The sequence below is a fragment of the Siphateles boraxobius genome, unplaced genomic scaffold (assembly GCF_051911475.1).
Source record: "Siphateles boraxobius isolate OS27281-9 unplaced genomic scaffold, OSU_SipBor_1 18, whole genome shotgun sequence".
NCBI classification, from domain to species: domain Eukaryota; kingdom Metazoa; phylum Chordata; class Actinopteri; order Cypriniformes; family Leuciscidae; genus Siphateles; species Siphateles boraxobius.
The window spans coordinates 5000737-5244318 of record NW_027508788.1 but is presented as its reverse complement, the minus strand read 5'-3'; the positions used below and the strand labels follow the sequence as shown (position 1 = coordinate 5244318).

Sequence of the window (243582 nt, the reverse complement as noted above, 5' to 3'; positions counted from 1 at the left end):
CTAATAATAATAATAATAACAATCTGAATAACTTTAAGTCATCATGTGGCCACTTTGAAGGTTTGCTGAGGCCCCTTATTTGAGACCCACTGTTTTAAGATGCTTTTCTGTCCTTTTTGAATCTTTAATGCTTCAGTCTCCAATCATTATAATTGGAATTAATTTAGATGTTTGAATGAATTAACCCTTTAAACTATAAACCACTTTGAGTGTATATGGCATCTGCATTTCATTAGCCCACTAATCCTGAATATATCTGTGAATTCCAAAAATCAGCCGGGAATGCTGGAAAATTCTAGTTGCCTGTGAAAAGTCATTTGTCACTGTAGATTAACGTGGACCATCGCTGGCGCAGTGCTGGAGTATAAAGTAGGGCCATAAAAAAATTTAACATAGCAAAGTGCATCCCAAAATCCTGTCCTACAATTGTTATCAGGAGACTGGTTAACTTTATTATAGGGGAACAATCTGCTATGCTGTCTGTCTGTCTTCATTTCTCCTTCTCTTGCATTCTGAACCCACCATCAACGCTGACACGTAATGGAGATGCAGTCAACGGCAGCCATATTGGACACCTGCCACGCTGTACGGCCATTAAACTATTAAGTCAGTCGGCCCCAGATTGACCGTCCTGGGCAGATTTACAGCCCTACAGGAGACAAGGGAGAAGAGGAGAGGGGGACAGTGGGGGATGGTTAGCACAGAGTCCAACATTACAGATTTATGTCGACGGGGCAGAAGGTGCTACAGGCCTCCTCCTTTGCTTCTCTTTTCTCCTTCAGAGCTAAAAGTCACCCTGTTGTCTTTAAGAGACAAAGCTGACAGGCTTTGAGAGCACAGGTTAGGACTGGGATGCAATGTTCTTGACAGACAAATTGTCAGATAAAGGAACATAAAATGTGTCTTTATTGGCGTTAAGTGGTAAATCTTTCTTCATGTGCTCGGTGGAAAAAAACATTTAAAAAAGAAAAAACTCAGTAGGCTACATGGGGTCATGGATTGACTTTTGCTTCAGAAGTTTAAAGGAAACCAATCCGATTTATTACCTACATTGTTAATCTAAAAAAAATATTTTTATATAAAAAAACGTATCTGCTGATAGTCATTCAAAAATATACTTTTATTATTATTTAATGTTTTCTTTTGTAGAAGTAAAAACTATTTTCATGTAACTGCTAAAAGTATGCTAGGCTATAAAACATAAGCCTACATCAAATGTGTACTGATTGGCGTTTAAAAAATGCTGTGGTAAATCTTTCTTTTTAATACAGGCGCTGTCTTTGTGAAACGTCTGTGTATTTTATGTGCAAAACACCGCGCAAGTGTTTCTACGGGAAGCAGAAAGTGTCTGTTTTCAACTCGCCCTCCCCCGAATGCAAAAGCCAAAAATCTCGCCGATGGGTTAAATCCAACCGCAGCCGAAGTTGAACACACCCAGACTTAAATTGGCACTATCTTGCACAACACCTGAACTGACAGCCCTTGAAGCGAAGATGACAGCATCGCGGGTCAGCCCGAGCAACTTAAGAAATGATTGTGAATGCTACTAGATGGCCGGCTTCATTATACTTCCTTGATTCAGTATGACTTCATGAATCACATCTAGGCCTACATTTCAGTGGACAGTGAAATAACATTCCTCATACTTGCTGAGTCATATTTTCTGTTGTTTAATGAGGTATCAAATGAAGATAGATGGAAAGTTATGCGTCACTCATTCATTCCCCCATTGATTTGTGTCAGTAATTGGGACACTGTGGTTCATCATAACTTCCTAAAGAGATTATAAAGAGGAACCAGAGAGCTGCAGCAGAACTTAAAATCAGCCACATTTATCTCACGTCTAGATGAAACCATCTGTTTATAAAGTCTGTCACCAGTAAGTGCCTGTCGTCTTTTGGCAATAAATATGCAATAATGGAAAGACACAATAATTCTGCTTATGGGTGTGAGTTATTAATAAAGTGCTGTAGAGTACAGTATGTAGGCTGAGGAGAGATTCTCAACAATGTCATGAGTCAAACAATGAGGCAAATGACTCTTATGAACTAGTTATTTTAATGAGTCAATCAAAACGATTCACAAAACAGACTCTATTAGTTTTGCTAATAGTGAGTCAGTTGTTGGAATCTGCCCTGTCCCAATACCCACACTTAATCACTTACGTTACTATTGTATTTGGTTCAAGTGGGTGTGAAGAACGCCATAGTCTGAGTAAAAGTTTTAATTGCTTGATGGGACACACATCATTACTTTATTTACAAATTTATATTTTTAATACTTGAATGTCTGTTTAATAATCCCTATGTTACAGATGACTTCTAATAAGTAATAAAAAGTAGATGTTTTATAAAATAAATATACTCATCTCTGCACCAATAAAATATTCAACACTTCATGCCTATCCTATTAATTTAACTTACATTGTAAGTTTTTTTCCGACATCTCACAATTTCGGGCATGTTATGTTGAATGACGGGATACTCTTTGCTCTGAAGCGATTTTAGAATACTGTAGCGTCTTGCAAACTTCATGTTGGGTGCATGTGCACTTAACTGAGCGAGATTTAATTAAAGATTGTAATTAAAGATACAGATTCGTAACATTACACAATGGTTATATTAGGTAATATACTGTAGTAAAAACATATAAAAACAATATTCACAAATATATTACTGGTTATTGTTTAACACAATGTAAGGTTAAGACAAATGGATATGTACAGAATATGTTACAAATACACCCAGGATCACTAGAGTGGCAGCATAAAAAAGTATTATACAAATAGAAAAGCACAATATAACATGTGAGGAAAAACCTAAAGCAAAATCTGTCGAGAATCACTGCAGTATGCTATGACTTTGCTTTATACGAATCAATACAAAATGTTGCGCTTTACTGTATACCCCTGCGTTATGTCTTGCTTTCCCAGACACCCTTGTGATTTCCCTGCACTACCCTTATTGGATTGAAACCGTGAGACTGTTTCACCCAACTTCTCTTCCTTTCTAATCATTATTTATGAGTTTTTTTCTTGGTTCCGTTCTGGCCGTTGGAAGAGAGAGGGTTTCTTTATTCTTTTCTTTTCTTTTTTTTTTTGTAGGAGCCCAAAAATAGCCTACATTTTTCTTTGTTAGTGGATGTCTAGGCAATTCAGGCTCGGACACAGAGATTGTGGAGGATACATCTGGTGTTATAAGGGAGAATATGTGTATGCAAGTGTTTTGTTAACACCAGGGGGATCAAGGTGCCCTACAGAGGGGGATGGTCACGTGAACAATTGATTCTGCTCAATGTCTCAATACGTCATCACCATCTCTCTCTCTCTCTCTCTCTCTCTCTCTCTCTCTCTCTCTCTCTCTCTCTCTCTCTCTCTCTCTCTCTCTCTCTCTCTCTCTCTGTCCCTCTCTCTCTCTCTCTCGCTCAATTTTCCTACTATTTCTCCATTTATCCATCCATTCTCTAAAGGTTGCCACTGCACAGGCCTGTTTTTATCTAAAACTATTTTCACAGCTTCCTCCGTGATCTGGATTGCATAATCCGTGATAGTGCTTCATTTGATCTTCAGTGCAAAGAAAAGGATATCAACCCCAAAGAAAATGATATAGATAGACACTCTGAATGATAAAAATGAAAGATAAAACAGCTGCCCCATACAGCCGCAGTATGATTAAAACATTAGTGAACATAACCAACCCATGTTGGTTGTATTCCTGTGCTTCCCTTCTCCCGACCTCTTCCTCTTGTCCAGATACACAACCCATCCAGACTCACTCGCAGAAGTTTCCTTGAATAATTTCCCTCTCTTAGGAACAAAAGGATTCTGATTATCTGGGGCCATTGTGGCATTTCGCCTCAGTGAATGAGATCATTCAAGTGGCTTTAACAAAGGCAAAAAAAGACTGAGAGAAAGAGTTTAACTCTTAATTGAAATGGCTCGCTATAAAATTACAAGTCAAAAAGGGTCAGTAGTTTGTGAACTTTATGAAAACCTCTATTTGTATTTTACGTGTGTGTCTAAGTGAGACGGGGTAAATGTACAAGAGCTCTCAGCAGAGAGTGCACATCAATACAGAGAGAAAAAAAAACATTGGAGTGTATGATCAATGAACAGACATTTATAGCGAGGATCCATTTAGACAATCAATAATATTAAACCAGCATGAATGATTGTTCTTTTTATGAAATGAATTAGTAAATTTATGTCATTCACTTCATTCCAGCCACTGTGGTAAAAATGTGTCCAATTCTGACTTTTCTGACCTATAAAGAGAGATTTCTGTGACTCACCTTGCAATGATCTCTCCATTACGCAGTTCTTGCTATGAAAGCACTTTCTAAAACTCAATTACCGCGTCTTTGCCAGACAGCCTCATGTACGACTAGTGAGAATGACCTGCACTCAACTGTAGTGCACTACTTCTGCTTTTTTCCCATAATGCCACTGGGCAAATCCTTTGGGATCATGTTCTATCAGTTGAGAATATGACTACACAACTTTGTATTCTTTAATTGGCTCAAGGTGCATGTATCCGTGTCTGATGCAGCTGGAATCTTGTGTTGCTTGTGTCTGATGGCTACTGATGAATTGCATGGTCAATTTGATTGCTCATTTGATGTCACTTTAAGGCATTTTGGGATATTTTCTCTTTAGTTATTTATTTCATTTCATTGCAGATGTTTCTGCTCAAGTGCGAGAAGTCGAGCTCAGTCCTGCTGACGTACTCGAGATAGTATTTCCCTTTGCCGCTTTTATACAACCACAATCCCAAAACGTGTTGGCAGAATCATCTGTGAGGATGTCAAAACGGACAAAATTACAGCTTATTATCTTTCTTATTACTTTGCTTTATGATCAGGGGGGTTGTGAAGAATTGGACCCTGTGAGTGAATGGAAATCAATATTATTGGGGGCATGATTTTGTGTTTTCCCTGTAGTTCCATTTATTATACATCACTCATCTAAGCCAAAAGGTTAGAAGAAGTGCAAAAATGTAAAAAGACTGACACATGGCTCTACAATAAGAATGACTTGGTAATGTGAAAAAGTTTTGTGGGTGCTCTGCGTTGTCAGTACATTGTATGTTTGTTGATATGCATGTGCTTTTATAGAACAATGAACATTACTGTTATGAAAACTGCTTATTTACATGTCACCAGGTTATCTAGCTGCAGATGAAAAGTTTTTGTAATTAATCATTTCATCATATTTCATTTTTTTCAGTAAAAGGATGTTTGTGAATCTGTCATGGAGCAATAATTTCCAGCTATTTATTGAAAATTAAGAGACGAAACAATTATTTGTTGTAACTTTTTCTGTGCGTAAAAAATTTAAAAAGTGTGTGTGTGTGTGTGTGTGTGTGTGTGTGTGTGTGTGTGTGTGTGTGTGTGTGTGTGTGTGTGTGTGTGTGTGTGTGTGTGTGTGTGTGTGTGTGTGTGTGTGTGTGTGTAAATATTTTCATCTGAAATAAGCAATATTTGATATTTATTTTTTTAAACACAAAAAGTTGTTGCTAAAAATAGAATACATCTCTAGTGTGACGGCACCAGTAAATATCAACAGGTCAAGTAGCCTACTAATCAAAGTAAAAGTACAAAACTTTAAAGCCTATCAAAAAAATACTTATAGTCCTTATAAATTGAGTCAGTAGATTCAGACAATTCAGCCATCATTCAGTCAGACATGGCATTTAATTACATAGCGCTATTTAGAAAAGCTTAATAAAGTGAATAACGTCTTAATGTCAATTTTCTTCATATCCTCATAATTTCCCACTGCTACCACTTAACTAAAAATGACACACAGGGGCAATTTAAAGTTAAGTCAGTCTGAACTCTGAAGTAGGTAAAACGGAAATGAATACAAAATGTGCAATTGTTCTCGACAGATGAGTGTTTGGTATGCTTCCTAACATTGAGTGTCGTCTTCTCGTAGTGTGCGAAATGTTGTCATTTACGGATTGTAGGCTAGGCTAGAGATATTTCTTAAAAGTCTGTTAAGACAATAACCTGATTTTGTTTATGGAAATCCTAGCATGGAAGTATTTGAACATCTAAAGACATCCTATATTTGTTTCTGTTCAGCATCAGACTGTCATCTGCAACGAGTATATAATTGAATGTTTTGAAATCGCTGTTCCTTTGGACTCTCCGTAGTCATCTCAAATCCGCTGCATCCTCAACAGCTGCTTATTCCAGTGCAAGGTCGAAATATATGATGAGATGTTTTGTATGTTGTCAGATGCAAAAAAGTGCAAATAACATTGAAAACACATGTTTACTGGGGGTCGTGTTGTACAAAGACAGGGAAGCAAAACAACTTGTTTCATAGTGACTTATAAATTAGTTTTGAGTTGCCATGTAACATTCGGTATTAATTAGCCTATTAAAAACCAAATTATGAGAACAATCCCAGTGTGCATTGTAACCCTAAAAATGTTTTAAAAAAATTACATGACATAATTTATGTAACAAGCTGTTCTGACCGAGAACTGCTGTGATTGCGTGGTCACATTGTACCCTCTAGTGGAGAAAAGCATACTGTCACTAGGTTCAGCTCTTTCTATGAAAATCAGGAGAAAAGCCTTGTCAGGCTAAAATGAACCAAGAATTATAAATATTACACAGCTTTATACAGTTACTAGTTATCAAAGACAGTATGAATGAATTAAATGAATACAATAGGTGTACATCTAGACTTCTCTTGACTGACGTGTGCTTCTTGAAGAAGCTTTTTGCTTAATTCTTGAGAAGACCTGGTGAAGGATCTTCTAGCACCGTAAGAAAAGTACTGTAAAACATAGCGCATGTTCATAACCCCCAAACCCCGACCCTGCCTAACATGCAGGGCTGCAGGTGCAACGTAAGACTTTCTTTGTTCAGTGTACTCCACATTACTCTCTCCCTCCTCTTCATTTAGTCTTCTGCTTATTTTTTGGTGTGGGGGTAGGGGAAGGTCCTTGGGCTGGTGAAGGTTTGGCCAGGGAAACCACAAGATCAACTCTAGAAAAGAAACGTGTAAAAGAATTGGCACAGAGAACATGATAAATTCAAGAAAATAAAGTTAATTACGTTATTACTGTTGAATAGTTCATTAAAGTCATATTGAATGTGTTTTGAGCATCATTTGTTTCTTTGCAAAGAGAAATTAAATGTTTGGAATGATGTAAAAGTTGCTTGATTTGTTTTTCTTCTTACTTACATTTCGGTGATTTTATCCACAAGTTTTTTGATTGCCTTAACAATCTTGTCAATCCTCCCCTGTTAAAAATGAAAATAAAAATTAAGTTTCAAGTTTGAAATAGCAAATGATGTGTGAAACAATGTGCATAAATTAGTGAGATCTAATAAAAAGTGCATTTCTGGTTAGGAAAATAAGGGTGGAGGGTGGTAAATTCCTTCTGTTACCTAACACATGGTTTCTCCTTTTTTTTACCTACACTCTTAAAAATAAGGGTTCCAAAATGGTGTTTTTGCAGCGATGCCATAGCAATTTGGGTTCTCCGAAAAACCTTTCGGTGAACAGTTCTTATATATTGATGTAAAAAGAAGTTGCTGCCTTAAAGTTTTAAGTACAGTCAACTTAGATGTTTAAGTCATTTCAATTGCATTAAACTGACTTAAAAAAGTTAAATCTTATAACTTGTCAAAAGAAAATGTTGAAAATTTATTTTCATAGTTATGCAATGTAAAAGCATATATTGTTATAACTTATTAATCATGTAATTTTTGAAGTGTATATTAACGTCCACACTAATGGACAATATATTTATTTTTATTCTAAGCGCGTACCCTACTTGTCTGTCACTTTAATGCTCGAGCTCGTTATTAGGGTGGAATCTGATTGGCTGTCAATGATTTTATTGTTCATTAGTTGAATAAAATCGTTCTGAAAGTGATTCCAACGATATTGTTTCTCAGTGCCATTATCATTATAGCTGTGGCGTGAACTCTGCTATTCTTTAATATTGAGAATGATTTTTAGAACTATATCTTTATAGTTATCGTCCTTGGTGTGAACGGGCCATTGGTGTGAAGAACATTTTAAAAATCTAAAGAACTTTTTGTGGAATGGAAACTTTCTATGGATGTTAAAGCTTCTTCATGGAACCATCGATGCCACAAACAGCCTTTATTTTGAGTGTAAGCATATTAAGGTTTTTTCAAAAGACTTTGAATGTATAAAATGTATAAAATCCAACTGATGTACAGTACTTACCTGTTGAAGTCTGTATAACAGTGGCAGAGAGAAGGCACATATCACACCTGTTCAGAAGTGAAAGGATTACATTAATGCCATGTAACATCAACACAGTTGTTTAGAATTCAGCGTTTTGGTGACTAATATTAGTTCAAAAAAATAGTTTCAGTTATGATTTGCTTTACATTACAAATTTCAGCAGGATATGCTTACCGGTCATCACCAGCGTGAGACCATTAGCTTGGACCCCGACATATGTCAACAAATACAGGAACACAACAAACTACACAAACAAATAAAATTCAGATAAAAGCATTAAATTTCATTTTGAATGGTTATACTTTAGACTTACATTAATTCATTTGCAAGATGCTTTTATCTGAAGAGATTAACAGTGCAATGTCCTTCATTGGTCTACAGTATATATTTGATATATGTTCCCTTGCTGAACCTGGGGAGCTACAGGAACCTTTTGTTCTTATAATAATAAAGTTCAGCTTTTTTACAAATATGAATTTCTTCACTTTCTCATGCTTATTCTCCCAGCACCTTTGTCTTTGGGAATGAAAGTGCATGGTAATATTTAATATCAGGACTAATTACGTAAGTCCCCTAATGTAGTGACAGTAGGTCATAAATTGCATTAAAAGCGTAAAAACCGCTTAGCTGAGGTGAGATATTTAAGATGTTTGCGAGACCTTCACTGAGTCCATGATGCTATCGATGAAGAACAGCCTCTTTATCTCGGTGACAGCCGTAGCAATCAGCAGAACGATTTGTTCCGCCATGCGGACTGTGTCCTCATCTGTCAGCGTGCGGTCCTCATCCAAATATGACCTTTTTAATAAAGAAAAGTGGACCAGCTGAGAAAGATTACATGCATTAATCCCAACTTATTCGAGTTGCTTTTCCCTCTGTCAAGTGGGAAATCTGTGGGAAATCTGCTCAACTGTTATGCATCTCAAGAATGAACATTTTAACCCATGAACAACTTGGTATGGACTGTATCAGAGTGAACTCGTCCATTCAAAACAGTTTGCAAATAGGGCAGACTGGGGTTGTTGTCTGTAATTTTATAAGCAATATCACATGAACAATAAGAGTGTTCTTTCCATAGCACACCACTATTTCGATGTTATTTTATACAGTTCAATAAAAAGGTTTATATTCTAATGTACTAAAGATGTTAATATTGAGTAGTTTAAATTTAAGACAACAATATTAGCAATTATGCTGTGTATTCTCCCTTCATCAATGAAAATACTTTCAAACAAATTCAAAGCTGAATCCCCGGAACCCTGCAAAAAAAACTATTAGCAAACAATTTAATAAATCTCTCCATAAAATACTGCTATGCATCTTCAAGCTACACACAGTAGGTGTTGCAGAGTACAGTTTCATTCCTCAATGAATCAGTGTTTTTTAACAAATTATTTGAGTGAATGATTCAAAAAGCTGTCACTTGTTTTGTTGTCAAATGCATAATTCAATTTTGCATTTAAATAGGTAGCCTACTATATCCATCCTAAATAGAATTTGAAATTATAATCAGGGGCTATTTACACACCCCGGTTTTTAAAGAAAAACGACTCGGTTACTAACGTAACCTCGGTTCCCTGAGAGGAGGGAACGAGTATTGCGTAAGTAGCTTAAGCTATGGGAAAACGTCTCGGTTACGTATGTAACCCTCGTTCCCTGAGTAGGGAACGGAGACGTTACGTCGGATGACGACGAATGGGGTTTCGCTTAGAACACCTATCGACTTCGAGTATTACAAAACGAGCCAATGGCAAAGAAATGCCATGGGTCTGCGGAATTTGCATAGCGTATCTCCGCCTTACCTCGTGGGTATAAAAGGAGGACGCCGGCAACAGGCAGATATGTTTCTTCGCTGAGGAGCCAAGACTGAGCTCAGGCGATCCCCGCGGTACAGCGGAAAGTGGCAGGAAGACGTAACGTCTCCGTTCCCTACTCAGGGAACGAGGGTTACATACGTAACCGAGACGTTCCCTTTCGTTGTCACTCCGAGTTACGTCGGATGACGACGAATGGGGTTACCAGTCTAATCACGCCACCTTATCAGCTGTCTTCCAGTGCCCTGCGTAAATCTGAGATCCCTGTCGTGAGACTGGCACGGACGAAGGACTCCTATTTAGCACAGGAATACCAAGGTACACTGGGGAGCATATCCCAAAGTTTAGGGGAAATATGCAATTACTGCCAACCCAGAGGGGGGGGACTTAGAGAATACACATATGACCCGAAGGAGACATATGGAGAACACTGGGGTGTCCAGCCGCAGGTGGAATATTTCAACCCCAGGGGTGGCAAGGTGGCTTGCCAAGGGAAAGACACATGCTCAAAGAGGCTTACAGTGGAAATACACATGTGGGGGTCACTCAGAGGAGGGACCATGCACACGGGAGGCACCTAGCCGACACGCAGGCAATAGACACTGGCGCCGACGTCAGGAGTGCTGGAGGAGCTCAGGGCTTCCGGGGAAGCTCACCTGAGGAGAATATCGCACGTATCCAGTCCGTGGAGTGGAATGGCGAGCAAGCGAAGACACCTGAGCGGGTCCGGTACTAGCTGGTTGAAGCGAGTACACGAGAGGACACTGGCTCCACTCGGAGATTAAAGAATCTGGCGAATGTGTTAGGTGTCGCCCAGCCTGCAGCTCTGCCGATGTCTGTTAGCGAGGCGCCATGCACTAGAGCCCAAGAGACCTCTCTAGACCGTGCGAACTGAATCGCATAGCCGAGCCGATGGTTCGCGCGGAACAGAAGGGAAGCTCTAGGCAGGCTCCCAACTGTGCCAGCGGCGTCGAGAACCACAGACGTCCCTCCGGTGGTGCAGCGAAGCGGAATGACCGGCCCAGACGTGGAAGGCATAGCGGCCCGGTGTGGGGGCAAGGTCAAAACCGCACCCTGACAGAGGAGGCCAGGGAAGGACCAGCGTTCCACAGGGGCCTGCTCTGTCAAGGGTCTGGCGACAGAGGGGGACAGGGGCGAAGCGGTCGTGGACGGCACGCCGTGTCAACCACCTCCGGGACAGAGGGGGACGAGGAGAGCACGGCATGTGGGCGGCGCTCTGTGTCGTCCGAACTCTCTGTGCTCAGAGACGGGAGAGTCAGTTCTTTGGAGAATAAGGATTCTTCCCCGGCCCTCACCCGGGGAAAGGAGTGGTCCTGCTACCAGCTCCTGGAAAGAACTGAGTCCCATCTCTGAGGAGCCCATCCCAAGAGCGCCGCTTAACCCGGCGTGTAGCGGGGGGCGGGGCTGGAGAGGACTATTTTGGCGTCCGACCGCGGCCTCCAGAGCCGGCCCGGCTGAGCGGGCGGGGTGGGAGCCGCGGGGGAGCGCCCACGGCGGTGGGCAGACCGAGGGACCTGAGCGGACGGCGGGGCCGTCGGGACAGAGTCAACCTCAGTCAGCTCCATCCCCAAGGAGCCCGTCTCAGGAGCGCCGCTTAACCCGGCGTGTAGCGGGGAGCGGGGCTGGAGAGGGGCTGTGGCGTCCGCCCGCGGCCCCCAGAGCCGGCCCGGGTGAACGGGCGGGGTGGGAGCCGCGGGGGGGCGCCTTCGGCGGTGGGCAGACCGAGGGACCTGGGCGGACGGCGGGGCCGTCGGGACAGAATCAACGTCAGTCTGCTCATGAGCGGCTGAGAGCTGTTGGTCAAGCCCTCAACCGCACCGCCGGAGAGGCCGACCTGGGATATGGGAATGTCGGACAGACGGGTCCGTGCGACATCCAGCACATCAGACAGGTTCAGCCACAGAATGGTGAGCATCACCTGACCCAGGGAGCGTACGGCCACTTTCGTCGCTCGGAGAGCAAGGTCAGTGACGGCGCGCAGCTCAGTGAAGAGCCCTGGGTCAGTCCCGCCCTCGTGCAGGTCCATGAGCATCTGGGTCAGCCATGGCATGCAGAGAGGCGGCTGCCAGTCCCGTGGCACTACAGGATTTAGCCACAAGCGTAGACGAAAAACTACAGGCCACGGGCGGGTGCTTAGGATTGCGCCGAGAAGAAGCACTCTGAGGACACATAGCATCGCAACAGAGCGTTCAGCCGGGGGAACCCCAGTGTACCCAAGGGCAGCGGCCCCATCGAGGGGAGGAAAGGCGGATGAGATCAGCGAGCGGTCCTGAGAAGACAAGGGGGTCTTCTAGGACTTCGAGATCTCATCATGCACGTCCGGGAAGAGAGTTATTGGGGTTTGCCACGGACGAGGGTCGGCGGCCTTACCCAAAACCAATCGTCCCAGGAAAGCATGGCCGTCATCTCCGGATCAGACTCAGGCACAGCCGTATGCACACCGGAAGGTGGCAGCTGTGACGAGCCCTCATTTCCAGAAGACTCAAGCCCACCTAGTGATGCTGCAACAGACATGGCATCTTCCTCTGTAGCTTCAACTGAAACACGCGGGCCACCAGAGGGTAGACTCGCGGAAATCAGCAGTTCACTAGCGGGCACCGTCATTGAAGAGGGGGGCTGGGGTCACGGACACGTAGTCGGCGCCTTGTTCCAGACCGTAACCCTCAGGTCACCCTGGCCACCAGCCGAAGATCGGGGGGTGGATGAGGGGACTCTCACTCTTGCGAGTTCACCGAGTCTCGACCTATATATGACGCGATGATCACGTTCCCTTGCCAGAACATGAGTCACCCACGAGCGCTGTTCAAGCATGATCAAACACACTAGACAGCGCTCGTGCCGATCAGAGTCCGATACCAGTCCGCTGCAACCAGAAATGCACGGGCGAGCCGTCTTTAAAAAGACATGCCGCGTGCAAGCTCTTTTATGAGAGGAGAGAAAAAAACTCCGCGATGTTGAAGCGCACAGGGAGACACACACACACTGGCAGATTACTGCACAGATCAGCAGGCACTGTGAGCTCGCTGCAGATCGCCGTCACACCAACACCGGAGAGAGAAGCTCGTCTCGTAGAGCGAAGTCAGAGATGTCTGTGGAGTGAAGAAATACTCTTGGCTCCGAAGCGAAAACATATCTGCCTGTTGCCGGCGTCCTCCTTTTATACCCACGAGGTAAGGCGGAGATACGCTATGCAAATTCCGCAGACCCATGGCATTTCTTTGCCATTGGCTCGTTTTGTAATACTCGAAGTCGATAGGTGTTCTAAGCGAAACCCCATTCGTCGTCATCCGACGTAACTCGGAGTGACAACGAAAGGGAACTCCTTTTCTCGAGAATACTGAAGTCTTTATGTAAAACGCATTGCAGCTGCACAGCTGACAGCAATGAACGAAGGAAACTCGGTCATTGGCTGTGCTGCGGCAACTTGCTCGAACCAATGACGGGACAACTCTGAATGCGCAACCAATGAGCGCACTTCGCACCCGCGCGCGTCAGAGCCCGTCAAGATGGGCGTGGCCAAGAGCTATTTATTGGGCGCCCCCTCATGAGAGTTCTTTAGGTTAAAACGACTGAAGCGAACTAACCAAGCACAAGCACGGCAGCTTACGCAATACTCGTTCCCTCCTCTCAGGGAACCGAGGTTACGTTAGTAACCGAGTCGTTCCCTTTCGAGAGGTCTCTCCTATTGCGTAAGTAGCTTACGCTATGGGAACACCATGCAAAACGCCGTGCATGCTGAACTTCGCCTTTGATAGCCAGAGGCAGGTGCCTGAGCTGAAAAGCAAAGTTATCATCCAACTAGCCGGCAGAGGCGAGCTTTATATGGGAAAAAATACAGAGCGGCTAGAAGGCGCTCAGTGTGACACAAGCACATACATAATCTAGATACGAACTCGTAGTTCAACTAGCATCATGCTGATAGTACATTGGAATGCAATGACGGGACCTGTAGGTTGTAGAACCTGATAAATGTGGACGGTGAGGCCCAGCCTGCCGCCGCACAAATATCCTCGATCGGTATCCCGCTCGACCATGCCCAGGAAGAAGCCACACTCCTGGTGGAGTGTGCTTTGACTCCCCAGGGGCATTGAAGTCCCTTAGCTTCATAAGCCAGTGCTATAGCCTCAACTATCCAGTGAGAGATTCTCTGCTTTGAAACGGCGGAACCTTTCGTACGGCCACCAAAGCATACAAACAGTTGTTCTGTCTGTCTGAATAGGGCAGAACGCTCCAAATACACTCTGAGAGCCCTAACGGGGCAGAGTGGATTAGCGCGTGTTCGTCTGCTGGAGACGACAGCGCAGTTAGGGAGATAACCTGTGCTCTGAAGGGAGTGGTAAGCACTTTAGGAATATACCCGTGTTTCGGTCTAAGGACGACCCTGCAGTCGTTAGGTCCGAATTCTAGGCAGGCAGCGCTTGTCGAAAGCGCGTGCAGGTCGCCCACTCTCTTGACCGAGGCGAGTGCCAGCAAGAGCGCAGTCTTAAGCGAGAGCTGTTTAAGGTGCACGGTTCGGAGTGGTTCGAACGGGGGCCCCTTAAGAGCGTCTAGGACAGTAGCTAGGTCCCAGATCGGCACTGAGGGGGGGCGTGAAGGGTTCAACCTCCTAGCGCCCCTTAGGAAACGAATAATTAGGTCGTTTCTTCCCAATGGACGTTCCATTACAGGGTCGTGTGACGCTGTGATGGCCGCCACATATACTTTGAGCGTGGAGGGGGTGCGGCCCGCCTCCAGAAGCCCTTGTAGAAAAGCGAGTACGTTCGTAATCTCGCATGTTTCAGGGTTCAGGCCCTTGGCATTACACCAGTCACTGAACACTTTCCATTTCTGAGCATATAAGCGTCTCGTGGAGGGCGCCCGCGCCTCAGCGATGGTTTTTAGTGCTCCGCTCGTGAGGTTCCTGGGAACCCGTTGAGGGGCCATGCATGAAGGGCCCACAGATCGGGGCGGGGATGAAATATCATCCCGCTGGCCTGACTGAGGAGGTCTTGCCTCAGTGGAATCGGCCGTGGTGCAGATTGCATTTGCATCAGATCTGGAAACCATGTTTGGTTCTTCCAGAGTGGGGCTATCAGAAGCACTGCGTTTTGCTCCTCTCTGACCCGACTGATGACCTGTGGCAGCATCGCGATCTGGGGAAAAGCATATAAGGGGCGGCTCGGCCAGCTCTGGGCGAGTGCGTCCGTGCTTTTCGTGAAGAAAAGAGAGCAGTGCGCGTTCTCCTTGGAGGCGAAGAGGTCGATCTCCGCTTTGCCAAAGGTTTTCCATAACCACTGAATCGTCAGCGGGTTGAGAGCCCATTCCCCTGGGAGAATCTTGTCTCTAGATAGCATGTCTGCCCCCTGGTTCAGGGCGCCTGGCACATGCGCTGCTCTCAGCGAGCGCAAGTTGTGCTGGGACCATAAAATGAGTCTCCTGGCCATTGAATGCATGAAGCTCGACCTGAGTCCACCCTGGCGATTTATGTACGACACTACCGTCATGTTGTCCGTTCGGACCAGGACGTGTTCGTTTTTTAGATGTGGAAGCAGGGCTCTGAGAGCCAAAGCGACCGCTTTCATCTCCAGACATTTTATGTGTAGGCGCTTTTCCGGGTTTGACCAAAAGCTGGAGACAGGCCTGCCCTCGTAAAGGGCCCCCCAACCTATTTTGGAGGCATCTGTCGTTATCATCTTTCTCCTTGTGTTCACACCCAGACTCACGCCTGACTGGTACCAGTCGGCGGCTTTCCAGTGCGTCAGGGCTTTTATACAGCCGTGGTTCGCTCTGATTAAAAGGTGGCCCGAACGCCACGCGTGAGTAGGGACGCGGCTCTTGAGCCAGCGTTGGAGAGGGCGCATATGCAACAATCCTAGCTGGAGTACGGCGATGCTGAGGCCATGAGACCAAGCATCCTCTGAAACCGCTTGACGGGGGCGCGCGCGCCCGCCCTGAATGATGTTGCAAGGTGGTGAGATGGTGAGCGCGCGCTGTGATGAGAGACGCGCTGTCATTTGCATCGAGTCTAGAACTATTCCCAGGAAAGAAATCCTCTGGCTGGGAGATAGTATGCTTTTTGCAAAATTGATCCTTAGATCCAGGCATTCTAAATGGCTGATAATCCAAGATCTGTGTGTTATTAACTGACTCTCTGATTGTGCTAGGACCAGCCAGTCGTCGAGATAATTCGCACTCCCCTTCGTCTCAAGGGGGAAAGTGCTGCATCCATACATTTCATGAATGTACGGGGAGCCAGGGACAGGCCGAACGGAAGTACTGTGTACTGGTAAGACTGTCCCTCGAAAGCGAATCTCAGAAACGGCCTGTGATGAGGCCCTATTGGAATGTGAAAGTAAGCATCTTTCAGATCCACTGAGAGAAACCAATCTCCTGGGCGTACTTGCGCGAGGATATGCTTGGTTGTTAACATTCTGAACGAGCGAATCATTAGTGCTTTGTTCAGGTGTCTGAGATCTAGGATGGGGCGGAGACCGCCATCCTTTTTCGGGACGAGAAAATAGCGGCTGTAAAAACCTTCCTCGCTCATAGAGGGGGGAACAGTTTCCACAGCGCCCTTTTCTATTAGTTTGCGCACCTCGGTGCGTAGAACATGTGAACACTCCTTTCTCACTTTCGTCTCGACCACAGTCGTAAAACGTGGTGGTCTGCAAGCGAACTGGAGCGAGTATCCGTGCTTTACTATATCCAATACCCATTTCGGCATATCTGGAATGTTTTCCCATGCCGCTGCGTGTACAGATATGGGCTGAATACAGGCTAGGGGCGGGCCGCTGTGACATAGGGACCCGGCCAGCGAATCGCCTGAGCTCGTAGCTCTCAGAGGCGCGGGCGCGCGCTGAGCAGCTGAGTGAATGGGCGCGTGTGTGATTACAACAGCGCGCGCCGTGTCTGTAAAACTCGCAGCCTGAGCTGGGGTTATGTTTGACACTGTAAGGACAGTGTTTATAAGTGGGGGTGCATAAACAGTGGTAGGCACACTCGTCACTTTTATAATGTTTCCCGCTTTTACTGGGGGTGAATTTATAACTGTGTGAACAGTGCTTGTGTGTAGTGGTGCGTACATGACCGTAGGCACGTGATCTACATTCATGGGGCGCGCAGCCTGAGCTGGGAATGAATTTGGCACTGTTTTGACAGTATCTGGGAATGAACACTTTGTGGACATGTGAACCCTTAGTGACACAGGCAGAAAAAGACTCTTTTTGTGTTTTCTGTGCGTCGCCGTAAAAACGGCGTTTGTTTGCAGGTGAGCGAGCTCTTTGACTGGCCCATTGACTGCTGTATGGACATATCCTTCGTGGCTCGTGGAGCTATATCAGTTGCGCTGCGTAGGTCCCTGAAGGCTTCGGGTTCGGGGCCAGACTCGTCCATAGAGCGGAGAAGTTTGGCTTGGAACACTTGAAGTACCGCCATTGAGTGAAGCGCTGATGCAGCTTGGCCGGCGGCGGCGTAGGCGCGACCGGCGAGAGCAGAAGTAGTGCGGCAGGGCTTCGAGGGGTGGGAAGCTTTGGCTTTCCATCCGGTGGTGGAGGGCGGGCAGAGATGATTGGCCACGGCCTCCTCGAGGGGCGGTGTTCCCTCGTAGCCTCTTTCCTTCGCGCTGTCCACAGAGGAGAGCGAAGAAGAAAAAGAAGGCTTTAAGCACGCAGAGTGGGGGGCTTTCCACGACTTGGTGAGTTCGTCGTGAACTTCCGGGAAGAAGGGAGAAGGCCTTTGCCGAGGGGCCTGCTGGCGCCCCTGCAGAAACCACTCATCCAATCGGCTCCGGGTTGGTTCTTCGGGAGAAGACCAATCGAGCCCGAGGTCTTCCACGGCCTTAGAGAGGACACGGATAATCTCGATATTAGGGGTGTAACGATTCGTTTTAACAACGATTCGATTCGTATCACGATACGTGGTTGTCGATACGATTCAAGGACGATATTGGTTCATTTAGAACGATACGATCCGAAACGATTCAGTGACTTGAAATCGATTCAGTAACTTTTTAGCCAAAAATGCAACCAGTGTGACTGAAATAAATACCTGGATACTGGACAGTGCAGGTAAAGTTTCCTAGATTCCTGTTGTTTCTTGTAAGGGAATCAGGTATCAATTAATTATGGATATAAACAAACAAGACAACACTTTTGTACTTTACTTGACCTTTGCATATTCTACAAACAGCGAGCGACTTATTTAAAACATCGCCGTCTTTGCAAAATCCAAAGTGTTTCCACACACTGGACCGCAATGGAGGCTTGATGATTTCTCGCTCGTCGGCATCTCCTCTGTATTCCGCCATGCTATGTTTTGACTTTGCGCCGCTGCTGGCGCGTGGCGATGACGTCACATATAGGCAGACTAAATCGAGTAATGTTTAACGCCTTTATCATTAAAAGTGCTAAGAAAAAACGTCCATATAAAGTCTGACATGCTTAAATCTAATACGTTATTTCCTAGTATCGATACAATCGATTGATTACCTTTTAAAACGATATTAGATCGATATATGTCGTACGGAATGCCAATTTGCCGAGCACAGATCGATGTAGTTGGATCATAGGAATATAAATCGATACATCGATGCATCGATGAATCGTTACACCCCTACTCGATATCCATGGTGGAGCCCCCGCTCGTGCTAGCTAGCGTCGTCGGGGCGGGGTCGAGAGTGGAGCCCGGCCAGTCGTCCGATGCAGCGTCGATGGACAAGCTGTCATCTATTCCCCCATCGTCCTCGGACGCGCCGAAAGTCACAAGGCCCACCGCTCTGCTAGAGGGGTGTAGGTCCGGCTGGGTGAACTGAACCGGCGGTGGGGAAGGCAAGAGCGGCGGTGAAGCACGCGGAGACTGGCTCGGCGTGACGTCACTGAGCTCAGGTTCAGGAAGCCTCTGTGAGCGGCGCTTTTTCTTGCGCGGCTCAAACAGAGGGGTGGCGGCGATGGGCTCGCTCACGGCGAAAGCGGCGGGGCGAGCCCGCAGTGCGGAGAGACCCAGGTCATCCCATTCCGGGCATCCGCCCTTGGTCAAAGCAGCTTCTGCGTGGTCCCGGCCCAGGCAGCGAGCGCAGATGATGTGACGATCCCCGTCCGGGAGAAGGTCTCTGCACGACGCGCAGGAAGGCATTTGAAACAACGCCTCAGAAATTTGCTCTTTTACAAGTGTCGCGGGGCGAACAGATGTAAAGATACTTGCGTGTGTGGCACGCCGGATGGCTCAGTAGGATGGCGTTCGAAGGCGGCTGAAGGTGCCGACGTCCTCGTAGCAATCCCGCTGGTATGCTTTTCGACGGCGGCGAAGGCTTCAATAATCCAGAGGATCCAGCGAAGAAGGTGTTCGCTGAAGGAGATTAAATCTAAAGAACTCTCATGACGGGGCGCCCAATAAATAGCTCTTGGCCACGCCCATCTTGACGGGCTCTGACGCGCGCGGGCGCGAAGCGCGCTCATTGGTCGCGCATTCAGAGTCGCCCCGTCATTGGTTCGAGCAAGTTGCCGCAGCACAGCCAATGACCGAGCTTCCTTCGTTCATTGCTGTCAGCTGTGCAGTTGCAATGCGTTTTACATAAAGACTTCAGTATTCTCGAGAAAAGGAGTTTTCCCATAGCGTAAGCTACTTACGCAATAGGAGAGGCCTCTCAGGGAACTGAAAACTTTTAATGCGTTTTGGTCGTTCATTTACACGACAACAGTGTTTTGGGGGGCCTGAAAACACAAACCTTTGAAAACAAGATTTGAAGTGCAAGATTTTTAAAACGATACTGTTACGCCACAGTGTAAACTTCAAAATCAAAAATTTGTTGAAATGGTGACGTCATGCGCATGCTTATTACGTGTTCAATCTATAGGCGCCTAGTGTTTCTTTACAAAGTGACATCGGTAATTGCTGGCCTCTCATGCATAATATGCAAATTAAATACTTCTTCACAAAAACAGTGCATAATAGTGCATAGTATACGTAAGAGAACTGGGATTCAGCAACAGTGTTTGTGAGCAAATTGTTTAAGTGAGTGATTAAATGACTTTTTTATTGTTTAATGAATCTGTTTTAGAACGAATCAACTCTGTTACTGTTACTCTGAACCGACTTCTGTTACTATTCCATTTACTCTTAAGAGCTACAGTAAACAGCAGTGTCAGATACACATTTGAGGTTATTGCTGTTTAAACTGTTATTGTTTTACAGCATACTCACTGGAAGGGATGAGATCCATCGCTGATGCGGACAAGTGTCAAAGCTTTGTAAAGGAAGCGTACAGGGAGGGTGAAGGCCATAATGCCCAAACCGAGGTTGGACAGGATCGTGATGGCACTGAGCTGGAACAAACAAGCCAAACCCACAACCAAACCAGTAAACACCAGCCCGGTGGTCCCCACATCTCGCCAGTATAACAGATCCAACACTAGAGAGGGCAAGAAAAATGAATGTGTGGAACGTCAGGGAAATAAACATATAAAGAGGCATAGCCAGGCTGAAAGATGGAAAGCGACTGAGGGAGAAATGCAAAGATCATGCAGTACTGCTTTGAAGTCGGCCCCAAAAAGGGATGCAGATGTGCAGGTTTGCACAGTGTCTGGTATTGTGTGTGGTAAAATAGAGTAATAGACTATCATATTACAGATTTTCATCCATACTTTGAGTGATTCCACAAACTTTAGTTGAGTGAATTCACTTTAGAATGAATGATTGATACAATTTTAAAGACATTCTCTGTTTTCGAAACTGTCTTTTCTCTTCTAAATTTAAACCAAATTATTAGTATTATTTTGGAGAATTAAGACATTTTAGCAGAGAAGAGAGTAAGCAAATTGGCCTATATTTCACTCTAGGCTTTTTACAGTTATGCTTTCTGTACACCTTAAGACTTTGAAAATATTTAGAAAGACTTTATAAGATTATCAGCTCACATCTAAAGACTTGGGTTCACAGTTTTTAGTCTCAGACTAAAGACTTGCGATAATATCAAACATGTTTGATATGAAAGACTAGAGAAAGACTGGCATAAATTGGGTCGCCGATTGCAGATTATCACCTCACATTTAACGGTCGAGACGACGGGAGCGCACCGAGACTCCAGGAAGATTCCTAAAGACTGCCGGTCTTTTGTTTGAGACTGTGAAAATCCATTGGTGTACGCCCAGCATTAGTGGGACTTTTAATTTGATGAAAGACTAAAATCCACATTTGCATTTTGTTTGAACTGTAATTTTATACCCCAAATATATGTGAGGAAAATTATAGATTAATTGTTAAATAAAGCACGGATTTCCTTATGTCCCTTAATTTGAATGTCAGCCTATGTCAAATAATGGAAGTGACATCATACATAGAAAGCTGAATCATCTCTGTCAAGAAGGGTTCTCTCTTTTTTTCTCCCTAATGTGTAATGTATGATAATTTAGGTTTGACAGAGGGGAGAATAATAGGGGCCATATGTGAACACATAAACATCTGTAACCTTTTTTTAATCAGCTAGCAGGAAGCTTTAGCAGTGAGTGGTCATGTATTACTGTCAAAACAACATTTGTTGAGAGTAAAATAGTTGTGATCGGGATGTATTTAATGTACTGAAATTGCAACATGTTATCATTGTAGTGATAATGTCGTTCAGCCACCAAAGTATCCAACTTTGTTTGTGTAAAATGAGATATTTACCAGTAATGGGGTAGAGTACATATTGAGTATCCAAAAACAAAATATTATAATACTCTGAAAAGACTAAACATTCTCAGTCTTCTTTGTGGTGAATTTCAGGACATGAAAACAACACAAAAGGACAGAAAAGAACAAGTGGAATTAAAAAGTTCACAGAAACATAAAGGAGTGGCCTTAATGCTGTCAAGAACTTTACTGAGATTTAGTTTTTTAATTTTAAAAAGGCTGTCAGAGATTTTTCATTTAGCATTGATTATTGATTATTATGACAAGCAGACATGTGATCAGGGCCGACTCCACCAGAAACACTTGATGAAACCAAGTCATTGTCCAGCCAAGCTTGATCACATTATATACCCCAGGCTGTGCCAAACACGCCAAGTCTATAAACGCTTACAATTTTGTCTGCATCTGAACAGACTAACCTGAATCGTCCACTGTCCAGTTGTCCAAGAGCACATCTATCACTTATTGGCACATTATTTTGTACAACTGCAATAAATTAGAGCAAATGCTCTTTGAGACAAACATATGAGATAAACAGACAAGTAGCCCTTGTGTCAGAGAGAGTGCATGGACACAACCCAAGTGGAACAGCTAATGGCAGTGTGCATTTTCACGCCCTTTCCGCTGTAAAGCCAATAGACCCCAACAGCTGTTGATTTCGATTATCTTTCAAACGCAGGTGCAAATCTGTGCTGTGGCGCTCACTGGTGCAAAGCTGAAGGAGCCATTATCAGATCAATCCAAACCCTCGGAAATCTTCTCTACTAAAAAAATCTTCCACGAGGCATTCACTCCTCTTTATTGCTGCCTAACATGGCCGGGTCAGATTGAATCTCTCCGGGGAGACTTATATGCCAGCACTGCCAAAATAAGACTGAGAGAAGATCTCACCTCCTTCTTTCAGACATCAATGCTTCCTTTTCTCCCTCTGCCTCAAAATCCTAGAGTCATGCATCAGTCCGCTCCTGAAAGCAGTCCATCCATCAGATTCCCATTGAGAAGTCATGTGTGATGTGCTGACTAGTCAGTATTAGGCTACTATACCTCTAGTGTAAGCCACTCAACTTCAGTCTGATCCCCCCGCCCACACACAAACACACGCACACACACACACACACACACACACACTTTCCTAAGTTACAACCTGCTCTTCACATACCAGCACATTACACATGTAAACAATATAGCTCAGGAGACCTCAGTCCCAGTGCTGTTCGGTTTTTGCGGAAGACTCTCACCTTTGCTGGCCATTTCTGCTGCTTCCACACCGAACCCCCTCTCCTCCCAGAACTCCACGAACCCTCTGGGCTTTTTTTGGCCATCCTAGCGTTGTCAGCAGGAAAGGGTTGGTCTGACCTAATAATATCTCAACCACTTGGACACTCCATCTTTACAAACACACACATACACAGCTATGATCCCACATGGGCGGTTCTGAGCTTAAGGAACCTGAGACGTCAGCATATGTCTGCGTGTAGACAAGTCTTCATCTCATGGGAAATGGATAACCTTAGATACGGGCAAATTACTCAGGGATTGTTCAGGGAATCCTGTGCTTTTTTTCTTCTCACATGCTAGCAAAAGTGCTGGCTTTTAACACCCAACTGAAAATGTTGTGTTAAGATTATTCTGATAATTGTGTGTGTACAGTTTTATATATTAATATTATATATTAATTTATTTTAAATTATATTCAATTTTATATTAATAATAGTATTACGATAATGATTCAATAAATTATAATATAAATACTATAATTATATAATTATATATATTAATTTAATTATTACATTTACTTTATAATCAATAGGGGTGTAACGATAACCTCATGTCACGATTCGATACACATCACAATACTGAACTCACGATACAGTATTATTGCGATACTCTAAGACATATGGTAAAAAGATAACAAGAAAAATGTGCTGTTGATTAAAATGCTAAATTTGGTTTTACACTGGGGTCGGAAATGAATAGGCTTGGACTTGATGCTGGTAACCCAATGTACATGTGACACCAGAATTCATGATTACTGGTTTGCTGGTAACATAAGACATTTGGCATAATCAGGACCCACAAATATTCCCCCATTGCATTATTATACATTATATTCAACATTATATATTGTAGTTTAACGTTGTACTGACACTGAAACTCTTTAAACTTGAATTTATTTCTCACAGAAATTTTAATTTTGGGTGAATCATACACATGCGCAATACATTTAGTCATTTTTGTATTGCAATATATTGTGACACGATATATTGTTACACCCCTAATAATCAATACTACTACTACTACTACTATTACTACTACTATTATGTTTATTTTTATTAGTCATTCATTGTGCCATTACGGCTTTCTGTTTAAAAGTGTTAAAAATCCTAAAAAATCCCTCCCTTTTTTTTCATGTTACAGTACTTGACCCAGCAGATGACTCAGTACTACCAGCATCTGATCCAATGATCGTTCTGCTATCAGACTCATTTATTCATGACATATTTTTTATTTGCATCTTTCCATGGACACGCAAGAAGAGTTACAAAGATAAAAATAGCACGTTATGTAATAATGTGTATGAATGCATTTTTAAATGAACATAATCCACTAATCTGTCCGAATCATCCCTTGTAAGAGTCTCCTAAATTCATTTTTGAATATGCCATTCATGAATTCTGCTCAAGGCAAACCATGTTCTTTAATATGAATCACTGAATCTACCCCACATAACATTTTTTTAAAAAGAGGCTAGTGTGTGCTCGCTTTTTATCTCTCTCCCTCTCTCGCTCTCTGTCTTTCTCTCTAACTGGGCTACTGTGAAAATCTGTTATGCACATTAATCTGTGCATGTTAGGTAATCCAAAATTATCAAATGTTCAGCACAGATGATTAACAGAGGGAGTTCAAGAGGAGAGGTGGAGGGAGGGAGGGAGGGAGAGAGAAAGGCACTGAACATGTGAAAAAGAGAGCCACTCTGCAAAAGGATTGCATGTTGGTGTGTACAACAAGAGGGCGGACACTGCGAGATGATTGGTACACAGAAATAGCTCAGCCAATCAGAGTGATGACAGGAAAATAACAGGCTTAGAGAGAGAGAAAGCTTAGAGAGAGAGAATATCACTGACATACAGAGGAGGAAGGCAACAAAAGTGGATCAAATTGGGAAGAGCAACTATGACTACAGATAGATTAGATCATAGTGAGAATGTCTAGCAATGGGTAGAGTGACAGAAGGCTAAATCAACCGTTCTACACTGGATCATTCAAGGATGCTTGAAGGTGCAGAATCAGCCTCTTGGGAGATAATTTTGTGAAGGCCCTGAGCAGAAAGGCTGCATACAGCCAAACCAAAGCCAGCGAGCAACAGCACTGGGTGGAGGCCGTGAACGGATTCAAACGAGTGTGGAAAAAAAAAAAGACACCATGAGGACATCCAGGAAAGGAAGCGTGGAAATGCCTGCTTTTGTAAGGCAGCTGGTGAAGGAAACCGAGAAAAGGGTCACCTCCTTTTTTAAAGGGGGGCGAGGGGGAGGTGCGGGGGAGCTGACCGAAGGCGAAGAGGGAGGAGAGGAGGAAGGGGTCATCCCTAGCCCCTACTTAGATCGACCGGTTCTGGACAAGCACATGCAAGAGGGATGTGCCTCCTGGGGACTTACCTACGCCCTGGCCAGCATGCAGGGTTGGAGGGCCCACATGGAGGATTTCCACAACTGCTTCCCTCAGCTAGGAGGGGAACTGTCCCATTGGGGGTTCTTCGCCGTGTTCGATGGACACGCAGGGAGCGCGGTGGCCCAACACTGCTCCCGGAACCTGCTGGACCACATCTTGGGCACAGGTGAGCGACAAGCTGTTCTACAAAAAGGGAAGGACTTCTTGTATCTCTTTGACTAAGAGCACAGCAAACGTAACAACTGTGAGGATTTTGTTGAGAAACAGAATTCCCATGTGATCACATCACATGGGTGATATTGTTGATCTCTTTAGAGTAGATCCTAGAGGATCTCCTCAGATTGGATTAATTTCTAAACCTACGGTACATCCAAAGCAATATCAATATTATTACTTAATTAAGCCATGATCTGACAAGTTAATTTTAGTGGACAACATGTTCCTAATGTAGGAAAAGCAATTAGAAGTCATGTAATGGCTGCTTGTTGCAGTCTTTACTGATGAAGCCTTTAGATTCGTCTTTGTGATTTAGTGACATGAGCTTTTTCTTTTCAGGCAAGATCCGAGCAGATGCGGATGTGGAAAGGGTCACTGAGGGTATCAAGGAGGGCTTTTTTCTCATGGACAAGCACCTTCATGCCATGGCCTGCCGTGAGGGTTGGGAACGTGGAGGGACCACTGTCGTTTCCACTGCTATCACCCCGCACCACATATACTTTGTAAACTGCGGGGACTCTCGGGCCGTCTTGTGCCGTGCGGGGCGGGTTGCTTTCTCCACAGAGGACCACAAGCCCTTCCTCCCTGCTGAGAGGGAGAGGATAGAGAGCGCTGGAGGATCTGTGACTTTGCAGCGTGTGAATGGCTCGCTGGCAGTCTCTCGGGCGTTGGGCGACTTCAGTTACAAGACAACCGAGTGGCGGCCGGTCACAGAACAGATGGTCTCGCCCGAGCCGGAAGTGTCGGCTGTGGAGCGCTCGCCAGCAGATGAGTTTCTGGTTCTGGCCTGCGATGGTGTGTGGGACACTGTCAGTAATGAAGAGCTCTGTGCCTTCGTACACAGCCGACTGCGTGTCTGCACAGATCTGAGAGAGGTCTGCTCCCAGGTCATCGACCTCTGCCTCTATAAGGTTAGTATATGAATGGAAGATTTTTAGGCAGTTCTCACTGATTTCGATTGTGTGGTCCAAACCCAAGTTTGATTTTTCCTCCCACTCATGCAGGAGAACTTGTGGCGAGAAAATGGCAGCTTCCCTTTTTTATTTATGTTTTGTTACATTGGATTTACCACCAAAACTTTACATGCATAGACCAACTCTCGCGTTTGACTGCCATGGATGTATTGCAAAAGATGCAATTCCACATGCAAACTGCTCTCCAAAGTTTCAGAGACAAGCAGCTTTCAGAAATGTGTCTGAAAATATATTTTCAGATATATTTTATTATACAAATTTATAATTTCTATACATGTTATTTATATACATTACATACAAGTTTTAGTTGCTTATATTTCCTCAAATGTTTGGACATTTGTAATATTCAAATTTATATACTGTACATATATTTTCCAAAATCAGTTACCCAAAATGTATTTTAGGATTGTAAACATGAAGTAGACTATATTTTTTAATATGAAGTCTGGAGTCTGTTGGCTATGGCATCTGACTTCAGCAAGGCTGTTATATTACATAAGAGAAACACAGAATGGCCTTTAGGCTGCAGAAAAGGATGTGTGCCGACCTGAAAATGTCAGCATCTTTCTCTCCGCAGTGAGCTAGATCTCTGCTTTGTCAGGTCTGCGCTTTCATCCACCATTTCAAAGTGAGGCCGCTGTATTCCGCTGCTAAACTGCAATAGGATAAACTACTTTTAGCCTTGGTGTTAGGAGATTACAGCATTCTGCCCAGCGTTGTGCCATGTAGGGATAGACAACCGACAACATCCATAAGAAATGAAGGATAAGGTCTGCATTAGCAAATTCCAATCTACCTAATCATCAACGTGAGGAAGTTGTCCTTAAAACAAAAGCCTCAAGACTGGCGAGTGTCATGCTACTGCCTGCCTTATCTAAAGAAACATCAGAGGAAAACAATGCTGCTCAGTTTAGTGATGAAATCGCATAGCGGACACATTAATTGCACATCTTACATTTTCTTTTTTTTTTGTGGGATGTCTCTTCATGTGTTTGCTAACAGGGGAGTCTTGATAACATCAGCATCATTCTAGTCTGTTTCCCTGGCGCCCCCCAGCTGTCACCTGAAGCACTGCACCAGGAGGCTGAGCTGGAGGACTTTCTGGAGTCCAAAGTAGCTGGTAAATCATCCGAGTAAATCTGGCTTCTTTTGATGCTGCTTTTAAGATTTATATGATTTATGTCACATATGAAAATCGTTTCAAATCTTGGATTCATGTAATGGTTAGAATAAATGGTCCTCTAGTGGTCTGCTTACGGAATTTAACCATTGTCATGCATGTTTCTTTGGCAGAGATATTTGAAGAGCTGAGTGCAAGAGGTGATGAGCCTGATCTGCTGTCAGTTCTGACAGTTCTGGCTTCAGCAGTGATACCTGGACTTCCACCAGGGGGCGGCCTTCAGAGCAAGTGAGTGTGTGTTTTACATCATGCTACTGCTGCTCAAAACTGCAGTCAGCAATGATGTGTGAGAAGTGTAAAACCTATTTCACAGACTGCAACATCTTTAAGAACTTTTAAACGGTTTCTATACGAGATCTATAAGCTAAGCTTTTCGATTAGCGTTCTTTTTAATCTTTCTTCCATTATTAAATTGTTGTTGTTATTATAATAGTAGCCTAATTATTATAATAACTGTTAATTTATTTATTTATTATGATTTACACTCACCAGTCACTTTATTAGGTACACATTGCTAGTACCCGGTTGGACCCACTTTTGCCCTCAGAACTGACTCAAATCGTTCAACAAGTTGCTGAAAACATTCCTCAGAGATATTGGTCCATATCATCAGTTTGTCGACGTCATATCCATGACGCGAATCTTCCATTTTCGCCCACATAACTGTACTGGAATTTTTTTATTTTTTTTATACAATTCTCTGTAAACCCTAGAGATTGTTGTGTATGAAAATCCCAGTAGATCAGCAGTTTCTGAAATACTCAGACCAGCCCTTCTGGCACAAAAAACATGTCATGTTCAAAGTCCCTTATATCATCTTTCTTCCCCTTTTGATGCTCGGTTTGAACTTCAGCAGATCGTATCGACCATGTCTACATGCCTAAATAAATTGAGTTGCTCCCATGTGACTGGCTGATTCGATATTTGCGTTAATGTGCAGTTGAATAGGTGTAGGCTACTTAATAAAATGGCCGGCAAGTGTATATTTAATAATAATTTATTTTAATAGTTTTTTATTATTATTACTAATAATAATAATTTATATAAAAGTGATGGATCAAGTGAATGAGAGAACCATTTCACAAAATTGATAAAGTTAATCTATTCTTCCAAAATGCTTAGGCTAACTGTTTTAGCAGGGGGAACGTTTATTGCACTTCATCAGATGGCACTATTTCATTTTTTTAGGCATATAGTGACATCAGTACAGTATATAATTATGAGATTAAAGCTGCAAGGATGACATATATACCCTGGTGCTGCAGAGCAATGTCCATGTACTCAGCTGCTGTTCTCAGATTCAAGTGTCTACTCAGTACAAGGCACCAGAACACCAATCAACTCCACAAGTAGAGCTTGAATGATACGTATGTGGGATGACCGACAAAAGAACAGAGGGCTGAACTTTGAAATAACATATTTTTTTGGACATTTGCAGGCGGAACTGTATAATTTCTGCCTACTATCAGCAGAAAGAGGCACGGCGATCAAGATTAGCCCAGGTAAGCTTCTGTGGAGATACTAAATCTATTTTATATGTAACAATAACATGTTAAAATGACTAATGTATTTGTCATTCCTGCATGCTAAAGTTAATATCAAAGCATTTGTAATCTGAATTAGATTCCTATCTTTTCAGGAATTCCGTCCTACAGATGCCAATTAGAGTCTGTGTATTATAAATGCTTATTGGTTGAGCTAGATTGAGGAAGAAGTAAAGGTGCAGTTTTCTGTCTTTTAAACTCATGAAAAATGGAAAGGATCTTCTTTTTGGACAGCAGCACAAATTTTACTTCCTTCTTTTTGTATGTTTCTTGAATGACGAAACTTACAAAAAGCAATGCTGTGCCACAATGCAGGACAATGATGACTGTATATAACTTTGACTCTTTAGATTGTGATACGTTCAGTATTTTCCTTACTAAATGTATTCTACGAGTCTTACAATCAACAATACTCAGGTAATGTGTTTAAGCAGTGATGACAAACTTTTAAGATTCTCTTCAGTCTTTGCATTATAACAAGTCATTTTTTAAACCGATTTTAAAAAGTCAGAACTTAATAGTAGATTATTCTCTGGACTCTGAGGAACATTAAATTAGCAACAAGTGTATCAGTGATGTATTAAAGAAATAATTCACCCAAAAATGATTTACTTGCCTTTAGTGCTTAGGCTACTCCTTAGAAGCTTGACAGCATGTGGTAACAAAGTGTTTTTTTGTTTGTTAGTTTTTTTGATAAAAGAAAATAATGGCAATATTTTCATTTTTGTGTAAACTATTCCTTTAAGAATTCAAATAATGCAAACGTGAAATGATGAGATTTTAAGAAACAAATTCTATCAAATAAAATTCAAACAAGCACTTTTACATTTTGGATTATATACAGGCCCATAATATGGTCATAGAGTACAATTTTTTTCTGTTTCTGAATTATTTCTGAACATTTTTTTTTCTGAATAGTTGTTTCCTGTAAAACTCTCTACTCTGTTTGCATGATCTGTGCTGTGTTGCCTTACTGACCTCTTATTATTATGCCAATGTGTTAATATTACTGAGATTTTCCTAATGACTAACTGATGCAGTGCTGTATCATGTTGTGTAATAATTTTTGTGCACATTTTACAGATCTTGTGCAATATTTGTGCTAGCATAAAGGTTGAGGAAAAAAAGATAATAAACAGATCAAGAGATTCATGGTATTTCTGTTTATTAATGTCTGTCCTGCTACATAACCAGATGGCTTTATGGTAATTAGTCATACATTTTGTGAGTGTGTGTGGTTGATCTCAGATTTCAGCACAGGAGTTACAATATCAGTAAGCAGTCTTAGAAGAAAAGGTTCTACATAGAAACTTAAAGGGTTTGGTCAGGCACTTCATATATAAAACATTTTAGGGGTTCCCATCATGTGATCATTTTACAGATTTAGTTTTAATGAATTCATTTTTAATTTTAATAACATTTTATGAACTAAAAAACTTGTCAACATATTTCATCACTAGAAAAAAAAGATTGCATAATACTTTCATGTTTAACAGGTTAGGACATTTCTCCATACATTACTTGGCATAAAGTGTTCTTTAAAATGGAGTTAAAAACCCTAGGGTTCTACTGTATATAAAACAAAACCGCATTGAACATTTTTTTTCTAAGAGTATACCACTGTCATCCTCAGGGGGGCAGTAGAGACTCGCTCCTCATTTAACACACTCGGACTGTGAGACAGCAAACCCAGTATGGCAAGCCGTTTTGACTTTTATTCATTCCGAGGATATGAATTATTGATATCAACAATTTAGTTTTCACTACTTAAAATGCTAATTTTTGATATCAGGAATTACATTTCCACTAGTAAAAATTTTCATTCTTGATATCAACAATGACGTCATCAACTGATATCTGCAATTGTATTTTCACTAGTTAAATATCACCATAGGAATTGCTACTAGTAAAAAAAAAAATGAAATCAATCATTTGATTGTCACTAGTTACAATGTTAATTTCTGATATCAATAATTCGATTGTTACTAGAGACAATGTTAATTTCTGATATCATGAATGTGATTGTTACTAGTAAGAAAGACATTTTAAATAGGCTATCTGAAATTACTCTCCTGATTATTGATATCAGAAATATATTTTCAGATATCAGAAATAACAAATGTAACAACATGTTGAAATACATATCAAGAATGAACATTTAAACTAATGAAAACTGAGTTCTTGATATTAGGGTTGTATTTACACTAGTAACCACTTAATTATTGATATCAAAAATTATGTTTTTTCTAGATGTGAAATTGGAATTTCAACTAGTAAGAAATACATTTTTGACATCAACAATTGAATTTGAATGGCAGCCTGGTGATATTTAACTAGTGAAAATACAATTATAGATATCAAGAATTATAGTATTTTTACTAGTTGAAATGTAATTCCTGATATCAAAAATTGCCATGTTACCAGTAATCCAATTTCTGATGTCAAGAATTAGCATTTTAACTACTGACAACTGAATTGTTGATATCAAGAATTCATATCCTGAGAAAGAATAAAAGTCGAAACGGCTTGCCATACCAACCCAGCGTTGCTGTCTGCCACTCCGAAACAGATATTTTTTTTAATAAATAAACCTCTATGAATAACAAGAGGCTGCTGTAACACAGATGTAAAAAGTGTGAGTAGTTATTTCTTTTGAAACACAAATGTTGATATCAAAATAAATATTCAACCAAGCAGTAAAAATTGCCTTTACAATATACAATATCTACAGAATCTATACAGTCTATCTACAACAACAAAAATAATTGAGATGACTTTGTCTTTTAAAATACTGATGATACTTTCGCATTATATCCATTTTGCTAAAAGTCTATTTGCACATAGCCTAATTGTAGCCTATTCATTGTAGATCATTTGTTTCTTAGGACACGGCAGCGTGATAGAAACGATCAAACAATGAATAATACTGACCATCTCCCTTTGATTTGACACTTGTATTTCTTCCTCCGAGGACTGTCTCTCTGTAAGTGTCGTGGCTTCATCTGCCTGGCTCTTGAAAATCAGTCTGTTTTCGTGAAGAGCCGTTAAAGTATCTCTCCAGAAGCACAGTGTGATTGCTCACCACACCGGCCAATCACTTCAGCATCAAAGTGACTCTGAGAAGCGATGTTAACCATTAAAACCATATTTGTTTATAATGATTCTTTTTAAAATTGAAAGCCGTCTCCTCTTAAGAACTAAGCCGTTCATGAATGTTTACATTCACCGTAGTTGTGATACAAAAGTAATTGGCTATTTTAATTTAATGTAATTTGCTCTGTACTGTATATTACAATAGTAATATTACAATTACAATCTTTAGTTGCATGCAATAAATGCTTAAACCTCTGAGAAATTAATTCCCAGCGAACAGTAGGCGACGGGATCAGGGTTGGGAAACATTCAGACCTGAAAAATTGCCTGTCCTTTAGTCAGTGAGTGTGAATTATAATTGAATTATCCAAAATTCCATAGGAAGTTGAACTGGAATTTGGTTTGTAATTGCAAATAAAAGAAATTCAACACAGCAAATTAATTTTGGGAAATTAAGTGTTTTTCAATATTTCCTCAATAGTCCTCAATGGTTCACTAAATATGTTAAAATATATAAATGAAATACTATTTAGATTACAATTTCTATAGGTGTCATTCAAACATCTATCTATCTATCTATCCATCTATCTATCCATTTATCTATCTATCTATCTATATATATCTATCTATCTATCTATCTATCTATCTATATATCTATCTATTTATCTATGTGTCTGTCTGTCTATCTATTCGTCTGTCTGTCTATCTAGTCAATGTTTGTCTTAAAGGGTTAGTTCACCGAAAAAAAGAGAAAATGTTGTCATTACTCACTCTTGAGTCATTCCAACCCTAAAAGACTTCCATTCATCTTTGAAACTCAAGTGAAGATGTGTTAAATGAAACCTGAGAGATTTCTGTTCCTCCATTGAAAGTCACCAAAACTTGAATGGATTAAAAAGTTCATAAAAACCATGGTACACATAATCCTTATGAATCAAGTGGTTTAACCAAAGTCTTCTGAAGAGACACGATCACTTTATATGATGAACAGATTTAATTTAGGCTTTTTTGTTCACATTGGAATATTATTCATCAAAAACATTTCTATGTGTAAGATGAACGGTAGTCTTATGTGGCTGAAACGTTGAGGATGAATAAATCAAAGAATTTTTGGATGTACTAACCTAATTTAAACAACTTAAACTATGCTTTTGTAGTTAAAAAATGTGTCATATATATAAATTAGCCTTATAAATTTCTTTGAATCTCAAATATTTTTAATTATACGTATATTTGAATTACAATTTTTAATTTTAAAGCCAGTCTAAATTCAGTTCTAAATGGTACACAACCCTGAACTGAAAGTCATGATTAAATCATGATATGCAATTGATGTGCAATATCCAACGTGATCTTTGTCTAACCGAGCTACCTGTCGACACTTGTCTCCTGAAGGCGGTTATTCATGATAGCAAAGGCGCCCACTCCACCAGAGAAGCCGTTCTGGCGAACATGGCTCTGTCTTGGGTTACCGTGAGCGGTCTCTGAGAGTTGCTTCTGTAAAATTGCCAAAGAAACCTTGTTGGTCATAAAGTCATTGACTGAGATCATTTCTCCAGACAGTCTGCGCCCTGTCAGATAACCTCCATCTGGTCCTAAGCCAGCATCAGTCTCACTATCACAAACTGTTTCCACTGATGCATTAGTGAAGCGCTTTCCCGACGCTTCGTTGGCCGGTGCAGGGTGCACGGCATTGCGTTTTTGAGCCCTCTGCCGGGAATTTCCCGGTGGAGGGTGGTGGTTGTGCCGTTGGTTGGCAATGCGCGGGAAGCAGCAGCAACAGCAGGCCCGACCTCGACGCCTGTACGGACGGCAACGGCAGGGACACTGAGGCCTGTTGCAGTCCAGTTTGCCGAGGATCCAGTTGAGCGTCTGCTTGATAATGATGGAAATGACATTGAACAGGGAATAAATGCAACACACACCCATGAGGATGAAGAGGCAGTTGCTGAGACGGTAGGCCTCCTGAGCTTTATAACTTTCCCGTTGGCTGCTCACTACATCCCCAAAGCCAATGGTGCTGAAGGCCACAAAGCAGAAGTAGAAGGACTCAAAGTAGTCCCAGTCCTCCATGGCAGAGTACAAGGCAGACGCGCAGCATGCAACCAGCAGGGCTGCGATGCCCAGAATGAGCATTACGTAGTAGACCGATGGTTTCCAGCCCTCCAGACTGTCATCCTCGCTCCTGGCCTCCTCTCCTCCCACGCCGGAGCGCCGCAGTTGCCGCTCGTGACACCAGCGCATGATGTAAGCCAACATCGTGATGATGCGCTCCAGGAACAGGTTGAAGAAGAGGATTGTTCCTGCACAGCCAAGGAGTCCATAGAATATCAAAAAGATCTTACCTGCAACCGTGACGGGAGTGGTCATCCCAAAGCCTGGAGGGAAATAGGAAACAGGAAGTATTTTGATGATGTATTTTTAATACATTCATTAGGAGAGGGAAAAAAACTAGTGACCCTCCTTGTGTCACTCCAATCCGCTGTGGTTTTATGTATTCTGTGGGACATTTGTTTGCTTTTTTAATACAGTGAAAGTAGAGACTGGAGGCTGTTAAGCTTCAAAACTGACCAAAAAAATCCACCATATGGCACTATAAGTGTTGTGGACATTCAATTTAAGTACTTTTCAAGTGGTCATGAGAACAACAACAGCCAACAACATTTGACATAAATCACATGCATTTCTATTTCAAGTTAGAAATGTAAATGTGGTTGTGCATTGCTTTTTTACTTTTGTTTTATGTAAAGGAGCATCTTGGATGGTTTTTGGGCCATGGAAATACTTGAGTCAGTGGAAATATTTATAATAAACATTTTTTGTATTCTAGTAGCCAGACTTATTTTAGTTCCATTGATTCATTATTATAATTTTAGTTAATATTTTGAATTAAATTGTATTGTTTTTAACTTTAATTTTGAATTAGATGTTATTGTTTTTAACTTTATTTATAAAATAAAGTTTTTATTTTCTTAAATATGTTTAGGTTTTAATTTTCGCTAATTAGTTTCGTAACTCATTTTTAGTTAGTTTAGTACTTCAACTTTAAACAAAAAATGTAAATGTTGCCTTGGCAACTAGTTGAAATATAATACGTTTAGGTTTTTAATACTTTAAAGGGGCATTCGGCAACTATTTCAACTTAATAAAACCGTTTAGAAATCATTTGGATGGTTTAATAACCTGTTCTGGTGAGAATGGTGACTTTCCCCGCTGCCCCCAACATTCCAAGGTAAAATCAACCTTGCAACATGGGGACTAACGTCCTGGTAAGTTGTAAATAGGAAGTTTCGTGAGAAGCGAGAACGAGCGAGAAACACGAACTGCTTTACAGCAATTCGACATAAACACACACGCCCGCCTCAATGTATATGACGTATTACCCACCTCAGTAGACATAGCTCCACACGATAAAGTTGGCCAGCTCCCATAATAACAAATGCACATGAGCAGCGGTAGAAAGGGCGAGAAGGGTGCCGCAAGTTAGTTTTTTTTACAACAGTGTTGTGAAATATACGTCCCACAGCTGTAGGGGGAGCTCGTTGTGAAAACATGCGACAACAAAAGTGAAAATCAGCGAAGAAATAGCTAGAGTTGCCGAATGCCCCTTTAATTGATTTCAGTTTGATTCTTTATTATGGTTTTAGTTGATGATTATGGGTTCAATTACCAGGGAATGCATGAACTAATTAAAAAGTAACTCACCAATAGTGGAGATTACTGTACCAACAAAGTAGAAGGCCCCTGAGAAATCCCAGCGGGGCCTAAGTTTGTCCACACGGATCCCAACCACAAAGGCCTCCTCATATTGCCTTAACAGGACTTGCAGTGATTTCAGGTTTATGCTGTTTTGCTCTGTGAAGTTGGCCAACTGTTCATCCCAGCGCTTGTGAGCCTGCAGCTCAGAGGGATGCTCGAGAGCGGAGAACACCACCGCTCCAAACAGCAGGTAGAGGAGGATGAGGGCTGCCAACAAGCCAAAGCGGGCATTGTCTTCATTCAGGTGCAGTGGGAGGCAACAGCTGTTGCTGACATCTCTTCCACGTGGCATGACTTGATCATCAGCAGGAAATGACAAGAACAGGCAAACATGCACACAGACACAAGAAAACAATTTCTCACACACTCACTTTCAAAACCCACACATAAACGTCACCATAATGGGCTTTAGAAGAGGTGTAGAGCATGAAAACCATATGTTTGTAGATACAGTTCAAAAATGAAGGGCGAGTGTGTACTGGACAAAGTTCTTCAGGTCCATTAACATTCTGCTGGATTCATAACCGCATCACTTTCTCCAGTGGCAGTGAGACAGAGACCATGGTAAAAAGCAGGGTTATCAGGTAAAATGACACATGGTTCGGGAAATAAAACCTCAAGATACACCTTTTGGGTTAGCAGGTAACAGTAGGCAGGCAAGCGCAAGATTGTTATCTTTCCCCATCTCGCTATCCAATTATAGCTGCTGCCAAACCGGTCAGTAATAATGTTGTGGTCTTCATGTGAAATCATCCTTCAAAGCAGGCTGAAAAAAAGAAAAACATATATTGCCACTTTAGTGAAATGTATTAGAAGGAAATTCCCTTAAACTTCAAGTGCACTGCAGGCTATTTACAATATCACTAGATCCTGTCTATTTAAAAATTTAAATAAAAAAATGATCAAGCACACACTACAGAACAGAACATTATGTTTTATTATACACATATTCTGAATGTTTTAATTGTATATTTGTATTTTAAAGGCCATTATTAAGACTAAAACTATTTAAATGAATTGAATCCCTGATTATCAACAAAAAACATGGCTGCAATTATTAGGAAATGTCAGTCTAATTTTCATTGTTTAAGTAATAAGGAATTGTTTATAACTTGCTTATCGCAAATAAATTTTTAAAGTGGTGAAATTAAAGGTTACCTACCTGATTGTATACTTTTTTTATTAAGAGCACCGTTGTTGTCACCAAAGTCCTTCAAACATCACTGTTAATGGAGCGATTTAAAAGAATCGAAAGAGATACCTTAAGTTAAACTTGGAAGGCGCCGTCTATTCGTGGCAAGTGTGCATCCTTGGCAATACGTGATTGAATGATGCATCCGAGGAGTAGTGACGAGAGAGAGAGAGAGAGAGAGAGAGAGAGAGAGAGAGAGAGAGAGAGAGAGAGAGAGTAATGAGCTGAGCAGCCTATCTAGGTATCAGTTGTAGGGATTTTTTTCATTCCACTGAGAATCCTTTAAATCCTTAAAAGGTTCTTTCACTGATTCCTTCTGTGGTCTTTCCTGCCACACGCAATAGTCTTTTGGTGTATTATGAATCACTAAATCGTTCGCTCGACCGATTCTTGACTGAATCAAGTATTTTATTCACGTGCATGTCTACTAAAATAGTGTATCCTACTGAGGATGTTTAAGCAATATAGGTCTAGCACTCTGCAGAGAATTTCATCAATTGGACATTCTGAACGAATAGCCTACTATTTAGTAGGCTACTATTTATGTAGGCTGCTATTGTTGTTGTTGTTTTTCCATATCTTAGAAAAAAATGTTATAAGCTGTGATAAAACGTTTTTAGTCAGTCATGAAAGTGTAACGTGATTCAAATGGAATCTTCATTTCAAAGATTTGTCAATTCACAAAAAAGCCTAACTAGATAGAAATTTTGGGCACTATGTAGACCCAAAAACATTTAGGGTAAGGGTAAGATGACCTTTTTCTCCCAGCCATAGATAAAACAAAACCTCATCTCAGCTCTTTTGATGAATGGCTACACTATTTTTAAGTTCGTAATTTCATCTGAATATCAACATTTGTGATATTTAGTCAAAAACTGTTTTGAGTGATCTGAATAGGGATCTATGACATCATATTATATCATAGTTTTTGTGTGTCTATTTGGCCATGAGAGATTTGTGGACACAATAATGTTTTTAGAATTGAGGTTTAAAAGTTATAGTCTTTATTTTGAAGTAAAAAGATAAAATTAGACTCTTGGGGTAAGATGACCTTTCTGGCACCTTACCACGGTAATGGCCATCTTACCACTCTTTGGATATTTGACATTTGTGTTATAACCACTAAATTAGCAAATGTTTCTATTTATTTCCTGTAACAACACATTGGCTTATGCATCATCATCCTGTACATGCTAAACATATATCTAAATGTGTTACAATTTAAAAGTAAATCCACATTGTTCACATTCGGGGCATCTTCCCCCATCCTACCCTAAGATCTTTTCAGCCCTCAATCATATAATCTTCAGAGAGGCAGCAACATAGACATTGGAAGGCGGACTTAATTTACATTTATTTCCATTGTAAACCAAAAATTATCTTACAGCAATCAACAGTTGCTGACAGAGAGGTTAATTGTAAATCTTCCACATACAAAATGTAGCCTACATGTTTTTTTTAAACACCTTGACGTATCACTTTTTTTCTGTTATTCCCTTATATTCATGAAAGGCCATAAGTCAATACATTTACTACAATAATATTTTGATAACATGAATGCCATTAAAAAAAATAGGAAACAACAGTAGTAATGGAATTCTGATGCAAATTATGCTTACCATGGTAGTTTGTTTTTAAGGACTTATGTTATGATAAATACCTAAACGCTCACAAATCACCCCTACACCATTACAATCTCTCTGAAAATGCCACTTCAAGGACATCCAAGTACAATTTAAAAGCTGACAGACCACCATATGCTTGTTGCATTACAGACATTAAAATATTGCTTTGTTTGATGTTGACAGAGAAAAATATAGCCGTGGTACTCTGTTTCTATTGTGAGATGTGCTTAGATGGCTGAGACGACATTGCTTTGTTCTCTCTGACCAGCCCACCCTTGCCTTTCATCTTGGTTGCCAGCTCACAAGACTGTATTCCTCCATCATTAGAGTACTGGTCATTGCTTGTAAGTGCCCAGGTGCGGTGGAGACAGACAAGCGCTATATCAAAAGAGTGTGTGGTATTTTATTCATAAACTTTGTCCTTGTTGGGAGACAAGTGTTTCAGCAACTGTTGTCCCAAAACCAAAAAGACAGCAAAAGCCACATCTTGCGTTTGTATTATTCCAAAAGCAGCAGCGCTAATCATCGGTTTGGGCTCCGAGTGCTACACTGTCTTTAAAGTCATCAAGAGATCTGAGAAGTGTGATCTGCATAATGTAATTCATCACAGGTGCTGCGTGATGAATATAGTGATAGCTCATTATGGAGTCTCTGTCCTTATTTTTTCTCTCTCTTTTTGCTTCATCCACCTGACTGTTCTCTTTGTCTTTCTTTGTCATCTATGTGTTAAAATCAGTGCTCTCAAAACTGGCCTTCACACTGCTGTAAATGAATAATTCATTTGTTATATTATATATGTAATATGCACTTTAATGACACACAATACATGATCAGATATGAGCACTTTATTTCAGATTTGAACTAGAAGATTAAAAAACATCTTTTAAATACAAGAACTCAAGTTTTAGGTAATAAGTGAATTTCTGTGTAGTGAAATAACCAGTAAAAATCTGCATTATATATCATAAAAAAGAAAAACGATACAAGCTAATAGGTTGCCCCCATAAATAATGGTTCAAGATTATGAAAAAACAAGCATTCTCAACATATGACAGTTTAGATTTAGATTTGTTAGAATACAGAGATAGAGGGAGAAAGACAAAAGGGGGAGAGATATTTTGATCAGTAAAGAACAGTGAAGGTCACGGCTGCAGTGACGTGTATATCTATACGGACTGCACTCTAGAGGCAAACACCAGCACGTTCTTCTCAACCTCAGCATTGAGTTCGCGCTGGGAAGCCCTGGGATTCTTCTTCACAAAGTCAGCAATACTCTGGATGCATTCCCTCTGAGGAAGTAGAACATCAAGTCACAAACGTTTGTCTGCTTTATAATGGATGTGTTCTGTAATACATTCTGTTATGAATTTTTTTGTTAGACTTTAATAGATTAGATTGGTTGGACTATGTTAGAATTAATTAGGAATACAGTACAAAACAACACAATTTTTGTACAACTGTGAAGTGGCTAGGCCTAAAATCATTAAAAAAAACATATATAGGTATTTGCAAATTATTTAATCATTAACAATTTATATTAGTTTGAATAATTTCATTTCTTTACTCATCCTTGTGCAACACACACACACAATATATATATATATGCCTTTGCAGAGTCTGCTTGTGCGTTCATGTGTTTTTAAGGAGCCGTGGCTGTAGAGACGCTCTGAAGGGAGGGTGGGATCATATGCTTTCAAACATAGCTTGGCTCTCCGAAAAATTGCCTGCCCAACCTTTAACCAACAAACTAGAGGCATTGAGCATTTAAAAAATATAGGCCTATATATCACTACTTGTTCTCATTCAGAGAGAAAACTACTGGGCATGGAAAAAAGTGTCATCATTCTGGCTTGTTTGTGACTGAAGACATTTTGTGTTACAATTGCCCTAAACCTATATAGTACAAACGCAGTCTTTTTTTATAAAGACGCCAAAGAAAACATTCTTACCCTGTATGCATCGATCTGGCTTTGCCCAGAGAGTCTGTCCAGAAGCTCACGGCACACCTGCATCCCAGTGACAGCAGTGAGCAGATCTTTACACTGTACACTGTCGGTCTTCAGCCAGCCCAGCAGAGCCAGCTGCAACCCGAACACAATCACAATCATGCTGGTTAGAATGCGATATATTATTTGAGTTTATACCATAGTAAAACATGGTGGTGGGTGGATCTCTGTAGTGTTAATTATTAATTCATATTTGACAGAAAAGCTGAATGTGACCGAATTGACGTTTGACACACCAACCTGCTGAATCAACTGAGCATCTGTCATCCCGTTTGACTCCGCCATACTTTTGTTGATGTTGAGAAGTTCAATATGTTATTAATATATGCGATTAATAATTAGTAAACTATGAACTACAGCTAAAATTCCGTTCCATACTTTTGTGACAACTTACATGATCTTCCTGTTTACACCGCAGCGTGTTCTTCTTCCTCCAATGAAATCAGATTTATTTTCGCACTTGCGCCCACTTATGGACGGGCAAGTCATTACTTGAGTATTTTTACCTAATGCTTGAATAAAATACAAAACATGACAAACATAATTTCAAAAATTCTATGAGGGCAGCAAAAACATAACTCGTGGCTTGGCTTCGTGAACGAAGATTTAGGAAGTACATCCACGTTTTCTACAGGCATAATCAAATAAATAATCATAAATAAAGATAAAATAAAGCGTAGGCCCTATGTATAAAATCAATATATTATTATCCGAATTTTGTTAACATCAGAATTCAGAATGAGAAAGCATATTTTATTGTTTAAAAGTTCAAGTCAATTAATACATATTTCAAAATAAAAACAGACATGAACATTTTCCTAGATTCATGCAAAATTGGCATGAATAAAATAAATGTTCCAATTACCCTGCCCCGGCTTTACAAAATGTGCACTCATTACAATCCAAATTAAAGCTGACTCAGGAACTCATTACATGGATAAATGTCATTAGTTATTTTAATATGAACCTCTTTAGCCTTCGATAGATGAGGAAAAGAAAAGAAAAAAAATATCTTGTGTCATAACTTAAAGATAAAAGAACATGTGTTATTCATTGTTTAAAGAGATTCCTCAATGTTTCATACCCACTTATCCCCTGGATATACAGTAGCCTATAGTTCATCCAAAAGTTGGAATTCTGTTTTCATTTATCCATCCTCATGTGCTTCAAGACATGTCTGGAGAAAACATATGGAGGAATGTTAGGGACAGACAGCCTCAGTATCCATTCACTTTCAAAGCAATTCTTTCCATACGATGAAAGTGAACTGTGACTGGCTGCCATTCGACCCAAAATCTTCTTTAGAATTCAATTATAATTCTTAATTTAGAAAAAATTTTTAGATAAGTAAATCTTTTGAGTGAATGTATCTCTTTTACTAAAGGATATAACTATAGATTCAAACCAAAAACATAAATATATTTTTTTGTAAAATGTAAATGTAAAATGCAACCAATAAAAGGGATAGTTCACCCCAAAATAAAAGATTCTGTATTCATTTACTCACCTTTATGTTGTTTCAAACCTGTATAAATCTCGTTCTTTTGCTGAACACAAAATATATTTTGAAGAATGTCTGAAATCAAGCAGTTGGTGGAAACCATTGAATTCCATAGTATTTTTTTTTCCATACTATGGAAGTCAATGGGGTCCATCAACATTTTGGTTACCCATATTCTTCAAAATATCTTCTTTTGTGTTCATTTTCTACGTTTATAATGTGAACCCAAAGACATTAATATAACTGGTAACACACATCTACTACCAACAGGACAGAGGATGTATAGCAGCATTTAGCAATGTGACCAGTAAGCAAAAGACAAAATAAGCGTATTTGTGTTGAATCATTTCAGAATCAGATATGATCTTAAACACTCCGTTACATTGACTCTAACAGTACATAATACATCCAGTAGACACTTCAATGTCTACGAAATGTGAAGTAACTATAAGAAATTGAAGTCAGAGGAAGTAATGGAAAAAAGTAGAATACTGACATAACACCAAATAATATGGGTTTAATCTGCAAATTAATGTACATAAATAACACCATAAACATAAAACAGCAATGGGTTAATCTTGTCCAGCCTGAGAAAAGTAAAAGTCATTTGGATATTCCATTTAAATAAGGGAGGTGATTTTGTTATTTTTTCGAGTCACGTTTTGTTAAATATTTGAATACAGTACTGATTATATGACCGAGTATAGGTTGGTAGGCTATATGAGTGGTCAGTTATCCTCTTTAGACTTGCTGAATGATCCAAGCTGTTTAGTGTTTACATCTTTAAGCAGTTCGAGTTGGCGTTGGCCTCGCCGATAAAGATATTCTATGTGCATGACGTCAGTCTTCTTGATAGCAGAGTTGGCACGGAATTCATCACGTATTCTCGGTAAGAAGCCCGGCTTGTCCTGTGCGGAGCGCAGAAACTGCCGATACAGAGATAAGACCTGTTTCTGTAGCTTGCTGTGGCGCACCATAGTGTGCTAGACAATAAACTGGACAGCGCTGTTGACGGGATTCACAGTGGTGACTTCAATCTGCGAAGGGTAGTAATGTTGTCAATGCATTGCATTATGTTTCAAAACATCAGATGTGTGTGGCTGCTTATGTTAGTTTGTTCTGTACAGCAGGGGTTTTCAAACTGCGGTCCGGGTACCCCCAGGGGACCGCTAGAGAGTGTGAGAGTCATAACAACAACAAAAAAAGAGTCATAACAAAATGGGTTTAAATAAATAAAACGTTGATTTAAAGAACGAAATAATAAAAACTACTAAAATAAAGAAAAAAACAATACATTAACAGTATACAGTAAAAAAATATTGTTGGTTTAACTTAAAAAAATAGTTAATCACCTGGTTGCCTTACAATTTTTAGTTCACTGAAATGAATATTTTAAATTTATACAATGGAGTTTGATTTAATAAATAGAAACTCAAAATATTATATTATCTGAACCACATAAATCATCTAAGTTGATTTTACAAAAGAAAAAAGTTGCAATAACAAATCATGAAAATATATTTTTTTACAGTAGGCTACAGACTATTATGGTGAGTATAAAAAAAAACCTTAATGTAACAGAATTACAAAAAATACTTTAAAATAAAAATACTTTACAAGTTTATAATATAAATTTAAGTCTTTAAACATGAGAATATGTAGCTTTCTTTTAACATTTAGAATCGGGGTCCCTCGCATGAGGATGGTCGTAATTCGGGGTGGTATCTAAAAGATTGAAACCCCCTGCTATACCAACTAACTTTGTTCAGAAAATGTTAGTTGACGTGACATTTCAAGCATTGCCCTGTAGTGTTCTTCTAAAGCTTATTTTAACAAGATTGTTTAATGCTTAAGTTTGTAAACATGCGGTAAGGTAGTATGATCTGATATATTAATTAACTACATGGAATATTTTTGTAATGTCAAAAATGTATTTGTATCATGTAGGCCTATTATTCTAAACAAAAAAAAACACTTTTAATTATAACCCAATAATTGAAAAATGTGATGTTTACATCGTTTTAGATTTATTGCATGTCATACTACTGGACATCGCTAAAACTGCTTGAGGTCTGACGTTAAGTACATTTAAACACGACTCTTCTCAGCACATTTCAAAATAACAGGCAGGAAAATAATAACAGCAACACTCTACCTTGTCAGTGACAGCAGAATATTTCATTGGTAATGGGTATAACGCCCAGACTCAAGTAATAAAACGTTAACACAATGACACTGTAACTGAATTTGCCGAAATGACCTATGTTTCCTAACCTTCCTAACTGATGCTGTGACGACTAGACACGCTGCAAGTGCCCGATCCACTGCCACCTAGTGGCCAGGCTGTATTGCAGCAACACACTGCACTGACGACACTCACTTCCTCCTTTACAGTGGTCTATATAGACTATACGATCAGACTATATCAAGTTATGCAAGTCCATGTTGAAACTTTGCAACTGCAAAATACATATATTTACTCATTTTTATAAAACAGGCATATTCACATATTCAATTCATTAATGCAAGTCTCAAGTTTTTCAAGGTCACATTTAAATGAAGACTCAAGTCTGTCCCAAGTCGTAAATTATTTGTTTTAATACTTTTCTTATGCTGCAGGTTAGTTTTTAGCAGGACAATTCATTTGAAAAAAAAAAAAGATTTTCTAGGACCTTAAATAATTAAATAATCTAAAATAAAGTTTGGTTTTCTTGAATCAAAAAGTCATCTTTTATACCATTTACTGTACTTTATTGATCAAAAGGATATGTTTTCCTAATTGTAAATGCCCACTAAATTAAATATTCCCTTTTATTATTATTTTTTTTTTGCCTTATTCCAAGAAAAAGTTGTAGATCTGAAGTGTCTCTAATTTAGAGTACAAGTCACATCTTAAGTCAATTGCTTGCCATCTCAAGTCTCAAGTCAATATTTGAGTTTCAATCTCTTAAAATTAAAATATAAAATTAAATAATCTAGACTAACATGTATTGAACATTTAGAGATTATAGACTGCTCATCTGAGAAAATTATTGAAAGACTAAATATATAAATTCACCAGAATTCTTGTAGCATTATCAAGCTTCATTGTATTGCATAGTGTAATAATTTCTCATATAGCATCAGGTTCACATCCATTCCTGAGCTAGAAGTATCAACTTTGCATTCTATTGATTTTATTGCACAGTTATTGAATATATGAATCAAATTTTGTAAACCGCTTTTTTTTTGGCACAGATAATAATATAATTTTGTCTATACAGTGCATTACTAGATAGCAAAACTATCTGAAGGCACAATACCGATTGATTAACATGGCAGAAACTTCAACGGTAAGCATATGTCAGAATATAGGACGGCAGCCTGAGAATATACAGTATGTTATGCATCTCTGCGTAGAGTCACTGATATCAGATATCCTAAAGCAGTGCAGCTGAGGTATAGACTGATTCACGATGGATGTGGTTGAATGTAATATTATAGCATCCTAGAGCCGCAGATATTCCGCCAGAAAGACCACGAGGACTTTGGTGAGGTTGTCCACGGTGGGACTGTGAACCTTGTCTGCTGTGTCCTCCATCGTGTGCAGGAAGGAAGGGAATGGCGTAGCAATCATGTGCAGCACTGGAACTCCTGCATTCAAAAAAGCAAGGTCCATACAGTATAGTTAATCTTACAGCAATATGTTGGCCATATTTTATTTATTTTTTTGCTATGACAGACGCTTTGTCCTACCTCTCTGAAGGAAAGGAAGATGATCATCTTCAACCGGCCCCATGTTCAAATCCTTAATGAAATAGCTCTGCTCTTTGGCATGAGAAGTAAGGAGCCCTAAATTATGAAGTCTTTTCTCTAAGAAAATGCAGAAATATAATTAGAGGGATTAAAGGAAAAGGACATTTAGATGGTGTAAATAAACTACCTATCATAGGGTCTATGACTAAATTTCATTATTATAATTTTCATAACAATCAAGACATGATCATTGTATTATCTTGTTCAATATTTTACATTATTCACTGAACTTCACTGATAATTTTTTTTTATCTTCACATATAGACATAGACATGTCAATAAATGGTATTTCCTTTTGAAATAAGTGGCTGGTAGTTTTTACTCTAATTTAAGCCATTGTGGATCAAACCTTAGTTTTAAGTGTCTTTATGGCCATTAATGATTAACCGGGATTACTTTATCATTAATGGAAAGTCAAATCAGTCTTACCAGCAGCGATAAGGCGGTCAAACCAGCGAGCTGTGTTCTCAAAGTGATTCACAAACATGGGATCAGGCGAACCGATGAGATCCAAAAGAACAAGGAGATCCTGCAAATATCAGCAATAACTCAATATATTTATACACTTCTTATACAATAGACACTTAAAGAGACAAAAAAGAAATAAATTTTTTTCCTTATTTATTGACCCTCATGTTGTTCCAAACCTGTATGAATTTTTCTTCTTCTTCTACAGAACATAATAGAATACATTTTGAAGAATGTTTTGATCCATACAATGAAAGTCAATTTTGGACTTGTTTCAAAACATCTTCTTTGTGTTCCACAAACAGAAAGTCATACAGATTTGGAAAGACATTAGGTTAGTGAATGAAGAACAATTTTCATACCCCTTTAACAAATGCACACACACACACATACACAAGCATCTTGTCTCACCACAGCGTTCAGCAGTGTGGTTTGTTGAGAACCCGGCGGGTGAGGAGTGCGGGACATGTAGTCTGCGAGGTGCCGTGAACCATATAGCGAGTCTGTCTGAGACCATTGCTCGAAGGCCTCTCCTCCATCAAAGAAGACCAACTGCAGGGTTACCCTGGACATCTACACACACACACACACACACACACACACACACACACACACACACACACACACACACACACACACACACACACACACACAAATAAAAGTAAACAATCAATCAAATGTCTCAAATTTTCAATCATGGTTGAAAACCCCCCATTTGTTGCAGTGGGATTCTGTTTACTAAGGATTAAATTAAAATAATTTCTTCCACCTGGCCCGTAGAGGATGAAGCTTCTTTATTATACTAAGCTGGGCAAAAAAATCAATAGCGAGTCCCCATGGATGAGTAACCATGTATTCTACAGCTGCTATGTAGGTTCCCGTACAAAAAGAAAATATTTACATATATATATGAATGCCCAATTTTAATTATTGAATGTATATTGAAAATATGCAGAACAATATGTGTTAATATATTGAATAATACATAAGGAACTGCGGCTATTCATAATATTAAAAACATTTGTGACAATATATTTACTACCATATATTTGTACATGCGCTGTACATGTGATAAAATATGGTACTGTGTGAATAAATATAATTGAACATATACTATATATTCACATTTATATGGGATCATGATCAAGATCATGAGTAAAATATACATTTAATATACATATATATACATATTTTTTATTTATATATTTGTAAAATCTTATTCACCCACAATGTTGCCATAACTTTAACAAGACATCCATTGATGTCCTAAATATTTGTTTGCAGTAAACATTTTTCTTATATTTCCATATATGAAATATGTAACAATGTAAACACTAAAGTGAGATAAATGTTTATGAATATGTGTTTAGCTTTATGTAAACCCACACGTTAACTCATGAAAGAGAAATTAATCAATAAAGCTATTACATGTAAAATTGCAGTGCAGTTTTTGTCTTTTTTTTATCAATTTTTTTATATGTATAAATAAATAGCCATACATGGTCAATGCATAATACTGCAATATATTGAAAAATAAAAGCACTAGTTTCCCATATATGGAAATGTATTATTTAGTATATTGCTTTATATGTATATTTCCATCTATTTTTGTTTTGTAAGGGTTTGTGAGGATCTTCTCTACTTATCAAAACCCTTTCCAGTCATGCAGTGTTGTGAAGCTCTTGGCTCTGTTACAAGTTAAACAACAGAACTGACTCTGAATTCTACCGCACTGGGGCTATTCAGAAGTCTGGAAAAAGCTTAAGTGACCTCCTCAGAGACATGTATCGCTCTCTTTATCTCAGGACAGCAAGAACTTATGAGCTAGTAATGCTATATATATATATACACAGCATACAAATTTAGTTTTTAAATGAATGACCTCTGAAAGCGGTTTTCTTGAAAATTAGATAAAAGAGTAACACTTTGTCTCACCATCTGCTTGTGCTTTTTGAGGTGTGGGTCCAAAGCTGTGACCAGTTCCAGCATCATAGCACAGGGAACAGCTGAATCACTAGCACCCACAAACACCTTCTGTGGGTCACTTGGATTTGTTGGTATAAATTTGGAGTCATAATGACAAGCAAAAAGCAATCGTCGAGGTGCTGTCGGGTCTAAAACAGCCAGGACATTAGAGAAGCTAACAGGACCACGAGGGGTTTCAGATATGAAAGAGTCCACATCTATAGACCAGCCCGCTGAAAGAGAATCCAGTTGAGAAAAGATGTGCTACGATCACAGAAAATGGAAGATATCAGATTATAGCATATTTGGTTAGATCTGAGATTCAATTCAATTCACATTTATTTGTATAGTGCTTTTCGCAATACATATAGTTTCAAAGCAGCTTTACAGAAAATGTATGTATCTACAGACTCTGTTATCAGAGGTGACTGCGTCCAAGGTTAAATCGAACTAAAAACAAAACTGATATTCCTAAATTGATCGTGTCTCACTTTTCGAACAGCCCGACTCCCACGACTTCCTGGCTGTCGCTCAATGAGAATGGGCCGCAGATGGGAATACCGCAGTCTTCCCCAATTCACCTGCGAGATGAGCCGCCTTACCTGGCCAACTGTGGGCTTACCTGGCTGGTGATTATGCTATGAAAGGTTAAAGATGGTAAACATGTGAAAGGTGATCAGATGCACAGAATGAAGAGCAACCATGTCATTATTTGGATGCATGGAAAATTGCAGAAAAATTTGATTGGAAAAAACTGAGTTTTGTATTGTGATATCCATTTTCTATGGCTGGTCTACCCTTTTAAAAATATAGGTTGCAAAAGGGGGGGTTTGCAGCGATGCAACAGAAGAACCATTCTGGGTTCCCCAAAGAACATTTAAATAAAAGGTTCGATAATGTAAAGAACCTTTTTCCACAATAGAGAATCTTTTGTGCAATGGGTTACAAGAGAACTCCTTGAACTAAGCGCTGACTTCATATCTTTATATTTCAGTCCAAGTTCAAACTCTATAAACCGCTCCATTTTTAACGTACAGATCTGTCTGAAACACTGCCAGCGGGACATTAAACAGGCAGTGTTTGTCCGAGCTCCCAACAGGTTTTGCGAGTGAACGCAAATATCTTTTCGAGAGAACGCAAAAGTTTTGCGAGGGAGCGCAAAGTTTTGCAAAAGAACGCAAATATCTTTATGAGAGAATGCAAAAGTTTTGCGAGAGAACACTGTTATACAGTAGGGGGCACTGTTACACATCTTCTGAAATAGTACAGGATCTCCGGATCAAAACACAGGTGAAGAAGAAGCAGAAACAAGTTATAGGCCCTGTCCCAAATGGCACACTCCGGACTTGTGGACTTCCTCAGAGTCCACACTATGGTGACGTCATGTAGTGCAGACCTACAGGGCCCTTGGCGCGAGTCCACGAGGGTGCATTGAAAGGTAGTTTTGGGACAGACTCAATCGTCACGCCGGAAATAGGAAGACGGTCTGGTTGTTGTTATGGACAGGAGCTGCATGTTCGGGGAAATATGCTGCCTATTGTTGTTGTTGTTACATATGACTCAGTAAAGCCCTGACATTCGGTTCTATTAATTTAATGAATAATAATGCGATCGTATTATTCAGCGCTCTATTATTAGCCTATGTTTGAGACATCAACCACTGGTCAATGACCATAATGTTTGTATAAACTGTAGGTAATAACTGGTAAAATGTACACCTAGGTCATAAAAACCGTAATGATACTTACACTTAAATTTTTCTTCTCAGCCATGTTAACAATTGTCCGTGAGCGAAATCTCCTCCCATCCATTGTCTGATTGGCCTTTCGCAAGGATTCCTGGGTAGTTAAAGTGTGTGGAGCCTGCATCCATGCGGGCTTCGCGGAAGACCGCTTCAAGGGGACAAAGGGGGTGCTGCTGAGCACACTTCAGAGCGTTAAAATGATGAATGGGACGGCCTACGGACTCGTAGACTCAGCGAGCACGTGCAATTTAAGTCCACGAGACCGAAAGTCCACATGAAGTGAGCCATTTGGGACAGGGCCATTGAAGATTGCTTACACAAATGTAAAACTATGTGATAATAAGACATTCAACAGCATAACGTTACAGAATGAAATGTCGATCTAGGAAGGGTTAATGACTGTGAAGCTTTGGGGATGTTGATGGACTCAATCTACTCCATTTATGTTTTAATCATCATTCTGAATCCGATCCGGATGTAGTTTTTGACAAAAATGCAATTCCCTTTCGAGAACAGCCATTTTGTTTTGCGTCTAGCTAGATGCTATGGGAAAACTCCTTTTCTCGAGAATATTGAAGCCTTTATTTTAAAACGCAGTGCAGCTGCACCGCGAGCATAGAGCAGAGCATCTAGCTTGCCATTGGCTGTACTGGAGCAACTGCACATCCTATGGCGAGGAGGCTGAGAAGCGCGAACCAATCAGGGTGCTTCACATCAGAGCCCGCCAGAAGGGGCTTATGACTATATAACCCTGGTCAGCTCGCCATGGAATCAGATTTAATCTCCTTCAGTGAAACTTGACATCGTTGACTTCTCCAGAGATCTCGCAGTCAAAGTGCACCTTGCAGTGGAACGAGCAACCTGCCAGCTAAGCAGAGTCAGAGGACCGGCACTGTCTCCCTGAGTAATCTGCAGCTATCCGGCGGGTGAAGCCATATCCTTTCTAAAAGCTTTCTGTGTGCTCGCCGTCGTGACACCTAAATTAAAAAAATTTCTGAAAGCGTTGTTGCAAATGCCTCTCATCGACTGTCCCACGTGCGGAGCCTCTCAGCATGATGGAGACGGTCACAGCAAGTGCGCAATCTGCCTGGGCCTTGCCCACGCAAGAGCTGCAATCAACCAGGGCGGCTGCCTACACTGAGAAAGTCTACCCATCGCCATCCTGTGCTCGCGGCTAGCCCTCCTCTCGGACGGCAACCCCGCCCCTCGCGCTCTCCCGCTCCCTTCTCTCGAGCCTCGACGGAAGAAGCGGCATGCACAAAGGATCCCAGATTAGAGAGAGAAAGGCGATTCCGCGCCGGCCCAGTCCCCACGCCTCTCGTCTTTTTTTTATGTTTTATGTTATGTTTCCATAACGGCCCCCTATACAGTTCAGGTGGCCCAAAATGTTCAAACATCAGTCACCAGACCCATTACAAAGCACGCGCCACTGATAACAGACACTGTCTCCACTACAACAGTAAACACTCTCATAAAAAACAAGGGGGCCGTTTCAGGTGAACGCCGTCATGACGGCAGCTCAGTCAGAGCAAATAGTGTCTCAATAGCAGCCCCCTTTTTAGTTCAGGTGGCTTGAATCGTTCATACATCAGTTGCAAAGCCCGCTACAAAGAATGCACCGCTGATAGTAAATGCTGCCTCCAAGACAGAGGCAAACACACTCATAGAGAGCACTTCCCCATCCCATGAGGTGGTGGGATCCCCATTTCAGGGCACCCGTCCCCGTTGTCCATACAGACTCTAGCTTCTTGGGCCAAGGCCTGACAGGCCATCCCCAGGGTATAAGATCCAGTTCGCTCACAGGCCCCCGCGATTTCGCACAGTGATAGAGATCTCTGTGAAAGGCAGTGTAGCACACATGAAAGGAGCCAGTGCCCGAGACAGTGTCCCCGCCCCTAAGTGAGTCGGCTTTTACAGCCACTACTTTCTCGTTCCAAAGAAAGAGGGCGGGTTCAGGCCAATTTTGGATCTCAGACACCTGAACAGGGCCCTCATCAGGCGACCATTCAGGATGCTTACAACCAAACAAATCCACGGCCAGATTCGCCCAGGAGATGGGTTTCTCTCATTGGACCTGAAAGATGCTTACTTTCATATCCAAGTAGCCCCCCAGCACAGGCCATTCTTGCCTTCGAGGGGCAGGCTTATTAGTAAATGGTCCAACCATTCGGCCTATCGCTAGCACCTCGTGTCTTCACGAAATGCATGGATGCCGCACTTCTCCCCCTGTTTTCGACTCTACGCTGATGAAGGCGCGCCTCTTGCCAGAGCGCGCCCACGCTATACAACGGCTTGTGGCTTCGTTCAAAGCAGGCTCACACAGGCCACTGAGGACGTTTCAGAGGGTCCTGGTTCTGATGGCCTCAGCATCGTCAGTACTGCGCCTGCATATCAACTGCCTCGAAATTTGCCCGGCCCTGAGGTTCTTCCTCCCAGACCTGAGAGGACAACACGTCCTGGTCCACACAAATAACATGTCGGTGGTGTCCTACATAAACCGTCAGGGTGGCCTCAGGTCAGCCAACCTGGACAGAATGGCCAGACTCCTCATCCTTTGGGCCCATGCCAACCTGCGCGCGCTGAGAGCAGCGCATGTGCCGGGCATCCAAAACCAGGGTGCGGATATGTTGTCCAGGGACAACGCACAACACAGGAGAATTGTCTTTCCACCCACAGGCGACTCAAATTATTTGGAGCACCTTCGGCAGGGAAGGGGGTAATCCTAAGAAAGGCAAGGCTCTCTCGGCCAGCAGCCATATCACCCTGTGGCCCAAGACTGGTTGCCCACTGAAGCTAAGCAGGACTGAGCCTGGTTAGTACCTGGATGGGAGATCTCCTGAGAAAACCAGGTTTTTGCTGGAAGAGGTGTCAGTGAGGCCAGCAGAGGGCGATCACCCTGTGGTCTGTGTGGGTCCTAACGGCCCAGTGTAGTGATAGGGACACTATACAGTCAAAGAGCACCGTCCTTCAAGTGAGACGTAAAAAAGAGGTCCTGACTCTCTGTGGTCAATAAAAATTCTATGGCATTTCTCGTAAAGAGTAGGGGTGTAACCGCGGTGCCCTGGCCAAATTCCCTCCATTGGCCCTTTCGAATCATGGCCTCCTAATAATCCCCATCCATTGAATTGGCTCTATCACTTTCTCACAATTGGCTCAACATCCCCATCTACGTGTTCCCTCCGGTGTCGATGCTCCCACGAGTCATTGAGAGGATCAGGAAGAGCAAGTCCCCAGTCCTCGTCATAGCCCCAATCTGGCCATCCAGGATCTGGTTCCCCGAGCTGGTGGAACTGCTGGAAACAGCACCATTGCCCATATCGCTGAGGAAGGACCTTCTCATGCATGTGGGGGGGGTAGACGGCCACCATTCAACCCGCAAAAAAAATAATATAACCATTCCAATAGCTACAAAGCTGTTCAGTTAAGCTAAAAAAAACTGCATAGTTCCCCTTTAAGGGGGCCAGAAGGCATAACCCAACTCGGACCACCTATGTAACCCCCTGGGATTTATCTACGGTCCTCAGGGCACTGAAGGGGCCCCCGTTTGAGTCTCTTCAGTCAGCAGACCTCAGTCTGCTCTCGCTGAAAACAGCCCTGCTGCTAGCGCTGGCATCAGTCAAAAGAGTAGGCGATTTACAAGCGCTCTCCTCTAAAGCATCATGCCTGGAGTTTGGGCCCAATGACTCCAAAGTCATGCTCAGGCCAAGACATGGTTATGTGCTTAAGGTGCTCTCAACCCAGTTCAGAGCCCAGGTTATTTCCCTATCTGCTCTTCTCTTGTCGAGAGAAGACGAAGACTCTAGTCTGCTCTGCCCAGTCAGGGCTCTCGGAGTCTATGTTGAGCGCTCTGAAGCTTTTAGACAGTCGAAGCAGCTCTTTGTATGTTTTGGTTGCCGCACCAAGGGTCTGCCAGTCACAAAGCAGAGGCCATCGAAATGGATAGTAGACGCTATCTCCTTAGCTTACGCCTTAAGGGTCTAGTGGTGTACCAATGGAAGACATTTGTGCGCGGCAGGTTGGTCCTCGCCGTCCACTGCTTTGCATGCACGGATTCTCTCTGTTTAGGGTTTTCGGGCAAAGGGCCCTAAAGCTCTGGAAGCATTTCCCTATGTCGGGTTAAAATAATTAAATAAACTTTTCCCATAGCATCTAGCTAGACGCAACACTTGTTCCCTATTCTCAGGGAACAGAGGTTACGTTGGTAACCAATACGTTTTCTCAGCTTTTTGTTTTGTTTGGCTTTTTTTAATGAAACTTACCCTAAATTTAAGTGTTGATAAAAAAGGATGCATGAAACTAGAATACAATGTTTTTAAAATGTAAAGCATTAAAATACAGTTAAAGGTGTTTCAAGAATAAAAAAATGAATGCCTAAATAGGAATGGAGTATACTTAACATGCAAAAATAATATAAATAGTAAACTAAGTACGATGTTATGTTCACTTAAAGAAAACTTACAAGTATACTTGCAGTATAAACTAAACAAGTATTTTACTGAGAGAGTATACTTCAAAGTGTACATACATAAACTAAAAAAAAAGTGCTACAAGCATTTGACTAGTAAACTATCAGTATAAGTTCACTTATAGTACAGATGCAGTACAAACGAAAAACACACCGTTGTAAACTATAGCTGTGCACTCAAAGTTTACTACTGTTACTCTTACAGTATACTTAAAACTAAACTAAAAAGTGAGACAATTTAGTCCCAAGTAGTATTAACACAGTATACTTACAAGTATTCTAGTGTATTGATATCAGTAAGTATACTTAAAATATACTTTGCTTAAGTATACTTAATAAAATGTACTTTTACCAGGTAAAAACAAAAAAAACATGTTCCAAAACATAGCTACAAGTTAAAGATGGATTTCCCAACAGGGTTGTATGTATTGATTAAAAAGTGCACAAGAAAATAAATAGAAAAAATGCCTTCAGTCCTCTTACCTTGTCTTTGAACAGGTCGGGAGGTCTGGGAGGCAAGTCATACTCTATCGGTTGATGGTTCGATAGTAATAATGCCAGTATTAATGTCATCGCCACCAGCACGCACAAACACAGCAGCAGCAATCGCACGCGACAGATGCGTGGCTGCTGGTCACAGCGCGCGACTGTACAGTTCCATCTGACAGTCGCTGCTTTGTACCGTAAGCGGCTCATCTTGTGTTTACGATAGATGCCAAAAAAGGGATTAAACCTGCATGAAAGGGGAATATAGAAAAAGCAGTTAAAATACAGAATCGTACCACGAAACTGACATATTCAGCTCGAATCCAATTCCCAACTCATTTTTATAATCTGGTGCACACTTATAAAATAGAATGAGTAATAAAATAATTATATAGATAAACAATTAATATAACAAACATCATAGCTAATTAAATGACGCAGCACATGTTAAGTTGTTAGTGACCACAAAAGATGCGTACCCCGAATTGCAGATTGCAGGGCAGACACACTTACTGTACCACTAGTCCGGGTATGGCATAAAACTGCTCTTTCAAATCCACTGCGGTCGCAGGAAATGAATAGCACATCGTGTTGAATCACGACGAAAAGGAACATTTCATTACCAACGCTGGGTTGATTCGTCCTTGATATCTTGACAATGCACGCAGGCTGTAAATGATCGTATTCTCAGTTCTGCAGTCGGTGTTACTGAGGCATATGAAAGCTATCTGCGTAGATCCTTGTCCCACTCTAGGGTGTCCTCGCTGTCCCCGTTTACTTTTGGCAGTGATGTAGGGTAATAAATAGGCTATAACATAGCCTATATTTCATATTCATGCATTTAGGAAGTTTAAGTTTTCAATATTCAATAGATTAAAATATTTAAACCTCTCATTAAAACATTGTAAAAAAAACAAATAGGAAAATGTTTTTTTATATTTTGATTTATTTTGCACATAATTTGCACGTGTTAGCTAATATGTCTAATTATGCAAGCCTAGTGTCACCGAAAGGAATTGCACACATACACAAAAAGTTTCTTCGCACACGTAGCCGCGCCCCAAAGCAATGTTGCTATGTGGTCTTCTTGATGCTCAAACACAGACGATAGTGCCACGAGTCAGGGGTTTTCCAATTTTTGTAAGGAAACCAGCAGGACTTAATTTTAATTATATTTTAACATTTAAAAAGATACACTCAGGCTTTAAAGTTTATAAAAGCGTTTATTGCTAAGCAGCCCAGTAACCAATTGTCACGAGGTATTTGTAAAGGACCTATTGAAGAAAGTCTGATGCTTCTCGTTAGCCAATCCGCGTGAGCGCTGAACCTGATTGGCTCTTTTCTTTTTCAATGTCATTTTAAGAATCTCTATGTTGGTGGAGATTTAATTTACTGAATATCCGCTATATACTGTGGCATTTTTAGACTCCGAAGAGTACAATTCAGGTAAGGCAACTACATCTACACAAGAAAATATGAATCAATTAAAAATAATAATACATGAAAATAAAAGAGACGTATCAGTGATCAAAGAATTATGCGAACCTATTTACAAGCCAACAGAATCTAGGGTCTATTCTAAAGTATTTTAAAATAATATAGCTTTGAATAAAGCGCGAAACACACTGATACTCAGTCAGCTGTGATGTTGTTGTTTTAAATTCTCAAAGCTATATTATTATTAGAGAATTATGTAGAATTAAGAAGAATATATGGTGCTTATTGTAAGCACTGTAAGTTAGGGTAAGTTTCTCTAAAACGAAATTAGTAGTTACTAATTACATCTTCAACATTGTAACTAGATTACTGTACTAATTACTCTCTCTAAAAATGATTGCATTAATATTGCTAATTACTTAATATCCCATATCAACCTCGACCAGTTGACCAATACAAGGATATGCATCAAACTGCTGTTTTAATTCTTCCAAATAAATAATATTCAAGGGAAAATGTATTAATTTCATAGTAATGCATTTCACCCAACACTGATTGTAAGGCACTATATCTGGAGTATAATACTTTTTCTAGGCTATAAATATACTCATCAATTTGTTACATGGCACAAATTACTTTATTACATATAGTTAAAAATAATGATAAAACAATGTTATTGACTCTGTTTTGTGTCCACAGCAGACCCTGATAAACATGCTGCAGTGTGTTGACTTCCACCACTGCCACATTCATAGTCTGAAGAGTCATGTCCCCCCACACTGTCTCCCCAAAAACAATGAGAAAAGTAAGTTGCTTTATTATTTATGCTCAATTCAAGTTTTTTTTTTATGCATTTGTTTTGAAATATGGAAGAGGTCAAGTGATATTGACTATGATATTACAGAAAAGTTAGTTGCTATATTATTTATGCTCAATTCAAGGTTTTTTTATGCATTTGTTTTGAAATGGAAGGGGGCATATGATATTGACTGTGTGTCTGTAGAGTCAGAGAACGAGGACACTCCATTATCGAGCACACCACCACAATTCCTAAAAGCCAAGAAAATGTACACCTACTGTGGCATTAACAAGTATACAGGTTAAGTATATGTTTTTAAAGAATAAGATATTAAAGAAAGAAAAAATCTTATATTTTATTATACAAAATGGTATTTATTTTCACTTACACTATGTTTAAATTTATAAACAGTACGATTGAGTGACAAAAAGAGGGGCCCTCAGAGCAAAGACTCTGAGAGATTTATCATAAATACTGTTGAGGAGCAAGAACTCCAGCTGGTGTGTGACGGACAAAGCGATTCATCAGAGGTCCTAACTGCAGAGGACAAAGAGTCATGTTCTGTTGATGATAGCCAGCCATCACAAAGCTCCATAGACTCCAACTCCACAACTTCCTCTTACAATACAGGTGAAAAAAAATATGTTTTTAGACATCAATTAAATCCACATACTTAAACATAAATGATACCTGGGGATATTTTTTGTTATCAGGGAGTACCGAGACTGAATGTACCTGTAGTATCTGTGAAGACCAAACAAGAAGTGAGGATGGAAGCCCAGGGAGAGAGTTGTTGGATACATCTCCATCAGGGTGTGTATATTGGATATTTCATTTATATTTATGAATAGCAGAGAAATGACATCTTAAATGGACAGATCACCAAGAAATTAACAGTCAAAATTCAGAAAATTATTTGCTTACCCTCAAGTTGTTCAAAGCCAATATGTATTTCTTTGTTCTCCTGAACACAAAAGAAGATATTTTGAAGAATAGGGGTAACCAAATAGTTAATGGACCCCCTTGACTTTCATAGTATGGGGAAAAAATACTTTGGAAGTCAACGAGGCATCAACTGTAACTGACATTCTTCAAAATATCTTCTTTTGTGTTCAGCAGAAGAAAGAAATTCATACAGGTTTGGAACAACTTAAGGGTGAGTAAATTACATTTTTGGGTGAACTATCCATTTAAGATGTACCTGTGTGCAAGCTTGTAACTCGTTTTTATGTTTTACTAAATCTTCAGATCAGGAATTCTTCTTAAAGACCCCATGCTTGGAGATTTTCCAGCTGCTTGGAAAATGCATTTTCCTTTCAGCCCCACGCTGCCAAAAACATCAATACTGCCTCTGCGGCCACCCCTGTGGGAACCCGACAGCCTGATCCTCAACCCTTCTCTGCTCGCGTCTCCTTCTCAAGGTCTCAGCCGTTCTCTCCATCCCGAAGGGCGAGAAGTGCTACAAAGTAAAGATGAGCCATATAGGCCTTCACACATATTATTAGATATACATTATATATAATACTGTAGACTAGCATGTATACTATTTCTGAAATCGATGCATTAGTTGTTTTATGAATAATATACTTTGTACAATATAATGGGGGTAAAAAACTTAAATAGGCTTAGATATGGTGGCCGAGGGAGCTAAACGCACTGCAACTGTAGAAAACACAACAGCAAATTAAGAAAACATCTTTTCAGTTTTCAGTTGCTGCAAATACAAAACAACCAAATACAGAAACACGCTGCAAATACAATGCACATATGATCAGGATGTTAAAATAAACAAAAAAACTCTCCTTTCAGGTCATTGACAACACCACTGACAAGTAGACATTGAACAATAATCATGTCCCGGCCAAGTTCCTCACTTTTTGGGTTCTCCGTTAAATATTTCCATTGTGGTCTGGGCTATTTGCGGTGCGTTTCTGTATTTGGTTGCGTTGTGAGTATTTGCAGCACATATGTTGTCAAACTGATGAAGATGTTTTCTTAATTTGCTGGTGTTTTTTCTATCTGCATGTGTTCTCTTCAGTTGTTGTGTGTTGAGCTCTCTCGGCCACCGAACTTAGAGCCAAATGTGCACATTACCGACAGTGTGAAATTACAAACAAGACAGTGTTGCTGGAATGCTGACTGACCAATATTTTTTTTACCATAACAGCATTATTTGAGGACGTGTGGGTCACCCCAGAATCAACCATCTTGAATAGTCACAGTTTTCATGGCAGTTTTGCAAATGACTCGGTAAGGCCAAACTTTGTGATCCTTTGTTTCCTGTATATACAGTGGGGTCTAAAAGTCTGAGACCACAATGAAAATCTGGGGTCAGAGACCCAGCATAGCAGATTTGCTACATTTATGTAATGCAATTAAATAATACATAACTTTATATGGGTAAAAACTACACATAACAGTGTGTAGTAATGCGAAAAGGCTAACATACCCTGAAATGTTGAACATTCATAAATATGAGACCATTCTAAGTGTAGAAAAAATGCAACACTGTACATAACGGCTGAAACTTTTTAATATTGTTCTCATATATTGGTGCCTATTCAAAGAAGGGTACAAAAAATGCAGGTGTTTTTGGAGCTTGTTACAAGTTGGATATAGTTGTGTGTAAATAGTGAATTTATTTTAAATTTTAATGACTGTATCTGGTTGAAATACATCAAATAAGTTTATCAAAACTTTCATTTACTGTATCAAAAAAATAGTGATGAAATTGCAATTCTGCAATATTTTTCCAATGGTAAGTTAACCATGGGTATCCTCAAGACATGTTTAATGTTGACAAAAATAAATAAATAAATAATACATTGTGAACAAGCTTGGGTCTCTGGGGGTTAAGCAGTTTCACACAGAAAACAAGATTTTCAAATGTGTAAAATCTAGAAACGTCCCGCATGATAAAATGAAAAAATGAATAGATTAATAAAAGATTCTGCACTACAAATAAGCAACTTTGTGACATAAATCATTTGTCTTTGGACAGGCTGCAAAAACTTCACGCTGAAATTAGGATAAAATTGCACACAATTGTAATTAGAAAAATGCAATATAGAAGCATTTTTACTAGTGGAATTTTGGACCCCATTGTATGTGGGTTTAATGAGATGTTTTACAGTGAGCTCTCTATTCATAGTATCTTCTCTGTATTTCAAATTAGCAGACTTTCATGAGTGCTGGAAATGGCAACTGTCTGTCCTTGAAAAGTGAGGAAAGGAACAAAAGTTCTGAAGATGAGACCCCAGAACAGCTCATTCCTCTGAAAAGAGCAAGAAAAGAATGTTCACGCAGGCGCACTTCAAGACCAGGACGTGTCACAACGCAGCCAATCCCTAAGAAGAAATGTGTGAATGGCTTCATTATGTTCTGCCGAATGAACAGAAAATTATATATCAGGTGTGTATACTACTATTAGACCAATCGAAAATTATTTGAATATGTAATCCTTTAATGACACACAGTGTTGATATTATTGGGGAACAGATCCTATCCTGGCATCCCATCCACTACAGTCACCAAAGAGTTAGCCAATCTCTGGCACATCTTGCCCAAGAGGGAGAGACGTTTGTACTGGTAGGCTCTCTGTATTCTCCAAACTTCATACAGGTTTATCTGTTGCATTGCAATTTCATATAAACCTCTTTACATTTTAGCCTGAAAGCCTGGAGCTTCAGTCGGCAGCAGAACCGCAATGTGCGCGATCAAGAACACGAGACAGAAATGAAGGCAGAATGCTCTGTGCCCAGTCCACTGCACATGTTACTGGCCTACAGAGAAGTGTATGAAGCGGTCAAATGAAGGTCTTCACACCTCTGTTACCTGAATATGCTTGAACGGTCTAAAAAAAGGCAAGCCAAACTGATCTTTAAACTGGTCTTTAAACAACTGTGTTTTATAGTTCGATAAAGTTTTTTTTAAAGGTTAATCACTGTTGTGATTAAACAATTACATCTCATAAAATAACTTATTTATTGTGTTAAGTATATTTTTTATTGTTCTACTGTTTTTAACCATCACAGAGCATATTTACATTTTCAGCGTTTTTATATGCTGTTTTCGGCATTTTTCATTGTGACTTTACATTGTTTGATAAAGCATATTCTGACTTTTATTACTTATTTATAATAAATGACAATTGTTAAGTATCTATCTTTGTATATATATATATATATTTATATATTTATTATAATGTTTTATATCATACTGTTTTATACAGCCTTAACCTAATTATTCTCTAAGAAGCCTTAGGGGAGCTGTAATGTTTCCCAAGAGAGTTATCAACCTTATGAAAGTTGTTCTGGTTTGTACATTCTGTGCTGTTATTAAACCTGGACTGAGTTCAGCTTGTTTGGCTTTTCTGTGGCTTTCAAACTCACATAAAACCTGCATCAGAAGAACTGGAACATTGTCATTCAATGTTCATTTCTACATACCCTCTGCCCCTTAATGTGTGCGTTTATTAAATATTCTGGCTAATTTGATTAAGCTTTCAGTTACAGGATTCCTGCAGGTCTTCATTCGCCTTTACAATAATTATGGCCTTAAAAAGTTCTTAAATCAGAGCAGAAAGTCTTAGGGCCCTATTTTAAGGATCTAGGCAGATGGTCTAAAACGCAGGGCGCAAGTGCACTTAGGGACGTGTCCAAATCCACTTTTGCTAGTTTAACAACGGGGAAAATGGTCTAAAAGGAAATTTTCTGCAATTTTACAGAAAACAAGACTTCATATTCTGTCATTTTCTATCTCCAGTCAATGCATCATGATTTAAGAATCTTTAGACAATTGCACTGGAAAACAAGACAAATAGACTAAGGATCAATAAGAAAAAAAGTCTTTGTAGTATTAGTTGTAGTCTTTGCTTCCAACCCTGAATTACTCCTTCCCTTCAGGTGCTGTGTTTAAAATGTTGCTGATTTTGTGTAATTGTGCAGCTGCACTGAAGGACTCTTCTCTCAGATGCTGGTTGCTAATACGAAGCTCCAACACTTCTGCCAGTAGTCCCACCTTGTCTCTCTTCTCCTGAATCAGAGGACAAAGGAACACAACGTGCTAATGAGCCAGTTTGTCCTCTATGAGAGCACATATTTCACACCTTTCTCATTTATTCACCGCTTAATAAGCCTCACCTTCAGCAGGTCACTACTCAGTCGCCTAAGCATCCCTTCCAGGTGAGAGAGTTGGTCGGGGAAGTCAATGAATACGTCACTGCTAAAAATAACCATTCAAGTCCATTAATACTCATGCAGTGTATTATTCAAAGAAAGAACTTACTCGTCAATAGCTGTTTACTGGTTTTAGAAAGATTAGAAAAATGCTCCACTCACTCCATATCTTCTCCACTGCAATAAGCACTGGAATGGTGGATCTTGTAGGTTTCATTGGATGGTGTATCTGGCCTGCTTGATACAGGACTCATTTCTGACAAAAGGCTTGCCATCCTTTGTGCTGTAAAAATATCATAACCATGGAGTCATTCATTTGAATGCTAATACTAATAATAATAGCAGGTCATTGCATAAAATTATGAGTCACCATGGAATCAAAATATTATTTTATTTTTTTTGTGCAGGAATGATGAAGTATTTTTTATACATGATTTATCTTTTCAAATTTACATATATTTTTTAATCCATGTGGCTTTGTAACCTTTAATCAAAATAACTTCCCCTCCCTTGCAACATCATCTCATCTCTTCTCTGATGACATGTTCACTGGCGCAGGACAACAGTCGGGTTCAGGAAGTAAAAACTCATTCTAACAAAATTCATTTTCTCCATAAAGAAAATTGATTTTGAACGATAACTTACAAACCTTAGACAGACCTACTAGCTAAGAGGTTGTTAATCCATTGTCTTTACTTCTGATGAAGCTGTCAGCCCACATTATTACAGCTTATATTAACAGAATTCCTAGTGAAAAATACATTACCCATGACACTTTGCAGAAACCAACCAGAGAGTGGGGAAAAAAGCAACATGCTCCAAAATAGCTCTTTAGCTCCACCCACTCCCATGAAGCACTGTGAATGACAGTCGATTTTTCTACGTTATCAAAATGCTTAAATGTTTGTGTGTGTATGTATGTATATATATATATATATATATATATATATGCATATTTTGCAATAAACTTGTAAATTATTCGTTTTATATTTCTCCATCATTTTTAATTAGATTATGTTGTTCACAGTGCTTCATGGGATAGTAGTTCTTTCCGTCACTAAAACCGTTAAGAACACAGTCTTGTACCTTTGCCTTTTTGTCGGATTTTCAAAAACTTTTTTGCTTCAAATCAAAGTTTGTGATTCACCTCGTAGCTGATTGGCTTGGTTCATAGCTTATGACTCTTTAACAAAGACTATTTTAAAATGAAAGAAGAAAAAAAACGTCGGCAACCAGCTCCGCTGAAAAAGGGCGCGGGCACTGTTGCACTCTTTAGCAAACCACAACGATCCAACCCAGACAGCAACAGTGTCGGCCCAGATCCGGGCCGCATCTGGTACATGTGGATTCCACGCGTACCAGATGTGGGCTGGATCTGGGCGACACAATGTTGCAGTGTGGGAACCATCTAATCAATTACAGATGGACAAAATCAAGTCTGCTTCGACAAGCCGTTTCATGCGGATATACGTCACAATACTCTGTATGAAACTTCTTGTTTACTGAACTGTTGGATTGAAGTAATATCACAAATTAATATAAATATCACTTGAAGGAAACTTACTTCACACATCCACTAATGGCACTGGGTTTAGTCAAAAAAGTTAATACTGAGGAAAGCTTTAGAATTATTTGTTTGCACATGACACATTTGATATTTTATATCTGATGCAATGGCATTTATACATTTATAAGTGTCAAAAACGTTTGGGACCAGTGTATGTTGAACAATCTCAACTCAACATATTCATTTATACTTCGATACTTACTCTCATACTCTTGGGCTGCTTGAACTAGACTATTCCAGTCAAGATCACAGGCTGTGCTTGGCAGGGGCATGAGTTGAGGATTAGGATGTTGGTCTCTGTCCCAAAGGTCAGATTCAGTCTGCTCAGGCAATTCCCCACATTCTAGGACAAGACAACCACTGAACGCTATTCTATACAATAAAGATCCTTCAAAAATCTCTTCAAGACAAGGTAATACTAGTTGAAGAGCAATTGATAAAACCAATGGAATATATTCAAACCGCAACAGTACAATAAATATTATTTTAATCTTGCCTGTTTGACGTGTTTGCAGGTGGAAATGGACAGGTGTGAGCATGGGAGTCTCTGGGTATGATCGCTGAGCAGGACCGAATAGCAACGGACTGTCGCATGAACTTCTGCAAAGCCCTGCCTCAGTTTGTTGAGGTGATGACTAGAAACAGGCAGAAAACACATTGCAACATCACATGCCAATGCTCAGCAGAACAATACCTGCTTTTTCCACATTATTGTCCTAGGCTGTCTGGTTGTTTTAAGTCATACTACTGAATGTGAGCCGAATACATCACGTACTGCATCACCCTGAGCGCTGTCCTCTGTGTCATCCGTGTCATCCATCACAATGAGTTTTTTCAAGTCCTCCACCACTGTGCTCTTGCGAACGGGTCGCGGGGAACTTGTTGCTCGCAGTGATGCGATCATTCGAGGCTTACCAAACACATTCTTTGAGTTCACATCCACCTGACTGAGAAATAAATGTTAGGCCAATTTTCTATTAAAATTCAGATAATTACTTATTATTGATTCTTTTTGTTTTGTGGCCGACACTTTACAATAAGGTTTATCATTAGTCAAAGAATTAGGTCCAATTTTTTTTTTACAGCATTAATTAATTAAGAGATAATCCACACCTTGGACATTAAATATTGACCTGAGTTGAAATGTACCTGTTATTTTATCATTTTAACTGTGTATATTAAATCTTCCATACAACGTCTAAAAAAGACAAATAAGGGGCTATTCACACAGAATGTGTTTTTGCATTCCACTACACAGCATTTTCTTTGTTGTTTTTTCTGTGTAAACACGCACTATGTGGACATTTTTGACTATTGCGCTTGCATAGTTTGCAGTCTCACATGTAATGGAAAGATTTGGTTTTCATAGATCTGCAGTAGATATTACAAAGTAATGTGAGTCACATGTTTCTATGTGACTGGGACGGGAGATATATGTATGTTTGTACATCTGAAATGCAGGAGCGAGACACTTCGGGAACAGCTGGGTATAGGGACCTCTGCCTTCTGAATGCACACTGTGCCATCATGTTGATTTAAGCCAGTCAGTGATGCTCCATCTTACATACTAGCGTACAACTACCTTGAACTGATTTAAATACTCAGAAGGCAGTGATTTGGTTCGTTTTTGGCAAGCAAAGCAGACATTTTAAACAAAATGAGTTTTTAATCTTTTCAAAAAACTGAAAGATTCTTTTTAAGTAAGGCCATGGCATAGCACTACGCAGAGGAACCGACTACTTACCTTTTGCCATCAACTTATCAGTGTTCAAAAAATCCTCCACTGACTTTCAAAGCTGCTACATATAATGACTTTGGAGGACCTTGGTAGAAATGTGGAGTGAAAAGTATGATATTTATCTTTCAAATGTAGTGAAGTTAAAGTCATCCGTTTCCAGATAAAATAATACTCAAGTAAAGTACAGATCCTCAAAAAGTGAACTAATTTGTGACTGTCCACCTCTGGTTGTCACAAACGACATGTAAGCGTAATAATTGCTACACTACTATACAATACTATAAGCTATTGTTATGATAATGGTACATACAAAAATATTAAGTATATCCCATAAAGATTTCAGTTTACCTTTTAATATGGTTGTGGTCACCGTTTCTGACACCACCGGTTTCCCTATGCAGTGTGTACTCGTACAGTATCTTCTTTTGTTTTGGGCTGCATTCAGGTTGAGTCTGGCTGGCTTGAAGTTGACACCGGTCAGGGTCACCTTGAGATGGTTTAATGCCAGTATCAACACCCTTATGACTTGCCTTTTCCAGTTTTGGACAAAACGTTGCAGGCTGGTCTTCTCTAGACTGTCGTCCAGGGAAGAGATGTAGTGTGTTAATAGAATAATAATCCTTGGTAGAAGTATCCTCAGTGAATGAATTCTGGCTCTGCCTCCACGCAAGTTGGTCATTTCTGGGAGGTTTTATATTGGGTTGCTGCAGATTGAACAAAATGCAGTCCTGGTTCTTGATGAGATGGTCCTGTCTTAGCTGGAGTTGGCTGAAGTGCTCTTTGCCGGGTTGATTTGAGGTTGGTGAAGATTGAGAAACCACAGCTCTCATCAAAGGAGGCTTTTTCACCAAGGAAGTTTTAACCTCTTGCGGTTTGGAAAACAAAGGGCTGGCAAAAATAAAACAAAAGGACCACAATCACACACATATTGTAGAAACATAAAAACAAAGAATGAGGTAAGCGGTGCATACATTGCAAAATGACTGCAAGCATAAAGAGAGAGCCATTTTAAAAATGTAAAAGTCATTTCATTCTATTTCGAATGTCCTTTTTGTCTCTGTGACATTGTTCATTTACAGCAATACAGAAAATCAGACTCAGAACTCTAGTGACAGATGGTGACTGGAAGGTGTAGACTGAATTTACGGTCAGGGAACAACTCTATACAATGTGCCGGAATGTCCCACTTTTTACTGACTGTCCCACCCCTCCCCCGTGGGATCTCATGGGTGGAAGCTGGGAAGGAGGGGTCTGGAGGCGCAAGAATATTACAAGTATTGAATCAATAGTTGTGTCCTTTGCTTAAAGAAAAAAACATTGTGTGCCATCATAGGAATTCATACTGGTTTAATCTTGCCTTTTAATCAGTAATTGTATAAAACATTATATAATCATTAATTTTGACAAGATTTATGCATCCCACCTGAGTTTGAGAACAGAAGTTTTGGAGCATGGTCGAGGCAACGTGAGAGCACAGAACTCCTTCAAGTTGTTTGTGGAAGCAGATCCTTTTAAATAATTTTTTGTGGACTGTGCAGCTTCCCAGTGCTTTGATCGTTGGATTTTTGGACTGTAGAAGCCCGGTTGTGCCAGCGGGTGCAGCATACGACTGTTTCTGAGGGCCTCAGCATTGTTCTTGGCATCTTTACCATTCAACCAGAAGTCATTAGCATAGGGTGAAAAAGCACTTGATTCTCTATTTGGCTGGAGAAAATGCGCCTACGAAACAAAAAAAACTATTTGTTAATGATACATTGCATTAAAAAAATGGTCCAAATGAACTGATTTGTTACTTATCTTTCAAGTGCTGTATCCTTTGATTGCCAAGATTCAAAAGTAATGGTAAACAGTAATAAAGTTATATCACTCACACATTTTTCAAGTAGGCCATCATTACTTAATAAAATTCTAATTTTATGGAAAATTTACTTCATCCCAAAACATGTGACATAACAAAACATATAACAAAAACATAACATAACAAAAAACATAACATATAACATAAAACATCACATAACATATAACAAAAAACATAACATAACATAAAAACACAACATAAAACAAAAAATATAAAATACCAAAAACGTAACATAACATAACATAACACAACATAACTACATATAACATAAAACAAAAAGATATAACAAAAAACAACATAAAACAAAAAAAACATTATATAACTAAATAAAAACATAAAACAAAAAAACCTAACATAAAATAACAAACACATAACATAACAAAAAACATACTTAACATAACAAAAACATAACATATGTTATATGTTATGTTATTTGTTGTGTTGTTTTTTGTTATATGTTATAATTTTTTTTGTTACATGTTATAAAATATAACATAACATAAAAAAACATCACATCACATAAAACATAGAATTCAAACTCACTCTTGGCAAGCTGTTGTAAGTGGCTTTCTGCTGGTCCTGCAGACAATCCCTCTGGCCTCTTCTTTCCCTGCCAAGCAATGAGCGAGTGGCTGTTACCATATGCCATTCTCCTTCTGAAATATATGATGAAATTGCAGAGGCAATTTGCCCTAAGTGAAATTAAATACTGACTGAATCTTATCACAAATAAAAGCACTCAGAACCTGCTTTCAAACCTGTATTGTCTTTAGTTCTGGAGCGGTTTAATCTTGTGAACTCCACTTGCTCACTTGAAGGCCAATCTAAGCTGTTTTGCATGGGTGAACGATCATAGGAACTGAAAAAGATGAGGTCATTTTCACCAGGTCAAATTGTAATGATTATCAAATATGGTGAAATATTACATCTCACCTCACAAGGCTGGTATGCCTGAACTCAGAACTGAAGTGTAGAGGTGGTGTTTGTGGAGGAGTTGTAGCGCAATCCAAGTCCCCGAACAATGCAGCCATCTTCCTGGTATCCAAGTTTTTCCTTAATATCCTTATAAATGAAACCAAAATATATGCAGCAGCAGCCAAGATGATGTCCAAACATAATAATTTTCATTTAAGACACCCTTCCTGAAGTCATCTGGAATGTGTTTATAGATTGGGAGGGCCAAATGATGGTACAGACCGCTCCAATTCAACTGAGCTAGCAGAGAAAGCAGGGAAAGAGCTGTGTGGGCTCTTCAGCAGCTGAATGGAACAGAGGATGGGATTGTGTTGCCTGGTCTGTTGGCTGTTGTTAGCACTGTGCTTGTTTGCTCCAGGCAATATGATGCTGCAGTGTGCACTGCAATAAATTAAGAAAAAAAGATTAACATTCAGTATGCAGCTTCCAGCATATACAAATCCTACTGAACACATGTATATAAATAAACAAAATTTACAATTTACAAAATACAATAAAAAAAAAATCTAAATAGCAGTATCTCACTACTTGACTTTTGAGTTCCACTTTATTTGTTAAGTGCCTTTTTATTTTCTAATACACATTTTATCCTATTTACATTAATAATAAATGTGTACGCAGCATCAGAGTCCAAGCAGTAATTGCTAATTTAGACGATTCAATAATACAATTGCCATGAACATTTGGATATTTTTTTAAAACTAAATTTAGTAGTAACGGTCGCCCGTGATTTTGCCAATTTAGACACACGTATTAAGGGTACTTTTACACTACAATGATGTATACTAAAAACTGAAAAGTTTTTCCTTTGCGTTTTTCACGTACAGATGACAACGTTGTCAAAATGATCCCAGTTCACACGGATCCACGAAAATGAATAGAAACATTCATGTCAGGCAAGTAATTATAGACTGAACATGTAATATGTAAGCACATGACATCACCGGTTTCACAACTTCACATTTTTGATGTTTACATAGGCACGATACTGGTATCGTTTTCAAAAGCTTGCGTTTTCAGGCGCCCAAAAACGGGCAAAACAATTTAAAAAAAGTTTTTTTTAAAGCCGCTGTGAATGGCCCCTAAATTTAGTTATGAAAACAAGCCTAAACTTGAGAGTAAACTTAACAAACTGTAAACTTGCCTCTCAAATCTGATTGGTTGGTTGCAATGTTGATCCAGGAGAATGTTGTAGGCTACTTGGTGAAATCACATTCACCATAGTGACTCAAGTAGTTACCTTGTAGCCTGTACAGTACATGTATAGTGCATCCAGAAAGAATTCACAGAGCTTCACTTTATCCACATTTTGTTGTATTACTGCCTTATTCCAAAATGAATTAAATTCTGTATTTTCCTCAAAATTCTACAAACAATACCCTATAATGACATAGGGTGACAAAAGTTTGTTTTAAATCTTTGCAAATTTATAAAAAATAAAAAAAGGGGGAAAAAATCACATGTACATAAGTATTCACAGCCTTTGCCATGACACGAGTCAAAGAATTGTCTGTAGACCTCCAAGCCAGGATTGTATCGAGGCACAGATCTGCGAAAGGTTACAGAAAAATGTCTGGAGCATTGAAGGTCCCAATGGGCAGAGTGGCCTCCATCATCCGTAAATGGAAGAAGTTTGGAACCACCAGGACTCTTCCTAGAGCCGAGCGATTGGGCGAGAAGGGCCTTAGTCAGGAAGGTGTCTATGAACCCGATGGTCACTCTGACAGAGATCCAGCGTTTCTCTGTGGAAAGAAGAGAACCTTCTAGAAGAACAACCATCTCTGTAGCACTCCGCCAATCAGGCCTGTATGGTCGAGTGGCCAAAAAGCAGCCAATCCTCAGTAAAAGGCACATGACAACCCATCTGGAGTTTGCCAAAAGGGACCTGAAGGATTCTCAGACCCTAAGAAACAAAATTCTCTGGTCTGCTGAAACAAAGACTGAACTCTTTGGCCTGAATGGCAAGCATCATGTCTGAAGGAAGCCAGGCACAGCCAGGCACTGCCACCACCATGCCTCACTGTCGGGATGGTATTGGCCACCTGGCCAATACCATCCCGACAGTGAGGCATGGTGGTGGCAGAATCATCATGCTGTGGGGATGTTTTCCGGGGCAGGAACTGGGAGACTAGTCAGGATCGAGGGAAAGATGAACGCAGCAATGTACAGAAACATACTTGTGATGAAAACCTGCTCCAGAGTGCTCTGGACCTCAGACTGGGAGTCCTTGAGTGGGCCTAGCCAGTGCCCAGACTTGAACCCGATTGAACATCTCTGGAGAGATCTGAAAATGGCTGTGCACCGACGCTCCCCATCCAACCTGATGGAGCTTGAGAGGTTCTGCAAAGAAGAATGGGAGAAACTGACCAAAAATAGGTGTCTCAAGCTTGTAGCATCATACTCAAAAAGACTTAAAGCTGTAATTGGTGCCAAAGGTGCTTCAGCAAAGTATTGAGCAAAGGCTGTAAATACTTATGAACGTGATTTTTTACCCCCCATTTTTTATTTTTAATAAATTTGCAAAGATTTCAAACAAACTTCTTTCACGTTGTCATTATGGGGTATTGTTTGTAGAATTTTGAGGAAAATAACTAATTTAATCCATTTTGGAATAAAGCTGTAACATAACAAAATATGGAAAAAGTGTAGCACTGTGAATACTTTCCGGATGCACTGTATGGATTGCATAATTGCTGCTGCAGACCCAGAAAGCATGAGCGTAATGTCCTTTGCTCCATCTCTAGTTAAGAGTAATTCACCTGCATCTATGGTTTCTGCTCCAAGACTGCCAAAAGTCCTCTACCTACAACAGCCAAGGTAAACATCGATTTGAAAGGGTGGCACATAACATTCTTAGCATAGGAATAGAGCAGGTCTCTAAAACGAAGCATAAACTTGAATGGTTGGGAGTCCATTGGATCACAGTGGAGGCAAACATCTATAAAAGGTAATAAACTTTAATAGATAAAATAACCCGACAAGCAACATAAAGAAAATGCTAACCAAAATGTATTATGTTGTGTGTGTGTGTGTGCATAGGCGCACCAATACGAGTCATCTGATCAAAGCTTTTGTGTGGTTTTGAAAGATGAGGGAAAAAAAACCCAAATCAAATCATGTTCATGTTTATTGTGCAGACATTCAAAAGCCTTTACAAAATCACCCAGCATGAAAAAAAAAAAAAGATTCTGTAGTTATCAGACCCAGCAACTTAGCAACCCAGAAAACAGAACTGCAAAACCAATACAGCCAAGTTAACAAAGCTCCCAACATAATGACCACAAGTCGTTTACTTATACAGTACAAAATCTCAACAACGTGAGATCAAATTAACAGTGCAAACAGTGAATTTGTGCATAAGGAGTACTGGCTCAAATATCCCAGATACCATTCTCAAGTGGAATTGGCAGTCATCTATTATATATGAACATGGGCAATTTAGCTGCTTTAAAAATGACATACTGTATTCCCCTTTTGCAGCTTGTGAGTGCATGCAAATAACACACAACATAGGAATGTGAGGCATAACATTAGCTTAATTCACCGTGCTTGATGTGAATTAAAATGGTGCTTGAAAAAGACAAAGAAATACAAAACACTTCCCACACGTTTTCATTACTTTGGGAGATATGCAACGATGCATAAGAGGTCTTTGTTATTCTGCGATTCGATTTAGCTTCAGTTTATCGGACTATTAGTAGTGTGCACTTAAATTCAGTTCATCCCCAACCCAAAATAGAGCCATTTGGGCACAAGTATAAAATAAAACGAAGTGAAAATATCCAGCAACAATCACAAACTATCACAAACAGACTATGGTGGTTGATTAGTAATCAAAAGCACTCCTGTTTTATGGATCTTCACACACCTGTCAAAACAACATTACTGTAATGATTTTCATCTGCAAGGTTAATGTTCCTAAAACTAAGCTAATCTTTTACTCACCACCCTCTCAGGGCAAACTGCTTAAATAAAACTATTTACAGTGTCAAGATACATACAGTTAAGTGTTCGTGTAGGTTCCAAAGTAGTGAAAACGACTAAATAGCGAGGGGCATACAACATCAGCAGCTAAATTCACAGGCTTAGATGATCATCAGTAGGACTTGTGTGAAATGTTGAGGCCAGTTAGTCCATTCCCTAGTTTCATTCTCTCCAACATTCACCTATTCTCCACGTTGACAAAACATGGAGTCGAATTAGACCTTCTGTGCAGAAAATGCCAATTCTGACGATCCACAATGCCCTTCATTTCTCTGGAAGCATGTTGGTCAGAATGTCAATAAAATTGTCCAGGCCCCAGAGGTACCCGTCCTCTCTGTTGCCCTCCACCCACGGGCTGCGATGGTCCAGGGTGAGAGGGGGCGGCAAGGGCACAGTCTTTCCAAAGTCTATCATCCAGATTCCTGCCTTGCCAGTGAGGTCATGGACAAATAACAAGGAGCTGCCCACCACCTACAGGCAAACGCAGCAAGACCGTCTGTATTAGAGCCTGTATTTTACATCAGCAGTGTAGGATGAAGAAGAACCAAATGAAGATGCATCTCACCTCATGTGCTTTGAAGAAATCTGATTTTTCCAGCACGTCTCGAAGTTCCTTCAACCGTTGTTGGTAGCTTCTCTGTGAACAGAAGAGCTTAACAATGAACTCGTTTACATAATAGTTTTTTTCAAATGAATAAATGTTTAAAAGACACACAGGCAGAGAAACCATTATTTTAATCATACAGCAATTAATAAAAACTAGATTTGAAATTTTTACAAGCAAGAAGTAAAATAGAATAAAATACTACAATGATTAATTTATATGCATAAATAACAATATAATTACATTTACCTGCTTATATTTTTAGCAAAATAGTTTTAACATGAAAAACATCTGTGCATTTTATTCAAAAGAAACAAATAGTTTACCTTCATAATTATAATTAGCAAATAATAGTTTATACACGCATATGTATATATTATACATACATTTCAAATTAATATACTGAGATACACAAACATATATATGTGTGTGTGTGTATGTATATATATATATATAGAGAGAGAGAGAGAGAGAGAGAGAGAGAGAGAGAGAGTGTACATACAGTATTAAAAAACATTTAACACTGTTATTAAAATATTAGTGTTCTAACAAATTAACTTTAAGTGATCATTAGATGATGGCAAATGTAAAAACCAGAAAATGAGAAAAAACAATTAAAGATACATTATTGACAGATACTGATGAATAGATTCATAGTATTGAATATATTGTAAATATTTGATATATCGCACACAAATTGACAAATTCATACCAAAATTAGCATGTTGTTGTCCACAAAGTCCTCCAGGGTTTGGATCACCTCATCTTGGTACTTTGTTCTCTTGAAGTTAGTGTTACAAGTGCCATCCGATTTCTGAAGACAGATCAAATTGGTCAAGACAATATAATGAAGACCCAAACAAAACTAAGCCATCACAAGAAAAACTAAGCATTTCCTAACATAAATTCAGAGGGGTCCTAAATCATATCTACCTTGATGCCCTCGATGCGAAAGCCCAGCGTAGCCGTTGAGCTGAGGGTTTCTCTCCACTGCATGTATCTGGTTTTGAGTACTGCTTGCCTGGCCCGCTCATCCACAGTGGGGGCTTTCGGGTCCACTGCTATCATTTTTTCATACATGTCTTTGCGAGGCTGAGGACACTCCCGGGCCTTCTCCAACTCTTCCTCCAGGTAAGTCCTGAAAGCATGTGACCAGTCAACATCAGCACAGGAATAATTATTTAATATGGAAACATTGTCATTTGTATTTGAGAACTGGCCTAACAGGATTACGCCAGTTCTCAAAGATGCTGACCACCAGTGATCATATTTCCTCTTCTATTGTTTGGACACCACAGTCTACAGTGTTATAGTCTTGGCTTCAGCTGGCACACCCATGAACAAGTCCCTATATAATTGTCAGCGTGAATGGGAAGCGCTAGTGAAAAATCACAAGCTCCCACCCATTGCCTGACAGCAACACAAATACCGAGAGTGAGGTGCACAAATTGATCAGTCAGCCAGAGAAATAGTGTTTAAAAAGACCCCAAGGTTGATGTTAAAAGCACTTTAATGAGTGGAGATACACTGATTTTTAAATTCTGTCTGATATCGATAAACAATACACGGCCCCTTATAAATATCCAATACTAATTAATTTGTATTTAGACATCACAACATTATAATATATAGTATGAAATAAAACAATATTCCTGTTGTTAAAGATTACATTTAACAGTGTAATTATGACGTAGATCTGACTGTAACAGATTATCAGAGAAAAAAAAGTTGAGTGTGGATTTGGTTCCATCCATCAGTTGTTGATTAGATGTTGCGATGTGGCCGTGGCACTCAAAAGTGGAGGCAGAAGAACGTGAGCTTGCAGAGGCAGGTTTAAGTGGACTAAATGATTGGAGAAGTCTGTTATTTTCACTAGAAGGTCCAGTTAGGAGTTAGTTTTTGTTTAAACACTACAAGGTCAAAAACATTTTTTTTAATTAAACAAATGCATGCACGGATGAATTGTTCACAATAACATCTAACATGCATTCGAAAAAGGGATAGTGTGAATTTTCAGTTCATGCAGACTTTATAGATTGAGTGAGTGTAAGATGATGGCAAAGGAAAAATTGGACAAAATCGCTTTGGAGAGCCGAAATCATTTACTGGAATAGTGACATTTAATTAGTGCTTTTCCGATGATGGATTTACATTTTTGTGTCAGTATTTATTTCATGAACACAATGTGGATAAGCTAAACATGGTAAACGTGTCAGCAGTGTGGACACACTTCACAGTGACCTAAAATGATGCTAGGGTAGCAATATGGAATATTTAGTTTGGCTGTAATATCAAGACGCAGATCATTAATGAAGAAATGTACCATGCCGGGTTTAATTTATCACCCGAGAACATGACCGCATGAAGAGAATAAAGTGTTTAAAAGGTTCGTTCATCCAAAAATGAAAATTCTGTCATAATTTACTTACCCTCATGTCGCTCCAAACCTGTCAGATTTTTGTTCATCTTTGGAACACAAATTAAGAGATTTTTGGTGAAATCTCTCAGATTTCAGTATCTCCATTGATATAGTCAATTACCACTTTGACGCTTCAAAAAGTTCATAAAGAGATCGTAAAACTAATCCATATGAATAGACGGGTTTAGTCCAAATTTTCTGAAGAGACACAATCGATTTAAATGATGAACAGATTCAATTTAGGCTTTTGTTCACATATAAACATTCATCAACTCACATTTATGGTAAAAGAAAGCTCAAGCATGTTCGCTTGTGTAACGCAGCAGGATTGATCTTCTGCAAGAACCAATGAGGTTCATTCTCGTGTTACGCAGCAGGTTTGAACTTCTGTTAGAGGTTCGGATGAGCTTCTGTTTATGTTAACTGATCAAGGTTTATATGTAAATAAAATACTAAAATTCTACATTTTTTTCATATTAAATGAATCATGTCTTGTGAGGAAATTTGGACTAAACCGCTCCATTCATATGGATTAGTTTTACAATCTTTTTATGAACTTTTTGAAGCGTCAAAGTGGTAGTTGTGTCAGATTTCATTACAAAGATCTTCATTTGTGTTCCAGAGATGAACGAAAGGTTTGGAACTACATTGAGGGTGAGTAATCATTTTTGGGTAAACTATCCCTTTAATTAACCAAACTTCATTTTTGGATTCAGTTTTTGCCTAAATGAAAACGTTAATTTCAGTTTCAATAAAAAAGAAGAAGAAAAAAGAAACTTAATTTCAGTGAGTCACATAATTTCCTAATAGTGTTTTCATGTAGTCATCTGTAAAGCCATCAAAAGGATTTTTTTTTTTGTGTGCCAGTCCATTATTGTGACATCATCTACCCATAAATCATCAATTTAAAGAAATGTGGTTGGTCACTGCATGCTGGTCAGATTTTCTCTTCCTGTTTAAGAGAAGGTTATTCTCTATATGCTGCAGTTTGCACCAAATTTACCAGTTCTGCAAGAAAAAAAGTACTATGATAAGTGCTGAATTTACAAAGCACAACTTCCTCACCGGCTTCCCATTTTGCAGTCCATGATGCAAGGAGAGTCAAAGTCAGCAAGCAGGTCGTCCATGAGGTTGTAGTCCTGCTCGTCACGCTGAGTCACGCCGTAGTATCCAGGAACGAAGGGCTGCAGCGAGTCGCTCATGAGCTGCAGAAAACACTGCTGCTCGCACTCGCAGAACTTCTTCAGCAGCCTTCCATCACTGCCCATCTGAAAGTTTCCTGGAGAACCACACAAAAACATGCAGACGTCAGACAAAAAGGGAATCACCAAACACAGCAACAACAACAAAAAATCATTAGCTTTACAGAATATACAAATTCACACGACCATAAAACAACAATAAAAATCAAGGCTCAAACATGAAAGTTATATATAAATGCTATCAGGTGATCCAAATGCAATTTCAGGAAATGAATCATTTAAATTCAATCAAGAGACTTTAGCCATCAAAGTAAAAAAAATAAAAATTATATATACACAATAATATTGGCAAAAAACACTTATAAACATAGATGAACAATCAAACCTGCATGGCCGACCACCTGTACCCAAGGAGAGCGCTTTTTCACCGCCACTGGAGTGACAGACCAGTTCACCATATTCTTTGACTTCTTCCACAGATCAGCCTTTGAATGAAGAGATATGATTGAAACAAACATAATTAGGACTGACATGTCAGTTAACACCCTACGACTTCAACTGAGCAGTACGCAATGGTTCTGTACAAGGGTCATTTGTTGATAGAGGCTTTTGTAGTCTTGCCTTCTGTTCTCTTTTTCTTACATGGCGAGCCTCTCTGGGGCACTGAGTGCATTCAGTCCACCTCAGACTCCAACGTGCAACTCAATCTCCTCCATTAACCATAGGTCGAGTTTTTCCCCATGTGGCAAATCATTGACGACAATCTCGAACTAAACAAAGTCATCAAGCAATACCAAGAGGCTGTGATTAAGAAATAGCTAATCTTAGAAGGATATTCATAAAACATTTACAGACGGCACTTGTTATGCTGCCAGATAAAATGGAGGAGCCAGTGTGGACAGTGCCAACAAGAATAGCATATTTTTTTTACAACATGAATACATGTGAGTGAATGTCAGTGATTAAATTTTTTAAAAAAGCATTTTTTTTTTAAATATCATGAATTCATATTTCATAAATACCATTAAGTTTTTGTGGATTCACACAGCACATGACATTTAAAAACCTAAAGTAACATTGCTTGTCATAAAACCAAAACAACTGAAGTTTTTAATTTGTTAGATGCCATGGACTAAATATGTATAATGTTAATATCATGTATTTTTTCTATATAATACTGTAAGATGTATTTATTATCTCTATTTTAATACATTTTATTTATTTAAATATATCTTAATTTAATTTTAGTTATTTGTACACTTTTTTTAATCTTTTTTTTTTAAACACTCTCTTGTGACCCCAGTTTGAAAACACTTTGCTTAAAAGTAGCAATAAGTTTCTTAATGTTTTTGCTTTTTCCTGCATGTTGGTCTCTCATAATTTGAATGTGGCAGACAATTTGCTTTCCAAATATTAATAAGCAGTGTAGGAGTTTTGATTAAAAAAATAATAATACTAGAAATGAAAATAAAGGATTATTATTGCTAACTTTTCAATAATTTTTATAATTAACTTATTATTTAAAAAAATATGTTTTTTTTTGTGTCACTCTGACATCACCACCAAAACATATATGAATTAATATAAAATGAATTTTAAAGCATTAAAAACATGCCCATCATACAAGAGTATTCAAATCAATGTGTGAAATGATTTGACGTATTTGTAATAAATAAAAGATCAGAACACAAAAAAAATAAAAAGTATGCGTCACATTATTGACTCTTAAGCATTTAGTTCTGCTGCTCACACACACCTTTTCCCGACCGACTTCATTTGTTGATTCCTTCCTCTCCGCCGTTTTGATGTTGTCAGAAAACCGTCTACAAGATCGCTTTGAGCTGATGTGCCATCAATCTTTTTATCCTGCTCTATACAAGACCCAATGCCGCTGTAACGACTGTAGGCAATGTGAAAATCTTTCTATCGTGTGTAACTATCCTCCAAGCGTCAGCCTTCCGAATGAAGCCAATTAACCTGTACAGTTCTCTCTGCTCTCCAAGCTCAAACACTCACGGCTAGTGGAAAACCAGTCAGACGAGAATGACGTTCTCCAGAACAAAGCAAGAGAGGCCCACCATACAGAGCTGGAGGTGCATCATTTGTTGACCTTATAAGTTCAGTTTCAATAGAACATTGACTCTCTACAGTGAGTTTCTCAATGGGCCACTTTCCCCCCCACATGATCCATAAAAACAAATCCCATTCAATATCATCATCAAAATGATTGGAGCTCCTACAACAGAACAATCCAGATTATATTCAAACACCTTTATGGTTGCAATGATGAATAACCCTTGTTGACTGAACATATCACTGAGTCTACGTTTGATTTATTGTTATCATGTGATTATTATAATGATGGTGGCTGCTTTACTGTCACACAGATACCTTCTTTAAAAAAAATACACATTTTTCCTCCATTTACAACCATGATCTCATGACCCGAAGCCTATAATGTTAATGAGTTATCATGAGAATTACTCAACTGCATATTTTGATCTGCAGCATACACCTGTGCACACACTTAGTATTCAATGCATCTGCACTTAAAAAGTTACCATGACAACTGTAGTTTAATAAAATATCACTTACAGTAATATAAATTTTTTTTGGAAACATTTTAGTATTACAAAAAGTACCATGGTACTACCATGGTTTGCAGTTGTATTATGATAGCAGAAAAGTAGCCTACAGTATCTAGTTGCAAGTATTGTACAAAGGTAAACACCTTTCTTAGCTTTTTAAATTGACTTTTGACAAGAGACAGGTACGATTTTCTTATTTTTGATGCAAAAGCTTTGCAAAGAAACCGGTCAGAAATCACTTCTCTCACTGACAGAGGGAAAATATGACATGTTTATTCTTTGGTGAATTATCTCCAAAACAATAAATAAATACTGCCCTAGTATTAGTAGTATTTACTCTCAAATAAAATCCAGAGGCTGTTTAAATAAAAGGAAAGTTAAACTTATGGAGATGATTGATTGTTTTGTTAGTCACATTTGGATAAAGAAAAATACTATTTTTTTTATTTTGAAATCAGTGGGAAACATTTAAGTCCTGATGGCACAATGTACTATGTAGGCTACCTTTAAAGTTTCCATGAAATTGTAGTGAAGCAATTAAGATTTTGTCCCCTTGTAAAGAAGAGTAAGCAGAAAACAGAACTCTAGTAAAGTACATGGCCAAAATAATACTCAAGCATAGTAAATAAGTACTCATAGTTACACCTCTGCGAGCTTTGTCAGTAACAATGGAATATTTTGTGTATTGACATAGCAGTAACTATCAAAGAAATAAGTAGGCTAATACATATATAATAACGAAAAGAGTAAAAACGGATTCTTACCGTGAGCGGTTCACCTGGGGTCTGATTGTGGTCACTGTAACCCAATAAATCCTCTTCGCATTCCTCAAAAGACGAAGCTGGCGAGAGGCCGGTGGAGGAAGAGTTGGACAGCTTTCTCAGCGCCAGGGACGAGGCAGGAGAGCCACTGAGCCCGCTGTCCGAGCAGATGGACTCCTCGTCGGGCTGATGTGAGCCTGAGCAGGGTCCGAGGGGGCTCTGGTCACACTCGCAGGTTACAACCAGCTCAGGAACAGTAACACGAGAGCGTCTGGAGAGCTGCTCCATGGGCTCCTCCTCTGGGTGGCTGTGCTGGACGTCACCCATAACCGCGCAGGGTGCCGGGGTATTGGGCGTTTTAGTCATCACGCTGCTTCTGATCTACAAGATCATTGAGGTTGTTGTTGATGGGTTTATCCTGATTAGGGCCGAACCCTACGCGTAACCGGCTCGCGCTGACGGGCACTGCCGCGCCTTTTATGCGTGTGACGCGTGGCGTAGATGCACAATAAACGCAATATTGGGCCACTATCAACGTTAAATGGCTGTGATCACATCCTTTTAGCCTCTGAAAATGAATTATACTAATAATAACCTGAAAGATTTAAAGAACACACAAGTATTAACGTACAAACAACGTTCATGCGTATTCAGCGACAGTGTCAAAGTATTATTTGCTCATGCTCAAATCGTCGCTTAAACAAACTGCACTGCTTTGCCCGCCCTCTTTTCTTTAAAGCAACAGAGCAAAAAAACATTCAATCAGATTTACAGCGCCTCCTAGCCTGCGGTAGGTAACGTCCACAGTACAGGATGAAACAGTTTGTTTCTGGTCAAATTAAAAGGCATTTAAAACATTTTAACAATGTTTTTAAGAAAGACACGTTTGCAGTAGAACAAAGTACTTAAAGGGAAAGTTCACTCAAAACTGGAGTCAACTGTGTGAAGAACAGACCGATTCAATGACGATCTTGACATACTGTACACTCAAGTTCTACTCTCTGCATTTATGGTAATGCAAGTATGATTCCTGAACTAACTCATTTGAGTCACACTGAAGCAGAATGCCCCTAAATACTTAGTTTAGCTGTGCCTTTATTCATGACAGCTTTTATACCTGCTTAAATTGACTGTACATCATAGCAGATGTTAATCTGTAGACTAGACAACCATGCCATTTTATTATATCAAGAAAGGTTTAAAAATTCTGGCCTCATGATCACATCTAAAGACACATTTAATGTTTTTGTTATTCCACATACAAGATTTTGATGGAATCACATTAAAAATATGACTTTGGGAGAAATGGCAAAAATGGCCACAATTGAAGCAAACATGTTAGAGCCCAAAAGACAAAATATCTGCTGCATGTACATCTTTACATTTATGCATTTGGCAGATGCTTATCTAAAGCAACGTACCTCAAGACATACATTTTATCACTATATGTGTTTCCCTGGAATCAAACCTATAACCTTGGTGTTGCTTGCGCCATGCCATGCATTAGTTACGGGAACAATAACTTAATAAATATAAATGTAATATTAATAAAATGGATATTGCATTCTGTTGTGCTCTAATGTGCAAGATATAATTCCAGAGTGTCTCTCAAGAATAGACAAACTGCAAAATCATTTTATATATAAAAAGCTTTGTTTGTCAGAATCTCACAAAAACAAAATGTGAAAGTATCTAAAACAGACATAAAAACATACACACTAATCATATAAAAAACAACAATGGTCAACAAACACTAATTCATAAAATGTACACAGGAATGTGTTTTAAAAAACAGTATATCCTGAGGTCATACTTTTGGACAAGTCTGATATGGCAACAGTGTCAAGAACCCCCTTGACAAAGCCAGTGTAACTGCATTTTGAGTCAAGCCCAAAAGCTACATCAGGGATTAAACAAACAGTGTTTCAAATAAATGATTATCCAAGTTTTTGAGTCTCAGTCTTTGTGCAAAATGCCTAGATTGACATCTGAATCCACTGGGATTAGTTAGTGTCCTGTGTCAAGGTCCCGCATGTAGTCCTGCAGGGCTTGGAGTCGAGCGTCAATCTCTGACAAGTCAGCACCCGTATCAATAGAAGTGTCTGAGTAGGAAAAATATAAATGCCTCACATGTATTCATACATACATACTATTGGCTATAGATGCATATACATGAAAAAGAAAGGGGAAATGATTTGGTACCTGCCGCTCTCATCCTTTGTGCAGGGGTGCTACACATTGGTTTTTTGTTTATGTGTCTTCCCCTGGACTAGATGGAGCAATGCAATTCAATGCAAAAATTAGAATTATTTGAGGCCTAATATTTACAAAAACTTACACAAACATTTCACATTGTTACTCACCACAGCTGGACCATTATACCCCAGTTTTCTTCCTCTGCAAAAAAAAAAAGAAAGAAAATAATAGCAATAATATCAGACATTATACATGATACATTAATTATACATTCATCATGATCATACATTAAAAAAATCACAAAGTAAACTTATGCTTTATTTTGATAAAAAAATACATAAACTGTAATATTGTGAAATATTATTACATTTACATTTTTAATTTTATTTATTCAGCAGCCTCATTACTCCCGTCTTCAGTGTCACACGATCTTCAGAAATCATTCTAATATGCCGATTTGCTGCTCAAGAAACATTTCTCTTTTTTTATCAGTTGAAAACAGTAGTGCTGCTTAATATTTTTGTAGAAACTGTGATACATTTTTTGCAGGATTCTGAGTAGAAAACAGCATTTATTAAAAATAAAAAATTGTGACAATGTACAACTTTTTACTGTCACTTTTGTCAATTTAATGAATCCTTGCTGAATATTTTATTTTTTCACAAAAAAGCCTAACTGACTCATTACTTATGCTGCGTTCCAGTCCACTTTGTAGACAGACACACACTTGCGAACTTCCCTAAGCACTTCCCCTCGGGGGAATCCCTGCCACCATTTTGAAGTGCGTTCCACTTTGTGAAGTGGACAAAGGAAGTTTATATGGACAGACCCTCACTCCCTCGATTTTGACTGAGGGAGTGAGTCTACTTCATATGTACACTTCAGGCAGCTCCATATATCACAATGCAACACGATTGTGACGTCACCGCAGATCTCGTCTAATGATATATTAATTATGATTTTTTTAATTTAAAACAACCCAAACACATCTATATACATTTGGATGCTGCATTAAACAAATTCTTAAAGGGAAAAAAAATGAAAATAATAAATCAACTCCATAGCTGATTCCAAGTGATTAAGGGCTTAGGATGTTCCAATTCATCCCATTGCAGTTTCCGCCCGTAGTGGGCACTCATGCAACATAAGCAATGACGCACATCCAAGTGAACGAGACGGAGGGAAGTTAGCGAGTGAAGGGCATGGCAATTTTGGACTGGAACGCAGCATATATATTCTAAGGTTCAGAAAGAGGGTTTAAATTGTCACTTAAAATTATATTTTGAAGATAATATACAAGAAATCTTGACTAATATTATAGGCCAACTGGAAAAAATGCAATACAAGTGTAGGCCTCTCTGCACCTTGTTTGAACTGATCGCTGACGTCACATTTGACCTGGCCAACATATACTTGCAACGTGCTTTGTTTATTGACTTGCCTGCTATTTAGAGGCTTAGCAAGCTCTTCAAACTCAGCTACTGATCCTTCAGAAGAACACCGACTCCTCCTGCTCTCCACAGACAGACTCCTTCCCCTGCCAGCACTTCCTGCTCGCATCAGCTGAGGTACAGGCTCTCTGGAGCGTGAACGCCCTCTTTCCATCAGAGACGGTGAAGCCAACATGTCCCTTCTAATCTTCCTCTGACTGTAGGAAACAAAATCTCCTCATGAATATCTTTAAAGGTAGATAACGGGTTTGTTTGCCAACAAAAAAATTCAACCAGATAACTTTCATTCTCTTATCAGTCCGATCTGATTCTGATGAAATTCTACAGACTTTTTTTCTTGCATTGATGTGCCAGATTCATGACTGAGGATCAACAATTTGAGAAAATGGATTCATGCAAGGGACAAAAAGAGTTTATGGTTCACACCTTTTAAAGTAAACCATATTCCTGCTCGCAGACAGGGCGATGCTTGTAGGGAAAAAGGCAACAAATAAAACAACACAAAACAGCAGAAAAGATAGTAAAAAGTTTAAAATGAAAAGGTGAAAGGGTCTTACTTCTTCAGATCGGACTCTTTTTGGCGCCGTTGTCGGTCCTGAATGTAGGCTGTAGGGTCAAACCGAGGCCCCCGCGACCCTGTCATGGAAGAAAAAAACAAGACTTGAATCAAAGTGGAACTAATAAGGGCCTCTACATTTGTTTCTAGACTTTGACCATAAGGATATTGTGGCCATTTTTACAAATTTACCTGTTGGAGATGGTGAGGGTCTTGTGATATAATTCCGAGCCCCTGAAGAGTCTGCCCTCCTAACTCTCTCCACTGACCTCCGACCCCTGTCCTCCATCCTCTCCCTCGACCCTGAGCGCGCTCTTAACCCTACACGGGTCAAACTGCGCTCTCTGGATGAAGACCGATGAATCTCCCCATCACACCTGAGCCCACTTCGACCAGACATCACTGGAGTCGCCCGACTGTCAAAATAGGAAGAATGAGACGATTAACATGTGCGCCAAAAAATAAAATAATAATAAAATATATGCAATAAAAAGGGCACAGATGGCAATTGGTTAAAGCCTAGTTCACACTACATGATTTTAAGCCCGATTTAAGCCCGATTTGCAAATCGTTGAGCTCGCCGACAGGTCAGGGTGCAATCGCGTGCAAATCGCGGGGGATTAGCAGGCGATGAGCCGAGCCCAGAAAAATATCTAGCATGCTAGATATCCAGAGCTGTCGCACGACTCAACCTCACCTGATGTCATGAGGTACAGCCAATCAGAGCAAGGCATGAGTTGAGGTCACCGGGTAAATACGCGGGTAAATACGCGATTTTCAAAGAAACACGGAAGAAGACAAGTTTACAGAAAGATGAGCAACATGTCGTCAAGAAAGCAATGGACTCAGGATTTGGAGCAAAATTTAATCGAACTGTGGCAGGAGCATGAATGCCTTTATGATGTTGGACATGAGATGTACCAATGTGACAAAACGTGGTTTGTAGACAAGATAGAATCGTTGGGTGACAGAGTTGTTGTCAACTTGTGTAGTGCGTTACCTCCTGTTGCGGATCAATCACGTTGTGTCGTGTGGTGTGAACAGCTCAACAACTTGAACACTCCTGATTTCACAGAGAGCAAGTCATGTAGTGTGAACCGCACAGTTCAGCCCGACGTTTTAAAATCATGTAGTGTGAACTAGGCCTAAGCTTACCCATGTCGTAACAAGGCCAACTCAGTTGTCAAACTTTTAACACGTATCCGAAGAGACCGTTCGGAAGCCCTGAGTTCCTCCAACTACCAACGAAAATGAATTAGAATATACAAATGGGTGCTAATGACTTTGCATGAGTGTTTCATATTGTCAGCTTGTCTATCTCATTAGCATACAACAACAATAATCTCATTAGACACACCTGTTCCAGTAGGAGGCGTTGTTCCTGGCTCCTCTTGCTTGCAGACCGTTGACTTTTTGCTCTTTCCTTCAGCAGCTGTTCCTCCAGACTGTGCACTGCCTCTCTGAACCCACGAGCCCCGGGAGTAGAGCCAGCCCCTGCCATCTGTAGACGGTCCAAAGCCTTGGCCAAGGCCTCCTTTTCGTCTCTGACTAAAGCCAACCTGATAAAACATAAACCACATAAAACATGAGAAAAAAAGAATTGTAAGCTCAACATTCAGTTTTTACACTTAGAGAGTAAAATGTTGAAATACTTTTTATTTGGTTGTGATTTTAAATTAAGAAACCTTAGTTTAACTGAAATATAAAATCCAAAATTACGCAGATTTTTATTGTTTTTGGTTTCCGAGTATTATACTGAACGGAAAGTTTTGAAATGTAGTTTAAAATTTAGTGGGTTTTTTGTGAAGATTTTTGAAAAAAATATCATCAATAATCATCTACTCAATCTCATGTTAATTCAAACCTGTATGCTTTTATTTCTTCTGTGGAAAACAGAAGATTTACTTGTTTTTGTAAATATAATCGGAAATTAAATAATTACCATTACTTTGGTTACAGTGGTTTGGTAACCAACATTCTTTAAAATATTATTACAGCTTTGAAAAGACATGAGGGTGATTCAATTCTGAGAGAATTAAAATTTTTGGGTGAAATACATAGTTCAGGCATGAAACTCTGAACTGAACGTTGATTGGTTCTTCCAACGCCGTGGCACCAGCCAATCACAAGTACTTACTACTTACAAATCCAGGTGCCCATATATCGTACCCTAGCCTGCAATCGTTGCACGATTATGAAAGCTTCAGTTATCCTTCCTCCTCCCCAGCACCACCTGTAGAGATCTGCTATGGATGTTCTACCATTGCAGCAGCCTTTACTTTGTATGTTTTTAACTAAGCCGAACAAAGTATTGTATTTTCTCAGCAGCACCAGCGTAGCAGATCTTGTCTGCCAAAATCAAGCCTATGTACATTTCATGCCCAATGACAATAAATGCTGGTTGAAATTTATCCACTCCGAGAGTTGTCATGACTGAACTACCACTTTGAGGTCTTTAACTAAAAGATTTACAAGTTACAACAGTGTACAGGAATTTTATCTTATATTGTGCTGACTTTGCCCTGTGCACCTGCCCGCAACTACCCAGGTGCGCAAGGGGTTTTTAATTACATAATGCATAAATAAATAACTGACTCTGCACGGAGCCTGCGTGTTTCTTGGTCTGATACTTTGTGGTCTCCTCTCAGTCCCAGTGTTTTCAGCTCGGCCCTCAGAGTTCTTATCTCTTTCTGAAGCTCTGCAGGATCAGGTTTGCCAAGATATGGAAGCGGAAGAGGATAGTGTATCCTAAACAAAAAGAACTAAATTGAAAATTTGCTGTTTTAAAAGTGATCAAAGTAGGCTGAGTAATTAAAGTAAACAGACCTGTCAAACTCCACAGTGTAGATGAGGATGAGGTATCGTTTTGCACTGAGAGCAGGAGACTGCGGCTGAGCACGAGGTCGGCCAACTACTCCTGCCTTTCTGTTCCGCAAAAGCTCAAGGTCGGAATAGGTCAAGAGGTCAAGGGCTACTGATTCACTGGACTGCAAAAAAATAAATAAAGCAAATTAGATTTATTTTTAGTCATTTCATAGCCATTGTTTTCTGTTGCCAAAAATTCAATAAGTGCATAGTAAGGTGGTACATTAATTGAAATCTAAACGAAACTGTGGCATGATGTGATATCAAATGAAATGGCAAAGGCTGTGATTTAATTACATAAATATTTGTGCAGCTTGTTTCAGAGTGAACAGTAGCACTGTTCATCACGCAACCAGCTCATGAATGAGTGTTTCCAGTGTCTCAGAGCAGCTCAGTTCACAGTAAATTCTGCTCCACACAAAGCCATCTCTACATCTGGTCGCCTTTTGAGTGGCTTATAACACATTTGGGAACGGAACATACACCAACTATCTTCCCAAACTTGCAATGAGAACCAACTGTTTGCTTACTGCATTTATTTTAAAATAAAAGCTTAAGGGGCCACACAGAATGGCTGTGAAACCACACAAAATGGTTTTACAGATGTAAACAACAAGTAACTACTATTACTACTAAATAGTAATAACTATTTTATTCATATTGATATATAATAATAAAAAAATTGGCCAAATAGTGCAGCTCTACAAACAAGCACAGCACACCCGAAGCTAAAATAATAATTAATAAATAAAAGAAAATATATATATATTATGAGGGGGGGGGTTAGTGAATTTACTGTCATGACAAGCATTAAGAATTAAGACACCATTACAGTAAATATGAATTTTTTTTTTTTGTGGCATTTTTGTGGACCCACCTTGTTGACGGCAGACTCAAGCATACTACAGAATACTGGAAACTGTTTAAAATTCCCAGTTTTCCGGGTTAGATCCTCAATATCTAATTATAGAAAAAAGAATGTATAAGATATAAAACAAAATTTCAAGCAACCAAAAAGATTTAATGTCAGATTTAAAAGCTTAAGTTACAGGCAGGATCGAACTCTCCTCTCCACTGGTCCGCTGTAACAACATCTGAAATCTCGATTAGTAACCGCTCCGCCAACTCCACCTTGACAGCAAATTCAGCCCCCCGAAATTTCATTTCGTCCTGCACAACTGTGCCACTGCCAACCTCCATTGCGTGCCACCGACAGCCTAAAGGAATCATTGCACATGGTCATTGCAGTTCATAATAATGCTCTGATCAGAATTTCTTGATTATAGTTATATATATATATATATATATATATATATATATATATAGATAGATAGATAGATAGTCTTGTTATACGAAAACATTCATTATAACCATGCAGTTTTCATTACGATTGTCAGTATTCTTCATATTAGTGCTGTTAATGTCAAATACACACCGCCCTGTCCATTACAAATGTCAACTTCATCACTGCCATTACAGGCAGGATTTAGGTCATGAAACATTTCAATGAATGACACCCTTATATCTTTACACTTCACTGAATTTCTTTGTATCTTAAATAAATAGAGGTTGTAATCTCATTTATTCATGAATTAATTTACAACATAAGTTGCAAACTAATAAACAACTCAGCATGTCAGTTGAAAATGACGGAAGACTTGCTAACCCTAAAGATTTGACAAAATACTACCAATGTAGGGCTAGACGCACCATAATAACACTATAAAATCAATCGCAGGAATAATAGAGTCATTATACGTAATGTTTTGGAGGCTACATGAGAACATGCGACTACTGAGGATGATAAATGTGCATAAGTTCATGTTACGATAGATGCATCTTAGTCCATACACAACTAGCACATTAGCAACATACCCGTTATTGGTGGAAATGCTTTAAGCAGGGACGAATTATACGATTAAAAACCTACATTTATAACGTCGATGAAATGAATGGAAAAACTGAAAGCAGATTAATAAATGTTCTATGCTAAATTAGCTAGCGCATGTTCAGAAAACAGGTCGCTGACTCGTTAGTGAGCTGAGAGCTCGCCTCGAACAACTGAAAACAGCGGCTCAATGACCGGGAATTAAAACTCCCGCCCACAACTGTTTACATTGGTCAACTTGTATAAAAGTTGATATTCTATTGGGTGTTCTGCTTGTCAATCAAAAAGGAAACGTTTCATTTTGGCAACGCCTTCGGATAACTCTTAACGCCCATACAATAAATTTTATAAACATTAAAAAAAAAACTTTTCAAACATTAAAAAAAAATTAAATTAAAAAAACATTTACATCCTGTTCTTTTTGTGGAGCTTTGGGATTGTCCTTTTGTTCAGTCTTTTTGGAGCAAGAATGTTTTGTCTGACTTTTCTTTGTCTTATGGACATATTCTTTGTGTTTTTTACAGTAATGACAAAAATAGGGACAACACAAGTTTCTGCAGTCAATACACAAAATGTAAACCACACTTTCTTTAAGCAAGAAATACATTTGTATTTTGGAACAATTTCAACGTATATTAATAAAAAAAAACAATATAGGCATATAATAATAACGATAAACATATTTACCATGTTTGACATTCTTTCTTAATATATTTTCATTATTGTTTGTGTACCAAAGCTCTCCCTCTCCCCCTTTATTTTTTCTTCTGTTAGATTAATATACCTTGTTGTTTCTCTTACCTTTAATAATGTAATTGCTTTACCCATTGTACTTTGTCTTGATAATTAAACGTAGGAATAAGTGTGTTGTTTATTTATTCTTGTGTGTTATATTTAATACATTAAAATGGCACAAAAAATTGGCACAAATATGGCCTGTGTTTCCATCACAGTTTTGCTATTGTTCTTCTTCCTAATTACTTATTACTTTCCCCCAATACTGTATTATATTATTATCATCAATTTGTGTAAAGCTGCATTACTTTCATCATGAGTTATTTGATGGAAAAACAAATAACTCATTGTCCCATAACACTCTCATTGTCAAATATTTGTCATATAAATAAAAGCAATAAATAAAAGCAATAAAAGCAAACTCAAATTTAAACTGATAGTCATCAGTCCACAAGAGGGAACTATTACTCTATTGGAGCATAACTCTAGCAACATCAAGGTCACGGGTTAAATTCACAGGGGTCACACATATTCATTAAAAGAGTGTGTAATATAGATAAGTACAGTAAATAAATACTATAGTCAAATACAATGCAAATTTACAGGCAGTTCTAAAGAAGGTCACAGCTTTATTTCATCAGTGCTTAAAAGAAATGCATTTTTCACTACTAATTTTAGAGACAGTGTTGAGAAAACAACATACATGTATATATGTACAATATATATATATATATATAAAACATAAATTCACTGGCATTTACTTAGGCATAATTACCTAAGTGCATGGTGTGCATTATAGCACAACACGGAGGTCTATTGTATTTGTATGCTATGCTGATTGGGGCTTGTAGCCTGAGGTGTCTTTAACAACAACATTTTTCTGAACACAGTTAGGAGCTGGGACGTAACTGTCCTCCATTTCCAGAGTAAGCTCAGATACCTGGGCAACATCGACTGGTTCTGGAATGAACATATTATAGGAAGGGTTTTCAACAATTGAGGTAAGTTTCTCAGCACAGGGCCATACAGGAGGATAGAGAAGTGGAGATTTAGACATATTCTGGTTGAAATGTTGTGCAGGAAACACTGTGGAGTTGGAGCGGATGAGGTCAAGGCCATGCAGACTTTCCGCTGTCGCAGGATGCTCTGAATTGTGGACTTCTTGGATCTCACACTCAGTCATCTGGGGACAGTAGAAGCCCTGCAAACAGCAAACATTTGTTAAAAGTCTTAGGGCAATGATTTTTAACTGTGTGCCACAGATAAGGATCAAGTGGCCAAGCAATACTGAAACTGCTTTTCATATAAAAGTAAGCAAAAATGACATTCCCATTTTGGATTATTATTTAGCCTATAAATTAAGCCAATAATGTACCACAAAAAAGTGTTTGTATTGCAGGTTACATGCAGATCATAATAATTAAAAGGGGGGGGGGGGGGTCTGTCAGGAAAATTATAAATTATAATCAGCACTGATGGCTCACCTTTGAATTCCATTTCCCTATAAGTTTTGGTTCAGGAATATCTGGATACAATAATTTCTTTAACCTGAAGGATTTTTAAGATTTTAATTGCAGCTGAAAAATTTAAAAATCTATAGAAAATACTGTGTTTTTGAAATACATGTATGACGTGATACTGGAGAATCTTCCATACCATTGTCTCTTCCTGTAGCAAAGGACTGTGATGATAATGAAGAAAAGAGTAGGTGCAATGAAACCCACAACAGTGCCTGCAATCATCTGCTCAACTATGAAGAATATGTCACATTGAACACAATGCTTACTAAACATAATAAAATAGTTCAATCATCAATGGTTTCAATTATATTGTACGATTAAATGTCTTCAGCCATACTGTTTTTCTCGATGTTCAATCTGAATGTGGCGTTATCACCTTCTCCTCCAGATGTAAAGGCACTAACATTGAAGGTGTAGGAGCCTGGATCTAAGGTCAAATTAACTTTAAGCTCTAAAATGGAAAAACAAAGTATGTTCATTTGTAATGTACAATGGTCTCTTAAGGGGGGGCACAAAGTGGATGCTTATTAGGGAGCGAACCCACCCGTTGTGCTTAATGTGTCAACAGGTGTTTTGGAATCATGATGAAACGTTCTGACCCTGTAGCCCATTATGAAGCCTTTTTGCTGTTGTAAGGGCACTTCGTCCCAGGAAAGTTCAAGGTCTCTGCCATTTGGTTTACCTCTCAAATTCTGAACTGTCCCCGATGGTCCTGAGAACGGGTATCAGAAAGGACAATAAGAGAGACAATGTGAGGTAAACATGAAACAAATGTCAGCAAAACTACAATAAACATTTAGGTTGTACAGACCTAAATAACATTTCCTGCATTTTAAAACTACGCTCTTGAAAATACAGGTTATTTATTGGCATCTATGGTACCTTAAAGAAACTTTAACATCCATGGAACCTTTCCATTCCACAGAAGGTTCTTTAGATTTTTAAAATGTTGTTCACAATAAGAAGAAACAGGTTCTTTTAAGAACTGAAAGTTTCTTAAGGGAACCAAATATTGTTCTTCTATATAGCATTGATGCGAAACCCCCCTTTTGGAACCTTTATTTTTAAGAGCAATCAATCCATCACAAGTTATTAAATACAGAATGCTTACGTTGCTGTATAGCATATCCCTCACTCCTCTGCAGAAGCATTGGTTTATCATCAATGCAGGCATAGACCGAGACGGTATATTTCACTCCAGCCTCAAAAATACCTGCGAAAGATTGAATGACTGAAATAATTTGTTCACCAACACCAACAACCTAATTTAAGCTGTTTTTCTGAACATAGCCACAGGTTACAGCTCTTTATCATTGATGAACAATCACAAATGTGCACAAATTCTGTATCAAAACAAAAACAGCTCAGGAGTAAGACAAATTACTCCTCTTTATGTTCCCAACTGACCATACTGTTTCCAGGTGCAAGAGGCGGCATGATCACATTCTGGGATCTTCTTCCATTCTACAGCACATTGTGTCTCGTTGGTTGGAAACCATTCAACAACATAGCCACAAGTGGAATAAAGGTATCTGTCCCAAGCCATTTCAAAGCCACCAGTGCTATTATTGATTTGGCTTATACTGACTTCATTGCCTGTGAAGAGTATGTAAAAAAAATCTACATTATTTTAAACACAGCCTTTTCAACCCATTAAAAAAGTATTTTGAATGTACTTTGAATGCTCACCAGGATAACCGGGGACAATGATCGTAGAAGGAGGAGAAAGTCCAGCGGAGTTTTTTGCTGTGACTGTGATTTTTTGATCACTTCTTTCATTCCCAGGAATGATATTGTAGCACAGCTGCGTTTTTGGTGTTACGTCAATTATTTCTCTCCTCTTGTCTTTGGTAAGGTTATATTGCGTAATTATCCCATGGCTTTGTTGTTGAGTTAGAGGCTTTAAAACATGAAAAATATTATTTTATTTATTTGATTGTATGGAAAAATGCAGAGCTAAAGCTAAAGACAACAGAGCCAAATCCTATAAACTGCACTTACCTTCCACAGAACATAATATGCTTTTTGTTCAAAATACTGAAACCAAACATCTACTGCTTCTGGAACTGAAGAGAGATTATTAGTGTGATTCCCTAAATTTGATTGGCCGAGTGGCAGTCATTGACTCATCACTCACCCAACTAGTTCAAAAACACTAATTCATCCAGAAATGTAACTGCGTGTTGCTCAGAAAAGTGCAATGGTGTAATTTCCTGTGGCTTCTTAAGGAACTATTCATGTTGGCGGAGAAACAAAAATGGACTAAGTAAGTTGTGTCCACACTGTAAGTTACTCAATATGAACATCTTGCATATTGAAGTGTTGAATAAAAGCAATATCACTCACAAAATTATGTAGAACTATAAAAACAAAATCATATAAATGAATGACTATATTTTCTAATAGGTTAATTCTCTGTATACTTACTGTCCTCTTTAGTGGAGAACTTAGTAATTTCACTCCAGTTACCCCATTTGTAGAAGTGTTCATCAGACCCACATCTCACTTTAACTGTGTAATTAGCATAGGGCTGCAGATGGACAAGGACAATTGATGAAAGTCCCAGTCCATTGAAGGTTTTCTGAAAATATGTAGACATTTGTGAGAATGCAAGGCCTTGCAAGTTTAACAGCACGAGAACTAAAAGAGTACAGTTATCAGTTTTTAATGCAAGATAATAACTGATGACACCAACATTGTAAATGCTTCCGTTGAGCATCGCTTGACAAATCATCGGAAATAAAGTATCATTTTTCACGTTCCAACTCCACAGAAGAGTGACATTTCTTGCATAAGCAACATGGGATACTTTACTGGGTGCTCTCAACCATACTGTGCAAGAAGAAACAGAAGATTCAATTCACAAATAAATGTTGTGGCATGCAGTATTCTTTAGAAGAGATTTATCAATATTAAAATAAATAATCTGTTTTACCCCTATGTGTGGGGTCAGCTGTATCCATGAGAGTCTTCACACCAAGGGGATTTTTGGCAATCAGAGTCCAGATTGTCTCCTGCTTTGGCACCCCAGGCAGGACACATCCATCGAAATCACATTTTCTGACAAATACAAAACACTTTGAATCAGCGAAGACTCAGTATGAATCGTACGATAAGAGTAACCATGATTTGTACTGTACATTAAAAAGGATGATATATTGCTGGCTGTGTGGTTACCTTCCATTAAGTGTGTAGATTGTCTTTTTAGTACCGTCCAGGTAGGTTTTTCGACCACGATTCCAGTGACATTCTACAGAGCTGAGATCCCGTGTCATACATGTAAGATTCTGGTCATCTGGAGGATCTACAGCAGCCATTGAAACGAAACATTTAAGACCAATTGACTTAAAAGCCAATTGACACATTTGGTATACACTACAGCTCAAAAGTTTGGGGCCAGTAATTTTTGTTTATTTTTTAAATAAATTAATACTTTAATTTAGCAAAATACTTGTACTCAATTAAATGGATCAAAGGTGACAGTAAAAACTTTTTTTAAGCATAAAGAAATTCAAATAGCCTATAAATGCTGTTATTTTGCCATCGCAGGAATAAATTACATTTTAAAATATATTAACCTAGAAAACAGTTATTTTAAATCGTAATAAAAGTTCATTCTTTTTTTTTTCATTCTTCCAAAAAAAGAATCACACTTTTTTCACTAATTTATCCATAATCCCAAAGATATCCAAAGAAACTCTGACTAATCCTCACCTACTCACCTAATGGAAAACCAAGACTAGCTGCCTAAATCTCTGTAAAACAATTAAAAAGTGATGGGTAGCATTTAAATTAAACAATTCATATTGAGTTGGATGTTTACACTTACAGCCAATAAAAACTGAAGAGCCTGCTGAATTGCCTCCTTTATCATCACAATGTATGTCTGAAGTTGTTTGCGAAGGGATGAGAAAGTGAACTGGTTTTGTGATGTACGTCCTGTTGCTGATGCAGATTTGAAATTTAGAATCGGGCGATGGAACGGTCTTGAAGATGCAACAAAATGTGATGTTACTCCCAACCATGAAAACATGATCACGAGGGTAGACAATTAATCTTGTGGCAAAAAGATCTTGTCCTGTTATTTTAAAGGCAAAACAGTTCAGTTAAATTCAGTTTGTTGTTCTGTTGTTATTCTCTTTTTGCATAATTTGTGCGTACAGAATGAGAACAACCTTTGGCTACAAACCTTTGTACGTGTATAATGGTGTCCATTCACCAGTGTGATCCTGATCTCGACGCCTAAGTCTGACCGAATGGGAAGTGCACTGCAATGGTATAGGTGAGGTCCATTTCCAGTGATGATGGTTTGTATTGTCTGGCGTCACATGTACGGTTTCCTGAAACAGTTATTTCTCATTGAAAAAATAGCCTTAGACATATCTTCCATTGCTCCAGCAAAGAATCTCAAAAGATCAACTTACACTGTGAACAAGATTCATCTGTTCAGTATGAAAAACCTGCACCTCATAGTTGACTTCCCTGGATTCATTATTTTCAGCAAACTCATCTCTCCATTCAACATTCAACACCCATGCACCATTATCAGGGATGTCTGTTTCTGCATACACGTTCACCTCTTTTATAGAAAGTGGATGCCCTGTTGATACACCGTTTGAACATAATTTATTTAAATTATTCTATTAAGGGTCCCAGATAACATTTGAAATAAAAGGATATTGTATTATTAAGAGTTTAGTGATAGTAGTTGAATGCATTTAAGACTCACCATCCTGTTCCGTTTGGCAAATCAGAGAAGAAAGCAAAGCACACAAATACCAGACTGACATAATAGAACTCACCAGTGTCTCCACTGGCAATCAGATCTGCTAAGGAAACAAAATGGCTCTAATCAATTAACCATGGCTGAATAACATCTTCTAAAAAATAAAAAAAAATTAACAAACTGTCTTTCCTAATGGGTTTTAAATTAAAGGGCATTTACGGGAGATGGTAAAGTGGAGAGAGACAGAAAATGGAGTCATCATGACATGACTCAAATCTGCATTCCCATGAGTATGTGCATTAGATTGTAGAGTGCAGTTTATAAAATTACTTTTGTTATTTGTACTTTAACCCTTCAAATCATTTGTGGTTACAAATAGTATGTTTATATAACCCACAAAATATTTTCCTTATAAGACTGAGAAACTGAAATAACTGGAAGAGAGGGCTATACTCTCTGAGAAAACAAAGGAAATAACATTTGAACTCTCTTGCCATCTCCATTTGAGACACGATCACACTTGAGTTGATCACCTCCCAATTTACATATCATTCCTGAATTCACCCAAAAATCTATATGGTTTAATATGAACAATAATCATACAGTATTATACGTGTTTGGTATCATTTGAAATGTCTCAGTGTGACTGTTACAAAGGTCTCATTCTCACAGAAGTAAACCAAAAAGGTAAAAGGTGTTGAGAGTTTAGAGATATCTTGTTAACTGCTGTGGGCGTGCCCCAAGTAAATCAACTTCTGTCCCCAGTAAGTCTGGGACAGTGATTAATGCAAATTCCCACTGTGAACTCATGTTTACATTTGAAAAGAGGTTTCTGCCTTGGTCTGAGTATTTAGGGAGATGCTGAAAAAGGCTCGTGGCGATTTGTGACTTAAGTTAGGCCATGATGCGGAGTATATGCAGTCACTCCACATCATGTATTTTATAAATTCAGGTTTGCATCTTCTCTCTTTATTCCAGAGCATTTAATGTTTTGTATTTATTATCTTTGAACTGATTATTAAATTGGCATGATACATTTACTTGACATAATAAATTGTTACATTTGATTTTATTCCGACTGACTCTGTAATTGTTTTCCCAAGTAGATTAAACGGATTCGTAAATTACAGCAAAATCTGCGTCAGATTAGTGACGACTCATATTTGGCACTAATTCAAGTGTACCTGTTTTGCAGAGACGAGTTATTTCCGTTTAGGGCAGCTTGACCAACCTAAATCTGGGTGTGTCTAATTTAATGTTACTTTAGATAAGTTTACGTGGGAAACCATGGCATGGCCAATCCAAAGCTGCATGTTATAAGACAACTAAAGTTGGTTGACTTATATCTGTAGTAGTGGCAATACCTTTACTGAAGTAAATGTTACTTTAATACTTTAAAGTTTTATGCCGCCTTTGGACCGATCTAGACCATGACTAGAAATGGATAAGCAATGAATAAATAATCTATTCGAACATCTAATTTATCAGGCCATTAAGAGAAGCAATACTGATTATTGGTGCACTACTACTGGAAAGCTATAGACCCTCAGTGTCTATTGTATGAGACTATCATCAAATAGAATCTGCAGCTACGAAAATTAGTAAACGGTAAACACACCACAGATGGTGACTGAACATGCACAAATGTATATCCATTACATCAAATCCTAACATGTTTACCTTAACCATGAGTTAAACTGTTTAATATGATTGACAAATCTATGCTCAAGAGACTCCAGAGACAATTTAATTTCAAGTGCTTGAGAGTTGAAACTTAATATGAAAGCCATCCACAGAATGGGTGACATTTCTGTCCCCAGGACATTACATGTATAAAAATGCATGAAAATTAAATCTAAAATAGATTTTATTATTAAGCAAAGTGTCCCGCACATTAAGAATGTAGCCTATAATTAAAAACATTAATAAAAACTAGCAAGAACACTAAAAAAAATAGCATTTGTTGCTTGTCCCCACTCTTTATCTCTAAACTTTACCATGAAATATTATTAAAATCCATCAGAAATCTTTTTTTTTTTTGCATTGTTTTGTGACTATATAACCAATCTCTGCTTTAATTTAAAATAAAATAAAAGTCATGAGAATTTTTTTTTAATCTAATATTTGAGATAAAATACACATTTTAGTCCCCGGATTTTTGCTCAGTCCTGTTACCCTAACAGATTCCCCCCTCTGAAAAACTTGGAACATTCCACAAGACACATTTTCAACAGGAAGTTGCATCATCTGGATCTTCTGAAAGCAATGGGAAGACCATAAGTAAGTCCTCTCATTTTAATTTCTCTATATTTGACGAAATTGTAACTATGACTGAGAATATCAATCTGAACATACTGCCATGTTACCTAAATTATTTCTTAGATGTTGTTTATTTAAAAAATATGAACTTTTGGTAGGTCACTTGAATTTGCTCAGTGTCCTCACGCTATGTTATGTGACCATAAGTCATGTATTTGATAACTTTTTGCTTAAAAACTCAATACTGTTACTCATATGAAAAATAACAGTCCTCTGTTTTGTTGATTTAATACTTTAAATATAAGTTGATATGACTACTATTCACTTGAATTATGAGTTTTCAAGGTTGCAATTACTTATACTGTAGTTTTACAATGTGAATACCATACTTCCAGGAAGCCAGTCCACCACGAAGTGACTTAATATTTTGTAGAAGATGGAGAGAACCCATATGCAGGTGCCAGAAACACCCACCTATGGCAGGCTGCAATGGAAGGAGCTCTTTCTCCCTCCCTCTCTTTTCTTCTCTCTCTCTCCTTCTTTCTCTTTCCACCTCCTTTGCTGTGAAGTACGACTAGCACATAGTACATCACTCAACACAGAAATCTTATGCAGAAATGCACGCACACACAGTCACTCAAACACATGCACAAACATATGGACACTCATTCCTGTTACCCAATATTCATTCCGGTTAAACCACTATTTTAATCAGTTTTGTTTGGTCCATCATTCATACAATTGTTTAATAAATTAAATGATTATAAAAAGTGATCAACTTGAGGCTTCGGTCTTCTTTAAAAATGAAAAAAAATGGCTTTGTGTTTTATATTAAACCTTGCTTGCGTGATTTTTTTTTGTCACAAATATCAATTATTTGAACATATAACCAACAATTTCTTTAAAATAAACACTTTCTTGAGGGGAAAACAAAGGAATTAATTTAAATGATTTTAAACATGCTTTGTAAATGGCACATGAGTTTCGGTAACAGGACTGAGAAAACATGCGTCCATCTTCTGCTTAGAAACCTTGTAAACAATTAAATAAAGTTGCCTGAGATTTAACCAATAGACATTTTAATAAGTTAAGTATGTGTTGGCTAGTATTAGATGCAGTGTTTGAAAGAAGATTTTTTTTTTAAAGTCAATGTTTTTTGCAGTTACAACAAGCAAATGTCACCCATTCAGATTAAATGAATGCACACAAACATGGTAAAGAGAATGAAAAGATCACGGCAAGACCATATGTTAATAAAAAAAGTTTTTCGATCAACTGTATTGTATAACTTTCTTTATTTGTTTTTGCTTTCTCATTTGGAGGACTTCAGACACCATATCTTAACAAAACAAAATATCTAAACGTTAGCATTGCACTCTGAGAGTTGCTAAATCAGTTGACTTGGAAGGTAGGTAATGCAATTAATTATTAGTAGCCTAATAATAATTTATCTAAGCAATATTTGAAAGAGCTGAATATGGTACAGGTCCAATGGGGCTGAAGAATATATACATCAAACAAAATAGAACTAATCGCATGAGTGAGGCAAAGACAAACTACGCATCCGCACTGCTCATCTTTTCGTCTGAACAGTTTCAGTAATAATCAGGTACGCCAAACACATTCAACTAACATGTCAAACTTGATCATAATAATAGGACCGTTGATTATGTTCGGACCGTTAATAGGACCGTTGATTATGCTCTTCATGAGCAGTTAAAAGAATAACGAGAATAAACACCCACCTGACCGCACTGTAGGCAGAAGAATCAGCCTCGGATTCCCTTATATTATTTTCATCCGAAAGCAAAAATGGAAAACTTAAAGCTGAGTTATAGAGAGCAATAAAGTTCACACCGGAGTAGCTAATGTTACATGCAGAAGTGTGAGAACCTAACGTGGGAGGATCTCAGTAGAAGCGTGCTGGAAGTACGAGCGTCATTTGAAGGAATTGAAGAATAACAAGTTTATTAACCCCTAATGCGCGTTAAAACGACTCCCAAGTTCCATCCCGAAGATTTCAGACTCTAAAATAGACTTTTCATGCGTACAGTAGGCCTACTTCTAATGAGGGTATCACCACCAGACAAAATATAGGTATAGGCTACTGTAGTAATGTGAATTAAACTACCCATTTCACATTGTAAGCATGGATATACATAGGGGTTGAAAGAGAATAAATTCGTAGATAAAGTAGATTTAAAAAAAACGGCCAAGAGAGGTACAATGACGGGCTGTTCTGTGGAAAGCAGAAGAAACTTACATCATAAAAACCTCAGAGGACAAAGCAACCACAAAGCAACATGAATGAAACACATTCAGTAGTCAAGAAAATCGAGGTTTATTTTATCATGGATGCATCCCTTCCATTAGATTTTCAAGGCCAATAGCTAATACCCCCCAAAACACATTAAATTATAGCTCATAATTACAGAAAAATTGTAAATATGTACAACAGTTTTAGATGTTTTTCCCTTCAGGAAAAAATATAAATAACACTTCTTGCATCAGTCTCTGCAATTTCATTATTAAATGGTGCTTAAATTTCATACAATGCTCTGCAAAATCATGAGTGCACTTAAAAAAAAAGAAAGAAAAAAATTACTGAAAGGTGGAATTAGTTGTATTTGTACAATGAACAGATGTACACTTAAAATGCATGTCCTTTACACTTTTAGCATTAACAGTGATGGACAAAACAACCCCTTTAAAAAACTTGTTCCACAAATACAATTATCATCTTTGCAATAACTGGCGCTTTTATTATTATTTCAAAGGTTTTATAAACACCAGTACATTACCAATTCAAAATTATTTAAAAAACAATTTAACACTGGCTTCAAGTCACATGGTGAAAAAAGCAGCAAGAAAATAGAAAAAAACCAACACAATTTAACAGTGGAAAAAGACCCAGAAAGAATCTGGATATTTTCACCACACATTCTGATACTAATGACTTTGCTGATTTTTTTTTCTGACAACAGTTCAGAATACATTGGGGCAAATTCCAGATGTTTTTTGTTCAAAAAGCATATTTTATCAGTGACTTAATTATTGTCTAATATCCAGCTATAGTACAAAACCTATTATTGAGCTTAAACAGAATCATATATATGTACCACTCAATGTTCTCAGTGCTCACTGGCAGCATATTTCTTTTATTTCTCTCCATTATATTGCAGATAGGATTAGAATGCTCATGCACTTAAAAGTCTTACCCAGAAGCCTAAAAGGAAATGCTGTAACAATTACTAGTATTGGTGGCCATATCAGACTCATTAGTTTTCACAATACAAAAAATAACGGATGTTGAAACCTGATGCTCAATTCAAAATCCAAGGCAGAAAAAGGCATATTTATTAGTTTCTATAATAAATATAAAAAGAAAAAGGGCAAATTCATTAATTATAATAGGGTTAAAGCTAATACAATTAAGGCAAAATAATTAAAGCTGCCTAAATAAAATAAAAAAGGTCCAGCCAAGAGAATGAATTGATCGTCCTATCTTCAATAAGTCAATTGTGCATATAGAATTAACAGGCACATTGCATAGAAATAATTTAAATATGAACCTCAAATTTATACTTACAAATGGGGATCTAACCATTTTTGGTCATGTTTTTTATGCAATATTAAACAAGATGCATCCAAACCCTGAAGAATGACCAAAAGGCAATGCACAAAAATAAGAATTGCTTTTTTAAATATAGATGATAATAAAGCATAGTATTTTATGGGTGCCGACCAGTTAAATTTGAGCAGAACATGTCAAATGTTTTATTCTCAATGGATTGAAGATCAGCATCAATCATTTCTTATCAGTTTAACCTCAATGACAATGTCTTTTGCCCATTTAAAATATCCTGACCACATTCAGATTAAAAAGTGTTAATAGCAAACCCAATGATAGAATCAAGTACAAAAGTATTTTTTCATAACAAATTTTGTGAAATATGTGTGGCGAGTTTTAGTTTTATTAATTCTCTGCAGAAAGTTACTTCTAATCACTAATAACTTGAAATAGAGAAAAGTACAATTTCAAAATAGCAGTGGTGAAATGCACTTTAAATGCACTTTCCTCTTTTGAGCCCATTGTCTAAATTTCCGTTTGACTTAATATACAGAGAGTGTTATCCTGGCTAATGCACTAAAATGGCGTGAAAAAGACAGAGAAACTGCTTGGACCAAACAATAAATAAGTAAATAAATAAATAAATATCTTACTGGTTTAAAATTTAAATTTTTTTGGATGATGTTACAGAGGTCAGTTAACAAAGTTACACAATAATACAATACAGTCACTACTGCATGATTGTGTAACAACACCCCCAAATACATGTTACATACATTTACTCAGGGATTGCTATGTGCTAAGAATTGATTCAAATAAGCAGAAACGACTTTTTCAGGAGTCAAAAGGAAAATAAAAACTGGCAGTTGCTCATTATTATTACTTAATGATGATTGTCTTACATTGCAAATCACACCAAGACAAAAGCAGAGTGTTTGCCCATCCTAGTTGCAAAAGCCACTTCATTTTCTTTAAACAACCAGAATTAATAACAGAGGATTCCAAAGAAAAACAGCCGGAATGTCGTAGTGTTGAGGGATCCCCTCAGGGAAAAAATGCTTTTGTGCGTGCAACCAGACGCATTGGCCCTTAAAAAAGGACAATATTGACTGAACGGAATTGAGGGAAGTTAATAAACTTCCTAGAGTCTTGAATGATTTTGCTCGCTTGTGTTTGAAATACAATTTGTATTGACTCTGCGTGTTATATCTGCGTGTTTCACTTTCCGTTCAATACTATACAGTTTATAACTGTCAGTCAAAAGGATTTTTTTGGTTACAACATCCAATATAGATTTATACAGAGCATCTGTGTAGTGTATTTGTTCAGATAAAAAGAGTTTGTTCTCTTAACGTACCACCTTTTCTCTCTGTGGAAACATCCCGCGTGACTCTCTCAATCCACCCATGTCTGTCCCATAGCCCTAGTCTGTTATTGCGTATTAATCTTAAGCGCATGGTCAGGCCAAGGAAATGGATTGACAGCTTGCTGCTTGGGGAAGAGAATTGGCTGAAAAACGTGTAGAGGATCACGGCTCTGATGGAAGATCTACTGTGGTAGACTTCTTGGGCATTGCCAGAATGCTCTCGGCCTCCTCGTACATCTACAAAGAATAAAAGGTTACATGAATGCTTAGTAAAAAAAAAGCAATCCGTTTACACTACTTGCAGAGAAATTTGTAATGAAAATCACCAATAAAATATTATTATTACAGAAAAAAAATCTAGTTTCTGGAACCTTTCCACCTTACTCATGCAATCTAGATTGTTAAAAACTGTTTAGTGTCTGATAAACAATCCTGTTTGGTCTTTATGGGCTATTGAGTTTCATTATTACCGGAATGAATTGAACATCTTGGAAGAGTTCCTGAATGAAACGTCGTGAAGCCAGTCTGAACATGCAATGACCCAGCAAGTAAGAAACTTCAGAATACAGGCAGATGTCATCAAACGCATAAGGAAACTTTTCCTTGATTCTGCAAGGTAAACAAGTTCATTTGACAGAGAACAGGGAAGGGGAAAAAAATCCTCTCTCTACTAAGCTGTACTTTTCTCTCCATTTTCCCCAAGACATTTTTCACTTCACATTGCCTCATGAAAATAATCAAAAGAATCAAATCAAATAATGTTCAGCCAAACAGTTACAGACACTTTTGTTGGGAAATTAATTAGGAAAGCATTTGTTAAACTGAAATCCTTGTGGATGAATTGTCTCCTTACGTGAGGAGTCCAGTTTCATTCCCTTTAGTCCCCACTGAAGAGCTCAGGTTGATGACAAGCCGAAGCACCTCCTTCCTCAGAAGAACACGGCAGGCTGGAGCATCCTCTGGAATGTTTTTCACACCTGGTAGAAATACAGCATGCAAAGACGAAAAAAATAAACTCGACCTGTACAATGCAAAACGCTTAAGATTGAATTTCTCATCTGACTTTTGCAAGAATTTCACACCAAGAACAAGCTCTGTGCTGCGTGTGCTTCCACCAGAGCCCTGAGAGACAGCGTCGCTGCAGCCAGACACTCCCGAGATCTTCGACTGAGGCATGACTTCCAGGTTGTGTATGGACTGGTTGCACCATTCCGTGAATGGAGCATCGGGATAGTCTAAAACGGGGTTGAGGGTGTATAAGACCATGAGGAAACCATATAAATCAAAAATGATTTACTAATATATGGTAACCAGACGACCACGATTACAATGAATAATGGGATGTGTCTCGTAAAATCACGTCTGGTAACGTGACCAGTTAGTGAGGTACCAAAATGATGTTGCCTATTTCCTATATTCATTTGGATAAACTACAGGAACAGAAACATAACAAAACCTGCAGCTTACCTGTGCGGCTTTGTGCGGGACTGTTTGAATTGCAGCCAAGCACACATAGCCCTGCACAGTAAAGGCAGTTCTCATCATTGTGCTCCTGCAGGCCAGTCTCCTCCGCACCCAGCAGCTGATGCTGGTCCGCACGGCTCACTGCAATCAGCTCTGTGATACTAAGCTGAGACCGCAGAACAGAGTGCCTGGATCCTTCGCTGGAACCTGAGAAAAGAACAGCATTAAGTAGCTGAAAGAATAGTGAAGCACTAATGCTATGGGACTAGTATCCAGGCTAATAAGGAGCTGATTAAACAACATAACCATTCTTGTCTTTACCATCTGAATCTCCCAAGAAGAACTTTGCTGATCGGTCCTCTGATGGTGGACTCGTCCTCTTCTGGAAGTATGGTATGTCTTTAATCTAGGTAGCAACCAAAAACAAGGAAAGCAAGTTTCAGATACGAGTTAAAAAGGAATTTTTGAATAGTAACATCGTCCTCGGATGATCCTGTTCCAAGCGGACACCTTTTGCATGGGGTCAAAGGATGCACATGGCCATACACTTGAACTTGCAGACAAGAAATATTTAATAGGCATGTGAAAACAGCAATTTTCCCCAGTTGAAAAAACTGGGATCGGATAACCAGAGATTGATTTTAGTACCAGTTGTAAACAGAATCATAGAGTAGTTAGTGACCTGGAACATGCTGTTGATGTCCATTGGCAGAGCAAGGCCAATGTAGTCATCGGAGTTGCCATATGTGGCACTGGACACCATGGAGCGCACTGAGGAGGAGCGCTGCAGGGAGGTCTGACTGATGGGGCTCAGAAGATCCTCTTTATCCAGGGATGCAAAACTCAGAGCCTTGAGAAATCTGTACTCATACAGAAGGGAAGAAATTAGAGAGACGCGTTTGAAAGAAGCACAACGTTGGCAGAGAGAATGCTAAGAAAGGAGGTTTGGAAACTACTTGTACTGATTCTGCTAGCAGATGATTGGCAGGTTTATCAATGTGGGAACAGGCTGGTGTATTCTCATTTCAGAAAGTGAGCAGCTGTTTGTCATTAGCTGCATCATGCAAGTACTGTAGGTCAAAAACTTCTACATGCTTCTTGGAACACATGTGGGAATGCGGCTAGTGTGGGAATAGGTCTGACCGATTAGTTGGTTCACATCAGCAAACTACTTGAGGGAATTCTGTGACAATGGAGACAGGGCACAGGTTAGAAAGTCTTTTTAGAACTACAATCAATGGGGAATGAAGAGAATTTAATTTGTCCTACTGTGAGAAGGTCATTTCAAGGACTGAGGAGTCATGGTTGAAGAGAATCGTGTTAAGGTATGGGCTGTGGGAGTGCTAATATGAAATGGAAAAAAGGGGGCAAAGTACGATGAAAAAGAAGCCAAAAAGGCTAGGTTTTTGTATTGTAAAGCCTTGTTTATACTTTTCCTTGCACCGCACCGCAACCGTCCACTGACTGCATGCGCACTTCAGAGGGGTTTATAGTCAACGCGGTCACTGAAACGACAGGGAGCATATTGGAGAAAAAATCCTCTAAACCATCAAAAAAAGTAGCGTAGTAGTAGTTTGGCGGAACAATGTCAGATCATATTGTCAAACTTCATTCTAGGTTTTGTTTTTGTCAAACATTTCTTGGAAAGATTTGATATTGTTCTAGAAAGAATGTTGAAACCTATATTGAGGATTTTTAATAAAAATATACGCGTTTCATATTTTTATTTTAAATATATAAAATATATAAGCTTCCTTTAAGTAACACAATTTTTCCATAAAAGCTCTAAAAACATGTTAAGGAACATTATAGTGGTTTTGCAAGTTTATTATCTCTTGCAATACCAATTTTAATGTTCTAATGGGACAAAATAATAAAAAGGTTTTGGTTAATATTGGAATCAGCATCCAATAGTAAAAATATGACTATGGTATATTTAACACATCACTTGAAATGTACAAAATTTAAGGTAGTGTAGGGAATTCACATAAATGCATATACAATATTCTTTGAAATGCTTACATACTTCCATATATACTTTTTTAAGTTCTTTCCACATTTCCACAGCAAATGTTGCGTTGAAAATGTTCATTGCTGAATACGTGCACTGTTCGCTCAAGTTACAAAAAATGGCATGCACAACGTGACGCGAAATGGGTTCTAGCGAAGTCAAAACCAACTTTGGCATAATTTGTGTCGTGCAGAGAGTATAAACCAGGCTTAAAAAGGGGACGCTCAAACAGAAAAAGAGGAACGTTAGCGCTTGGGATGGTCCACGCACCGTGGAAGCAGTGATCTGCGATGGGGCTTGCTCGAACCTTGGCCCAGACATCTGAAGCGCTTTTTAGTAAACCTGAGAGGGACCATCAGAAACAGATCACATTATTTCCAGAGGGGAGCAGTGATTTTAAATGGCCTTTTGGGGGTGTCGTTTCCCTATTATATGGATGGTAACACAACAACATTAAGGGGGAATTCTAGTGCTAATTTTTTGAATTTCTAGAATTGATAACATTATGATCCTATCAGGCTGATATCCTTCACAGCCGCATCAAAAAAAGGAACAATATAAAAGAAGTCTAAAAAAATGACTTCCGCTGTAATGTCTTTAGTCCTAAAGATTTCTCTGAGAAATTTTCGAGTCATCACACCTAGAAACTTTGAAGCAGTCTCTGAATGAATTCTGTTGTGTGACATAAGTGGTGTAAAGTCTAAAATTGTAAGCGAAAGAAACAGTAAAAGAAAGGTGACGTAATGACAGAAAAGGGGAAAAGTTTCGGAACATCTCAGGGTCCACCGCTTTACCTGCGTGGTGTGAGTCTGGAGTCCAGGCTGCCAGTTTTCATGGTGATGGCATCAGCGAAGAGCACGTCTTTGGCAGGTGAGGTGAGTGCTTCGCTATGAGAAAGGGAAGGATGGATGCGCTGTTGCTGCAATCGTTTGAGGGTAGCGTAGCCTAGTGCATCCCGAGGGCTGGTGTACATGAAGCTACAGTCAGTCAGGCTTGAGATGGTCGTGACTGAGGGCGATTTAAGAGACTGAGCCCTGCGGGGTAAAGTATGAGAAGAACCCGGGGGTATCAGTAGGACTGAGTTTGATTTGGATAAGGCCAGGTGATTGGACTGGGGCGTGAGAGAGTTAAGTGTTTTGATAGTTTGAGTGCTAATAACCGTATTGAGGCTAACGCAGTCCGTGTCAATGGTGGAAGAGTCCACGCCACCCACAGTCTCTCTGGATGGGCTGGAACTCATGGAGCTGATGCCGCTGGTGGTCGTGTCCGTGTTGAAACTCTGGCTACGGCTTTTAAACTGAGACCCGCCCCCAGAGGTGGAGCCATCACCGGCCAGCCTTTCCCGACTGGTCTGCTCTCGGTGGGCATCTCCAACCCCTGAGCTCTGTTCTGCAGTTCTGTTCTGACGTACCTCCGGCTCCCCAATACTAGATGTACTGCCCCGAGTGTCCGAAGTTTTGCTGCCCACAAAAGAGGTCTCCAGACTAATGCTTGGGCTTTTCGGCAGATGTCCGTCGGTAAATACAGGACTGAAAACATCTCCCTGACCTGGAGAGAATATAGAGGGCTCCGTGACTGTGCGTATCCTCCTGAGGCCTCCTAGCGTGGTCTCGCCATGGAGTCTACTGCTGGTGCCAGTGCCTTTGGGGTCACTGGTACTGCGGACTTTCTTTCCGGAGAGGGAAATGAGGAAGCGGTTGCGGACAAGTCGGCTGGAGGCCAGTATGGTGAAGGGGCTGCGGTCCTTTAGGAGTTTGGGCCTGAAGTACAGTGGCTGGTCCTCTGAAAGCTCAGAGCTTTCCAACTTATCATCATCCAGGATGTACATGCCTGAAAAGTAAGTCATTTAGGCAATTTTACTTTTAGATGTTTTTAAAAGGAACCACTGAATACAATTTCACAGTGTGTGTACAAGTACAGTGTGTTGTTTGTTTCTCCCCTTTACCAGTTTTTATGTGAGTCAGAATTACTGCCTGAGCTTAGTCATCTAAACCCAGTCTTGAGGGTAGATAATGATTTGTCGCTTTCTAAGCCTTACTAAGATGTATTTGGAGCACCTCTGTGTATAAATGCAAGCCTAACCATTCCATTAAGTAGAAAAAGATAGCTTTTATAGCTCAATCTGGCATATTAAGGCTAAGAAAGTGCAATTGAGAAGAGTACTAGTTTGTTGACGCCTACAAGTCTGGGAATGTCTTTAAATATATTTCTAACGATTTGAAGTAAATCACTCCAACATAAAAATAAATAAATAAAAAAATCACATCACGAGCAGTCAATCTGTACCAGGGGCCGTATTCACAACACATTTTAAGGCTAAAAGTAGCTCCTAACTGGCGAATTTAGGAGCAACTCCTAAAAATAATGGGCGTGTCACTCGTAACTTTAGGGCTCCTAATTTTTTTGACTAAGAGTAATTCACGAAGCATTTTAGCCCTAAAAGTAGCACCTAAGTCTGGGACAGCTTAAAAGAAGTCGAGAGGACTCCTAACTCACTAAGACCTATTCACAAACCGCTTTTTGTGGCATTTCACGTTGCGATGTTTTGAAATGCGTATGCGGCGGCTACAGGAGCTTCCAATCACGAGGGAACAATTTTGCATTGTAGGCATAACTAGGGATGCAACAACGCCACCAACAACAACCAAAACTACTCACTGCATGTAAACTAATTGTAACATTTCATTGTGAATCAAATTAAAATGTTCTTCTCTTTGCAAACGTAGGCAGAGGCATAGTGACAGATTAATTCAATAATGTTGCAAAGATATTGCATCAATCCATATGTTTCATTAGGCTACTAGGCTATTTGTTTTTCCTTACTCTTTATTCATTTAGGCTATTTATTCAGTTATTCATCATCTTCCGTCCTTCACACTACTTGTGTAGCGCACGCATTCTCAGACCTGTCACCTGTCACTCATCATCATAGGGGAGGTGTTTGGAATCATTCCCGCGTTACAATCATCAGCCAATCAAGGTGGTCACTTCAGTCAAGCTCGTGCATGAGTAATGACGTCATCCATAGCAACGAAGACTCACTCTTAGTTTAGGAGTTGTCATTTTTCCTTTACTAAGAGTAGGTCTGAAAGGCGTTGTGAATAACTTTTAAGAGAAAACTCCTAGCTAAAATATTTTAGTGCGATTTAGGAGCACTCCTAGTGGTAAGATAAAATTCTTTGTGAATACGGCCCCAGGTTTCCAATCAAATTCAGCGAAAAGCAGACTAAAAATCAGCATCAAAAATAAATAATTAATGTGAAAGAAATGACAAAATTGCCCTTTAGGGAAGAACAGGAAGGAAGAAGTAATTTTGTAGCACAAATGATTACAAAGCATTAGTGGTGCAAGGTAAGCACCATTTGTGTTATGTGCTATACTGTTTTGCTACATTAACTTAATCTAGTCAATATAGTTGGAATAAAGAGTGAATAAAAATCTAAAAAATGAAATCATGTCTAAAGACAGCGTTCCAACAACATAATGCAAGTGGATTCTAAGCTAACACTAATGATAAATATGAGATAAACATGCTTGAAATAAGCAGATATGAATATGAAATGTGGCTAAACCACATTATTGCACTAAAGATTATTAGTCATGGGTGAGTGGATGGGAGCAGCACTCACTAGGCTGAGTCGAGTCACTCTCGCTGTTGTGTCTAGAGCTGGTGGACTCAGAGTTCAGGCTAAGGGTGCTGGGTGCTGAAGACAGGTGGATGAGTGGTTGCTGTTGTTGTTGCTGCGCCTGCTGTAGGTTCTGGTGCTGCTCAACCTCATCCGGCACCACAGGCCAAAGTTGTCTGCGATTGTGCCTGACTGCATCCCAGCCCTGCAGTTTGAGCAGCTCACAGCCCTGCTTAGTTTTAGAAATGAGTCCCAGAACATAAAGACATGTCCTGAAAGAGAAAAAAAGAGGCAAAGATTGTGAGAGTAAGGCAAAAAAGAAACAAAAAGACTAGAGAGTGTATAAGAACAATTATGCAAGATTGCCAGATAGTAGGGGAGGAAGAATGACAATTCAATGAGTCACCCCCTCCCCCCCAAAAAAACCCACTCGTGATGTTTCTAATAAGTCATTTTGAAACTATGGAAGTATCTTCACTGTTAACTTTCGGTCACCTCATGTCTACTCACCCAGATGGGTAAGCTGTGCAATAGCTTCACTTTATTGCATAATCAAAAATGAGCAACAAGTGAATGTTGCAATACCAGTGTGTATATTTCACTTCTGAGAACAGGGACCACACATACAATGAAAAATGCATAATTTCCACTCTAATATACTTATACACGATATAAAAAAGAAACATTGGTTATTTAATATGTTTGCATTATAATGTCAGACATCTTTTCCTCCACTTGTTTATTGTTTTGTTTTTCCCAAGCAAAAACAAAATAGCCACAAAACGAAAGCTTCATACATTTTCTGAACTTGGGGCTAAACTGAATGCCATTTGTTTTGAGCTTTTTTGGAAGACACTGTGCAATTTCAGATCAGATGCACACCCCACCTAAATCCAAAATTGTGCATCTGACGCAGTTTCTAATTTTTGCCATTATTGGCAATATGCAGCCAGACATATCCAGTAATCAAGAATACATACCCCCTAATAGACAGAACCTCACAGTCATGGCCAAGAGCGACGATATCTGGAATCACATTCTCATCGTGTAAGAGGTTCAGTCCCCAGTTGGACGTGCCAATGTTTCCCTTGAAGTAAACAGTGAGTTTAGACTTTAAAAAATATTACTAATGCAACTAACAATTATTACCACAAAGACCGTAGTGAAAACAAGCTTCAACATGTCTTATTCTCACAAGACAAAAACCAAAACCTCACACACACGTTGGGTTTCCATGGTTTATGAGGACTTTCCATAGATGTAATGATTTTTTGTACATTATACATTAAACTTATTTTTTACATTTGGTCCACACAACGTAGGGTTTACCAGGACCACACATACACACACAGCAGCTCACCAGGGCCCAAAGAGCAGCTTTAAGCTGTTTAATGCCCTCCCATTTGTCCAGCGCTGGGCAGCGCACTGTGTAGCTCAGATCTGAAACTACATTCTGTCAGAGAGAGAAAGCGCATTTTATGAAGAAATGTGTGTCACCATCAGGGTGAGTTTGATAAAAACTCATAAAATAAATCATAAACAAAATAAATCATAAAAATAAAAATAAAAACACATACCTGAGCTTCCAACAAATGACAGCCTGTCTTATCATGTACAAGTTGCCCATACAAATGCACAGGAAGAAAAACATTTGGTCTTTGTAACCTGTAAGAAAAATATTTTAGAGGTTATGGAAGTTAGAAGTTATTGATGAAATCCTTTTAAATCTTGATATGAACTACTGATCAATTAAAAAGGATAAAGTTCCCAGGAAAACCTTTGGTTGCTTCGTCGCACATAGTTATCCCCATCCACTGGTTTACGGTAAGTAGTGAGTGCTTCATTTAGCTGTTCCTCTATGAGGTCCACATACTTGAGGTTGTATTCCTTCAGGGGAACAAAAGAAATTTGACAGAATGGTTAAGGTAAGCTTGAGTTTGAATACTTCATTCTAATTCAAGTACACTATAAATCTATGGACAAAAAATAAATAACACGTGTAGAATATAATTTTTTGGTGTATATAACAATCCAACACACTTTTAATAGTGCAAAACAATGGTAAAGGTACAGTACCTTCTGCCACTTTTCCAACTGTTTAGTGACATATCCCCTCTCATTTAGATATGAGAACCCTTTTGGAATGGACAAGAACCTGGAAACGGATGCCACATCATCAGATGAAAAGAAGCAGTTTGTTTCTTATGCAAAATAGACCCTTTTTTACTGAATTACTGAAGAAGATACTGATGATTTCTGAAGGATCATGTGTTTTTTCTAAGACACAAAGACTCGTGTCTTCATCTAAGAGCCCATCATTTTACATACTTTTCTGAAAAATGCTACTAATTTAGGTGTACATCTTTTATGTGGAACAAATACGATGTGCACCTTTAGAGTCAGAACTCTGGGTTATATAGTCTAATTTTACAGGGAATATTTGAGCTTTACCGTAGCAGCAACAGAACACCCTTGTCTCCCAGGTGAGTTAGTGCTGGCTTCATCTGAATCAGAGCGTGCAAGTTTGCCTAAGACAACACGATCATAAGAAAACAGCAGTCATGAAAATAGGTATTCACAAGCCATGACGGTCCATCATTGATATTCTGGCACAGAACTTGATGTATATGCTGGCTGTTAACAGATCTTGACGACAGATTTCTGGAGAAAAGCTACACTGGCACAAAACAATCAAATCAAACAAGTGTCTCCAACATCAATCCATGTTTTATCATTTTACCTAGATCAGCCTCAGCTAAACACAACTTTTTGCCAAGTTGAACATCCTCCATTATGCCCTTATGGGTTAATTGACTTCACCTTGTCCTCACAGGCCTCATCTAGTATGTCCAAAGCCTCCACTGAGATGGCCTTGTTGCGGTCATGTAGCTGAGTCACCAGCAGTTCAATACCCCAGTTGCTGAAGAACTCCACGTTAGCTCGGAGTAACACCCGCAGATGCTTGGTGGCGTACAGCCTGCAGTTCTGTGCCAAAATGTTTAAGAATTATATTACTGACCCATAAGGCAATGCTTTTACCAGCACGGCTGAATTGAAATGTATGGCACTAAGACAAACACGCTCAAAGGGTAGTAGGTCTGTTTCTTACGTCAGTGGCAGCAGTGAGGATCTTTGAGAGGATGACTCGTGCTAAACCATCCCGGCTGTAGTCCAGTGTGGAAATGATCAGCTTGAGAAGATGGTCCTGGTTCTTCAGGGAGCACAAGTTCAGCAGGCTGTCAAAACGACGAAGTAAGAAGAAGAACGTTATTTCAAAAAGGTTAATATTGGCAGATTCCTAATATTGTGTATCCCTAGTTTGCTGTAAATCGTTTCTGATGAGTCCTAGACTAACCATTGGAAGACACTGCACTTCTCCAGCATCTTAACACCGTGAGGGTGGGCTGAGAGGGTGCCGAGGAAGAGGAAGTAGTGCTGGCTGACGGTGGTGAGGAGGCCGTTGCTCTGCAGACTACGATCTGGTTTCAGCCCAGAGGATGAGGACAGCCACTGCACAATGTCCTTCACCAGTTCCTCAAGATACCCCTGCCCATCCTGAGAAGACACCAAGGTGGAAAATGAACATTAAGTTAGAGGAATAGCTCAAAATTATGTCATCTATCATCATGTCATTCTTTCTTCTGTGAAACACAATAGGAGAATAATAATAAGGAAGAAAGTTATGGAATAACATGTAATGAGTAAATAATGGGTGATAATAGGCTGAATTCTTTGATAACTTAATTTTCTCTCACTTCATCTGACTCCAACAGGAACTCAATGAACTGACAGCCCGCCACCGTTAATTGCCTGGCCTTGCTGTGGTCCAGCTCCAGGCTAGCATACAGCTTGCTGCTAGGCTTATAGAAGAACAGCAGCCTTCGCACAAACCTGAGTGAAAAAATGTAGGATTTACAGCAATGAATGGTGGACGAAAAAGTCCTATGAAGATTTCTAAGAAGAGTAAACTAAACTTACTTGTGCATCTGTTCATCTTTGTTGTTTCGAAGGTTGACATTTGGCCACTGCATCGTGATTAGAAACAAATTAGAAGAGATACCACACTGCATTTCATTAAGAAAATGTGAGAGATACCTTTTGCCAAGTTGACAAAGAGATTTCTTTTGTTGAAAGTAATTAATTTTGTTATTCAGCAAAGATGCATTAAATGATAAAATGTGATGGTAAAGAATTTAACTTTTACATTGTTACAAAAAATTATTTTTCAAATAAATGCTGTACCTTTCTATTCATTCAAAAATGTTTCTTGGGCACAAAGCAGCATATTAGAATGATTTCTAAAGGACGATGTAACACTGAAGTAATGATGTTGAAAATTCAACTTTGCCATCACAGGAATACAATATTTTACAATATTACAGTAGTTTTGATCAAATTAATGCAGCTCAGCCTGGGAGACTTCTTTAAAAAAAAAAAATCTTATCAACCCCAAACTTTTGAATGATAGTGTATATTTTAAATCACAAATTATGGTTTGATATGCCTTTGATATATCCCACCCATTTAATTAATCAACAAGAGGAAGAAAATGGCTCTCGTCAAAGCCATTTGCCTGTTAAATTTTTTTAATTATCATTTTTTATTTTAATCCAAAATCTCATACCTTGAGTATGGTACTGATCAGGACCCAGTTCCAGTCCAAATTCTGTTTATGATTGAGAATCTGACTGTCCCTGAGGTTCATCATCAGGGCCTCCTCAGTGTCCTAAAGAACACACCAAATATGTAGATCACATTCAAGCTAAAATATCCAAGAATTGCTTTCTTCCAGTCACCAGCACATACCTTAATGACAAAAATGTCTCTCTGGGGCCTGAGGTGCTGGTCCCGACTGCAATGAGCAGCCAGCGATTTGCGAATAATTTGGTCCAAGTAAAGACTATTGGCTTTGGGGCCTCGTTTCTTCTTCTCATGAAATCGCTTCAAGTAATTGATCGCAGCACTGGCCCGTCTAAGAAACATTCAAAACGGACTCCATCAAGCCACAGAAATAATAATCACACAACTCTGTAACTCTGCTATTTGTCGGCTATGTAGGACAAAACAGCAAACTCACAGTCTTTTCTCCTGAGGAATGTCGAAAGAAGCAGCCATGTTCATAAGTGTGGGCAGGCAGTGCAGATGGTGACTATGAGAGTGAGGAAGAATAGTGTTTGCCTGAAAATAAGATGAAGATCACTCAAGGTCATTTGAGGTATAGTACAAGGTTAAGCTGTATTTGCTGTTGCTTTCATTCATTTAAGTATAATACCATATGCAGGAGTTCTCCTAAGAGGATGGTTGCACGCACTGAAATGCTATCATCACTGCTAGTGATCACTTCAACCAGGCCCTGGAAGAAAAAATATTATGACTTCAGAAGTCTTGGAATATAGTGCCACATGGACTACTTTCAGGTTTTTTTTTTGTTTAGTCCTTTTTTGGAGCTTGACAGTCTCTGGTCACTATATGCTTGTATTGCATGGAAAAGTGCAGATTTAACATTGTTCAAAACATCTCCTTTTGTGTTACAAGTCAGAAATTAAGTTAAGACATTAGGGTGAATAAATAATGATTGCTAAAATGGACTACAGCTTTAAAAGCCTCTTTTCTTTCGGAATGTCCACAAAGATGATCCCATTTCAAATGAAAATATATTACCTCTAAAAGTCCACAGTGGATGAAAGCAGAAAGTAGCAAGGCGAGATAGTTATCCATCAAATCAGGTCTGGGTGGACACAAAGAACCAAACACGTGTCAAGACTTTGAAGTTGCACACATACAAAGCTATGAGGCTTCATTAGTCAGCTCAGTTTCAGGGTCAGTTAAGCCCAGAAAATGCTATTACCTGGAGCGTGCCCTATGCGGAAGTATTATTTTTGCTTCTGATGCTACAAAGCCATCTGACAGTCTCCAGCTGTCCTGAAACCTACTGGGGTCTGAAGAGGGGACACAGGAGATTGTTTCTGTCAATCTGAGTTGACTTCAGATGTGGTTGATGTCTGGAAATGAATATGTTAATCAGTGCAAGCAGACAGCGGTAGCACTCACCCACACTGAGAAGAGCCTCTAGAAAATCTTGTGTCACCACGGGAACAGGGAGTCTGAATATATCGTACATCACTTCCAGCAGTCCTCGCTGAGAAGAGAGTGATAGACTGTGATAAAGTACCTCATAATGAGTCTTAAGTAAATGTGTACATCTCATTGTATAACATATAGGGCATATTATTCTTTTTTTTTTGTTATAATTAATACCAGTAATTTAAGTACTAGAATTATATTATATTATAGGGCATCAAAATATTTAATTGTGATAAATCTTATGAAATAATCATTTTTGAATGTCTTATTTTTTATGAATTCATATTTAGTGTTGTAGCTTTTGAAATAAATGTAAATGGCTGTTTGTTTTGCATGCTATGTGTACTGCAAGCTTTATAATTATATCCTTTGTCATACCCTCACTTCCATATTTGGTATACACAGCAGACCAATGAGAGACTGGATTCCAGAGTTGCCGGACTTGCAGAGATTAATGATGCCTAGAGGGGCGGTGGGACAAAACAACAGGTTCCGTCTAAGCAGCAATAAACAAACTCCTATTGCAATGACGTGCACTCATGAGGAAATTTAATTTAAAAGATGCATGATGTATTATCTTTTTTGATGCATCATTCTAAGATATGCATTGTTACACAAATAACCTTAATAAAGTATTGATTGAAAACTGGGCCCATGAGAATTCCAAAATTCAATTAGTTTATTTACTTAATCTTAATTAAACTAACTGCAGCATAGACAATGTGAAAAATAGGGCTCTGGCAATAAATAATTGTATGTTTGACATATTCTACATAAGATATTGAGATATGTTTACCTGACCAAGAGCGAAGCGAAGCAACAATTGACATCTTACTGGCCAGAAATCGAGCCTCCCTGTCTTCTCTGTAGAGAGAAATATCACACATCTATACATGCAGTCAATAAAAGTTGCATGCTTGCCTCTCCAATGGGAAATTCTATTATGACATGGGAAATTCTACTATGAAAGACCTTAAAACAACACACTCACTTTAGTTGACTCTCTGCCGTGTCTGGATTGTGTCTGTAGTGAAAGTCTGTGTAAGGTGCCAGGATTTGCTGAAAAAAGTAACTAAAGCTTTACTGAACACCGTTTAAATGGTTTTAACAAATGTAGAAGAAAAAAAACATACATATAATCATATAAACTGTAAAGATAAATACAAATGAACCAGACTAAAGGAATGAGAAAATAAAACAGTAATAATGATATTAATATTATTTAATTATCAGTAATAAATTAATAGTAAAAAAAACAATTATATAAAAAAATATATATATCGGATGGGTTCATTGTTGAAGACAGTTGCATACCTCTAGCTCCACATCAGAGCGAACGTATTGCCGTGTATGTGGGTGATTGAGCAGGTGCAGGATGGTGGTGATCAGAGCCTCATTGATTCGACTGAGCTGACAGTCGATTACATTCTTCAGGATGGTGCTGAGACCGCCCCTCTTGGCCACAATCTCAGGGTTCTCCAGTGCTGCACGCACAAAAATGGACATGCATGAGGTCAAACTCTGCATTCACAGATTGATACATTACAGAGTGTTCTCCAAGCAGTGTGCGAACCCACCAAGTTCACAGATAATGGCGATGCAGGCACGAACCATACGGTCCCGCTCCTGCGGTCCATCATTGCCCACGGCAATGAGAGAGTTAGCGACTGAGCTTGGGAAGAGCAGGGCGTTCACAGTGATCATCTGGAAAATCATTGTAAAATACTGATACTTCCATCAATGAAAAAAACAACACACTGAACGTCATTAAACAAATGGGCCAGTGTACATTGTGAGAACATAATTTGGATCTTTTTTTTTTAGTGGAACATAATGCAACTATTCTGATTCCGAAGGTTTTGATTCAAATAGGTTCTATTCAAATTCAGATTGCAAATCAAATATCAAATCAGTATAAAAAATTAGGGGGACGGCTTTCCTTTTTCCAGAATGAAAGCAAATAAACATCAGGAAGTGTTGAGATCTCACCTTTCTCACCAATCTGAGAGCTTGTGTGCGTTCCACCTCGTTACTCTGCTGGATGTCAATGCACCTGCAGGTTAAAAGGTCAACATTACACTAACCAGTCAACAGTGAAATGCACCTCAAACCCTAATCACATCCTTTTCCTACTGAAGATCTGACATGCTGGATGTTTAGACAGGCAAGAGCGAGAGACGAACCTAAAGGCTCAGTAATACACTTACAGCGGGATACAGAGGAAACAGCACACAACGCTTCAAAATTAACCTTAACCGGATGTGACTAGCTCTTCACATGAACTCCTCTCTCACACACACACAGAATGAAAAACTAACAAGAGATGATCCACAACTCACCATACATTAGCATCAAGTCTTGTTTTTGATGGAAAGATTTAGCCCTTATCCCACAATCCCTAGCTCAGACTTGAACTAAACCGCTCAAATGACTGGTCTGCGCACAGTGCTATGAAAACATGTCATACAGACCTGGCAATCAAGTAATCCACCTGGAGACGCAGTACTTTCTGAAGGATATTACTGTCTCTGATGAGGTAGCGGAGAGAACGCAAGCCAGCTGCCCGCACCTCCTTAGCCTCATTGAGCAGAGCCAACCTGAGGCTGTCAAAGAAACAGAAGAGACCACATTGAGGCTGCATTTAAACTGGAGCAATGCCACATATTTCATATTTAATATTCTGCTCAGGCAGACTTGGTGACTCACATGTGTTATTACAGAGGAGGACTAAGTCATTTAATTTAAATGAAACGTTACAAAAACAAAACTAGTATCCTCTGATTATTCACGCACAGGAACGTTTATTAAGAAAATAAATATGGTTGATTTTATGCGCTACCAGTTCCAGGACACACGGGGGATGGTGGGGGAATCTTCATTTTTAACGAGGTCTCATTCTCATCAAGCCTGCATTTATTAGTTTAAACAGTAATATTCGGAAATATGATTCCAATTAAAATAACTCTTTTATATTTGAATATATTTTTAGGTGTAATTTATTCCTGTGATGGTAAAGTTTTCAACAGCCATTCCTCGAGTCCTCAGTGTCACATGGTGCTGATTTGCTGCTCAAGAAACTTTTCTCAAAAAACTGCTAAATATTTTTGTGGACACTGGGATGCACTTTTTTTAAAGTTCAAAAGAACAGCATTTATTTAGAAATCTTTTGTAACATTATAAATATCTTTAGAGTCACCTTTGATCAATTTATTGTATCTTTGCGGAATAAAAATATTAAATTTCTTTCCAAAAAAACTTTAAACGCCAGTTGTGTTTTTAAATTATAATTCAAATAAAATAACTGGAAAAAAACACCCCCACTCAGATCAGATCAACACCACACTGATCCTCTATGGCTCACCATATGATAATTTCTTCAAAGGTAAAGCCAAACTTTTCCTCGGAGTGCCCGACATTGTAGAGCAGCTGTATTGGAGACACAAACAAGGACTTATTTATTTTGCTTGGCAACAAATAGAGACATTGATGACTCTACGTGTATTCAAGTATGCAAATAATTGCTGGATCACTGCAAGGTATTTCACACAGAGCAAAAACAAGCTCATGCTCAAACAGTTGGAGGGTATTTTTTTTTCATCCACAGGTGATTTATACAACTGATAGCATTGTTGACATGATAAAACCTGTCAGACTGAAGGAGCTCATGATCGCCTGCTGAATTATGACAATGCTGAATCAGTAAATATGAACAGAGATTTCCTGTAAAGATTACCAAATATGTGGAGAGAAAAAAACAGTGCTTGCCACCTGTGACAGTTCAATTAGAAACAAAATAACAAATTCTTCAGCCATGGGATGGCAAAAACCACATGACATGTAATAGTAATAGTTATGCCACAGAGCCATCAAAAGTGTTACGGTCTCTTCTTAAGTCCATTATTAGACTGGCAAGCATCAGAATATTGCAACTTGGAAGATCAGGAAAAGATCATGTTTGTGCTGTTGCCCTTCTCCTGTTTATGTTCAAATGCAAAACTGTTCCAGATAGAGCACTGCAGTAATATGAGGCTTTGAGAGCATCTGAGATTTGGTTAATTGCTCAGATCCTTTTATTTTGGGCCAGATCCTGTAAGTGTGGGGCAGAAATCCCTCGGGCCTCGACTGGCGGAAGCCATAAAGTACTCTGTTTACTCCATTTCACCAAACACCGGTAAGTATTCACATGCAGGACTCCTGTGTTGTAATACCAAACAGATGTACCAGATTGGAGTGGCTGCTATGCATTAGGGATAGATTTTCAACTAGTTTTCCAAAAAACTACAAGTTCATTTGAAACTTTTAAGTCACCAGCATTCTTCAAAATATCTTCTTTATTGTCTAAATAAGAAAGTCAAACATGTTAGGAACGACGTGAGGGTGAATAAACGAGACAGAATTTTCATTTTGGGTGAACTAAACCTAAAAACCAGTCGCATGTAGTTTTCATATCCCTACAATGCCTGTCCTGCAGTATCAGAGTGAGAAAACTGTCTGATAAGTTGGGATTTAGGCAGTTAAAGTCAGCATGAAACGAAAGTTGCGACAGTCTTCTCTTCCCTTCTGCAATGAGAAAAAAAATGTTGGGGCAGGACTGGATTTCGTCCTTCGGGAATTGATTGGATCGTAGGAAGTTGCTAACTAAAAATGGAGGCAGATTTGAATGCCAGTTTGCAGTCAGTTGTGGAAGATATTTAGTCCCATCCTCTATCGAGGCATTTTGATGAAGGGAATATGAATAAATCACAATAAACAGTGCAAAAAAATTCTGATTTCATTTTGAATTCATTTTGACTTTAACAACACTTATCCCAGAATTCCCTGTTCAACTGAAATTACTGACCCACTTTTGAGATAACAAACCTTGATGAAGTTGTTCAGGTGGCCAAGTTTGCGCATATTCGAGACTCCCTGCTGTTTGGCCACATTCTGGAGGATTTCTCGCATGTTCTCAGAAGGGTCTAGAAGAAAAAGATGACAAGAGCTGTGAGATGTGAGGTCATCAGGAAGACAGAGATGGTAACAGACACATTACGCTCTGCCTGAAACAGCAAGATCACAGTAATCCACACCATTTCCACTATTGGTGTGCTAAAAATGCAGGAAGCAGAGAAGTGCTTTTTGGGATGGAATCAAACACAGTATAGTAACATTAGAGGAAACACACAAAAGCATATACGATCAAACAATAACCAGAAAAGCATGTTACAATACAAACATCTCATAAATAACACCCTCTGCTTAGTTTTGTAAGGACTTGTAACATGCATCAAGATCCAGTGAAACGTCCACCAAACTGCAGTTCTAGTGTGGATAGAACAAACTATGTAGCTAACATAATAACAGGTTTTTATAAATTTGTCACAGGAATATCTAAAAAGAAGACTGACCAATTCAGAGCAAGTCAAGTTCAAAATATTTCAGTCTCACTCTTAATCTTTATTTTTCCACTAAAATCTAAACTATGCCCAGGCACTAATAACACAGCACTTTTTTTTACGACTTATATCCCCCAGCAGTCACACAGGATATATGTTCAGTCATCTGTACCGAAACAAAACAAAATCGCCAACCACAGAGACGATCCCTGTTGCCAAAAACAGTGAAGATCAGGTTTTGTCTAAATACAGGTACACCACCTTCTTATTCTGCAAGGAGGCATTTATCAAAATTTATCAAAAGTGACAGTAAAGACATTTATAAGTTACAAAAAGATTTATATTTCAAATAAATTAACTCTGTTTTTATTATTATTATTATTTCTGATTTACTTCACCAGAATTAAAAAGTTAAAGGGTAAGAATTTGCAACTTGATCCATTTAGTTAACAATAGTTATGCATTAACTAACAGCAATACATTTGCCAGAATATTTATTTAATTTTTTTTAATGTTAATTAATAAAAAAAGAACTGTTCCTTGTTGTTAGCGCATGTTATCTCAAGTCCATCAAATTATATTAACAGATACAACTTTTGATTTTAATATTGCATTAATACATGCAGATATTAACATTAACTTAGAGAGTAATACATTTTTTAGAGGCATTCCCATTGTTATAAATTATTGCAATATATCTGACGACAGCTTACGTATTATTTATTTTAAAAATAAAGAACAATCTAAAAGTGAGTTTTGCATGCTTTCTGCAGCACCGTGTTTTGCTCTCTAGTCTTTGGACCCTACAGCCCTGCGATGTTGGACAGTAATAAGAGATGTAGCTACGATATTCACATATCATGTATCCTTTATAATAAAAACATTAGAAATCTCTAACACCATCTGTTTTTCTCTGTATTTAAGTATTTTATACCTATATAAAAGAGCATACATTGGATATGGATGTGTGTGATGCTGTTGTCTTAGTTTAGGCTGCGTCTCAAAACCTAGTACCGCAAGCATTTTGGGGGCATCATAGGCGGGTTTGGGACGCGCGAGGCTGACATTCCAAACAAGCCTATGATACCCAGAAATGTTGTCAAGGTGGGGTGTTTACAAGCTTCATCTGACTTACCTCTTGTGAGATCGAGCGGTACATTTTCCTCCCCACTGTCATTCCGACCTGTTTATGTAAGACAAAATAAGAAATTGAGAAAAGGACGCTTGGGGCAAGTGTAGCTGAAAAATACTGCATCATATTATCCTGAAGCATCTGTCAAGCGGCCGAGCAGAGTCTGCTTAATCTCACCTCGCATCCGTATACTTCGGATAGGACGGCCTCGGATGCTGACCGCCATCTTTTCCAGACACATTCACAACACCGGAAACCTCGAAGAATATCGCGAGAACCGGACATGAGCAGACTGTTGCGTCCATAGATATAGATGCCTCATTAGCGGCTTGAGCACACAGGGACGGTGAAAGACGGTCCGTGAGCACTCGAGTGAGAGTTGACTGAGCGTCAACAGTAGTTGGACGCATTAATGAATATCTATATCTGCAATAGACTTCAGCAGATGATTTTGCTAAACTAACACAATACAACAAGTTAAGAAAAAGTCATCAGCCGACACAGTTACCCTAGTATAAAAAAACGGTGTAATATTGAGTTAAAACATATACAAATCACAAAACAACACATTCTTATTGTCAACTGTGAAATGTTATCAAGAGGGTTATCAAATTCCGTCGGGAATTTAAATCTCAGCGGTTTCACAACCAGAAGCTCTGCTTGTGTCATCATTATTGATTCACTGTGAGTGACGACGACACGCAGAGTCAAAGACCTTTCCAATATGGCGGGCGCACCGACGTGTCTGGTGTTCTCGACTCGAATGGGAAATCTATCTATGGTCTATCTACAGCTCCACCAGCTTGTCTGTGCAGATTGGCTGTGATATGAATCCGATTTGATGTTTTTGAATCTTTTGCTTGTAAAGTGTGTTTTTCTTTCAAGAGAAATTGTTACTTAACCACATGTTATATCTCATTTGAACTCTCTAGTGGAAAAGTGGAAGAAGTCTGGTTATTACCGCAGATCATACAATGTATGTTGAATATTAAACTCATATTTTATGAAGCAAATCTTTACAGAAAGTTTATTTTAAAAAAAGTATAAATATAAACTCTAATAATTATCAAGAAGATTGCATTTATTTTGGCATTGTACTTATTCAGCTATATTGTGGTGTGAAATACAAAAATTCAATACCTCTCTCAATCGGTGTATTTTTTGTTTCACTGATTATTCTAAATAAGAAAAGTGCTTTTATTTATTTTATTTTGTTTATTTATTTTAATTGACCAAATTTCACATTCATATACTAACTTTTAGTTTACGTTGTGTGAGTATTTTACGTAAAATTAGCTTAATGGTTTTGTTGACTAAATTAGTGTACAGACAGATTAGAAACTCTTTCAATAAAAAAAGTCTTTAAAAGATTGTGAGCTTTGTGTTATTTTTATACTGTACCTGGTTTACTCTGATTTTTATATTCTAGGCCTATTTACTGGCACTTTTTATTTAGGCTTATGCATTATTGTATAATTTTTAGTATTTGCAATTAAATGTTGATGTTTATTTTGTCAAATAAAATAATTTAAAAAGAAAGTTGTTTATCAATACAGTTTTTAATTTGTTCGTCCAGTGACCATTGGTCACAATATCCATAAGGTATTGTGACTGTTAAACTGGCTTTTTCTCAGATTTTCGTTGCTTCTTTGTTCAGTGCTGAGTGAGCCTTTACCAATTTATGAAGGCTATATCAACTAGATATTTTGGTAGAAATTGTGTTACCATGGAAAGTTCAACACCCGACTGTCAAATGCTATATATGGTTATAATTCTAATCGTAATGCTTGTAATTTGTGTTTAAATGTGTGATTTCCAAAAACAAACTACAAGTAGTCTTACCGCGAGGAATTTAATCATAACCATTATGTGTACTAGTACCTCATCTCCATTAGGTGTCGGTGTTGTCTCCTGTATATCTGACTGCAACAACGCGAGAAGAAGAAGTGTCACGTTGCGTCAAAAACACACATCAATCTCGCTCTTTCTGCTGTAATCATATGTAGGTACATTTAATGGAATTACAGTTTATTAAACTTTCGTGATATTTCGTTCATGGACATTATGATTTTGCGTATAACCGTTAGCTTTAATATCCGTTACCAACTATAAAGATAGATGCTGTTGACGAAAAACAGAATGAGTTAGGTCATTTTAATTTGAATTAAAGTGGTAAATATAAATAAAATAAGAATGTATTCGCAGTTGTATTCAAATTATATGTTCTACTGTGAGATAGCAAGTAAATATTTTTATAGACAGGTATTCATTATTTAACTTGGCTGGTTTAGTAAAATTGTATCATTATTTTATTTGTCTACAGAATAAGTGAGTGAAGGTAAAATGGGGCGTTCCTCTAAAGACAAGCGAGATATATACTACAGGCTGGCGAAGGAGGAGGGCTGGAGAGCGAGAAGTGCCTTCAAACTCCTGCAACTGGATGAAGAGTTCAACCTTTTTAAAGGCAAGATCTTAATTTTGCTTCAGTCTGCACTGATTAGTGGATGATGAGTCATAGGCTATGTCTCAAAAGCTTGTGAACTGCCTACATAGATAGACAACATCAAAGCAGGCTTTTATATTCTAATGGCTGTGTATGTCCTGCCTGAAGGTGTTAGTCGTGCTGTGGACCTGTGTGCCGCACCTGGGAGCTGGAGTCAAGTCCTTAGCCGCAAACTCCGGTCAGTTCAATGCAAATGCACTTACCGAAATCTATTGGTCATGATAAAGTGTAAACAACACATAGATATACTATTCAGTGAAATTGTGTTGATGTAGTTGCCACTTCAACTCTTTTCTGTCCTGTTTCAGTGGAAAAGACAAGAGTGAAGAGGTCAAGATTGTTGCAGTTGATCTGCAAGCCATGGCCCCTTTGCCAGGTGTCACACAAATTCAAGGAGACATCACCAAGGTGCAGTAGCAGTACAATTAAACTTCATTTCAATAATAATAGCATTTTGGTCTTGGTATGGGCAAGCAATGGACCCTTTTCACATTTCTGGGGTTTTCAGAAGCAGAATTTGTAGTTGGGTAAACTTTTATAGTGTTAAATGGATGCTACAACAAACATAATTTTTGCGTTCCTATTTGCACGAATAGCAAAAGAGAAAATCCACAACAGTGTTTCTATGACTTTCCAAAAGAGTAAGAAAATATATTTTCTTCTCGGAAACGTACAGGTCACAATATTCCTCATTGAATTGGATTAGTAGTGTGTTGAAGCTCGTGGTTATGGTAAGGGGCGTGCCATTTCCAAAACGCGCTGAAATGGTTGACCAATCACCACACACTGATCCAGCCGACCAATCAGAGCTCATTGCGCTTTTCAGAAAGAGGGGTTTCATAGAGACAGGAGGAACTAAACTGAGCTTTACTGACAGACTGGGAAGAGAGGTGCTGCAACAATGTCAAATATGTGAAAATAAGATGTTTTTGAAAATTCAAGCATCAAGACTTTGTAAAAGGGCATAATAGGCCCTCTTTAAGCAGTTTTCTGCAATTTAATGTCAGGTTAACAAAGCACGTGTTATAAATGTACATTACATTTTGGAAAATTTAAAATATAAAAAAAACGCAGTCTGTGAAAAGGGTCCATATTATTTTTACCATTAGCTTTTGTTAAGCAAGTCATAGCATTTTATTCTATAATGAGTAATAGCTTTAGCTTTAATCTCTACAATTTTTTTAATCTGTGAATATTTGTTTTGCTTTTAGTAGTTTTTTTTTTAGTCAAGGAAAGTAGATATTCCACAATACCAATTATATGATTGTGCCATAGATTTCTACAGCTCAGGAGATTATTCGACATTTTGAAGGACAGTCTGCAGACTTGGTTGTGTGTGATGGCGCCCCTGATGGTGAGAAATAAACTTTTATTGTATTGAACATATAGGCCTGGTTTCACAAACAGGGCTTAGAATAAGTCTGGCTTAGGCCTTAGTTCAATTTGGATATTTATGTATCTTTTATAAATGTGCCTTAGAAAAAACATTACAGGTGTGCATCTTGATTCAAAACAATGGCAGCTTTCATTTAAAACAGCTCAAACATGCGTTTTAGTCTGTTACTAGCTTAAGCCTTGTCTGTGAAACCGGGGGATGATGTCCCTCTCTAGCTGTTCTAGACTATTTTCGACTTAGCTAAGTCTTAAATTGAAGTTTTCTCATCGGTTTCTCTTTATAGTTACAGGACTTCATGATGTAGATGAGTACATTCAGGCACAGCTCTTGTTGGCGGTATGTATTGTTATACTTTGCCTTTATTGTTATTATTTTGGTAACACTTTTCAATAAGGACAATTAGTTAACATTAATTAATTAATTAATTAAAGGGGAACTTGGCAACTTTTTCAACTTAATAAAACCGTTTAGAAATCATTTGGATGGTCAAATAACCTGTTCTGGTGAAAATGATGCTCCGCTCCCCCAGCGTTCCTTGGCGGAAAACCAACCTTGCAACATCGGGACTAACGTCCCGGTAAGTTTGAAATAGGAAGTCTCGTGAGAAGCGAGAACGAGCGAGAAACACAAACTGCTTTACGGCAATTCGACATAAACACACACGCCGCCCTCAATGTGTATGACGTATTAACCAACTCGGTAGACATAGCTCCACACGATAAAGTTGGCCGGCTCCGATAATAACAAATGCACATGAGCAGCGGTAGAAAGGGGAGGAGGGTGCCGCAAGTGAGTTTTTTTACGACATTGTTGTGAAATATACGCCCCACAGCTGTAGGGGGAGCTCTTTGAGAAAACATGCGACAACAAAAGTCAAAATCAGCGAAGAAATAGCTAGAGTTGCCGAGTTCCCCTTTAACTTACAATAACTAACAATGAGCAATAAAAATTGTTACAGTAATGATTAATCTTTTTTAATATTGGTTAATATAAATACAACTATTGAGATCCAACTTTTATATATATATATATATTTAATTTATTAAAAAATGTTGAAATTAACATTTAACTAAAATTATTTTAATTATTGTTCATGTTTACTAATGATAACAAATGGATCCTTACTGTAAAGTGTTACCATTATTTTTTCTTATTACTTTTTTACTTAGTAAATTGTGTTTATATAGTCAAGTGTCAGTACTTCGCTCTGTTAAGAGCATCAAAAATTTATATTTACAATTTGTTTTTTAAAGTTATGAGCATTGCTTAGTGTGTGAACACAATGGCCAATAAGAAAAAAATGTGAAGCTAATATTTTAATGTATTATTTACTTATTAACAGTGTTGGGGGTAACTTATTACAAGTAACTTGAGTTACGTAATCAGATTACTTTTTCAAGTAACTAGTAAAGTAACGCATTACTTTTTCAATTTACAACAAAATATCTGAGTTACTTTTTCAAATAAGTAACGCTAGTTACTTTTTCACATTTATTGACTGACAGCTCTCCTGTCCCCATGTTGAGAGAAATAAAGTGAGGTGTTGTGTGCATTTGCATTGAACATGCATTTACTCATCTCATTTGCACAAAAACATTCAGTATTCCTCAAAATGAATAAAAACAGTCAAATGCAATCTCAGAATTTTGGGCAAAAGTTTTATTATTAACTATGTTAAATTACACAAAAATACTTTATGTATTTAATCTCACTTTATTAACCAATGTCTTTGCTGCTGATCTACAATGATCTAATTCAACCATACTAATAAGCAAAAATGACTTTAGATTAGGTTTAGAAATAAGAGTGTTGAACTTCCTTCTCCTGTATCCTATTGTTATTTAATCAAGAACAGCAGCAGCTGAAAGGTTTGTTTGAGCGGCGCCCTCTACTGTACAGTAGTAAATATGCATTTCCTTCAGCCTTAGGCTTATTCATTTAACTTTTGATGTAAAAGGGCCTTAAGAATTGGCAAAAATAGATTGTTTTAGCTGTTATTAAAAAACAGACAAACAAGTCCATGCAGGTGAGAAAAAGTAACGCAAAAGTAATGTAACGCATTACTTTCCATAAAAAGTAACTAAGTAACGTACTTAGTTACTTTTTTGGGGAGTAACGCAATATTGTAATGCATTACTTTTAAAAGTAACTTTCCCCAACACTCCTTATTAATATTATTAATAATAATAGCATCTAACTCTATATCTTATTTTCAAATAGATAAAATAGTTCTAGGTTTTGCTAATGTAGGCTACTGAAATTGGTACAGAAATCTGTGAAATTTTACTGGTATTGGAAATGACTACTGACATTTTGAGAACATGCAAACACTATGTTTTGTTAAAAATTTTATTTACTATGTAACTCCTAGAATGATCTTGCTAGACCTCATGTAAGGTTTTCTGTTTTCACAGGCTCTCAATATCACCACACATGTTCTCAAACCAGGTGGCAACTTTGTTGCAAAAGTAAGCTGTCTTATTGTCATGCATTCATTTATATTTACGTTGTCAGTGCAAGTATTTGATATCCATAAAATGTTTTATTTCAATCTCACATGAGTTTCAATGTCTTGCTTCTACATAGATCTTCAGGGGAAAAGATGTGACCCTTCTGTACTCCCAGCTCAAGATCTTCTTCAGCTCTGTAACCTGTGCCAAACCACGCAGCAGCCGCAACTCTAGCATAGGTGAGAGTAGAATTTCATGAGGGAATGTAAAAGTGTTTTGGCAATATTATACCTTTTCAGACACGAACCAGTGTTGTTTTGTTTTTTCACCCTTCAGAGGCATTTGTGGTGTGTCAGAATTACTCTCCACCTGAGGGTTATGTGCCCAACATGTCCAACCCTTTACTGGATCACTCTTATGGTAACTTGCTCCAATACTAGTGCTTTCGCTGTATCTTGTGCTTAATTATACATGCCATTTGTGCTCATTTCATCTTGTTAATATCTATGTATTTGTCCATGTCTTCCTTCTCACAATTTAAATGCAATTTTTTTCCATCCAGATGTTGACTTTAACCAGTTAGAGGGGCCAAACCGAATAATAGTTCCTTTCCTTGCTTGTGGAGATCTTAGTGCCTTTGATTCAGACAGAACTTATCCACTTCAGGTGCTGATCAGCTTCTTTCAAATCACAAATATATGACCATGAATTATATTACTTAGGAGTAGTCTGCTGATATGCATGTTTTGCTTTATTCTCTAACAGCTTGATTCTAGTAAAGAGTATCAGTATTTACCGCCCACCCAGCCTCCGATTCGGCCTCCCTACCAGCAAGCCTGTCAGCTCCGCAAGAATAACCTGTTAGCCAAAGAGGACTCGCCCTCTGGCCCGCTCGATGATGCCCTGTCTGCTTTACATCTCAGCACAAGTCCGGCCACATCAGGAACCTCAGACTAATGGACATTATTGAATTGTACAACTTCTGTTTAAATCTTTTTATTGTTTTATCATGATTGACCAACAATTATTTTTTCAGAGTTTTAACAAAAAAAAAAAAAGCTTGTCACTGGAACATCTTTACAGAGCGAGTACTGTGAGTTAGGAATTTGTTTTCTTGTTTTAGTAAATCGTGGCGCTATACTTATGTTTTCTCGTTTTAGTTCAATTATGGCCATTGATTTACTTGTTCCCACGACTTAATTCGTTCCCTTGATTTAGTAAATTGTGGCCACTTTGTACTAATTTTTTCTCTTGTTTTGATTGCACTAAAACAAGGGAACAAATTATTACAACGTGGCTACGATTTAGTAAAATGAGGGAAAGAAGTATTATATCATGCTCACAATTTAGTAAAACGAGGGAATGAATTATTATATCATGCGCACGATTTACTTAAAACGAGGGAACGCATTAGTGAAATGTGCTGACATACAGTAAGTTCTGGAAACGATTTAATTCGTTCCCGCGATATACATATTTTTCATGTGCGGGTTCATTCTTTGTACTTTATTTACACCCAAAAATAGTCCCATTGTAGTACCTTAAGGTATGTACCTTTTAGGGGTAGATAACCTACAATGTTGTCCCTATTAAGGGTACTGTCTCAGTGACAAGATGTTGTACCCCTAAAGGCACATTTTTTACACTTTTTTTTTATTATCATGTAATTTATCTTTTATGTATTTAATTGTTTCTGTGACTTTTATTACTCTCAAAATCCACAAAGATTCTCCCTTGTGAATGTTTCTTTGTAGGAGTCGCAGAAACTAACTGATTGAATTTGAACTTTGAGTGAATTTGAACTTTTATCTGCAGTTCTACACTTTAATAAAACACAACTAAATCTACCATAATGCAGAGTTCGTTGTTTTTATTTGTAGATACAGCGTTTCAAATGTAGTTTAAATTAATTAATTCTATTTTTAAGATTGTTTTAGCTCTGAAAGCACTTTCAGATAAGTTAAAATAGCCTTTTTTAAAGTCTCAGATTGACTAATGCGACCATTTTTTGAAAAGTTAAAAAAATAAATAACTTCTCAAGCCTGCAAGTGAGAATGTCTACCATCTGTTTCCTTTTTATTCACTTGCTCAATGGTCCATGAAGCAATACTGGACAGTTTCTTATCTGTAGTATTTGTCACTATCTCCATGTAGTAAAACCATTTTTTATTTACCTGCATTCTGCTTGAGCCTGATGAGGTCTGTTCTAAATGATGCTTTAATAGTGTCATATTTAGTTGTAAGTATTGAAATAAAAGTGTAATTGCTAGATTGTCATAGATGATAGGCTAGGGGAAATCAGTCATGCAGAGAACCTTTACAGTGTTTGGGTGGGGGTGATGCTGCACAAAATTAGCAATCATGCATCCTGTTCGTCTGTATCATTGTTTTCCTTAAATGATGACATTGACATGCTAGATATTATATGGAAACCTGATAGTCTTAACAAGGGGAGCTGTATCAGCTTGAACTCATGAAATTCTGATCCAGCTGTTAAACCTGTGTATATTCTGTAAGTACATTTTAATTGTACTGGTAGTTTTTGTCTGATTGACATCTGTGTTGCTTCACTCTTAACTATCAGATGCTTATTTTTCAGCAAGTCTTACTGCCAAATTATCAAATGCAGGTATGTGGCAAATCAATTAAAAAATAGTTAATTAAAAAAAAATAGTATCCAATTAAAATTATGGTTTCCATATTGAAATTATGTATTTTATTATGCAACGATGATTCAAATTGCATCAACTTTTACAGAAACAGACTGTAGAAAAATTAGAATGCTTGTTTAAAGCAATTGAAAACTTTCCCTAAAACTGTTGAAACTACATATAACAGGGTCACAGTCTGAAATGTATAGTATAGTGACGTATGGCACTGAAATATTTTTAATATGATTCTCCCAGCAAGCCAAAGTAATAATATGGTCACTTGTATGTATGTTTTCATATTTGTAATATTTATCATTCAACCACCATATACAGATATCTCTTGTTAGTCTTGGAGTGATAACTCAGTGGCTGGACTGATCTGACATGCTGCGACTTGGACCAGACTATTCCACAGTGCTTTTTCTACGCTGAATCAAGAAACATTGATCATTGAAATTCCTCTGAGCGTTGCTGGAAGCTCACTGTCAGTGGAGAGAAGAACTGTTACAGGGAAAAGCTGGCGAAGAGCTCCAAATGACAATTATCGTCCACTGTAAAAGAAAACCTGAAGACAAAATGAGCCAAAATGTCACCATTACAGTGTGGAGGCTATGTAAATGGCATTTAAAACATTTTTATGCCGCAAAACACTTTTAAAAAGACTTTGTGGACACAGGGAACAATTTAAACTGCTTTTCCTTTTGTTTCCATCCTTAGCTCTTTTTCATTTTCTTTTTCTGGTTCTGGGGACACTGATTCTGCTCACTTTGCTCATCTTCATCGTCGTGTTCATATGTATTCTCTACAGGACCAAAAAACAAGGTAAGAAACCACAAACGTCATGTTCTATGTTTACTTGGTTATGTGTAGGCTATCTAAAAATGATTTTACACCAAATATTTTAGATGCATAGGTGTTTTATATAACCAACAACAGACAGTGGGCCAATCAAAATACCGTTTTATTACTGCCCAGTGTCTTCAGTAAAGTTTGTTTTCTGTCTTAAGGGTATAGACAAAACCAAAGTGCAAATTCTGGTACTGTTGAAGTGCAGGCAGAGAAAACAGAGGTATGTAATTAATTTCATTGTATTATTTTTGAAATAAGCATTAAAACAACACTGCAGGAAGTCATAAAAATACACATACATATATACTTTGAATGATTTCATGTAACAATATCTGTCAAAATCTGTCAAAATAGAGCTTTTATGGACATAATTTTGCAAAAATACAAATTTGTGATGCTGCATTTCAACAAAAACTTTTTTCTTAACATTTGAACTTTTTTTCCCCACAGATAGTAGAGGATGAGCTATTGTACGCCACAGTGAATCATTCAGGTGCTGGTGAAAAATTTGCTCCTGCAGTGAAGTATGAATCAGGAACTGAATACGCCACAGTGACGTATGAATCAGGAACTGAATACGCCACAGTGGTCATACACTGAATAACCTGCAACACTGGATGAAAAAGTATTTTTGTGGATTTAAATCACCAAATAGGACATTAAAAAAACAGTATGTGCTGGGATTTGACCAAATTTCCCACAACATGATTTTAGTTAAATAAACTTGCATGAAAGAAAATTGCCATTCTGAATGTTTAATACAAATCTGAATGAATCAGCAGTGGAATTGACATGTTTGCTACAACTCTTTCCTGCAGGGAAGTGTATTTTACTTGAAACTCTTCTTCTATTTTTAGCTAGATTGAAACCCCACAAAAATCATACTCCATAGGTTAACATAGGATACAAAAAATATAGTACTTATACCACCGGTTTCACGGTCAAGGCACGTTTATAAAAGCTACTTAAATGCCCTAATTGAACTAAACCCTAATCCTGGCTTAATCTAAGACCCGTCTGTGAAACCAGGCCGTATCATTCAGGAATAGGCTATATGCTGTATTTCAGGAAATCAGCCATATTTCACTGATTTACACATAACAGACACGCATGCTCATACAAACATATTATGTTGATCCTCTATCAGTTAATTTAAGCCTAAACAATTAAAATGTGTGTTACACGCGTGTGTGGAATCATGTCCTCATCGATCGATTGTCTGACTAGCTGTAGTAACTGAAACCGTGCAGTGTTGCCTAGAGTCCAGTAGATGGCGAGACCTGCCCTTAGCAAACCAAGATTGAGCTTCACTGACGAAAAGTACTAGGCCTTAATGTGGAAAAAGCAGTAGACTATGCAGTGGTAAATGCGTTTTGTGAGTATTACTATTAAAACTAAATTATATAAAATAGGTTAAGTTTGTTGTCCGGTAGGTCTGTAATTCATTTTTAAACGCCAAAATGTGAAATGAGTGCATTTTGGCGAGTTTCTTTGTACATTATCACACCTTAATTTAGCTTATAGTAGGTTTATATTTTAAATTATTACGTAACGTTAGACTCTGTAGTAGTAGATTGTGAATTTGACTAAAGACTGAATGAGCATCCAGATTGTGCAGAAAAGAAGCGGTTTGTAGAGTACAGATCACGCTGCACTTTTCAAACTTTGAACACATTAATTCCTTTATGCTTAAAGGTGCACGCAGTATTTTTTAAGTTTTAGACGTAAAGAAATGAATAGTTTAATGACAACTCGTATGAAGATACAAATATAAGTGGCCTCGAAAATAATATTTATTTTACCTGCAGCAGGTGCAGCCATTATAGAGCTGGTAAGTCCCGCCCCTTCCGCTAACCCCGCTGGACCTCTAGGTTGAAAAATCGTCAATGCAAGTGAATGAGAGAAAATAATTATTTTCTAATCCCGTTTGAATTTTGCAATGAATGTGAACATATGTTGTCTGTGAATTTTTTAGATTCTTCAATATTGAACCTTTTCACAATATTCTAATTTTCTGAGATACTGATTTTGGGGTTTTCATTAGTTGTCAGTTATAATCATCAAAATTAAAAGTAATGAACACTTGAAATATATCAGTCTGTGTGTGATAAATGAATATAATATCCAAATTTCACTTTTTGAAAATGTAATTACTGAAATCAACTTTTTGATGATATTTTAATTATATGACCAGCACCTGTATATTAAGGATTAATATGTTGATTTGTATGTTATTTCAACTCAAAAGTGTGTCTTAATCATCTACAATTAACCTAATTACCAGATTTCCAAATATGTGATCCATTTGTATTATACACTCTATAATATGGTAATTTTTTTATCATATACATGTAATGCCAACAATTCATGAGACTATGACTGTAATAACAAAATGTTCCCCCTTCCCGAAGGATATCAGTGGATCATATTGATTAGAGGAATGCAAATCAAGCAGATGAAGGATAATGTACAGCCTTGTGTTATGACAAGCATAAATAAATATGACTGATCCATCTGAGGTCACATGACTCAGCCATCATTCTCAAAGGCAAACGCTTGCGCCTGCATTTCACTTGAGATGGGCTCTGAATTGTAATGCACTGGCTCCTTTTTACGTAACTGTTATTCCGCAATCCCACATTTTGCACAGTATTGTAACATGAACAGAAATAAATAGCACACTGTATCCCACTTGTTCACTATTAACTTGCGATCATTTGTCATTTCTGTATGAATTACAATATACAAGAGAAGAACAACACGTGAGCCCTGGGAGGCATCCAGATTATTCCATAAGGTATTCCCTGACATAAAACGACTGGTATGTACCTCAGTGCATTAAACAAGTGACTGTTCAGCCTATCTCTCTCTTTTTGTTATATACGCACCCTAACATTGTCTTTCTCCCGTTCTATGCAGATGTAAATGGAGCGAGTTACTGCATAAACAACAATGCATGAACCCATTCTCATGGAAAACCACAGTCTGATGAGAGACATGCAGTTTTTATGAGGTAAGTTGTTACAGCTCAAAACCATTTTCATTCTTAGCAATCAGAGGGGAACCTGCCTTCGACTAGAACCAGAAAATGAATCTAACTTAATGCTGTAGTAGGTGGTGCGAGAGGCAAATATACAGTGATTTTTTCCCCTCTACATACTACAGATCTGCACAAAGAAGTCAACAATACCAGCAGACGTGCGGTAAACAGTTGGGAGTATCATGGCTGAGAAAAATGGGAGACGGTGAGTGAGAAAGAGAAACAGAGGGAGAAAAATCGAGCTGCTGCAGTATCCCTACACTGTTGAGCCTTGGACTGCGTGACTGACTGGTGTGTGGCGAGAGAGAGAGGGAGAGAGAAGAAGGGAGGGGGGATGGGAAGGATCTGGCTTGGATGAGGAGCAAGCAGTCAGGCAAGCAGCAGCATCATCTCTTTTGTGGCGTGCTGCTGAGGGAACTGGCCGCCTAGAGCCGTGTAGGGCGCTTACTCCTCGCAGGCGCGCACAGCGCCACCGCCTCTCCCGCACTGGCCGCCGCAGGGACAGCCTCCTTCACAGGCGTAGCACCGCTTGTTGCAGCGGCACCATGGCGCAAGCCGCTAAGCAGCTCCGCAAGAACAAGGACCTACAGGAGCTCGCAGCCCAAGAGCTGCGAGAGAAGGAGGAGGAGAAGAACAAGAAGAGGAACCGATCGAGAGACCGCAGACGCAAGGTAAAAAAAAAACATCCTGCTTGCTCCTTCCTCTTTTTTCCCTAGTGAAGGGAATACGCACACACCTTCACACAGATCACTGAATCATTGTGTTGACCAGTCAGCTAGAACTGGTCGTTCACAGATTATGTTTTAGGAAGATGCTCGTCTGGTGGGGTGGACGAGGGGGGGGGGGGGGGGGTCATGACTGAGATGATTGGTTAAGCAGCCCTTCGGTCCTTAGGGAACATCCTGTTTGATCGATTTAGAACGTCGTTTTTGAAATGATCAAAGCAGACCTGATTGCTTTATTTATTCAGATGCCGCTCCATTGTTTATCGCGTTCCCTCCATCTGTCATCAGCGTATTACACCACCTAGTGAATGCACATATCGATGCCGTAAGCACGAACTTTGGCAGAACGTGAGGGTAATGTCTGCACCTGTCTCTGCCGCCCATTCTCATTACAATTTGTATGAGGGAGTTGAAGTGCATTATGGGAGCTCTGCTGCTTTGAGCCCTCTGGCTGCCTACTTACTTACCTTACCTTCCACAAATGTGCATGCAATGATGTATAGTCGCATGCATGCAGATTTTGGGTTTACACGAGAGCAGGGGTACACGTGACCGAAGATCAGCAGAGACCAGGGTGATGACTCCTCTCCCGTCTGCTCACCAAGGCTCATAAAACCTGTCAGCTTAGCATTTATCAGCGTGCTCGGGTAACTACGCGATCGGGCAGAGATATGTGGCCGGCGGTGGTAAAATGTCAGCGTAGCGCCAATTAACAGAACCGAGATGCTGAGGCGCAAGCAGTGACACTGGGAGCGGGGAAAAAAAGATACCGGAGTCTAAAGATCACTCTGAGAGCTGTCCCTGAGGGTTGGCTGTTTAATCTTCAGTGGGACGTCTGATGAAGCATTTGTCAAGGCTGTCAGTGACCTCTTGAGGTTACAAGGGGTCTGGGAAATTGAAGTCGGGACGTGTTTGATGATACTGTTGCTTTTTTGATTTGATTGAAATAGCGTTGTGTTTAATAAGCTGTTTAGAACTCACTCTTGAGTAGGCTATTTTATTCTTATGCAAGCCTTGAACTTCTTTCATTATCATGTAGACATAATTGTGTTTTGTATTTGGTGATTTAAATCAAAAACTCAAAATGCAGCAGATGTTAATATTTGTTTGCTATGGCCTAATATCGTGTGACTTTACAGTAAAGCTAATGCGTGATGCAAATGTTTGTATTAGCTTTACTAAAAATTGTTCTGGCATAAACCAATGCATATGTGTGCAACTATTGGCACACATGTAAAAACAGAAAGAGGAATATTTAGAATGTTGCTGTTTATTTTACAAATGTTCAGAATTCTATTATTAAAATAATAGAGGAACTAAATAAAACATTACAAGATGTGAGTCAAGCTTTAAGAATAGAATTATACTCTGTCTTGCCATTCAAATTGCGATATCTTCTAACAATTTTGCGATTTAGCGGAAGTAGCGACTGATCTTTTCTTCCGTATTGAAATAAACATCTGAGTGTAACGGATTATTTAAAAAGAAATAAACTTCTGGGCAGGGACTTTGGGTCCTGGGATCGGTTGTTGATTAGATTTTTAGATTTATGTTAGCTTGGTGTTGATTGTGGAAGGGTGGGGTTTAAAGGGACAGTTCACCCAAAAATGAAAATTCTTTCATCATTTACTCACCCTCAAGTTGTTCCAAACCTATATGAATTTATTTCTTCTGCTGAACACAAAATAATTTTTTGAAGAATATGGGTAACCAAACAGTTGCTGGACCTCATTGATTTCCATAGTAGTCAAGTCAGTAGGGACCATGAACTGTTTGGTTGCTGACAGTCTTCAAAATATCTCCTTTTGTGTTCAGCAGAAGAAAAAAACTCTTTAAGGGTTTGGAACAACTTGAAGGTGAGTAAAATGACACAATTTTCATTTTTGGGTGAACTGTCCCTTTAAGTGATCTAAATGGTTGCAGCATATATGACCACAGAGAAGTTTGTCATTTTCACTGGATGTTTGAGTTAAGACATTTTGATTAAACATTACGAGATTAAATGTAAGAAGAAGGGGGAAAAAAGAAACGTATACATACAGGATGAATTTATTCACAATAAAATGTATAACATTCATTTACAAAGTAGATTGGTTTGCTTGTTCACCCTCTAGAAGTCAATGTGGCGCAGTGATTGCTATTAAAAATGTCACTTCATGAATCGTGTCACAAGGATTGCAGACCCCTGCTCTATTTGGTGTCATTGTGCTCCTGAAAACGTTTCAGTTTCGCTGAGGCCTAAAAGTGTTTTGGATGGCTTCGTGGCCTTTTGAGATTTCAGCTGTTGGTGGACAAACAGTTGTGTTGTGATTTTTACACCTCCTTTAGGTGGAGGTCCAGAGAAAAATGATGTCAAGCACCAACAGTGTGATACGCAGAGAAACTGCCTGTGTTTCGAATGGAATATCAGCGCTTACTGCATACTGCACAGTATACTGCAACATTAAACATGCGCTATATTTTTTATACATGACCTTATTACGTGCATGTTTAATTTGGCGAGAGGCGTCCATTTATCCTTATATTTAGATTTAATGTTACATTTTAATTTGAACTTGCTGTTCGTTCATCACACCGGAAATGTACTGTAAGGTCAAGTTAAGTGCATTGCAGGATATAGTATCTAGCTCAGTGTCTGTATACTACACATTTTAGCATATGTATGTACAGTAATGTATACCATGCATGCATTTTGTTTTCTGTAGACAGTATGCATACTGCAGAAAAGTAACAGTAGTAGAGTAGTATGCTACTCTTAACATATCATTTGATAAAGGCAGAAACAGATGGATCAAAAGTCTTATATTAGTTATATTAACTCTTAATGGTCTATAGTGCATAATTTATTAGCTGCATTGTTGCTTGGTATCCTTTTTACTTTTTAAAGATGGTATCTGAAGGAGAGCTGCCGTTAACAACATAGCAGTGCATTTATGTCTCTTAGCTGATCTTGCTTTGTGTATGAGATCTTATGCATCACATTCATATGTCTTACACATGGCCTGGCCCAGATTCACATACAACAGAGAGCATGCATTTTGTCTTGTTACCTAATAGGAAAAGGCAGGAGAAGGTGAAGTCACAAGTATCAGTGAGTACCTTCAGCCACAGGCTATATTTATTCCGTGCCTGAGTCCCTACCAATCTGTCCGTGATCCTGCCAACTTGAAGGGATGCGTTGCCCAGGATTCTGGAAGGTTCAGTTGTGATATATGGGGAGATGCTTTTTTAATGCAATGTTTACACCACTAGAGGCAGCAGACTGGGAGAGAGAGGTGAAATATAGCAGCATAATGTCAGAGATCAGGGTTAGCCAAAGTGCATTATAATTAAGTACCTTCTATGAACATATGACCACATTTACCATTAAAGCCGCACTGCTTATCTTTAATATCTCTATTGCTGATAAAGATTTAAATGTCTCTGGATTCCTACCCAGTCAAGAACAATTGAAATACCATGACTAACACCCATATACCTGTGTGTAATCGAATATTACCAGACTGTTCTTTTTTAGAAGTCAGGATTGAGAAATCCAATTGATTTGGAATTCAAAAGTCAAATTTCTTTGTCCTTGCTACATTTTTGCTTCAGCTGTATTAGAATGTTAATGTTAGGAAAATTTTAGCTGACTTGTACAACAGATTTATACAACTTTTCTTTCATTCAAGCTAATTTACAAATTACACTACCATTTGAGTACAAGTATTGGGTCAATCAGTTTCTTTTTTGTAAAATATATTATTTTTCAAATAAATGTTTTTCTTTTGAATGTTCTATTCATCAAAGAACCCTAAAAAATGAACACAAAACATTATATTAGAATGGTTTTCTAATAAACATGAAAAATATGTTATTATAGGAAAAAGCTCTTTTAAATTCTAATAATATTTCACAATAACACTGTTTTTTTATGGGTTTTTTACTGTAGTTTTGGTTCAAGTAAATGCAGCCATGATAAGAGAATTCATTCAAAGACATTCTAAAAATCTTTTACACAAAAATATCAGAATGATTTCTATTACTATAGACAAATAATGTCACAAATATGTCTCTGTTCAATGATTTCAAACCCAGAAATATAAAAAAAAATGTATCGTTCTCTTTAATCAAGATATCAGTAATGTGCACTGTTAACATTGAGGAAAACATATTGTAGGACCTATGATGCTCTATAGAAAAAATATTCATTTGTATTCTCAAATGATTTGCACTCAAGGCACTCAAATAATTGTATGTCCTTGAAGCTTTTCAATTTTTTTTTTTTTTTGCTGCAGGCATAATTGCTTCGAAATAGACCCCCCTAAAAAATGAAATATTAAAGCTATTTTTTCCATTTAAATTGCAAAACTGTTCAATAATTAGGACTGCTAGATTGTATTTATTCATTTTTCCTCTTTGCATAATGAACTTTGAGATTTGAGATTTTGTCTCAAACTTACAATACTAGTGTCTCCCATAAATGTAAATGCACAAAGTTTGATAAGATTGACTTAAAATCTCAGATTTCGTCTGCATCATTTGCATATAGTTTTTGACTGAATCTACTGTATATTAATTATTGTAGGGACTGCAGTTAATTTCTTGGCTTTACAGGTTTTGCGGAAGTAGGCTAAGTGTACTATTTAACAATTAAAACGACTCAAGCGAAAGAAAATGCCATTTTTCATTCTTTGTATGCTTAGATGCACAGGGATCTAATAGTGAGAAGTGTTGTGATACAGGAATGGTTTGTTATGTTAATCTTACACTGCTTTGTATAATTAGATGAACGAACATGTTTCGCCTCTGATATTTGAACATTTCCGGTTGTTGAAGATTGGCATAATATGTTCATACCTGTCTCCTTTTACTAAATTCATAAGTTTGAAGCAAGATACAGAATTATTTATGAGGGAGGGGGGACCTCTCGGTATTCTTCAGGCCATCAACTTCCTTTAAATTAACCAATAGTTTTTAAAAAAACTGATCCTGAATCAAAACATAACACTCAAAGGAAATAGTGCTGAACTTTATTAGAAAAAAAAGTATTGACTGAATCATAAAAATACATTGTGCTTTTAAATAAAATATATTAACTAAATTAATAATTCAAGTTAATAAAAAATATCCAAACTGAAATCAAAGTAACAATTCAAATAACAAATAAAAATAGATACATCAAAAATGTATCAAAAACACTTTAAAATAACACAACAAAATTTGAACTTGTGTGAAACAGGTGACATTCAACAGGTCCTGTTATGCAATAGATAAAAAGTATATAACATAAGCACCACCATAACAAGAATAGCCATTCACAGTGAGAGATTTAAAAGATTATTTACAAGCCATTACTTTTACAATTAATTGGAACAACAAGTTAATTGCGCTCTCACAAAGTTGAAGTTCCATTACAATCAAATGAATACTGCACAATAAATCTGTTATTTATTTACATTGTGTCTACACTTCATTTGTTATAATGGGAGGATTTGCGAGCGTGCAGAACTCTAACAAAAACTCCAGCGTTTTGAGCGGTTAGTGGATTCTGGCTAACCTTAAACATTTTTGATTGGCCATTGCGTTCCAAAGATCAACAGACATGTCTGTGATTGGCTACATTGCTCAACGCTGCAAAAACACATTGTAAATAGAAACCTTTGAGGCTATTCAGAGCGCAAACACAAATACACACTGGAGCTTTTGACAAATCTGTTTTGCCAATATAATATTATAGTATCAACTGAGGGTGCTCTTGTTGTAATTTGAGGGTTTTTAGCACCCCCATAGAACTGAGTCTGACTAGAACCATTGCGTTGAATTGTATGTATATGTATATGTATATATATATATATATATATATATATATATATAGCTTTTCTTGCTCTCTTTTAGAGAACATTATGATTACCTAGTCAAAATAACAAAATATGTATTGCAGTGAGGATAAATTCTATTTTTTAAATGAAAGCAGATGTGTTCCTGATTTGTTAGTTTCTCTCGGTTGCATGAACATATTTATTGGCGTTTGATACTACATCATACTGACACTCACAGTACAGTACAAGGGGCAACTTTTTTCCTTTTTTCGAACCACTGTCTCTTACATAGACATTGCAGATTCAGTTTGATGATATGCATGAGTAAGTTTTCTTTTTAAAACCTTTGACAGTAAAAGGATTGTTTCTATATATTTGTGTCTGTATATTTTTCTGACACCAGCATCAAGTAGTAGGCACATGACAAACTAATATGAATTACGTGGCCACCATTTCAACTGTTAAACACAAGAACCAATTATATTTCCTGTTTTATTTTTACTTCACTGCATGAAATCTCATTCAGTTCAAACTTCCTCCTTGTTTTTTTTTCCTATTGCATGCATGCTCTTAATTCTTGAGTGATATGTCCCTGAGCTTGCTGGTCCCAGTTCCAGTCATAATGCGCAGAAATATTGACATTCCTTGCACATGTCAGAGCAGCATCCATTAGGCTCAAAGTGCTTTGTCTCACACATTATATTACAGGAGCCCATATAAGCTATGATTATTCAACCCTGATTAAATTGACACAGGTTCTGGATATATGCAATGGCCGCTGGTCTATATAACGCTATAAAATGATCCTCACATATTGTCCCTTATGGACGACATGGATGAAATAGCTTACCAATAATGTCCTTGCAGGGACAACGGAGAAGAATGAGAGCATGAGATATGTTCCCTATACGTGCTGCCTGCTTGCATGCATGCATACTCAGCATCTAGGCTTTGTAGCAGTGTTATCGACTGATGTGGGTGGGGCAATTCTCGTCTGTCTTGCGCTTGAAGATGAAATGACTCAAGCAACTCCTTTACTCCGCTCCTAACCTATTTATCATGCTCAGAGTTCCCCAGCTGCAATTTCCTTCTTGTACTTTATGCAATGCATGTTATTGCTTATTGGATCATTCTGTCATCCAAATGCTGCAAACTTGTATTTTTTGATGCAACAGATGATCTTTGAGGTTTCAAGAGAATTGTGTTGATGATGCTCACGATACGCATCTCGGTATTTAAAGATTAATGTTGAGAGTAATTCACATGTTCTCAGCACCCAGTTGTCCCAGCAATAATTTTATGAGTAATGAATGAAAATGAATTTCAGTAAAAGCAGAAATAGTTTCTTTAGTAGGTTACCCGAATAATTTGCATAATTGACATTTCTATGCTCACAAGCTAATTTTGTTATTGTTTCAGTAACTCTCTGTATCTGTAACAACTGTAATTCTTCTTTAACATTTTCAAAGCGTTTATACTCAACCACCAATCATTTAGGCTTTTCTTGTATTCATTATCAAACATAATCTATGTAGTATGACTACTTAATCGTATCAACTAAATCCTTTTAAAACTTTTCGTATCCATGTTAACTCAAAAGTAATATGCATTCTAAGTTCATATACAGTGCATGACTTAGTACATTGACTTGTACAACAGATTTATACAACTTTTCTTTCATTCAAGCTAATTTACAGTTACACTACCATTTGAGTATTGGGTCAGTCAGTTTCTTTTTGTAAAATATATTATTTTTCAAATAATTGTTTTTCTTTGAATGTTCTATTCATCAAAGAACCCTGAAAAATGAGCACAACACAATATATTAGAATGGTTTTCTAATAAACATGAAAATATGTTAATATAGAAAAAAGCTCTTTTAAATTCTAATAATATTTATTTTATTATTATTTTTTTTACTTTAGTTTTGGTTCAAGTAAATGCAGCCTTGATAAGAGAATTAATTTAAAGACATTCTAAAAAAATCGTATGAACCTCAAATTTTTGAATGGTAGTGTATCTATTAAAGTATGTTAAAAGTATTTTAACATGAAGCAAGTACATGCTTCAGCTTGAACCTTTTTAAAGTGTGCAATTTATACACAGTCACATTTAGGCTTTTCTTGCATTCATGGTCAACTGCAAATCTGTGAAGTTTGAATACTAAATAGGTGTAGTATACAACAAAACCTTAAATCCATTGTAAATACATAGTTGTCATTCTTGATGAATGTAGTATGAACACTAAATATGTTTAGTAGGCTATACATTTTTGATCAGTGTAGTATGTATACAGCTCAATAATATGCAGTACTAAGGTCCTATACATAGATTTATTCATTGATACAGTATGCATACTAAACAGTTATATTTTGAATTTGGTGTGCAGAAATAACAAGCTGAGCCTTGGATATGTAATATTTATGGCAATTGCCTATAATGCTATCTTCAGATTGTGACATCCACAGAGGCCTGGTCCTAATCCACACAAGTTAACAGTTTCTTTTTCACATTCCCAGATTAATGTCATATGTCTTGCAGAATTATACTAATCTCAGTATAGGCCTGTCTTGATATGTTAGATACGACTTGACCTTTCGTTTCTTTGCGGCTCAAATCTTGTCATAAACCGAATGACCTTCCTCTTAGTAGTGACACATTCTCGTTCTCAAAACAGCCCTTTTCAGCAAAATTTCAAGCTGTGGATGTTCAAATGATGTATGCAATCTTGTCACTGAGCTCAGACAGGGTAAACATAATATTACCAACGGCTATTTATGTCCTCGGTAAGATACAATGGCTTAAATTCCCTCCGTCCTCTCTGTTCCATTATCAAAGACTGGAAATGTCTCGTGTGCGTGTGTATATGTCGATAACTGATGTGTATGTATGAGTGTTTGTGTAACTCCATTACCAAAAGCAGCATTCGTGCATGAGTGTGTACATATGAGAGAGGAAGATGCAGAGTAAAAAAAAGAGGATGAAGCTAATCACTAATGGAGGGAAAGTGAAGTTCAAAGAGCCATCTTTTTTCCTTTCTTCCCATCCTCGGTTTAAAATTGAATCAGTGATGAAGTATTTATATGAGCATGGTTTGGCTTTTCCAGTCCAGTGCCTCAGTGGAGCGTGGAGGGAGAGAGAGAAAAGATCTGTAATATTGCCAGTGCTGTTATGCTGTTATGTTCCTGATATGCCTGTGTTTATAGGCCGCAGATATAATAACAAGAGCACAACCTGACAGTAGTAGTTGATTACATGCAATAAGCAGGTCTTGTGGGAAAGATGGAGGGCAGCGTCATGTGTGTCTTGGACTCTGGTGATGATGAATTAGTGTGTTCTGTGTGTTTTCACTTGTGGTGTGATGTTATGAGGCCTTTGTTGGATATTGACTCCTCTTTTTGTATGTTTTACTGTGCGATTAAATGTACTGTGTACAAATGTACTATATCAGCCATATTACTGATATAGTACATTTGTACACAGTACATTTAATCGCACAGTCCAGGTCCAACAAGGAGTTTGCCATTTGAAATGTAATGGTTAGTCTAGTAATGTTTTCTGACTCGTCGCTGCTGATAAGACCAGTTTTCGACAAGAATGAATCCCATGCTGATCCAGACTGGTTTATGCTGGTTAGTGATGGTTTAATATAACCGTGATGTCCACCAGCAAAATTTGAATGACAGTGCTAGTCACAATACTGGTGAAGTTGGTTGACCATGTAAGTCTTGCCTGTTAATCTAATCAGGGTTGAAATACCAGCACCCCACGCTGAAGAATAGCTACCAAAAACACTAAAAGAGAGAGATCTTAGTAAAGCATTGAGAGACAATTTCATGTCTTATGTTTTTAATTTTTTATGGGAGAAAGACAGAAAGAGAGAGAAACGCATAGATAGAGAATGAGATTGTAAGAGGGAAGTTGTGATTTAAAATATAACGTAACTACACAAGAGTGTAGCCAGCGGGTTCTGAAAGTAAAAATCCCATTTGTTTTCTTCATAATGGGTTTTTAACCATAACTCTTGCAGACATATCTAACATGAGCTCTTTTTTTAATTTATATGTGAGAAGTTTAATTTCAGAATTCCTATTGGGGAACTACCATAATTCTTGGATTAAAATGAAAACAAGAACTGCACCAGAAACTCAGTAGTAAACTCCCACTTTGTGAGCATTTGGGAAAATGCAATCGTCAGTAATTATATATATATATATATATATATATATATATATATATATATATATATATATATATATATATATATATATATATATTCAAAATAAATATATATCGAATACAGTTATTTTAAATTATAATGAAAATAGTATATAACTATTACTGTTTACTGTATTATTGATAAAATAAATCCAGCATTGGTGAGCGTCTTACTGACCTCATACTTTTGAACGGTACTGTATATAATTGCAAAAAAAATTATATTACATTTACAATCAATGACTGTAAGTCAATAATTTTATATTGTATCATAATATTTTATTCAATTATGTCTTTCACAATGATTCATGAAAGTTGGAGATTGAGTTTTTTTTACAACTTATAGTATAAAAGATGTAGACCTATGTATATAATCTCTGCCTCACATTTTCAGATACTTTTAGCTTCAAATCAAAGCTTGAATGTTGTTGTTGTGAAAATCCAATGATCCTTCAGTTATTTCTCACCTTAAAGAAACTTGCAGTTACATAATGAACATCAGAAACATAACCTGGTATATCAGTGTTGTTAAGCATTTATTTTGTTTAATCCTGCTGTCAGGGTTGGTAGATCTTCCTCTGAATGACCTTCTGGTGCATCTGCATGTTCCTTTAGTTCTCTTGTTCCCTCCCTCCCAATGGCCTTCCACCCTCCCATCACTCTCCTGACATTGCATCTATTGGAGATTATTGATGCTCCCAGATGACAGTATTATGCAGTGAGACTTACAGAGCTCGTACTTTATGGGCCGTCTCATTTGTCCCATTGGTGTCATCTGGCCGAGAGCTTCATGCACAAGGATTCGGTGCAGAGCTGCAAGCAATTGCACTAGCACCAGACTGCCCCTGTAGTATTTCTTATGGTGTCAAGGCAAACACACACACACACACACACACACACACACACACACACACACACACACACACACACACACACACACACACACACACACACACACACACACACACACACACACACACACACACACACACACACACAAAAACCCAAACACAGTTTTATGCAAACATGGATGCATGCACATGCTTACACAATTCATATTCGCATCTCTGACTCAGCTGTTTTTGGCAGTGAGGGCAGTACAGAGGGTACAGTGGGCCCTTGAAGAAAAACAGGAAGGTTAAAGTGACAAACACAACTCTCAGGTGTTCCAGTACTTCAGAAACCTCCTCACTTCCCTTTCTCGGGTGAGGGAAGGAAACACACTTAGTGCATGAAATGTATAAGGGAATAATCCAGAATCTAAAAATGGACTTAGGAACTAGAAGTTTATTGTCGAGATGATGCCTTTTCATTGGTTTCTGTGTCTGGATTTGGATTAGCTGGTTTGTGTTTTTCTAGCAGGGCGTCTGGTCTGTTTGGAAGTGCGTTTCTGCCATTATAAATAAATAAAAAGATTTAATTGTGACTATTTCTCATAATTGCAACTTTATATCTCACAATTGCAAATTTATATCTCATAATTTTTTACTTTTTTCATCATTGTGGCTTCATACTGCATTTCACGAAAATCTTGCAGGGAGCAGGCGGTTTCACCTTTGCGGCGGGTGGGGGTCGGCGGTCAAAAAACAGCGCGGGTCCCGGGATTTGGCTTGTGGAGTTCAACAAATGGAAGTTGAGAAGAAAATGAAAGAAATTTTTGCACGATGATATATTGCATTTTAAACAATTAACTGCAAAGTCATTGGGTATATCTGCAAGAGAGCGACTCGAGACAACACTCATTGACAGAATATTTTTTGTTAGGTTGGTAATGTATTTGCAGTTGGTGTGTTTCTCTTGGCGAGACTCAAATAATTTTTATGTAATAAATCAATCAATCGCACTATCGCATAGAGAAAAAGACTGTACTCTTTTGCCAAGATAACAGTTTTATCTGAGTTTTCTCCTATAATGCTTGATGAGTTTGGAGAACTCCTGACAAGAGCCAGAGACCATTCCTCCATACAGAATCTCTCCAGATCCTTCCGATTCCCAGCTCCATGATGGTGCTTCTTGATCCCAGCTCCATGATGGTGATGGTCCTGATGAAAGGTCCAACCACGGCCCATTATAAGATTTCTAGAAGTGTTCGTTTCATGATTCCATGTATCTTACAAGATGTCCTGGACCTCCAGCAAAACAATAGGCCCACAACATTAAAGATTCAGCCATATATTTAACCGTGGGCATGGGGTACTTTATTATCCCTGTTTGCACCTAACCCATCTGGTGGGTTTGCTGCCAAAAAGCTATTTTTTTAGTTTCATCTGACCATAGAACCCAGTCTCGTTTGAAGTTCCAGTCGTGTCTGACAACTGAATATGCTGGAGTTTGTATTTGGATGAGTGAGGATGAATTATCTTGAAACCCTCCCAAACAACATGTGGTGATTTAGGGGTTGTTTGATCAAATTATTTTAGGCTTTCTGACCCCAAGACTTAACTAATCTCTGCAATTCTCCATCTGTGATCCTGAAACTCCCCTCCTTACCGTGCATTAGGACGATATAGACACATGTCCTCTTCCAGGCAGATTCGTAACATCTTTAGTTGATTGGATTCCCTAATGGTGGAAATGGAAATTTTCAATGCTTTAGATATTTTCTTACAGCCACTTTCTATTTTGTGAAGCTCAACAATCTTTTGCTGCACAGCAGAGCTATATTCTTTGGTTTTACTCATTGTGATGAATGATTAAGGGAATTTGGCCTTTGTGTTTCCTCATATTTATACTCCTTCAGACCAAGAAGTCATGGCTGAACAATTTCATGTTCCTAGTCACCCTGGTGTGCTAATTCTTAAAAAAAAAATTTTTATGGGAATATACTGTACTTATATTTTATATAGTATATTTTAATATACTGTAGATATATTTTAAATTCGAGGGGTGCCAATAATTGTGACCAACATGTTTTGGAGAAAAATATTTTATTTCATAATGTGATTTCCCCCCCACTTTTAATTCTTTTACTTCAATGAAATGTTAATTTTGAATTTTCTTAATGAGAGACCCCCATAAAAACGACTTCCTTCCATTAATTCACAGACAAACCTTTGATCAGGCATATTCCCAATCCCAGGACATTGTGTGTATTGTTACTGTTTTATGCATGCTTCGTGATTGATATAAAATTATCCTTTCTTAGTATCACAAAAATTGGGTTATGCCACATTGTGGCGAGCAGGACGAGGCCGAGGGCCGTGAGAGAGTGGCACGAGGCTGGTGGTGTGATCACTGATGAGCGCCACCTGCGCAACGCACTGGTCTCGTATCTCTGACCGCAGGACCTCCCCACCTGCGGGGCCTCAAAGTTACAACAAGCCATGTTGCAACTTTCTACCTGGGAGAGAGAAAAGCCATCAAGACTTTTTATCCAAGACTGGATCCGGATGCCAGTTTAACGGCTAAGGCATCGCAAGTATTGTTCATTTAACTAACTTATCAGAGGTTTAGTATAAGATGTAGACCCAGGGCTTGACATTAACATCCGCCAAATGTAGGTAGATTTCAGTAGTGGCGTGTAACGCAGTCATTCCTACTAGCCACTTTGGTGGGTTAAATTTTATATTAAATATATATTATTCAGTTGTAGTCTTTTTTTTGGTACATTTTTTAAAAATAAAGTAGCTTTTTGGCAGGAAACCCACCAGATGGGTTAGGTGCAAACAGGGATAAAAAAGTACCCCATGCCCACGGTTAAATATATGGCTAAATCTTTAATGTTGTGGGCCTATTTTTTTGCTGGAGGTCCAGGACATCTTGTTTCATTCTTGTTTTGTAGTATTTTTTAGTTTTTTTTAAAAGGCATCTGAAATAATAAACTAAGTGCAATGTAGTGTTGTCAAAAATATAGATTTTCGATACATAATGATACTGAAATATCGGAAACACTTCCAATACAAATTTTCCGCAGAATAGATACACGATACCAGATGCACTTTCCTGATCTCTCATCTCTCCGACAGCGAGTTTACCCACAAACCCGCCTCCCCTTACTCACTCCTTTCATTTGCTCCGGATGAACATTGTTGGTGTTACAGGGCTAGAATTTTGTCGTGGGATTGCGCGTTTTGCACATAATTTTACTCATTCCAGCAGATTTCGTACTCGCACCCAAAGTGTGAGCACATAAAGCCATCTCTCAACACTAAATCGAGTTCTTTTTCACTGCTTATAGAGCTTAAACAGTCAAATACACAGTTACACACAAAATAATATCAGAACAAAATAAAGTTTTCCCCCATGGTATCAATGTCAAAATTGCCAGTGAAAATGCTGAGTGGCTTGTAACTTTGGAAAACCACTAGCCACAGTGTCTGATGAGCAAACAAGTTAATGTCAAACCCTGTTGCCAAGCTGCTTTAAATTAAGAAACTGATGGTTTTTATTCAGTTGGTTAACTGACTCTTATGTTTCCATAGCTTCATTCTGTTTCGTTTTCATTCAGTTATGTGTTCATGATTTAGTTAAATAAAACTTTTGTGCACATTCACGTGAGTGTTGTTTTTTTGGTCACTGCTTGCAAAAAAAGTCCCTTTAACAATGCAATCACAGCTACATGCTGCATAACAGTACCACAGTAGTATTGTACCCTGTTAGAAAGAGTTATTTTTCTGTGGGCACGAAAATAACCTTTCTGAGAGTTTCAGAATCTGCAAGCAATCACTTTATTACCGCATTAGGCTAAGCCTCTGCTGATCCTGCAGCCAATGAGATTGCTTGCTCTACATTGAAATATTCTGGTTCAGAGTTTGCTGTATGCTAGTCCAACATCAGGGTTACTCTGAAACCCTCCACCTTCCCCAGCTCCACCTGCCTAGATCTGCTATGGGATTTATATATGCCTATTATGTGCATCAGCAGCAGTGTGTCTATGTATCTATTAGTCCATGCTCAGCAGCAGCAGCAGCAGCAGCATAGCAGATCTAGTCCGCCAATACCAAATACATAAATATTGTCATATTCAATAACATGTTAAAACTATTTTGAGAGATAGATTTTTTTTTCTCCTAATTGTGATTTTGTCTTATAATCACATTTATTTCTTATAATTGCGACTTTTTATCTTATATTATTGCGACTTTTATATTTTTCTGGAATTGTGACATTACATATACATTTCTGAATTGTTACTTACATATATAATTATAGTTTATATTTTATCCCTCATAATTTTGACTTTATATATATATATGGAATATTCCATAATTATAACTTTATATCTCACTATTGATTCTTTATATATCACACTTTCCACTTTATTTCTCATAAAATTTGGCTTTATATTTCACATTTTATACTTGCAACTTCATTTTTGTGATTTTATATCTTACAATTTCATCTTTATTTCTCATATATATCGCAGTATAAACTTTATCTCACAATTATCTGGTTTATTTTTTTATGTTGAGGTGGAAACAGGGTTCCATAGGCCTGATAATTAACATGTAACCTTTTTATTTTTCATACACATTATGTATTTTGAATGTACTGTAAATTAGGAATAAACTCTCCTTAAAAAGGACCAGTGCAGATCATTATGAACGTCTAGACTTGTTTGGTGGCTAGTGCTGGTTCAGCTGGTGGACTCATATAACCATGGGGTACTCCAGCAAACATTTGCTGGTAAAGTTAATTGTGATTCTGGTAAAAGTAGTTAAGCAAGGAAGTCTTGCTGTTTAAGCAACTTGGAGGGGGAAACCAGCACCATCTAAAACTGAAGCAAATGTGTTCTTTCTAGCTTTAGGGAGTCACTGTACACTTGCTATTATTGCCAATTGTTTTTCAGATACCATTCCAGCATTCATGACAACTATGTGGTTTTTATGTGGATCCATTCCTTAGTGGATCATTTCAGCTTAGTCTCTCACTAAACTCTTATCTGTCAGAGCTCTCATTCCCATGCAAGAATGTGGCTGGCACAGTAGGCCTGGGGTGTTTGGCAGTTGTTGTGAGTCCTGTTGTAGGATAATGATTGTGTATCTGGCTCAGGTCTCACTCAGTATTCCTCTCATGACTCACCCAGAGCTTCTTCGCTGATCCGATGGACTTTTCAGTGAGCTCCCTGCCTTCTGAGAGCCACTAATTCCCTCAAATTTTCTTTCATATTAAACTTATGCTTTTATCTAATTTAGCCCTTGACCATGGTAGCCTGTGGGGAAGTCTCCTCACGAAAAGAGAGTGTAATGAAGGAAAATAGAGTAACCAGAGGGGGTGACTCATTCCAGCGCTTGGGCCTGAAGGAGTGAGATATTGCAGAGGATGTTTATATGGTGCTGATATTGTGTCTGGGTCAGATTATGACCATTCCAGCTAATGTGACATGGCTTGTTAATTCTAAAGATTGTCTAATTGCTTATATAGTGGCATCCAGAAGTCTGAGATCACAAGTACATTTTTTGTGAAAAAATGCTTTAAAATAAAAATTCATCACAGATTATATGATTAGCATATTTACTTAAAATTGAAATCAACTATTGTGTAACACCTTATGATGATGTTCTCCAGCACAATTTGAGACGATCCAAAGAGCATCTTGAGTTTCAGTGGAAAGAGTTTGACCTTTTGTACAAGTGGTCACATGATCAATGTCACAAATATGCTAAATGGTTAATGACCTTTAAAAAGTTAAATATTATACTATAATGTTTCTTTTGTTTTAAAATGGTCAAAATCCTAAAACTTATATTTGTAATTAATATCCAGGTTTAAATTTTTTTTGGATCCCAAAATATTTTAAAGTGTTAAATAACCCAATATATAATATTTACACTAAAATATACTCTGCATGTCTGCATTGTTGCTTAATTATTTTTATATAATCTTTTCAGTCATCAAAGACATTTATGATCTGTTGCTAATTTTGGTTTCTCAACGAACCGATTCACTGAAAATGAACAAATTCTAAATACTGTTATGCATCTGAGCCATAGTTTTTGCTGTGTAAACATTAAAATATGTAATTTAAACATGCACAAGCATGATTCAGAGTGTGAATGTGGCATTTGTGTGACCTGTGTTGCTCTGTGTGACTGTGACCTCTGACTGGAGTGACACGATCCCCTGCAAGCAGCATCCGAATCCCACTGAGGTTTTAGTGGTGACCCGCTGGCATTACCTCATATACAGACAGTGGGCGATCCTGTGTTTCTCCACTAATCCCGTCCTTTCATCTCTCACATAGTACCGTGCCGAACACTTGACAACTGCATCATGGCTTTTGAATCAAACTGAGTCAGATCACTGCTCTTAATTTGAGTTTTTGACTTCTGGGCGATGGGAAATTGTGTTATTTAAACTAAAGGTGAAGTGTGTAGCGGTAAAATACTAGGAAAGTATAAATAAGCCACACACGCACACTCTGTCCCCATCCATCAGGCCGAGCTGCACCTTCATCTAGTGCTGCTTGCTCATTTCTGAAGGCACTAACACGGCTATCATTCTCCAAGCAGAGGCTGAGAGGACCATGCAATAAAAATACATGGACAGACTTGAAAATCTGCTGGTCATTAGGTATGTGTTGTATGCTGGGACTAGTATGGGATACTGGTTTGCTGGTCACCAGCATGGTAAGCCCTATACCAGCTCTAACTAGCATAGACCAGACTGGACCAACAAGGATATTTTGTGTTTTTCACACTTGACACACTTGACACCCAGCAAATGTTTTGTTTCGGATGTCAGTGTGGTTACAGGGCTGTGCACCACACATGATTCCAATTTGACTCCTGAATTTGCATTGAATTTGAATTGTAGCCAACAGGATGCAGTATTGCAGTTTAAATGTAAGCATGTAGAATTACAATAAATTGAATTTCAAAGAAATTCATATACACCATTCAACATTTTTTGGATTATGCTAGTCTTTTAAACAGGTCTTCTCACACTTCTGATCTCTGTAGTGTGTGTAGGTGGCGTGGCTTCTTTGTAGTGAAATGATCCAGTACAAGCTAGCTTCTCTTTGTATGTGTGGGTATGTGTGAGTGTAAAGTCTACATTTCTACATTCTGTTGGGAAAACAGTCATGCCGTGTGAGACATATGTCATACACTCACTCTGCATGCTGACAGAGGGACTAGGAATGATGCAAGCACATTTCTGTGTTTGTGCTTGTGTTGTGTGAGAGCCTCTGCTCTTGATAATAACGCATGGTTGCATTTATGGTTGCTGTGACAGTTTATCTGAAACAATTAACTGGAACATTTGTGCTTTCTAGTTGTGTTTGTTTGTGTGTGGTGTGGGGTGGGGGGTGGTGCAATTGCTTACGTGTGTGACAGTTTAATAGCTCCTACAGTCCTGATTCATGACAGGGCACATTTGAGAGTCAGTCATTCAATGTCAAGACAGAACAGGACAGTGTCCACAAATTTTCCTCTTCTCTCCAACACATATTATGACTCATACTAGAAGTGGATTCCGCAATTTCAGCACATTCTTACTGGTTTAACTAATATTCCTTGCAACACCCTATGCGTTGAAACATATCATTAGTATTTGAAATATATCATATTTCTTAGGTAATGTAGGCTATAGCTGGTGCACTGTGGCTGCAGGTTTATGAATTGGCAGGGAAACAACATCAAGACACTCGATGTGTAAAGAATCATTTATAGCAATCATATACTTTTATAGCAATTTTTCCCCCGAAGAGCACTAATAAAGGTAGTAAACTTTTTTTTCATGGCCATTTCCCCCTGTCTCCTTCCCTTAGATATCCTTCCCTACCTACTGTACCTTTAAGACTTTGTATGTAATATTTAAATGACCTCTTTTATGATTGGCTATCCTAAGTGCAGAAGTATAAATCAATGGCAGTCTAAAACACTAGAAGCAGATCTAGTCAGCCTGTACACATTGATGTTTTATTGATGTTTCACATAAACAAAATTAGTCTTTACTCTCCTTATCTGTAAACCAGTAAAGATTTTTTTATGCAAAATAATATGGGACATTTTCTCAAAGAATGTGTATTGAATTACATTTATTACATTTGTGTTAAATAGTTTTTTTCTTCTTTGTCTTCTACTTTTAAGCATAAATTTGACTGTATTTAGTGAGGTATTTTATGGATTTATCATAAATCTAATTTTAAAAGAAATTGTTTAAATATTATTTTAATTATTTTAATTTATTTAAAAACCAAATTTGTAATTTTCAATAAATGATTTTATCAAATAAATATAATATTTAATGAAGCAAGATAAAAATAACTTTTTAACAAAAAGAAAAAAAATGTATGCTATTATTCAAGTTGGCCTATGTTGTCAATGAATGTCCCAGTATTCAACATAGAGGATCATAAATAGTCACCTGTAAAAAAAAAAAACGGAAGCCAGTTAAATTGTAAAACAATGTCATACATGGCAATATGATGGATTTTTGTGATGAGATGCTTTATTCGTTCCTCCATTATTTATGCGCCAGTGTGTGGCACATCCCAACCCATACGCTCACACACTCATTCTTTCCCCTCACCATAAACGTCAAACAAGGCAGCAGAAATGACTTGCACAAAAGAAAGATAAAATTGACATTGCCTTGGGATGTTGCTGCCATTAGACTCTTAGAACGGCTCATATGTCCTCTGGATGTTTTTATTTTCATGAATTCGTGCCACTCAAGAGACTTTGTGCTGAAATGGCCTTTCAGGGCAAAAACGAGCTCCAAAGAGATTGATAAAAAAAAGGCAAATGCTTCATGCTTTGAAATGGAGAAACTGTTTGGAACTGAGCCTATTGTGCACTGAACAGGACAAGTTTCTACTGATCTAAAAAAACAGAATTTTCACTCTAAAATAATTTAGATTAATTTTCATGAGTCATTTATTTATATTTGAAAGTTTTTCAGGACTACCTTGAGCTGTGTTGTGTCTTTTGTGCTATGTAGACTAGTGCAGCACTCCTGAGATAGTTATTATTCATATATATATATATACATATATTTAACAGGATTTATGTTTATTTAGATATTTATCAACATATTTATTGCATAGAGTTTTACATATTGGGGAGAGCAGGTTGAGTGTTCACTTGGGGATGTTGACACAAGATCTGTATCTCAGTGAATAAGGTTTTGAGCCAAAACTACAATTACACGAATTTGAGTTTGCTCTAACAGTGGCTTTGTTGGTTTCAAATGACTGATTTGTGACTGAAATTACAATATCAAATTTTTGTGAAAGCTGTTTGGTGAACACATAGAACTACACTGCTTTTTTTTTTTAATTGCTTATGCAAAAACAAAGTAAACTATAAACAGTGATATTGTAAAATATTATTTTAGAATAATTTATAATAATTATTTTCAATTTTAAATTATTTTGAAAAGTCATTTTTTCCTGTGATGGTATAGTCATTACTTCAGTCATTACTCATTAGTGTCATATGAACCTTCAGAAAACATTCTAATATGCTGATTTGGTGCTGATTTTTTTTTTATCAAGAGAAAGTATAAAAGAATAGCATTTATTAGAAATTTAAGATCTAATTTATCCTTTTGTAACATTATGAATTCCTTTAATGTCACTTTTGATCAATTTAATGCGTCATTGTTGAATAAAAATGTGAATTTCTTTCAAAACAAATCTTATTGGTCCCAAACATTTGGTCATTAGTGTTCTTTCTTTCATCTTTAATATTGGAAATGTCACCCATTTGTATAGTAGTTCATCTATAAACCAGAATCTGGTCTCTAAGCATCACCCCTATTATCTCCATTCTGCATACTATAGTCTAGTATGCTTTTATTGTCAGCTTCGGTTTGCGCAGGTGTGTGTGTGTCCTGGTCCTGTGGAGAGGGATTGGCCCCGGGGAAGGAGGCGGAGTCACTGGCCACGTGCTGGCATCTTACACGCGATTCGCTGACACTTAACCATACATCTCTCCTCCTCTTTTTCTCACTCAGTCTAGTTTTAGCTCCCTATTTTCCTTTCTCCCTCATTCTCTTTTAATCACTCATTTTCTCTCCTGCTTCAATGTGCATGCGAAGCAAAACACACACACACACACAAAGATGACAAGATTATAATGAGAATGCTGCATGGGAAATTAGGCATTAATAGTGTGATTATGTGCATAAGGATTTTGTGTGAGTGATGAGATGTACGTTCATAGCCAGGACTAACAGTCAGGGATAAAACAGAGGTGGATGTCAGCACAATAGCGGTGATGTAATTAGGAGACTCTGAGGGGCTCTACCCAGCGTGCTTTGCAGTCAGGCCTTCTGCAGTCCTCATGAATATTGAAGAGGAAGCTCTGGGCGCTGCAATGTGTTGTGACTGAGAAGATCTGCAGCTCCTGTAAGAGGACAGAGAGAATGAAATGGAGATGCTTGACAAAAGAGGGAGTGCACTGAGAGTAGAGGAAAATAGAAATAAAAAGGAGTGATCTGTTGAATGGAGGGATGGTATCGGAATACAATTGGTGTTTTTTATTATTGTGTTACTTGTGATACTTACAAGTGTCAGTTCTGATTGGAATTGGTTGGCATCCATAAAAGCCTATTATTAATATTATTATTTTTTTTTTAAAAGCATCCAAATATCAACAAGCTAATGGTTATTACATTATTTTGCAATATTTTAGTAATACATTATTTGAATGCAGTCATTCATTATTTTAATTATGTCCCCAATATTTCCTATGTTTACTAACGTAATATATATATATATATATATATATATATATATAGTTGCAACAAAAATATAAGACACCAATGTTCAATAAGTGGAGTATTGTTGTTATTTATATAAGCATTTATTGCACATTGATGTCTTATCATATTGCTGTTATATATATATATTGGTAGTATGGTCATTAATAATATTAATGGTAATAATGATAACAACAATATTACTAGTATAAATGTAATCATTTATTGAATATTGGTGTCATATTATATTGCTGTTGCCACTTTTTTTTATAAATACAGTAATAAGCAATTATTACTTTACTTATCGGAACATATTGGGGATTTTAAAATGAAAACATGAATAACTGACACTGTATTAAAATAATTTAGCATTGTGGTCTGACTGTCAGCATTCTGACGTTTGGATGTGCGTTTGCTTTGCCCAAATTTAAAAAATGGACCTCCAGATCATCTTTCAGTGTGAGCAATAGTGTAGTAATTACCTGGAACTGAGATCTGTCCAAGTTTCTTTGTGTTGGTTTTTGTCTTTATCTCAGTGTTTTAGTCATTTATGTCTGGGGATAAATCTAATAGATAGTCTGTTTTGTTTTTAAAGGATTGCAGACACAGCAGCCTGACATACACATCAATATTTCAGTGGTTCCATTTTAGCAGTCTAATAGGAAACAGGAAGTTGCTTATACGAATGCAGGTTATCATTAGTTCCTAAAGGGGTTCATTTTCTTACATCCTAAATGAGAGTATGAGATATGTCAGTCTTGATTTCAATGGCTGAATTGTTTCGTTTAAGAATCGTGATTCTTAAATAATTCAAGAATGAATCCATAAATGATTGTTTCGTTTTAGAGACATGAAAGCAGCTCTTGATGCAGTAATTTATACAAGATGCTGAGGCTACACAAGAGTATGTTCCAAGAAATAATACAAGCACACGAAACAAGAATACACACAATTATGAACACTGAGTGTCTATCAATATTTGATCAACTCCCACTTAAGCGTAGCCTTTGGTCTGTTTATTGATTTTGCATTCTCTAGGTCACGACTGGATCTGTTTGGCTGCCAGTGTTTTCAGGGAAATTGTTGTGTATGAAGAACAAGAAACACAGCTATGTTTTCCAAAAGCTGTTTTGTGGTAAACGAGCAACATGCCTCTGTTAATGTGTACAGTCTGTTATGCAAAGTAAGTATTATTGTAAATTTTACAGTATTATTGTATAATTATAAAGCCTATACCAAAAGAAATAATATTTCATGATTCCATAGCAAATGGAATATCTATTATCTATGGTACAGACTTGAAACAACTAATAACAACTTAAAATTTAGTTTGTTAACCACGCAAAACTATCAGAAGACTTAAATGGACATTTTTTATTATTTCTGAGCTTGATGGCCTCAATCCACTTCCATTATATTGAAAAGAGCAATCAGAATAGTCTTCAAAAATACATCTTTTTAATTTATTATACACAATCTCAGTTCATCTTTTTAATTTTTGATACCAATAATTAATATTTAAAATATTATATTTTAGTAATCTATTTTTTTAATAGTTTTTATAGTTTTTTTATAGTGTATTTTATTTTTATTTTTATATTTTAATTTTAATGATGAGATTTTAAATTTTTGGGTGAACTGCCCCTTTAAGATGAACATCTTTAAAAACTGTAAAATTGTAAAACTGTAATTCCAACTATTTATTTAAAATCTGCTCTACTTGGCCTGTTATGGATTTTAGAATTGTCATAGTCATGTTAGCCGATAATAATAGTGTGCAGTAATTATAGATCTTTATTTATAGATCTGCAGAATGCTGTGACCTTCTAGGATTGTTTTACTTGGCTTTATATTTCTGCTTTCTGACGTTGCATGTATAAAGTGGCTGCTGCACTGGCACTGCCTGACCAATCAATCAAACCAAAGGTATTGAGATCTAACATTTTTTGTGTGTGTTTATTTAATTGTGAAAGTCACAGTTGCATGAGTGTGAGTTTGTGTTATAAATGGCTACCCTAGCACCACTATGTAGGTTTCTCTTTCTGTAGAAGTGGGTCTCAAAGCAAACCCTGGAGGGTTCTTTACTGCGATTCATCATTCTCAGCCTACTAGTGTCGAGCTCCAAATGACGTCTTTGTCACTATTTTTAGCGAGTGTGTGAGGATGTAAAGGTGTGTATGTGAGAAGCCAGACAGGTTGTAGAAAGTGACTGTGACTCTTTTCTATTCACTGGTTATATATCCCTCATAATTACACCAGCAGATGATGTCATCACTTAACTTTCCGAACTGCATGTGAATCTGAATCTGCCCTCGTGATACATGAGGGATTATGCAAAATGTATTAATTAACTGATCATAGATGGGAAATGTGACGTTACACTGACAGTTGCCAAGAGGAACGCAATTCTATATGTGTGTCTGGGTTTTGCTCGCCTCTACTTCACAATAGAGTCGTCTGGATTTCGTCCTCTGAGGCTTTAGCTAGGCCTAGCGCTTTTAATTGCTTTGTCATAAGTGAATAATGAAATCGAAAACGAAAACAAACGTCATTTCGAACAAAATCAGGCCAAAACAAAGTTCATTTTGTGTTTGTTTCAGGAGTTTGAAACAGCTAACCAAAGCAAACTTTCCGGAAAAGTTAGCTCTGGCTGGTAAACACCTTCTAACTACCATTAGTCTATTTGGTAATATTGAAGCGATGTATAAAGTAGTCCTCATGCAGAAGTCACTTTCAAACCAAGCAGCTTTATATTGGTCAACCCGATGAATCCACCTGACCAACTTGAACCACCTGTTGTGAAATCTGCATGGCGAAATCTTTCACCATCCCTCACGCAAAATTCCCATTCTCATGGATTCCTATTGAAATGATTGGATTTCATCCAGCTGTTTTTCGTAGCCGCTCATACTCTGCAGCGGTATCTGACTCTGAGCTGGCAAATAACTACACTCTCATTGGTTGTTGCAGCACTGTGTCACAGCTTATTTGCATATTAAGCTCAATTAAACTCAAATTTCAGTGAAAATGAATGAGGTCTAGTTCCTTAAGATAAATATATATATATATATATATATATATATATATATACAGGTGAAACTCGAAAAATTAGAATATCGTGCAAAAGTTATAATTTTGATGATTATGGCTTTCAGCTTATTAAAACCCCAAATTCAAAATCTCAGAAAATTAGAATATTACATGAAATCAATAAAAAAAAGGATTTTAAATACAGAAATGTCGGCCCTCTGTAAAGTATAATCATGCACATGTATATAGTTATGTATACTAAATATATTAGTCTCACCTTTTAATTTGAATTACTGAAATACATGAACTGTTGCACGATATTCTAATTTTTCGAGTTTCACCTGTATATAGTTTACTGCATTGGAATAACCACCCAAGCATCATATATTTGTTTTTTATTGGATATTTGTCGTGTGCAATAAATTGCAATGTCACTCATATTTTGTGGGTTTATGAGACAGAAAACCAGAACAATTTAGGTCACATAATTTGTTTTGCTCTCTGTGGTCAATGTGGTCCCTGCATCCTCAGTTATCACACTCGTAGTCATATGCTTTTGAGAATGTTGAAAATGATGTCATCGTTCTCCTAGCAATTGCTAAGCAACCAGTCTTGGAGTGCGCCAAGAACTGGAATCCCTTTAATGCGACTGGGTTTCTGCATTCATCCTCTCAAGACTGAAACGAAAATATGGCGTTGTTGTGTAATTCTCCCTCTTTTATCCCTGGGCCTTTGCAAAGGTCAATAGCCGGTGTCTTGTTATAGCACAATTTTGTGTTGCATTCAAAAAGATTGGAAGCATTTAAGAAAATTGAAAACATTTTCAGGTGCTCACAGTCATACTTGAAGTTTAACATTACTCACTTAATGGAGCACCATTTCATGATCTATTTGTGTTACCATTGCTTTCACAGTTTCAGTGTTTTCACCTGCCCATATGTCTCTCCATGTGTGTGTATTAACATGCTCTGTCTTTGTGGTGTTGGTGTCTTCTAGGCTCATGTGGTTCAGCGCTGGCTTGTGCATCAGGACAGTAGTTTGAGTGGAGAGGGTTCGTCGGAGCCTCAAGGTGGAAAATGGCACTTTGATGGAAGAGTAAATATCTTAGTACTGCCTCTCAACACTTCCCTCTTTCTGGAAAATCTTGTGTGTTGGTGTGGCTTCTTAAACGTTTCTGTCTGTGGTTCTCTTGTGGTTGTGTAGCTGGTGGAAGTTCTTGTGTTTGAATTTCGTGACGTGGCTAATAACTTTAGTTAGCTTCGCTGGTGTTCTTGTAGCGTCTCATTATCTTCCTCTCATTCTAAATTGCTCTTATTGTGTTTTGTGTATGACTATTCATATTGCTAACATGAGATTCTGTGTGTGTGATTAAGTGGGTGTTTGATGGTTTAGGTGTGTATTTTTTGTGTGCATCAGATGGTTTTGCGGTAAAATTTAGATTGTCCTTCTGCTGTTTCTTCTGATTGCTGATATCTGTCAGATTGTCACTTATGCAACAGATGTACTATAGCGATTACAATGGGATAATGTAGACTAATGTAGACTTGTCAATAACAATGAGCCAATACACAAATACATGAAAGCATGCAAACTGATATATACAATTTTATTAAAACATATTAAGTAAATTCACTGTGTGAGTGTCAGGCTTCAGCTACTGTGTAAAAAAATAAAATAAACCAAGCCGCTAAAATGTAAAACTTACGTTTAATTGTTGCCTTAATTTTTTTCAAAATATTAAATGTAATATAATATTAAATAATTTGTGTATGTGTATATATACATTACCATTGAAAACTTTGTGGTCGGAAAGATTTTTTAAAAGAAATTAATACTTTTATTCAGCAAGGATGCGTTAAATTGATCAAAAGTGAAATTAAAGACATTTTTTAAAACATTCAAAAGATTTCTATGGCAAATTAATGCAGTTCTTTGGACTTTCTATTAATCAAAAAAGCCCGAAAATAAAAATTGATCACGGCTTCCAAAACTGTTCAACATTAAATAATAAAAATAAATGTCTCTTGAGCTGGAATCGCTGCTGGAAATTCAGATTTTCCATCACAGGAATGAATTACTTTTTAAAATAAAATAGTAATTTTAAATAATAGTTCACAATATTGCTGTTTTTTTATTCAAATAAATGCAGCCTTGGTGAGCATAAGAGACTTATTTCCAAAAGACTTAAAAAATCTTACTGACCCCAGACTTTTGAATGGGTGTGTGTGTGTCTGTGTGTGTGTCTGTGTGTGTGTGTGTGTGTGTCAGTCACACTGGCCATTCTCTAAGTAATTGCTTTGTTAACTTGTTTACCAGGTACTAAAAATATATTCACATTGTCAAGCTTGAAGAAGGCTGTGTCATGATTATGGGTGCTGTGCCAGTTTCATGCTAATGGCAATTTGGTGCCAAGTCAATGACAAGATCATCGAGCTTGTCCTTTTCAATATACCTCAAAGGTAAATCAATTCATCAAAATTATGTTTGAGGTGGACATTCGTTTTTCAGGAAGAAAATGACCCAAAACACAACTCGAAGTTCAAGAACTATCAAATAAGTAAGGTGAATAAGAACTCTGTATACCGAGCATCATCTCAATACCATAAAACACCACAGAATTTGTAGTGGCCTACTATATACAGCCACTTTTTCACTGTCGGGCCGAGCAGTACTAAGAACGGTTAGGAATGTTTCCAGTTATATTTCCTCTTGAGCTTAGTTCAGCATGATTACAAACCGTTCTCAGCCTGGAATTCTCAGCATGGTTGTCTAAACATGCCGAACTGTGCTGGTAGAATGCGTGTAGTGACTGCCAGTTTCTTTTTAACCCGGTCACTATTTACATCTCATATTGTCTGTAAAGTCTTGCTTTACCAAGGTAACGATTGACGCATTTGTATTACATTTCAAAGAGCTCTGTTATCAGCCCCACAGTGGAAAATTAAAACATATCTGTACCGGCTGGGCCAGAACGGCACAGAATTGAAAGGTTAAGCAATGAGACCGGTTTACCGCGTCGGTGAAAAAGCGACTAATGTATGAGCAAGTGCTCTGGGAATTGCTACAGGATCAGAAAGGCCATACAGACAGTTTCCAGCTCAAATTTGTTAACCGAATGCTGTTGAAAAATATGAACCAAAAAAAACTTGTTTGTTTGTATTTGTGTGAAACAGAAGAAAAACAGCCATGTGAGTATCAGAATGGATGGTTTAAAGAATATGTGAATCACATGTGAATAAATTCTGCAGGCTGATTGTTGATAATGATCGCTAAAGAAATTTTAGTCCCAAAATTAAATTAGATTCTGAAGTGATTCAGCAATTGTTTTCATTAAGATGTGATGGCTCACATTCACACTATTACTGCATAGTCATGTTGACGGAAACGTTTTTGCTATGCTGTCACCTGAAGACTTGAATGACTTCTTCCGCCGCAGTGACTTTGTGTTGCATCCACAATTTGAATTGGGGTGGGAGGGGGGAGTGGCCTGTCAATCATCCCTACTAAATAACAGAGCAGAGACGATCTACAATATCTAGACTGCAGAGTATCTGACAAATCAATTCAAGGACTCAATATAACTGTGACCACATCAGAGCAAATTGCATTAGTCATCACATGGAAAACCACAAAATATCACTCATGGATTTCTATACAGAGCAGCAGGATAAAGTCATGTTTTTGATATATTGCAGTGCAGATGGAAATCTGAAAAGCTCTCTGTTCTGGACCCGTTAGCATGAACACAACAGGAGGGAAAGAGAAAGGGAGGGTTGGGTACAGGTATGGAGGCTGTTAGCTATTCCACTGAGAAAAGTACAGTCATAGACAGACAGACACGGATGACAGATGAAAAATGATCAAGAACTTAAACTAACAGAGAACATTGATACAGCTATGTGGAGAAATTAGGTATTTTATAATGTGACAATACATTTTTTTTTAAATATAATTTTTGTTATACTTTTTAAAATAATTTATTATTATTATTATTTTAGTGATATTTAAAGCTGAATTATGAGATTTCTGGGCCACTAGCATCACCAAATGGAATTACAAAAATAATTGCTGTGTTCACATATTATCTTGGTTAGTTCTGTCCCCAGACTCACACCATTGGTTGATTTAAAAATGACAATAATAATGTGTTACATTTATATAGTGCTTTTCTCAGCACTCAAAGCACTTTACATGGAAGGGGTGAATCTCCACAACCACCACCAATGTGCAGCATCCACCTGGATGATGCGACGGCTATTGCATCAGAACGCCCTCCACACACCAGCTTACTGGTGGAGAGGAGACAGAGTGATGAAGCCAATCAGTATATGAGGATGATTAGTAGGCCATGATGATGGACATAGGACAATGCAATTTTGGCCAGGATGCCGGGGTTACACCCATACTCTTTTTGTGAAAGACATCCTGGGATTTTTAATGATCACCGAGTGTCAAGACCTCGGTTTAACGTCTCATCCGAAGGACGGTGCTTTTTGACAGTATACAGTATAGTGTCCCCATCACTATAGAGGGTATGTGCTTGACGTCACCGTCAGTCAGAGTGACTGCAGTTACGCCCACTGAGTGGCAAAAAGACTGAGCGGCAGGATTTGTTTTCAGCACGAATGCCGTAAAAAACACACAAAACACATCTAAAAAGATGAGAGCATTGCGATTGACTGTACAACTAGATTTTGACAAGAAATCCTAGGTATATATTTTTACAGACTGCCGAAAGCTACAGAACAGAGAAGCAAATGGATCACTGCAATTCATAGAAACAACTGGACTCCAGGCAGCGAAAAAGTGGATTTGCAGTTATCATTTTGTGTCAATACGCTAAATTTAGGGGTAAAATCATACCCTATATATATTGTATTGTTATATATTGTATTGACAACTTATCAATTAAATATTTGCCATCGTATATTCTGCATAATTGGATGTTTTTAAATATACACTGACAAAAAAACGATTTAAGTTTTAGGGCTGGACGATATGATGATATATATAACATTGATATAAGTGATCACCCGGATTTAGACCTACCTATATTGTATTTATATAAATCGTTCATAGGCAAATTTTCTTTATGTTTTTCCTCTGTGTCAAAATCAGGCACATATAAATGTCAGGAAACATGATTCCTGGTTGCATGTCAGTATTCATGGCTCAATGGATCTTTGGTAAGTTGTAAGGAACACTATATTGAGTCCAACCTTTAGTTTAAACTGATAATCGTTTGTTTTACTCGCGTTTTCACAGTTTCCTCTATTAAATCAAGTCACGCAGTCCGGCGAGGGTGCGTGTTCCGGCGGGAAAGTAACGTCAATGCATACCCTCTATACTGGAGCGTTAGGACCCACGCCACACAGACCACGGGGTGAGACCCCTTGCTGGCCTCACTAACACCTCTTCCAGCAGCAACCCTGTTTTCCCAGGAGGTCTCCCATCCAGGTACTAACCAGGCTCAGCCCTGCTTAGCTTCAGTGGGAAACCAGTCTTGGGCTAAAGGGTGATATGGCTGCTGATTTAATATTACTACGATGGGATGGTTGAGATGTTGAAATGTTTTGATGGCTCACAGCACACTTTGCGAGGGAAAAAACAGATTGCTTACTTTGTCTCTACAAAATAAGCTGGGATACAAGAACACACTTCAGCCTTAAAGCAAATGCTGATATGTCTTTAGGAGCAAAACCAGCCCTGAATATAACATCACGCTTCATAACTTTGGAAAATGAGATGTTTTAAAGAACTAATTCCGTAACTGTTGGGACGCTGTTATGTGGCCCTTGAGCCAGTTGAAACCAGATACTCAATACAACACATCATGAATCTCTAATTAGTGCTGCACACTGATGTTTTATTAAGTGCTAAACATCCAGAACCCTTGTGCAAAAAAATTATGACAATTTAACAATCCCTTTTCCTATTCAGATTTGCATTTATTTTTCCTTTCTTCTCTCTCCCTCTCAGGCGGATACAACAACCAGTTTTCTCCGTGCTGCACGCTCAGGTAATCTGGAAAAAGCTCTGGACCATATCAAAAATGGAATAGACATCAACATAGCCAATCAGGTGAGAGAAAGATCCATCCTGCAATGTCAAGATTGGTAACACTGTACAATAAGGTATCATTTGATTACATAACATTAGTTAATAAAAATGTTCATGTTAGTTTACTGTGCATTAACTGTTAATACAATAAATGCAGTAGAAATATTGTTCATTCTTTGTTCATGTTAACTAATGTTAAAGTCCCCCTTCAGTCAATAATTTTATCATTTAAACTCATCTTTGATACTCACAATGACATATTTAAATGATTTACTCCTTTATTTTTGGTGAAACATTTTTACACTTAAAAATATTGATTCAATTTGAATCAATGAAATTACAATTAATTACATATACCATATGAACTGAGTAAATGTTAGTAAAAAATGTAAGTAGATCTGAGGAACTATTTTGTACATTAACAAATAAAATTGAGTAGAAATAATTAAGGAAAACATAAAAAAAACAATTTTTATGAGTAATATTAATTGTTTTTATTTATGAGAAATATTAACTTTTAATTTCCTGTAAACCTTTGTAAAATACTCAAAATAAACAACCACAGGTAACGTTATACATGACACTGGCCTTTATTGTCGATGAGTACAGCAATACAGCATATTTGATACTGTTTTAACAAGTATACATCATTGCCTACATTTATACTCGTATAACAAAAATATTAGAAGTAAAAACTAATTTTAAAAAAAAAGTAATTCAAGTGTAATCAATTGGTCTGTTATCCAATTTCCACCGTATCAGCGCTGGTTCTCGTGCCTTGGACTCGTGCTCTGCGGGGGAACATCAGACCGTCGTCCTGCGTTTCACTCATAGCCGAAAGATGATGCGACGCGGCTGATTCCATAACCTGCCAATTAACCAACAGTGCTCAGTTCTGAGGACATTTTATCATCCATATTGATTATATACATTATCTTCAGGAATAAAGTCGTGTGTTTTATGCAAGGCATCAGGCATTTCGATCAGCAAAAAGACAGATGTGTCATGTGACACATGTGGTGACACACATTGCGTCCCAGTATTAATTAAATAAAATGATTTAAAGCAAAGTAATAATTTTATAGATAAAATAAAACAGACACCCCTGAATTTCACAGAGGAAATGCACCAATTCTGTGCCGCTGAGAGGAGAAGAAGAGAAAGTTTTTTGAATAGAAGTTGACACATAAAGGTCATTGATATAATTAGCCTTTGGTTTGACTACTTTATCAATCAGCTAATGATGTGTTGCTAATGTTACACAAATCATGTTCCTGTTGGCCATCTCAGAGTCACACAGCTGCCCTCTAAAAATCTGCATTCTTAGAAATAATGATAGAAAAAGCCCCGCCCGCACATTTACGGATTGGTTACAAGTTTGTGACGTAGAAATAAGGGGCGTTTTCAAACTACGTTTTTGTGACTGTCTTTGGTTCACTGCAGTTTTAAGAAGAAATATACAGCAATGGTGTCGACTGATAAATTTTCACACGGTTTGTCTTAAAGCATGTTAAAAACACCACATAGATATAAACAACAACAGAAACCTTTCAAAATACTTTTTATAAGATTTTCATCACAGGGGGTCTTCAACAAATGAGACCTTGTAAAATGTTACCAAATTACTATTATTACAGATATGAATGGTATTTCCAATCATGGAATTTGTTAAGAAAACTTTTCAATTTTCAATTCTGTGATCTATAAAACACCTAAACAAATCCTTATGATTTATTTTGGAGTAAAAACCACCTAACAACTACACAAAACAACTCCATAACAACATGCTTGAAATATATAAGAACAGTTGACAACACCAGTTTCACATACACGCCTTGAAAGCCCAAACTTTGAAGCCCATTAATAGTACTGGCTAAATTCAGAAATTGCTATTTAGAGCTATAAATTCATCACATTGTAGATTAGGATCCGCATCTGTGTGTGTGTGTGTGTGTGTGTGTGTGTGTGTGTGTGTGTCTGTGTGTGTGTGTGTTTGTGTTTGCTTGTGCCAGTTTGTGTTTTCGATGCTAAATTAACCCCCCAATGCTCCTGTGGTCGGACAGTACAGCTGTGTTTACAGTGTCAATGCAGAACTGTGTTCAATGCCCTAATCAGTAAATTGCCATAATTAATCATGCCAGCATGTCTTCCACCTCTAACCCCCTCACCGGTCATGCTTTTGCAAGCACTTGCATCATAACACTTGCTTACCTGCTTTAAATAGCATATTGTGAAATTTGCAGGAGAGCTATGTTTGGTTCTCAGAGACGGGTTAGTGAATGGACCTGAGCAGTTGGCTGGCTTCCCGCATTGAAAAGCTCTGAAAATGAACGCCCACTCTGTATGCCTGCATCCTGAACTCTCTCTCTCTCTCTCTTTCTCTCTCGAGCACACGCACACACACGCACACGCACACACACGCACACACACACACACACACACACACACACACACACACACACACACACACACACACACACACACACACACACACACACACACACACACACACACACACACACACACACTCACACACACGCTCACACTCACACTCACACTCACACACACACACACAGGTTGACTACTACACCACCTTATAACATCATTCACTACTGACAGGATTCCATGGGGAACCTGTCACGGCCTACGATATGCAACCTAAACCAAATTTCAATGCGTCTCGGAGATTTTTATAGTTACGTGTTTGGATAAACTGAAGTATACTTCCCGTTTGTGATGTTGATATCAGAGAGTGAATGTCTCTGTGCTGTCGCAACACATTCTCTGAGGAGCTTAGACTGTTTTTGACAGTGAGGCGGGAAATGCTTTGGGACTAGAGAAAATTCTGAAAATCAGCAAAACTGTATTTTAAAGCTCAGAGCGTGTGATTAATTTCCACCTCAGCTTAAAGCAAGTATTGTTAATGAGATTTTTAGACAATTGATGGTCTTGACATAGTGTAATTTGTCTTTATTTTATAGGTGATGAACTAACGGCTGTAAATAGCCTTAATGTTATTAGCCATTTTATCTATTAACATCTAATGATTATATAGCCAAAACTAATCTAAGAATCAGAAGCCAAAGTTTTATTTATTTTATTTTATTATTTTGTTTCATTTTAATTTCATTATTTTATTTTATTTATTTTTGAAAAGCCATTTGTATTCTAGTTACATACCCAGACAGGATGTGCAAGATGTGCACTAATCTTGTGGAATAAAAGTGTCTACCAAATGCATACATGTAAATTGTAATGCTTATTTCTCCGTAGATGCTTGAACACTTCAGTCCCCATTCAAAATGTCATGACCAGAATTTCTTCAGAATTTCTCCTTCTGTGTTTAACGGAGGGAACAAAGTCATTCAAACAATTGTGACCTTATTTAGGTATTTGGCCAAACTTGTCTGAAATATTTATACACTATCATTTTTAAAGTTTGAGATCAGTAATCTCAACCAAGACTCAACCCACCAAGACTGCATTTATTTGACCAAAAATACAGTCAAAATAGAAATATTGTGAACTATTATTATAATGTAAAAAAATAACTCTTTTCTATTTTAATACATTTTAAAATGTAATTTATATGTAGAAAAATGAAAGATCCAGTGTTGGCGATCTATGCGCGTAAAACAATACTGTTGATATCACACAAATACTGTGATATTCCCTAAAACATCATGAAGCACGTCTAGAGAATATTAATGCCAAGTGGGCACATGTGGCAGTTTTCATCAGTGCTCCTCCCCACCGTCTGCAAGCACCCCTCTTTCTCCATTCTGTCTTCCTCTCCTCTGCGCATGCACTGTACAGCTGCAGTACGAGCTCATTAGAGATGAGTGACACTGCAGTATGAAGGGGATTCCAGTCAGACTAGCAGAGCAGAGCCCCCTTATGGCAAAATCTGGCCACACACCTAGCATCCCTTCAAAAGCACACACTACCATTTGCCGCTCTCCGATCAGCCTTTACCTCGCCCGGCCTTTTTGTCGGTTTCCTCCATCGTTCTATTTCCAAGCCCTGTTTACTGAGAGCTTCACAGATCTGTAGATTTCTCAGTCAGTGCTTCACTGTGTTATTTTTAGACTGCCCTCCTCTCAGTGAGTCATTTGACAGGTAGACGGGGAGAGATAAAGAGATAGACTTGAGATGTGTCAGGGTGGTTTTTTTTGTTGTTGTTTTTTGAGACTGACTTTTTCAGCACCTAATGTTTTCTCTTGTATTTGCAGAATGGGCTTAACGGGTTGCACTTGGCCTCTAAAGAAGGTCATGTTAAGATGGTGCTTGAGCTGCTCCACAATGGCATTGACCTGGAGACTAACACAAAGGTAAATCTACTTTCTTCAGTCAGTCAGGCTTCCTCTGGCAAGCCAAAAACAGGTTTATTAATGAGATAGTTTAGACTCTAAAGTTGTGTCACAAATGACACACTGTGCACTATGCACTTATAATGCACTATGTACTCAACTCAACCGTGCAGTGTATGCATTTTGTAAGGTTATTCTTTCATTCAACATCAGAGTCTGATAGCCCCTCCCCCTCTGTAATGTAATTAAAGCTGTGACAGTTGAGTGCATGTGTCTAATATTCCACACTTAACGTGCATCATGTGTTAATTAAATGCATCCTCCTGATATGTAAAGTGTACTTTTTCTAATTTTCAGTGTGATCACACTACTCGCATTATTTATACTACAAAATGTCATAGAATAGTGCATATTAAGTATGCAAATTGGGACGCACCTTAAATTCTGATTGGCTGAGTTGCAACAGTATGTGCTTGGCAACCTAAAACAGTCATTAGCCTACAGTTAAGGCTGAACTTAAGAATGAACTCTTACCTGGTGGAATAAATATTTATTCTGAATATCTCTTTCAATAAATTACTGTGTATTGAACATTGGCATTTATCATATTGTACATCTAATTAAGACTTCTAAAAGTTGACAAAATTACCATTTTACAAATTTGTGCATTTAAAATTTGCAGTTTCTCTCCTCTAGGAAAAAGAGTCAAAATATTGATGTCTCAACTTTCTTCAATATTTTTTTTGTCCAATGAAATATTCTGGAGAATGAGAAAGTCCCTCCCCACTGACTAACCGACTAACAATAGCAAGTAGCAAATAGTAATAGTTTTATTAAATAAATATTTATTTCATAATGCAGTTTATTTCTATAGCACCTTTCACATAAAATGTTGGTAAAAGTGCTTCACAGGTCAAAATTCTGTATTAGACATTTTAGATGAAAAAAGACACCATTAAAATAAATCAATTAAAAAAATCAGACAGAGAAAAACAATAGCGTGCAACATGGGCAAAAATAAAAGCAAAATAAAAAAATATTCAATATATAAAAGTCTTTGTTTGTCTGAAAAGTCTTTCTCTTTATTATATTAACATGACTATTATTTTTGCAGAAAGGGAATACCGCCCTTCATATTGCTGCTCTGGCCGGTCAAGAGAAAGTGGTTGCAGAACTGATAAATTATGGTGCCAACGTCAATGCCCAGTCTCAGGTTGGTCTGAGCCTCAATACATGAATCAACAAACATAGAATTGTGTAGATGAAAAGCTTAATTAATTTGTTCTTTGTTGTTATTTTGTGTTTTGCAGAAAGGTTTTAGTCCCCTGTACATGGCAGCACAGGAGAACCACTTGGAAGTGGTGAAATATCTACTTGAACATGGAGCCAATCAGAGTCTTCCAACCGAGGTAAGTGACAATTTGAAATCAAACTCAGCAGAAATAAAACCCAAATGAACCTACAACTCTCGATTTCATCCCCCAGGATGGCTTTACTCCTTTGGCGGTAGCTCTTCAGCAGGGTCACGAGAACGTGGTTGCCCTCCTTATAAACTACGGCACCAAGGGCAAAGTGCGTCTGCCGGCCCTGCACATCGCGGCACGCAATGACGACACGCGCACTGCTGCCGTACTGCTGCAGAACGACCCAAACCCAGACGTCCTCAGCAAAGTATGTGTGTTTGTACACATCTGAAAGGTTTTATCTCACCACGAGCAGGATTACGCATCATGACTCACTGAGCTCAGTGCAGCCGCTCTTGGCTTGTAATTGCAGAGATGACTACTGTATGTGACAAGATAAACAGTACTGAGTTTGTTTAAAAATCTGTCAGCGTAGGTGTTACTGTTTTATACATACACTGAATCAATGAAATGTTACACTCTTTTCCTGTAGACCGGCTTTACTCCCCTCCACATCGCAGCCCATTATGAGAATCTCAGTGTCGCACAGCTTTTGCTAAACAGAGGAGCCAACGTGAACTTCACACCGAAGGTCAGTTCAACTCTCAAAAATGCTGCTTCCTGCTACATAAAAGATTACATGAATTTTAATTTTTACTCATTTTCTCTTGAAGAATGGCATCACGCCAATACATATCGCTTCCAGGAGGGGGAATGTGATTATGGTGCGACTTCTGTTGGACAGAGGAGCTCAGATAGATGCCAAGACAAAGGTACTGTACAGTATCCATTAGGGATGTGCAAAATATTTTCATAATCGAAAAGTCTGCAGTTTGCAGTGTTGTTATTGTTAACTAAAACTAAAACTATTTTAATGTCCTTTTCATTAATTGAAATAAAGCTTAAGTTTAAGTTGAAGTACTTAAAATTACTAAAAGCTAAAACTGAAATAAATTTAAATGAAAGCTAAATAGAAATTATTAAATAATAATAAATAGAAATAGAGAACTTAAACTAAAATTTACATGAAACAAAAATAAAACCTAAATAAAATATTAAAAATAGTTTTAATAATATGTAGTCTATATATATATACAGGTCCTTCTCAAAAAATTAGCATATTGTGATAAAGTTCATTATTTTCCATAATGTAATGATAAAAATTAAACTTTCATATATTTTAGATTGATTGCACACCAACTGAAATATTTCAGGTCTTTTATTGTTTTAATACTGATGATTTTGGCATACAGCTCATGAAAACCCAAAATTCCTATTTCAAAAAATTAGCATATTTCATCCGACCAATAAAAGAAGTGTTTTTAATACAAAAAAAGTCAAAATAATTCTTATTCTTACTCTTATAATTCCTTCAAATAATTGTACTGTTATGCACTCAATACTTGGTCGGGAATCCTTTTGCAGAAATGACTGCTTCAATGCGGCGTGGCATGGAGGCAATCAGCCTGTGGCACTGCTGAGGTGTTATGGAGGCCCAGGATGCTTCGATAGCGGCCTTAAGCTCATCCAGAGTGTTGGGTCTTGCGTCTCTCAACTTTCTCTTCACAATATCCCACAGATTCTCGATGGGGTTCAGGTCAGAAGAGTTGGCAGGCCAATTGAGCACAGTAATACCGTGGTCAGTAAACCATTTACCAGTGGTTTTGGCACTGTGAGCAGGTGCCAGGTCGTGCTGAAAAATTAAATCGTCATCTCCATAAAGTTTTTCATCAGATGGAAGCATGAAGTGCTCCAAAATCTCCTGATAGCTAGCTGCATTGACCCTGCCCTTGATAAAACACAGTGGACCAACACCAGCAGCTGACATGGCACCCCAGACCATCACTGACTGTGGGTACTTGACACTGGACTTCAGGCATTTTGGCATTTCCTTCTCCCCAGTCTTCCTCCAGACTCTGGCACCTTGATTTCGAATGACATGCAAAATTTGCTTTCATCCGAAAAAAGTACTTTGGACCACTGAGCAACAGGTCAGGCGCTTCTGCGCTGTTTCTGGTTCAAAAGTGGCTTGACCTGGGGAATGCGGCACCTGTAGCCCATTTACTGCACACGCCTGTGCACGGTGGCTCTGGATGTTTCTACTCCAGACTCAGTCCACTGCTTCCGCAGGTCCTCCAAGGTCTGGAATCGGTCCTTCTCCACAATCTTCCTCAGGGTCCGGTCATCTCTTCTCGTTGTGCAGTGTTTTTTGCCACACTTTTTCCTTCCCACAGACTTCCCACTGAGGTGCCTTGATACAGCACTCTGGGAACAGCCTATTTGTTCAGAAATTTCTTTCTGTGTCTTACCCTCTTGCTTGAGGGTGTCAATGATGGCCTTCTGGACAGCAGTCAGGTCGGCAGTCTTACCTATGATTGCGGTTTTGAGTAATGAAACAGGCTGGGAGTTTTTAAAGAACTCAGGAATCTTTTGCAGGTGTTTAGAGTTAATTAGTTGATTCAGATGATTAGGTTAATAGCTCGTTTAGAGACCCTTTTCATGATATGCTAATTTTTGGAGATAGGAATTTTGGGTTTTCATGAGCTGTATGCCAAAATCATCAGTATTAAAACAATAAAAGACCTGAAATATTTCAGTTGGTGTGCACTGAATCTAAAATATATGAAAGTTAAATTTTTATCATTACATTATTGAAAATAATGAACTTAATTACAATATGCTAATTTTTTGAAAAGGACCTGTATATATATATAGGCAAGAAAAAAACAGAGCGCAAGTGTCTCAATATGTGTTTGTAATAATAATAATAATAAAGAATACATCTTTCATAAAATGCAGCAGTGCTTAACAGGTCAGAATATAGACCTGGATTTTTTTCTTTATAACAAAATAAAATGAGATGGATTAAACATTGCAAAGTTAGATTTCGTATAATCTAATAGTCAATCCTCTTGTATCCAGCCGTAATCACATCTCACAGTGACATTATTTACTGGCTGAGATGAAAAATCACACTGCTGAGACTGCTGAATCTGACTTATTTAATTCTAGCTCATGGAGAATGACCTATTTTACTTCCTCATGGTAAAGACAGGTATTTTCTCTTTGTGACCACTTGCTGTTTTAATGGTATACTTGAATGCGTTCATGAATAAGGACAGAAAATGCAGCTCATGTAGGATACATTAAAACATGGCTGATAAATTTCCAGAAATGCTTATTTTTTGCGTTATCTGCAGGATGAGCTGACGCCTCTGCATTGTGCAGCCAGGAACGGTCATGTACGTGTGGTGGAGATCCTGCTAGACCAGGGCGCTCCCATTCAGGCCAAGACCAAGGTGGCCAAACTATATTACTAAGATGGGCCATACTGTAACAGATTTTTAGCATTATTGATGGTGTAATCATGCTGATCAGTTGATAATAATGTGTTCCCCCTTGCAGAATGGTCTGTCTCCCATCCACATGGCAGCACAGGGCGATCACATGGACTGCGTGAGGCAGCTGCTGCAATACAACGCAGAGATCGATGACATCACCCTTGACCACCTGACCCCGCTGCATGTTGCAGCACACTGTGGGCACCACCGCATGGTCAAGGTGCTGTTGGACAAGGGGGCAAAAGCTAATGCCCGCGCTCTGGTTAGTTTATCAGTCTTTTTTTCTTCTCTCTGCTTTTTTCCACCCTGTCTTTTACTTCTTCTTTTTAATCTCTTTTAATTAATATTGCCAGTTAATATGACGACAACCCTGATTACCATCTGTAAAACAAATAGCTGAATTGAATAAATAGAGACAATAAGATATATATATGATACATTTAGTGCAGTATTAATTGCACAGCTGCATACTGTGAATGTATTAGTTGATTTTTTGGTGTATCTTTTTAGAATGGATTCACTCCATTGCACATTGCCTGCAAGAAGAACCACATGCGGTCCATGGACCTTCTGCTGAAGCACTCAGCATCTCTGGAGGCCGTGACTGAGGTCAGATTACTCTCTGGCTGTCACTTTGATTGATAACCTCTGTTATTTTTGCACCATCTACTCCTTTGTCTTGACCCTTGTGGAAAATAGAAAGACTATGAAGGAATGAGCAATGACTTTTTCACGATTACTTTTGGACAAGAATATATTAACATCATACACTACTGTTAGAAAGTTTGAGATTATTATGATTTTTAAAAAAAAAAAAAAAAAAAGAAATATATTCAGCAAGGGGGCATTAAATTGATCAAAAGTGACAGTAAAAACATTATTAATGTTACATAACATTTGTATTTCAAATAAAGGCTGTTCTTTTGAGCTCTATATTTATCAAAGAATCCAGAAAAGAAATGGATCATGGTTTCCACGAAAATATTAAGCAGTTGTTTTCAACATTTAAATAAATAAAGATGTTTCTTGAGCACAAAATCAGCATATTAGAATGATTTCTGAAGGATCATGTGACACCGAGGACTGTAGTAATGATGCTAAAAATTTAGCTTTGCCATCACAGGAATAAATTAAATTTTGAAATATAGTAAAATAAGAAACAGTTATTTTAAATTGTAAAATCTTTCAATTGAATAACAGAACCCTTAAACACACTTGCATTTGCGAAAATGCTTGTTCTTGTCTCTTAGTCGGGTCTGACCCCACTTCATGTGGCGGCATTCATGGGGCATCTCAACATAGTGAAGAGTCTTCTTCAGAGAGGAGCTTCACCCAACGCTTCTAATGTGGTAAGAACGGTGTATTTGTTTGGCACCTCAGATATACTGAACAATTGAATCGCCAAGGCACTGCTATTCTTCTTTACAAACTGGCTTATGTCTTTAGCAGCGATGGTGTCAGTAATCACAGTTTTCTTTTCAGAACTACATGTTTGTGACTGTATTAAAATGTGCCATTGTAGAAAGTGGAGACCCCTTTGCACATGGCTGCCAGAGCGGGGCACTGTGAGGTGGCTCAGTTCCTGCTACAGAACAATGCACAGGTGGATGCCAAAGCGAAGGTATGCCAATCATACAAGCTGTTTTATCTTCATTTATCTTCTTTTGTTTTAAAAATCTCATGTTTCCTCTATCTCTCTCTTTCCTTTCACAGGATGATCAAACCCCCTTGCACTGTGCCGCTCGAATGGGACATAAGGAGTTGGTGAAGCTGCTCTTGGAACATAAGGCCAATCCAGACTCTGCCACAACGGCAGGCCACACCCCTTTGCACATCGCTGCCCGCGAGGGACACGGCCAAACCACACGCATCCTGCTCGACGGGAATGCCCAACAAACCAAAATGACCAAGGTTCTCTCCTCTCAATTAACCCTGTGCTAAACCCTGCCTTAAAGTCGGCATGAAACGGAAGTTGCAATAGTCTTTTCTTCTCTATTGTGATGTATATCTGTGTGAAACAGAAGACAAAAATGTAGGGCGGGACTTGATTTTGTGTATTGATTGGATTGCTGGATCGTTATGGTTTGCTATTGATGTAATCTCATGTGAGTGACAGATTGTCCCGCCCTCACTTCATTAAACCAGTTATTAGAGAAAAGGTGATTTCGTTGCAAGAGTGAGGGGAAGTTATTTTGATTAAAGATTACGAGGGCACGTGAATTAAAATAAAATAAAATAATGATGTGCATGGATGAATTGTTTGCAAAATATTGCAGTGACTTTAAAATGCTACCGACCAATCATACCTTAGAAACTCTTGGTGTCCATTGACGTCTTGTGTGTTTTATAGAAATTATTCAAAAATATGGTAGCAACAGTAACAGTGGGTGGCTATAAAATATGCACATCTGCACCTGCATTCTCAGTAATTTTATCTGCGTTTTCTTACAGAAAGGATTTACCCCTCTTCATGTAGCATGTAAATATGGGAAAGTGGATGTGGCGGAGCTGCTTTTGGAAAGAGGGGCCAATCCCAATGCAGCCGGAAAGGTAATTCATCAAGACAAACACCTGAAATCTCAGTACTCATCTTCTAATATCAGATGACAGTCAGCAGTAGCTGACTGAGGCCATGTGCCTCCTCTCTCCTCTCTCAGAATGGCTTGACTCCTCTGCATGTGGCCGTCCATCACAACAACCTTGATGTTGTCAAGCTGCTGGTCAGCAAGGGCGGCTCTCCACACAGCACGGCGAGAGTAAGATACACATATACACCTTACTCTTAGAAGATCTTGACGGGTGACTATTCTGAGCTGTGACGTTAGGGCTAGCAGTCTATTTCAGTATTTTAAAAGCAGTTTAAGAAAAAAAAAAATTTCGATTTTACTTTTCCTCCATTTTACAGAACGGCTACACAGCCCTGCATATTGCAGCCAAACAGAACCAACTAGAAGTGGCAAGCAGTCTGCTGCAGTATGGAGCTAATGCCAACTCAGAGTCACTACAGGGCATCACCCCGCTTCACCTGGCGTCACAGGAGGGGCAACCTGACATGGTGGCTCTTCTCATTTCCAAGCAGGCCAATGTGAACCTGGGCAACAAGGTGATACAGTGTTTAAGCTTTTATTAATAGCTATTTGGGATAGTTCATTGAGAGAAAATAAATAGAAAGCTATAAAAGATTGAGACGTGTTGGAAGAATGAAACAAGAGGAATGGGAAAAAATGCATTTAATATCTATACAACATCCTGTGTGTGTGTGTGTGTGTGTGTGTGTGTGTGTGTGTGTGTGTGTGTGTGTGTGTGTGTGTGTGTGTGTGTGTGTGTGTGTGTGTGTGTGTGTGTGTGTGTGTGTGTGTACAGAATGGACTGACACCTCTGCACCTGGTTGCTCAGGAAGGGCATGTGGGCATTGCAGACATGCTGGTGAAGCAGGGTGCTTCGGTCTATGCAGCCTCAAGGGTAAGACACTTCAATGCACACACGCACACACACACACATAGCAGTGCCATCTGTAGAAAGTCCTAGAATTTAGACCCAAAAGCCCTGTGTAATGTAGTCTATGCTAGTGCTAAATCGACAAACAGAACCAAATCTTCTCATTATCTGAAGAAAATATGAGTGGGTTTGGCCAGTACAAACCTGGTCACCCCTATGCTATGATTTGGGTAGTTTTTAGGGCCATGCTATGTGGAGGCTAAGATGTTCTGAGTGTTTTAGGGTAGAGAGCTATAGAGTTGCTAAGGTGCTTCAAGTGTTTTTTCACATGGTTAGGCAGTTGCTAAGGTTTTCTGATTGTTTTTTAAAGGTTGTTGATATGCAATTGCAAGCTGGTTATGAGAGTTTTAGGGTGTTGCTGTGCTGTTACTAAAGTGTCCTGATTTTCTAGGGCGTTGTTATGCAGTCACTAAGGTGTTGTTATGCAGTCACTAAGGAGTTTTTTTTTTACTGTTGTTGTTTTGCAGTTGCTATTTTGTTCTGAGTTTTTTTAATGTTGCTATCCAGTTGCTAAGATGCTCCGAGAGTTTTGTTACCAGAGCAGCTCACCGCTCATAAGCCCACCCTCAAGTCTTTTTGATATTCTGATACCTAAATATGGCTCAGATCCCTCTTTCAATGTAAGTTGCTAGGCTTTAGGTGTCATTTGTATATGTAGCGTTAAAGTTTGTGGTTTGTCTGAAAAAACGAAAGCCCTAACCATGTCAGCAATAGTAATAATAATGCTTGTTTAGTAAACACAACTGTTAAAGGGATATTGTGATATATGCTGAAATACACAGTGAGTGACTTTAACTTTTTCATAATCCATTCTTCACCCCATTAAATAATTCTGGCTCTGAATCTAAGGGTCTGAAGCGTTGCAATGTTAGCTGGCATTGATCGTCTATGTGCACTGGAACCTACCCATTTAGCTGTTCACTTGCTTTTTCTTTTCTTTCTCACCCTTTTTAATCTCTATCTCTCTCTCAGATGGGCTACACACCCTTACATGTGGCGTGCCACTATGGGAATATAAAGATGGTGAAGTTCTTACTCCAGCTGCAAGCACACGTTAACAGCAAGACTAGGGTAAGTGCTACACATCTGGATATACTGTACACAGGCCTCTTTTTGTACAGTTTTCACTGTTAATATGTACCTTTGCACTCTCATTCGCCCTCATCTTTCTTTTCCAGTTGGGATACACTCCTTTACATCAAGCAGCCCAGCAGGGTCATACAGACATCGTCACCCTGCTGTTGAAACATGGAGCACTACCTAATGAGATCACCACTGTGAGCAGACCCCCTTCCCCTATACTTGAAATATGACAATTCTTCTCACCAAAAAATAGTATACACTGCTTAAATGTCTGATGAAGAGCCTTTGGTGTGGGTTATTTCTGCTGTCATGCTGCCAGGCCTCTGAAGTAAATATAAGCTGTTATTTAGGAATTATACTGCTGAATAGAGCATACAGTGGCCCTAAAAAAGTATATTTAGTATTATATTATATATTATTTACAGATAGAATATTATCACATACAGATGTGAGATTTGGTGACCTGACTGTGTTATCTGTGGCAGAATGGGACGTCACCCCTGGGTATTGCTAAGCGGCTAGGCTACATCTCTGTCATTGATGTGCTCAAACTGGTGACTGAGGAATCTGTATCTGTGGTGAGATTCGTTTGCATTCTCATGAACTCTATCTAATCTCAATATGAGATTTTAATCTTCAAAGCTTGATTTGTGGCTTTTATCTTTCATCTCTTGTTAATCTGGTCGTCTTATGTGAGTTGTACAACATTTGCCATCTTGACTTGTTCATATATTCCCTCTCTATTCCTCAGATCACCACTGAGAAGCATCGGATGAGTTTCCCAGAGACAGTGGATGAAATACTGGATGTGTCGGAAGATGAAGGTGCGTACATGTGGGATATATTCACATATTGGATTTAGCCTGAAGGATCATACTGCAGTAAATACCACATTAAAACGCTAATTCTCAGCTGCTGTGACAAGGTCTCAGTACCATGAGGTTGGTGCTAGACTCTCAATTAAAAACATGAGCCAGTTGGCAGATGGGTTGGTGGGTCATATCCCAAAAGTTACCGTCTGAAGTGAACTAGAGATTAGAGTTAATACCACACTCAAAGACTACTTACTTGACTGCACAATGTGATTTACACATCTAGGATCAGTTGCATAAATTAAATTAGATGTCATTCTTTACACCCCCATGTCTTCCGAGGCCGTATGACGTATTAAGCAGTTATTTAGCAGGATCCAAGCTGCTCTTTTCCATACAATGAAAGGAAATGGTGATCAGGGTTACTATAATGAACTAAAACTCAATTAAAACCATTAAAAAACACATATTTACATATTTGTTTAAACGGCGCTCTCATCAGTGTGGACTTTGGGATGTTTGTTAACGCTGCAAAGGTATTTCAAACTTCTTTTTATCCATAAACAAAAGATTATAAAGATCCTTCTTCATTATTAACTGATGTTTACTGTGCATTTAGGCTATGTATAAGGTTCGCAACTTAAATGAAACAATATTTGAACTCCATAACCTTAGACCTATTGCTTATTTCACATATTCTCGAGCCAGCATGTCACAAAGAGCATTCTGGGTTGAGTGAGTGGAATCTTCAGAAAGTTTACTGTTTTTTTGTTGTTCGTCTCTGTTTACTGTTTAAATATTACTGCTCTGCTCACATGCTCTGATTCGAAATGGACCACTTTTATGGTGCTTTAATGTCTGATGCTTGACAGCCTTTGGTCTCTATCCAATTTCAATGTAAGAAAAGAACAGCTTGGACATTCTTTTTCCTTATGTGTTTTGGAGGATACGGAAGAAATAAAGTTGAAAATAGAATCAAAGAATGATTAAAAGATGACAGAACTTCCATTTTTCATTGATCTATCCCCTTAAGCTTCATTGGCTCTTATCATTATATGTGTTTGTTTCTTCTGATAGATGATTGATAAATTTCCATTTATTTAGGACTTTAATGGAATGAAAAAGCAAAAGCAAGTATTTCATGATATTCTAAATCTACTACGGTAGCATCGCCAGCCTGAAATGTTCCTTCTTCCTTCCTGCTGTAGGAGTTGCTCAGCTAACATTAGGTAGGCGTGTCTCCCACTTTCTGGCTTGGTTGTCCGGTACTCAGTGGTTCATGAAACGTGTGCCTCCATTTCAAGCACTCTCATCTTGTCTCTGACCCGCAAGTCTCTAACTGTTCTCTATTTTTAACATTTCGCTTTGTCTTACTACGGCGTTGGCCCCTCATTATCGTGTGGTCATAATGTTTATTTTCCTTTACTGACAGTAACGTGTTTGTGGATCCATCATTAACAGGACTGCATCTGGAATTAGTTATACACTGTATGTGCCAGGGTGTTTCTTCAACTATGGGTGTTTTTGGCTTAAACATAACATGGTTAAAGCATACTTTTCACAACAATTTCCAAAAGTGGATAGACTTGCATCACAGGAGAATTCAGAAATTTTTTGTTTCCATCACATTATTATATTATATTATATTATTTAACGTGTTTATTTGTGTATTGGTTGTTTTTTATACATATTTTTTAATAGATTTTCATATTTTGAGAGTCTCATATTAATATTGTATTATTATTTTATTAAATTATTATTAACATTTTTATATTTTGTGTTTGTATACTATATATATATATATATATATATATATATATATATATATATATATACAGGATTTTCATATTTTGAAAAACGGGTAAAACTAAAAGTTATACATAAAAGGTATTGGGAAACTATCAAAAATAAATAATGATGACATGAAAAAACTTTGAAATGTGTTTGTTTCGATAAAAATCAACCGCTGGGACCCGTAGCGCCCGTAGTTGAAGGAACACCCATAGATGAGGTTCTCTTTATCCAAACACTAAGGGAGTCACACTGGGAGTGAATAATTTTACTAATTGATGATGATTATTTGACTCAGCAGAGGGCTCCAAAATGACACAGTGTATGTTTTACACGTATCAGTCTGAACACCTGTGATTAAGCCTCTACAATAACATCAAACAACCTCTCCCATGCAGATTAAGTGTGATGATCTCTGCACCACCGGGCATGCCCACTTCAGTAACAAATACCATGAAATCTTACCTAATTTCTTGATTTCTTCATGTTTTCCATTGGCTCTCTGTATGTATGACTTCATTGCTTGGACTTGCTGAATGAGTGAAGGTTCTTGTTTGTGCTCGACCAGGAATGATGGATTGTGAATGCTGAAATGACTTCTGAGCTTTCCTTCCTTTCTCTTAATCATCCTTTTTCCTGCAAACCTCCTACATCAGTGTCTGTGACCATATTTTGTGCTGCATGTAGGTGATGAACTTCTCGGGATGGATGGGGCTCGCTATTTGAAGCTGGATGACCTAAAAGACCAGGATGATGATTTCCTGTCCCCCAAGAAAACTCTGAGAGATTTTGAGAGCGGGATGGGCACGACGTAGGTCACAAGGGCACTATGCAATGATTTTATCCTTTGGCTAAGATGCTCGAACAGCATAACATTGTTTACTTTATAATAAAGTAGTCAGATTACAACTATTTCCTTCATTCTCTCCAGACCTTACTCACCTGCAATTCCCAGAATTCCATGTGTGTCACCTGAAACTGTCATGTTGGACCAGGTATTGTACTTTTCTGCTTTATGTGCTGAAATAAGAAATGTTCCTTGCTGAAAAATCCAGGACTGGTGTTAACTAAATGGTCAAAGATTTAATAGTCTAAGCCAGCAGTTCTCAACCTTTTTGACTCCAAGGCCCCCTATAGTCCACAACAATATTTGAGGGCCCCCTTTGCCCTAAATGTGTTTTTCAAAACTAATTTAAATCTTTTGGCACTTCTTGTTTCTGTAAATTAAAACAAAAATTGAAATAATAAAAATGTTGTATTCCAGAGGTGGGTTTAAGTACTGAATGTTATGCAGGGTTCCTAGTCTTTTAACCAATGAATTTACATGACTTTTCCATTCAATGATTCAGGGTTTACCTGATTAAAGATTAAGGATAAGAATTTCTATCCATGACATATGTGTAGCGGCGGGCTGGAGCTCCCCGTCTACCTTTGTCAGGTTTTATAACCTAGAAGTTCCTGCCTTGCAGGCTAAACTGTTGTCAGTTTGAAGGAGAGGTGTATTCTGCCCAGATCTCCTGCTCAGATCACTCTCACATGACTCAGCTCTCCTGGTTGAGCTGCACTAAGTGGGGTATGTGCCATGTGCCTATACAGACCGGCGCGCTGCTCTGTATTTCCCTATGTGTGCTTATGTACAAGTGATGGCCCGCGTGGCTGGCCACCTTATTTTTCCACTTATGGGGTTCTCCTGAAAGTTCGGGGTCTCATGGTGGATGCTTGGCGTGCACGGCGTTGACAAAGTGTTCCCGTAGCGTAAGCTAAACTTACGCAATACGAGAGAACCTCTCGTAAGAGAACGAGGGAATGAGTATTGCGTAACCGGCCGTGCTGGCGCAATGAGTGACTTCGCTTCAGCCTACAGCCCCCACTTTTATACGCTAAGCCACGCCCATTCTGGCGGGCTGTGACGCTATGAAGGCGCGGGCGCCCTTCATTCGGCGTGACGTCACACCGGGATCACTGGTAGGCTGCAGCAGTTGCCCGCAGGGCAGCCAATGAGTATGCGAGATGGCCTGCTTTAGGTCTGCTAGCTGCTGCACTGCGTTGACAATGAATACAAAATTAAGGATAATTTTTTGGCTTCAGTATCTCGAGAAGATGAATCTTTCCCGTAGCGTAAGCTAAACTTGCGCAATACGAGAGAACCTCTCGTAAGAGAACTAGAATTTTCTTTTTTATCTTCTTTTTTTTTTTATTTGTTATTTTCAACCTTAATTTGTCTGAAACTATCTGTTTTAAAGGGCGGCTACTTTAAGGCTTGTTAATAAATGATCACTGTTATGATTGGCTAACGTCATTGCATAGGAAATTGCACGTGTGTAAGTGCTTTGAAAACATTATCCGTATAAAACCGTCATTTACAGACAAAGCTTCATGAAATCATTTACTTATGGTTTGCGATCCAGCTGCTGTCAGATACGATACAGTTGGCTGCTTCAGTTATGCCTTGTTGAGAAAACAAAATGCCCCGAACAAACATATAATCCTCCGACGCGATCCAGGAAGCCATTAAAATGAACCGTCCACTTGTTTCTGATGCTGGGATCCTTCTGAAGTCTGTACAGACGTAAAAGCTGTTTAAGCAAAATGCATCAAAGCAAACGTTCTTTCACTCTTCCATTTGTCCGGTTGTCGACAGACTCAGTGCTTGCAGGAACACACATCTGTATCCAGTGTAGACAGCATCAGTGATTATAATGGGTTCTGTGTGCTTTTGACGCAATGCAACACACTCTCACATCCGATGTAGGCCAATGTCAGCTGTTAAGTGACTGAATGCAAGTGGGGGGCCTATGGTGCGATGATATATAACTATTCGTTAATGTCTTGCTCTGGAGGATGCATATGCAAATGTGTTTGGCCTTGTGACATCACAAATCCCACAATATCCAAATGAGCCATTTTTGGAGGTTGGTTGAATAAATGCTTTGTTCATAATGAGAATTATGTTTTAAGCTATGAAACTTGCAGGATGTTTAATGGTACAAAGACCTCTTATATGTCCAAAGATCAAGGCAAATTTGATTTCTCATGTCATGACTCATTTAAGTCATTTTAAGACCCACCTGAAAGTTTGCTGAGGCCCTGGTTGAGAACCACTGATCTAACCTGGTTAACCTTTTTTAAAGCTTGTTAGGACTAGTAAATCAGCTTGGCTAAGCTGGAAGAAGAGTTAATTAACCCTATGTCTAAACAGCTTGACCAGCTGTTATGACCTGATTATCCGAGCAGAGTTGACCTTTTCTCTCTTTTGCGCTCATAAAGCTGTCATTGTACCTCTGTTTGTGTGTGTCTTTGTGTCTGTGTGGTCTGTGCTACTCCTGTGTGTCTGCAGCACACACCTGTCCCTTTGCCAAAGGAGTATGACGAGGACTCTCTAATCCCCAGTAGTCCAGCCACAGAGACCTCAGACAACGTTAGCCCAGTGGCCAGCCCCATCCACACTGGGTCAGTGCACATAATTCACATTAAGCCTAAACAAATCCAGTAAACAGACGTTACGGACACTTCTCACCGCTTTTATCTCCGTATTTATCTGTTGGTCATAAATGCTTATTTTTATACCTGTCTTCACTGTCATCTTGTGTCTAGGATTAGGCTCTTTTGAAGAGGTTTTAGATTTATGCTGGGCTTCCGGCTGTTTTGAAAATTCATTGTGCCTGATTTGCTCACCGACTGGTTGTTTGACAGGTTTCTGGTCAGCTTCATGGTGGATGCGAGAGGCGGGTCCATGCGGGGCAGCAGGCATAATGGTCTGCGTGTGATCATCCCGCCACGCACCTGCGCTGCCCCCACACGCATCACCTGCCGTCTGGTCAAACCGCAGAAACTCACCACCCCACCTCCTCTAGTGGAGGGAGAGGGACTAGCATCTCGTATTATCTCTCTAGGGCCTTCCAGTATGCAGTTTCTAGGGTAAGTGTGTGTGTGTGTGTGTGTGTGTGTGTGTGTGTGTGTGTGTGTGTGCTTGTGCAATAAGGATGGCTATTGCTTGCGATTTCTAGTTGTGATACCATGAATGATTATTTTAGTAGAACTGAGGCTACGCCTGCATTAATCCGGATACTTTTGAAAATGCATCTTTTTCTCTACGTTTTGGGTGTTTTTGTCCTCAAAAACTGCTTTTTGAAGATGCTCTCACAAGGGGATTGATTTGAAAACTCATTTTGGCATTGTAGTGTGGACTGTGAACGCGGAGGTATTCGGAAAACGATGATGCATGTTTGGCCATGTGACATTTTACCATATTTTGCTGTGTCTTCATATTACATTCCAAAAACAAATTGACAAAAAAATGTACTTGCAATAGCTGTCCTGTGGTAAAACTTGAGGGCAATTCCAATTTAGACCATACATGGAATAGAGAATTTGAGTGTGATCTGGATGCACCAGTAAGTGGTGGGATATTTTGCTAATAAAACAATCATGAAGGTAGAATAACATGAGAACTTTATTATGTCTGGTGTCATCTCAATAAGTTTTTATCACATTTTACATGTGCAGTCATATGATTTAAGTAGTTTCTGATGTTTCAGTGTGGACGAACAACTTTTGTGTGCAGGTTTTTAAAACTAAAACCCCATTTTTCAAATGTATCTGGATTCATGTAGATGTAGCCTGAGAAAGAGAGAATGGAGAAAGTATCAGTATCAGTATTAATCATTCTTATTGTATTCACTCAGAGTCTTGTTGTCAAATAAAGATATTTTCAACCAATGCTTTTGCATTTTCCCATCATTCCCTTCAGGCCAGTGATAGTGGAGATCCCTCATTTTGCTTCTTTGAGCCGAGGTGATCGGGAACTAGTGGTTCTGCGAAGTGAGAATGGCTCTGTATGGAAAGAGCATCGAAATCGCTATGGTGATGATGTTCTGGAGACCATCCTCAATGGAATGGATGAAGGTAGGTTTTATGTTTCACTAAAAGGAATTTCCATTAGCCCAAAGAGAAAAGAGTTTTATTTTCTCTTTCAGTTATGTAGAAGGAGGTACTTGAAGACAAATTGCATATCACTTTACATTTCCCCCACAATTATTTCTGTAAGACTGACCTTATGACCTTGTTTTCTCTGGGTGCCTTCATCAGATCTGGAAAATCAGGAGGAGCTGGAGAAGAAAAGAATCCGGCGCATAATCTCCACAGACTTCCCTCTTTACTTTGCTGTGGTGTCACGTGTCCAACAGGAGAGCGATCTTATTGGCCCAGAGGGAGGTCAGCTGATAAGTAAACTGGTGCCCCAGGTCCAGGCCATTTTCCCCGACACGGCGGTCACTAAGAGGGTCCGACTTGGCCTACAGGTGAGTTTTCAGAATGTAGAGAGAATGACAGTAAAGCAATATAATCACACATTACATTTCATACAAAATATTTGATTAGAACCAGAAGCGTCATGCCCATTTAAACTGAACTTGATTAAGAGTGCAACTTTCTTTCTTTTTTTTACCTTTTTTACCTTACCTTGGGAAAACGTTTATTTTAAATGCTGTACACATTGTCAAAAAAAAGATCATAATTATTAATAATTATTATTATTATAATAAATATTATTATTATTATTATGATTTTAATTATATAAATTTAAAACATAGTTTCAAGGTTGGTGCATAAATTCAGAGGAGAATGACTGAAAATGATCTCAGGAATAACTGATTTATGAATCTTTGTGGCTTTTTCTTCTTCTCTTGTCTCTACCCAGGCCCAGCCAATCCCTGATGAGCTGCTGACTAGGCAATTAGGAAACCAGGCCACATTCAGTCCCGTTGTGACAGTAGAGCCTCGTCGGCGCAAATTCCATCGACCAATTGGGCTGCGTATCCCTTTACCTCCATCTTGGAGGGAGAGTGCACGCGATGCCGGCGAAGGAGACACTACTAGCCTCCGTCTCCTCTGCAGTGTTATTGGTACAGTCCGGTTCATATATATTTCAAAGAAAACATCTTCTGAAATTGATATTTGTGTTTGGGAGAAAGGGAGATTGTCTTGAACGCCAGTCTTTTCCAGCCTCGGCCAGATTTGATGTAGCTGTCCTGCCAGGCTGCTTGGAAAAGGCTGAAACAGACTGGTGTCCTGCCTGGAGAGGGACACTGGGATAAAGATAGATTCAGCAAGTTCATTCCAGATGGTGTTGGTTGAAAAAAAAAAAGGATTTCATATTTTTTTTTAAATGTATACCTTCTGCAGGTGGCACCGCTCCAGCTCAGTGGGAAGACATCACTGGCACTACCAAGCTCATGTATTCCCACAACTGTGCCAACTTCACCACCAATGTGTCTGCAAGGTGAGACGCAAAGGCATTCAAGGATAAAGCATCTAGGAGCGAATTTACTGAACAGTTGCATTACATTGTGCATTGTATGTCAGCACAAAAAAATGCATCTTATTTATTAAACACCTATATCATGTTTTAAGCAGTCACTAAATGTGTTAAAATAGCACTGTACCATAAATAATATAAAGTCATTGCCATTCTAACATACCTCATTTTACTGTAAATTAGGCTCATTATAAATTGTTCTTTATTCAAAAGCCTCAGCACTATTTTCCTTGCACAATTAATATTGTGCTTTTACCATCTCTGAAAACAATTCATTCTTGGTGAATTCCCCCGTCATGTTCCTGGCTGCTGCCATTAGAGCCCATTTATATTTATACACATTTACATGTGTATAGATAAAAAATTTCCCCTCTATTGTACGTGTCTGTCCTCTGTTTTGCTGCAGGTTCTGGCTGGCGGACTGTCCACGAACGGCAGAGGCCGTGACCTTCGCCAACCTGCTGTACCGTGAGCTGATGTCAGTTCCATACATGGCCAAATTTGTTGTATTTGCTAAGATGAACGATGCCAGAGAGGGCCGCCTGCGCTGTTACTGCATGACTGATGACAAAATAGACAAAACCCTTGAGTTGCACGAGAACTTCTCCGAGGTGGCCCGCAGCAGGGACATTGAGGTTAGCTGACATAAAAGCATATGTATATGTCATATATATTTTTCTGATGTACACTAAAAAAAAGAAATCAGAAAAATAAATAGGATCAATTTTCTTTTAGCATTGTTTTTTTAAGACCAGTGTCTTTTCTGAATGTGTATGATGTGCATTTTGCAATGCATGATGTGTCTTGCCTCATTTGAATTGTTCTTAAAGTTTTAATTTCTGTTCTTACAATGCAGTTTAGATCTCATTTTGAACTAATTTTTCAGCATTTTCAAAGGTAATAAGTAATAAAAATGCAAGTTTATGATGCAGCTGCGTACTGTACACAATGACGTCGACTCGCTACATTAACGCTAAGTCTCTGACTCGTTCTGAATCACTGCTTTCCTTGTGTTTCTCCTTCCTTTTCCCCCCACAGGTGATGGAGGGGATGCCGCTGCACTTAGAATGTTCTGGAAACCTGGTGCCTGTGAGGAAAGCAACCCAGCAGCCCCGTAGCTTCAGTTTCCAGGCCTTCAGAGACAACCGGCTACCTGTCTCTGTAAAGGTCTGTACATCTGTCTTTCCCTATCTATTTCTGTTTATCCGTGAGTGTGCCTTAGGAAATATAGGCTGATAAGTTCATGTCAACTTCCCTTGTTTTAAAAATATTATTTTTTCAGTCAACCTACACATATTTGTTTCATTGAGTGTCAGTCCTAATTGTGTGTGTGCGTGCGTGCGTGCGTGCGTGCGTGCGTGCGTGCGTGCGTGCGTGTGTGTGTGTGTGTGTGTTAGCATTGTCTGATCATCTTGTCAATTTTATGTACTCCCTTAAGTCTTCAGTAGGGCTGCACATGTATTCAAAATAAAATGACCTAGTGTGAACCTAGAGCGTTCAATTAAAGCTTGCACTGCACTTTCTTTATAGCGTCCATTGTGACCGTAAAGAATGCAATTTCAAACATTTTGTCACTATAGAAGTTAATCTAATAATGTGACACTGGGTCAAAGCTAGAAATTATAACAGGAATATTACAGATGTTGATTATGGCTATTTTATAATATATTATTATTTTAATTGTTACAAACTGCTCTGAGACTAGGGTTGGTCATCCAAATGCAGTGTTATTGGGACAATCCAGAATCATAATCCGTATAACAGGACAAGGGTCAAACAATTCAAACATAAAACAAGGTTCAAGAAACACAGGCAAACAGGGTAATCCAGAACAACGGGCAGAGAATCAAAAACCAAGACACAGAAAACCAGTATATCGCTCATAATGGCAGTGCAACACAAATACAAGACTTTGCAACGAATGACTAAAAACACTGGGCTTTTACTGTATAGGCAAAGCTAACCAGATAATGACACACAGCTGAATGTAATCACACATAATGAGAACAGGCAATGGATGCTGGGAAATGGAGTTCATGATGAGACAGAAGAAGTGCCCTCTGGCGGAGATCATGGGCACTCCAGCTGGTGGGTGTGACATTAATATTCTAGATAATATTAATAAATAATATTCTAATATCAAATTATTATTATTTATAATGTATAATGTCAAGTTATTATTCTTTTTTATAAAAATGTGTTATTCTAATATTCTAGATAATATTAATAAATAACATCCTAATATTACATTATTATTATTTATTATGTCCAATTATACTATTTTATAATAAATTCTTCTGTATTAATATTCTATGTAATATTAAAAACTAGTATTATAATATTAAATTATTATTATTATAATTTTTTATTATTAGAATAATACTAATGTTGAGGTGGTGTTTTTTTTGTAATGATTTTTAAATGTGTGAGTGGAAAGTTGACAAAAGAGATAAAGTGGTCAAAAGACTGGACATAAAGATATGTGTGTCCTCTTTCAAGTCCACTTCCAGTGTGAATCCAAACAGAACTGGGTACTTTTTTAACTCAGTTCACTTTTGGATCTTTCTTTTTAAGAGGACTCTTTAAGAGAAACCCTTAAATAGTAACACTATTTGTTTTTACTGGCAGTAGAGCGTGGATAAAACGACTGGATTTTGAACCAAAGGGCATTGTTTGCCTTGTTTTTGAGAGCTGCTGTTTCCATGTAATGTTATGTTATTTGGTTCTTTAAGTAAGCAATATGAAAAGTTACATCTCTATCATATCGTAGCTGGAATCACAGTCGCAATATTTGTCAGTATTTTAGGTCCAAATCGTGCAGCCCTTGTCTTCAGTGTCTCTGATTTTTCCCAGTGCTGTCTTTCTCTCTTCACTTGTCTCCCTCCCTTCATTTTGGTGTCTGTCATTGTGGCTTACACTCTGCATCTCTTTCTGTGATTGGTCAGCCACAGACGAGCTGCTCTGTGTTGTATTTTTGGCTCTGTGGCGTAGTGGTTCACCTCGTAACTGTTGTATTAGTCACGTGAGCATGCCCTTAACTCTTTCACCTTCTAGCCTGCCTGCCTGCCTGTCTGTATGTCTGTCTCACTGTCTCTCTCTCTCTCTCTCACGGTCACTCACTTACTGTCTGATCTCACAGACGGCCAGGTAAAAGTAAAGGTAAATCTCTCTGTCTCTCGCCTGCCTGTGGACTGCCTCCATCCCCTTCCCCAGCTCCCGTCAACCTGTATGAGTCACAGCCGGGCAGCTGCTCTTTCTAACACCCTGTAATCTCTTTCTTTCTCTACCTCTCTCTTTCTCTCTTTCTTCTTTTTCTCCCTTTATTCATCTTACCCCTCTCTTTTGTTCTCATTTGACCCTCGCCTCATTTCCCCCTCTCTCTTTCATCCTGTTCTCCTCTCTCCATCTGTTTCTCCCTCCCTCTCCATTTCCCCTGGCTCATCAGGTGAGAGACGGCAATAAGGAAGCCACCGGGTTCCTGTCCTTCCTGCGCAAGTCCACCAAGTACGAGGACACGCAACACGTGCTGTGCAACCTCAACATCACCATGCCTCCCTGTGTCAAGGTGCTGTCGCTGTTCATTACCTCTGTGATCACTTACACCTGCACATGATCTCATGAACTCTATTCTGACGAAAAGTTTTTGTTTCACAGAAACAAATTGATCACACCAGTGTTTTGTCACTCAACCTCAGTAAAAAATAAATAAATAAATAAATAAATAACAAATTACCTACTTATTTTTGGACTAACTTGGGCGGCCTCTGAGAAATCCAATTCCATGTGCATTCGAATGTCTGTGGTTGCTGATATTCCACTATTCTATGTGAATTTTTATCTATTTTCTTGGTAAATAGCAGTTGATGGTTTAAGGACTATCTGCTGGAATCACATCCAACATTAAAACATGATTAAAATAAATATTGTACTTCAAAATAATAACTAACTAATTAACTACCTAAATAAATAATATGTAAAACATATAAATAAATACTTATTATTTTAAATATATATATTATTTATAATTATACCACAGGGCTGTTGAATGCTTTATTCTGATTGGTTGAGAACGTTCTATGGTGTGCAATTATTTTCAGGGAAACACACGGCTAAAGTAGTTCCAGGCAGGTCTTGACCGCATTACCGTTCCATATCACTTCGCGTAGTTAACTGTAATAACGGAAAATAGGATACAATTCATAACAAGAAAAAAAAATGATAGACAATTTTGATAGATCCTGTCTGTCACAGGGCACAAGTGTGAAACAAGCCTGAAAAGCTACTGGGCACCTTTTGCTAAAGAAAGAAAGAAAGAAATGGAGCTTGATCCTCTCAGGAAACAAAAGTACAAAAAAAATCAAGCCAAGAATCACCAGGAAAAAAACCTCTGCTAACATGCAGCCCCATGCTTTTGATCTGCCATTTTCAATGTCTAACTTCACAATCAATGGAAACGTGCAGTTTAATTTTAACAAATAAAGTATATAGTCCTATCTATAATCAATAGAAAATTAAACTGAATATACATAAATAGATGGTCCTGCTGCAAGGGTTTTTGTTATTAGCCTATTAATAGACCTATAACAAATAAGTAGCCTAATAAATAAATTAAATAATATTGATGCACATGCTTTTCTGTTACTAACTCTAAAATGATGTTTTAGACTGCATTACCACCTCGGGTGAGCATTATTTTTCTAATAATTCAACGGCCTGTCGTCAATTATTCCTCACGTAAATGTTATGTAAGAATCTGTCAATTTTGTTTAAAATAAAACCTTTTTTTTTTAGCAAAAAAATTCCAAATGTTTGGAAAACTAATCCTGTCTAAAAAGTACTTTTTATGACCTTCCAAACTCAAATGAAATTCAAATGTATTTGTTATAAGTAACTAATCACCGGCTCATAATGGAGTTACTATACGAGTTGTCTAGACCACTCTAAGAAATTGTCGTTCTATTTTGTGAACATAACATTTAGGATATATCTATAGATATCTCAAGATATTTCTTAAAGTTACATGTATTGTTCAGGCTACATAAATTAGTTGTCATTCCAGTTAAACTGATTAAAATCTACTTAAATGGATTAAAATTTAATGAGAAGTTGTGGCCATGCCACAGCAGTCTGTATTTACTCCTAATACTTTAAGCCTTGGTCCTAATACAGGTTATGGAGGTTTGAGCTTGACTTATTCTCATTCCCTCTGTCCTCAATGTGTTTCTGTGACTACACTGTAGTTCTGAAAAAATGCAGGAAAATATACTGACACCAAACATCAAATGGAAAAAAAGTATGCACAATAAAGACATTAAAAAAGTATATAGTGTATTGCACAATTCTTCTTGGTTTTATCCTATCCTCATATCAAATGCTCGTCAAATGTGAAAATAAAAAGTTTGAAAAATTTAAAAAGGGAAATAAAAGGAGTTGGTGTTTCAGATGTAATATTGTCTTCAGATTCTCTTCCTGTGTATTACAACACATTCAAGCTATTTTTATACATGAGCACTTTGCCTTGATGTGTATAGAGCTACTTGCTCCAAAAAATACTGTATGAAAGACAAAACTGCTGTAGCAATGTACATACTCAATTTTTTCTCTTAGGTGGTGGGTAGCGATGAGCGGCGGAGAACGTTGACCCCTCTCGCCCTGAGGGAGAGGTACAGCGCCCTGAACGAGTCCGGCCTGGGTAAGACATAACGTCCCCTTAGCTGTGGAGGAGGGGGATTTCTGAATGCTGTACCCATATCCTTGCTTCTATACCTGCCCAATCTCTCATGCATGGCTGTGACTGGGCATTGGATGCTGAGCACTGCCCTCTTTTGTGAGGGTGATGCTGGGATTACACTCACAGGGGCCAAATCTAACACGAACAATTCAGAGAAACGGGTGGCCCTTATATTTACTGAGCGAATGAGCGGTAATGAAATGCATGGTGCTGGTTTGATTCCAGAGTAAATACTCTTAGCATGGCAAACTCTAGCTTTGAGAATGAGCTTTAAAAGGAAAGGACTGCTAAAAGTTGCCTGTTTAGACATGTAGAAGGTGTAGGAGTGATTATAGATGGGGCTCGGGAGGTTCAAGGTGGCTTTGCCATCCGAAACGCATCACATCTTCATTGTTCTCGAAGCGGATGAAGCCAACTAATGTATGTAGTGTGCAGATTTTGACCAGTTCTTGGTAAGTATCGATCAACGTTATAGTTTCAGTCATCAGTTATAACTAATCTTAGTCATTTTACTGAATCTGGTCATTTTTACAGGTGGTTTCACCATTCAGTATAGTGGCTTTAATGTCATTACATTGATTTCATATATAGTTCTCAATAAAATATATGGATACCTTTCAAGAAGAGGCCGTTTTCATTACATTCCTGTTTTTCTTGACTTTATTGACAAGATCTTTACTAAACATGTTCATTATATATATATATATATATATATATATATATATATACATACATACATACATATATTTATATATGACTGATAAGACCATATATTAACCAACCCAAGGATATGGTTATATTGTTAATCTGTTCTATAGTGTTTATTATATTAAGTCTCCTGGGTTTTTCAGGAAAAGCCACAGTGTAATATATATTATCCACTAGCATAAAGTTGTAAGTGTTTCATCATTGGACCGTCTGTGAAAACTGTGGTATATTTTGTCTTTGATTCAGCCACTGTAAATGTAATGGAGAGAACCGAGCTAAAGATCACAGTAATAGCAGAACAGCTGGGACTGAGCTGGACCGGTAAGAGCTTTGCCTCTTGTATCTCATTTCATTACCTCTCAGTCTTTTTCCCCTCAACTCACATTCTGTAATTGCTTCCGTCTGTTTTCGTTGTAGAACTTGGGAGGGAACTACAGTTCAGTGTGGATGACATTAACCGGATGAGAGTGGAGAATCCCAACTCTCTCCTGGACCAGAGTTTGGCTCTGCTCAACCTGTGGGTTAGCCGAGAGGGCAAGAAAGCCAAGAGTGAGGAGCCGTAATAAAACAATCTACCACTTTGTGACTTTATCCACCTTCCCTAGTGAAAAATAAATATACTAAAATGTAATTGAAGTACTCCAAATAAAATTTAATTATTATATTTATATCAGGAATGTCAGTAAATATGTTAATGGTCTTGTAGTATACTTAGTATGAAATAAATGTATTTTAAATACATTTTGGTTTAGGTTTTTTTCACTAGGGTTATTTTGCAACATGTCAGTAAGCTAGTTTGTGTGAACGTGTGAGACTTCCGACTCATTAGCCGGAATATGAATAACAAAGTAAAACGGTAAAACTATCTGCGCTACTTACCAGCGTGTCATAATAATAGACTGTTTTTGTCCAGTTAAAATAACAAAGCGGATGAGACTAGAAGCCTTGCACATTTAAGTTACAAATGGCCGCATCCGCTTTTGCTCTTTTGTTAAAAAATAAGGTGGATACATCATTATTATTATTATTATAAACTAAGCAAAACTATTGCCATAAAAAGTTGTCATAGCCAGAAACATAAAATTGAACTGCAACTATGAAAATTACTGCTGAAATAAACTAAAGCTAAACTGAAATTACAAGCCCAAAACTATAACATACACAATTATTTCATGTAAAGAAACTAATTTTACTCTTTATGACAGTTTCCTTGTCTCTGCATGCTACTATAACACTTCCTCCATCACCATATCTTCAGTGGAGAACCTTTATGGAGCGTTGAAGAACATTGAACGGGCAGATATTGTGAAGTCTCTGGAGGCTCAGGCTCCGCAGGGTCTTCCCGAGGCGGTGGAGGAAGGAGCATGTGGGCTGGATGAGCGGGACTCCACTCTGCTTTCACCGAGTGTCATCAATGGTAAGAACGGACTGCAGCTTGCACTGATCTTCTAATCCTCATGAATGTTTATCAATGAACTGACATTAGACTCCATGTAAACCATGGCTTAGATGTTTGAAGCTGCATGGTTTGGCCACTAATTGCATACTAGCTCTAGTCTCCCAAAATCTAGAGCATGAAATTTGGATACAAGACAGGATTTAATGAGAGTTTTTTTCGATTTATCTATTTTTTTCCCCACTGATTAATCAGGCATAACATGGCAATGCCACCATCTTCAGCCTTTTCCATTCATTATGACTAAACAAACCTCTCAGTAGGGAAAAACTGTTATTAAAATTTAATATAGAAAAATGGCATTGGGCAAAAATTACATTGGGAATACAAGTCATCCCCTGGTTTCACAGACAAGACTTAAACCTAGTCCTAGACTAAAATGCATGTTTGAGCTGTTTTAACTGAAAGCAACTTGCACTGATACATCTTAATATGTGCCATTATTTTGTCTCAAGATGCACACCAGAAATGTTCTTTTTTTCTAAGGCATGTTTGTAAAAGCTACTTAAATGTCCTAATTGAACTAAGGCCTAATCCTGGCTTAATCTAAGCCCTGTCTGTGAAACCAGGCCCATATATTTATATTTAAAAGCATGCAAGTAGGGCATAGGACGGATCAGTTGTTTAAGTAAATAGCGAGAGTGATATTGTAGCAGTTATGCTCCAGAAAACAAATCGAATGTGTTTTGGGGTGTGTTTTTTAAAATATGCCAGTGAGGCACAGATAGGAGTATGTAGGCTCGTATGATGATTACTTAAAGAGAAGACAAAAGGCCTCCATACTTGTGTCTGCACCTCTCCTTCTCTCTTTTCCTCCTCTCTTTCTCCAAACATGTCATCTGCTGCCCAGCCGCCCTACTCTTCCTCCTCACAGCTCTCCTCTTCGACCTCCGACCTCATAATGACCTCCTCTGGGCCTCCTCTTTTCCTGTCATTCTAGTTTTGTTTTGTTTCGTTTTCTAATTCCTATTTGTGTGGGACCTGTGATGTGTCTGTATGCATGCGCATGTTGCTTGACGTGCTCTTTTTTGTCTTTTCTGGGGATACATTTATTTGTGGTGCCTTCAAGTAAAACGAGGCCTTTGTTTATGTTGCTCTATAACAAACTTGTGTATGCATGGCATGCCTTCAACGTATGGGTTTCTTCCTGTTTATATTTTCACTGAGTGGCGCTTGAACTCCTGAATTTCAGTAACTCTTCTTCTCATCTTTGGTGAACATATTGATGTTGTGGTTTTAGGCCCTGCTGTTCTGTTGTCAACAGTTTACATAATGCTCTGGAAAATGGATCTGTGACCATATCATGTTGCAGAAGCATTTTTGGAATGTTATGTGTTAACTGATATATTGCTGTTGTTGGTGTCTTTCCAGCGTGTTTGTGTGTGTCACGCAATGATTGTGTGACACCATTTTCAACTGCAAGGCTCTGTGATGTTGCTGATGTGATGGACTGTACTCATAAAAAAAAGGAAATCGTGTAGCCATAAGGGCCCCTTAGTGGCTAAAAACTGAATCGATCACATATAACATTTCACTTGTATAACCTTTATTTTTCCTGGTTAATCCCTTAAGATTAAAATCTAGAGAGATTTGGCTAAAATGGTTGCATAGAACAATTAAACAATAGAAACAACATTAGCAAAATATGCACAATATTGTTAAAATATAAAGATGTGAATGCAGTCCTAATTGTGTACGTGCATGCGTGTGTGCGTGCGTGCGTGTGTGTGTGTGTGTGTGTGTGTGCGTGTGTGTGTGTGTGTGTGTGTGTGTGTGTGTGTGTGTGTGTGTGTGTGTGTGTGTGTGTGTGTGTGTGTGTGTGTGTGTGTGTGTGTGTGTGTGTGTGTGTGTGTGTGTGTGTGTGTGTAAGAAATGTCTAACCTCTCTGACAGGCCATAATTCGATCACTCAGAATGATGTTGTGTGTGAAATCAAGATGTTTCAGAGCCATGATTTTGTGTTGTTTGTGCATTATGTTATGGGTTGTGCTGTAATTTGATGTGTGTTTGAGTGTGTTTACATTTATTTGCACGCGTACCTGTGTGTGTGTTTAGGTGTATGTCTTCGTATGTGGCTTTTGTACGATCAAGGAGGCTTTTACACATTTGCCACATGTTGTGTTGCTTTTTTGTATTAGAGTGACAGTAGATGAATTGTGTCTCACGGTGTGCACTGTGTGTGTCTGACTCACGTGTGTGTTTTCTCATTACTGGGGGCACAGTGAAGGTCTCCATTAAGTCATCACAGTAAATCATCCTCATTTTCTTCTTCAATAATTCTTCATTTCTTCTTTTCATTATTATTTCCTTACAACAGTGGAACATCATCCATCCAATCATGAAACCATCCATGCATCCATTCACCTACATACAGCTACAACATTTGCTCATATGATGCCAGTTGTTTGATAAATTAATTCAATTAATAATAGCTTAATGCTACAAGAAAACAATTGATGAGGAATCAGTTATCTCTCACGTCATATCATAATTTTTTTTATGTATCTGCATACTTATTTTATATGCTTACATTGTGAAGCTAAAAAAATAATTGACGTACATAGTCATTTGTCATTTTTAATTTTTTTTAAACCAGAGAAAACAAGAACAAGTATCTGTCAATGGGTATGAAAATTACTGATTTTTCTGAACCCATTGACAGATATGTGTTCTTGTTTTAATCATAAAATCATTTTCACAAGATTTCTTATCTTATGTCATTTTGCTTCTCAAGTAAATGTATCATAATCTTTTAAATATTTGCACTGGAAAACAGGACAAAATTACTGAAAAGACCATCACTTTTTTGCAGTGTGATCGGAAGGTACAGTAAAAGTGATTCATATTCTAGTGTTTGGGAGCAGAGCTATTCAAATGTTAAGCTATTTACTTTTTTGTAAAAAAAATAATAATTAAAAAGTAATGGAGATCTGTCGGAAATTGAATTTTCAAACTTTGAAGTGTTGCTAATACAACTCATTGTGTGCTTCCTAGACATTTACATTTAGAGAACATATTGATTTTCCTTAATTGGTCTTAAAAGGTCTTAAATTTACCTTTATAAAACCTGCAGAAACTCTGAAGATGCAGAATGCCTCTTTAATACTCTTGTGTGTTCTTATTAATCATGCATACTATTGCACACATCATGCAAATACAAATCAGTTATATATATTGCAATTCCATGTTCATTTGAACACTTCCAGGAATGTATATCCTACATTCTGACCATACATACAAGAGAAAAGCCATTGCTGCATACTCATTAAGCTGGTCATGTACACAACTTTCATATATATTTGAGAAAGAAAGATCAGACATGAGTCAATCCTGAATCCGAGCGTATTAGTGTGTATGTGGGTGGGGGAAGGTATATTAAAGGAATATTCTGGGTTTTCAACATATTGATGTATTTTAAATGTCTCTCATTGTTTGCAAATATTTTGGGAACATTTCAGCTTACTTTAAATGAACATTTTTAAAAATGTTTTATTGCTGTAGTGTATGAATAATACATTAAAGTTGGCATGAAATGAAAATTCACCCAATTTAGTACATTCATGTTATTAATCTTATTTTGAATGGTTCATCCATGCATTTTAAATTTAAGTTATATTTCTTGTGGGCTTTTTACCTTTATTTAGATAGGACATTAGCAGGAAAGACAGGAAATCATGGGAGAGGAGAGAGAGGAATTGGACCAGGAAAGAACTTTGAGTCTGGACTTGAACTCGGGTCGCAGAAGTGCAACCGCACTATATGTGAGAGTGTTTGCCCACACGGCTATGGCTGTGACTTTTAATTTTAATTTATTTTGCCCTTGTAATGTTTAATTAACATGTCATAACTCAATCTTCTCCAATCATTTCATCAGCATAAGCTCCACCCCTTTCTTACAATCGACCACAAGCACCATCCAGTCAACACCTTATGGCTTGAACAAGACCCAGACCCTGGCTTTCTAGCGTTCTGAACCCTGTTTTAAACCCTGGGGTTAGCACCGCTTTTTAACTCTGGTTATTAAACCCTGCTCTGGAGTAGTATGAAATAATGTGAAGTTAGAATGTTTCGGCAACATACACCCAATTGTGTGCGTCATATTCACCTGCGTTGGTCAATCACGGAAACAGCGCATTGCTTCAGCGTTTGAGAGGGAAAATGTCAAATGGTGATGGTAAACAGGTGAATTGGAGTGAAGAAACAACAGTTTTATTCTTACCTTATATTGTCCGAAAAGTTTATTCAGGAAAAACAGGGCTGTATATAATACGAGGATGCACTATGCTAAAGCCTTTATTTAAAGTGTCATTTTCCAAATGCCTCCAGGTTGAACACCCCAGAATATTCTTTTAAAGGTTACTTTGAAAGTGGATTGCTTGTTGTGAGTGAACAAGAATGACCTGCAGAATGACCATTCTGTGGCCTTGTTATAATGCTAATGCTCAAATCACCACTCCTTGCATTTAAGCACATCCGTTCACGTATATTTACAGACTTTGAGTGCACTCGGAGCACTGTGTTCTGCATGACCTTTCTGAGAGGGTCAGGACTCCCCACGTACCCCCACTGTGTCTGTGTGGTGTTAGCGTTGCCTTTCTTGTCTGGCCATCCCTCAGGTTACGGGCTGGTGCAGGAGGAGCTGCTCTCCCCCGCTTCTATGCAGTACAGCCTTCCCTCCCCGCTCGGCACGGAGCCCTACTGGCAGGAGGTGTCAAGCCTGGAGTGCGCGCCCATCGCCACCACTGAGGAGGACACCATGATGGAGATGTCGGATGTACAGGTGTGGCCGGCAGGGGTCAGTCCGTCCCTGGTGACCGTGGAGGACTCATCCCTGGACGGCAGCAGCCGCGCAGACGACTCCGAAGGCAACACGTTGAGCCTGCCCTGCAGTAGTTTGGGGAGGCCCAGCAGCGGAGCCAGTGGGGCCAGCGGCTCCATCATGGAGCTGGAAGAGGAGGAGGAGGAAGAGGAGCTTGAGGAAGACGACATACAGCACGAGCCAGTGTCCGCAAGTGCGGAAAAGGCATGGGCTAGCGGCGCCGTCCCAAAGGGAAACTACAATGGGCAGGCTGGAGGTCAGAGGTCGGAGGGCAAGAGGACAGAGTTGGCGGCAGCGGCGGCGGGCGGCAGTGTGATGGGTGTAACTAGAGGAGGAGGAAAGGGTGGAAAAGGGGCAAGTTCAGAGGAAAAGTTTTCTGTTCTTACAGGGCAACAGCTCTACGCTCAGTTATGTGAGAGAACTGGACTGACCCGAGCGCTAGAACACAACGGGGACAGGTATGGATTATTTTAGTATCCCATGTTACTCCACAAGCATTACGGTCTGTTCACACCAAGAACGCTAACTGTGTTGGCATCCACAAAAACACACAACAACGCTTTAAATGCTCAAGCTCTTTAAACTCGGGTGGATTCTGATTGGCTGTCAATGTTTTTATCTTTGATCGGTGATTCCAACAATATTGCTCCTCTGTGTCATTATCGTTATAGTTGTGATTTGGACTTCCTTATTCTCATAGAATTTCACAATATCAGCCATGGATCTTTGAGAAATCTTGGAAAAATCAAAAATAAGTTTTGTTTCACAAAATAAGAATGAAGATTTTTCAAAAGCCATCAATTGTCAAAAGTTTCTGTTTTAATGACAAAACGAAGTATTCAAAATGTTTTCTTTAACTTACAATCTTTAAAGGAGTGGACAAATATGTTAGTAAATACTCCAGTTAATGTCAAGGAACTTTTCATAAACACAATTTCTTTCACAAAATCTGTATTTTTTCCACAAAAACAAAGTTTTTTCGCAAAATTTTCTGTCGCTGTTTGGATGTGGTAAAACACCCACAGATGTAGCAGAAAACCTCAGGGTCATTTTTGTGTTTTCTTTTATCACTGGCCACAATTTTAACCTTGAAATCACGATTAGGCATTAAATAATGTCATACGTGTGAAAATCGGCTGAGAATTGAACAAATAGTTCTTACTTGCCTCAGAGAAAGATAGAGAACCATGTCTTTCTGGCATTTATTCTGGTGATTAAGGAATAATACAGTACAAGTCTTCTTGACCTTACAAAATGACTGTTGAAAGCAAACATGCCACGAAATGCACCTTATGTTTCGTGAGAAGGTGTGAGGTACTAGAGCAAAACAGGGACTATTTTTGGGATCAGCACCCCAAAATTAGTCAGAAACAAGTTTTGGATTTCAATCAGCAAATATGATGCAGGGCAGTGTTATTAACATTTTAAGGTTATATATATCATTATAGTTCTTGGTGTGAATGGCCCTTTAGACAGATAGCATTTACTCCATCTTTATCCATCCCTCCTCCGCAGGCCCGGGGGCGGCGCCTTCCAGCCTTATTCACAGGAGAAAGACCCCCTCCAAAGCTGGTCTCAACCCAAAGCCAGGACGACCATGGAGGCCATGATGTCATCGTCCCAGGACCACTATCAGTCCCGTGTAGCACAGGAGGCCCTGCTTACACCGGTATGTGATACAGGCCATTCGGAGGTCCTGCGGGGGCGTCTGCTGGGCACTCAGCCCTTTGATAAAGGGCTGGGCTTCTCCCGTCAGGAGGGGGATTTACGGGCATGGGACCAGGACAGGCGGAAGGCACAGGTGTGTCCCCTGGGCCTGTCCAGTCTGAGCAAAGAGCATGTTGTTGGACACAGTCTTGACTTCAATTAGTCAATAATGATATTTTAACTATTATTCCCTCCTTGCAGAAGGATGATCCGATAGATCTCACCAGTGATCATCTACATGAAGAGCAGTTCACAGATGAGCATGGGAATGTTGTGACTAAGGTGGGTCCTCAGTTTTCTTTAATGTTTATAATAGTATTGAACCAATATATTGATTGATCTTGCTGATTATATTTCACCTTTTTGAGATTATCCTCATCAATTTTGATGGGTAATGTAGTTTCTGTTTTCTAATATTTCATAAATATTATTTTAATCATAGTTTTTGTCTTAGTTATTGTTAAACTACACTTGTTCTATATAAACTACCTTTCAAAAGTTTGGGACTGTTATATTTTGTAATGTTTTTAAAATAAGGCTGCATTTATTTGATCAAAAACACAGTAAAATCAGTATTATTGTGGAATAGTATTGCGATTTAAAATAACTGATATATGAATAGAATTTGAATTTATTTTAAAATGTAATTTATTCCTGTGTTGGCAAAGCTCAATTTTCAGCATTACTCCCTTCTTCAGTGTCGCATGATCCGTCAGAAATCATTCTAATATGCTGATATGCTGCTCAAGAAACATTTTTTGTTACTATCAATGTTTAAAACATTAATGTTGTGCTGCTTAATATTTTTGGTGGAAACTGAGACATTTTATCAGGATTCTTTGATGAATATAAAGTTTAAAAAACAGCATTATTTGAAATATAATTTTACATTCAAACATTATAAATGTCTACTTTCACTTACACCACACTGCTTACACTAATGATGAAGAATGATGGATGTATATTTATTTACAAAATTTGCGGTACATTTTGATAGCACACAATGTACTTAAGGTTGTTTTACAAGACATTTCTTACAGTATGTCTATATTTTTATTGGCTGTCCTGTAGTTGTGTCTTCTTTTGAACCCATTCACCAAAAAGATTTGCTCAGATTCGTTCAATGTTTTGTTCACTTGCCCCTTGTGTAGGTTACATTGTTACGCCAGTAGTTGTATGTTTAGCCTTTATTAAGATTTTCTTGTCTACAAATCTTTTACAAAGGTGTAAAGAGTACCAGAAAAGCATAATTGAGTAAAAGTAGAGACACCTTACAGCGAAAATGTCTCTATTAAAAGTGACAAGTCACCAATTCCAATACGACTCGAGTCTTAGAGAGTATCTAATTTTAACAGAACATAAGTATTTTACTTGTACTGAATGTAGGCTCAAAGATGCACTTGTCCTCAAAGCAATGAGACATGCGAGGGAAAACAAGAAACAGTTTATTTGTGAGTTTATATCTCAGGTCGTGTGAGTTTATATCTCAGGTCATGAAATTTGTTCAAACTCGATTTGGTCATCTTTTTCCTCTCTTTTCTTCCTCCTTTTCTCCAGTTGGGTGTGGATGTGAAGAGAGATGTCCAGACTGTGAAGCGCTCCAGTCTGCGGAGATTAAAGCACTGAAATAAACACAAACTGTCCTGAAGGTACGGGACAGGAAAAATGATTGGTGCATTACATAAGGAACAACTTAAAACCCATGGGGAGAGCTAGCTTTGCTAAACTTGAACGATACAGCCATCAGTTTTATGTTTTAGCTAGAGTGACTTTGCTTCAGACAATGTCTCTTTGAAGGAGCTATTTGTTCATGAAGGATTGCTCTTCCAGGGTCGAACATCCACTGCCAAACCATCCTTCACCTACGCACGACTGGGAGACAGAACGATACATGGAGCGATAAAAAAAAAAAAAAAAAAAACATGCAGCGAAAGAACAACACATCGCACCCAAGTCCTACAGTCAAGCAACCACGGAGTGTCACTGGAAAACAAGGACGAGGCGTTCTCTAACTGTAGTTTTGTAACATTTTTAACAGAAGAAAATCAAAAAAACATACAACTAGCATAGGGCATGAACTTTTTATACAAAAACGTGAAGAAAACCACCCAAAAAAGCAACAAAAAGTGCTTCCTGTCAACTGTAAACGCATGACTGACTGCTGGTGCATGACCTATGAGCTGTCATTATCTAAAAAACTGAAGGGGTACAAGGTAAAGGGCCGTTCCAGGACTGGCAGTGGGAAGGGGGAAACCTTTGGACCTTTGATATTGAAAATGAGAGACTCTTGAAACAAGGGGTCTTGGGAACAAAACCCCCCAAAAAGCAACAGTTCTTTATTTTGTCAAACAGATTGTCATTACACAGCAGCATAGTGGATGCTAAGCCCGTCACGTTATTTTACCACTGGCCCTTTATCCTGTTCTTCAATGTGATATATGCACTCTAATGCTATGTGAATGTGCGTCGGTGTGTGTGCGTGTGTGTCGGTATCTAACGCATGTGTACTCGCTTGTTCCTTGGTACTGAGCTTTTTTTTCCGGATCGGTCAGAGTTCATTTGGTTTTTGCCATGGCAATGACAACAAGCCACTGTGCTCTCCTGCTCGTGAGCGTCCGTGTGTGTTTATTTCCACTTTGTTAAGCGTATCCGTGTTCCTTTGAACTGTCAGCCACCTTTTACTTTTATATCTCTTGTTTTGAATTCAAAGGCCCCCTCCTTTCAAATCCGAACCGAATCGTTTGTTGGAGGTTGCGTAGCTTCGTACGTACAACACCCAAATGGCAACCTATGGAGGGCACGTGCTTTCTCTGTCTGACAGTTCACAACCTTAACCTCCGACCTACCGACCATCCATTCACCCTCATATGTAGCTCAGCTGCTCAACTAAAACCGTCATGTCAGAAAATTTCCAGAGACTAATGTAGCATTGCATGCAGGCTAACACCGCTTTTCATACTGTTCTCTTGGGCCTGAACTCGGCCCGGACATTTTTATTGATTTTATATTATTAATCAAGCTGTGCTGGTGAAGAAAATAAAAAAACGATTGTAGCTGTGACGTGTGGGGCTTGGGGACTATCTCTGAGTAACTGCCTTTGTAATGTTTGGGATTTCAGATTGAGTTATGTGACAAGGAAGCGTTTTAAACTTTGATGATGATCTTTGATTTATTCTTTTTGTTTGTATTATTATTATTTTTTTCATTTAGATGTACAGTTAAAAATAGACTGATAAATATACAGACAGCACTGTGAAAGTCCACCTTAAAATTGACCCCTGAACTGTGAACTCACAACTGTCTGTCTCACTTTTTGGCTTCTGATGTCTCACAACACATACCAACAAGGTTTAATTGTAACAATGGGAAGCTTAAACTGCAACTTCATGTTACCGGTTCCCTATTAATGTCATTTGCATGTGCATTTTCACCGTTATTCTTTTTTATTTTACTATGAAATAGCCCAAACATACACAAAAACTCTTGAAGTATAGTCTACCAAAGCAATAATATCAAACGTGCTGCAACAGTTGGAATACTGCGTTGTTGTCGGTGTGCGTGCGTGTGTTTTTCGGTCTACGAGCGCCTGTGTGTTCAGTCTATACTCTATTAACCCAACATTTTAGTAGCATTTGTAAGACGTATACGATTCAAGAGATATAACAGCATGCATGAGTATCTCACACCGTATGCAATTATGTGATCTACATGCCAACTCGAGTTCACTGAACGGTAGCTATTTCACTTTAATGGACAAGGTTTTTTTGAACGGCTGGCAAGCATAATGAAATCAGGTATGGTGCTCAGCATTTAATCACAGCACAGTAGCTTACATAGTCACGAGCACACCGTGATATACTGACTCATGTAGTTTAATTCGATGGATGTCGATGAGTGAGTGAGTGAGTGAGTGAGTGAATGAATGAATGAATGAATGAATGAACTTATCCTCCAAACTACAAACAAATATTTATGGAATGCATGGACAATTGGACGGATGACAATGATTGTACTTTCATATTTAAGAAGTGTTTAATCAGATCCTAGTGTTTTGGTTTAGTCAATGAAATGAGTGTGCTTTGTGAGACTGCACACTTCCCTTCTCACCAACGCATTAAAACACTTATGAGTTCTGCCTCACTGTATATTGTTTTCTACAGTTCACTCAGGTTTGTGTTGACAGATGATTTCTCTTCCATGATTCTAGTTAATACATACTTAACAGTAAATCCTATGTCCACTAAAAGGAGTATAAGGATTATCATGGGTGTTGGGAAATGCGTAATGGAATTGATGAAGGACATAGATGGCCTACATGTTCAATATCTTATCGCTGCTGTAATTGTTGATCGAGACAAAATTCCTGTTCCATTCATTTATTTTTGGTTTAAGGAACAAAACGATTTGGCATTGCAATCATTATGTATTAAAAAAAGAGTTTATGTACAATGTTTAACTGTTGCAAAAATCTAGACTTCACCTATACTCCTTTAGAATGGATTAATGACATTATAAACGCAATATCATATTACTCTGTACTAAGGAATGCAACTGCGCACATGCACAGAAAAATATGTTTTTAATAAAGAATATATGTATAAATATACGACAAACTATATTTAATTAGAATGCTATGCACCCTTATTAGAGTTGTTATGGCTGTACTTTAAGTAAATTAGTTAGAATCCAGTAATATGAACATGCCCATGTTAAGGGGAATGTAGAGGCTTTGTTGCTATTTAAACATGTTTTAATTTCCTTTTTTATTATTATTATTGTAACGGAGAGAGGAAATACGAACATTGAATATGTATACAAGCCTTTTATTCAGAATCATTCTAATATGAAGAAATGTATAGACCATTTATCCTGCACACCAGCTCAGATCATTTACAAAAGTTAATAAAGAAAGATGTGACCTATTGTGACACTGTGTGCATGTGTAAGAGAATGTGCCAAATATTATTTATATTTATTTATAAATAGTTTTAAAGTCAAAGGATGAATATGTAGAATATGTAAAGGATGGGTTCAAACTTATTTTCACCTCCATCTATTTAATTTCCACAGTCACACAGAAAATAGTGCCGTTGACTAAATAGACATATTTTGCATAACACATGTATTTGCAGTAGCTCAGGGTGTCTGCAGGGTTTGTAAAATCAAATTTAAGACCTGCACAAATAAAACTAATAGCCTACCATATGAACGAGGTAGGGAAATATCTATTACATCCAAACTATAAAATTACTGTAAAAACTCACATTTAAACAACTTTACAGTTCAATATGACAAAAACAAAAGGTTTTATAAACTACTGAACCTCATTTCAGCCTTTAACACATTTTAAGTATTCATTGACAAAATTAATCAACAGTAGGCTAGATCAAAGCAATCGCTTGGCATACATGTGCGGTATTCATTGTGAATTGCTCTGAAACCGTGAGCCTGTGGAACGAACACGAGTGCTTTTACTTTGAAACAGCGATTTCAGTTAAATCATTACCTTTTGATGTTTAATCATCGCTTAAGCCATATTATCATGATTCCTGTTTTCTGTCCCCAAATTTAAGACCTCTTGGAATGATAATTAAGACTTTTCTTATACAATTTAAGATAATTAAGACTTTTTATGGCTTAAATTTGTCGCACACAAATTTAAAGGGATAGTTCACATCAAAATGAAAATGTTATCAAAACACTTACCCACCTTCGTGTTGTTCCAAACATGTATGAATTTCTTTGAATTCCATATAAAGTGTAGTGGTTAACGTTATATATAAAAAACTGTGTTATCCATCCCCACAGATCGTCTGAAAACATGAAATCTCCCCTCGGCCCACCGTCTAATAGTAGGAAAACAAAACATTGGATGTCGTCAACTGTCTGGTTACCAACATTCTTCAAAATATCTTCTTTTGTGTTCAGCAGAAGAAAGAAACTCATAGGTTTGAAACAACACGAGGGTGAGTCAATGATGACTAAATGACAAAAAGTATGCGGCGACCCCCATTTTGTTATTATGATGCTGTCTATTTAAAATAAAGATTTTTTAAAACAAGAATAGCCTAATTTGATAAAGATACAATCAATCAAATATCCAGCGAATGTATAGACAATCAATCGCATTTTATAGAAAATATATGATAGTGATCATCTCTGATTAATTTAAGTGGAAATTTTGCAATTGTAAAAACAACAACGAGTGTCAAGTATTTTTTTGAATCGGTGTAACGGAGAAAAGCTCCTGTAAACATCTGAAAGACTACATTTCCCATCGCTCTCTTGCAGTACTAACGCATACCAGTGAGGGCGCCGGTGCATCAATTCTCCGTTTCAAATAGCCCTTTCCTGCTCATGTTTTGTTGAGTGCGTGGTGTTGTGTTCATGAGAGAGTGAGAGAGAAAACGTGGTCGCGGAGAAGCCTAGCATTGAGCTAGTTTGCAAGTGTGAGTGTGTGAATGAAGTGTAATACAGGCTCAAATATATAGTAGTATTTATTTTTGTATGTAGTCAAGTTTGCCACAAACGGACAAGGTAAATAATTAGAGAAAGTAACTTGATGTTGAAGTGCTGTTAACATATATTTTTTCCCCAGTAAAATTTGTTCTAACTTGTTTTACTCTTTTACTTCAAGGTGCAAAGACACTGTTTGATAAAGGCAGCTGGCTGAGTTTGTGATTGCAATAGTGTTGAAAATGTCCATGAGCAGTCAGAAGACCACCAGTCAGGCAATTCCGACCACCAGACGAGTCATAATCAACGATGCGGCCCATATGCCTCATGATTACTCTACAACTCCCGGAGGAACCCTTTTTAGCACGACTCCTGGAGGTAAATGTCACGAACTTGCTGTTCGTCGCAGTGCAGGCATTGTTTTTGTTTTGATCGCGACATAGCGATGCATCTTAGAGCTCGCGCTCGCATTGTCTTTGTACTGCTTGACAGACTGCGGTGCGCGTGCTCAAAATGCTTCAGCCTGTTTGTCTTGTATGGTTTGCCTTTTAACTGTAGCCGTGAACAGGTAATAAATGTAGTAATGTTATCTTCACGATAATAAGAACATTGTTTTAATGACACGACTGCATCTTGCATTTGTCTTGCAAAACAATGTTCTGCAAGTCTGCTCACGTTACAATTGCAGAAATATAGTTATACAAATGTTTAAATATAAAATTCTGAAGATAGAAACAGGGGTTGGTTCATTTAAAATTTAATTTAAATAAGTATAAGTCGTCGAAAGGGACCTTAATAAAAATACCTCCCTATTTGACATTTTGTCAAATTAAACCGTTTCATGGCCTTGAACGACCTTCAAGTGGATTTGGGATATGCTGATATGGTGTTTAAGGCTCTTGAATAATTGTGAAAAACTGAAAATATAAATGCATATTCTATAAAGTCTGTTATGTGTATGTAGTATTTTTTTTTTTTAGTTGACATTGTATACCGACCACAAAAGAGGATGTGACAGCACCCGAAGCATGTGACTATTGGTTTTCCAAAGTACACCGCACTTCTGGTTTTCTAGCTCATAAGGGCAACTGTTCTTGTTATTGTAAACAGTGTATCAATAGCTGTTTGTTTGTCCACCCAGATCATCATTTCAGCCATGATGTAACGCTCTATACATCATGGGACAAATTAGGTGTGTTATTGCCCTGGGGAATTTTTGTCATGTGACTTTTTATTGGTTTTTGTCATGTTTATCATTTGTGTTTTCATTGGTGTACAAGCTTGATTGCTTAGTATGCATAAACCTATGTTTCTGGGTGCTGCTGTAATGCACTCATCAGCGTTACCTCGCTGAGGGAATGTAGTTCAAGGATGTGTGTGTGAAGGTTCACAGTAGGTTCAATGGGGCTGATATGAGTGGAGCTGATAGTGTGTTCACACTGCTCCATTTCAGCCCGTTGGCTTGTGCTTTTCTCTTAACACTATTCTGATTAGGATAAAATGTGAGAAAGCAGTTTGTCAGACATTGACGCTTTACAAAGCTCAACCCTTTAATGATGCAACTTTTGAATGTTGTAAAATGCACCGTCATAGGGACATGTTTAGACATGCTGGGATTGAATGCTGCTCGCTACATTAACATAGCAAAGCCCAAACGCACCTGGCTGGCCTCCATGTTTTCACAGGCTTGTCGGTCAACCCTGCTCTTGTACCCTGCTATAGGACCATCGTTTCCTTAACATAGCTTAACCTCAGCTGTATTTTATTTGATTACTAAATGATATATAGGCACCCGGATCATCTATGATCGAAAGTTCCTGCTGGAGTGTCGCAGCTCCCCTTTGGCCCGCACACCGCCCTGCTGCCTCCCTGACATTCCGGGGGTGACCAGTCCTCCTTCAGTCACCATTAAAAACGACAAGGCCCACCCCAAACAGACGGTCAATAATAACAACATCAGCCCCCTAGCGGACAAGAGCGCAGGTAAAAGCAACTTTCAGATGTGCACTGAAGCTAAAAGTTATTAACCCTGTAAAGACTGACATATTAAATAATAATCTGAAGAAAAAAAAGCTATTTATCTGAAATGGGAGCATTTTATTGAACCTTTAGACAGTTAAAAAAAAAAAAACATTTGCGTACTTGCTTTTTGTTGAGCTTTTGGGCTTGTATAGTGTGATCAATGAAAATATGGAGCTCATATTCATTATTTAAGTTTTGTTCAGAAGCCCAAACTGAGCAAAATCCTATTTTGTGCAATTGCTGATGTTTGAATGTTCATGCTGATGTTTAGCTTGTAATGTAAATCAATGCATTCTTTATAACAGTATAGCAGACTGCTTACATGAGGTGCATATAAATATCTTCCAATAATATTTTTTTGTAAAATGATATTTAAATGCTTAGCTTTATGATCAAAGCTGTAGTTTGTGTTTTGGGGGGGGGGGGGGCTAAACACATAATGCCTTGCCAAACTAAGATAATACAGAAATTGTTCAGTTGAACATTCCTCAAAATGCCTAATGCATCACACTCTCATTTTAACATGACTTTTCTTAAAAAAGGATAATTAAGTCAACCTAAGTTTCTTTAGTCTAGTAAGTGTTCATTTTGAAATATTACGAACAATATAAAAGTTATTTTTGCGTTTACTTCATAAAAATCAATAAAGATTTCACAGCAAAAAGATGTGTACCACAGGTGGAGAGTTTTATTATTATACTAAAAGTCATTTTCCTTGCTAAAAAAGTACAAACTATCAGACGAAAGAAATCATGTAGTAGATTGTGTACAGGAGGTTTTCAGCAAAGTTTTGATCATGTTGATAAATTAAGAGGAGTTGTGGAATTTTCTATAAAATATGATACATGTGCCTTTATAGGATTACATATGTTCAATAAATATTAATTTTGTTCTGTGATTTCAAGGGGAGGATGCCCAGTTTGAAATGGATATCTAACTACAATAGAGGACATGCAACACAGAGGCGACGACTGTAATGAATATTACTGTGATGACAACTGTTCCCTGAGAGGATAAATGCACAGAAGACTTCTCCTTCCACGTCATCTGTCTTTCTTTTTTTTTTTCATTTATCTACTGTCCATATGATATTTTCCTTTCCTGTATGGATGCTGTCGCTCAAGACGCGCACAAAGCCATTACTTCAGATTCTCAACATCAGCTAACACTGTTGTGCCTGAAAGAGCCACTATCTCAGATGTCAGATAGTGCATCCCAAGCGCTATACATCTGCCTAAGACATGGGGGACATCCAACAGGCCACCATGTGACATTGTTTATTTGATACAGATTTGTGTAGTTTTGCAGAATGATCAGTAGGGGGAGCAACACCTTTTCTTGGTAGTTGTCTCAACAAGAGTCATGTGGAGGATAATCCAGATGCCAACTCCTATAAATTTAGCATACCTGAATTTGACCACTTTCCATCTGGCATTGATACTTTTTGTAATGATAAAATCTAATTTTTGTTTATCCTGAAGAGTATTTTCACCTAAAGTGTCACTCAACAGAATGTAAAATGCTTTTTTTTTTTTGCTGTGAAATTCTCTTAACTTCCCTGATATTAAGTGAAGAGACATTTAAGCATAAAAAAATCAATAAACACCAGAGAATTTACAAGTGTTTGGCTTATTCATTTGCTGCTGATGATTTTCAAACTCATGACACGAGGCGTAACCATTAAGAAAACATTTTATTACATTTGGTAATTTACATACTCTACTATTTACAAATTAGGTAAACACACAAAGCTTTCAAAAATAGCATCAAGTAATACAGGTGTCTCAGTGCAGGATGCTTCAATTATTCCAAGTGAAAATACTGTACAAATGAAAAATTTTGCATTCATTTGTGCTTAAATATGTTTTTCCAGGTTTGAGTAGCATATCCGAAAGTGCTAGTGTTGAGTTCATTTGGGGTTCGGAGACTCAGTGGCAGCCACATTCTCCTACAACCATCCCTTCATGGTGTCTCATGACCATCTTGCCGTTCTCGTAGTAGAGCATGGAGAGAGGAGCCAGACGGGTGGGTACGCAGGACAAGCATGGGACGCGGTCTGAGTGGTGCAGCTTCAAAAGACTCTGCAAATGACAAGACAACAAACATTAGAGTCAGTCTAGCAAACAGAAAACATTTTAAAGTAATAATCACGACTATATCAAAGGTTTAAAAAGATTCTTACCTGCATGTAGGCATGGTTGGTTGGAGTAAAGGTCTCATCAACGGGTGTAGGGCAGTTACCTTCACATCGAAAGGCATTGTAGCGCTTCGGATAAACGATCCAGTCGCTCCAGCCAATCTGATCAAAGTCCACCCACATATCTACCTTCTTGCAGAGAGGTTTCTTCTCCCCTTCTTGCGAAACACCTGGAATCATGCTTGCTGCTGCGTCTCGCACTCTGTCGTCAGTCCTGTGGTTCCTCCTGTGACGCCGAGGCACAGGTTCACCTCCACCAACGGCCCGGTCCAGAGCGACATACTTGGAGTGCTCCGCAGTCTGGATGAGGGTGGACGTCTTTGCCTGGTTCTGCTTGGAGTAAACCACCATCATGACCCTGTTGACTGTAAAATGCTGGAAACTCTCGTGCCCCTCTTTCTCAGCACTTGAAGACACCTGGACGGGTTCTTCCGAGGAAACGCTCTGGCCCTGGTGCAACCAGTACTTAAGCAGCGCTGTGATGTTGAAGATCCTCCAGGAGGAATGGGAGGATGGGTCACTTGGGTTGGCTTTCACGCTGCCCAGGTGAAGGCGTTGGCCTACTTCGTCACAGGGGCTTCGGTCGCACTCTCGTTTGGATTCATGATAGATATCCACCGCAATCTCAGAGGTGAATTCTGGAAGGCGAATGCGAAGTTCAGATCGCTGGACGTCGTCGCTTGTTGATATGGAGGACATGTCAAATGTCACGGCTAATTTGTCACCAACCTGATGGAAACCTGAAAAATATTTGGACAAGAAATTAGTTACCGGTCGAGGGATCGTTAGTTAAACAGTCTAGAAAGGATAAGTGTGGTGCTTAATTATCTTAAAGGATGTTTTCACACATGGGTATATTCGGGACAAGCAATTAATAAAGTAGAAAGTTCTTATTGTTGAGATGTGTATTGCTGCCCAAACCACTTTGAAACAGACGTCTTGCAGCTAATACACACGCTAACTAATAAACATAATACGTGACTGGGCTAATAGCTTAGAACCAGCTAAACTACTACCTATCAAATTATCTTGTATCAACCTGAAGATATTTGTTTTGCGATCATGACCAACGGCTGACTTTACATATTGCCGCATAGGCTACACGGCTACGAAATAAATGTGCATATTGTTTTACACTTTAATTATTATTATTATTATTATTATTATTATTATTACTGATAGAACAGGAGTTCTGTATGAAGAATTTAAAGATTTTCCATTTGGCGACAGGCCACGCTAAATGTCTCTGTCGCTTTATTTCATCTTTGTTTATAGAAAATAATGTTATCAATTTATTGTATGTATAGGCCTATATATTATCATAAGAAACATCTAAAAAATAGGAAATATATCGGCATACTATTGTAAAACGTTGTATAATGTAGCCTACAAATAATGTGTTTGAAATTAATTTTAAGATAAAAAAAATGTATAAGCCAACTCACTTCTGGCGAAAAGACTCAATACCGAATCGGACTCGTAAAGAGCTGGGTTTTCGTGGCTGATTTGTTTGTCGTCTCCGGTCAGAAAGGTCCGGTAGAGGTGCATCATGTAGAGCGGATACCTGCTGTTGTGTCGGCTCTGACCCGCCTGACCTCCGCCGCTCTTCCCAGGTGCTCGCATATTCCTCAACTTATCGTGGAATCCAGGAAAGGACACTGTGGAGTTCACCAGCGCGAGAACTGCGCTCAGGACCCCGCAGATAAACCACCTCATGTCAAATCTAGGTTTAGATCCACCACGCAGGGATTGCCTGTCTCTGAGATCCTGCTCCGACACCGTCCCCTGGAAAGTGAGTGTAATGAATGCTGCCAGGCCATCTTAATTCACTTATAGAAACTTGGTCTTTTGATGGTCTGTGAGGTCCTTTGGGTCTTTGAAGTGTCCTTGTGATCCATAAAGGGATACATGTCCCTGGGTCGTCGTGTATCGAAACCAACAGTCTTTTGTGCGTCAAAGGGGTGTGAAAACATTAAATCTTCTCCTCGAGCGCTGTGTATTGAAGGTTCTTTTGATAGTGTACTTAAACAATAATATTAGTGGACTACATTTGTTCATCAATGCCCCTTTGATTAAAAGGAGAAAAACACCCCAAATGCTGGATTATTTCTTAGTTTGAATTAAATTAGAGGAAGTAATGTCGTTTCTATTTCGCATAAGAACATCATACATAGGCTAATTAATTATTGTGTCATTGGAAATCTCCACATTATAACAGCAACATTTTTATATTCATGTTACCGCATCATTTGGCTGCTTGACTTTACCTACTGCATGTTATGATGATTACACAATATTCTTGTAGATTTTTGTTTCCGACTCCAGCTATAGCGTGGCCAAAAAATAATCTTTTAGCCTATAGGCTATCTTTTTATATAAGCTAGATTTGAGAAGCACCCATAGAACCCAACTGATAATTTCTTTCTTTCTTTCTTTCTTTCTTTCTTTCTTTCTTTCTTTCTTTCTTTCTTTCTTTCTTTCTTTCTTTCTTTCTTTCTTTCTTTCTTTCTTTCTTTCTTTCTTTCTTTCTTTCTTTCTTTCTTTCTTTCTTTCTTTCTTTCTTTCTTTCTTTCTTTCTTTCTTTCTTTCTTTCTTTCTTTCTTTCTTTCTTTCTTTCTTTCTTTCTTTCTTTCTTTCTTTTCAGATGTATTGAAGCATCTTATACAACAGGGGGCGCTGCCTTCCAAGTTTCACCTTTTGCTACCTTCCATGACTTTCGAAAATGATTTGCCAAATCGTTAACAAAGTGACAAAGCTCAAACATTCTCTCTGCAGGCAACTAAAACATCGACTGTTCATTCTTGCGTCACTTATTTCTCCTGACACTGCCCGTCACCCGTGTGATGTGTTGACAAGCATTGTGCTGATTCTGAGTGCTCAGGTGAGATTCCTATGCAAGCAAGCACACACACACACACACACACACACACACACACACACACACACACACACACACACACACACACACACACACACACACACACACACACACACACACACACACACAGAGAATTGAAGAAGACCAGTTGTGAATGTTAGTGGCAATCTCACACATAGTAACACTGATAAGCAAGACAGAAATTGACACTGAGCCTTCCTCTACTCAGCCATTTGAACTAATAAGTGTCATAAATTCACTGTCCATTTGGAAATGTGGTTACATTTTTGTGTATATTTATGTGTCTTAATGTACTCATCTATCTGTCTGTCTGTCTGTCTATAGCTTTCTAGCTGTCTATTGCTCCTTTTCTGCCTTGCATTTAAATCTTAAGAGAATCCATACATCCCTGTCCTTTCTAGCTGACTATCGCTCTTTTCTACCATCTATCTATCTATATATCCATCTATCTGTCTTTCTGTCTATCTATCCATCTGTCTGTCTGTCTATCTAAGGTAGCTGTTTAGTGGTCTATTGCTCATTTTTGCCATATATCAAGATCAGTGTGTTTGCTATTGATTGCTTGTGTACGTGTGGTATGATTTGGTAGAACTAGGTGATGCTGACCTGTTGTGACAGACATGCCTTGCTTTGGGCAGACAGCCTAATTAATCGCCAGAGACCCTGATTGCTGTGAATCGGTTTGCAAAACAGAGACCTCAGGACTCTTCTCCGGTAGGGGAAAAAAGGGAACATCGAGAAGGAAAACAGAATCAAGCCCTTTGTGTGGCGCTGGAAGAAAAGTGCACACTTGCGTTAGGGATGGCAACAAAAAAACAAAAAGACCATGAAATATGAAAGGGCCTGCCTTTGTGTCATTTGAATAATAGGGATAATTACCCTCTGTCCAGCGAAGCACCTGCATTTGAAATAAGCCTTTGATACCAACTTAAATCCAGTGAGATGGTGCTATTTGATTAAGATTCAGGCAGATGCTGTCTCTGTCTTTACAGCAGCTGGAGAGATCACTCTGTCAACAGACTGACTGCACACCTTTGAATGCATATACCGTGATAAATAGATTTGCTTCACAAAAAACCGCATGGTGATGGTTGGTGTAACTTTTGCTTTGCTGCAAACAATATTGTTTTGGTTTAATAAACACCTCATTATCAAAGAGCAGATAATATGAGTCTTTATTATTATTATTTACTAATTCTAGTCAGATCTGACACTTTCAAAGCTGGCTGGGTGTCATGCGTCTCACATATCTCAGTATAGAAGATAAACAGATAGTCTTTAAACACCTTCAAAGCTATCTCTTTTTAATTTGGTTGCACTGCCAGGAATCCATAGATGAATCAGCGTCTCTCATTAAACCACAGTCCTGACATTGTTCGCTAGGAATGGCTTTTTTTCCCTATCAGTCTGATAGCAGAAATTGCAGGGACACGAAAGCAATGAAAGAGCTCAGAAAGCACGCTTTTTTTTCTTGCTTTTTTCGTTATACTTTTTGTCCTAGCAGCATTGGAGGCAGGACTGTACGCTGACAAAGATCATTGTTGTTAGGGGCTTGAATCCCACACCACAATGTGCTCCAATACAGACACTTTGATTTCATTTTACCCATGGACTGGTCAATATGGCTTTAGGTTCAGAATCCAGAATGATGTTACATGGATCCATGTACCGTACCTTTAACTCTTTCTGAGAAAGCACAATGGATATTTAAGTTTTCTTTTATTATTATTAGCTAAATGCTAGCTGATTTCCAGCCGTTTACGGAATCCACTTTCATGCATCTTTAATGTTGGTTTTGGTCATAGATGATACTTTATCAATGCTTTTATTAGAAAGCTGAGTAAAAGCTTTTCTTTAGTCTGCACTATTATGGTCAGGAATCTTGTCCTTTTCTCTCTATTACAGCCAGCCATGTGCCACTCGGAATCTGCCACGGTGAACATCAAGATTTTCTGGGCAGCTGGAATTGACAGAAATAGAGAATTTGCCTCCGGGACAGGATAATCAGTATTTGTTTATTTATTTGATTTTATAAATGTGGCCTAAATGCTCACTTCTAAATACTGGGAGATTTTGGCTGTGTTTCACTGTTTTGGGAAAAATAGCCATGGTTGTGAGGATCAGAAATAAATTCTGTTGAAAAACCTTCTGTTGAGGTGTTCAAATGAGAAAGGAAAGGTTCAAAATATAATGTAAAAATGTAAATGAATAAAATAAAATGGTCATTGTCAAATTTTATTTATTAATTATAAATATTTATAACATTGACAGCCAGTTTTGTTAGTTTTTTCCTCAGGTTTATACATCTAACGGTACTCGCATAGAGAGCAAAGAAAGATTCAGTGACTATGTTTAAATTTTTACAATTTAAAATAACAGTTTTCTATTTGAATATATTTTTAAAATTAAATTATTCCTGTGATGCAAAGCTGAATTTTGTGCACCATTACTCCAGTCTTCAGTGTCACATGATCCTTCAGAAATCATTCTAATATGCCGATTTGCTTCTCAAGAAACATTTCGTAGTATTATCAATATTGAAAACATGCTTAATATTTTTGCAAAAACAGTGATAAATTTTTTCAGGATTCTTTGATGAATAGAAAGTTCAAAAGCACAGCATTTATTTGAAATAGAAATGTTGTGTTACTGTGTAAAAGCCTTTACTGTCACTTTTGAACTATTTAATGCATCTTTGTGGATTAAAAGTATTAAAGTATTTTTTTTTAAACGAACTAACCCCAAACATTTTTGTTCGAAAATGTTTACCTATCTTTATATTTTGGGAAGGGGATCCCTTGCAAAAGGGCTCGTCCTAAATGGGGACCGGTGGCATTAAAAGGTCTGAAAACCCCTGATCTAGAATTGTCAGCTTTCTCAAAAGATCCCGCAATCTAAAGCCGATTGGTCATTTCATAACATTTATCTTTGAGTTACAGAAATTGTAAACGTGTAAACAAAGGTTACATCCCCTGGATGAAAGTGTTTGGCTTATTTTTAAGATCAAAGGCATTTCCTTTCATTTAAAAGGTGTACATCTCCACAAATTGGAACTCTTCTCCTACCAACCTTCCTATGATGTTTTAAATCAAAGATTTCAAGAACCCTTATGTCACGTCCAGACAAATACCTTTAGGCCCAGTGCGTAAATTGAGGTTACTTTTCTGTACTCAAAAGCTGCATGAATGTTTGACAGATAACAGGGTTTACTTTCTGAAGGTTGAAGTGTGTTTGTGATGTGTGTGTGCCACAGAAGTGGGTGATGCATCAGCACAGCGCCTTATCTCTTATTTTGCACCACCACACCGCAACTTTGGGTACAAATATTTCTACTGTTGAATGTGGGAATAAAGAAATAAACACTCTTTTGAGCGGAATAGGCTTAGGAGAGATGATTTAGGCTATCTTGGATAAACTGTCAGTCTGGTTTATCATGCTATAGAGCTGTATCCATGCTTGTCAACAAATTTTGCTCTGATTGGCGGTGACAGTCTTAAATTTAGAGTCAAATCCAACAAAGCCTCTTGTCCTCAAGTTATGGGGCAATGCTTACGTCAAACGCTGAAAATACAACATGTTTGAAAAGCCGGCTGAGAAATGACGCATAAATCTTTATTTGATTTTTGTTTTTTACAATCTGTAGTTTGGCCTATTGTTTCCCAAAGGTGTCCCCTGTTCTCTTATTATTTGTGGAACAGCAATTGAGAAATAATCAAAAAAGAAATACAATGTGACAATTTTTTTTTTTCTCGTAGGAAAAATTATCTCTTTTTTTTCTGAGAATTTTTAACTTATTTTAATACTAGGTCATTTGAAAATGTTTTATTTTAAAAATGTAATTTTTGACTACATGATTACATTTTGCAATTGAGAAAAGTGTCTTGTATGGAAGTAAAATAATGCCAAATGTTTTTTTAAACAAAAAAGCCTGTTGAATTGCACTACTTGAAAAAAATAAATAGGAATTGCATTATGCTTGGATTTTAATGCATTGTATTTTTAGGGCTTGCATTTTTATGGGCTGAAATTCAACATGGTTGAATATTTAAGCTGTGAATATTTCAATTCAAAACATTTCAAACACATTTTCATTATTAAAAATTCAATAATCCATATTCACCTTTCATATTTCACTTCCAAAATAGTCCAACTGTTTAAAAACCACCTATACTATTCAACAGGAAATTTTCGGTCCATTTTATTTCGCTTTGCAAATTCACCACCATAAATTCAGTGGTTCAAATTCGACGGTAAATTCAACATTGACATCCAGGAACTGCAGGAAAAGCAGTAGATTACCGAGCATAATCTCCATCTGCTGTTAGTCGACATCACCAGGAGGGGGTGCAAAAGCGTGTGTTGACGAAGACCAGAGCAACAGTTTTTGATCAAGCCATTCATTCATTGTGGCCGTTTCTCAATATGCGTTCTTGTCTGTACTTGTGTTCTTGTGGACTTGTGAAACGTCATCAGTCGCTGCCCAAGTACTGTCTCAATACACAAGTTTGCATTTTGGCAAGAACGGTTAAAAATCCCGGAAGTGTTCTTGACACGCCCATTTTACCGAGGATGCGTCGGTTGGTAACTTGTGTGAACTTGACGGCAGAAATATCCCAGCATTCATTTCGGCATTCAAGGAAGGAGCAGGGAGCAGAAAGGCAGAACAACAGTAAGTCGTTTTTCTACAATTTTGTATGCTATTTCATCACTAAATTCCCTTCTGAGAACATTTGATGCGAGAAATCTACTGTGTAGATTTGAAATATTGCCATTTTACGAACATTTATGGCGAATCGAAAATATGCTAAAACGTTTTCGGTAGTGAAGAATCTCCATAAGCGAGCCAACAGGCCAGTCATGCTAAAAACTCGTTTTACCCCACAGTCAAGAGACCATAGCAGCAGAGCAAAAATGGCAGAAGAAAGCCAGACCCACAACTGTAAGAAAGTTTTACTTTTCTTACCGCTGTTATTATATAATTGCATTCTAATTAATGTGTCAACATTTTCATTTAAACCAAGGGACATCTGAGGATTGCGATGCTTTATTGTTTTTGAATATATATTACATCGAGAGTGTACAGCTGTAGAGTAATCCCTTGAGCTGAGGGTAGGCTTGGGCGATATAAACCTGGCTGTTATCATCAATAATTCTTGTTATGTTTGGGTACTGAAGACGGCGCTGTGCGGGGGTATTGCGCAATACCAGCAAGAACACATCGCCTCAAACTGTCAGCAGCGTTCTGTGTGCTCGTCACCTTGTAAGTTAATTCTTCCCAGAACAACTAGCAAGAGCGTTCTCCCCAAGAACACAAGTCCATTCTTTGCATTCTTGGTTTTGAGAAACGGCCAAAAACTCATTTACAGCAAATTGAGCAAGCATTAAGTTTTTGTGATGATTATCTGGGTCAGTATATATGCGGAAAAGATGATAAAGACACAAAATGTATGTTTTTTTTTCAATAACTTTCCTTTTTACTTTTCCTGTGTAGCCTGTCAGATTTCTCTACCATGAATGGGATTATAATCGGTTTTCCTCAATATATCATCATCATACTCAAGGATATCGTAGCTTAATGGATTAATACAGTGATATTAAAGACCAAACTCGCACCATATTACAGGCAAGCAACTGGACTCAGAATATGAAATAAACGCGCAAAGTTTCATGCTGAGCGTTTCCCAGTGATAGCCCATAGCTAGTGGCATATATATAGTATGCCTACATGTACTGCATTAGATTAAACTGGGAAGGGTCACAGCACTTGCATATTGTTGTCCTATTGTAAGTTTAACCGTAAGTCGCTTTGGATAATAGCATCTGCTAAATGTAAATGTAAAATAGGCTTCAGCTTGACATTGGACATTCGCACATTTAGGGACCGTCTCTAAAGTTGCATACAACATTGGTATACACGTTTCTAACTTCAATTTATTTGAATAAATATCAAAAATCTAAAAGGTGCGGATTATGCCTGACACCTACATGAACACTTTACAGTTGGTTTTGTGACTGTAAGTCATTCTCTTCAAATGCTATTGTAGTTAGAAACGTGTATACCAATGTCGTATGTCAATTTAGAGACGGTCCCTAAATGTGCAAATGTACAATAGAGTGCCGAAGTTATTGGCCGTTTCTCAATATGCGTTCTTGTCTGTACTTGTGTTCTTGTGGACTTGTGAAACGTCATCAGTCGCTGCCCAAGTACTGTCTCAATACACAAGTTTGCATTTTGGCAAGAACGGTTAAAAATCCCGGAAGTGTTCTTGACACGCCCATTTTACCGAGGATGCATCGGTTGGTAACTTGTGTGAACTTGACGGCAGAAATATCCCAGCATTCATTTCGGCATTCGAGGAAGGAGCGGGGAGCAGAAAGGCAGAGCAACAGTAAGTCGTTTTTCTACAATTTCGTATGCTATTTCATCACTAAATTCACTTCAGAGAGCATTTGATGCGAGAAATCTACTGTGTTGATTTCAAATATTGCCATTTTTACGAAAATTTATGGCGAATCGAAAATATGCTCAAACATTTTCGGTAGTGAAGAATCTCCTTACGCGCACGCGGGTGTCGCTAGCGAGCCAACCGGCCAGTCATGCTAAAAACCTGGCTGTTATCATCAATAATTCTTGTTATGTTTGGGTACTGAAGACGGCGCTGTGCGGGGGTATTGCGCAATACAAGCAAGAACACATCGCCTCAAACTGTCAGCAGCGTTCTGTGTGCTCGTCACCTTGTAAGTTCATACTTCCAAGAACAACTAGCAAGAGCGTTCTCCCCAAGAACACAAGTCCGTTCTTTGCATTCTTGGTTTTGAGAAACGGCCAAAATGTCACTTTGTAGGCCAAAACGCGGAAGTGAGTTAGCATTTTAGCACTTCCGGTTTCCTCGCCCTAAAGTCTATGGGTTTTTTGAATGGGTTTTTGTTAAATCGCCTGAAATAAGGTCTGTGGTTAACAAAGCCTCTAAATATTTTCACGTTTTGATCTATGACATAAAACACACCAGTTATAACCTGCTTGTGGTTTTTTAAACTTTATTGTGTCTGCTTGTGGTTTTTTAAACTTTATATAGAGCTCAGGATCGTTTCGTCCCGCCGTGATGCATTGTGGGAATCACGGTACGGAAGTAGATGTGCTGTATAGTAGGCAGTACGTAATTACGTTGGTCTTTAGGGTTTAATTTAGGTCGTTGGTCATTAAGGTTTAATTTAGGTTATTTTTAGGAAAATGGTTCAGTATTGCTGTATTGTGTACTGCTGTAATCGTTCTCACGATCGACAGGGCAAACGCCTCATAAATCATATAAGTGGTGGTCTTTTTGCTATGCTTTGTAGTCAACTCCGTTAGCGCTAACGATAACTGATATTTTTATCACATGGTCAATAGATTTTCAGCTGCCAGAGTTAACTAGGTAGCTACATGTACATTGAATGTATTCATTTAGCAGTTAACTAAAAGTTCTGCTGTTCAGATTAACGTTAAAGCAGTAAGTACGTTGCTGTGTTTTGGGAGCAAGCTGTTATACTGATGTAGCTGCTGTTAGCCAAATCAGCATATCAATTCTCGATTAGCAATGTCACCTCGTTTATTCATCTAGATTTTGGTGGATAGACTAGGTTAGTGTAATACTGACAAGCTATGGCATAATTTGTACCTTACACTTCTAGAAAGCATCAGCCTATAGACACTAATGCAGTGGTAATTTCTAGCTATAGTCTCCTCTGTACTGGACCTTAAATGGCATTCTGTTGCTGAAGCTGTAGCTTAAATGTTAAAATGGTTTATTATTACTAATAGCTTACATATTATTCTATTGCTGGAGCTCTGTAATTTAATTGTTAGTATTACATGGCTTGGTTGAATACTAATATTGAATGTTTAAAAGCCTGCGCTGACCAACTGGCCCCGGTCTTCACGCAGATCTTCAACAGATCATTGGAGCAGTGTGAAGTTCCCTGCTGCTTCAAACGCTCCACTATCATTCCTGTCTCCAAAAAACCCAAAATCACTGGACTTAATGACTACAGACCTGTCGCTCTCACGTCTGTGGTCATGAAGTCGTTTTAAAGACTGGTGCTGGCCCACCTGAAGGACATCACTGGACCCCTGCTGGATCCCTTTCAGTTTGCTTACAGAGCAAACAGGTCTGTGGATGATGCAGTCAACATGGGACTGCATTATATCCTGCAACATCTCAACAAACCAGGGACTTATGCAAGGATCCTCTTTGTGGACTTCAGTTCGGCCTTCAATACCATCATGCCTGGTCTTCTCACAGCCAAACTGACCCAGCTCTCCATACCATCCTCGATCTGTCAGTGGATCACCAGCTTCCTGACGGACCGGCAGCAGCGAGTGAGACTGGGGAAACACACATCCAAGACACTCACAATCAGCACTGGTGCTCCCCAAGGGTGCGTTCTCTCCCCACTGCTCTTCTCCCTGTACACTAATGACTGCACTTCTAAAGACCCCACTGTCAAGCTCCTGAAATTTGCAGACGACACCACTGTCATCGGTCTGATCCGAAACGGTGACGAGTCTGCTTACAGACTGGAGGTTGAACAGCTGGCTGCCTGGTGCAGTTATAACAACCTTGAGCTGAACACGCTCAAAACAGTGGAGATGATCGTGGACTTCAGGAGGAACAGCCCAGCACTCCCCCCACTCACAATCATGAACAGCACTGTGGAAGCAGTGGAGTCATTCAGGTTCCTGGGCACTATCATCTCTCAGGACCTGAAGTGGGACAATCACATTGACTCCACTGTGAAAAAGGCCCAGCAGAGACTGTACTTCCTTCGCCAGCTGAGGAAGTTCAACCTGCCACAGGATCTGCTGATTCAGTTCTACTCAGCCGTCATTGAGTCGGTCTTGTGCGCTTCCATCACTGTCTGGTTTGGTTCAGCTACCAAATCAGACATCAGGAGACTACAACGGACAGTCCGGACTGCGGAGAGGATTATTGGTGCCCCCCTGCCAAACCTCCAGGACCTGTACTCTTCCAGAGTGAGGAAGAGAGCAGGTAAAATCATCACAGACTCCACTCACCCTGGACACCTCCTGTTTGAACTGTTACCGTCAAGACGGAGACTCAGATCACTGGCCACAATAACATCTCGGCACAGGAACAGTTTCTTCCCACAGGCCATTTCCCTCCTGAACAGTTAACACTCCTCCCAAGGCATATGCCTGTAAGTGCAATACTCCCACTGTTTAGTGCAATATCCCACAACTCAGGTGATACTTATATGTAGATTTATTTATTTATAATATTCAAAACACTGTAAATAGGTTCATAATCTGTAAATCTGAAAATGTCTATTCTGACTAAACCCAACTGTGATAGTTTTATTCTCATATATTTATATTTTTATTTTTTATTCTTATAATTTGTAGTATTATGTTTCATGTTGTATTTGTATATGTCCACTGGAAGCCTCAGTACCAAAACAAATTCCTTGTGTGTGCAAGCACACTTGGCAATAAAGCTCTTTCTGATTCTGATTCTGATTCTGATTCTGAATGCGGTTTGCTATTTTTTGAAGCCATTTAAATGGAAATAATAATATTTTGAGTTTTTTTGTAAAACCTGAGAAAACCTGTGTTAAAAATGGAATGTAGAAATTTGAATGTAAACAGTTGACCAGTGATCTAGTATAATGTAATGTGATTGGTTGTTAGATCTAATATGAAAAGAAATAGAATCCTGCGAAGCAGCCAGAAGCCACTGGACTTTGGAGCAACACAGTCTTTTGACCTACACGGAACTACAGTTAATTTGTAAGGAAAGTTAAGATCCTGAGTTTTTGTTTTATTTTATGTTTTGAAATTCATAATTAAACAGTCAAACGAAGAACTTTGGATTCAAGACTTATGAAGTCCTAAGCTAGTGAGTCAGGTTGCTGCACTCACATCAAAGTCAAAAGACTGCTCGACATAGTCAAAATATCGAGTAAATTCAGAAGATTGCTCGACGAAGCCGAAGTACGAGCCTCGTGAGACGATCGCTAAAGAAGGCAGACACTCGCGTGAGGACGGCAAGCGAATCGACTGGGCTGAGCTGAGGTAATTTGTTAGCGGCAAATACAATAGACCAATACGGCCGAAGAAAACGATACTCGGTTACTAACGTAACCTCGGTTCTCTCTAGAGAGGGAACGAGTATTGCGTAAGTTTAGCTTACGCTACGGGAAAGATTCATCTTCTCGAGATACTGAAGCCAAAAAATTATCCTTAATTTTGTATTCCTTGTCAACGCAGTGCAGCAGCTAGCAGACCTAGAGCAGGCCATCTCGCGTGCTCATTGGCTGCCCTGCGGGCAACTGCTGCAGCCTACCAGTGAGCCCGGCGTGACGTCACGCCCAATGAAGGGCGCCCGCGCCTTCATAGCGTCACAGCCCGCCAGAATTGCGTAAGTTTAGCTTACGCTACGGGAACACTTTGTCAACGCCGTGCGCGCCAAGCATCCACATGAGACCCCGAGCTTTCAGGGGAACCCCATAAGTGGAAAAAATAAGGTGGCCAGCCACGCGGGCCATCACTTGTACATAAGCACACATAGGGAATACAGAGCAGCGCGCCGGTCTGTATAGGCACATGGCACATACCCTACTTAGTGCAGCTCAACCAGGAGAGCTGAGTCATGTGAGAGTGATCTGAGCAGGAGATCTGGGCAGAATACACCTCTCCTTCAGACTGACAATAGTTTAGCCTGCAAGGCAGGAACTTCTAGGTTATAAAACCTGACAAAGGTAGACGGGGAGCTCCAGCCCGCCGCTACACATATGTCATGGATAGAAATTCCACTGGACCATGCCCACGAAGAGGCCACGCCTCTCGTGGAATGAGCCCTGATGCCCAGAGGGCATTGCAGACCTTTTGACGCGTAAGCGGCCGCTATAGCGTCCACTATCCATCTGGACAGGCTCTGTTTCGAGGAGGCGAGACCCTTGGTGCGCCCACCAACGAAACAAAAAGCTGTTCCGAACGCCTGAAGGAGGCGGAGCGCGTAATGTAAAACCTCAGCGCTCTGACAGGGCAGAGGAGATTCACATCACCTTCGCTGTCAGATGCTGGGAGAGCTGACAACGAAATAACTTGCGCTCTGAATGGAGTGCCCATCACTTTAGGGACATAGCCATGTCTAGGTCTGAGGATGACTTTAGAGTCATTCGGTCCGAACTCAAGACACGACGCGCTGACAGACAGCACATGCAGGTCCCCTACACGTTTTACTGACGACAGTGCAGTCAGAAAGACGGTTTTCAGTGATAGATATTTCAACCCCACGGTGTCTAGTGGTTCAAATGGAAAAGCTTTCAGGGCCTCGAGGACCAATGAAAGATCCCACATGGGAACCGACGGGGGGCGCGGCGGATTCATCCTTCTAGCTCCTCTAAGGAAGCGGATGGCCAACTCGTGTCTTACCAATGACTGGCCGTGCGTCGATTCTGCGAACGCTGCCACGGCCGCCACGTATACATTGAGCGTGGATGGGGAACTTCCCTTATCCAACAGCTCTTGTAGGAAGGTGAGCAGATGCGCCACCCCGCATATCCGCGGTTCCAGATCTCTGTCGGTGCACCATCCAGAGAACACCGACCATTTAGACGCGTAGAGCCTTCTCGTGGAAGGGGCTCTAGACTGCGTGATCGTGTTCATCACTCCTTCTGGCAGGGCAACGAGTACCCGTTGATCAACCATAAATGCAGAGACCAGCGCTCTGGATTGGGATGCCAGATCGTGCCGCGAGCCTGAGAGAGGAGATCTGCCCTCACCGGATTCGGCCACGGAGCTGTATGTGACAGCCCTGCTAGTTCCGGGAACCAAATCTGATTCTCCCAACGCGGGGCTATGAGGAGCACCGAGTGGCGCGTTTCCCTGATTCTCTTGATCACCTGTGGCAACAGATAGACCGGAGGGAAAGCATATAGCGGGAGGCTGGGCCAAACCTGGGCCAGCGCATCCTCATCCTTCGAACAGACCGTCGGGCATTGAGCGTTGTCTTTTGACACAAATAGGTCGACTTCCGCTCTGCCGAATAGGCGCCACAGTTTCTGGACCGTTTGGGGTGCAGGGATCATTCCCCTGGGGGAACGTTGTCCCTGGACAGTTTGTCTGGGCCGTCGTTCAAATGGCCAGGCACATGCGCCGCCCTCAGCGAGCGCAGGTGCATCGGAGACCAAATAAGGAGGCGTTCCGTCAGATTGCAGAGATTTCTGGATCTGACACCGCCCTGACGGTTTACATAGGATACCACGGACATGTTGTCCGAGCGGACAAGAACATGCTGGTCCTGTATGAACGGGAGGAAGCACTTCAGCGCGTTCTCGACCGCTATCATTTCCAGACAGTTTATGTGAAAACCCTTCTCCTGGTCTGACCACTGGCCAAAGGCCGGTCTGCCCTCGAACAGTGCGCCCCAACCCGAGTTGGACGCGTCTGACGAGATGACTTTACGATAAGAGATGGTTCCCATCATTACTCCCTGCTGGTACCAGTCGGCCACTAACCAGGGCTGCAGAGCTGCTATGCAGGCCTGAGTCACTCTGATTTTCTGGCCGCCAGACACCCGGCGGGGCACGCGAGCATTCAACCAGCGTTGGAGCGGGCGCATGCGCAGTAGGCCCAGCTGGAGCACCGCTGCAGCTGATGCCATACAGCCCAACATCCTTTGAAATGTTTTCAAAGGGAGAAAGCTGCCCTTCTGGAAAGATGCGGCTAGTTGGCGAACACGGCGCGCGCGCTGTGTCGATAAACGAGCCGTCATGGTCACCGAGTCCAGTGCTATTCCTAAAAGGAAATTGACTGGCTGGGCAGTAATGAGCTCTTGGTCCAGTTGATCGTGAGACCCAAGCTTTCCAGATGACTGAGAAGCACTGTTCTGTGAGATAGCAGTTCTGTCTCTGACTGTGCCAATATCAGCCAATCGTCCAGATAGTTCATTATTCGCAGCCCCTGACTTCTCAGGGGGGCGAGCGCCGCGTCCATGCACTTCGTAAATGTACAGGGTGCCAGGGACAGGCCGAACGGCAGGACGGTGTAATGATATACCTGACCGTCGAAGGCGAATCTCAAAAATTGCCTGTGACGGGGTACTATCTGAATCTGAAAATAGGCATCCTTCAGATCTAGAGAAATAAACCAGTCCCTCGGGCGAACGTGCGTGAGGATTTTCCTGGTCGTAAGCATTTTGAACGGTCTTTTCGCAAGCACTTAGTTCAAATATCTCAGATCTAGGATAGGTCTGAAGGCTCCGTCCTTCTTGGGTACGAGAAAATATCGGCTGTAAAAGCCTGACTCGCTCAGAGAAGGCGGTACCTTTTCTATAGCCCCTTTGCACAGCAGCTTTGCTATTTCTGCGTGAAGTAGGTGTGCTACTTACGCATTCACAATCGTCGCGGTCCGGGCTTGAAAGCGCGGGGGACGGCGAATGAATTGAAGTGTATAGCCCTGCTTTATTGTGCTCAACACCCATTCTGAAATCCCTGGGATAGTTTCCCACGCAGCTATGTGAGCCGCTAGGGGGGAAATCGCCATTTGCGGGCTTGTGAAACTGAACCGGAGCCGAAAGCGCGATGCGCGCGCTCTCGGTTCTGGGCAATGGCTGCTCGCTGAAAAGCCGAAACCGGCTGATTTATGTGAGATGTCCCAATCATAAGGGATGGGGAACATTCTATTTTTTTTATTATTTTTTTTTACTTTTTGACGCGCGAGCAGCGCTCCGGGCTGAAAAGCTTCCTGTAAGCGTGAGCGCGTGTGCGCGGGCACGAGACTTACAAGTGTATTTGACGCCCCGATCATAATGGATGGGGAGCGTTTTATTTGATGCCCTGCGTTTTGTGATAACACTTAAACGCGCAGGCGCAGCCCGGGGGGTGGTTAGTGTTAGCAAGCGTGAACGCACTCTGGCGGGCACGAGACTTACATCCATAACCTGCTTTCTTTTGTGAAACTGACCCGGAGCCGAAAGCGCGGCGCGCGCGCTCTCGGTCCTGGGCAATGGCTGCTCGCTGAAAGCCGAGACCGGCTGATTTATGTGAGATGTCCCAATCATAAGGGATGGGGAACATTCTTTTTTCACTCTTTGACTCGCGAGCAGCGCTCCGGGTGGAAAAGCTTCCTGTAAGCGTGAGCGCGGGCACTAGACTTACAAGTGTATTTGACGCCCCGATCATAATGGATGGGGAACGTTTTATTAATGCCTTGCGTTTTGTGATAACGCTTAAACGCGCGGGCGGAGCCCGGGGGGAGGTTTGTGTTAGCAAGCGTGAACGCACTCTGGCGGGCACGAGACTTACATTCATAACCCGCTTTCTTGATCGTGTAACAGAGCGGGCAGATAGTGGGCACAGACTTGTGGACACATTTCTTACATTCAACACTCGAGCGGCTTTTCTGCGCTTCATGAGAGTGTGCTCTGCGAGGTTCGGAGTGCTTATGTGTAGTGGTGAACACTGGGGCGTGGGCACTTTCATTACACTTACAACACCGACGGCATGAGCCGGACCAGACATTTTACTCATTTTGAGATTTTTCTGGGTCGCCGTGAAAACGGCGTTTGTGTGCAGGCGAGAGGGTCAACAGACCGGCTCGTTGGCTGCTAATTGAACCACTGCAGTAGCCTGTTTGAAGGGGACTGACAGGGGATAAACTTAAACACGCACGTCTTTTCGGAGGCGATGTGTCTGTTAGTAAGCGTGAGCGCTCGTGAGCGGGCACGTAACTTACATTCTTAATCTGACATTATACTCACTTGAGATTTCTCTGGGTCGCCGCGAGAACGCCGGATGTGTGCAGGCGAGCGGGTTGCATTACCGGCTCGTTGGCTGCCAAATACACCACTGCAGTAGCCTTATCTAAGGGGACTGACATGGCGAGACATTTCGACGGCGGCGCGCAAACCCGTCCGGGTCATGCAGAGAGCTCGAGAGGGCTCTGCACGACGCGCGAACGGGGACGCGAGGGCGGGGTAGCTCTCTTGTAACGTAAAGAGAGCTAGCCGCGTGCTCGGTGGTCGAGCAGAACTGGAACAGTGTTTGTACGAGGGCGCGCGCACGAGTAGTGGGCACGGGACCTACATGTAACACAGATGATGCCCGTCCGGGTCATGCAGAGAGCTCGAGAGGGCTCTGCATGACGCGCGAACGGGGACACGAGGGCGGGGTAGCTCTCTTGTAACGTAAAGAGAGCTAGCCGCGTGCTCGTACGTGTCCCTCGGCCTCATTCTCAGATGCGACGGCAGTGAGGCTCGTGAGCGGCAGCTGCGCGTCGGTGAGGAGAGGCGGGGGGTGTTGAAGGCTTCGAGTCGAGCCCGCAGGGTCGACAGCGGAAGCGCTTCACAGCCGGAAGTGCGAGGCGTCTTAAAAAAGACACTCGCTGCTCTTTTAGAATAGGTTTTAGAATAGGTTTTAGCAAGGTAAAGGATACGTCGCAGGATAGCGTAGCTCGCACGGATGGCTGAAGGTGGCGAAGACGGCCGGCTTCCTCAGCGCTCTCCTAAGCTGGCTGTCCGCTGTTCGACGGCGGCGGTGGCTTCTCTCAGATCCAGCGATGCGAAGAGCTCGCTGAAGAGACGAAAATCAGGGAATTCAGCCTACAGCCCCTAGTGTTATACGCTAAGCCACGCCCATTCTGGCGGGCTGTGACGCTATGAAGGCGCGGGCGCCCTTCATTGGGCGTGACGTCACGCCGGGCTCACTGGTAGGCTGCAGCAGTTGCCCGCAGGGCAGCCAATGAGCACGCGAGATGGCCTGCTCTAGGTCTGCTAGCTGCTGCACTGCGTTGACAAGGAATACAAAATTAAGGATAATTTTTTGGCTTCAGTATCTCGAGAAGATGAATCTTTCCCGTAGCGTAAGCTAAACTTACGCAATACGAGAGAACCTCTCGTAAGAGAACTATGTCGCAGCTCAAGAATACAGAAAGAAAACCAGAGGTAGCCTAACCTAGAGTGTGAGTCGTCGGCTGAATGAAGTTTTCCCTGAAACAGGTCTGATATTTTCTTCGTGGCTCTATTAGCCTCCTGACGATGCTAATACTAACCATTGTCAAAAGTGACAGTAAGTGTTCACTTTATATTTCGTTCTGAAAGTCATAGAGCTTTATTTAAAGAAATCCTACACTACAGTGACTCTTTTTTACGAGTGTTTGTGAAGACATAAGAAGAGTAGAGGCTGTGGACAATACCAGAAATTGTTACAGTTTTGTTTGAAGATTTTAAAGTGACATGACATGGCAGATGAAAGCGCAGCTGCGTGTTTTGACCAAAAGAGGGCGCCAAAGCCCACAGAAAAGGCTGTAGAGGAGAAACTACAAAGGCTGAAAGGAGAACGCAAGGGAAAGTTGGCACAAATAACCAAACAGAAGAATGATTTATCCAAATTGAAGGAAAATGAACACAATGTTAAGACAGTATGTTAAGACAGTTAAGACAGTATGAACGGATTAATGAAGAGTTGTGTGAGTTAATAGATGAAGATGATAAGAAAGCGGTTCAAGATGCTTATGAGAACAAATGGTCGGAATGTAAGCTGTTTATAGAAGACACAAACAAATGGATTGCAGTTGTCTTAAAAGATGAGGAAGATGATATTAGGCCACAAGATAGTGTATCCAAAGCTAACTCCATGGTAAGCCACACTCCCAGTACTAATTCTGCAATGCTGAGAATTAAAGCTGAGCGTGAAGCGCTGTTGGCAAGAGCTGCAGCAATGAAAAAGAGAGAAGCAATAGAACAAGAAGAAATTCGCTTGAGAATTAGAAAAGAGCAATTGGAGCTTGAAACTGAGCTTGCTGCTTCAGATGCCAAATTAAAGGTGTATGAAGAATTTGAAGATGCTCGTGAATCTAATTATGATTTATTAGAGCCACCTTCAGGACCCAGATTTGAACCCCTGATACGAAGACAAGAAAAGCATAATGTAGAAGATTATGTGCGTCGTGGAGCCGGTAAGCCATCCCTTTCATTCAGTCCAAAGCCAGCCACGCAAGTTGGTGCGTCAGGTAGAAGAAAGTCATCGTTAAGGTTGGATGCTGTCAGCAGCACGCCACATCTTAATTATCATGATCACACTGATTCTTCTACAGATAGCCTGCACGAAGTACTACAGCGTCAAAACGAAGTCACAGAGATGCTCATTAAACAACAGAGTTTGTCTCAACTGCCTCAAAGAGACATATCCACATTTACAGGAGATCCTCTGACTTACAGATCTTTCATAAGGGCATTCGAGCATGCTATCGACAGTAAAACAGACAGTCATCAAGACCGAGTCAGAGTCATCTACCTCGAACAGTTCACGAGTGGAGAGCCACTTGATCTTATTCGGAGCTGTGAGCACATGAGACCCGACAGAGCTTACAAAGAAGCCAGAGAACTGCTTGATCGTCACTATGGAGATGAGATGACCATCGCTACAGCTTATATCAAGAAGGCTATGGAATGGCCTCAGATAAGGCCAGAGGACAGAAAAGGATTGAACGCTTTTGCTTTGTTCTTGGTTGGATGTGGTAACACAGTAAATGATGTAGACTACATGGATGAAATGAACAATCCTACCAACATGAAGTCCATTTTATCCAAACTTCCATTCAAACTGAAAGAAAGATGGAGAAGTTATGCTTATGACATTCAAGAAAGAACAAGAAAAAGAGCCAGGTTTCCTGATTTAGTGGAATTTGTGTACCGCCAAGCAAAGGTTGCCAATGACCCGCTGTTTGGAGATATCCTGGACTCCACTTCAAGTAATCAGATCAATTCAAAAAAGCAAACAAGCATTAGAAAAAGTGAGTCTAAAAGAAGTAGCTTTGCTGTAAATGTGTCTGCTACTGAAAATAATGTCAGTAAACGCCAACCTGAGAAGAAACCCTTTGCAGTCAAGTCAGCAAGTGTCTTTCAAAGTCCATGTCTTTACTGCCAGAAGAACCATGCACTGAATGCGTGCAACAAGATTCGAGAACAGCCTCTGAAAGAAAGGATTCAGTTCTTGAAAACGAATGGCCTTTGTTTTGGGTGTCTGACAGCAGGTCATATGTCCAAGGACTGTAAAAAAAGGGCCTCTTGTCCAGATTGTTCACTCAAGCACCCAGCTATCTTGCACGTTGTTAGGGAGGATGCTACATTAAAGAACAACAGTGTAGATGACAGCTCACAAAGCACAAGTGAAGTCACAAGTGCTCTCGTGTCTGCAGGGTGCAAAAGAGGTGGCCATACTGGGGCCGGGAACAGTGAGTGTATTCTTCCCATCGTACCTGTGTAGATAAAACATAAGAAAGACACAAAGATAATCAAGACCTATGCTTTTCTGGATCAAGGAAGTACAGCGACTTTCTGCACTGAAGACTTGGCGAAGAAGTTGAATATGCGAGGCAGAAAGACAGAGTTCCTGCTTCGCACTATAGCGCAAGAACAAAGTTAGTAGCTATGAACTTACAGATTTGGAGGTGTGTGGCTTAGAGGAGCAAGATTACATTCAGCTGCCCAATGTGTATACTCAGCCAGATATACCTGCAAAAAAGGCCAACATCCCACAGAAGAAAGATTTGGAAAAGTGGTCTTACCTGAGTCGAGTCCATCTCCCAAAACTAGAGGCAGAAGTTGGTCTGCTCATCGGTGTCAACGCGTACAAAGCCATGGAGCCATGGGAGATCATTAATAGCCAGAACGAAGGACGATACGCTGTGAAGACAGCTCTTGGTTGGGTTGTCAATGGGCCAATCAGCAGATGCCAAGAGAAGGAATCAGACGATGGCAAAAGACACAGTTTCCTTGTCAACCGTATTTCTGTGATAAGTGTTGAAGACATGCTGATGAAGTATTACAATGCAGATTTTCCAGAAAGAAGATGTGACGACAGACGAGAACAGTCTCAACATGACAAGCAGTTCATGCATACGGTGACAACATCGGCCCAGCTTGTGGATGGTCACTTCTGCATCAAGTTGCCTTTGAAGGATGACAAGGTGAAGATGCCATGCAACCGTGGTATTGCTGAACAGAGGCTTAACTCTCTGAAGAGGAAGTTCAGTAGGAATATTGACTTCTTTCAAGAGTACAGGGCTTTTATGGACAACATACTGGAAAAAGGCTACGCAGTAAAGATTCCAGAAGAACAGTTGATTCGCAGTGATGGAAGAGTATGGTTCATTCCACATCATGGGGTGTACCATCCAAAAAAGAGGAAACTCCGAGTCGTCTTTGACCGTGCAGCAACTTACCAAGGTGTGTCGCTAAATGACCAGTTGTTGCAAGGGCCTGATCTAACTAACACCCTCATCGGAGTGTTGCTGAGATTCAGACAGGAGCCTGTTGCCATGATGGCAGATATCGAGTCCATGTTTTACCAGGTGTGGAATCCAGACACGGACGCAGATATGTTACGCTTTCTCTGGTGGTCAGGCGGTAATCTGGATGTGGAACCAGAAGAGTACAGAATGTGTGTGCATCTGTTCGGTGCTACATCATCCCCTAGTTGTGCGTCATATGCATTGAGAAGAACAGCGGAGGATGCAGCATCAAAGAGTACACCAGAAGCCACACAGACAGTCCTCAAGAACTTCTATGTGGATGACTGCTTGAAGTCGGTAGGCACAGAAGACAAAGCCGTTGCTCTTGTCAGGGAGCTGATGACGCTGTGCGCCAGTGGTGGTTTCCATTTGACCAAGTGGGTCAGCAACAGCCGAGCCCTGCTGGGCTCCATTCCTGACCACGAACGAGCGGCTGAAGTCAAAGATCTCGATTTGGAGCGTGATGAGTTACCAGTGGAACGGGCATTAGGCATGCATTGTTTCACAAGTTCTGACTGCTTCAGATTCAAAATACATCTGCCAGACAAGCCATGTACAAGACGGGGCATTTTATCTGTGGTCAGTTCGGTGTATGACCCAATGGGTTTTTTGGCACCACTCCTACTACCTGTCAAGCTCATTTTAAGAGATCTCTGCCAAGAGAAGAAAGGTTGGGACGAAGAGATCCACGAAAAGTCATGCCAGACATGGATGAAGTGGCTGACAGACTTAGACAAGCTTTCAGAACTCAGTCTGAACAGATGTTTCAAACCCCCTGCATTTGGGCCTACAAATGTTGCTCAAATCCACAATTTCTCAGACGCTAGTCAAGATGGATATGGCGTTGTGTCATATCTCTTGCTGACAAATGATCGGGGTGAGAAACATGTATCATTCTTGATGGGAAACTCCAGAGTCGCTCCACTCAAACAGGTCACGATCCCGAGAATGGAGTTGACAGCAGCAACTGTTGCAGTCAAGATCGATCGGATGTTGAAAGAAGAACCAGAAGTTCCCCTAATTGAGTCTGTCTTCTGGACAGACAGTACTAAAGTACATTGAAAACGATGCCCTTCGTTTCAAGACATTTGTGGCAAACCGTGTCTCTTTCATCAGAGAAGCGACTACATCTTCTCAGTGGAAGTATGTCAACACCTCACAAAACCCAGCTGATCAGGCTTCAAGAGGTTTGAAGATCCAGAGCTTCATGGAAAGTAAAAGCTGGTTTCAGGGACCTAGTTTCCTGCAAAAAGAAGTTGAATGGCCGGAACAACCTGAACAGTGTACTTACTTGACTGAAGACAATGTTGAGGTGAAGACATCCGCTGTAGTGTCATGCACAAACTCAAACGAGTGCACAGATCCATTGAACCAGCTCGTTGAGTATTATTCAAGTTGGTATAAGCTGAAAAAGGCGGCAGCCTGGATTTTGCACTTGAGAAGGATGTTGCGGCACCTGAGCGAGAAGAGAAAAGAGTTTGAGAAAAACATACAGGAGAATGAGAATGATCCAGATAAATGCTGATCTATAGTTGAACAGCAAATGGTGATGTGCAAGAAGAACCTGGAAAAAAGAATACTTACCGTGGAAGATCTATCCAGAGCTGAAATGGAACTGGTTAAATACAGTCAGAGACAAGCTTACACAGAGGAGATACAAGCCTTGCAGCCGGGAGGCTCCTGTGTGAAAAAGAACAGTTCTATCTTCAAACTGGATCCATACTTGCAAGATGATGTGTTGAGAGTAGGAGGACGTTTGAACAGATCGGCAATGCCTGAGGAGGCCAAGCATCCTGCCATCCTGCATAAACAGCACAGAATAGCTCACCTCATTCTCCACCACATCCATCAAGAGTGTAGACATGGAGGTAGGAACCACGTCTTAGCCATATTGGGACAACGGTATTGGATACCAAGAGCCAATGCAGCAGCAAGAAAAGTAATTTCAGAGTGCAACCTCTGCAGAAGACTGCATGCAAAGGCAGGAGAGCAGAAAATGGCAGATCTGCCTCAAGACCGTCTGCTCCCTGATAAACCACCCTTCACCAACACGGGTGTGGATTATTTTGGACCTTTCGAGGTCAGAAGAGGACGTGAAAAGGTTAAGCGTTATGGTGTGCTCTTCACATGTTTAACTGTCAGGGCAGTGCATATAGAAGTAGCCCATTCTCTTGACACCGACTCATGTATTAATGCCATACGGCGTTTTCAAGCCAGAAGAGGCCAAGTGTCAACCATTCGTTCCGACAACGGCACAAACTTTGTCGGCGCTGAACGAGAGCTGCGTGAGGCATTGGCAGAGCTGGATCAGTCTCGTATCAATGAAGTCATGATGAGAAAGGGTGTGCAATGGATTTTCAACCCGCCTGCTGCATCCCACCATGGTGGTATCTGGGAGCGTCAAATCCGCACAGTGAGAAAAGTGCTGAGTTCTGTTGTGAAACAACAGCTCTTAGAAGATGAAGGACTACACACTCTCCTATGCGAAGTTGAAAGCATCATCAATGGGAGACCCTTAACCACGAACACAGATCACCCCAATGACCTTGAGCTGCTGACACCGAATCATCTGCTCGCATTGAAAACACAGCCTAGTTTTCCACCTGGTGTGTTCGCTAAGGATGATGTCTACGCCCGCCGGCGCTGGAGACAAATACAATATATGGCGGATCTGTTCTGGCGAAGGTGGACTCACGAATACCTACCGCTTCTGCAAGAACGGCAAAAATGGCTCGGCCTAAAGAGAAGTTTCAAGGTTGGAGATGTCGTCCTCGTCGCAGATTCGTTCCTGCCAAGAAACTCTTGGGTGTTAGGCAGAATCATGAGGGTGATGCCCGACACCAAAGGCGTTGTCCGAAGTGCTGAAGTTCGAACGAAGACCAGCATCATTCAAAGACCCATAACTAAACTTTGTTTATTGCAGGGAGAAGACTGAAGATAGAAGAGAAAGACTTGAATAAACTAAAAATACTTACCAGAGTAGATTGAATGTTGAATAGAAATTACCAGTTTGATTAGTCTGTGAAAAGTATTTAGTTGTTAATGCTTTCCAGTTAATGTTTACTTAAAATACTTAAAAGAAGATTTTTGCCAAAAGGAATTGAGAAAGTGTTACATTTAGGAGTATAAATGGCTTCAGTTTAAGTTTAAGTTGATAATTGATATGTTAAGGCCTAGTCAATTAGGGACCGGGATATGTTGAAGCCATTTAAATGGAAATAATAATATTTTGAGTTTTTTTGTAAAACCTGAGAAAACCTGTGTTAAAAATGGAATTTAGAAATTTGAATGTAAACAGTTGACCAGTGATCTAGTATAATGTAATGTGATTGGTTGTTAGATCTAATATGAAAAGAAATAGAATCCTGCGAAGCAGCCAGAAGCCACTGGACTTTGGAGCAACACAGTCTTTTGACCTACACGGAACTACAGTTAATTTGTAAGGAAAGTTAAGATCCTGAGTTTTTGTTTTATTTTATGTTTTGAAATTCATAATTAAACAGTCAAACGAAGAACTTTGGATTCAAGACTTTTATTCGCTGACGTTTTGTGTTGAGTACAAAAGAACTTTGAAGTCCTAAGCTAGTGAGTCAGGTTGCTGCACTCACACTATTTCTTGATAACAGACCACTGCTAAGTATAACACACCATTGCCATGGACACAGTTCTGTTCATTCTGGAGCAATACAATCGTTTTTAAATCAATAAACTCCTTTATTTATCCGGAGATCGGCCGGTTACTCTATTACCTTATTCCAAACCGGACTATATGTGACCTCTAAAATGGCCGCCGTTGCCCACAATGCACCGTTCCATGACGTCTACGCCCAAGCTCTATAGGCTTCAAAATGTATACATTTTGGATTAACTTGTAAAGATTATCTTGATAGACAAAACGTGTAAGGGTCACAACTCTTTGTTGAACACAGATCTTATTTTTTGCGATTTTCCAAAAGTCTATGGGGAAAATGCATAGCGTTTCGATCGAGGGAACCCATGCGCCACTAACTTCCAAGTTGTCCTACAAAGTGACGTCATAACTTCGTCACTCTATGTCAAGCTAACTTTATGCCAGTATCACTGGGAAACTTTGCGCGATAAGTTCATATTCTCAGTCCATTACCTGTGAGTTTGGTCTTTTACGTATATCACTGTATTGGTCCATTAAGCTACGTTAAGCGTTTTATATGTCCAGCAGGGGAATCCTGAAATATTGAGGGAGACCCTAGTAGCCTACTGTATGCAGCACATTGCTGCAATATAAAGTTAAGGCAACTACAACCAAGATAAATATATGGCAAACTCGAATGTTACATTGGATCTGTACATCTCGTTAACGGTAGAGAAAGATGCATGTAGGCTACACAGGAAAAGTAACCGTGAAGACACTGAATTTAACATAAAACAGCCGTCATAATAATGACGCTACAAAATACACAAATACACTTAAATTGCGATAACTTAGTTTTTATGAATGAATGGCTTGCTAAAACTGTTGCTCTGGTCTTCGTCAACAACACGCGCTTTTTTTTACCCCCTTGCTGGTGTTGTCGACTAACAGCAAATTGAGATTATGCTCGGTAATCTACTGCTTTTCTTGCAGTTCCTGGATGTCAATGTTGAATTTACTGTTGAATTTGAACCACTGAATTTGTGGAGGCGAATTTGCAAAGCAAAATAAAATGGACCGAAAATTTCCTGTTGAATATTATAGGTGGTATTTTTAAACAGCTTGACTATTTTGGAAGTGAAATATGAAAGGTGAATATGGATTATTGAATTTTTAATAATGAAAATGTGTTTGAAATGTTTTGAATTTAAATATTCACAGCTTAAATATTCAGCCATGCTGCATATCAGCCCATGAAAATGCAAGCCCTAAAAATACAATGCATTAAAATGCAAGCATGGTTAATGCGGTACCTATTTTTTTCAAGTAGTGCAATTCAACAGGCTTTTTTGTTTCAAAAACATTTGGCATTATTTTACTTCCATAGTCTTGTCAATAAAGCCAATAGAAAAATTGTGTTTTCATATTCCTGTCTGTTTTCTTCAGATACACAATAAACATTGCTGCAGCCGATTGTAATGGATAATGTGAATTTTCAGAGCTTGTCTGAAGTTATTTAATTGGCATTCATCATCATCGTCTGTGATGACATCAATCAGCCGAGGGGCAAGGTAAGAGCATCCTCAGCGGTTGGAAATGACAGATCTTCTCTCTTTTTGATTGCAGTCATCTCATACCTCCCCAATAACAGCTGTGTGCACGTCTGTCACTGAGAAAATGATCTCAGTTATCTGTCATGTCATAACTCTGGAGTCTATTCTCCACAACACAATCTGCATAGCATATTGCAATTATCAAAGCATTGCTGCGGCAAAAGGAAGTTGCAAGCATGTAGCGTACAGATGACGCATGTAGATTTTCCAAGAGTGGCCTTTCAAATAATGTTGGGGGTTGTGTCCCCTTCAGCAAAAAAAAAATTACTCCAGCGATTCAAGCCTTTTATCTTGGCGATCTGCGTGGATTTCCTTCAGAAATGACGGAAACATGGTGAGTCATGCTGCCAGGTATAAAGCAGGCCTCTAATGGAATGACGTAGGGCTGTGTTTAAGTCCAATCTTTTATCCCCTTTTCCTGCTAACTTTCCTTATACGTTCACTTGCTTACGTTGCCCACAACTGCTCTTAATCACTTGGAATCGGCTATTGAGCTGTTTTGTTATTTACAGTTTTTTTTTAAATATCTACAGGCCTAGAGCAAAATGCAATTTCAACATATAGTGAAATAGTATGCTATAGTGTGTTAGTATAGTATAGGGCTCTAAGTATAGGGCTATTGCAGTACAGGGCTATTGCAAACAGAAACAAGTCTACAGAGAAATGTTATGTCAGCACGTTATCTGAGCAGATTTTGGTTTACTGCTGAGAGTTGTACATGAGTGGAGCGTTCTCCTTCGGCCAAAAGACTCCTATTTCAAATAAATACTGTTCTTTTGAACTTTCTATTCATCAAATAATCGTGAAAAAAT

General features: G+C 38.9%; 17 protein-coding genes across 33 annotated transcripts; 6 read left to right on the top strand and 11 right to left on the bottom strand.

Moving 5' to 3' along the window:
- Positions 1-6258: 6258 nt before the first annotated feature.
- rtn2b (reticulon 2b) lies at positions 6259-23026 on the bottom strand. The gene is made up of 7 exons (XM_077233007.1): positions 22956-23026; positions 20251-20458; positions 8899-9037; positions 8414-8483; positions 8219-8265; positions 7202-7260; positions 6259-7002 (listed from the first exon to the last, which is right to left on the bottom strand). The coding sequence occupies exons 1-7, from the start codon at positions 22966-22968 to the stop codon at positions 6912-6914; spliced, it is 627 nt and encodes a 208-aa protein (XP_077089122.1). The 5' UTR covers positions 22969-23026; the 3' UTR covers positions 6259-6911.
- Positions 23027-24688: 1662 nt separating this feature from the next.
- ppm1nb (protein phosphatase, Mg2+/Mn2+ dependent, 1Nb (putative)) lies at positions 24689-30449 on the top strand. Of its 2 annotated transcripts, none has more exons than XM_077233017.1 (6): positions 24689-25552; positions 25942-26513; positions 27579-27696; positions 27870-27984; positions 29195-29258; positions 29396-30449. In XM_077233017.1, the coding sequence occupies exons 1-6, from the start codon at positions 25141-25143 to the stop codon at positions 29420-29422; spliced, it is 1308 nt and encodes a 435-aa protein (XP_077089132.1). In that variant the 5' UTR covers positions 24689-25140; the 3' UTR covers positions 29423-30449. The 2 variants fall into 2 exon arrangements, with proteins under 2 accessions (XP_077089132.1, XP_077089131.1); XM_077233016.1 differs by having other exon boundaries at positions 24823-25552; positions 29380-30449.
- Positions 30450-33657: 3208 nt separating this feature from the next.
- On the bottom strand, positions 33658-36837 carry kcnk12l (potassium channel, subfamily K, member 12 like). Its single transcript, XM_077232678.1, has 3 exons — positions 36780-36837; positions 36099-36518; positions 33658-34771 (listed from the first exon to the last, which is right to left on the bottom strand). Exons 1-3 carry the CDS (start codon positions 36835-36837, stop codon positions 33762-33764), a joined length of 1488 nt encoding a protein of 495 aa, XP_077088793.1. The 3' UTR covers positions 33658-33761.
- A 2962-nt stretch (positions 36838-39799) lies between these two features.
- Positions 39800-41479, bottom strand: LOC143740884 (uncharacterized). The gene is made up of 4 exons (XM_077233005.1): positions 41370-41479; positions 41216-41261; positions 40919-41050; positions 39800-40258 (listed from the first exon to the last, which is right to left on the bottom strand). Exons 1-4 carry the CDS (start codon positions 41462-41464, stop codon positions 40136-40138), a joined length of 396 nt encoding a protein of 131 aa, XP_077089120.1. The 5' UTR covers positions 41465-41479; the 3' UTR covers positions 39800-40135.
- Positions 41480-41707: 228 nt separating this feature from the next.
- Positions 41708-44684, bottom strand: sdhaf1 (succinate dehydrogenase complex assembly factor 1). The gene is made up of 2 exons (XM_077233006.1): positions 44632-44684; positions 41708-43513 (listed from the first exon to the last, which is right to left on the bottom strand). Exon 2 carries the CDS (start codon positions 43451-43453, stop codon positions 43205-43207), a length of 249 nt encoding a protein of 82 aa, XP_077089121.1. The 5' UTR covers positions 43454-43513; positions 44632-44684; the 3' UTR covers positions 41708-43204.
- A 372-nt stretch (positions 44685-45056) lies between these two features.
- Positions 45057-56228, bottom strand: qpctlb (glutaminyl-peptide cyclotransferase-like b). Of its 2 annotated transcripts, none has more exons than XM_077233004.1 (8): positions 55879-56228; positions 55397-55646; positions 49196-49342; positions 48675-48968; positions 47151-47312; positions 46701-46800; positions 46212-46328; positions 45057-46109 (listed from the first exon to the last, which is right to left on the bottom strand). In XM_077233004.1, exons 2-8 carry the CDS (start codon positions 55607-55609, stop codon positions 45964-45966), a joined length of 1179 nt encoding a protein of 392 aa, XP_077089119.1. In that variant the 5' UTR covers positions 55610-55646; positions 55879-56228; the 3' UTR covers positions 45057-45963. The 2 variants fall into 2 exon arrangements, with proteins under 2 accessions (XP_077089119.1, XP_077089118.1); XM_077233003.1 differs by having other exon boundaries at positions 55913-56175.
- A 508-nt stretch (positions 56229-56736) lies between these two features.
- meiosin (meiosis initiator) lies at positions 56737-61992 on the top strand. 4 transcript variants are annotated; one of them, XM_077233018.1, is made up of 10 exons: positions 56737-56845; positions 57536-57641; positions 57840-57935; positions 58047-58265; positions 58349-58448; positions 58884-59101; positions 59803-59885; positions 60814-61046; positions 61134-61223; positions 61304-61992. In XM_077233018.1, exons 2-10 carry the CDS (start codon positions 57551-57553, stop codon positions 61446-61448), a joined length of 1275 nt encoding a protein of 424 aa, XP_077089133.1. In that variant the 5' UTR covers positions 56737-56845; positions 57536-57550; the 3' UTR covers positions 61449-61992. The 4 variants fall into 4 exon arrangements, with proteins under 4 accessions (XP_077089133.1, XP_077089136.1, XP_077089135.1 ...); XM_077233021.1 differs by having other exon boundaries at positions 57809-57935; XM_077233020.1 differs by having other exon boundaries at positions 56740-56845; positions 57539-57641.
- Positions 61993-62470: 478 nt separating this feature from the next.
- LOC143740893 (uncharacterized) lies at positions 62471-68799 on the bottom strand. Its single transcript, XM_077233015.1, has 10 exons — positions 68734-68799; positions 68519-68631; positions 67541-67836; positions 66466-67005; positions 65155-65326; positions 64876-65014; positions 64582-64722; positions 62975-63095; positions 62777-62855; positions 62471-62669 (listed from the first exon to the last, which is right to left on the bottom strand). The coding sequence occupies exons 2-10, from the start codon at positions 68615-68617 to the stop codon at positions 62523-62525; spliced, it is 1734 nt and encodes a 577-aa protein (XP_077089130.1). The 5' UTR covers positions 68618-68631; positions 68734-68799; the 3' UTR covers positions 62471-62522.
- Positions 68800-72059: 3260 nt separating this feature from the next.
- On the bottom strand, positions 72060-81251 carry itpkca (inositol-trisphosphate 3-kinase Ca). The gene is made up of 7 exons (XM_077233001.1): positions 80512-81251; positions 77545-77644; positions 77023-77236; positions 74472-74676; positions 74251-74352; positions 73500-73571; positions 72060-73405 (listed from the first exon to the last, which is right to left on the bottom strand). Exons 1-7 carry the CDS (start codon positions 80872-80874, stop codon positions 73199-73201), a joined length of 1263 nt encoding a protein of 420 aa, XP_077089116.1. The 5' UTR covers positions 80875-81251; the 3' UTR covers positions 72060-73198.
- A 338-nt stretch (positions 81252-81589) lies between these two features.
- On the bottom strand, positions 81590-89656 carry ccdc61 (coiled-coil domain containing 61). The gene is made up of 13 exons (XM_077233000.1): positions 89452-89656; positions 88626-88793; positions 88454-88536; positions 87538-87698; positions 87307-87459; positions 86069-86270; positions 85867-85949; positions 84904-85127; positions 84713-84791; positions 84146-84352; positions 82872-82905; positions 82711-82777; positions 81590-82610 (listed from the first exon to the last, which is right to left on the bottom strand). Exons 2-13 carry the CDS (start codon positions 88774-88776, stop codon positions 82516-82518), a joined length of 1539 nt encoding a protein of 512 aa, XP_077089115.1. The 5' UTR covers positions 88777-88793; positions 89452-89656; the 3' UTR covers positions 81590-82515.
- Positions 89657-90797: 1141 nt separating this feature from the next.
- On the bottom strand, positions 90798-100604 carry lifrb (LIF receptor subunit alpha b). Of its 2 annotated transcripts, XM_077232998.1 has the most exons (19): positions 100450-100604; positions 99179-99278; positions 96449-96548; positions 96144-96319; positions 95909-96059; positions 95549-95797; positions 94897-95023; positions 94655-94779; positions 94415-94551; positions 94147-94300; positions 93721-93785; positions 93409-93619; positions 93127-93315; positions 92831-92932; positions 92264-92431; positions 92057-92170; positions 91856-91949; positions 91684-91747; positions 90798-91400 (listed from the first exon to the last, which is right to left on the bottom strand). In XM_077232998.1, the coding sequence occupies exons 3-19, from the start codon at positions 96507-96509 to the stop codon at positions 91029-91031; spliced, it is 2559 nt and encodes an 852-aa protein (XP_077089113.1). In that variant the 5' UTR covers positions 96510-96548; positions 99179-99278; positions 100450-100604; the 3' UTR covers positions 90798-91028. The 2 variants fall into 2 exon arrangements, with proteins under 2 accessions (XP_077089113.1, XP_077089114.1); XM_077232999.1 differs by lacking the exon at positions 99179-99278 and having other exon boundaries at positions 96449-96545; positions 100450-100588.
- A 425-nt stretch (positions 100605-101029) lies between these two features.
- rictorb (RPTOR independent companion of MTOR, complex 2b) lies at positions 101030-123647 on the bottom strand. 2 transcript variants are annotated; one of them, XM_077232996.1, is made up of 39 exons: positions 123511-123647; positions 123337-123384; positions 121687-121784; positions 120188-120252; positions 119298-119429; positions 118816-118879; positions 118404-118530; positions 118141-118310; positions 117818-117885; positions 117623-117690; positions 117205-117287; positions 116794-116881; positions 116591-116681; positions 116404-116470; positions 116015-116095; positions 115820-115920; positions 115549-115714; positions 115367-115468; positions 114721-114767; positions 114498-114633; positions 114098-114297; positions 113852-113978; positions 113563-113727; positions 113194-113270; positions 112819-112897; positions 112520-112629; positions 112320-112407; positions 112103-112195; positions 111723-111829; positions 110746-111014; positions 107911-108946; positions 107387-107458; positions 105788-105965; positions 105427-105511; positions 105109-105312; positions 104724-104876; positions 104495-104618; positions 104112-104250; positions 101030-103878 (listed from the first exon to the last, which is right to left on the bottom strand). In XM_077232996.1, exons 1-39 carry the CDS (start codon positions 123572-123574, stop codon positions 103804-103806), a joined length of 5247 nt encoding a protein of 1748 aa, XP_077089111.1. In that variant the 5' UTR covers positions 123575-123647; the 3' UTR covers positions 101030-103803. The 2 variants fall into 2 exon arrangements, with proteins under 2 accessions (XP_077089111.1, XP_077089112.1); XM_077232997.1 differs by lacking the exon at positions 107387-107458.
- Positions 123648-125233: 1586 nt separating this feature from the next.
- ftsj1 (FtsJ RNA 2'-O-methyltransferase 1) lies at positions 125234-131535 on the top strand. Of its 2 annotated transcripts, none has more exons than XM_077233023.1 (11): positions 125234-125335; positions 125657-125797; positions 125945-126014; positions 126145-126244; positions 127112-127190; positions 127516-127568; positions 129647-129700; positions 129819-129921; positions 130019-130102; positions 130245-130348; positions 130448-131535. In XM_077233023.1, exons 2-11 carry the CDS (start codon positions 125677-125679, stop codon positions 130637-130639), a joined length of 960 nt encoding a protein of 319 aa, XP_077089138.1. In that variant the 5' UTR covers positions 125234-125335; positions 125657-125676; the 3' UTR covers positions 130640-131535. The 2 variants fall into 2 exon arrangements, with proteins under 2 accessions (XP_077089138.1, XP_077089140.1); XM_077233025.1 differs by having other exon boundaries at positions 125234-125476.
- A 520-nt stretch (positions 131536-132055) lies between these two features.
- LOC143740877 (uncharacterized) lies at positions 132056-133921 on the top strand. The gene is made up of 5 exons (XM_077232995.1): positions 132056-132194; positions 132667-132946; positions 133051-133155; positions 133341-133402; positions 133633-133921. The coding sequence occupies exons 2-5, from the start codon at positions 132868-132870 to the stop codon at positions 133780-133782; spliced, it is 396 nt and encodes a 131-aa protein (XP_077089110.1). The 5' UTR covers positions 132056-132194; positions 132667-132867; the 3' UTR covers positions 133783-133921.
- Positions 133922-136517: 2596 nt separating this feature from the next.
- On the top strand, positions 136518-209607 carry ank1b (ankyrin 1, erythrocytic b). Of its 9 annotated transcripts, none has more exons than XM_077232977.1 (44): positions 136518-136893; positions 162642-162740; positions 167625-167726; positions 171938-172036; positions 173130-173228; positions 173326-173424; positions 173501-173686; positions 173912-174010; positions 174093-174191; positions 176619-176717; positions 176824-177021; positions 177270-177368; positions 178010-178108; positions 178282-178380; positions 178473-178670; positions 179211-179309; positions 179417-179515; positions 179665-179862; positions 180123-180221; positions 181230-181328; positions 181436-181534; positions 181826-181918; positions 182092-182164; positions 183361-183381; positions 184631-184754; positions 184875-184938; positions 187281-187393; positions 187637-187861; positions 188694-188848; positions 189032-189243; positions 189642-189846; positions 190127-190223; positions 190666-190894; positions 191298-191426; positions 193705-193824; positions 195867-195951; positions 196945-197019; positions 197116-197247; positions 197957-198115; positions 202770-203430; positions 204488-204773; positions 204881-204961; positions 206237-206328; positions 206510-209607. In XM_077232977.1, the coding sequence occupies exons 1-43, from the start codon at positions 136768-136770 to the stop codon at positions 206303-206305; spliced, it is 5901 nt and encodes a 1966-aa protein (XP_077089092.1). In that variant the 5' UTR covers positions 136518-136767; the 3' UTR covers positions 206306-206328; positions 206510-209607. The 9 variants fall into 9 exon arrangements, with proteins under 9 accessions (XP_077089092.1, XP_077089094.1, XP_077089089.1 ...); XM_077232979.1 differs by having other exon boundaries at positions 136637-136893; positions 203361-203430; XM_077232974.1 differs by having other exon boundaries at positions 136637-136893; positions 204488-204641.
- Positions 209608-211012: 1405 nt separating this feature from the next.
- eif4ebp1 (eukaryotic translation initiation factor 4E binding protein 1) lies at positions 211013-214774 on the top strand. Its single transcript, XM_077232994.1, has 4 exons — positions 211013-211216; positions 211317-211513; positions 212924-213118; positions 214063-214774. The coding sequence occupies exons 2-4, from the start codon at positions 211378-211380 to the stop codon at positions 214092-214094; spliced, it is 363 nt and encodes a 120-aa protein (XP_077089109.1). The 5' UTR covers positions 211013-211216; positions 211317-211377; the 3' UTR covers positions 214095-214774.
- A 61-nt stretch (positions 214775-214835) lies between these two features.
- ndr1 (nodal-related 1) lies at positions 214836-217128 on the bottom strand. Its single transcript, XM_077232992.1, has 3 exons — positions 216800-217128; positions 215340-216094; positions 214836-215238 (listed from the first exon to the last, which is right to left on the bottom strand). Exons 1-3 carry the CDS (start codon positions 217068-217070, stop codon positions 215086-215088), a joined length of 1179 nt encoding a protein of 392 aa, XP_077089107.1. The 5' UTR covers positions 217071-217128; the 3' UTR covers positions 214836-215085.
- Positions 217129-243582: the final 26454 nt, after the last annotated feature.

Excerpts from the sequence above, each read along its gene's own strand:
- rtn2b (XM_077233007.1), bottom strand. Across the intron at positions 8,484-8,898 it reads GCATCATGGACTCAGTGAAG|TTTGTTGTGTTCCTGTATTT; the intron begins GTCTCGCAAACA and ends TTGTTTGTGTAG. Across the intron at positions 7,261-8,218 it reads TGTTATACAGACTTCAACAG|GGGAGGATTGACAAGATTGT; the intron begins GTAAGTACTGTA and ends CATTTTTAACAG.
- ppm1nb (XM_077233016.1), top strand. The coding sequence starts at position 25,141 with ATGAGGACATCCAGGAAAGGAAGCGTGGAAATGCCTGCTTTTGTAAGG. Across the intron at positions 27,985-29,194 it reads GGGGGCGGCCTTCAGAGCAA|GCGGAACTGTATAATTTCTG; the intron begins GTGAGTGTGTGT and ends GGACATTTGCAG. Across the intron at positions 29,259-29,379 it reads GGCGATCAAGATTAGCCCAG|ATTCCTATCTTTTCAGGAAT; the intron begins GTAAGCTTCTGT and ends AATCTGAATTAG.
- kcnk12l (XM_077232678.1), bottom strand. The coding sequence starts at position 36,837 with ATGGGGAAAGATAACAATCTTGCGCTTGCCTGCCTACTGTTACCTGCT. Across the intron at positions 36,519-36,779 it reads GTTACCTGCTAACCCAAAAG|TGTGTGAGAAATTGTTTTCT; the intron begins GTGTATCTTGAG and ends TTTGAAAGTGAG. Across the intron at positions 34,772-36,098 it reads TACAGTAATCTCCACTATTG|GCTTTGGGATGACCACTCCC; the intron begins GTGAGTTACTTT and ends ATTTCCCTCCAG.
- LOC143740884 (XM_077233005.1), bottom strand. The coding sequence starts at position 41,464 with ATGACTTGCCCGTCCATAAGTGGGCGCAAGTGCGAAAATAAATCTGAT. Across the intron at positions 41,262-41,369 it reads GGTGTAAACAGGAAGATCAT|TATGGCGGAGTCAAACGGGA; the intron begins GTAAGTTGTCAC and ends CATCAACAAAAG. Across the intron at positions 41,051-41,215 it reads ATGCTCAGTTGATTCAGCAG|CTGGCTCTGCTGGGCTGGCT; the intron begins GTTGGTGTGTCA and ends TTCGGGTTGCAG.
- sdhaf1 (XM_077233006.1), bottom strand. The coding sequence starts at position 43,453 with ATGGTGCGCCACAGCAAGCTACAGAAACAGGTCTTATCTCTGTATCGG.
- qpctlb (XM_077233003.1), bottom strand. The coding sequence starts at position 55,986 with ATGTGCTATTCATTTCCTGCGACCGCAGTGGATTTGAAAGAGCAGTTT. Across the intron at positions 48,969-49,195 it reads GGAGTCGGGCTGTTCGAAAA|CACATCTTTTCTCAACTGGA; the intron begins GTGAGACACGAT and ends CTGTGATCGTAG. Across the intron at positions 47,313-48,674 it reads TCAAAAAGCACAAGCAGATG|ATGTCCAGGGTAACCCTGCA; the intron begins GTGAGACAAAGT and ends GTGTGTGTGTAG.
- meiosin (XM_077233018.1), top strand. The coding sequence starts at position 57,551 with ATGCTGCAGTGTGTTGACTTCCACCACTGCCACATTCATAGTCTGAAG. Across the intron at positions 58,449-58,883 it reads TTGGATACATCTCCATCAGG|ATCAGGAATTCTTCTTAAAG; the intron begins GTGTGTATATTG and ends CTAAATCTTCAG. Across the intron at positions 61,224-61,303 it reads AGGGAGAGACGTTTGTACTG|CCTGAAAGCCTGGAGCTTCA; the intron begins GTAGGCTCTCTG and ends TTTACATTTTAG.
- LOC143740893 (XM_077233015.1), bottom strand. The coding sequence starts at position 68,617 with ATGGTAACAGCCACTCGCTCATTGCTTGGCAGGGAAAGAAGAGGCCAG. Across the intron at positions 65,327-66,465 it reads GACCACAACCATATTAAAAG|TCAGGTGGATGTGAACTCAA; the intron begins GTAAACTGAAAT and ends TTTATTTCTCAG. Across the intron at positions 63,096-64,581 it reads AGCAGCCCAAGAGTATGAGA|CACAAAGGATGGCAAGCCTT; the intron begins GTAAGTATCGAA and ends ATATTTTTACAG.
- itpkca (XM_077233001.1), bottom strand. The coding sequence starts at position 80,874 with ATGACTAAAACGCCCAATACCCCGGCACCCTGCGCGGTTATGGGTGAC. Across the intron at positions 77,237-77,544 it reads ACAGGTGGTCGGCCATGCAG|GAAACTTTCAGATGGGCAGT; the intron begins GTTTGATTGTTC and ends GTGGTTCTCCAG. Across the intron at positions 74,677-77,022 it reads GACTGCAAAATGGGAAGCCG|GACTTACCTGGAGGAAGAGT; the intron begins GTGAGGAAGTTG and ends ACATGCTTTCAG.
- ccdc61 (XM_077233000.1), bottom strand. The coding sequence starts at position 88,776 with ATGGAGGTTGGCAGTGGCACAGTTGTGCAGGACGAAATGAAATTTCGG. Across the intron at positions 87,460-87,537 it reads TACACTGTGGAGTTTGACAG|GATACACTATCCTCTTCCGC; the intron begins GTCTGTTTACTT and ends CTTTTTGTTTAG. Across the intron at positions 84,792-84,903 it reads ACCCTCACCATCTCCAACAG|GGTCGCGGGGGCCTCGGTTT; the intron begins GTAAATTTGTAA and ends CTTCCATGACAG.
- lifrb (XM_077232998.1), bottom strand. The coding sequence starts at position 96,509 with ATGTCAGTCTGGTATTTGTGTGCTTTGCTTTCTTCTCTGATTTGCCAA. Across the intron at positions 95,024-95,548 it reads CTCTTCAGTTTTTATTGGCT|ATCCTCCAGATGACCAGAAT; the intron begins GTAAGTGTAAAC and ends TGGCTGCTGTAG. Across the intron at positions 93,316-93,408 it reads CATTGTCCCCGGTTATCCTG|GCAATGAAGTCAGTATAAGC; the intron begins GTGAGCATTCAA and ends TACTCTTCACAG.
- rictorb (XM_077232996.1), bottom strand. The coding sequence starts at position 123,574 with ATGTGTCTGGAAAAGATGGCGGTCAGCATCCGAGGCCGTCCTATCCGA. Across the intron at positions 114,634-114,720 it reads AAAGATGAACAGATGCACAA|GTTTGTGCGAAGGCTGCTGT; the intron begins GTAAGTTTAGTT and ends TTTTTCACTCAG. Across the intron at positions 104,619-104,723 it reads CAGCACAGAGCTTGTTCTTG|GTGTGAAAAACATTCCAGAG; the intron begins GTGTGAAATTCT and ends TATTTCTACCAG.
- ftsj1 (XM_077233023.1), top strand. The coding sequence starts at position 125,677 with ATGGGGCGTTCCTCTAAAGACAAGCGAGATATATACTACAGGCTGGCG. Across the intron at positions 129,701-129,818 it reads GTGGCAACTTTGTTGCAAAA|ATCTTCAGGGGAAAAGATGT; the intron begins GTAAGCTGTCTT and ends GCTTCTACATAG. Across the intron at positions 129,922-130,018 it reads CAGCCGCAACTCTAGCATAG|AGGCATTTGTGGTGTGTCAG; the intron begins GTGAGAGTAGAA and ends TTCACCCTTCAG.
- LOC143740877 (XM_077232995.1), top strand. The coding sequence starts at position 132,868 with ATGACAATTATCGTCCACTGTAAAAGAAAACCTGAAGACAAAATGAGC. Across the intron at positions 133,156-133,340 it reads CTACAGGACCAAAAAACAAG|GGTATAGACAAAACCAAAGT; the intron begins GTAAGAAACCAC and ends TTCTGTCTTAAG. Across the intron at positions 133,403-133,632 it reads TGCAGGCAGAGAAAACAGAG|ATAGTAGAGGATGAGCTATT; the intron begins GTATGTAATTAA and ends TTTTCCCCACAG.
- ank1b (XM_077232977.1), top strand. The coding sequence starts at position 136,768 with ATGGCGCAAGCCGCTAAGCAGCTCCGCAAGAACAAGGACCTACAGGAG. Across the intron at positions 189,244-189,641 it reads GGGTCCGACTTGGCCTACAG|GCCCAGCCAATCCCTGATGA; the intron begins GTGAGTTTTCAG and ends GTCTCTACCCAG. Across the intron at positions 204,962-206,236 it reads ATGGGAATGTTGTGACTAAG|TTGGGTGTGGATGTGAAGAG; the intron begins GTGGGTCCTCAG and ends CCTTTTCTCCAG.
- eif4ebp1 (XM_077232994.1), top strand. The coding sequence starts at position 211,378 with ATGTCCATGAGCAGTCAGAAGACCACCAGTCAGGCAATTCCGACCACC. Across the intron at positions 211,514-212,923 it reads TTTTAGCACGACTCCTGGAG|GCACCCGGATCATCTATGAT; the intron begins GTAAATGTCACG and ends AATGATATATAG. Across the intron at positions 213,119-214,062 it reads CCTAGCGGACAAGAGCGCAG|GGGAGGATGCCCAGTTTGAA; the intron begins GTAAAAGCAACT and ends TGTGATTTCAAG.
- ndr1 (XM_077232992.1), bottom strand. The coding sequence starts at position 217,070 with ATGAGGTGGTTTATCTGCGGGGTCCTGAGCGCAGTTCTCGCGCTGGTG. Across the intron at positions 216,095-216,799 it reads ATTGAGTCTTTTCGCCAGAA|GTTTCCATCAGGTTGGTGAC; the intron begins GTGAGTTGGCTT and ends AATATTTTTCAG. Across the intron at positions 215,239-215,339 it reads CCAACCATGCCTACATGCAG|AGTCTTTTGAAGCTGCACCA; the intron begins GTAAGAATCTTT and ends TGTCATTTGCAG.